Genomic DNA, 264,802 nt, shown 5'->3' with positions numbered 1-264,802 from the left:
ACACTAACAATAAGGGGGGGGGGGTTTAGAAATTCGATATGCCAAACACAAACCGTCGACCGTCGGCCACTTGTTCGACTTCGGTCGTCCGATTCGCCGCCTGTCCTCCCTTCTTTCGTTCCCTCTCTCTTACTCTCTCTCTCTCTCACACATGCGTTATTTCACGCTCGACCGGAGATCAGTCGAAGTGTATTGACCCTAATTGCCTGGTACGGCCGGCGTGCGATATCACTTTCACATCTCATCGTTCTGTGCCCGCTTCCACACACATGCACACTCCCTCAGAATGCAGAAGTTTTTCATCGATGGTATTGAACTGGAACTGGGTTCGGAAGTGAGATACGCTGCTGCTGCTGCTACAGTTGACCGGAGCAGAGGTGAAAAATCAATACAAATGTCAAGGCTAAACGTATACACAAAAGGCATAAACGTGCATAGTGGCTGTGGTGTGCGTATTTTAAGATAAGAATATCCACTTCCGACGCCAGTGTGGCCTAAGACTCATCCCAAATCCACAGTCCAATCATGAAGATGATGATCCTCTTTCCCTCAAACATCTCTATTATGACAGCAGACACTCACTCGTTCGCCCGTGCTAAATTAGCTGACTAATTATTGCTCCACATCTGGACATCTCCGTTCGCTACTACGCTCTTCCTCGGTTCATAACTCGGTGAATCGTCACATATATCATACACACATTTCTCCCGGTAGCATCACTGCCCTGTCTGTGTCTGGCTGCGTTTGGTAAAGTTAACCAAGTGTCGGCACCTGCCATCTGACGACCTTCTTCTTTAGGGAACGACTGGTGGAGCCACACGGTCAGACGTCTACGACTACTGTCTGGGTTACTGGGTTTGTTTGTTTATTTTTAATATTAACCTCCACTCTCCACTTTGACTTCTGGCCCCCCTGAACCCCCTCCATCTACCCTACCTCCCTTTCATGTTTCATTTTTGGGTAAGTATTTAAAGAATCCACCAGCTTCTGTTCGGGAGGACTGAGGAATGGGACCGATGGGGGAAAAAACAACGCCAAATTACTCATCCAAAACCAGTGCTCTATCTGTCTGCAAATAGCGGCATTTGGATGGTCTGGTGTATGTGTAAGCACAACTATTTATTAATCTCTCGTGTCTCCTCATCTCGCCTCCCCCCAAAAACGCATGGTTCTATCGCGCGTGAAGATTCCCTTCGGTTCGGTTCGTCGCCTACCGCACGCTAGTACTGTGAGCGTTCCCAGTCTCTAATCGGTCTCGGCACTATTTATGATCCACCTCGCCATCATCACGCAGCGTGTTTTCACTCGTTAAAAATATAAACACACACACGCACTGGCAGTCAGTTTATTGTCGTCTGGCTTGATTTCGACGCATGATGAGTGCTGCTCGTCTGTTCTTCGAACACTTATGTTCCCAAATTATGGTTTGTTTGCTTCTCCCCTCCCCATTTCATAACTCATTCCCGACGAAAACGTCCCGAGTGGGAAGATCTCCACCCATCCTCACCAAGTCCCGATGCTATGTTTTTCCACACCTCATCATGCCATCTATCAGCGACGAAGAGCACTGCCGCTATGATGGGAGGACGCATTTAATTGGCATAAATCATTTGCCTACGAGATTCACTAGGATTACAAAGTTGTAGACATGAGTTTTTTCCCTTTCTTTCTTTCTCTCTATCTCACTGTTATTTATACTAATCCACCGGGCAAAATACCGGGTCACCGGGTTGGTGGGTGATGGGTGATGCCCCGAGCTAGTCGAACGAGTGAGCGGTCATAAAAGCGACAGAAATTCCCAGGCTCTTGAACCAACGTAACGCCAAGCTCTGGTCTGGGGACACCTGGACATTTTCGGAAGAAAAAAACACGCTGCAGGAGATCACAGCACGGTCTTTTGCCAACTTCATCACCATCATCACCATCATCATCATCGAGGTTATGATCGTCTTTATCAACGTATTAATCTTTCAACAGCAACAGCATGGTCGCTCGCAGGTCGGTTATCATTTTTGTTGATTAATTAAAAATTATAAATCATAACAATCAGGTGAAGCGGGAGAAGCACCATAACACCCCACCCCATCCCTCGCTCGGGACATCTGGTGGGAAATGGAACCGGATCATCGTTAGCGTTACTAGCCATTTTTACGTCGAAACACATAAAATCATTGTGTCTGTGTGTGGGTCCCCTCCTAGCTGGTTCTCAAAATTCTTCATCTTTTCATCGATAATCCACACGTTTGTAGCTCCATCCTACGAATGGTCGCCTGGCAGCGCCTTAATGGGTATGGGAAATATTATACCGTGAGCATATAAAATTGCCTCTTCCCGGCAGCGATTAAAACACCTACCGGAGTTTCGGAATCTTTTCCTCAGAAAATCGGGAACCCTTTTTGGGGTTGGGTTGTTGAGATGTAATGAGAATCGGGACATCGGATGAATGTTTAATTTTAAGTGGATTAAAATGATCAATTCACTTGTCGCCCGGTCGCCCGGTCGCCCGGTGCGTGGTTATTACACAGGTGGAATCATTTTTTCTTTCGTTTTATTTGATAAACCCCTCAGTTTTGTTGCTCACTTTTGGGATCGGGTTTTTAATGCCGCCGACTTCAGTTCCTTTTGTTGGCGGCACACCGGTATGTTGCGGTATGTTGTTTCATTTTAATAGCACCGACGCCACCGGAATGCTCAACCAGTTTGTATAAGCGACAAATAAAACGGCAAATGGAGAGGAAAGGAAAAAAAACAACCCCCGAATAAAACGACTCCGATCGTGAGACTAATGAGACACCCAATGTTTATGATAGCTCCCTTGCCGTTTGATTTTTTGTTTGTGTGTTCTGTGTGTTTGTCTGTGGACACCGATTTTTGACATTTGCGGTTCACTTCAAAAATTACCCCAAAACAAAACGTTTGCCAGGGCGCTCTCTTGTGACGAGCGTGATTCGATAGGGCCAAGACTACCATAGATACTACCATCTCCTCAGTCCGAAGATGAAGATTCCCAACGTGAAAAAGGATCTCAAAAGCGGAGAGAAGAAACTGAATAAAAAAGCAGACACAACGCAGCGGCGTCGGCTATTCGTCATCGGAATCGAAATCGGTTCCGTTCGGTTACCTTTCCTGTGTTTTGAGATAAGACAAATTTGACATTAAAATAAACAACCCCAGCAAATACCGCAAAATGCCGCATCCCAAACCCCAACCAGCCAGCCGGACTAATAAGACTTCGGCGGCCCAAGCCCGCGGTCTTAAAAACGCTGGCTGATTTGAATGAATCGCTTTGGAACTCGCGTAGGGAAAAGGGGAGGGGGCTCTTTTCTGAAGTCTGCCGAAAGATCGTTTTTCCATGACAGATGGTAGCAATTAAAAATTTATGGCCATCTTAGACAGAAAGGTGGAAACCCTTGCGAGTAGATACCGCCGAGCGCCGAGCGGGCGAGCGATCCGATCGACCGATCGCAACCTGATCGGAATCCGTTTGGGAGGTGGTGTTTTAGCGTGAGGTTGGGATACAAAAAGGCTTTCAGACTAAATACATAAACAAACAAACACTACCGTTTGAGGTAGATATGTTTCTGTTTTATCGATTCGATCGTTTTCTCATGGCTTTTTTTGGGAAAGGCTTTTTGGAAGATTCAATGGAGAAGGGGCCATTCCCAAACGCCCATCAGGTTGTGAAGCCTTCATTGCCCTCATTCCCGGTAGCAATCATTTCCATCGATTAAGAAACGGAGAACCTCACGGTTCTCGACACTCCAGGAAACACACTCCAAAGTCATTTATAAATTCAATTTTAGAATTTCTTAACGCCTTGCTGCCGTGCAAACATCCTTATCGATGGCCATTCATCAGCAGACGGAGTAAAGGTTTTGTCGAAATAAATCCTTTCCTTTAAACTTAAACCCCTTCCTCGATCCCTGGAACCTTAGGAGTGGTTCCAGGAAGGGCTAGGAAAAGGAAGCAAAGCACAACGAGGTGTAAATTGTAACTCAAAATTTTAAATTACTGTTTTGCGATGACTTTTCTGTGGACAGTTGCCTATGCCGGGCAAAATGCCACTTGTCACGCCATGCCGTGCAAAGCCGCATCCTTTCCCTCCCTTCAGTGCTGTGATAATTTGTCAAATACTCTCTCTCTCTCTTGGTTTCTCTCTGTCACGGGCACATCCATTAGCGCCAAAGTGTAAATAAATAAAAAAAAGAGACACAAAGACAAAGTTCACTAACTCCGCCAAACCGGAACACTATGAATAGCCGTAGTAATTATGACAATTGAATTGACTTTCTGTCCTCTTTTTTGCCATTCGTCGTCCAGGGAAGTCCCTTTCCGGGTGGGGAACGCAGAGACGCAGAACGAAACGGAAATGTGCCGAAGACTCATCAACCCCTTTCGTTCCCCTCCCCCGGTTTCGTTTCGTGAAAACATATTAATTGAAAAACTTTGTCGATTATCATATTACACTTATTGGAGTTAAAAATTTAATTTTCCGTAGCCCCGAAAAATACGCTTTGGCACGAACAACACCTTGGTACCTTGGTTGACCTTACCCGAGCGAGGTCTTTTGCGACTTCTTCAAATCGTAACGCAGTTGGAATGGGTTCTTTCCACCCGGGCTTTAGCAATTAAAGGACGACATCATTTCAGCTTCATCACCTTCATCACCAGTTTTTGACGATGGCGGTGGAGGTGGGCGAGCACTTCTTCACTTTGCAGACGACTTCATTTATCATTTTCCAACAATCTACAATTGTGTGCGGCTTCAATCCTTTTTGGTGTTTCTGCACTGCGCTTGGTGCAAAGTTTTCGTCAAACCCCGGTCTCCCCCATCTTGCTTACATCCACGAAGTACAAATACCAACCCTCACTACACTTCACGCTATAGGATTGATTAAATAAAATCTAAAGAAAAAGGCACTTCCGTGCCACTCGTGTTATGTCTCTCTCTCTCTCTAGTAGTGCCGCACGAACCAACCGTACTGCGATTCGGGGTGGGACAAGGGCAACAACTGAATCAAACGTGCTGACGTGTATAACAATTTTATTATTCGTAGCTCAACTGAGAAACTGACGACGCAGCACAGCACTGGGGTCACCCCTTTCCCGGCGTGCCAATCGTGCGCTAAATCACGGAAAATTTCGATTTAGTAATGAGATTTTTCCATACCAATTGGGGTAGGAAGGGGTTTGGGCGATTTCCAGAGTGGGTTAGATGATGGTGGTGGTGAAATCATCATTCCCGATTATTGCTATTGTCATTTGCCGTTTCTCCCTATTTTTTCCTTTCTATGCTCTCAGGTCGTAAACTGTCATCGGGATCTTTTCAGCGTGCGTTTGATTATGCGTATGGGAGTTCTCATGCGTATGGTTTTACTTTTTTCAGTCAATCCATATGTTTGAGTTTGAGTTTGAGGAGTTTTTTTTCTTATAGGGTTATAGAGAGATATTCTAGACAGCTTTAGAGTATGGAAACTTCAATCGTCGTAATATTTTGGTTTCAATTATAAATCTGCTAACATGATTCTTAAAGCCTGATCGGTTCAAAATCCAGTTCAAATTCCTTATTGGAAATAAACAACTCAGACCTTAAATTGGGAGCAATCAGGCTTATTTTATTCAGAGATATAGTATGCTTCAAACCAATTAATTCCACAATTTCATTTCCATATAAACGTTAATCAACTTGAAGTCGAAATGTTTGAACAGCAAGAACAGATTGTCCCTGAATATTAAACAATCGAAAAACAGATTTTAAAGTGGAATTTAATGCTCTGAGATAACTGACAAACGACCTTGCTAACCATTCTTTGAAGTGGATCCCTTGTACAAAAAACCAGTATGAGGACATAGCGATCGTTCTTAGGATCTGTAGGCCAATTGAGAGTCATTGATACTGATATTCATTGATATGATGCAATTCTAAGTCGAAATTATATGCTTATTCCAAAATTAATTGTGGACTTGTGGATCTCCTGGTTCACACTACACAAACCAACCCCAAATAGGAAGTCTCGAATAACATGTCTTCTCTATCAACAATTCTTAAGCGACCACCAGGCCCATTGCAATCCCACCAAGAGCAATCAATCATGGTTGGCTTTCTTAACGCATCGCTTATCACTTCACACCTTCTCGTCATACGACGTCATGTTTGTATATTCCGCGTTCCAACGTCGCCAACAGTGTTGCTCATCACCTTTCATAACAACAATGTCAGCCAAAATCCGCACCATCGTTGGACCATTTGCACACCATCCTATCCGTGACATCTTACTTCTCTCGCCATCCAAGCAGCAGCAATCGCTCGCAGACCACAACCATCCACCGTGCACCACCAGCTTCAGGTTCAACTACACGACCTGAATCCGTAAGGTGGCAATTGAAAGTAACAAACAAGCAAACCCATAGCCACAATCGCGTTCGCGTTCGCGTTAGCGCTCCGAAAATGCGTCTCCGAGGAGCCAACACAACCCCATCCCGACCATGCCGACTTTAGGCCATACCCGACCCGAAGCACATTATGAGATGACATTTATCTTTTCGCAAACCCAACGCAAATCACGGGTGTACCTTTTTCCGGTAAAGTGTGCACGTGCCGGGAACTTGTTTGGGTTACCTTTCCCCTCCCAACCCGTGAAACAGTTGAAGAAAGTGCCGGCTAGAATGCTCTCCCCCAAGCAACACCCAAACAAAATGGTCAAGGTAGGAGAGGCGAAAACCCATTTTACCTCCAAAAAACCCCCCACCACAATCTCTTTTAAAATGTGGCCATGGAAAATCTTGGAAAACCCCTCCACCCTGTCGTTTCAACCCTCTAAACAGCTCACACCGAATGATGGTACGCACGAACGTTAGGCGTTGCGCTCGGGTACGCAAACACTTCTGAATCTTCACCATCGTCATCATCATTGTTGCCGTCGTCGTCGTCATCGCAATGATTATAAAGCGTGACTAAATTAATTTATCATACTCACACCCTCTGAACCCCCCCTTTTGGCTCAAGAAGGATTCCCTGGCAGCCATTCCACCAAAAGGAACCCATTAAGCGCCCCGGGGAAGGGGTTTCGTTTCACCTTGTCTAGGTGTTGCACACGCCACCCCAAAATATCATCCATTTTTGATGATCGCGCGGGATGGGCCCGAACCGAAGAACAAAAGTACTGAAGAGGGAAGAAAAAGGGAAGAATGCACAGAAATATTCCTACTATTTTGGATAATTAATTCAGAAATGCGCGAGCTCAAAATTAAAATGTTAAACTATTTCATGCTAAACTATTTGTGCGGTCGGTTGGTTGGGTCGCTTTCGTTGTGTGTTGTTGCCATCGTTGCCATCGTCTTTTTACTGTTCACTTCTTTCCCCCCTTTTTTTGTTTGTTTGTTGAACATGTTCCTCGATCGCGAAGATCATCATTTCAATTCATTCACCCCTCACTCATCACCATTTTTCTCATTTATTGTTTTTATGTTTGTGTTACTGGTCATTTTCTTGGATATTACTCCTTGTGTACCGTGTGCATCTCATTTCCCTTTCAGTGCCAAGCGCGAGAAGAAGTGTATATTTATTCTAATGCCTTTTCTGAGTGCGGAGTTTGGGCTCCAAGTGACGATTGTTATGTATTACGATCAATTACAGCAATTATCATACGAGAAGCCTCCTAAAGAGGCCATTTCTTTCTCGCTCTACCTGACGGGACGAACTGTGATGATAAATGTGTACGATAAATATTCAAGCAAATGGTCACAGCAAACGGTGGTGTGCCAAGGTGATACGGAAATATTTATTTACAACATTTTTTCGCCCCGTCTGCACACAAGCATTCAGCGTCAGAAGAAAGGCAAAAAACCAACATCGCGGGGAAGTAATTTATTCCTTGCCTAATTTCCTTTTTTTCTTTCCTTTTCTCTCGCTCTCGACTGTCATTCATTCGGTCATTGTAGTGATCTCACCCCGCTTGAACAGGGAAAATGCTTTCCTTTTGCGCTACCTTCTACGTCTCTTTTCTACTCCCCTCGCCCTCCATTACATTTTAATCAGACTCATAAGCTTAATAGGACATTCATTCACAGTGGAGGCAGAAACCCAAAAAAAGGTGTGAAAAATGAGTTCAACGATCAGCATCGGGGCGCGATATGCCAGGAGAAATGGAATGTCCGGCGGTGTGTAATGATACCACACAAAACAACGGTGTCTTATCATAACTGTCCAGGCGTGTGAAGACGTATGGCGCATCGTGTCCACCACATCCTATACACGACCAACATTTATGACTGCTTCGTGACGGCCTTAGTCCCCTTGTTAGCCTTTATTAACAGGGGGGAAAAACGGTGAAATCCACCCTGTGTGTCCATCCCAATTAAGACATCAAACACACAACTACAATAAAACCATACCCACTGACACGGCCACATGTAGAAATATATGAGGTTCATATTTACGAACCTCAATATCGACAACCCATTTATCGGTATTGTTTCCCCCTTTTTCTATTTTCCGATTTGCAATATGAAGGTGGACTGTGTGTATGGAAAAGTTGTAATTTTCTACGATTTCATACGACCATATGTCAACATATGCAAGCAACACAATAGTCGTGCCTAGGACGGGAAGGAGGTAGGATTCCGAATTCCCAACTCTTCCGGGGCCCGTTATCGTAAATCACAATCCTATTACTCCAATATGACAACACATCGTTCACACAGAAACACACAAACGCAGCGCTGCAATTTGTCATCGGATCAAAAGCCCAATGTCCGGGGATTACATCGCTCCCCGGTATCTTCCAAGTAAAGGGAAAAAATTGAAAACTTTACAAACATGTTTGTCTGCCATGGACAAGACACTAACCCTGCCCTAACAGAGACAGTAATAGTGCACACTGAATATTGATGTTTCACAGATCACACACCGTTTACGGCTTTGGTTTAGTGTATCTCGGGTACACGGCGCTGTCTTCTTATATCATCCCTCTGCACCACACCACCACCAGCCCCAGGAATATTGCTTTTGCGCTGCCACGGTCCCATACGGTCGTCTTTATTTCCCTGTTGGACTGGTTGCGCGAAACCCGCGCAAAACTACAGAAAGAAACCCGCCATCTAAGGCGGCCTTGGATGGGAACGACCAGCAGCAGCAGCAACCGTTCGTATCGATTCGAACCCGAAGCGACATGCACTTTTCACCCGTAATCACGTCTCCGATGTCGCATCGGTCGGAAGAAAAGGATATTACTTTTTATTTATTAAAGGATTTTATGCCTTTCTTCACGCCACATTGACTTCCAGGCAAGAAGGCAAGAGGGCTTGCCACACACACTCACCAAAATGCAAACATTGGCCGGGCACGTTTGTCCCCTGCGAGCATACCACACAATCGGGACGGGGAATAGACCAGCGAACTCAGGGAGGTGGTTGCTATTTTATCAGTGGTGAATGGAAAATGAATATGTATGTCATATATCGCTTTCTTGCGGACGTACAAACGAGCTGCCACGTGGAAAGGGTTGAGGCTGTAAGATAACATTAAGAAAGAAGAAGAAAAATACCTTCAAAGCAAATGGTTTCGCCTACTAGACGAGTGTCTTTGGGCGATGCTTCTTGCTCCAAAAGCCGCAAGCTGTCCTGGAAACGGAAACACCATGAAGTTGATCCGTAAAGGAAATAAAAGAAACCACTTCCACCCCAACGGACAAATCGAACAACGTATCATTGCTGCTAATAAACCTGTTTGGAATTTTGAAATATCATCAAATAATTGAAATCCCACACCCACCCTGCTACAAAAAAAAGCTAAAGCTAAAAGCCGAGCCGATGCGGGCCTGCGAGTATAAACATTGATAAACGACCCATGCCCTTATGACATATGCCCTATTATTAGGTTTCAATTTTTCGATTGCCTTCCTGGCATTTCTTTTCTCCCTCCCAAAAGTAAGGGGCTCAAAAGTGAAAAGAAAGAAGCGAAAAAACACGTATCAAATTCTTTAAAAGCCATAAACGATTTGCTCCCTGTTCGTGTTTGTTTCATGGTTGTGTGTTTGTGTGTAAAACGGTGCCGTGAAGCGGTAATGATAAGTGTTGTAAAATATGTTGTCGGTTTTTATTACTATTCTTGTTTGCTTTTTCTTTTTTCTTTTTTGCTGCTTTAGTAAAAAATCCACACCACACGAAACATCCCTGGTGGATGAAATTTTATACAGCCGTGTCCGTGTACGACGAGCCCGTGTCTGCCCTCATACATGTGTAATTCGAAGCATTCGGAAGCGTTCTGTAGCAGTAAGGTCGATGGTTCCCACCCGACCGGAACCTTGGCGGAAGCGCAAGTAAATGCTGCACTGCTTCGTTGCTTTCTTACTGTGGGATTTTGCGCGCGTGCTTTTTTTGCGCAACACCAACCAACCCTTGTAACGCAAACAACGTGTCCCGAGTCCCGATGTAGTGCTGCTGTCTGTTCGGCGTTTCGTACGTGTGAGTGATCTGTTACGTCGGTCGGCGGTATAGAAAGCAAGTTTAGAATCCGGCTCCTCCAGCAATCGTATCGATACTGTAAGCCTGTGCCATTAATAACTTTTCCCCCGGTAAGAGAGAGACTGAGAGTCCACCTTCTTCCAACGGGACGGTAAACGGACAAGAAAAATACCTTAGGTCATCTTTTTATTGCCCTGTACCCACCACCAATATCAACTCTCCCTCACGCTACACCATCTCCAAAGTTGCTGGAATGCCATCTGAGTATCATGAGTGGTTTTCGTATAATATTTTACAAATTATTGTCTATCATACTGGCCCGAAAAATCAAGCCACCATAAATCAGAACCTGTTCCAGTTCCACGTACCACGTTGCCCTCCTTCCTCCCGGCTGCCAGGAGCATCATGTTCGAGCCGGGGAGCATCTTTGGCCGACGAAGATGTTGACGACGATGATGCCGATGATCCCTCGCAATTTATATCAATAATAATAAAAAATATCTATATATATTCTTTCCACTCTGTCCACGCTCCACCCGGTGCGCCGACCGATACGAGCTGGACCGGCCGGTCACTATCACTCTTCACGAAAGGGAACATCTCTATCATTTTATTCCACTTCCAGGCCACGCCGTTCCATGGTGGTATCAATAAAACTTCTCTCCCTCACCAACCAAATCACCGACCAAACAAACAACTTCGCCCCGTGCAACCCGTCCACCCGTAAGGTATATCGAGATCGATCGATGGATCGAAAAATTATTATCCCCTACGGGACCTACACGGGATCTCGCGCGCGGCACCGGCAAGCAGAAATCATACGTTTATTACACCGACTCTGCCTCACCGATCCTGTTAAGCCAGGGAATTACCTCTGTGAGAAGTTATGAGGATGTGGGGGGGGTGGAATTGCTAGAATTATGAAATTCATAAACCCATATTCCATCCCTGATATTGTTGCGGTGCAAGGATTTTGCCCGCTTCTATAGCCACTCGCCTAATCCACCTTCTCATCTTCTTCGATCTTCAGGCAAGGGATTACCCAAGCGGCAACTCCAACGGACATCCCTAACAATTGGTCATCTTTATCCCCGCTGTGTTATGCACATGGGGTGGGTGGCAGTTCTTACGCCTGAAGCAATCACTGCCACTGCCGAATGTCCGGTGTTGGATTACCGTTTTTGAGTTATCGATATCGCTTTCCCTCGTTTGGTACCCAGCTCTCCAAGAAAATCGAGACAGCTTCTACCGTACTATTGCAATGCAAACGTAAGCGAAACACATCGTGTGCAGTGTGTTTCATCCGTTCTTTCTTGCATCAAACCGGGAGCGAACAAATTCGCAAAAGGGCAGTGGAAGGTATCATTTCACACGTGACACCATTCAATAGGTCCAATCGGGTGGCTTAGAGAAAGAGAGAGAGAGAGAGAGAGAGAGAGAGAGAGAGAGAGAGAGAGAGAGAGAGATGAAGACGTTTGGATGGTGCAATGGCTGGTGTACTGGTCAGTACACCACGCACACCGGGAATGTCTGGACCAAAGGACCCGGCCAACCATGACCATTATCGTAAATGTTTGATAGAAATATCATAAAGTAGCAAATATCAATAAATCTACTCTATTCTATAGGGATTACGTTTCTGACATATTTCTCCGACCCCGGCCGCGGTATGCGGGGACGCGGGGTTTCTACGTGTTTGTTTTTCGCTTGTTTTTTGGTTTTTGTCTCTTTTCTTTTTCTGCACATATGACTGGGTGAATGCTGGCTTCAAGACAGGGGACACACATGAAGAAAAAAAACAGGTTATCAGTTGTGTCTTTTTGTAGAGTTGCTCGGTGATGTCGGGCGTAGTTCAGTGTCGCTGCCCGGTTTTGACCCAAATTGCAGAAGGACTGGAAGGACCGAAATGGTGCAGAAGTATGTGAATGATGCTTCTGTGAGGTTGAACAGCTCCCAGATGCTATTATAAGTTTGCAATTCCAACAAATTTTGACTAAAACAAATTACAAAATGTATCAAAAAGACAAAGATTCTCGCGGTTTGTGATTTTTTTTTCTAATTTTGTTGTTTTGTCTTATTTTTAAGTTATTGTCAATGATATTTTACAATTCAAATACAATGTTCTGAAGTTTGAAACTGTTGCTTAATGTTGATTTATGTCATTAATTGAAGTTTTTCCTCGAGCTTCCTCGAGTATTGTTCTTTTTATATATCCTATTCAATCTATTAATTGAGAATTATCTGTTAATTTATTAAGTCTTCTCACCTTAGGCTGCAATAAAGTTAAGTTTAAAGGGTACTTTTCTCAATTCCTTTGTACAAAAATTTTAAAACTGTCGCCAAGTAAAGTTTGTTACAAATTAGTATAATTTAGCGGTTCTAGGGATTTATAAGAACGGCCATTTTCTAAATTTGGACAACTTGTTCCAAGAATGGTCAAATGAAAATTGAATGTTTAGCTACAATTTCAAATTCAGGTGTCCCCCAAGATACGAATGTATTTGGGACCGAAAAAATATCCCAAAGCAAGGCGTCAGTCGAAATAGTCGTATGTCGAATATCTGTGAATACAAAGTTTATAACCAAAATTTAAGAGTCGGAATCTATGAAATCGTGTATTTTATTTAAAATAATGTACGATAATGAATGAATTTTCTTCCAAAAGCCGTTTACACGATATAGATATTCAAAATCGGGGAGTTGTGTAATCTGAGGACATATGTTTGTAACGGTTATGTGTATCAATTCGTCTCAATGACAACTTTTAACTGTCAAAATCAAAATCGTCGTACGGTGGATTAAAAATATCAGGGTGGTCGCCGTGGTTGAGGGACTTTACGTCATTTTAAAACCGTTAACTAATGGTTTTCGCACAAAAAGCATAGCAAATAGAAAATATTTCTTTGTCATTACGTGCATTTTCGTGAGTCTATTGGCTTTATCGAAAAAATGAGATGTATTACCAAAAGATTTGATGACTTGTTTATGTACAAAATGTAAAATCATGTGAGTAAGAGTTCTAATCTCACTTAAATTGTCGATGCGACTCGTAGATAATGAGAAATTAATGTGAAAATTGAAAAAAATAATGATTTCTTAGTTTTTATCCTCAAAAATGTCGAAAAACCAATGAATTATGGAATAAATTAATGGAATAACATGAAATAACACAATTATATACATGTTTTAATGTTAAATACGAACTCTAAAATCTCAAAATATATGTTTAAATAATATTCAATCGAAAAAATGGGGTACATAAATTATATGAACAAATTAAATAAATGTAAACAAAGTTTGAATCCTGGGGACCTTACTTCAAGTGACGAATTGTCAAAATGCTCTAGATTCCACCACCTGATATTTTTAAATCCACCTTGATACCTAGGAATCGTCGTAACTCGAGGGGGTTGTAACTCGGGGGACGCCTGTATGATAGAAAAAAAATCCATGTGAAACACTTATTAAATAACTAATTCCATAAGAAAAGTACCATCGACCACATCAAAAACATTCATTAAGAATCATTTTGACTGGAAAACGAAGGCTGTTTATTTAACTAACGCTGATATTCGAGATACGGGGATGTCTTCGGAATGTATTAAAAGTGTAACTCGGAAACGGACTGTAAGAATTAAGAAAATTCAAATTTCAATAAAATCAAACTATAGAAAAAACAATCAAAATATCAAAGCTTCAATAAAAATGCGCTACACCTGGAGTACTTGTAATTGAAGGCTTACGAATATATGTCCGTATTATTATGAACAACAAGAGAGCAAAATGAATTGCCGAGCACACACACAACACAATAACTGACGCTTTGTTTAAGGAGAAGAAATAGCTTAATCAAGCGTTCCCCAGCCCCTCACTTCCAATCGGACAGTTATAATTTATAATTTCCAACACACAATTTCAATAGAAACGCACGTTTCTGTGTGCGCCAATGCGGTGAGGGTGTGTAGTAGCTGCAACCCAAAGCAGCAGGGACACGTACGCGACCTTGAGACCACTCTTACTGCCCGTTGCGAGGGAGCGAGGGAGGGTGGGTGTGGATGGAAAACCCCGGAAGACAAAATAAAAAGCTAAGGATGTGCGTTTTCCCCCTTTTTTCCCCCTCTCTGTTTGCTTTTCACGTGCGTATGGAATTGTGTGCCACCAACGCCACCGCCACCGCCACACGGCATTGATACGGAACAGCGCTCGTGGATCGATCGAACATCTGGCCAGTTTCTTGTGCTTGTCACTCGCTCTCTCTCTCTCTCACTCGCTCTGTTCGGAGCACGTTCCACGGTGACCACTTGCAGCCTTGTGCAGCTGCCCAAAAACCGACCCGACAACTCGATCCCGAAACGGTGGACCATTGAAATTGAAACCTGTAATACAAGAATTTTATTACTGGCCCAGGATTTGAGGGTTGAGGGCGTCAATTGTCCACCTCTCAACGGCACCGCGTTCGGTCGGCGGGTAGTGGAAGTAGTGACCGGACGAGCACGCACGGTACGGGCTTTCGACATGATTCATCAATTTACCGATTTCGGTTTTGTGGATGAATTTTTTCCCCGAGAAAAATATGACCGGGAAAGCGACAGTTGGTTGGCACAGTAAAGGGCACAGTCCCACAGTCAACACAGAGGACGACAGCTCAATCCGAACACTGAGCAAATGTGCTAATTTTCTTCTTCCATTTTTCCAGCCAGTAGAAGCTCGTGTCGTTGCGCTTCCGGGAGCGGATGACAATCAACGTCAATTATGGACCGTTTTGTTCGTCTGTCAGAAATTAATCTGAACCAGCACTTCCTCGATTCCTTGACGGGTTAATGGGTAGGAGGGGTTGGATGGGTGTGTGTGAATTGAACCATATGATCATTTCCTGCACGAGTTTGAAAGTTTGACCAGTGGACATTCTTTTTCAAACGAAAGGCGTGCGCTTTAAGGCGAAGGTGTCAACGAAGGACACTCGAGCTGAAGTGCAAATCCTGCTCCATCCATCACCGACCACGTCACCACGTTCATCACGCTGCGTAAAACATTCACTCATAAATTCAACCAACTTCTGCTACCAAACACTCGAGCTGCCGCACCGCCCTGCTGCCAGTGAAGGACACAAGCACTTGGCCGATAAATTGACCCGAGCTAATATTTCGCAATATTTATGAGTTGCTGCGCGATCGGATGGTGATCGAGCCGCTCTAGAGCGCAGCGCACAGGAAAGCTCTGATGCGACATCTCACGCGCACGGCGGTGGTGGTGGTGGTTGTGAATCGATGAATCGAAATTTATGAGCCATCGCGCATAAAGCGCCCATAAATCATTCCAATCAGCAGCAGCTCCGGTGTCAGCTACCTTCACCATTCGACTCTCGACACTCGAGGGGCACCCTTGAAAAGCTGCTGTCAATATTGGTGCTCCCATATTTATTCATTGGCTAATTAAATTGGTTTTCTGCATACAAGCCTGGGCTGGGGGCTGGGCGTTCGGAAGTGGGAAAAAGGGAGTCCCGAGACCAACACACACACAAAAGGCAGCTCACCAAGAACGGGCGGAAAATTTATGTGCATGGATCAAACAATGTCACCTTCTGCGTAAGGGAGAGAGCTGCTTGAGATTCGAAAGGAAAGAAATCATAAAAATACAACCGCCGGGGGAATTCTGGAAAATCACTATCTTAGGAACTCCCAAAATTTATTTCCCACTACCGACCGTTTGACGTTTAGTTGACATATTTATATTTTTATCCCCGCGCGCAACATAATGGTGTGGCATTCGCCTCCCTCCCCGCAAAAGTGAACGGTGAACCTTTTCGGCCTAGAAGGTTGCAATTCGGTTCGCCCTTCGAAAAGTCTTCGAAAACTTTGAGGCTTGAGGTCTCAATGGTATGGAAAGAAGGGCAGACCATGGAGACGAGCCATCAAGATCATCAACCAGAAGCAGCATCTGTGTATGTTGGCATCATCAACAGAAAATGGCAACCCCCATCAAGAAGGATCTTGGATAGAAGCGAATCCAGAAGACGCAAAAAAAGGGAGAACTCCACTTGGACACTAAATTGATATCCATTGTCCCCGGCGTCGATGCGGGGAATGTGCGATAAATCAAACAGTCGCCTCGAAACGATCCTCAACACGGTAGCCTCAACAAAGCAAGCGTCGACTGCAGTTGGGATCGCTCTCCAGACACTCTCCAAAGCCTACTGCTCAATGTATACTGCAAAACATCTACACTTCCTTCCTGGATCCGCTCCGAAAACTGGGACTGGACGAACCGTTTTGCCCTGAAAACCTGAACCTTTCCAATCGCCAATCTGATTGTTGGGACCACAAAAAGCTCACAAAACGGAAGAACAAAACGGGTCAGAACTGCACACACACACTGCGACTGCGACTTCATCATTATCATTTTTGGAGGCCTCCAAAGCATCCCAATTCCAATTCCTGGTAGCGTCCTAACCTGGGAAGTCGCGCTCCAATGTTGTTTGTTTTTTTTTTTTCTCGATTGAATGCTCCCTTTATGAAATTGAATCTAATGCTGGGAAGATTTATGAATTCGGCAATATATTATAATGATGATTTTATTTTTACCCCTTTGTTTCCCTTAATACTGACTCCCCCCCCCCCTTATTCTGATAGAACAGTTGCGCAGAACATCAGTGATTGCTTAGGCCCTCGTATTTTTTTGCGTTTAAATAAAACGCGTCCGAAACAGAAACAGGAAACAGCATCATAACCACACAGCCCGATTGCACAGTTTGATTTTTTTTTTGTGTGTGTGCAAAACCATGCAGTAGGGTGTAGAGAGAGAGAATAACGCAAATTTTCATTTCTCGGACACACGGATTTGCATACCAAGCTGCGTACCTTGGGTAGATCCGGGGGGGAATCAGGGACCCAGAGGTCGACGAGGACACGCAGGAGGACGGGGCGACACACCAAGATATAGATCAGAGCAATATTTAAAATACATTTGTTTATGGATGCAGATCTCGTTGTTTGCTGAATGTCCTGGAGTCCATTGGGCGCGCGTTTTTTTCTTCCTTATCCTCTTCTCCTCTTCTTCTACGCATCGCCCCACAAGCCCGCGTTGGATGATCGTTTATCGGGACCCGTGTATCAATGTTTTACGATTGCAATCGTAAACGCTTGCATAAGGTTGGCAGAAAGTAAAGGGGGAATTCAGGGGTTTTTTTTTTCGTTTAACCCGAATGCAGCCTAACAAACGGCATTGCGCGCATCATTTGCTACGGCTGATGACAGTTTGTGCTGTGGTCGCTTGGGTGCTCATAATTGGACCGTTCGAGATGATTCCCGCGAACTGCGACAATGTTTCAAAGCTGACTTTTCCTAAGAAAAGGGGGTACCGTGTGTTTGTTTTCTTCAATTATTGAAATGTGCAACCGTTTTACGAGCACCATGTTGCGGCTGAATGGGCTAGAAGAATTAATAATGACGGTTGGAAAGCCTCAAAAGCTCCTCGAAAGGAACAAAAAAAGATTCATTACACCTGTCCCTGTCGCCACGTAGTCAAACTAAAGGTACTAAATGTCATGCTGGGTGTAATAAAGCTGTACAACTTGGGTTCAACTTGTCGTGCGAGTTGGCGAGCTATAAAATCTCCCATTTTAGTAATGTCACGGTCGTGTCACTTCATAAAAAAGCAAACTTCAACTCATTTTTGTGGGTTTGAGAAAAAAAATCGTTTATATCAACCCACGACTCCTTTTGGGAAGACATAATGAATGACAGTGATAACTAATTCCCTTTGCCTGCGTATAATTACCGTACACACCTTTTCAGAGAGAGAGAGAGAAAGAGAGAGAGAGAGTGAGCAAGAGACAGAGGTGGACGCAGGCGGGCCTAAATAAGGGTAAGTACTTTAACACCCATTTCACCCTCCGTTGCGAGGTGATCATGCTTTCGTCTAACGATCGCACGTCCTCACCACGGACAGCTTTGACAGCTCAATTGTCGTGTATACCTCCTCTTCATCCTTCCGCTCTCTCTCTCTCCCTCTCTCTATCAACAGCTCATTACTTTCGCCCAAACGACGGGGTGATTTCCAAAGCCAAAGGTGCCACTCTGCGCGGCGGAAAAGGTAAGGGCTACGGTGGGATCAGCGCAAGCGATCGTGTGCCCGTCCAGATGTTGCCCAAAATTTCACACCTTTTACGCTACAAAGCCGCCTTGGATGCGGACGCGGAAACATAACACATACAACATAAAAACATAGCCTGCAACTGACCGGGCAAGTTGCCTTCTCCCTCTCTCTTGTTCATACCACAAATAACGTTTGAAAAGTCGACACAGTTCTTTTGGGGCACGGGTCTAAGGGTGTTTGGAAAATGTGCCCGGTGAGGTCAGCAGCGGGTGTGGCAATAAAACACGCTGCGTCGCTGCAACCCACTCCATGGACGGCATACGACGTTGACATAAGTTATGACGTGTGAAAAACCAAAAGCACATACACATTTTAAGCTGTCGCGTCCCTTTTTTCTGGAAGGGAGTTTTTGTTTTTATTCACCTCAATTAACCCTTGCGAGGGGTGGTACTTCATTAATACTTCTGCGCGTATCATTTTTTGTGTGCGTTTGTTTGTTTTGATCGCTTGTCTCACACAGCTGGTCGAAAGAATGGCGGCAGAAGCGCGTTTCAATAGAGCAAGCGCGTTCTCTAGCGCATATTTTGGGCCTCCCCCCAGCATAAGAGACAGCGATCATAAATATTTATGCTCCCGGGGACGCGAGTGGGCACCAGGCTCGCGACACATCTCTTCAATTCGCTGCTACTACTACTACCACTACTACACCCATCTCATGCATAAACAATCAATAATCGACACATCACCGGCTATTGTGTTTTTTTTGTTTTGTTTTATGTTATTTTGGGCAGTGTAATTCCCGCCTTTTTTCCGTCGGTTTATCATACGAACGACTGCTGGACTTTTGGAAGTTTGTCGACAACTAGGGAAGCAGTAAAACATGGAGACTTGGGAGGGCAAGGAAGAGGAAGTCATTCTAATCCTTTCCCGATGACGACCTGGTTTATGAATAAATTCTCCATTCCTCTTCACCCTGTTGTAGTGTCCTTTCCTAAGTCGCTCCGTACATGGGGGGTGGGGTTGTTGCGTTTATTCCTCCCCCCCTTCATCTTCTTACTTTTGCTTCTTTCTTTCTTTCCTTCTTCGCCAACCATTTACGTTCGTTTGTTGGATGTGTACAAACTGATGTTCTTCATCTTCTGTGGAGGCCTCGCTTTTTGCTGCTGCTCGCTCATATTTGTGTACGACATGCACGGGGTCCGTACGGAAGAAGGAAAAGGCAACCAAAACGCACACACCACCAGACCGGACAGAAATTAAATAATGGCCGTTTATATGTGTCTAATATACATATTTATGGTAAAATTTATTCGTTCTTAAGTTGCTCCAAAAGGCAGCAAACAACAACAACACTACTGCTCCATCACTACACCCGTCCTCCCTCCCCATCCGCCCCCAGACGATCGACGACGCGGCACGACCGACGAATCACATTGTAGATTGGGCCGGCTCGAACCGCCCGGGATTCATCGTGGCCAAGCGCCCCGTGTAACCAAAAGCGCGTAAGAAAGACAAGAGACAGAGAGAGAGAGAGAGAAGAGGAGAAAAAATGCGCAAAGAAAAATGTACCCATCTCACCACCCCTGGATGAAGCGAACGGGACGCCTCAAAAGCGACGCGAAGAAAATGCTTTAAATTTATTTTCCCATCCAACATTTAACAATAAATTAAAATGAAATATTCCTTCGCTCGTTTTTACCTTCCATGTACCTCTTTCTGTCCCCCTCCTTCTCCACCCTTCCCCCGCTCTATGCAAGCGAGTGGGTGCGAACCGTTTTTACCTCTTTACGTTGCGTTTATGTACCGTGCCGTGTGTAGGTCTGTCGTGGCGTGGCTGGGTCCGGGCCTCATCACCGTCCCGGTTCGGCGGCAGCCCCATCGAACGGTTCGGACGGACACTGGCTTGCACCCCTTGCACACTGCCACCCCACACACTGGGACCCAGCCGAAGAAGGGGGTGTGGCATGCAAAACTCCATCGCTGTGCAGATAATCCCGCTGTGGCACGGGCATCGAAACGCACCGGCGGAAGGAAATCCCGGCCGAAGAAGATCCAAGCAGAAGGTAAGCAGCAGCAAGTATGCAGTTGTTGTTGTTGTGGTTTTTGTTTTTTTCTCTCTTCCATCCCCTCCCCCTTCCCTTTTTTTTTCTTGAACCACTGCACTGCACTTTGCGCGATTCCCCCCCCCCTCCCAAAAGCGGTGGAATTGTGCACGAAATCCATTTGCCTCTGCACCGCTCAAAACCGACGCGCGGTGAAAGTGTACGTTTGTGTGTGACCCGATGCGGCATCGATTGAAATAGCATATCTTTGCCCCGAGAACCAAGATATGCTGCGGTCATGCTTGGTGTTGCTGGGAATGCTGGGAATTGTTTCATCATTTATGCAACGTGTAGCACATATACGGAGAGAAAATGCAGAAATTTGGACAAGGTTTACGATAGTTGTAATATTTAAAGAAATTGGGGAAAATGGTGATTAATAGCTACCGGTATTAGTCGGGTTAAGAAAAGAAAGAAAACACTTATCAAAAGTGTTACTATATGAATTACTATATTTGAAAGAATAACATCATCAAATTATAAATCATGTTGAATCATCTGGTCTGGTCATCATCAAACGGCTTACCTCGTGGAGAGCTCCAATGGTGCCGTGGAAGGCGATTGAATTACTAAGTGATATGTCACTGGATCAAGTCTCGTCTGGATCAAACTTTTCATTATGTTTAAATTCATGATAATCACCGTTAAAATAGTACTGACATCATCATCATTTATGACACTGTACTGAAAATGCTCTGTAATGGGATGGGATCCGAAGCCCTCCGAGGGATAACATAGGCTCTCCCATCCAACTCCTATTCCGACACGTCCTCGTCGTGCAGAGTGGTAACTTGTGCCTCCATATATCCTAGCTTGGGTACACGGGCTAGATCCAACCCCTTGGGCGGATGGTGGCATATGGCGAACCAGGAGGGGGGTGGGTATCCCGTGAAACTGGGTGCCTGAACATCGGGGGGGGGGCAACCCGACGCTAAATAAAACGGCCACGTGGGCGCAGGGCCAGTCACCCAGTCTCATGGAACAACTGACTACAGGAAGCATCAGAAGGATACGAAACGGACTGAAAATGACTCTTTCAGTAAGAAAATAAGCACATTGATAATATAATAATAATGTATAAAATGAAGCCCACATTGTTTTAATAAAAGTTTATTCTATTTTACTGTGCAAACGAATCGCTCAGTGACATACTTTCTTTAAAAATACTTACAACTGTCATTTTACAATTCAGTTCGTAATGAAACTAAAAGACCTATTTCAAAATTGAAACATAAAACTACATATTTGAGTTAAGACACATGTTTAATACCTTTGCTCATGTCTTCTTCAATGCACAACATTTGGTCGATCGCACAATCAATCACTTCCCGTACCTCTCCGAATGAAACCGTACAAAATTACAACAATACCGACGCTAACGACCTCTCCAACCAGAACAAAACTACACTCTTATCCACCCACCGGCTGCAACAATTCGAAAACAATTCCCAAATTTTTGCAAACAACAAGCAGCCAAAGCCCAATCCTTCCAATACGGTCCGTCCGCGTTGAACCAGCGTCGTCCCAGCAATGTCCAGGAAATTATTTCATCATCGATCAAGCATCTCGATGACAGTTGACGCTGCTCGCATTGAGAAAAAATCCCAAAGCCCCTGAACTGAAAAGTGTTACTCTCTTTCACAAATCGCTCCTCACAAATCCGGTTTTAAATTTCACCCTCCGCAACACCGGAATGGTCAGTTTCCGGCAACGTTCGACCATTCGATGCATTGATTGAAGATCAACACACACAGACACACACACGGACAGGGTCACCCACATGCACATTGCCCTTCGTGCTCTCGTGCCAACGTGCCGCACGTGCCGCAAATTTCCGCACCACACTGTCCACCATCGGGATTGTGTTTGCTCTCGCTGAAAGGTCCGCCGAGCAAAATCCCGGTAGCTGCTGCCGTACAAAGCGTGCACAATGTCCTTTCACTGTCCCGCTAGCGCTAGCGAAAAACGCCGGACACCCGAAATCATTAACGAAGGATGTGCGCAATTTATAAAAGCGCCTCACACAAACGACCGTCATCATTTTCCGGGCAATGGGTGGGCGGACAGGCCAGGGTCTACAATTGCTAGGGCGACCGGGACATTCGGTCCAAGAGCCGAGGACTGCTGTGGACTGCGATTGTTTCTCGAAAAACTCGAATCTAATGTCCCTTCATCGGTGGACAATAATTATCTTATTGCAGTTTGATGTGCGTGACCCATGGCTCGACCCGTCGGGTCGCACTCTATGGCTCTATTGGTCGATAACAAAAGGGCTGATGCACTTTCAAAGGAAATAGGGAACGGTAGGCATAACAGGATACACCATTGGACAGTCGTTTTGTGCAGTTGAGTGTTGTGTTGTACTATTTGGTTACAATTGTGTTTAGAGTTTTTAGAAAATAGTCCACAAAAACTCTTACAATAACTTCAAATAATAAATAATTGATCAGATGCATAATTGTCTGTAACAAAATATACCATAAAATCAATTTGATACCTAATTTCAGTAATAACTAAGGCCAAACTGTGTAATTAAAATAATAAAGCAGTGTTTGCTACACGTGTTGCATACCTTTCAGGCGCATGCTTTTGCTAAACAACTATTGTGACCTATTTAATTCAAATCATTCATTAGAGTCCTCCACAGATAGCCTTTAAAATGAAGAATTCGAAACTTCATGATAGTATTCACAAATTCACATACTCTACAAATATTTTAGAGATATATTTTGACACTAAAAATACGACACTAACATTCCAGCCGCATCGAGCTCATCCATCGTGCACCTTTTTGCTCATTTGCTCGTTCTCGCCTTACCTTAAATCCCATCCACCCGGCTCGTATACGACGGCTAATGATGATGTGCATTTGCCGCGAGGCATTCGCCAAACGGAACCGAGCCGACCGAAGAAGAAAGGATAAACCCGATGCGCGCACGCCGTACACACCCATTACACAGCAATGTTTGAATCGAATCGGTTGTATTTATATTTATGAGCGCTTATAACGGCTCGAAACGATCTGGTTCGGCCCGGTGGCATTCGATTGCTGATGGTACCCTGTGGTCATCGGTTGCACTGTATCTAATCCGTACGGCGTACACCCTTTGCGAGCACACACACACTCATTGTCTCCCGTACGGGTCAAACGTCGCATGTCCTTCCCGGGGTCAAGCGAGCGGAGGTGTTCGGGGTGTTCGATTTCGAAGGGAAATTTTCTAAAGTACTTCAATTTTAATGGGATTTCGGGTTCGTCACGCGGGCTTTCACACACCCGCTCTCTTTCGGGTGTCAGCTATGTGGGGTGTGTGAGGGACAGCAAGCGTGTGGCATTTACCATTTATTCACCCCTTCACGCGCATCATTTCGATCCTATTTCCGCGTCGGCCTCTTCAAAATGACATCCGGACGTACGGATCCGTAAATGCCCCCGCGGGAGGTAAGCATCACCGGATGGACAACCGAAATGGCCCACGAATCTCCCGATAGAGGAACTCGGGATGCTACCGAACGCTCGTTTTAGTATTATTGTTATGAAACCTTTCACCATAAATCGTTGATTTGTGCGAACTGCGCCTTCGGACAAAGTAAATTCACGATTCGCGCTTTAGTAGAACGCGCTCGGCTGCATCGCGAGCAATATTAAAGCTAAATAGAAAGGTGCTGCGTTCTATGGCGCCAAGACTGGTTGCTGGCTGTTCCAATGGATCATCATCAGCTCCTCGCAAAGCCTCGGGCACGATAGGGCCCTTAACCGCGGCGAGTGGTGTCTGGCTTGCGCACGCAGTGATATCGAACCATAAATTTATTGGATCCTGTACAATCCAAACGCACCCTGGCCTCGGACACGCAGCCGCACGCATAACCGGAATGTCGTCGGCGACGCTCGTCGAGGAATCAAATAAAATTTCAATAAAGCAATGCACGACCATCACCACCACGTCGCCGCCGCCGCCACACACCTTCCAAACGGCCGTGCTAAATCCCTCCATCGAGCCTTCGTGCATTCGTTTATTATTAAGTCTTAAAATTATTATGGTAATCGTAAATAAGTCATTAAATTTACGAACTGTATTAAAATAAACTGTTATCTCAACATAAATAAACGAATATCTAAATCACGGTGTGCGCTGAGAGTGGCTCGGCCGGCTCTGTTCGGTTCCACGAAGAACTCAGTAAACCCGTCACTCAGGCGATGAAGGAAAGGGTTGGGAAAAACGGGGGATTATCATGAACTCCATAGCTCCAGAGGTTGATGCCGGTGTATGTAGAGGAGGGGCTGTAAGGAGGGAGAGGAAACCGACCGGTCCGGTCTCCGGTCGGACAAAAATCCACCGCAATCAGCTGTCATAAACTGTGGACTGTCCGCGCGGTAATGATAATTTTACTGCTCCTCCGTGTCCTTCTGTTTTCTTTTTGCTTGATTGTCCGATGTCCGATGAATCATTTGTTCGCTGTTCACGATTTCGGAAAACGATCGTACGAATGGCGTGTAAGCCTATGTTAAGTTTTTTGTTTTAAAAATTAAACATTATTTGTGTTGCAAATTGCATACTTTTAGGCACATTGCAAGGTAATTAGTAATACACCACGGAAGAGTGGTGAATGTATGCTCAAAAACGGCTAAATGTATGCAAATTGCAAGTTAAAATATGGTTTTTACTAATTCCTAGGGATCTTAAAATACATTTTAAGAAGATATTGAATTAAATGTTGTAGAAACCAATAAAAAAGTGTAAAATTTGCTGCTAAAACTGGTGCTATTTGAACATATTTCTTAATCAATTTTTTAAATCATTGTATAATACAGAACTTTGTTGCAGCAAATCACGCACCCGGCCTCATCATCAGGCCTGCAAAATATGAAACCTTGTCTCTGCTCCATCCCCTAGGTTCGCATTTTATGGCTAATTAAAACATAGCCCTTGGTGAGAAATTCGAGAACATTCCGCCGCGAAGCGCACGGATTATAAGAAACAACAAGCGAGCAGGCACCCCCCTGGTAACTTAAATGTTGATTAATAAAAAAACGCACAGAGTGATCATTAAATAAAAAAGGAACACCACCACCGCCACCACTCGAAGCCCGAAATCAATGAAACGATGAAAAATTGCATTAAAAAAACACATGCACCCCTCAGCAGTGGTAGTAGAAGTAGCCCCCGGGAACCGGTGTTGATGACGGCGGGCTTTGAATATAATTACAAATGATAAGCAACATTTTGTAGCGCTGGTCTTGGAAAACGGTCGTAACGTCGGTGCAGGTAATTCGATATATTAACGCGCATAAAATTCTCCGCCTTTCCGCGGAGTGGGCTGAAGAACAACTACCTCCAGGTCCCGTTTGTGATAAGTGTGAAGTTTGAAATATTTTTCTGCTAATATTAATAGCAGAGGCTAATGGTAAAGAGTCCTCCTTCTACCACCGTTTTGGAGGAGTTTATGGTTCTAATAAAATAATTGCTGCGGTATTGCCGACCACAATTATTCGACATTTTTGGGACCTCACTGGCTTGGTCATGCCAAGGACCGCGTCTAAAAAGAACCCTTTACGCGTCCATCGCACCTTAAAAGCGGTAACCACAAAACTGCCTGGACAGGAAGTCACAGCGAGCCGCTTTTATTGCCCCCCACCTCCGGTTGGTCATTTTTATGATTATAGGAAAAACGTTTATAAGTCATATAAGAAGAATTTCGTTATAGATGGGACCGGGGTGATAGTGTGTTGCCCTGGGGCGGTCGTAAAAAAATATGCCACAGACGGGAACGTTTGAGTTACTTTGTACCGAAGGCTGTCGCCCTCTCGCGTCACGTTGGACGTCCGTTTCCGACCGTTTTATAACATTGTTTGTTTGATTATATGTTTGTGTGATTTACAGCAACAGCTAAACAAAAAGGGACGGAAGATAAAGCCGTTTTAATCGTCCATATGAATCACAATTGGTCCAGACCCCCGAAGTGGTCTAGGACGCGCGCGCTGGACAGTTCAGTTCCAAAAAAAAGCATGCAAAAGCTTCCGTACATGGTGTGTATTGGGATTGCCCCTTTAATTGCCATTATCTGAAAGCCTTCGAGCACCCTCAGAAAGCTGCAATTGTTTGTGGCAAATCCTAAATCACCACCATCAAGCCAGCCGGTGTCCCGGAGACCAGCGGCGAGCAGAAAGCGCCTTTTACAGCACAGAAAAATACAACGGGATGCAGCAGCATCGGTAACGATTAGCGATACATTCACTCGTTGCAAACGCCCTCCCAAAAGGGGAAAAGGTCTCCCCCCTTTGGGGCCATGTTTGGAGCGGGGGACACAAATTATGTTATTATATTTCCCGAAAGGTGCATCGGCATCGGTGGACTGCTGCTGCTGCTGCACTAATGTGCCAATGTGCGGTGGCCGTAGCTTTAATGCTAATAGCACTTTAATCGATTATAGAGATGACCTTATATGTGGGTCCAAAAGCCATCCTCCACCTCCGATTCGCTACCCATTCACTCATCCCGTTACGGGAAGGGAGAGGACAAAACTGTCGCAAATGCTGCGCTTATAAAGATGTTCTTCGGCACTCTTTGGCGCAAAACAGGCAAAGAGCGCTACTTGTGGCCCACTGTCTCCCTCAAGAAGATGCAATTGTGTGTGTCCATCTTTCCATTGGGATTGGAGGAGGGGGGGGGGGGTATCGTAACGTATTTTGTTTGGCATTAAAGCTTCCTCCCACCCGGCGGGCCCGTCAACCCAATGTGAATGGTTTCGCCTGTTTGGTCTGCATTGTTCTGCCGGCTTTATCATTGCCATATGTTTGTGTGTGTGCGCAAGTGGGCTACACTTGCATGCCTTTTCCAACAGGGCCCCAACAACCCAAGGGCCAAATGTGAGCCATTTCCCACTCTTCTCCAGCAACGGCGAAGGGAATGGTGCTGCTGGAAAGTCCTTTTGTTTTTGCAGTTCTTCTCCTTCTTTCATGCCTTTCTTTCTCACACCCATTTTCTACCCGTTCTGTAGATTACAAAACCTGCAAAACAGTTCCTCCCACGATTTCATCGACCTGACCCAACACAAACTTCGCTCAAGAAGGAAGGAGAAGGCACCCCATACATACGGGTGTGCAAGTTTTGTTTCCTCCCATTTCTCACTCACTGCGTCCTCTGGTTTTAACGGGCAGAGGGAACGAAGAAATAATAAGTAATTGTAACAAATAAGAATGTACACGAAGCATTGGAGTTGTGCAGACAGACATGCACACACACACACACACGTACAACGAAGCGAAGTGAACTCGCAAATAAATAAAAAAGAATAATATAAATAAATGCGATAAAGCACAATAATATAGCGGTAATATATGTCCGACGGGAGGGTGGCGAGTGGTGAGTCTGTGCGAACGAAAAACTCGTCTACGCTCGAAGCCCTTAGGTACACCACCCCCCTACCCCAACTACACCTTCTAGTAGTAGAGAGGGTGGAAGATTTATCCGTTCACTAGTTGGAAGCAAAAGGGCGCCCAGTTTCAAGCACCGTCCATGATGACCCCAAACTCTAAGGTAGGGATAAGATAACAAGTGGAGGTGAAGGGAGAGAAAGAGAGGGGAAAATAGATCGTTGGGAGGAAGTAGAGCAGGTGGAATAGGAACTGAAATGAAGGAGGAGAAGGGGAATGGAACGTAAAAGCTAATCATCGTTTCTCACAACGATCGGGATAGAAGGAAAGTTTAGCAGAGCGGTGCCGATGACAGGGGGTTAATTGATTGTGTTGTTTTGCGGTGTGGTGTTAGTTTTTGAGCACTGGTTGTTTGCTACACTATTTGCAAGGTTTTTTGCACTACTTTTATAAACTAGAACTGTTCTTATATGTTTGTAACACTTTTTATAAAAACATATTTTTTTACTTTTTTATTCTTTTACCAATAAAAATACTTAGCTCCTATTTATCTCACCTTACTGTAACAGTAAAACTGAGTTTGGCAGGCAAAGAATAACGACCACAAGCGATCATGGAAAGGGCAAGGACAAAGCACAAAACCCAACAAACAAAACTACACAACATTTCGATAAGTGCATTTGCTTTATTAGTTAACTTACGCGAAAAGTCTTGCGCTTCCCGTTTCTTTTACGTTTCAATGTGCTGCCATGTTTTTATCCCGCTCCCCACAATGCTAACAATCCCTTTCTGCAAGTTGTGTACGATCTCCGGATGTTCTTCATGCGAACGATTGCGAAGCAGAGCAAAGTGGCAAGGTTAGCTGGCGTTAGGTTACCTCCCCCCCCCCCCCCCCTGCTTTACCGTGAGATTGTGGGAGGCACATAGGCAACAAAAGGCTAAAGACAAAAGTACGTGGCCATCATCATCATCAAGTACCCATGAGCAAAATCCACCCGGTGGAGGTGCATACATGGGTGTAAAGTGTAGACTCCCGTTCGCTCCACATTGTACCAAAAGGAGTGGAAACGAGGGCGACAAGGTAAGGTAAGGAAAAACAAGGCCACTGCATAAGACGCTACACAAACCCCAAACACCCCCGGGATGCATCTGCCTGGGAGCGGGGTCGGATGCTCAAAGTAATGCTCCTTCAGAAGGCCGTTCCCGGAGGTTCCCGCGATTGGAACAACACGCTACTTCCCTTCATTTCGCTCTCCATGTACACCACCCCCTTGCGAACTGTCCCGCCTCACCACCACCACCACCACCACGGCGAAACAAAAGCGAAACGCCAATGCAAATATTAAAGCCCAAAACAAATCGATGATATTTGCAATAAGTTCCAATTTAAGGGCTTCCAGCGTATTGAAATGTGTACGTTGTAACTTTATTTAATAAACCAGGAGCTGAAACACACATCGGGAAGGAAAGAAAGACGGGGGCAGGTTGTGGAGTAAATCGAAACAATCCGTTCGATGGTGCAGGCACCCGATGGCAGTGGCAAAAATATGGCTCCAAGATGGAAGCAAAGCAAAAAGGCATTAAAAAAGGGAGTGCAGCCGTCGTGTTGCATCCTAAGAAGGCGGCGACTTGCTTATGCTGATTGGTTGCAGGAAGCGATGTTGTGCTTACCTTGCCAGCGATGCTGGAAGCTGGAGCCACATTTTGCAGGGTTCGTCGGTTTGAAATGTATGCACCTAATTTCATCTAATTAAGCTGCAAATTATAGGTAATTTGTGAAAGAAGCCGTTTTCTAATTTGAAAAAATAAGAGAAAAAAGTTTCAAGGGAAGAATCTTACAATAGTAGGAACTAAGAAAAGAAGAAATTTGTAAAATTTTCAAAAAAATATTGAATAATATATAATGTTATTTTTAAACCAAGAGCTATGATACAATTTAAGGCGTAAAATTGGAAAAAATAGATAAATAGATATCAAAACCTTAATCTAAAAAGAGTTAAATATGCTTAAGCTTGCACCTTTAGGGCGCTTGAGCCTTTTTAAGAATCTAAAACGACCTTTAACCCCACAAGGAGTATGAAAAGGACCCAAAACAGGGCAACAGCATGTATAACAAAGTTTGTTGTTCAATCTAAAGATTATGATGAATCTGTTATCATATTTAAATTTATTTAGAAGTATTTGAAATCGATATGTATGTACTGAAAAAAGACATTTAATGACAATTCATTAAAAAATATTCCAATTTTTCCCTCTTTTGCATGAGAGAAAACCCCTGCCATGAAGCGAAACACTACGCTTTGGAGTTATTTTAATGTTTTAAATTATGAAACCTTCACTTACTCTTACTTTACTTCAATAATTTTTCATATAAATGTACTCAGCTCTCAAAGCTGTACACTTTTCTGTACCTTGCTCAAACAAATTCCACACAGAAACGTATCCTTGGACCCTCCCTTTCTACATCTCACTGCAGACAACCACCTCAAATCGTCGACCCAAACGATGGCTCATGTTTTCTGCCGAATCGAACATGGCTTCTGTGTACTTTATCGACATCGTTGCTCCCAATCGTTGGTTTGCGCTTTTGGGCCACTCTGGGCTGTTGCAATCCACCTCTTTCCACCTTCAAAACTGCAATGGAGAATAATCGGCTGCGTGCATGTTTGCCTTTTGTGTGTGTGTTTTGTTGCTCTTCTCTCTCTCTCTTCCTTCTCCAGATCCCCGAATGCACTTTTGCGGGGGGAGAATGGGGCCCTTTTTCGGTTCCCAAAAGGATTGTCTTTTTCGTGCAATTTTTGGGGACGGCAGAAGCAGGGAAAGGATATACGAATCGAACCAGGCATATTCGGACACACGGTTCAATTCAAACTGAATCAAAGGAAAACAGGGCAAGACTTGGAGGACAGGAGAAAAGAGAGATGATATTTAATTTAGGATTATGTCACGCTTCTTCGCCAAATCCCACGGCCCTCATCATTCCGGGCACCAGACCCGGGCACCAGACCCGGCCCCGCCATCCTCGCTTCTCACAATCTGTCTCGCCGAATCAGTTCATTCGCTTCTCTGCCTTTTCCCATTCCCACTCTCCTGCAATCCGTGGAATTGGGGATGAGAAAACCTGCACGGCCTCGATGCAAAACAGGGAACAGAAGCGAAGAACACACACACACCCGCTGGCTGCACCTTGCGGGCCCCGGTCCCCAAGGCACCGGTTGGGCTGCACCGAACAAAGACCGCAAGAGGGCATAATTAGTTATTCGTACAGAAAATTTAATAAATTTCCTTTGTTTCCACCATCACCACTGCCAGCACCAACAGCACGGTACGGTGGAATCTTGATTGCGGTCGAATCGGAAAACAAGCCTCATGTGAAGGCCAATTCCTCCTCCAGAAGCGACGACGCAGCGCAGCACAAATGCGATGCGCGAATATGCACCAAAATCACAGCGACCAGAAGCTTCTTTTATTTAAATTAAACTTTTATCTCGATTTTAATTGTACAGGCGTGCGGACCGCGGTCCGCGCACTGCACTGATCCTTCCGGTTCGATCTGGGGTTCTCGATCGTCCTGCTCCTCATTCCTAACCTCCAATTCCGCAGTGAATATGGAATTTCTGTGTTCTCGTTCTACTACTACGGCAGGTCCATATTTTCTCCACCACGCCTGTTGGTGATGATGGGAATGAATTCTTAGTGAGAGGAAAGGGAAGAAGAGGTTGCATACATTTTTTCCAATCGGTTATAGGAAAGTGATTAAAGGATTGCTGTCTGTCTGTCGGTGTGTGTGTCGGTGGTGTAAAATGGAACTCTCTTATAACGTGTAGTGAATTGCAAGGCTTTTAGCGATAAAATAAATGCTTTAATAAATAAAATAATAAATAAATTAAATGCTCCCTTCCCGCTCATACTTATATTAGCGAAGTTAGCCAAAATCTGACTAGAAGAGTCCAACTTTTTACTCTAAAATTACTCATTAACAACACCTTAACAACAACAACATCTTCAATCCACTGCGCATGACGTCTGATGACCTGATTTTTTCATGATGTCTGATTTTTTGATGATCATGATCAGTTCAATCGATCGACTTCAAAGATTATACACTTTGCCAGAGTGGTTCATATGACCCATGTGTCATCTATAGCCGATCTCGTGATACAGTCGTCAACTTGTACGCCTTAACGACATGCCTATTATAGGTTCAAGCCCCGACCGTGGACCGTGTCCTCATACGTAGGACCCGACTATCCTGCAATGAGTAAATCAATAAGACACTGAAAGCCAATCCCACTAGTGGTGTAAAGCCACAGGCCCTTGACCCCACAAGGGTTGTTGTGCCAAAGAAGCGGAAGACAAAGATGTGTTATCTGCAATCGCGTCATCTTCAGCATACAATTCCGATTTAATGGCCCATTGATCGGAATCTTTTTGTGAGTTAAATCTTTCCGGCATCTTTGTATAAGATGATTCAAACTATCACGAAGTGTTTGTTAAACTCATCTGCGAGCTCATCTCTTTACGGCGGCTTGCAATATATACAGCTCATTACTCATCACATCACTCATGAGTTAAACAACTCTTTCTAGAGTTACAGCTCGATGAGGGAGTTAACTCTTCACCATTTGCTACGAACTCACTGATACTGAACTGAATAATTTCTGAGCTAAATAACTATTTTGAGAGTTAATTCATTATAACACAACATGTCAACTCTCAACTCAATTACATTGATCACTTGTTTATTAAACAACTCTTTTGGGAGGTTAGCTTCCGATAAGTAATTTAACTCTTGAATTCTTTAGGAAGTTAAATAAATGATTTAGCATTCCAAGCCGTGTAGTAACTCACTCACAGAGAGTTGGTGAGTTAAATAACCCTTTGTAGAGTTAAATGTCGATGAACGTTTGAATGTTCTCCACTCCGACTATAAACTCACTTACTAATAGCTTTATGTGACACTTAAATCTAAAATGTGTTAACTCATACTTGCGAGTAGTTATTCCACTCAAAAAGTGCCTTTCTGTTGACATTGGCTACACTTCTGGAGTTTCTAGAGTTGGATAATAAGAGTAAAATATTAAGTTAACTGATCAGTTCACTCGATTAAGTTCAATATCCTTTAGGAAATAAGTCATATAATCTTTAAAAACACCTTCCAGGCGAAAGCGTTCCCATCCCTGTTAAAAAATAAGGCAAACTACTAACAGGATTTACCAGGAACAGATTTCCTTCCTGCCAGAAGCGTCCAGCGGAATGTTCTTCTGTGGAAGGGGGTGGTTGCAATGTACGCATTCTACCCAAGCCATACTCGCTACCGGCCAAGATAGCCCCGAAAAAGAGCATTCCTCAAAAGTGTTCAGCCGTGGGCCATTTTTACGCTACGGGAAGCATCCCCTCATACTGCGGGCTCGAAGTATTCCTTCCCCTCAGGAGATAGCAGGATCAAATTTCATTAATTGAGGGATTTCACGAGGGTTCTTATCGGTGTACGCGGAATTTATAAGGCGTTCGGGGCTTTACTGCTGCTAGATGGATCAAACCATCAAGGCTATCAAACTGTGCACGACCTCAACTTGGGAGGTGGAGTGACGCATGGACCTCTCATTCCACCCTGTAATGCCTTGTTTGAGTGTGAGTTACAGGTACATTTCACTCACACTTTCCGGCCAGGGCCATGCCATTTCAACACGATCAAAAACTACGCAAATGCGTAGTTGCTGTTCGGCCGCCAATCAAATCACGGCCGCAAAACTACGCTGTCGCAAAACGCTAAAACTTGCCTTTAGGCCCGGGCCCCGTCTGGCCTGCAACCACCCGAGATGTCAACCCAGAACAGCGTCGGCATCGAAATTAGTGCCCACTAATGAACAACGTCGTCTACCGACGAGCTTCCAGGGAGAGAGAGAGAGAGAGGAAGAGGAAAAGACGGGACGCGTTCATTAGTTTCATTTTCCTAACCGGTCACATTTTCCTGGACGATTTTCCCTACATCACCACCGTCTACTTGGGGAAGTGTCCCATGGGCGTACCATACGGCCATATGGAAAAAGGGGGCAGTTACGCCAGAAAGAAAGGACATTAATCGAGCTAGCAGCAGTAACAGAAGAAAAGCCAACAGGAATCGTCCGGTATTCCGGACGTAATTCGATATTGATAGGCCACTCAAACTGTCTAACAAATGCCTCACCTCCACCTCCCCTTACGCTCCCAACACCAAGCCTTCGAAAACTATCGACCACTTACAATCCAGTGTTATGAATAAATGATGCGACCAAAGGCAAAAGACGTACTCTGGTGGCAGTAAAGCGCGACACATACACCGTCAGCCACACACACCGAAACCGACACACATTGTTGGCTGACGATAGTAGCGATGATATGTCTTTGAATCAAGAACTTGTACGACTTCACACAAAGCTCCACTACCCGATCAATATTTCCATACCGGAGAGGTTCGTCCGACTCCGTTTGAGTGACTTACAACAATTACAGCGGGCAGAACTACTACTACGGTGGGTTGCAGTTGAAAACGATAGCATTTGCACTAATTAATATGAGCAGCAGATATAGGCGAGGATGGTGAGACGACAGCAAATATGCGTGCACATTAAGGGAAAGCTTTCCCTATGCAGATTATTATAATATTTCACTGTTTCTAAACTTATCTTTCACGTAGTAAGTTTTCGTGTATTAACCTAAATAATCACCGCATTGATGTATATACTTCCATCATAATATTTCAATATGGCCTCAAAAATGGACTGAATTTTTTCAATCAATTTCATTACATTCTGCATACAATAGCAGCTATTCAAAAAAAGGACTCAATTTCCCACATATTATGAATAATTTATCAAATAGCTCTTTTTATTCTGCGCGTTTCATGATAATTATAACGTTTGCGCTCAGAATAACGGAGATAGCAAATTAATAAACGACGATTCAATCGAGAACTGAACTCAGAATCTTGCTGGCGCTAGGATCTCACTTATGGCACACGCATATCACGCCTTTCTTCAAAATGAACGTTAAAACCCTGTTTTGACCTGATTGTTCTATTCATTGAACAATGAAAAAGGAAATTTAGTTACGATTATTTAGTTATTACTGAGATCGAAAGGTCGAAAAGAGTGGAAAAGTTATACTTCTTTTATAAGGAATTTAAATTATGATTCACATCAATTTCCTGGAGAAATCTATTTGTTATTTAAAGTTTATATCACACATCATACAGTTGTTAAAATTTGATTTGTTTTTTTTCATAAAATTACAATCAAAACTCATTTAATAATTACTTTCACAAACTAAGCACAAACCGGCGCTTGAAATGGGGCACGATAAATCACGATAAGCAAAAGCAACACTCATCCCTTAACTAATTGAACAAAACTAATCCTTGTGCAATCAGCACGAACCACATCCTTCTGCTATCAGCACTCATCATCGCCGTAGACAAAAAAAGCAAAAGCAAATGTATGAAACAAAAATAAAACAAGCGATTGATATCCGATTGGGTTTATAGGGGGGCGGTGAAAGTCCACTGTTGGAAAGAAGAAAGACAATAGCAATGAAGACTCCCCAGGTCCTTGCACACTCGTTGATAACCAGAGTCAGAGACAACAATCCTCAAATCGAACTGTAACTCCAATCCCCTCGGATATACCCGCACACACACACATACAGACAGAAAGGGAAAAACCAGATCCTATTACAACGACCCCATGACGACTCGACTCCAAAAACGCTGCGCCATGTACGGTTTTGCGGCGAGTCCAGGCTGGGTCGGTCAGCAAAGGAAATGATAATAATTAATTTCATAAATAACGAATCGATATCAGTGTTTAATAGGATTACTGTGTACCACAATTCGCTGTTTCTTCAACCCCCCCCCTCTCCCCCCTGCAACCAACCATACCCATACAACAGTAGTGCCGGCTGTTCGGTCGAGCAACAGCGACCAACCAATGAGTCGGTCGATCGATTTATGTTGCGTTCTTACGACAAAGGTGGGGATTTTTGTTTTATCCACCATCACCACTTCTCGTGATTATCGCGAACAAAACAGAAGGACGTATCATACCCCCCTTTCCGTCCATCACACACACACACACACACACGCCCAGAGGGGTGGAAAATCTCACTCCCAATGAACCGCCCGAAGTGGAGGCGAATTGTTTGAATGAAGAAACAGATTTATTTGAGAAGAAGCAGCAAAGTTCAAGAGAGACAGTGTGCAATGTAAAGAGCGAAAAAAACCAAAGCAACCTTCGTCTAAACACACAAAACAAAAGCACCCCAGCAGTACTCCCTTGGGGGCAGGGGGACGTGCAGGCTCCAACGCTTGCTTAGATATGACGATGGCAGCACATTCTAATTAAAAGGAAAGAGTGGGTTGTAGTGATGGGCAAAAAATGGGCCTGCAACCGGACTTGGTTTGATCCGGATTAATTCCGGAGTTAGCGGTGGAGGAGCTAGTTGATCTGGAATGATGTATACCCAATTTTTTAGTTTCTTGGGTAAATTTCATTATCCTTAGTAAATGCATAACAAGTAACTTATAACTTCTTCTTCTTCTTCTTCTTTGGCTCAACAACCGATGTCGGTCAAGGCCTGCCTGTACCCACTTTTGGGCTTGGCTTTCAGTGACTTATTGATTCCCTCCCATAGCAGGATAGTCAGTCCTACGTATGGCGGCGCGGTCTATTTGGAGATAAAACCCATGACGGGCATGTTGTTAAGTCGTACGAGTTGACGACTGTACTACGAGACCGGGTAACTTATAACTACACTTCCTAAAGTGAATTCCTTTGTTTGCACTATAAGATGCCGTCATATACTGTATATTCACGCAGCTATATACTATAAGTTTCATGAGAATTTTTGAATATTTTCCTATTTGTGTTTGGGTTCATATCACAACTTATTGTTCCAGAAATTATTTAGATTCAATTAGTTGATTTGAACTATTCAACAGTATATTGAACGTTGCTCAAAATTGTTCAAATTATTTGTTTGAAAAATGTTTGGATAAAATCTGGAAACAACTAGAATACTATGGAAACCGAATATACCGGCTTTTACCGGTACGCACATAGACGATAGAATTTTAGCTTTTAAGTGTAGCTATCAAGACAGCAATGTTAGCAAGAAGCTAGGGTTGTTTGGAATAGTGATGTGCTCCCCGAAGTGCACCCACGATTCCGATTCGACTCCGACTTTTATTAGTCAGATTTCGACTCCAGCAAAATGGAACCACTAGATCCGCCCGGTGTCGGAGTCGTCCAGAGCCGCCTGGAGCCGCCCGGAGTCGTTCGAAGTCGTTCGGAGTCTTTCGGATTCCTTCGGAATCGTTCGGAGTCGTTCAGAGTAGTTTGGAGTCGTTCGGAGTCGTTCGAAGTCGGAGTCGTCCGGAATCGGAGTCGTCCGGAGTCGTTCGGAGTCGTTTGGAGTCATTCGAAGTAGGCCGGAGTCGGCCGGTGGCACTTCGTATATAGGCCTTTGTATCGAAGGCTGACTTCTAACGACTCCAAACGACTCCGAACGACTCCGGAAGACTCTGGACTACTCCGGAAGACTCCGGACGATTCCGGACGACTCGGACTCCAAACGACTCCGGACGACTCCGAACGACTCCGGACGACTTCGCATGATTCCGGGCGATTTCGGATGATTCCGGACGATTCTGAACGTCTCCCGATAATGTAGGGTGGACCTACCTTCCGGAGTCGATTCCGAATTTATCGGAGTCGGATCGGAGTCGACTCCGCATTTTCGCAACTTTACCCATCACTAGTTTAGAAGCTTGCTTTTGTATTGTAACTATTTTGCTCTACGAAATAAGCACAGTAGTAAAACGGATGCAATAGGAGCCATTTGGAGTCGATCGGATTAATCCGGATTCAATCTGAATCTGTGTTTGTTCGGTGCAGCCGGATTCGAAGCCATATTTATTTCGGAGTCGAATCCGGATCAAGAACGTCGGAGTCGGAGTGGATTCACGAATCCAATCCGGAGCTCCCATCACTAGTGCGTTGGGCGAGCGAGTGTTGGCAAAATAAAGCGTACGCGATTTTTACGCTTAATTATAAGCTGTTTTGGTGGGGCCTTCGCGGGTTGATATCGCGCCTTTTCTTTTCTTACACCCTACAGCATATTTCGTCGTCACAGAGATTGGGTGAAATGAGAGATTCCATAGAGAAAATAAACTTCAACCCACCCATCATCATCATCATCGTCTTCGACGAGCCCGTGTTTCACCAATTCGAATCTGCCGCCGTTAACGGCAAACGGTTTTGATGTTCGTTAGCGGAATTTATTTCTTTGCCATTTCCACCCATTTCCCTCGCAATGTTTTGCTCTCATTTTCCATTGTTTTTATATTTATTTCAGGCACCCATCGGTGTAAGATTCACTGCTCACATAACATATCTGCAGGTGCGTTGGGCCTCGGTTCTGTTCGCTTGGTGAGAAGGGAGCCGTGGGGCTTTCTGGGCCTGTTGTTGGTCGGGATGATTTTAATTCCCCCTAATAAAGCAGTTAAACACACGAGCGGCAACGGGAGGCGAACGGGGAAAAAAGGAAAGGTTAATTTATAATTTCATGCGCACGCCCCGCGATCCTCGCCGCGGCAGGGAATCGGATATTATCATTGTGATCATTTTCTTTTTAACGCCTTCGAGCAATTATTTGCCACCCCTCGGCTTCATCGCGAAGTGGAGGAATTTTCTTGCGCGTCTTGTGTGTGTGTTTTCCTTTTGCCTTTCCCCTCCTTGTAACGGTACACGTGATTCGCGCGCGAGATTATTGCGGCACGAGCGCGCGCTAGCGCGAAAAGGGATTGCGTTTCTACTGCATTGCTTTCCCATTTATTAGTTATTAGCAGGAGAGCGCGTGTTTTCGTACGGGGGAAGAAATAGCCAACCGCAGTTTTTTTCTTCTGTCGTTCCCTTCACTCAACAATGCACAAGAACGGGTAGCAAAAGGAGCAACAGACGTAACATGATACGCGGGCCGTAACGATAGCGATTCGGCTCATTCGGCATGGAACCATATTTTATTAATTTCATTTACCATTATTATTGGTTCGAGATTTCGAGAAAGCATCGCCACCGACGCAAACCCGTAAAAGGTGAACCTTGTTTTGCGCCAATTTATGATGGCCTCCCCCTTCCATCGGACCCCTCCGCGCGAGCGCGAAATTGTGGTCAAATTGTGCCCGTACGGTAGCAACACAGGGACGAGTGAAAGGCGGCAGTTTTTCAAATCAAAAATTGACACGAAATGTGCATTCACTTCATAATTGTTCGATTACAGCCAGAGAGAATGTAAGCGCGAGCCGAATGTGTATGCGCTTCGAGGATCGCATGCAGGCAGCGTAACAGAAGCGTAGAGATGTGTTAAAAACTTAACGGGTTTTTTGGTCGTGGAGATAGTTTGGACCACCAGCGATATTCCGATTGGAGTTAAATGGAAATTACAGCACGGCTGTGGCCATTTGTCCATGAATCACACCGTTTTAAAAATTGCTTGCGTGCACCGAAACACGTGTTGCGTGTGTTGAGAAACGGTGTACGTAATATTTGAATTAAAACAAATGCGCTATAATGTTTGTTCAGCATTTTAGTTCGATTTTTAAATAAAGTTTTAAATTAAGTTATTTTATATCCGTTTTTCCCATGGTGAGTACAAGCAAACAAATAAACAAACGAAAAACATCGAAATTATAAACAGAAGTTGCCATAATCCGCAAAACATAGCGATGACAACAACCAGCTATCACGAGCTCGCCAACGGGACAAATCGGTGCGATTTTCCCTCGCTGGCGAGCGTTTTTGTAAGCCGTTGTGACGGTTTTTGACGTTACGAGCGAGAGTTTTTGAGGATTCAAGATGGCCGCCAAAAAGGCTCGCGCTAGTGTGCGATTGTGTTGGAAGGCAAAATTCTTCCTCTTCTTCTTTGGCACAACAACCGTTATCGATCAAGGCCTACCTTCCCAAATAGCCAGCTCGAACTCCATAGCTGATTTGAGGCTTTTTAACGAAAAATCGGGCCGATGTCGTACTTTGTGGCTAATAGATAAAGCGATAGACGGTACTTAGCGGAACTATGGCGCTTTTTAACTAGCACTCGGTACTCTTTAAAACCTTGCGGCTGCTTAGCCTGATGTGTATGGTTCATGATTGAACTTGAAGGCTTGTTAAGAAAGCGTACCGAACTTGGTGGAACTTTATAGCTTTTTAATGCATGACATCGGTACAAGGTGGCTCTTGTTAAATTGTCAAAGACTGACACCGTCAATCATCTCATTGCTGCTGCACAAGCTAGAGTTAGACAAGAAGAAAGGATTTTGAGGGAAGTGATTGTGATTGTACAGTTAATTGTGATACATTTCGTGTAATTTATGAATATTAGCGATTTAAAAATATACACATGTACACAAACAAAACAAATCCTGTTGTTTATTTCATCAATGACGCTTGCTTGAAAATAAAACACAAAGAAAAATAATCCTCGGCACCCTGGCATAAGGAAGCTGCTTAGGCGCTATTTAGAAGGGCCACCTGGAACTTTGATGCTGTTTATCTACTGCAAAAGGCGAATTCAAGCAGCGATCTTTAGCATGCCAAAATTGGCTGATTAAGCAATTCTAGCTATTTGGGATGTGTCTTAGAAATATGGTGAGACAATTTTTAAAATTCTAGAAAAAAAGTTTTCAGTTAACCAACATGAAGATGCAGCTTCGATAAACAATTCATGCAAATACAACGAGCAGATCAAATTCCGAGCAGATGAATCCGCAAAACTCCAATCTACCGTACAAAAGGTATGGTCCTACTCGGGTAGGCGGTCGTAGATCGAAAAAATACTAAAAATAATTAAAAAAATATTCAAAAAATTGTTTTTTTCGTCGAAGTAATGTAAAACATATTTCTCGATGCATTCTATGAATTTCAAGTCTGTACGACTTTTCTATCAAGATAAATTAAGAAATAAAAGTGCAAAAACTACACGCGGGTACGCGACCGCCTTGACACTAGGGTTAAAACGAGCACTGTAGGCAAATAAAGGAAGGGTAGAGAAAATGAGCGAGATGCAGGAATTGTTCAACGTCAAAAACCCTCGCCAGGTTGTGCGGTTCCGCGATACGTCAGTTAGCACGTACTGTCAAAATTCAAAACAAACACACGTGCGACCGGTCCCCATGAGCGAAAGGAATACCGCGTGCGGTTCCGAAAAGGCTAATAAAAATGAAGCTCCTACCAGAGTTGACGAATTTGCGACCGGAATTTAAAGAAATACCAAAAAAGCAAAATGAGGTAAGTGTATTTTAAAAGAGTTAAAGGTGGATTATAACAAGCAATGAACCCTCTCCTCCTTTTCCTACACAGATCCTGGCAAACCTGGGCCGTCCCCACATCGATTCGTTCAACTACATGCTGGACGAGGGCATCGAGGACGTGCTGTCCCGGTTGGTGCCGGTGTGCTTCGAGATGGCGAACGGCAGCCGCATCAAGCTGCGGATAACGGACATCAGCATCGCACCACCGACCGTCCCGATGATGCTGGTCGAGGTGGCGGAGAAGCGAGTGTTTCCGAGCGAATGCCGGCAAAAGTCCGATACGTACGCGGGCATGTGCACGATCACGCTCAACTGGGAGCTGGACGGCGTGCCGCAGAGTCCGCTGACGAGGGAGATGGGTCGCATCCCGATCATGCTGCGCTCGAACGCGTGCAATCTGGCCAACGCAACGCCGGAGGAGCTGGTGGCGCGCGGCGAGCATGAGGACGAGTGGGGCGGTTACTTTGTCGTGCGGGGCAACGAGAAGCTGATCCGCATGCTTATCAGCACGCGCAGGAACTATCCGATTGCGGTGAATCGTAATACGTGGCGCGATCGGGGCAAAGACTTCAGCGCCACCGGCGTGTTTATACGGTGCGTCCGGGAGGATCAATATTCAACGGTAGGTTGCGGGAGGGATGTGGGGGGTGATAAAGTAATGGGAAGTAATGCTGGCCGGTCATTTTGCAGCGAAATGTGCTCCATTATTTAACGAACGGTACGGCCAAGCTGATGATTAGCGTGTCGAGGGCGCTGTCCTTCATCCCGGTGATGATGATACTGAAAGCGCTCGGCGATCGGTCGGACAACGAAATCTACAAGAAGCTGACCGCGTGCGACGAAAGCGATCAGTACTACAAAAGGTATGCTAATTCGAATGCTTAACCGTCAAAATAGGCTTAATTTTTAATTTCGTCTCCCTCAATCCAGATGCATCATGGCGATGTTGCGTGATCTGCACGCAGAAAACCTACACAGCTCGCAGGAATGCCGCTCGTATATGGGCATGCTGTTGCGCCGGCGACTGATGGACATAAACCTGCCCGCCTGGTACTCGGACGAGCAGGCGGGCCACTTCCTGCTGCAGCACTGCGTGCTGATCCATCTCGACAGCGTGGAGGACAAGTTCAATCTGCTCGTGCACATGGTGCACAAGCTGTATGCGGTGGTGCAGGGCCGGCACGCGCTCGAATCGCTCGACGGCACGATGATGCAGGAGATACTGCTCGGGGGCCACATCTACCAGGGCTTGCTGCGCGAGATGTGCCTCTCGACGATGCAGTACGTGCGGATCAATCTGATGAAGCTGTGCCCGGACCGTACCTCGCCGATGGTGACGACGCACGAGCTGGCCCAGGCGCTGAAGAATGTGGCCGGCTTTCAGCACCCGTTCACGATGTTCCTGGCGACGGGCAATCTGGCGAAGGCGACCGAGATGGGGCTGATGCAGAGCACGGGGCTGGTGATTATTGCGGAAAACATTAACCGCATGCGGTACATGTCGCACTTCCGGGCGGTACACCGTGGCTCGTACTTCCTGACGATGCGCACCACCGAAGCGCGCCAGCTGTTGCCGGATGCGTGGGGCTTTATCTGCCCTGTGCACACGCCCGACGGGGAGCCGTGCGGGTTGCTGAACCATATGACCTCCGACTGTACGGTGTCGGTGACGCAGGATCCCGAACTGGTGGCCAACATCCCGGCCACGCTCGTGTCGCTCGGTATGCAGCCGTTCGGTGGTGATGCTGGCAGCTTCGGTGCGCTCTCCCACGACGACGGGTACGTGGTGATGCTGGAGGGCAAGATGCTGGGCATGTTGCCCCGTGCCACCGCCAGTCAGGTGGTGCAAAAGCTGCGCCTGCTCAAAATCGAAGGCAAAACCATACCGAACCAAACGGAAATCGCGTTCGTGCCGGCCCGGGAAGGTGGCCAGTATCCCGGGCTGTTTCTATTCGTCGGACCAGCGCGCATGATGCGCCCGGTGAAGAATCTGCTGTGCGGCAAAACCGAACTGATCGGTTCGTTCGAGCAGGTGTACATGGACATCTGCGTCACGCCGGAGGAAGCGTACCCGCAGCTCACCACCCACGCGGAGCTGGCGAAAACGTCGTTCATGAGCAACCTGGCCCAGCTGATCCCGATGCCGGACTGCAACCAGTCGCCGCGCAACATGTACCAGTGCCAGATGGGCAAGCAAACGATGGGCACACCGTGCCACAACTGGGACAAGCAGTGCATCGCGAAGATGTACCGGCTGCAGACGCCCGCCACGCCACTGTTCCGCCCGGTGCACCACGACAACATTGCGCTGGACAACTACGCGATGGGCACGAACGCGATCGTGGCCGTCATTTCGTACACCGGGTACGACATGGAGGACGCGATGATCATCAACAAGGCGGCGTTCGAGCGGGGCTTCGCGGCGGGCAACATCTACAAGCACGAGTACGTGGAGCTGACGGGGGATAGCTTTTTTGCGCGCAATCCCAAAGATGCCTCGCTCAATCCGTTCCTCGACAACGACGGGCTGCCGTTCAAGGGCGCACAGCTGACGAAGGGTACGCCGCTGTACTGTTACTTCGACGTGAACGATCACACGTACCACGTGGTGCCGTACCAGGGCTACGAGGAAGCGATCGTGGACAACGTGAAGCTGGGCGCCCCGCTGCAGGATGCGGGCCGTGGCATTGGGCGCGGCGGGATGGCCATCGTAACGAAGCAGCTCATACTGACGTACCGGGTGCCGCGCAATCCGAGCGTGGGCGACAAGTTCGCGTCGCGAGCGGGGCAGAAGGGCATCTGTTCGCAGCACTGGCCGGCGATCGATCTACCGTTCACGGAGTCGGGCATGATACCGGACATTATCTTCAACCCGCACGGCTTCCCGTCGCGCATGACCATTGCGATGATGATCGAAACGATGGCGGGCAAGACGGCGGCCTGCCAGGGCCTGGTGCACGATGCGACCCCGTTCCGGTACGACGAGAGCAACACGGCGATCGACTACTTCGGGCGGCTGCTGGAACAGTCTGGGTACGATTACTACGGCACGGAGCGCATGTACAGCGGGGTGGACGGGCGCGAGATGAAGGTGGACATCTTCTTTGGGGTGGTACATGGTTAGCGATAAGTGGCAGGTACGGTCGACCGGCCCGATCGATCAGCTGACGCATCAGCCGAACAAGGGCCGGTCGCGGGGCGGTTCGAGATGAACGGCGGCTGCAGGATCGGCTGGTGCACGGGTCGGACAAGGTGGTGGCGCTGGTGTGCCGCCGGTGCGGCACCCTGATCGGGCCGATCGACAGCGTGACGAAGCGGCTGGCGGACAACTCGAACCAGCTGCAGCACGTGCCGGCCACGTGCCGGCTGTGCGAGGACGACAAGGAGATTGGCCATGTGGAAATTCCGTACATCTTCAAGTTTCTGGTGTCGCAGCTGACGTCGATGAACATTAACGTAAAGCTGCAGCTGTCCTATCCCGATGTTTGAGGCGGCTGTTGGAGTTGGTTTACACGATCATTTTCTGTTTAGTTCGTTAGGTGTAAAATGGTAACTTTAAATAAAAAAATAAGGGCACCAATCCTAAAATTAAAGATTGTGCTTTTCAGATTCAATAACATGTTTTGTTTTTCGTCCTTCTTCCGTACGATCTCCCGACACACACGTGCACACTCTCTTCATGCTTGCTTTCTGCCGGTCGTCCCCTACAATAATGTATGCTTCTCGGCTGCGCACAGTTAATGGGGATGTTTTTAGTCCACATCTTGGGTTGGGGGGGGGGGAATATCTGGTTTAATATTTGTGTGTTTTTTAGATTATATTATACCGTATCTTTCTCTCTCTATAACTCGTTAATGCCTAACGGGGTGCAGAGCTTATTATGCAGCTGTGTGGTTCTCTACACGTTAAGCTTCCTCGAATACAAGCCGAATACACTCCTCCCCTGGTATATGTGGTGGTCTTGAGTGGTCCTTTCTTTGCATGTTCCGCATGCTGTCTTGCCCCGGGGCCGCGGAACACACCATCAGTGGAGGTATACGAGAGGGAGCAGCGTGCGATCCTCCCTTCTCCTCTTACCGAGGCTCTTCACAATCAAATAACAATTGCGGGAGATGTGGGTTGCCTTTCCCCCCATTCCATTATTCCTTTCGAGTAATTCATAGTAAGCTCCTCACAGATTTATCTTCAACGCTTTGTCGGCAATGTTTGTGTTGCGCCTAATGGTCGATTGCTTATGGGTTTTTTTTTATTATTTTAATGTGTATTTTCTCTTTATTCACCGAGTAACGCGCGTACCTTGTTCCTTTTTTTTCTTGTTTTACGCTCTCAATTTGTTTGGAATGTCCTCCCAGCCAGTATATGTATGTATATATGCCTGCTATTACATATTAAGCTAAATATATATTATATCTTGTTCGTAGACTAGCGATCTTCACTCTACTATGAAGGAGGGGGGAAAAGGAAACAAAGTTATGAATGGAGTTTGGCGTGCGCATTTCATTTCCTACTACACTTTGCGTGTTTTGTGTGATGAATCAACCCTTTTTTTTTGCTGTTTTCTATATTGTAAGAAGTGCATGAAACTGCATCAAAGCATCGAATGAGAATGAAGTTTGTTTTATGGATCCATTGTGTCTTCCTACTATTATGTTTTAGATCGATCGATAAGTTCCTCTCCCAAAATTGTATCTCTGTCTGCGCCTTAGGTTTGTTTCGCATTGTTTTTTTTTTCGTTTAAATACAACTTTCTACAATGTACAACTTGCTTAGTTAGTGCATTATATGTATATTTGCAACAATAAAAACATAATTTCATCAATCTCTCTTTTTGCTCTTTCTGCTAACACTCGCTCGCTTGCGTGCTTCTTCTTCTTCGGGAGATGGTTCAGCGATCTTCATTCCAAATCGCATGATCGCTCGCAAAACCTCATTACTGTAAGCGCGCGGCGTTACTACTATTGCACGGTCACTATCTCTCCAAGTGTAATGCTTCAACACCGAATCGTGGTTATCGTGGACAAGCGAACGAATACACAAGCGAAAACTTAAACCGATCGTGGGTTTCCGTTACGTGGTAGCTCTGCTTCTCTCGAGGAAACTAATGTACACATACTAGGCAAAAACCACAAATTCGCAAAAATCGCTTCTCCCTTTCGTCCTTCTTAGTATTCAGAGCAGTGTGTGTGTGTTTTTTTTTTTTGTGCATCTGCAATAGTGCCGTGGGGTGTGGCCCTTCCGCAGAGTTATTGAAATTTGCTTGTCGCTCGGTCTGCCCAACGGATCTCGTCAACGACACAAAGATCGCAAGAGATGTGGGAGAATACGCATGGAAGAAGCAGCAGACGTGCATAATAATGCTTACTACCACATACACACACACCATTTGCCTTCCTTTTTGCAGGCTAAACAGTTTTGTCATTTGCTGGGCTTTTATGATGCTTTACGTTAATTACTTTACACCAACATTACATGCAACAACGAGCGCGTCGGCGCCTTTTCAAACGGGGCTTTATCTACATTGAGTTAGCTCTTAGGGAACAGGGGATGTGTTTGTATCTTTCGCTTGCTCTTCCCTACGCCTGATTGGGTGTTTTGCTTCAATTTCGATGTTTCCACACACGTTTCGCTCTTACGTTTCGTGTCCATTCTTTCTCCTCTGTGTCACCGTGTGTAAGGAAAGGTTTGTTTTCTTTTCCTAAACTCTACGAGGAAACTACTGCGTTTCGGTTTTTTTTGTCATTTATTCGCCCCTTAAACGTTGAGAATGAGATTACTACTTGTATGTCTCCTACTGGCGCGTAACTTCGGCACCAAACGGAATCCTCATCAAAAGTCTGTGGCCTGTGGTCAAATGTGTACACACAGGGTAAAGTAATTTGTTCCAGCGCTACTTTCCTCTTTCGCTGCACACTCCATTACTCTACTTCTCCCTCGCTCCTTCTCGCTTGCACACATGCCGCTCTAAGTTTACGTTCCAATAGATAATTATTTAGCTTGATTTAATATATTAATTTATTGAACGCCCCCTTTTTTTGCCTTGGTGGTAGGAAGCCTAGCGACGAAAATGCAATTTGCAACGTCTCACTTTCGCGGTACAACGACAACGGAAGTACTTTGGCTTACGAATTATTCCGTAATTCCTTTCTAGTTTGGGGTGATGGGAGTGTGCTCGATCGTACATATTCGTTAGCTATGTACCGCACACACAAACACAAATCCGTTTACCGCTGTTTAACATGTAATGGAACAAGATAACTTATTCGTTTCAATCGCCTCTTGCGTCAAAAGGACATTCTATCTTATCATTGATCATCACTAGCGCCCTCCGTCCGCCTCCGCGGGGTAGGCGCATTCAACTAGTACTTATGGCATTATTCCACCACTTTTTTACTGACCATACCATACGTATATGTGTACATTTACACATACCACAAAGCCACACACATACACAAATATCGATAAAACATAAACAGCTTTTTCCACCTTCCGTGTGGAATGGGGGAGGGAGGGAAAAAGAACATTGCGCCTTGGGCACCACCAAACCACACCATTATTACCTTTCTGCTGCAGTCTCTACACATCATTTCTCATTAGTTGATTGATTATTGTATGCATCTATAGTTCTAATCCTTCCGTCTCTAGACTTGGAACAAACGTCTGCCGGTGCGGAGTTATTCATTTAGAACTGATCCACCAACAGGTCGCAGATTTCTTGCGTCACCGCCTCTAAGCTGGACCGAATAGTTAAACGGAACATCTGAAATGGACAAAAATAAATTATAAATAATGGAGCATAATAATCAGTGCTGCAAAATGTCACTGACAATGTCATTAAAAAATCTGACTAAAAAAACAAATCCATATCAGCGTCACGTACTCAATTGTGATAATCAGAGGTGATGCACAAAACGATTGATGTGACCAATACATGCTTCGTGACATTTTGTGCAATCAACGCTTGGTCAGTCACTTTGTCACGACTGTTCGACTTTACTGTGATCAGTCACACATGACATTTTTGCGATCATAGCTTGGTCAGTCACTATGGGATGACTTTTTTTTACTGTGATCAGTTCTGCGAAATGTCACTGACATAGTCATGACAGATTCCAGCTGAAACAAAATCATGTCAGCGTGACGAGCTCTACTGTGATGATCAGTGGTGAGACTCAAACAGTTGTTGCGACCATCACATGCTTGGTGACATTTTGTGCAACCAACTTTTGGTCAGCCACTTGGTCGTGACATTTCCTGTCGGTGATCATCACGATAGTCATGGGGAGATATGCGGTGCGTGTGAGTGGTCCCAAGCAACAAAATGAGCATTGTTCAATAATTTCGTGATTATCACCGTTCGAAAATGTCATGACCAAGTGAGTGACCTAGTCTTAGAAGCTAAGCATTTGTCAAATGTCATCAAGCATGTGATTGATCCACCAACTGTTTGAGTCTCACCACAGATCATCGCAGTTGTGTACGTGAAGCTGAGTTGAGCTTCGTTTCAGCCATGAGTGATGGTGACTTAAACAGTGGCAGTGGCAGCACTGTTTTCACAGCCAGAAAAATAACATGATTATTCTTTTGACGGCATTAAGCCAGCTTGTCATTGTTTTCGGTTGATGATTATCACGTGATCCTCATGACATTTAGCAACACTGAATACAATATAAAACCTGTAGTTGTCTTACCTGTGCCTGCTTGTTCGGTTCCAGGCGCAGCAGGCAGCCCACCTTGTGGGCCTGCGTGTGTATGATGCCGGCGCACACCATATTGTCCGGGTTGGGATCGATGCTGTCGAGCAGCTGCATGCCGAATCCGGTCAGCTTGTTGCGCGCGCCGGGCAGATCGAGCGGCTGCTGGGCCTTAAACACGCGCTGTGCTCGTTGCTGCTCACTGTTAAGAAATAAAATCACGATTTAAATAAATAAATGGACCCTTTCTTCGTCACTTTTGCCCGCTTTTCTACTACTCACCCTCCCAGGTTTCTCCACCGGGCGAAGAACGATTCCGCGTTCATCTCGGTCGGCTCGAAGAACTTGTTGATCGTGAGCGGAAGATTTACGGTGATTTTCTGCGGCGCCCCACCGCTCACCCGGAACGAGATCACGATCGACGGTGCGCCGAGATAGTGGTCGATACATTCCGCCGTCAGCAGCTGCTGGATCTGGGCGCCCGCCTCCAGCGTCGGCTCGACCGCCTTTATCTGCACGTTCAGCTTGAGCGCATCCTCGGCCGACCACTGGAGCGTGGGCACGAAGTTTTGCAGCGCCGTCTGCGTCTTGTTGCCGTAGTACAGCCCGAGCCGGCCGAGGTTTTGGCGGAACTCGCTCTTCACGCCGATCTGCAGCAGATCGTTCTCGAACAGGACGCCATTGTTTTTGAAAACGAATCTGGAAAAGGGAGATGAAATGAGAGTTGTGCGATAAGATGATAAGAATGTGTTCGTTGGTTGTTTTACTGTGAACTTACTTTTTGGAATTATTAACCACATTGCTGTTGCCGTTGGCTGTGCTGTAGATATCGCCCAGTACGTCGATCAGTGTGCCAGACTGGCTGGCCGGTGGTGTGCTGAGCCCGAGCAGATCCGAGCTAGCGTTGGCGTTGTTCGCACTGCAAAACAAGGTAAGCAACGATAAAACACCTCCCAATTCCACCAAAACCCACCAATTTCCCCAGCCTACCTTGATGTGTGATTAGTTTGAGCATTGCTGTGAGCATTGTTGTGACTGTTCGGCACCGGGCTCTTCGTCTCCCGTATCTCCGCATTCTCCGGTACCCGGCCCGGCTTCTTCTTCTTCAGCACCGCCAGTATGGAGCTTTCGCGCTCCGGGAACGACGGCATCTCCTCCAGCACGGTCGCCAGCACGTCCGTCGACGCGACAATGCTCAGCTGCAGATACTCGCTCGCGCGCTGCTGCAGCTCCGCGTCGGCCGACCGCAGATTGCTGTGCTGCCGGAACACGTCCTGAATGGTGCCGCGAATCTCCGGAAACAGATTGATAAACTTAATGTACGTCGACAGCAGCAGCGCGCGCGTCATCGACGAGCACAGATGGTACTTCGAGTGCAGCAGCTTGAACTGCACCATCGGTGCGGACCGCGAATCGCCCGCAATCAGATTGCCAAACTCGCCCAAAATGTAGCCGCCCACCTTCACCATGTTCTCGTGGCAGGCCGGCGCCTGCAGCGCCTCAAACACCGTCTTCGCCGCATAGCCCTGCACCTCCTCCCGGTTGATCACGATCTGGATCACGCGGTACCACACCTCCTCCGACACGTAATCGCCCGCAATACGGATCAGGTTCAGTATCACGTCCACGTACCACGTGTAGTCCGTCGCGTACTTCTCCGCCAGGATCGCCACCTTCAGCACCATCTCCTCCCGGATCGAGTAGTCCGCCGTCTCCAGGTAGTTCAGCATCTCCTGCACGATCTCCTCCGCGTTCGACCGATCGCACATCGCGTACAGCAGATCGACCGCCTGCTGCCGCACCGACACGTCCTTCTCCATCTTCATCGACAGGATCACCACCTCCTGGTGCTTCTTGACCGCTTCGTGCGAAAACTCGGACGTCGCCAGGTGGCACATCGACTCCAGCGCCAGGTAGCGCAGATTCGTCTCGCGGTTGCTCAGGAACTGGCCGAGCTGATTGCACGCCCGCACCAGCAGGCTCGGCTCGCTGTCGTTGTGTATGATCAGATTGATCGCCTCGAACAGGACCGCGTTCTTCGCGTTCGAGTGCTGCACCTTCTTGCTCTTCGGCGGCTCCTGCGCCTTGTTCAGTATCGTCTCCAGACACTCGTTCAGCCGACCGCGCACGCCCGGATCCTCCGTCGGCGGGTTGTAGTTCTGCAGCAGGCGCAGCAGCTTCACCGACAGCCACGGCGCCGGCACAAAGTAGTACGTGTAGTCCTGCAGATCCGTGTACGAAGCGGTCACGATGCGGGACAGGCGCGACACGGCCAAGCTGACGCACCCCTTGTACTCTTCCGGGTTTTTCTTGACCAGCGCATCGATCAGGCTGGTCGCGGCCGTCACCACGCCCATATGCTGATCGTTCAGCAGATGGATGATCCGGCTGGTCCACTCGCCGCCCGGGATGATGTCCGGGCAGGTGCGGAACAGCCGCAGCAGGCACAGCGCGGCCGACTGCTTCACCACATCCATCGTGTCGCCCGACACGAGCAGCTTCGGGATTTCGTTCGAGAACGCTTCCGCCATATCCTGGCTGCCGATGTTGGCGATGCACTGCAGCGCCAGATTGACGTGGATCGGATTGCGCGACTGCAGATCGTTCTTGATGCTTTGGATGATCAGCTTGATCAGATCGCTGTTCGTGTTCACCAGCACCGAGATGAACAGATAGCCCTGGCGGGGGGAAGAAAGGAGACAAATTGTTATTTTAAAAACAAAAATCATTATTTTTACTGGTGTATCGCAGCCTTACGATTTGTTTCTCCGAGTATTTGTTGGAGGACAGCAGATTGACCGCCTCCATGTGCCCGAAATCGATGTCATGGCCGAGCAGAAAGATGAACAGCAGCTTGCACACGTACTTCTTCTTCTGGTAGCCGTCCAGCGTTTTGTCCCCTTTGAATTTGCTCCGAATGTTGGCCAGCTCCTTGTTGATGCGCTTGATTTCCGCCTCTTTGCTTTTGCCTGCCCACAACCATCACCACAACAGAAGCGAAAATTAGAAATAGGTCAACCGAGTTAATCCCTCTCCACCCACAACCCCCTAGAAGCGCCACACTCACAGTTCCTGATGTCCGATATGAACACGGCCAGTCCGCGCATTCCATCCCCACGTACCGGTGCCATCTTGGATGCGGTTGCTTTCCCCTTTATACCCAGCCGGCGACTCGTTACGCTTGTTCCACACCCAACGCAATTACACCGCAAGCACTATACCCTCCCCCCCGGTACACACACGCACACACACACGCTCGCGTCTTTGCTGCTCGCGACCGGAAGCGACCACGTCGTCGTCGTCTGCTGTCGTCACAACGTATCTGCGCCCTCTCTTCGTGATGAACTACAACGGCCGCGATTAGGGCGTGTTAGCGTTGGTGTAAAGTACTGCTTCTCTTGTCAGTTCAGCACGATGCATCCACCTGCAAAGCACAAAAAAGGTGAGAAGTTGTCATTTGGTGAAAATAGAAACAATTTGCTAATTACGACAACACCAGTCATCATCATCGCATCATCATCGGCAGCATCAGCAGCAGCATTGCAGGGAGAAATTATGTTTTATCAGCGCCTACTCCTTGCGGGGCGGTTCGGAGAGTGTCTTTGCAACATGAAACTGTACACATACACACACGCACATGCACGCACACATCCCGGATTGGCCGGGAGTTATCGTAGTCGCTCTTGCTATTACATATGCTGTGTGCCGCGCCAGCATCATATCAATCTCGTCCGACTTCTAGACGCCTCTTCGCCAGCATCCATCCAGGCTGCAGTTAACAAGCCGCAAGAGCAAGAATTTAATTCAATTATCTGATAACAATAACACACACATATATATAAGCGCAAGTAGGCTGGGAAGCAAGAACGTTGCCACGGACACCGCCATTGAAGCTGGGAGAGTCACTTTCTTCCATGTCCACACGCGACACACGCACTGCCTTCCCCGCTCCTCTGACCACTACTGTTGTGCCACGGTACCGCACACTGTTTTAATGGGACACTTTACTACGTGAACAAAATGAATAGAATTTTCGATTTTCATTGTTTTTTTTTTTTTGCAACTCCAAAGCCCATGAGAACCGCCGGGAACACTCCCAGCGGGATTTCACTTTGGGGAGCGCAAATGCAAATTATGTACCGTTCGCCAGCAAAGCTCACACACGCCCGTCGTTACAACCACCACATAATTACACCGCTATCGCCACACACGATTGACGCCCAGAAAATGTCTCCCCCTCCCCCATTCCCATCCCCTGATACCGAGCCTCGCCGGATGACCTGACGCGACCGGACGAATCTCGAAATCCCGTATTCACCGCCTACTTTTACACCGATGCTGCTGCTGCTGCTGCTGCTGACGATGACGCTTTTCGTGCGATTCACAGATTCGGATGATGATGATGATGACGAGCGATGCTTACCCACCCTTACTGTGTCTTCTCTTCGCTGTTCGGAAAAAAAAATACCGATGCACCACGGCCTGCAATCGTGCAGCACTAAAGCACCCCGTCGAACAACAACCCTTCGAAACCGGGATCTCACTTGCGGGCAGGATGTTCCGTTCGGTGTGTGTATGTTGTGTGCTGGCAAACTGGTGCCTGCTCCTTTTCTTACGCAAATCGGGGAGCCTTCGCTTTGCGTTTAGATTAAGGATAAAAATCGATTTTCCGCTGCTTCTGCACTCTCACTGGCGCACAGCGGGAGCTCGTACACGGACGGGGCCGCTTGACAGCTTTGATGACAAATGGAAACGCTGTGGAAAAATCAAAACAATTTATTTTGGGATTTTTTAAAGCGTTGAATGAATTGAATAAAATTGCAAATTGCATAAATGTGTCTTAAAAAAAATAAATTAGACCATTTTGAGCGTATTTTTCGTAAAATTATCGAAATAAAAAAGGAAGGATTCTCATGGAAACTTCCCACTGTGCCATGTCATCTTTTTCAACTCGATTTTTATCACCGCTTTGTTTCATTTATTTTAATTCTTCTTCAAAATTGAACTACGATTTCGTTAAAAATTGTCTTGATTAATAATGAATGCAAAATGTCGCCTTAATTTATCGAAATTCTAAAAAATAAATAATTTCATTCCAGAAACTCAACACAGGGTGACACTGCAAAAGAAAATCGGTCATAGCCTACTCGCTCTCGATTATCCGGAGGTCTGTTTTTCAACCCCCCGCCAATTCCTTCGCGATGTTTCGGTGGCTTCATTTTCAAATGATTAAGTTTTTTTCCACGAAATTGTATGCTTTTCCCCCCTAAGCTCCCCAGTTCCATTTGGCTCAATTTCACAAAACGACTGTTTTACTGTTTTGGTTTCCGTGTTTTTTATTCAGCGTCACACCTCATTCCGTTTTTTGGGTTGAAAACAATTCTCTTTGATAGTGATAATACTACAACGTTCGATTTGCTGAAAATTGAACTAAACCGGATCCGATTGTGTCCGAACCGCCGATGCCACGCGCACCATCATCCTACAGAACGATCCTCCCAAGCCACGCAAAAACAATCGCTGGAAAGGATCGTCTGCTAGAGAACCGTGCCACCACCGTGGCACCACACAAGATCCGTGCGTCGAAACACACGCGCGACTGCCCCCGCTTCTCCTCCTTCCAGTTTCCCGGCGATCGATCAAAAACCGATTTCTGTCAAACTATTTTAATTCTAGCATAAATTAAATTAAATAGATTTACATAGACATTGTCCTAATCGTTTGGATGGGGTGGGGTGTGGAGCCTTCCCATCTGGCGAAAGGATGCTCGCTCTCCCTATCTCTCTGTGCGCTCATGCCTATCTCTCTATCTGTCTGTTTCCTATTTTATACGGTTCTTTTGCTGATCTTAAACGTTCCGAATCTCAATGGAGAAGAAGCTTGAGTGAGTGTGTGTGTTCTATTTTCTCTCTTCTATCTGTAGCAGTGTTTTGGCTGAATTTAGGACACCGATACCCGTTCTTAACAGTACACCACGAGCACCACCGCACACCCCCACGGGTAATTCGACCCCTTATGCACCTTACTTGGTGGCCGACTTCAGGTAGGCGATCAGATCGCCACGCTCCTGCGGCTTCTTCAGGCCGGCGAACACCATCTTGGTGCCGGGGATGTACTTCTTCGGGTTTTCCAGGTACTCGAACAGCGTATCCTCGTTCCAGGTGATGCCCTTGGCCTTGTTGGCGTCGGTGTAGCTGAAGCCGGCGGCCTGGCCCGTCTTGCGGCCGAACAGTCCGTGCAGGTTCGGGCCGACCTTGTGCTTGCCACCGGCCTCGACGGTGTGGCACTGGGCGCACCGCTGCACGAACAGCTTCTTGCCCTTCTCAACATCACCAGCTGGGACACCCATTGTTGTTGGTTAAAGATTTGACTGTGGAGAGGAGTTGAAAGAAGAAGACGAAAAAAAAATCAATAAATGCAATCAATTACAATCACGTGCAACATTGCAACACATTATGCAACTGTGGGAAGGGTACATTTCACCACCCCACCACCCTCCGCCAATAATCAGGTGATCAGTGGCGTGTACGGATTTCCATGTAACGCTCGTAATCGCACCACTTCCGCGACTTCTCGAGGTGTTAAATCCTCCCCCTCCATGCACCAAGACCTTATCACACCAAGGTCACCTGCCCTTCGCCGCCCGTGCGGAGTTTGACCCTTTTTAAGCCACAGCGTGTGACGTAATGACCTTTCACGTGTGATGTAATTATTGTTCTACATTATTCTTTTCCATCCAAGTAGGGATTTTCTGCTTCGATCCATCCCACTGTCGTCATGGCGACGAACTATTTCAAGGCCTGCACACGAAGGCACCTTATCTCGGTAGCTGCTGCTCTGTCCTCGTGGCGGAGGCCAAGCTCACATTACGTTGACACAGGGATTTCTTCCCTTTTTGTTTCGCGAGCACATTACGTAAGTTGGCGAAAATGCTCTCTTGCAGTATCTAGGCACCGAAACTGGGTCAACGCCACACGGTGCAAAATCGAAGCAGTCAGCCTATGCTCGAAATTCACTTCACAACGATCGGAAATTTGGTCAGGGCGGGAAAAAGATTCCCATCACCCCCCACTCTATCAAGAGTGCGCTTGTATGCTGCTGTACCTGCTTGAAAACGCTAAACCACACCACCGCTTGGCTCGAGCACTAATGATTGGCCCGCGAGATTCACAGCTCTACACTTGGGGGGTGTTTCGACCCAATAAAAGAAATCCACTAGACCGCATCAAAACAATGAGCCTTTCTTGCTTTCTTTGGCGGTGGTTTCACGAAAATCTAAAAATACAGATAGATGTACTTACAGAGCGCGGTTAGGCAAGGAAAATTTTCAACCCAAGCGGGAGCGGGTGAAAACGCGTGTAATCGCCACGGGGTGTCGAAAAAGAACAAGACGGGGGCGAGCGAAATCACACGAGGAAAGATTTGACAGCGCAAAAATGTGTTCACCGTTGCCGCGGCTGCTGGTCGTGCGAAAATGACAGCTGCAAATCGGCCGTGATGAGGCAGCGTGTACACGTTGGTGCAATCAGCGGACTGTGGAAAATATATTTAAAATCGTCAGATAATATTATATTCATCTCTAAATATATTTTAAATATGCTTCAACATTTTTTAATTCATTTCTATCAATTCCACCACTCTGAATCCCAATTAATAAAAGGTAAAATCACTTGGCACTCCCACCATGCGCAGGAGCTGTCAACCGCACAACAACAAAATCAATGTTTGTTGTTTTCTCCGCTCGCAGCAAAACGCACTCCGTTTTCCACCCATTATCGAGCAAAACCAGCCGTGCAGGATGAAAGTGACGAAGGAAAATCTTTCCGACATTCGGGAAGATTACGAAAAGGCACACCGCTACATCGACGAGGAAAGCAAGAATGACCCACCGACGGAACCGTTCCGTTCGCACTACACCGCCCGCGACCTGCTGAACAGTGCGCTGCGAAAGGTGAAAACGCTCTCGGAAGCACTGGACCAGGACAGTGAAGTGGCCACAACCGTACGCTGCATACACGCCAACATTCTGAAAGACATTGGCAAGATAACGATCTTCGTGGAGGAACCACGGGGCGAAGTACTACTGAAGGAGGCGCTCGAGCTGATCGAGAAGGACAGCGGCAAGGAACCGACCATCAACGTGCACATTGAAATACTCAACCAGCTCGGCATCATGGCCTGCAATCTGTCCAACTTTGCCGAATCGAAACAGTACCTCGACCAGGCGAAGGACATCTACTGCGAAACGAAGGAGCTGGACCGGCAACCGCTCACAATGGCCGATCTGTTCGGCACGAAGGAAGAGGTGGAGAAGGGCAAGGGGCTGAAGCTGCTCGAATCGAACCACACGCTCACGCTGTACTATCTGGCGCAGGTGTTTGGCTTTCTGGACAATTTGGCCGACTCGGCCCGATACTGCCACATGACGCTGCGCCGCCAGCTCGAGTACAATGAGTTCGAGTACGTGGATTGGGCGCTGAACGCTGCCACCCTGTCTCAATTTTACTTCCCCAAGAATCATCTCTCCCAGGCACGGCATCTGCTTGCGGCCAGCACGTTTATGCTGAACCGCTACGAGACGGAGGTGGTCGAGAAGATAACCAACCCGGCGGAGCGGGCAGAGAAGGAAGAAACACTCCGCTACCGTATGGCGGACGTGGGCCGCTGTTGGGCCAAGTATGGGCTGCACATTCTGTGCGCCTCGAAGGAACGGCTGAGCGCGGACGATGAACCAAACGAGCACGGGGAGATAGCTGCGCCGCTAACGCCGGTGAAAAAGATGGACCGCTTCGTTGGGCTCGATCTGGCCGCGTACGAAGGCCAGGTGACGGACGAGTTCTGTCTCACGTTTGACGACGCGAAGCTGGTGATGCTGAACTCGCTGTCCTGGCTGAACAAAGCGAAGGAGTACTACACGAAGGAAACGGAAGCGTCACAGTACGCGAAGATTCTGCAGGACATTGCGTCGCTGTACAAGCATTTGGCGTTCTTCGAGGAGGATGATGGCAATCAGTGCAAGCTGTTTAAGCGCGGTGCGGACCAGCTGGAGGAGATAGTGGAAATTTTGAACGCAACCTACTACCAAACCATTTGCAGGTAATTTTTACCGTACAAGAAGACATGTCTAAGCAAGAAAATTAACCTTTTTTTTGTAACATTCCACCGTTTTCAGAGAGGCTTGGTACGAGCTGGGACTGACCTACTCCAACATGCTGAACGTGAAGCTCTCCCAGCTCGACGAAATGCAGGCAAAGGATCGCCCAACGCCGCACGCGCTCAACAAAATCAACCATCTGAGCGAGAAGAGCATTCGGAACTTTAAAAAGTTCATCGAATCGTACAAAATCGAGCTGGACACGCTGGAGCTGCCGGAAACGATTGACGCGGACGAGATGCAACCGATACTGTACGCGTTCTTTCACATCGGGCGCCTGTACTACCGCATCATCACGCCGGACAAGCGGCTGAAGCTGCAAAACACCGAAAACAGCCTGTTCTACTACAGCCGGTTCGTGGAGTGCTGCCAGGACGAGCGGATGCGGCCACTGTTTGCGCAGGAGCTGGGCGTGTGCAAGGAGATGATCAGCCTGCTGCCGCTGAAGGTGGAAAAGCTTAAGAACGAAATGGCGGAAGGCTAGATATATGTAGAGAGAGAGGGAAAGACATTCACATTTTACTAACTAACCGATTAATCCTAGTCGCTAGTGCTTCAGGCCTGCATAGTTTGTGATTGTGAGCTGCACGAACTCTTTCGAAAAGAAGCCCTCATACGTACTCATTCAATGAATCCTTTCTTGTGAGTCCCCCAGTAAAGAGGTGGTGCACAGTGCGTGATATACGCTTAAATTGTAGGCTTGTTTAGGAACAAGGGATAGAACGAGAACCATGCCCATATAGAAACCAGCTCGCAATCCAAATTGCTTTGACACTGGGAACCATTTAAGCTGCAATCACATTCAGAAAAAGCTGTACCAATGCGCTCCGTTCTGTTCGCGTAAATATACACATTGACGCAATGCAAACATTCGCCCTCCTCTTTCAGATCAGCTGCTGGAGCGCATTTGCTTCACCTATATTTATAGAACACACAAAATTCGGTCCGAACAGTCGCTCCGGACTCCGGTAAATCATCCGTTTCCGCAGCGGCAGCGGCACGTGGTACGCAAGCGCGCCCACATGGTATTAATTCCACTGTAACTGCACAGCAACCAGCTGAGAGAGAGAGAGCGAGAGAATTGTGGGGGTTTTTTGTTTTCGAATCCTGGCTAGAGACTAGCGCAACCGGGCCAATGTTGATGCCTTGCCGAAACCTTGACCTCTCTCACTTTCTTGCGCGGCGCCGAAAGTGGTTGCCGCGAGCGCGCGAAACTCACCCTCGGTGGTCAACTCTCGGTGGTGGCGGTGGTGCTGGTGGCCCAGTTCTAAAAGGGCTTCGTTCTCTCGCTTGCTCTCTCGCGCGTTTTGAAGCGCTGTGTCTATCTAACACATCTTGGCACGGTTCTCAGCACGTTCGGGTGCGTATATGTTCTTGGCTCTCGCGCGGTTGTTGGACGCTTCAGTCGAACGAAACCACACAGCCACAAACATCGCTTCCAAACTGCGTTTGGTCATCTCTCCCCCCTTTGTGCGAGACGCATTTACAAAATTGTGAACTGTTCGTAAAGTTAAAAGCGTGACTGCAGCTAGTCGCAACGCAGGAAGAAAACTATCTCCTGCCCTCCCCTTTTTGCTAGCCAATTATCGAGTGTTATCTAAAGGCGAGCAAACGGCTGGTGCGGCTTAGACGCTTGTGCTGTGCTGCTCTCGTGGTGTTGTGTTGTGTCGGTTACATAAGTGAAGGGGAAGATTAGCGCCAACAACAAATAGACAACAACATTGCCCTTTTTGCTTTCCCGTGCTGGGTCGTCAGTTCCCTCCGGACGCTGCTGAGTGTGCATCTACACAACGTTGCACGTTTACGCCTCGATCGGTAATTTATTCACGTCCAAGGACGAGCAGCAGCTTTAAAAAAATACGCAAAAATATTGATTTATATTCCCGTATTTTTATCCCCCTCTCCCACAGTCACCACAGCCAATAGTGTCCTTGCGTGTGAACGGTCGTTCGCGTGCCTGTCAAGTGCTCTAAAGCTTACATAAGCACCGAGCGAAGGAGGAAAATCCAGGAAGCTTCAGCCGTCATGACATCGCCAAAAATTTCCGCAGACAAAACGACCGACAGCAATGCGGCCACACCGAAGCACCAGGGGCAGCAGGGGCAGAGCAATGAGGCCAGCGCGGACCCACCGGCCGATGGTGCAGCGGGCGGTGGTGCGGCGGTACAGGCGGTCGTGGCCGCCACCGTGCAGTCCATCCGGGAGAGAGGCTTCTACGGTTGCTTCAGCTGGCTGAAGGTGTTCCGCTTTGCCAACCTCATGATCAAGCAGGGCTGCTAAACGACTGGAGGACATTCAACAGCACACCTTTTATCGATTGCCAACAGAAACTGCTTGGAAAAGTTTAACTGCGTACATATATACATTTATATTTTTTAGAGCAACTTAGAAGTGTGTTACGGAATCAGCATTCCTGTTAGAATTGCGTCCCGCAAAAGACCGGATGTGCGTGTGTGTGAGAAAAACGGTGGAACATTCGCTCCAATTTCGCGCCCTCCGTGTGACACGTGTTTCGTTTGCGCGGCGCATTCGTGCGTGTGTGTGTTGGCGCGTACGGAACTAATTTAAGTCAATATAGATTTCTCGCTGTCGGACGGCCCTGCGGAACCAATTAAGGGATGGTTTGCGCACACACATCGCGCCAACAACGGGCACACGAAATTTGAGAGCGGCACTGCGTTATCGTGCAACAGGGCTGGGGTGGGAAAAAGGGAGCGTAAAAGAAAAGGGGGAAAAACATATGAAGCATACCGCCGAATGAAGCGTGTGCAGGTCGTTGATTACGCCATAAGTATCACCATTAGTAGAGCGGGGAGGGGGTGGGGTGGGTTGTGGAGGAAAACAGGGCTGGTTAACAACTTAAGAAAACAGGGCAGTGGAGACGGAAGAAAAGGTAACAAAAACACACAAAAAAAACAATACTGTGGTTAGTCCAAGGTGAGACATAAAAGAAACCTAAAACAAAACAAATCAGCTACTAAATAAATCATTAAACTATCTGTCGTAATCAATCGCTGATAGAAGGCTACAATGCAAGTGTTGCTAGCTCCACTAAAAGACTAGACCCGCCAGGATAAAGGCTGCCACTAACCTACTTCCTCGTAGTAAAGACAGAGGGCAGAATAGACAGAGAGAACATTGTATAATGTGAAAGTGTAAAATCCACAAATAATACAACAAAATGTGCATGTGTGTTTTACCTTTTCCCCTTTCTTGACAAACAAAATCTACGTAAAAGCTGCAAGAGCAGCAAGAAAAAAAAAAACACAAAAATGCTAATTAAAAATCGGCGCCAATAATAAGAGACACCATTAATAATTGAGAGTTTTACATACATTGTTACAGAAAAGTAAAAAGTAAAAAACACACGGAAAGCAATTTCTTTCTTCCAACACTTTAACGTACATTCTTATCGATGAAATAAAGCAAACATTTCAAAAAATGCAGTCCTTGAGGGTTTTTTTTGGGTGAATTTGTTACTTTGAGTGCGAAAGCAAGAAGCACCTGGTGTTGATTGTAATGGACATTTTGCACGACTAGAGCTGCGGTGCCATTGTAGACGTGTGGGTAAGTGTTTGGTCTTGCGCACCGTTGACCGCCGACTGAAATCTCATCTGGATCCGGAACTTTTCTATCGTACAAAAAGACGTTTTAGTGCAGTTTTACACATTAAAATAACTCTAAAAATTCAATCCATCACACAAAACACAAAACATTATATAAAATTCGCGCATTGATTTTGCCAAAAGTCTCGAAACAGATAGAAACCCTTTTTTGCTGCCTTTTGCGCCGTGTACGTGTCTTTAAACCCTTAATCGAATGGGCTTGTTGAACCGGTAGAGAGGAGAAACACCGGGAATCCATATTACGGGTACGTGCGCGTGCCCTTTTGAGTTATGATTTATGTTGTATCATTTTCATTTTGCCTTGTGCGTGCGTTTGGCACATTTTTTTAAAACCTTTTTCTTCCTTTTGTTTTGGAGAAGGTTAATTTTTGCACCGTGAACACAACACAGAGACCCGCTTCACTGCCTTTTGTCTGCTGCCGTTGGTTTGCTGAGAGAGTTCCTTTGGGGGGGCAGTAGGCAGCGGCCGGGCAAAACAATTTGATGAGCCGGGCGAGATAGTATGGCGCAACATATGAATTCCCGCGTTTAGGCCGCCGGTGCGTACATACGCGATGGGCACAGGAACACAATACGTCGATACAAGACAGCGCGACCAGCTTGCGCGACAGATGTTTATCTCGCTGTCCCAGTTTTCATTATCGCTCGCGCTTCCGAAGCACCGTGTGTGTGTTTGGTTGTGTAGTGTGTATTCCCATTTTTTTTCACTTCTACTGCCAGGTAGTTTTTAGCGCAGGGGCGCCTCAGTCCCGGGGTGGCGGTAGTTAAGGGACGATCCCTTTAAATGACAAGGGATGATCGTACTGCAGCAATTCTTGTTGTTGCGCATGGTACACGGTACACGTAGATGTGCGGAGAGGCAAATATTTTGATCGCAACACCCTTGGTGGGTAGATGAAAAATGTCACTAGAAAAAAGAGACTGAGAGACAGTTCATCGGAAAATCATAATTTGATGAAAAGTGTCATACGGATTTTTCTGTTTTTTTTTTTTGCTGTTTGCTTCTTTTTCTCGTTAACGTATGCTGCAACAAGGGCAATCATTGAGAGCATTTTTTTTTTGCTGTTGTATGATGCACTTTTCCTCTTAAACGCTTCTATTCTTTCCATTGGCCCTGTTTTGTCACCAACCGGAACACATTGCACATAATGATTGCAGGCAACGGTTTTGGGACAGATTGTTTTTTCACGACAAAAAAAAGAAACATTATCTTTTTTTTTCTAATATTTCACCAGAATGTTTCAACAAAACGGCCCAACAAATTGGTGCATAAGCGTATGCACGTGCGTGCACGCTTTTCAGTTGCCTACGCACAGGGCAGAGCGAGGGTTATTTTTAAATGCATTTTTGATTGTAATAATCAACAACAGCCAAAACGAGACGCGCGATGAAAAAGGGAAATTTGGAAGCCCAAGCTCTATCACACACCCGGATTGCCTAACACACGCGGTGCGCTAAACCCGCGCCGATGCATAATCGCGGTGAAGGTGCGCGCTAATGTGTCGTTTCCTCGCCTTCCGATGTGTAATGATCGGAGTCGGGCCCTGTTGGGGAGCTCGTTAAGGATGCTGCCCGTCCCCTTCTTCACACCGTCAATAGCAGCACCACCCCGCGCATGGTCATCAATTGGATTGCATTCGGACACCGTAGTGGCTTTTTATTGCCCTACGGTCATTCACCAACCAACACCAACCCGAAAAGCGGAGAGTAATTAGCTCGGTTGACGATCGCTTCATTAACCATTTTGCCACCCACCAGAGGCGAAAAAACGCCTGTTGATGGTAGTCGATATCGCCAACACTTTCCAATGCTCATTTCTGCCACCCCGATTGCATAAAGAAAAAGCGCGGAAAACACACACTCGCTCATCCACATTAGCTTATCGCAGATCGGGGTTTAAGCTTTCTTCGTTTTCCCGCATCTTAACAGTGGACGCATAACAACCTCCCCCCTCCCCCCTCGTACCATATGGGTATCACGTCGGTACGGCTGGAGCCCATATATACTCTTCCTGGAAACCACCCCCCCCCCCCCCCCGGTACAAACAGAGATACAAAAGAATTACCGAAATGAGTGATTCTCATGCTAGAAAATAAAATCATATTTTTCACATCACACACCAACCCAGCGCAGAGCGTGGGTTTGCGCAAGAAGAAGCGATCGTAACGCGATCGTGGGGGCAGCACGCCCCGAAGATCGTACGCAGACAAAAAGGCGCATGGGAATTATGCTAAATTGAGGGAGCGGTGTGGGTTTGCGCATACAAACGCGTGCCCTGGAATCTGTCGCGTAACGCGCGCGCGTTCCCGCGCGAATGGCACGTGTAGGTCGTGAAAAGGTTTGGATTGGAAGATGGGATAGACGTCAGCCACGTGTGGGCGCACGATTGATGTTTAATGAAGAGGGGGTGTTGTTGCGAGTTCTTTTCGGTAATCAGAAGGTTTGGAAGACGACATGAGATGCTTGCGATATGGAAGAGATTATACCTTTTTTATGGCCTCTTGGATCTTCTTCTTCTTCTATTTGGCGTAACGTCCTACACGGACATGTCGGCCTATACACAGGCTTACGAGACTTAATTCATTACCGCGTAGCCGGATAGTTAATCCTTGCTACGTGGGGACGGCTCATTCTGGGCTTGAACCCATGATGGGCATGTTATTGAGTCGTTCGAATTGACGACTGTACCCTGGGAACGCCATCGCAGGCCTCTTGAATATGTTCCTTAATTTTTCATGATCAAATTCAAAGCTAAAGCATCCAAAATTATACTAATTGTGCAAATATTCTTGTTCTAAATTTATTAAAACAAGCAAATCTTTGCATACACAGCCTCGTATTTACACGCCATTTCACACGTCTGATAGAAAAAAAAAACAAAAACTGCTAGTTTTTTTTTGTACCATCTGCCAGAAACGGGCCTCCCCCCAATAATCTAATCTACCAATAAAGATAGAACAAATTACAGGCCAAATTACACCGATTGCAACGGTTTTTCTGTGCATCGGTATGTTTATTTTGAAATTCTCTACGCCTCCATGGGAGCGGGAGAGCGTGTGTGAGAGCAAAAGTACGTGAGAGAAAGAGAGTGAGTGAGAAAGATAGAAAAAAAAAAAATGGAAATGACCCCCTCCCTCACAACAAAACACTCTCAGCTGAGCGAAGGAATTTTGACGAAAAGCAACAAGCACGTTCGTGTTCGAGCAGGAAAGTGACATTGCTGGAGCTATACTTTGCGGCTGGAAAGAGCGAGATGGCTAGAGGTTGCACTTGTGCGAACGAGATTGTTGAATCAGGAGCTGGCAAACTAGACCGCATCACACTGAAACTGAAATATGTCAACAAAAAATTAGGTAAAATAATTCCACTTTCATGAAGTGTTATACTGCATTATTTAATTTTGCAGAAAAAATTATTTTGAAGTTTTGAATCATAGGTAAATGTTTCTACAAATACCAAATTCAGCGGAGCAACTAGCAACCGATTTGCCGACCACTGACCCCCTGGGTTGGAGAAATCACAGCGCATCGGCTGTTGCTCGCGTCCACACGGCGGGCCCGAACGCACCAGCGGCGGGAAAGAAACGACACCACGCGCCACCGCAACCGAGCTCGATCGTCTGTCTCGCTTCGGCAGCACGGCAGCACAGCTCCCCAGGCACACAGCTGGGTCCATTGCCGGGACTGTACGCACATTTTCTAAACAATAGCGTAGGAGTGAGCACGTTGCCGCACAGGAGGGCTTGGCGCGCGAAAGACCCGCTTCTGCAATTCGACCATCGAAAGTGACCCGTGTCCGCGTGTGTCTGTGTGTGTGTGTGTGTGGGGGGTGTCGGACGCGTGTATTAGAAGTGATAACGATTTGAGGAAGTGATTGAAAGGATACAATTTATCGTTTTGGTATGGAAATACAGTGTGTGAAAGTGTGAAACAAGAAGAAGGGTTGCGTGTGTGTGTTTTGGTGGAAGTAATTCACCCGCAAAACAGATAGCAGCGGGGCAACAGTTGGTTGTGGCTGCCGCCGCATCCTTGTGCTACTACCTAGGTGAGCTGTTTCTCTGTGTGTACTGTACTGGTGTGAAGTAACCCTGGCCAGAGGATGTAGTGTGCGCTGCCGTGTATTCTTTATACACACACACACACTACACACTATTGCGTGGCGTTTCTATCGGAGTGCAATGCAAACAAGCTGCTCTGTTGCTGGTGTGTGGTGGTAGGGCGCGCGCTTTCTAAACGCTCCGAGTGCCGAAATCGAAAACAAACCGCGGTTTCGCACGCGCGTGTGTGTGTGTACATGGTGCGAATTTTCGGAAATCGGTGACAACACACAGTGATAGCGGGAAAGTGTAAGTGAACCGAATTGCTTTTCGTATGCGTTGCAAATGCTTATCTAAGGTGTGTCTAAGTAGCCGCCGTGAGCTTACCTTGCCGCGTGTGTGACAACCGACGATCATCCGACGAGTGTGTGCGAGTGTGTCCCCGCGAGTACTTATCCTACGCGCTCTGTCGGGGTGTATATTGTTGTGTGGTGATTGCCGCGCGTGTGTGACACACTGTATAACCTCCGTAGTCCAACGCTGCTTGACCGTGTCGTCTCACTGCTTCAATCAGCGCGTTTGCTGCAGGTTCACCTGGGCAGGGTCACCACCAGTCGTGTAGGGCTTGTTTGTGCGTCCACGACCACGGCGACCTCGGGCAAAAGGTAACGAAACAGACGCAGTTTTGCAGGCAGCTCCTCAGTTTGGTGTTTGTTTTTCCAAAGCAAAAGGCGGGCAAATGTGTCAAAAACGTGCTTTGATGGTGGTAAAGTGAAGATGCGCTTTGATGCGCTGTTCACACAAATCATAGGCTACTGCGGTTCGATGCACTCCCTTCGATTCCTCGATCAGTTAAGGGACATGCTCGCTGTGGTATGTGTGTTTGTGTGACGGCGGTCTCAAGAGCTGTCGTCAGAAATGTCGGGCGATAATTATTTAATCAGTGGCCACAACAACAACAGCAACAACAGCAACAAAAAAACATACCCCAAAACGGATGAAGCTGATTGGAACCTGGGGAAGATGGAACCGTTTCCCGCTCTCTCATGCGTTTTCAACCACAACGGGTCCATGTTAAACTCATTTCCAAAATCGGATGAGTTGTGTTGTTGTTTTTAATGACGAGAGATGGCCGAACCAGTATAAAAAAAAACCCTTCATCGATTGCCAGAGAGAAAGAGAGAGAGAGAGAGAGAGAGAGAGAGAGAGAGAGAGAGAGAGAGGAGTATAGAGAGATATAATTAAATTGCGTTCAAAAATCAATAATCTTTCTTCCGTCTTCCGTCTTTTTGTAGCCTTCTCAGCGCATCGCAGAGTGTTGAATTTGGGGCGAAGACACTCGCTGGACCGATTGAATGTATTGGGTGCTCCGTCTGAGGGAAGCTGCTGGCGTTGCGGAAGCCCACACGACCTCTCTTTCCTGCCCACTTTGTGTAAAAACAAGCCCAAGTGGTCCAACAGACGGAAGCGATGATCAGGCCTGGGCTGATGATGATATACCCAATCCATCCCATTCCCCCTGATCGGAACGGACCGGGATGATAACCCGTTAATCCACACGCCGTAACAGGGAGGAACACGCATCGGCCCCCCTTTGCCAACATGAGCGCGCACTGTTGACGCGCGCTTATCACGCGTGTGAAGCAGCCCGCGATGGGATGCTGTGGTCGAGCCCGCGTTTGAAATTCCCGGTGAACCGTGGCAATGGCGGAAGTTGGGTACTGCGGGCCCGAATGACAAACGGCGGGCCGCCCGACGGACCCGAACTACCCAAGCCGCTTCAGGCCTGATTTAAGCGCAACCTATTGTGAATAATTGATTGAGCGCTAAAAGCAAATTCATTCCCAGTTTTCGAACGCAGCAGAAGTTATGTGCCTGTTTGCTTCTGCTTCTTCGGCTGTGTTGCGCTTCTTTGTGTGGCACTGTACGAAAAGTTTCGCTTTTCACCGACCAACAAAAAAAAAGCGGCGTCGTCTGCTCGGTGAGAAACGGGGTCAGCTCGATATTTGACACATTTTTTTCTTCAAACGCTTCCGTCCGATTTTCGGCAATTGGGGGCTAGAGGATTCGGTCATTCGGGCGGGGTGAAGATGAAGATGTTTACCTTTCGAATCACCCCGCCCATCAGGGGTTGTACCGATAAATACTGCCATCGAAACGGTATGCGTCAACCGGGGAAGCGATAAAGTATCGTGTTTTATTAGGATCATCTTCTCACCCTTATCTTGCGTAGGGTTTCTGGGGCCAATTCCCAAAAAACAAAAACCGTCCCACTTCCGTCTAACACCGAGCGAGAGAGGTTTGGAGAGGATGACACTCAAAACGACATCGAGCCCTTCAGGGAAGGGTCAACTGTACATGAAGATGAACGACCCGAAACCGACGCCCTGCCTTAAGTCCTTTCACTTCAAATCGGACATTGGCACTTGAAAATACGGTCAGAAGTCATCACCGCTCAGCAGACGCTGTTTGAAGGAAAGTGCTTTTAAAAGCGCCTTCCCGCTCCATACCCCACGCCTCAGTCAATTTGCATGCACCGTACGCGATGTCTCTGATGTTGTTGGAGATATAGTGGAGCGCACCAGTCAAGTGTCAAAAATTAATTCAAATAGCTGGAGAAAAGCGCTGGGGAAAAAAGGCAACCGAAGAACCAATTGACACTGATAGCGTGCGAGAAGAGGAGAGTGCCGGTTGTCGACTGTCGTTTTTGTTTTGTTGCAGAAAGAAGGAAGTAAGCCCGTTCGCGCCATGCGGGCGTCTACGTCTCTGTCCGGAGCCGGAACAACACATTTCTGATTTCAATTCCCCCCCCCCCCCCGCTCGGTGCGCGCGGATATTAATTTATGCGCTAGCGAGGAAACAAACGTTCCGCAGCGAAAGGGCCATATGGTTTCCAGAAGGCTAGGCTAGACCGATGCCGCCTTTAGTTTCACTCATTAACACCGGGTGACGATTCGTGAATGCGCTTGCTAGAGCTGTCATCGTTCGTTGGGTGTTGAAAAATGGTGGAGTTGATTTCGTGGCCGTTTTCCAACGCGTAGAACGCGAAACACTGAGGCGTGTTAAAAAATGAAGTAAAACAGCGAAATTGAAGCAACATTGCGTGCAAAGTTAGCCCACAGTAGACACACGCGCTAACGAGCACGTCCGAGCGTTCGTCGGAACCGGGGTAGGGAGTGTTCCCTCCCAAGAAGCAAGACCTTAGTTTCCTCTCCCCGTTTGGGTCATTAAAAAATGAAATGAAAAGTAACCTGTCAGTAGCTGAAGCGTACCGACGTTCGGACAGCTTATGACTCGTTTTTTCGGATGTCCAAATCCACGGGAGAAGCTTTGCGTGGAAGAAGCAGCAAGCGAGCCAACCAATTTAAAGGGAGCCGTTTAACTTTTAAAGCCCATCGCATCCGTCTTCAAATCCAAAAAAACAGGTTGAGTGCATTTGCAGATTTCCACAACCAGCGATAAGGGCTTCGCCGGATGTACGCATTACCGGACGATTAGTATTGCAATGCGTGGAAAAAAATGTCACAATTTATTAGACAAATTACGAAGAAAGTAGAATGTTTTCCGCCCCCTCGACATTTAATCTTGGACAGTGGCAATAACCCCGACACACACACAGACACACAGAGGCACTTTTTTGTCTTGCACCAATGGTTTACATTGACTCTTGTGTTTCATGAGTGTGATAAGCGAGACTGAGCTCTCCGTGAGGGCCAATTGGATGCACGCGCCCCTCCGGAATGGAGCAATTGAACGCGATAATGTCAACCGGGATTGCCGTCGATGGCAAAGCGGTCATCCTGGTACGCGTTGTCCCGGTAATATGGAACGGGGCGACAAAACGGAATGGATCAATCCATTCGTTCTGGGTCGGTTGCTGTCGTCAATCGGTCGTCGTAGTAAATAATTCAACGCCACCCTCGCGCGCAAATGGGTTGCGAATTGCACAATTGCAGATGCTGAGGCGATGTTCTGTTGCACAGAGTGCGCGACAAATCGCCCGTCGCATCATCCTCGTCCGCAGGATTTTGCCCTCGTTTTCCGTTTCACCCAAACCCCTGTTCACCGTGGGCTCTGGGGTTTCATTTTACATAATTTGAAGACAACTCAGTGGAGCGTGAACCTCGGGTGTCTTTTTTTGTGTGTGAGTTTGTTGCCTTTACCAGATTGTTTGTTTTACGATCACTGATATTGGTGGGTTGTAAGCGTTTTGTCGCTAAAGCGATTACACAAGTTCGTTCCTTTTTTCTTGATGTTTCATCCCCTTGTAAAGACACACAGTGACACTGATTGGAAAACGTGGTGGTGGTTTTTTGGAACTGATACTCCACCCCGATCGTATTTCCAAATCGTAATAACGTCGAAGTTGTGTGTGCACTGCACAATATCAATACTTGCCGGCAACGGTTGCAAGTGTTGCCCGCACAGCACAAGATGCCGATAGATGAAGGCACGCGGATGTCTGCTAAACATCCTTTCCTTGTCATCGATAGGCACAGATAGAGAGAGAGAGAGTCAGAGAAGCAAGGAAATGGGGAAATTTTGACGATTTCATTTCCGGCACACGGAGATCAGACCGAGAGCGCACAAGGCCCCTTTTTAGCATAAAGCCATCAAGTGTTCGAGCCGTTATGGATGCCGATGAAGAGATTCCAGGCCGCGTCTTATTCGTTTTGCTTATGGACGTGTATCATCGCCCTACTTCACAACAACACGAGCGAACCAATGAAGGCGTTCGCTGCTTACTCTCTGCAGGCACTGAGCCTCCAGTATTCCAGTGTTTGTTTAATAAAAGTCAGGCAACAGCAGCCAACGGACCCGAGATATCAGTGTCCGGGACCGATGATATTCCTGCCACTGTCGGGCATAAAAGCAACGCAAGCATATCCTTTCCGGAATGTCTCCCTGCTGCTGCTACTGCTGCCGTTGGTGCGGGTGCATTATGGCCTATGTTCGGTTTATGATCTTCTCGATTGCGTCTCCGCTTTACTCAACTGTGGTGCTGTGCGGTTGAAATGGTGGTGTGATATGCATTTCTTCCATTGGGTCGATAATCGGGCACGAACAAACGAAGAAGAAAGAGAATGCAAGTGGATGAGGACCGTGGAAATCCGGAGACGGGGACATAAAAATGCATTTGGATATTGAAGACTACAGGCCTGAGCCCGGTGCCGGATGACTCTTGCCTGGGTTGGTTGGCTTTTTTTACTCTTTTCTTTGTGTCTTCCCACTTCCCATTTGAATGCAGTTTTCGAAGTGTGCGCAGTGCGTGTTAAATTGTTTGTAAACACGATTGTTCGACGTGTGCCTTTTCCCTCTGTTTCTTTCGGGAGCTTTCTTCACATTGCATTGTACGGGTGTGAGGAAGTTGTCGTCTTGGCCCCCGGGTTATGGTCTCGTTTTTCTACTTTCCTCAATTTTAGCAGGCAACAAGTAGTGTCACTTTCGGACTGCAGAAAACTTGTCACATCGTCATAATTGTGCCACATTTCCCGCTGCGAATGGTGTGGGTTGTGTGCAGCATGCAGGAAGCAAAAAGACACAGCCTCATTAAAGACACAATATTGGCAATGGAGGAACTACCCTACCCAGGCACGTTATTGCAGCAAAGCGAGTAAATGAAGTGGCATTTTATGAGGTTGTTATGAGTTAAGGTCCTGTGATCGACGCCCAGAAGATGCCTGGACGGAGCAGGAAACGAAAGACACACACTCGCTTAGATCGAATGATTAAACTTCCCGATGCAATGGAGCAGGCAGCAAGCTTTATGGTGCAGGAAGAAACAAAACAAAACAACCAGTACATCAGGTGATGGAAAAATTGATTGGAAATTTTAAACCCAGCTCTCTGCCTTCAAACGAACCTCCATTATCCTTGCCGTACGAAATTGTCGTCCCTCCATTATAGTTGTTGCCACTGGCGGGGGGGTTTCCCAGGTGTTGGATCGATTTCCAGGGTCAGAATGGGGGGAGCAAACCGGGGATTGAAAGTTCACTTTCAATTTGTCCGCTACATCGCGGCACCATTCCCCGTGCATCACGGCGGTAGAAAGAATTTCAGTACACGCCAGCGAAGAAAGTAGGATGCGCTACGCGTTCCATCGTCGTCCTAGTTCTTGGAACGGGGTGGTAGAATGAAAAGAACATTCTTCGCTTTAATATCCTTGCCTTTCTGTGCTGAAACTGAATTACTGGAATTCGCTACGGTTGATAACATTTGCGGGAAACCGAATCATTAAAAGATGAGAGAGAAAGGGAAAGGTTGGGCGATCTCGTTTGTTCGAGAACTTCTTGAATCGAGTTCACGTCGGGCTAGGAATTTCCGATTGTTCATCTGCAGGCGCAGTTGAAATTGCTGGAAGCTATTCGTTTTTAAAAGATCTTGGAATAAGATTTATGTTTGTTTAGTTAAATCCTAGTTATGGCCTAAACTTTATCAATTAAGCAAGCACTTCATTGTCAATCCAGGATTAAGGAGCTGTTTTTGAAGAAAGGAAGTACTCTGGAAACATCACTTCAAAATCCTTTCTAAAAATGTATTTCTGTAGTATAATTACAAACATTAATAACATTAGCATCAAATTAAGCGTTACATAAACCTTTTCCAGTTGTTGAGTTGAGACAGTTTAGATCGAAACAGTTCTACTAGGATAATCCAATCGTCTCGGTTGAAGTCCAAATATTGACAAAAACACAATCATATTTAAATCTTTGTGTATATCTTGTTGTATTAGTCTTCACATTTGACTTGTTTACTTGGAACGTGGTTTACTTTACTTCAAAAATCAATAATGTAGTGATGGGAAAAATGAAGATTTCGTCGGAATCGATACCGGCTAGCTCCGAAGTTTTCTGGAATCGATTCCAGATAGTAGGCCCGGAATCAGTTTCCGGAATCAATTCCGAATTAGTTCCGGAATCGGCTCGGGAATTGGTTCCGGAATTGGTTCCGGAATCGGCTCCGGAATTGGTTCCGGAATTTGGCTCCGGAATCAGAATCAGCTCCGGACTTGGAATTGGTTTTGGAATTGGTTCCAGAATCAAAACCAAATCCGACATCGGAATTGACTCCGAAATCAGAATTTGCTTCGAAACGTAGTCGGTTTCGGCATCTTTATAGGAATAGGCGTTTGGGTCCAATGATGCTATATGTTAATAGCGGCAAAGAACCAAAATTACTTATAAATGATTTATTCACATGGAGATTATTTTGCTTCACACACTTCTTCTTTCAATTCAAACCATTCCATTTCTGGAGTTAAGCCTGATTTCGTTACCGGAGCAAATTGCGATTCCCAGGTCGATTTCGATTCCGAAGTCGATTCTGATTCCGGAGCCGATTCCGATCCTGGAATCGATTCCGGAGCCGATCCCAGAATCGATTCCAGAGCCTATCCCAGATTCGATTCCGGAATCGGCTCCGAATTCAACTCCGTAATCGGCTCCGCAACCAGCTCCGGAATCGACTCCGGAACCAGCTCCGGAATCGGCTCTGGAACTTACTCCGGAATCGGCTTCGGAACCAACTCCGGAATCGACTCTGGAATCGGAATTGATTCCAGCATCGGAATCAGCTCCGGAATTGATTTCGAACATGGAATTGGAATCGGGTAGGTCCGATTCCGAGCTCCCACCACTACAATAATGGCGTTGGTCTTTCAACTGAGTCTTTTAAATATCAAACTCATCTTTTGGAAAATCAACTGATACTCCCGACTTCTCGAGTCACCTAAATTCAAATGTTTTCTATTTGTGCGAAAACATGTAAAATTGCTTTTGATATTGGGAGGAGAAATCCACCCTTCTCCTTTCCCCTGGGCAAATCCACCTCAGACAGACAGTTATTACACCTCGAGACAATCTGTCGGTAACTAGCCGCAAAACATGTAAACCACGCGTAATGTGCTACACATACAACGGATCGGTAACAAGCGATGGAACGCTTCTCACTATTTTGCCCCAGAGTCTGAATTGATTTGTGCGTTTCGAGAGCTTAGCTCACAGTTGATTTATATATAATCACGTTTAATTATTTTGCTCTAGCGCACCTTCATGTTGCTATTTTCTATGTTGTATTTGTAGCTACATTAGACGCCGCGTTTGTTAGGCCGAAATTGTTTCAAACCCCGCGCAAAAGGTACACACACACAGTATGCGCACACGCATTTCGGTAACTCAGAGTTCGCTCGCTGGTCGAGTATAACACCGCGCGGAAGGTGATTATAAACAAAAGTTTCACCTCAAAGTTTCCAACACCTCAGGCCGAGGTGCGTGTTTTTGCTTCTCCATCTCTCTCTCTCTCGTTGCCCCTTCGCTTCAACCACTCTGTAACATCTCCATTCCGTACGTTCAGTTGGAGCTTTAATAGAGCTTCAGCGGACGGTCTCCGGCGAACTCTCCTCCGTGCCAACTTGTTGCTCGTGGAAGGCGCGCAAAAGCAGCTACGCCAACCGTGTACCGTACCGCTTAATTTGAACTTGGTGGCGTACCATTTTGTGTGCCGTTTTGAAAAAGCACGCACGTTTCGCGCTGCGATACTGCGCTTGCCTGTTGCCTATTCTGCATGCGCGCAACCACAACACAACAAAAAAAAAAGCGGACGCTACACGGAACTCGCGGAATGGAGAAACGAATGGAGAAACAAGAACGGTCGGTGCTGCTCCGACCGACCGGGCGGTTTTGGGTAAGGTCGGTCGGTTGGTGTATGTTTGGGCCTGGCACGATTTCAAACGATGGCCACGGATGAATTTGGCTGGCTCCGTTCGGTGTGGTGTGATGTGGCCGCGCAACCCTGTACCACTATGCACACCAACACGGGCACGGCTTGCCAGAAGTGGCGTCGATTGGCAAGAAGTAATTTAGGTTTCGAAAACTCAAACTGCTCGAAGAAAATTCGAATCACACCCACCCCCTAAAACGCCCCGGAATGGTCGAATCGAAAAATAACAATACATACATGCACACATTATTAATCCGCGCGCTAATGTTGACGGCAGGGCAGACATTCCAACAAGACATCACGTCTGAATTCGTTCAGGTATGCTTTTTTGCTGTGCTGATTAACTTTAAAGCAACTGCAAACCGTCCTTGAAAACCAACAGCGCTCGAACACACTGCGAGTTACTGCTTCCGATTAGAGTGCGTTTCGTTACATTGATGAATTGCCTGAATCGACGGCATCGAGTTGATGTTGGGAATGTGTGAAAATTGTCACACGTACCTTAATTTAACTGCCAGACGACCACAGCCAGCAAAAAAAAAGGACGGAGTTGTTAGGCACACACGCGTCTGGTGTAAAGGGTCGTTAGTAGCACACACAAACACACCCAGATTGAAATGGGTTCCAGCCACCAAGGATGCCCTGCCCGCGTGTACCGTTCGGAAATGTCACCCATGTGGACACAACAGCACCTAGAGTGACGTGTTTAATGGGCCCTTCTATGTCCTCGGTCCCTCTTGCCGCATGGGGGAGATGGATTTAATTTGACCGCCATTAACGTTTAAATCACAAATGGCAGGTTCGATCGGGCGCTCGAGTGATTCGAAATGTCTTTCCAAGTTGGAGAGATCGAGAATGGACCGTAAATCGATTAGAGAAAAAGGTTGCAAGCGGTAGAAAGGGGTTTCGTTGAAGGATTTATACCTCTGTTTCCTTTTGCCATAAAAACTGCCATAATATATTATAGGATGTAAATCCTTTACGTGATGCCACTGTTACCAGTATCGTCATACCATTATTTGTTGTTGGATCTCCCTTGTATCCCATTTTAAAGGCATTTTGAGGCGTGAGAAAAATGTCATAAACCCCATTTGGCAGGGTTCATCGTTCATTCTAGCTCCCCTCCCCAGTACAGATCCGTACAGTTTTTATTTGCGGACGCCAGACAATTGGAGCATAAATCAACGGTAATTTGCGTTAGTTTGCAGCCCTGTATTGAGACAGAGAGAGAAACAGTCAGAGCTACGAGGTACTCGAGGGCAATTCTGGGATACAAATGCTGGCAATCATTGGCCGGGGTTCGTGGTTTTGGCCGGTTCCGTCAGCCAGCACGTACCGAGTGACATCGTAACGAAACGGACACAATGTAATGGTTTTGTTTGTGGGAGGGCGTTAAAACCAAACTGCACGTCACTTACTGCTACTGTGGCCGGTGGGGGGAAAGGGTTCTCTGTACAGTCGTCGGACGTCGGTTTTGCAACTCAAGGCCGTATTCATTGCGAAAACCGCTGAAAATGCTACCCCAACACTGGCGCTGGCTGGAGAACCATGAGTTAAAGCGCGGTTGGCGTTAATGTGGAGATGAGGTTTGCGTTTGGAGGGGAGACAACAAGAGGGAGTCGTGGCCGGACGTGTTTGGGAGATTGTGACAGGATGTGACCTTTGGTCCCCGGGTGCGTCAGCAACGACAACCATAGGGAGCCCCGGGGAAGCGAAGGGAGGTGGAGTTTTGTTAGGATGGGATTGCTTAATTAATTTTAAATTAGATCCCGAAGAGAAATAAGACCACCACCGGAAGGTAGGTGGGAGGAGTCCCGGACAGCCTCCAACAGTGACTGCTGAGGCAAATGCTCGACAGGTGGCAGAACTTTTCAATTGTTTTTTCAAGCATGTTACGACGGTGGTGAAAGAGGGAGAGATGGACAGGGAAATTGAAGCAAAAAAAAAAAAACAGTTTGCTGGTAGAGCACACCGGCGGGATTAAAAAACGGAAGCGGAAGCTTTTCACGCAGGAGTGAAAGGAAATTTTTGTTCGTAGGTCGGTTGGGTCGGGACACCCACGGAAGGTCGGTCGGTCCGGTATGTACGGCATCTAAATCCTCATCCATCAACTTCCCATGCTGGTTTTGTTTTCCTCTGTACTGGAGGGGGTGAAAGCACTCGCAGAGAGAGAAAGAGAGAGAGAGTGGGATACGCTGACGTGTTTTGTTTTGTTGCGGATTACCCGGAAGTCCTTGAGAGTGCAAGGTGTGATTTGGGGGAGAATAAAAAGATGATAAAATTGAAAGCGAAATAGCAACTTTGGGGGGATTCCAGAAAAAGGAACTCCATTTCACAATTTACTAAATTCTAATGAAGTACGTAGTTATGTGACGGCTCATGTCACATTGGAAGCTATCTGAGATGTGTAATCCACAACCTTAGCTACCTGGGGGAGGAGGAATTAGTTACATCTTTGCTCGGCCGTCCCATGGGAGATACAAATCAAGAACCTTTTTTCCAAGATCTGTTTCATTTGGTGCGAAATAGTTGAGGGGGAATTGCAAAAGTTTCCTCAATTCCAAGATCCCAAGTATCCACATCATTCTTGGGCAATACAAAACCCCAAGAGCCGTTCGCAAAATGGTCTTTTGATCATGAAGAGATGAATTCTTAGGATTTTCCCTCCAACAGGTTTTCCAAAGAAGAAAAACTAATGTATTGAATAGCTTCACGCAGCGTGATGAAAGCAAGACGTAAAAGCCTTGACCTATTTTTCTCGTGATCTGTGCTCCAATTTTCATCTTTACCTTCACCACCACCCACAGATTGAACCTGGCCTTGTGCGCCTTGAAATTCCCATAAAATCATAATCACTACCTCTTGAAACGCGGCGGTTAACAGAAACATCACAGAACCATCATCGGCTAAACAGACGCCCAACATCTCCAACATCAACAAACTGTTGATCAGATCTGCGATCGTCAAAGTTGTCTGAAGTCGTTTGCAGACAGTGACCGACAGAGATACACGCTTACTCTCTGTTTTGTACTCCTATAATATTGTACACTCCAATCGATCGGCTGATCTGCTTTCAAGTGCTAATCTGGTCTGCAAGCCACTGGTCGATGAGGTTTATCTCATCATCGCCGTGCTGCTAACAATCATCCACTCCCGTGACATTGAGTCAACAGTCTCTGGGTTGCGTTTTTAGCAACGTTTGTTTGAGGTTTTTTTTTTTTTTGAAATTACAGATACAGCAAGAAGTCACACCTTGAGCAAAAGAGAGCGAAGAAGGGAAAAAAGAAACATCCAACCAAAAAAAGCTGGGGGTGTGGATGAGTTTCGGTGTTTGGCCGAATTCACCTTTTCATGTAAAACATAACAAAAACCTTTGCGTGGATGAAGATGAAGCGTTGACTGTTTTGTTGGGTTGGAGCATCAAGCAATCTGTTCAGTCCGAAACGGTTGTGGCGCATTGTTGTGTGCCACGGATCGTCCATTCATTCTCCCACGAAATCGTAGAGCATAAACTAGATCGTCAGCGTTGGACCAGGAATGGAAGAGGGGTCTGTGTTAGTAAGACAACGGCAAAAACATGAGGTGTTTAGAAGGCGTGGGTTTTTATGAGATGTGATCATCAAATACAACATGAACCAGTAGGGCAGTAGGAATGAGAAGAATAACAAAGCACACTACAGCGGCACGGCCATTGAAAGATGGTCCCCAGGCGCATTCGTGCGAATGATGGTGATTTGTTAAATTGTGTTTATTTTGCGTTTGGGAATTAATCGCGCGGTCCGGAGATTGGTTGTAGTAGCCTCCACAAATCTGTCTAACCTGGAGGGGAGGTGGAGCGAGTCCGGGCCACATTTTGCAAATGAGATTAAGACAGCTTCATGGAATGTGTTAATCGTCTGAATGTACATAAGAAGCAAAAATATAGACGGTCAAATGAATTAGAATCACAATCACGTTATCACCAGTGGGGACCATGCGGATTGTGCAACAAATTAGACACTCTTTGCGCGTCTGCCTGCCTTATCAAGGTCTTTGGCGGTGTCTCTTTTCGCAGGGGGAAACTGTCGCTTTAAATGGCCACTTTGAAGAAGGCTCGCAGGCTGCGCGCCGCGCTCAAGAAAAAGGCATTTGTAACAACGAGCAGATAATTTATGGGTCTTACTTTCGATACTGCCGATGCGTGAAACGTGTTTTCCTGTCTGTGCCTTTTTTATGCTGGTAGGAGTGGGTGTTTGAGTGTGTGTCTAGCAATTGTGTTGTTGTTGTGGGTGCGTCTGCCGAAAGTTGAAGCGTTCGACAACCGCACCTTTTGGGAGACGCTTTCAAGTTGGATTCTCCAAGTCCGAGTGAGGCCATTCGATGAACCCCCGCACAAAGTTGTGGACGAGGCGGAACTAAATGGGCCCAGATATGATTGATCGCTTCATAGGAACACACTAATACCACTACCGATACCCAATAGATAGTAAAAAAGAAGATGTGTCGCTTCGTTTGTCCACCCAAAAGGGTGTGAAAAGTGATGATCTTCTCCCCCAACTCGACGGTCTCGGAACGTCTCGATCGTCTCGATCAATGTCTTGACGGTCGATACATTTTGAAGAGCTGCTGTTGCTGCGGATGGAATTAGGCACAGTAGAAAGTTGGTTTCCGTGCGTCTAAATTACGTCTTTCGGGGTGTTTTTCGTATCAAGAGACGACACACATTTCTTCCGCCGTAAGAGCTTTTGGGGGGGAAGAAAAAGTCGAAATCAGGTAATGAACCAAATCTCGTCGCATCTCAGCCACATTGCAGGAAGAGAGGGAGGCTTTGGAGGAGTCGAACACAATCAAACGTTAAATTAATCTCATTTCCCATAAGAGCACACACTCGGTTGGATTGATTTATCTCGTTCGCTCATCGCCGATTCGAGGCTTTGGAGGAGTGTTTGAATAGGCGCGTTTAAATTAAATTTATGGTTCAATTTGTCGTAATTTCTGTGCTGGATTTCACTGCCCATCGTAAAGCTCATAAAGCGTCATGAACAGCGTGTAATAATAAGCCTTTTTATTCTCTTTTTTCCCCTCCACAGTGACTGTGCTACCTCTAGAGGACTTAAAACATTGAAGGCTTTAGCTCTGGCCACTTGGAAAGGATACAAACTTCCGGCTGCTACCAAATTACACCCAGGCGAATGTTTCGATCTATGTCTCTGGTTTGATTGGAGAGTGGAGTAAAATTTTGGAAAACTGCCATCATCGTCATCTTCGATGTGTGTGTCCTTCACCGGCGCTGATTGATGGACAAATAGGTGGTAGCGTTTCGGTGTGGCGCAGGTTTTTTTTCAGGCTGGCGTAACGCAATACGCAACTGCGCCAACCGTTGTGACGACTCGACGGGCCCGAGTGGCATTGCCAGTGGAGGTGAAATGAAAGTGCAGTGCAACAATAATTAATGCACAACCACAAGACAAGAGACGAATGTGAAACGGATGCGCGCATCGTGCGGGTGCGGTACTTGGCAGTGGAAAAGTCGTACCAAAACGTGACGCGAGTACGCCAACACCAACTTCGTCGAGCCGTAGCCGTAGTGGGTGGCGGTTCAAGACGCGTGTTGGAATGTAATTGTAACGAGGTGAAAAAAGAAACATCCAGACGTCGATCGTTCTGTGTCCCACTGTGGCCGATCTTGTTAACCCCACGCGAGTGAGATTGTGTGAGTGTGCCAGAGCAGGGGTTTGGAAAAATTGCACAGAAAAGTATCGGAAAATCGGTTCGAACCAGGGGGAGAGGGGGCGGTGGCGTTAAGTGTGGGGAAAATTACTCCAAAATTGGTTTGTTGGTGTGCTATAGTGTACTCGCGCTGTTTCTGTTTCTGTGGGTGTGTAGCCGTGAAATTGGCCGATAGGGGGAAAAGGTGCTGCGCGACCCAAAACCGTATTACTAATTTCAATTGCTCTTCTTCTTCCCAGGCCGTGTACGTGTTTCTAAATGTATGTGTGCGTGTATGTGCCCCACAGCAAGGGGTAGGGAGCGAAAAAGTGTAGTGTGAAATATCCAACCCCTGGCTGTGTGAGTGTGTTAGTGTCCAGTCTGTGGAAAACGACTACGGTGTCCGTAGCTTCATAATCATCCCAATATCGACCTGCCTCAGATGATTGATTGAGGTGATCACTGTGAAGAAGAGGAAGAAGAAGACGAAGAAGTTTCCACCTCATATCTCTCACACGGGAGGGAAAGTCTTCACCAAGCTAAACCAAATATATACGTGAAAATGTTGAAAATACAAATGCTCGAACAGATCGTGACGAACGAGAACGTAATCGACGATGCTGACGATCAGCGGCACAGTGGCGGAGCTGGCCGGGGTGCTGGTGCGCTGTCACCTGGTGGACCGTTAGCGGACGGTAGCTCCAGACCGGGTAGTGCCAACCTTAGCCCGATCGCATCTAAAGGTTCTTCGACGTCGGGTGGCGCTGGAGCGGACGATGAAACGCGCAGCCTTAATCGGAGCTCACGCTTATCACCACAAGGGTAAGTGTTTTCGCAGATCGCTGTGCTATGGGGATTTGTTTTGCATATGTAACACTCAGGGGCGGGGTAATGTTTTGTGTTTGAGTGGAAAAGCAATAATGTTATGATGGGGGTGGTTTCTCTTTGCGGGTTTATCGAAATGTTTGTAGAAAAGAGGTTTTCATAACTTTTTGATACCATATTGATTAGGTATAACGAAAAGTCTGAACTGTTGAGGTCCAGACATTTCTGGGGAATTCAACGCTGTTGTAAACATTATTGTTGAGGATGATATTAGCATTTACTTATTCGTAACTTACTCTGGATAGGTCGTTTTAAGGAATTATGTTGTAGTGTATGATAAGGTTCCTGGTTTGTTAATCTACAGCCTTTAGGCCGAGAGGCATCAATCTCTGTATTAAAGTTCTCTTTAATATCTGAAGTACTACAAGACTGAAGATGACTGGAGATGCTTATCAAAAGACATGACGTTGCTCAAGTAATCTTGAAAAGTGATGCACTTTTTACATGACAAGAGTAGCAAAGGATTTTTGTTTATTCTTGAGGATTAGAACCAGTATTATCCAGGCTTATGGAGACTATTGTTTATTGGTTTGTAGGCTTACTAAACCTGTTGAGATCCATGACTGCAAATCCTCCTAAGATGCTCTATTGAGTCTTAGGAATAGGACTTAAGATTTTACTGAAGATATTAACAGGGGTTTTAGTTATGACGAGATAGAGTTATCTAACCCTCGAAAATTCTTCTGAACTAGAAGTTCAAGAAGCGTTGGTGAAATGAATTTATCAAAATCCATGAAAATGAATCCAAACTCTCCGGTATACCCAACACTCCCATATCACACCTCGGTGCAAGTACAATTTCGCGTCAAGGTGCAATAACCGAAACCGATGGCAAATTTCGTGCCTTAATACGAGAAATAATCATCGCTAGCAGAGCCCCCGGCCCAGGGCACAGCGGATGCCCGAGACGAGGAAGCGCGCCCAGCACTCGGGCAGGAGAAAGAGAAAGTGTGCGACTGGCAAGAGGGCGGAGGTGGTAATGATTGCAAGGCTCATTTGGAGTTGGTATGGTATCGGTGGTGGTATGGTTTTAACTGCACGTTCGAGTTAAATACATAATTATTAGACGCTAGTTTGTTTTAATCTACACCCATTTACCGGGCTCAATACGTCAATCAGGCGAAATGCGGCGTACCGGGACGGGCGAATGAACCAAAAGGTGTCGATCACACGATGCCGAGTGGGGGCGCAAATGAAGCGATTGCGTTTGCCGACATTGTTTTTGTATACAAAGCCACATAATATAGGCTTTGCCAGTTGTCTAGTCGATCAAAGGTAGAATAAGGTTTTGAGGTTGTGTTAGGACATCAAAGCCATCACCATCAGTTTTTGAAAGGAATGCGGGATACGGTCATTGTCTCAAACAGCCGAAGCAGAGATATTTGCTAATTCTTCAATCCATTACCTTCTGGAAAGAGGCGTCAAAATAGTGGTTTGACGAGATTAATCCATTAGCTTCGATATCGGCTCCCGATAGGCATCGATTGGGGGAAATGATGAGGCCTTTATGCTCGGCACGGGAGGCACCACAATCTTCTGAAAGCAGCCCGTTTGATTGACAACACGGCGTTTCAGCACGCTCCGACCGCGTCTGTCAGCTACTGAATGCGTGATGTTTCTCTTATTAGTGATGGATTAGATCATCCGGCAGGTTGTGTATTTTTTCTTCTGGTTGCTTCTTCTCTGCTTCTCGCTTCGACGACGAGCAAAACGTATCGGCGAACCGATTGGTAGCTCGAGAATGATGGAAAATAAACATACCCCAGCCGTGTGTCCTGAAGTTGACACACCACCGAAATCGTGTTTATTTGTTCTGCTGGGGGTGGCTGGTGTTTTGTGCCTAGGGCGGCCTCAGTTTCACGGTCCATTCCACTGACCCATCTCTGTAAGCCCGTAGTTCATTATTTTACCGTTTGAAAATCGGTTTGGTATTCTGCGTACGGGGAGCGAAAAAAAAGCAACAAGTGTCAAATTGGGAGGCCCTAGGGTGCGGTTCCCCAATCGCCCCGGGGGCACCATGACCAGCTGGTTTTTTGCTATTGGGGAAGTGTTTATCTGTCGCGCTAGTGTTGCAGCGCTTTTGTTTTTTTTGCGGCTCCCACTGCGGCTGCTGCTGCCGCTTGTTGATGTGGCGGATGTTTTGGTCTGCTCGTTGGTTGTCGACCCCGCACACAGACTTATTGGCACACAGCGGTGCCAGAAATCAATTTCGCCACCCCATGCAATCGCTGGGTGAGTTGGTGGAGAGTCCTTTCCCTATGGGTGGGTGCCCCTTGATTTTTTTCTTCTCTTGATGCGATGGCAGGATAAAAGCATGTGCAGATCAACATTTTTTTTTTTGGACAGACACTGGGCTCGCACACGCAGCAAACAACAGAGCGAACTGGTGGTGGTGTTTTGGGCGCAGAGGAGTGAAACGTTTCAATCACACGCTGCAGGTGGCAAATAGAGAGCAGTAAGCGTGCGCGTTGATGTGCTGTTTTGTATGTGATTGGATCGGAGCGAGCGGTGGTCGTCACTCTTGTCTGTTTTTATCGGTGAATTTAATTTTATTTCGATCGTCAATCATGGGGGGCTGCTTGTGGAAAAGCTTGTTGATTCGTTACGATTTTCGTAACAAGATATGTGCTCTTCTTCTTCTTCTTCTTCTTCTTCTTCTCTGTTGGTAGTACACGAGATCCTTATCCTACATTCCAACAACCTACCTGTTATCATTTTCGATCAGAATTTTGATTTTTAAAGAATATGTTGCTTCCCATTCATTTTAAGTCTCGAACTGACGACGAGCGCGTATCCATACTAGCCTCCCGCCTGCCGTCTTTACCATCGAAGCGGGTTTGAAACGGGTGGTTAAAATACCAATAAATAAAACCCGAGTAATGTGTTCTAGAACAATTCCTGGCGTAAAATCAATTTCAATCCCCGTAAGCTCCATAAAACCGTCTCTCTCGCCTTCTTTTCGAGAAGATAATTTATTAGCTCATAATAATTTAACCCATTAGGTACTTCCGAGCAACAGGAAACTCCCCCACCGGGGACGATGTTTTGGGCGGCAAATCAGGCGAAGACAAAACGAGGGCTTCTCTCGTCCTGAAAAATAGCATAATATTCTCATGTTTAAAGATTCGGTTCCGCTTTTTCCCATCTCCAACAACTTCTGCGCTATCGTTCCCGTTCCCGAAGGCAATCTCGCTTCGCTGTTGTGTTGATTTTTGCTGGCCCCGGTTTTCCCACCAGTACACGGGCAACTTTTTGCACGGCTCGCACGGCCAACAGCATCGCCCAGCAGAACATTATTTATTATTCACCGACAAATCAGCATAAGCAAAGTGGTATATGCGAACGGTTAGCTTTTTACCGTGGCTTAGCCCCCGTGTAAGCTCCGTGTGCGAGATGGGGCGGCGAGCAGGCTGCCCCGAGGATGTCGGGATTGGTTTTCCATTTTCTCCGTGCGGAAGTGGAATCGACCCCTTCCCCCCTCTCCTGAGATACGTTCCCTGTACTTTCGCTCTTTTCGGTGTGGTTTTTGTGATCCGACGGAGGCTGACTTCCGCTCAGCTGTGGGTGACTTTATTCCGGGGTCTTCACGAGAAACGTCAATCTCGTGCTGCATGTTCGATAAATGTAGATTAGCGCGAGGTATTAGGATGTGTTTAAAGAGTGGAACGAGGCACACTTGCTGCCAGCAGCTTTTCACTCCATCCCTTCAGTGGATATGAATCGATTCATCATCAGATTGGTTGTACCGGCTTTTCCTTGTGGCTTGTGCGGTTTTTTGGGGTACGGTTTGATTGTACCCTTGTCAAAAATGTTGCACAAGAATGAGAAAAATGGGCCCGGTAATACATCAAACTTTGAAACGGTAAGCCACACACACACCGTTTTGGCCGTTGTGAATTGACGTCATCGAAACTCGAAACGGTTCACAGCCGTGGACGCAATCTGTGCAAAAGGAAAACCCTCCACAAACTAGTTTCGGAAATTCGGCAATCGGAAGAAGTGGTTGGGAGAATGTTAGCCGGGAGAAAAGTGTTTCCCGGGCTTCACAAAAATATTTATTTACGCAATGGAACAATCTCGCGTTTTACTCCTCCTGGTGCCGGTGCCAAATAACCCTACGTCATCGATGGGGTAGTGTATACTTGGAATCGATTTTTAGTAGCTTCTTTTCATGCGTCGCGCACATCCGAGCACACCCTGAAGCTCTGGTTAGTTTGTGTGCGCCATGCTCCTTAACCCTGTCATTCGATCGGTTGGAAACGGCTTTTGGGCAGGCGGAAAAACCTTGCAGTACCCGTTTGCACTATCGTCGGCAGGGCGGGCAAGATACTGTAAACACAGTTGAAATTTGCCTACACAACGATGCTCGAGCTCCTTGCCTGTCCTGGCCTGACGGTGGCGAGCTGGGTGTTTATCGGCGAATGGACGCATTTTTGCCATTGCTTGATGGAAGTTCAATTTATTTACTTTCGCAGATAAGCAAAACATTCTCGAAGGGCACGCTTGTTGGTGTTTGCGGGAAACGTTCCAAGATCTTCTGGAGGGTTGGCCGTGTTGTTGTTGTTGTTTGTTCGTCGTCGCTGTTCGCGTCGAGCCGTTTCGTTTGAGAAATTATCCTGCCTTGAACCCTCCAATCCGCTGCTGTGTGCCTGTGTCTGTGTGGTAGGTTTTATGCACTGCTTTCTTTATCTTCGAATGGAAAAAGCAACAAACAAAAGGGCCCCGTTTGCTGCAGCGCCCTTCGGTTGCAGTGTGTGGTGATGACGTGAAACGATTGCATTTTCGGGCAGAGTTAAATATTTATGTCCTCTCGACTACATGTGTTTGCTATTTAAGTGAGGAGCATCATGAGGGAGCGAGAGAAAACAAATGTGCATAGGGGCAACCATTCGGTGTCTGTGTGTTCTTGGGACAGTTTGGGTGAGCGTCGAGGAACCTCGTTAAGCTGGAAGTTTAAACCCCATCTCAACGTTATTATGATGCGGTTTTTGCATTTTGCGCGACTGTGTGTGCAACCCAGAGCAAACTGTTAACTGCTTTCCACCACAAACAAGATCGTCTACTGTGGCGCATTTCAATGTAGAAAAAAAGGGAAGAAGTCAGTTGTTTGTAAAATCCCACAAAATTGGAACTGCAACAAAGTTTGCCCCTTTTAACGCTCGGGCCCTGGAAGGATGACTCTTCCAAGATCCTTAAAGAGTGCATGCTTTCTGTGTGTGCGTGAGAGCGATGAAGAGTCTTCTTCTGGGATGAACTTCTAGGTTTGCTTTCGAAAACGCACACCAGAGAGCCCGAGAAAAGATAACAGCAAACATATGTTTGTGTGGTGCGAGCGCGTATCGGAAGTTCTGGCGGAGGTTCTGAGTTCTGTCTGGAAATTGCCCCTGGAATCGGAACTTTTAAGGGGAAGCAGCAGCGTAGCAGAACAGCCACAAAAATGGAACAGATAGTGTATGTTTGTTTTGGTTTCTTTTGCCCTCAAAACACCCATTTTGGCCCCTTTTTTTACTCCTACATTGATTTTCGATTCCGTGAGACTATTCCCCGCTTCGGTCTGGGACTGGGCGAGTCGCTGAAATTAGGGAAAGAAAGGGAAATGTATTTATTTTTCCTCCCATCATCGTTTGTGCTTTATATTTCCCGTTCAGCGCGCGTTCAGTTCCACCGGAGCATGTGGGGCACAGAGTGGGTACAACAAGAGTCAAGACGCGCTCGTCGAGACTTGTTGATAGTTTGGCATTTGTAGTAGCAAGGCAGTCGAGAGTTTCTTGGGTATATGAAATGAATACATTTTCCAAACACTGTTGCTTGGCATACTCATTTCCTTATGGTCGATGGGGTCGATTTGCATCGAGTGCGGGGGTAAGAGTGCCTCAACGATAACGGTCACTCGCTCGGTCACTCGGAAGATGTTGCGATGTTACAGTTAGAGAGAGAACAGACCATCGGAAAATAGAACTTCCAACATTCTAATGGGATTTTCTCTTCGTTTTTCTGTTTCCCTACTCTTCGGAATCAATTTGGGGTTTGTTTGGCAGTAGCAGAAGTGGAAACAGACCCCCTTGCCTTAGTGCACTCCCAACAACATTCCTCGGTCCACTTCTCCACCCACCGAACACAAATGAAGTGGAACAGCAGAGTGTTTAACTGCAAACCGGGAACAAATGCATTTTTAGAGCTAAAGTGTTTGTTGCGGCCGCAGCAATCAACCCAATTGCAAGCAAGTCATGGCGTCATTGGGAGACGCTTATTTATTTGTGTTCTAGCGAAGAATTTATTTGAATTCACCGTCCCAGCACTCACAAGCCGGACAAAGTGGCCCGACAAAGGGCGCGAGAGATTGCGCCTTCTTCTGGTGCGCGCGAAGTGCTCGTTTTAATGAAGATACGCGGCGTACAGACGACGGCGCTAGACGATTGGATGCGCATTGCCAGAGAGCGAGGGGGAATCAAAAATTGTTTGTTTTCATTTAAACTACAATAGCAATCGAGAGAAGAAAAAAAAATCGGGCGTTGCAGAAGAGTGTGGCTGAAGCAATTTGAAATCGAATCGTAGAAAAGTGGAACTGTGGATTGTGATCCATCGCGAACGCACGATCGCCACCAAACTTTGATTCGTGATTCGGGGTGGTACGTCTTGGTTTTGGCGCAATAGGACCAATGCCCCCGAATGTTTTCATAAATTTGTGCCACCACTTCGGCCCCGTACACGCCACGATTATGAAAGTGTGGTGACCGTTGCCGGGTAAGTAATTGCAAGTTGGTACGATTTAGTAGTACCCGACACCCGACCCGTTTCCAGCTCTTTCCAGTAGCGTTTGCTAAGTGGTGTTTGCGTTACTGTCATTTGAAAAGTTTCACTTTTTTAGCTCCAACAAAGGGAACGAAACACACGCACTGTATTTTCGATGGATGGCCCTCTTAAACAATCACGCCAGGCCGTTTCCAAAACGCGTGTGGAGGAGGGAGGTTCACACATTTTAGCGCCCCGAAATTCATGACTCTGTGCGGCAATATCAATGCGGCTGGTTGAGGGAGGGTTTCTTCGCCTGCTTTAAATGATGGTGGGAAATAGTTTGGTGTCCACTGTTCGTGGAGTGCATTGGCAAGAATTGGGTCGAGCTGTGTAATGAGCTGTTGGGTCGAGAATTTTGTTCCTCCGGCGTGCCTCGAACAACAGTGACAGATCAATCTATCATTCGTTGTGGGTCTTTAAGAAGGTTGCTGTATGGAGCGGCTTTTTTTTGCATGATTTACGATGCATTCGACATACTGCCCAATGCTGACTGTGGAGGTTGGAACGGTAATTGGAACGTTTTCATTTGGGAAAAACGACACTATTGCACCCCGTTAGGAGTCTTCGGAGAGGTGGACAATAATGTAAACAATAATGTAAAACGGCGAGCGCTTAGCATAATGGTACCATTACTTCCCAAGATTGTCCCGTGTGTCCCTCACGTAACTCGGGGTGGTAGTTTGGGCGGCTCCTCCCAGCGAAAAACGGTCCCGTTTAGACGGACGTGGATCATAAACGGGTACCCGTTTAATATATATGCGACAGCAGAGGAGCTGCTGGTGGTGTAATTGCGAATTGGCGAACTGCCGCCATCGTTCACATGATCTAACTCTTACTAGCGTTTGGGGCAACAACAATTGGGCGCCATCATTTCATTATACAACGTAAGGCGTGTTTCGATGTTACACAAAAAAAACAGGCATGAGTTTGCGAAATTTTACAACCAAACCAACAAACTCCACCTTGGTCCATTGTAGTGAAGGAAAACTCAGCTTCTGAGTTTGTGTGTGTGTGTAAATGCTCCGAATTTCCCATTGCGTCACGGGCAGTCTTGCAGAGTGGAAAGCGTCTAACGCAGATGTTATAAAATTCTTTTCCCAAAATATAAAACTCCCGTGGTGATTCCCTGCCAATAGCTATGGGTCTAAGATCTTTCTCAAAAAGCAGCAAAAAAAACCTCTCAGATTTGAATGATGCGAGCAAAAATTTCATCCCACCGTAAAGAAGAGACATTCTCTTCTCAAGCCGCCTCCTCGTGCAATAAGAAGCAAAAAAAGCAAGGTGAAAAGCCCATAATGATGATGATGATGGGTGATGGGTGAAATTGTGCTCACCTCATTTCCCTAGCCGCATTGGGTCGCTCTGCGCGATGATGCGGGTCGCTTTTTCCGGTTCTACCGTTTGCTGCCCTTCCTCGTGGTTCCTGGTGGTTACTAAATCGATCGTCTGCACGTCTTACCGCAGCCCCAGGTTTTGACACGTCAGCGGCGCGGACACAATCTTATCGTATTTAAAGCCCGGCGCCCTTAAAACGCGAACTGATGGAACTCTTTCTTTCCCTTCGGGGGGTTGCAGGGGGGTAGAGAGAGTGCTTTGTAGGCCGCATACATTTTAGTACGACTCAATTACACAATCACAGTTTTACCCGAGGGTTGCTCAGGTCGTCAGCAATTAGTCAAAACGGCGTCTCCCGTCTCTTAAAAAGGGTTTGAGATCATTATCGGTAATTGATTAAAATATTTCCCGCCGTGTGCCACGGCATGTGTGTATGGTGCGACCCACCACCATCACCTGCTTTCCATATCTGGCCCCCATATGCAATGGGAGGTTTTGCAACGGCCATGAAGAAACTCCATTTACAGAACAGAGCTGCTATCGGAGGCACCACCACTTGTGCAGGGAACTGATGAGTCAATGGTGCAGCTTTTGTGGTACATCGTAGTAACAAAGACATCATGCACGAGAGCGAATATAGAGGGCAGCCAAAGGGGTTTGGTTGTTGCGGTCAACCTCGTTGGCCTTCGGACACGTACGATCATGCGGAGTGAGGCACATCCATTCCAATGCTCCAATATGTAACGAACAGGGCAGATAAGTCGGGCGTGCAGGAACCGTTTGGTTATGTTATTTTTCAATCCCATTTCGGTTTTCCTGTGTGTGTTGTGCTCCCGATTTCTGTTATCTCGTTATGTTTTGGCCACAAAACGCCCCGGCTACGCCTTCGTTGCTGCACCATAATCGATAAACAATAGTTGCTGGATCTGATGCAAACGGGAGATTTTCATCAATTTTCTTCTTCTCCAAAGATCGAGCAATCGAAAGCAGTGCGAGAAGTTTCGTTAGATCGATCGGTTGTGATTGGAGATCTGCACACTTTTGATGTGGTTTTCATGGTTTTATGCCTTTCATTCAAACATTGACCCGATAAAATCAGCTGAATGTCGGGGTGTCGGGGAAATGGGGAGCCACCTTTGGGGCGATTATCATTTCATGTTTCACGTTTGATGCACCACAGCACAAAAAAAAAACGAAAGAACTTCCCGTCTGTCCAATTTTGCACGGTGATGAACGGGTAAAAGAAGAAATCACTAGATTTTCCACAGTTTTCATCGCGTTTTCTGTATTGATGCCGTGCAGTTTGCAGTCGAAATCGAAATCTGTTTGCCCATTCTCTACCGTCCCGTCGGTGGTAAACGAATTTCAATTTCGTAGCATAGATTTCCCGTTTTCTCGATGTTTGTATGTTTTTTTTCCCTCCTCAAATCGATTCATCTTCTCTCCGAGCTGGAGAGCTGTAGATTCGAATTTGTGGAACATGATGGACTTTTTCTTTGCCCTCCCTCTGCCGATCGATTAGTCACGATCACACGGCGGGAGTGAACCACTCCAAGCTTGAACGGTCCCGAAGTTATCGATTAGCGTAGCTGAGTCGGTGGGAAAAATGGGTTTTTTGGGAAAACGAAACCTCCATTTCTTCTCGGTTTCCTTAAACGGCGGGACGTTTGCAACTGTTGCAGTACGGTACAGCGGCGGGAAGAAAGTGCTTCACTTTCTTTCGGAGCAACCAAGCACTGGTGCGGTTTTTGCGCTCACTTTTGCCGGAACGACTCTCGTAGCTCGTGGCCTTTTAAGCGGAGTCGTGCTTGGATTTAGTTTAATTACAACCTACTGGAAGTGCACGGAGAGGCAGCCCCCGACCAGTCAGCCCATGTGCAGGAAGCGAACCAGCGCAAACACAGAACAATCGCGATCACGACGATGATGGGTGGATGAGTGTAGGTTATGTCTGCGATTTAAGGAAGATATAAGTGAGTTCAGTAGCATGGTTCCATCATTTCGTCATCCAGAAATTGCCAGGCTCTCGTTCACCTTTACCCTGAAGCTGAAAGGAACTCTTAATGCCAACGGTAGCCGGTGTTATGGGTAAACACGGCACCGAAGTGAGGCATGTGTCATTAATGGGTGCAGATTATGCTCTCTGTTTTAAGGGGGCGCTCATAAGAAAGGGAAAGTTCGTTTACGGATTTGCCACGTCGTTTTTTGTGTGTTGTTGTTGATGACTAAGTGTGTTGTCGAAAGTTCGTCCGATCGGAAGTCTATTCCCGTCTAGAGTGCTGCTCTGGGGGAGTTCAGATAAATCGGAACTGCAGAGCTACTTACGATGGAACTCCCACGAATGGTCCACGAAATTGGAAGAGAAATTCCAAAACGCGCTTCGCCTCGTGTTTCTACCGTGGACTGTAATTAGAATATGGCCGATGAGATCATTAAACCAAATCTTTCGCCCTGAAGCAGCCTTTTGTTTGTTGTGGCGACCACTGTGTATTTACGGAGCAACATCATCGGAACCTTTGATTTCCGATAGAGCTTTGTGTGTGTATGTCTCGGTTCGGGTCATTAAATGTTCGATGGTTCGATGCGCTAACAAGCCGACACCGACCGGCATGCGAGCGGAAGCAACACAAAAAACGCCCCGAAAACAAAACCCCGAATCTCCAGAGATAATCAAGGTCACTCGCCTATTTCGGGAAGATTAGACGGCGAACGGCGGGACCGAGCGAGCGTAAATAATTCTGATTAGCGTGCTTGGCGTATTCATCGATGCAAAAGCGAGACTAGCATGAAAACCTGAGCAAAACGAAAAAAAATAAACCAATGATGGATTAGACATTTGTGTCCTATATTGGAGTTGATTGGAGCATCTGGAGAGGAGATGTGTCTCGTTTGTTTGTTCGCCAGTACGCATCCATCTTCCATGCTGTCTACTTTCCACGTGTATGTTTATTCCACGAAGCTGGATTGTCCCTATCGTTGGGGCGCATACACGTGTCGGAGGCATTTATTGCCTCGGAGGTGATTACCTCCTGTCACCTCCAAGAAATTGGGAACGTTTCATTTAATTGGAGCACCCGGCGCAATGTGGACGCTGCTACTTTAGCACAAACCGATACTGTTCCTTCGCTCCAGTAAGTTATTATCGCCGTCCGTTCGAGTTGTGGAGCAAAACAACACCATCGAAAATGCGACATTCGCTCCTCGTCAGACGGGCGGCGCAGTGAACCAGAACCCTTCTGCCAATCGAGCCGACAAACGACGGTCGTTGGTCCAAGCGTCCGATACTCACTCCACGCCTTGGGTAATAGCATATCGGCTCGATCCGCTTGACTAGCGTTATTAACACGCTCCAGAAGTTACTTGCCATCACCGGGGGTTGAGGCTATTGTCTTAAAGGAAGATACTTTCTCATAAACGTGTGATGTGGCTCATCCTCTCCCCATCCCCCCAACCACGGAGGAGGAGGAGGGTTGGCAAACACACAAAAAAGACACTTACACGCGAGCCCGTGCTGTGATGGGTTTTTGAACAGCATGGGTCGTAAATTTTCATTACCACGTCAAGCCAAAGCAACAAAAGAGGGGCAACGCTGCTGCAGTCCCTGCTGTGACTTCTTGTGGGGATATTAGTGCCCGTCGTGAAATGGTTGTGGTTTTGTGTCGTTTTTTTTGTAGTTGTTGCTGGGTTTGGGTCCTCACTTGGAACCCAAGTCCCTGTGGAAAATTAAGAATTATTCGTTTTCAACCACTTTTCCCTCGGGAACGTCGTCGCTGGAAAAGGAAACCCCTTGCAAACTTGCTATTAAGAAGTCCTTTAAGGAGTCGTTACCGGTGGTGCTAGAGTGCCACATTGAAAGGGTTTCCCGGGAAAGGGTGCGCACTTCAAATTAACTCGAACAATATGGCACGGCTTGGTGGCGGTGCACTGCTCGTTTTGTGTAAGAAAACGGGCAGGCCGTTGGAATCGATATTTGATGAGGCGTGAACTATTGGAAAGATGTCTTAGCGCATATGCGTTTCCGGTTTTGCGCCAGGTGAGGTGTGGAAATGGTTCAATTAATTTTTTCGATCGATTTGGGATTGTCTTCAAGGAAAACGTGGCTATAAAAAAGTTTGATTAACACAGAATAAAGGTTTATTGGTACAATGTTAGATTAGATAAATTCCGCTTCAATTTACCACGATGCGTTCGCCCTTCATCCGGCTTTCATTGTGCTGTTTGCCCAAGCCTGCCCCAATCGCTCAATTACTCAATTACGTTTACGTTGCGCTTTCTAATGCCGGGCGATGCACATGGCCGAGTGCCGCTGCTTAGCCATATGGTCCTAATGATGATTAAACTACGGCGTCCTTCAGACAATGTGACACACACCGGCTGGTCGAGTGCACATCCGTCATTGATCTTGTTGCAGTGCATTTGCACACAAGCGAATTACTCATTGCACTCAATGCGCACACAGCCTGCTGAGAGTGCCTCGATGTCGTTTAGGAAAATGCACTTCAAGCATAAAGCTGACTCATTTTTCACGCCATGCTGATTGTGAATGGGACAGTTTCAGTTCGCCGGTCTGCTACGCTCTCGTTTGACCTGCAAAAAAAAGCGGATGCGACTGCACTTCATATTGTATCGTTTTTTTCTTCTTCCTACCTCACTTTTACCAACGCAAAGTGAACAAATGCGAATAATCGTAATTGGATGCGATGGTTGCATCCGTGCGAAACGGCGATTGCATTTGGAGGATGATGAACATTATTTGGTTGCATTTTTCCCCCCGCGTTTGGTTTGGTTGATGTCGCGCGCGCTCGCGCTCGGCTCGCCAACTGCGTGATGCGTCACGGGGAGCGAGCGCGCGCGCGCTCGTGCTGTGGTTGGGTGATGAGAAATGAAAATTTCAGATCACATTCAGCGCCGGCCGGGGACCACATGCGGTGTGTGCGTGCGAATTGACGCACCGCTGACACCGATGACAGGAAACGTTTAGCCCTTGCCGCGATTGTTGTCAGTCAGAGGGCGCCGTGCCGCTGTTTTACGCGACCGAAGCTGTCCAACGTGGAATGCAAAGGCAGGCGAGACGGTCGCCAGAAATCCATCACCGAATGCAGGCCACAACACACCATCACCACCGCCGGAGGGCAAACTGTTAGCGTGTGCGCCAGAGGTTCGCCCCGGGGGTTGGAAATCTTCACGCCAGGGGGTTTGCACGTTGATGTGCGTTTTCGCTGCTGATCGACCCGAACCCGAGCTTTGTGGTGGCAGGTATTGGAAGTGGTGGAAGAAAGGAAGTTCACCGCCGCAAAGCTGATGTCTAGCGAGAGGGTGAGAGAAAAAAAAATACACACTCATAATGCTACACGAATTAGCATGGATTTCTTCCGGCTGGGCAGCAAAATGCGCAACGGCTCACATGGACCACATCGACAACCCTGCCCTGGTGGCGGCGTTCGCACCATTTTCTTTCCCTTCGACCAGCTCCGACCGGTGAGAATTAAGCATTCGTCGTGCTTTATGATGGCCGTGAAATAAAGCGGCGAAGGTGTGGTTGCGGTTTGGGTGCTGCGGAGTGGCGGAAATTAATTTGTTTACTACCTTTTTGGCTCCACGAGAGCGCAGTGTACCCTGTGCTGAATAGTAATCATTTTTGTCCGGGATTTTTGTATGCCGGGCGTTTGCTGTGGCCCAAATAAATAATTTCTCCATTTCTCCGGGAAGGGTTCAGCGTAAAGGAGATGGAGCAAGAATGTGCAAAACCTTGTGCGATGCTTTAATTAGTCGGCTGAGGTTAGGTACTTGGAAAAGGGGATTATATTTTTCGGACGAAGCGATAAAAAGGAAAGTCTTTTAAGTGTCGGGAAGCGCATTCTTATGGAAGAAGCATGGCAGCTTTTGTTGTAGGAAACTCAAAGTTCACGATCTAATGCTTACGTTTCCATTCACGTGAACACATCAACGTCATCTGGGCTATTTCTGGGGTTGGTCCTCTAGAACGACCTGTTGCGTAGAATTAACACCTTTCAGAAGGTTTTTGCGTTTTCAGAAGGTGCCTAGAAGAGGAACAGGCAGTTTTTTGGCAACTTTGCGTGACGAATCACGTTTTGTTTTGTGGATTGCATACTTTAAGGAGCATTTAAGACCACTTTCATTAAACTGTTCGCATAACGCCAGTAAATTATTGCGTCTTGGTAGTGGGACTGGGGTTAATAAAACCGTCCGTTTGTCTTCATCTTCATAATTCAAGTATTCTTAGCACCACCCTAGCTGGTGTGGACACTGTCCATATCCCAGGGACGTACACAACTAATGGAACAAAGATAATGCGCTCCATAATCGTAACTTTCCACTGTCTTCTGGTAGCAATCAGCTTCTATCTAAAAGAACAGTCAGCCTGCAGATGTCACCAGATTCCAACATCTGCCCTCCTTATGATACTCTCTCGTCCATTACCAACACCTCCCATATGGTACACGACGACCAGCAGTCAGCACCACAAGCACTCTCCACTGTGAGTTTGTTGCCCACTTGCCACAGATAATATGTGTTGACGATGTGTCCATTGGTGCTAATTTGCTGTCACTTTTCGCCCATCACGCACTTCCACAGTTGGCACGAGCTATATAATTCCGCACCAACTCTCCATCTCGTTACCCGGAACTGGTGCGGAGTTGGCAGCAGCAACCAGAGCCAGAAGGGGGTGCAAACTTCAGAGTTGGAAATAAACTCAAAAACTTTTCGAATCAACTCCACCGGTCAACACACTGGCCGGATGCTTCAGACTTGCAGAAGTCTGAGCTTTTTTGTGTTTGTTGTTGTTGTTGTTGTATGTTGATGCTAGGCGTGAAATTAGCACCGGAACCGGTTAGCACCGAAGCGGCAGAGGAACGCTCTGAGGCTCTGATGATAAAACTTATTCTTTTCTGGTGAAACTGACGGCCTTGAGGCTTGGTGTTGAGCGGTATGAGAATGGTCTCCCGGGGATTTGGTTCTTGCTGTTTCTTCTTTCAGGCATAAAGTGTACTTGAAAATGTTTACGTCATCTAGAATTATGCACCTTCCAAAGCCTATTTTGCAGGATCCTTTAATAAAAGAGAGCAAAGAGCACAAGTGCATCAGGAATTTAGTGTCCTAGAATCTCCGCTGCATTATGCATGTACGGTCTTTCTCGTGCCAGATTGAATCTGCCAACGGCAGACCTGTTTTGCAAACCACAGCAGTAGCAATATCATCTGACCCGTCTCCGACGAACCTCGTAATGGATTTGTGGTGACACGAGCATAGAGCCGCACAGCCCGTTACATTGCCCCGTCCCCGTTCCGTGCCATGTTCGCCTCATTCGCTCGTCACATTGCACATTGTGTTTGGGCAGGTATTTTTCGGGTCAAATTGGCTATCGGGACAGCATCGTATGGCAACCGGGCACAACCGTTCTCCGGGTCAATGGAGACAGGCGATGATGCGTACATGCTTGTTGGGCTGTGCAAAGTTGTGCAGAACGTTAACAGAGTGCACCGGGGAAGCATAAAATGGAACGAATCGTTCCACCGCTCTGCCAGCACTTTCCCGCCCACCTTTCCCAGAGCCGGAGTTCCAATTGTCCCAAAACGGACGTTATCCCCATCCAAGAGCGTGTTTGTGTGTGTGTCTGTCTTGTGGATGGTTTGTATGCGGTCGTGTAGCTCACTCTCTACGCATCGGTCAACAACAGGAACAGCAGGGGGAACACAACACAACTGTCATAAATGGATGTAAAATTGACACGCGTGTGCTCACCGGTTGAGGCCCGTTCCTGGTGGCTCGATATACATCATCATTGTCCTGGTTTTTCGTATGCCCCTTCAGGGGCTGTCTCTGAGGTACTGTTCTTTGCAGCGTTTTGCCTCACGGCGCCGTGTTGGTTCCGGTATCGGTAAATTGATAACTTTAACGGACCCGACAAGAGGTGAAAGATGAGCTGCACGAGAGGAGGACCCATTTTCGTCGAGGGACAATAGAATGGTGAAGCTAAAAACAATTGTGTTTTTTCCACGATGTCCTATTATTGTGTGGAGTTTATCTATTTTTACACACATTTTTCAGAAATTTATTTCGCCCTAAGGACGCATTTGTATGTTGACGTTGTGAAAAAAATCACGAGAGCCATTCGTCGAACGCCTCTTTGCCCATTTGCAGCACACAATCAGAGACACAGTGTATGTGTGTGTCACGTGCTGCACACCTTCATAATGAAGTGGAAATATCCCTGAAGTGGTTGACATTTGATTCGTGGTAGTGTCCCCGGGATGCGTTCCACATTCGGTCGTGAACAGGTAAGGGAAGGGAGGAAAAGCATAACCCCCGAGAGTTCGCCCCATCAAGAGCGGCAGAGCGGAAGCGGACAATTTTATGCTTGTTGTCATTCCCCCTCTCGGCACCTCGACGACCCTGTTCCCCGGGGTCCCGTTCTGACATTTGGACGATCTCGGTCGTGTGCCATTGACCGGTTTTTGCGTTTCTTTTCCTCTGTGTGTGGTTTTTTTTGTACCTCTTGCATGCACATTGATTGTACAGTTTTCCGACGTGTGCACTCGCGCTGGTCCCCGCGTGATTCAAACGGTTGAAAATTTAAAACTGGCCTGTGCGCCTGCCGTCTGTATGTGCGAGTTTGATTGATTACGGAATTCGTTAAAGTTAAATCAATCTCAATTGTTTTTCAGTTTCACGGGGTTGGAGTTTTTCTTCTTCGCTTCTTTCACCTGCTCTCTCTCTCTCCCTCCCTTGCGCGTCACGTCACGTTAGTTCCGTGTGCTCAACGGTGTTTGAGTGATATGACGAATTTGATTTTAATATTACACGCGTACGCATACATCTATGCGTACGCCTGCTGCCACCAAAAAACGTTCACCCCTTTCGAAGAGGGGCATCGGATGTCCTGTGCCTCTTCTTCCGGGGTTTGTCCTGGATGCCTCCGTTTGCTTACGCGGCTGCGGATGATGATGAGATTTCTGTTGTGCGCCCATGTGTGCATAAATATGTTTCATTTTTTTTCCTGCATTTTCTATCCTTCTCTCTCTTTCGGGCTGCATGACAGTACAATGCACCATTGCACACGGTGTCCCTCGTGTTGTGGAAGTGCATCGACAAATCGCAGGCACACGCCCGATGGTTTGGCTGAGTATCCTTTGTATCCTCTGTCTCGTCCCATTTGGACGTAAACATACTCCACCCTTTTTTTTTCTTCTTTGCTGTTCCGCACCCGTTCTATTTCTCCTCTCGATTCCAGGATATATGGTTTCGTATGGTGTATGGTTTCATATGCAAATGAATGTCTATTGTGTTGCGGCGTGCCCGCGCGCGGTGATGATGATGAGCCGGGCGCGCTCACGGCCCTCCCCGCGCCTAGGTGACGGTTTTATGTCGCTCATTATTTCATTAAGAGGCCGCGCATAATTTAATGTACCAAATATCGCCGGCCGCAATGCGTGCGAGTGACAAGCCCCGGGCTCTCCTGTGTGTGTGCGCGTCAATGGGACATAGAAATCATTATCAACGGTCGATTTTGTTGGTTCGCTTTCTACGTTCCGTGTCTAATTGCGCGCTTCGGCGGGGCGCAAAAGTGTTTGGGCAGGAGGACTATTCAAATTTCAATGCAACGATGTGTCATAATGCGGTGCTCGTGTCACACGAAACCACTCTTAAATTGTGCTTAAAACAATCACGCACACCACAAAAGGGGCTTTGGTTTAGAATATTATTTAACTGATTTGGTGGTGGTCGCAAAACAGACTCGAAATGTACTAATTAAAGCACTGCAGCGATGTTGGCTGGCAATCTGTTCGCATTGTTAGCCCGGCTCTGAATGATCTGGTTTGTTGGTTGGTGTGGTTTATTGGTTAGGGAAAGGGAAAAGCCAAAAACGTCAGCAAAATCTATTTTTCATTCTGCGCGCTGTGTGTGTATTGTCGCGAATTTCCATTAATCTTCGTGTGCGAAACGCGGACGGTTGGTGTTGCGGACAAATGAGCATCGTACGACCTTGGGCACTCGGTTGCGACGCCTCAGTGGCGTCATCGTTGTTGTCGCCCATCGTCTGCTGGAGTTGTAAATAAAACGATAGCGAGAGAGAGAGAGAACGGGCGAACGAATGGAAAATAATGCATCAAATTGAATTACTTGGAATTCATTTCATTAATCATTGGTGTGGCGAATTTTTTCGCATATTTTTTTTTATTACCGAACCCCTGTCCCTGAAGGACTTGTTGGTGGTTGGTTTGTATGTCAAACAACTTGTCGCGTGTATGTACACGAATACCCCGGGGTGGAAATGCGTGTAATCATAATTAATCAATTCAGACAGAAGCATTTGATGAAAGTCTTTCTTTCATTCGGTAGAATTAATTTCACTTTGATTTTTAAATGTAAAATACATCGCTCTGAGTTATTCTTCCACAAGAATTCATAATTGAATTGCGAATTCAGCTACGATGAGCCTGGCATGATGCTCAACGTTATTTGCGCTCCTTTTCGAATTTAAACAATGATGAGGTTTCACGAGCAGACTGATGCATTTCACTGAATTGAATGTTGATATTGTGTAATGATATTTTGCACATCCCTTTTCGTTTGGTAAAAATGATGGATTGATAAAAGCATAATTGGATGCAGCTGGATCCAGGCAGCAGCATTTTAACCTCAGTTGTTTCCAGGGCAGCATCTGTCCCCGGACCGAAATGGTAAGAACACACGCGTCTATATGGCTTCGGGGGAAATTTACCGTGTTAGCAAGAACACTCAAACTCTGAGTGCGCCCCCGATTGCAATTGAATTAATTTGGTATTATAAAATCACTCTCGGAAGATCACACAGACAGCCAGCCAGCAAGTCAGAAGCACCGGATTCAAAGCTCCGGCTGACCGGATGGAGATGTGCATCTAGGGGGTGTCGTCGTCGTCGTCGTCGTGCGCCTTCAGCTTGTAAGCCTCAGTCAAACGTCGTCCAACAGCGCACACACAGAGAGAGATCTATCGTGCAATCAAATCAATTTCCGATCCTCCCATTCCGCAAGCCGTACATCCGTACCAATCCTCTCTCACTCTCTGCTAGATACATTCAATTGCTTTTCCAATTACATTTGTCCAGCAAAACCCCACCCGGTCCGATCTGTCGTACGGATTCCGTTTTGCAAGTGCAAGGGCTGGATGGATTATTTAAAATATGGAACAAAAATTAAATGATTCCTAACAAACGACACACCCCTGTGCATCGTCCCCTGCCGGCTCTAGGCATTCCAATGCACACGTACAGGCGACGGCTCGGATTAATGCACGCCCGGACGTAAGCCGCCGGTACCCAGATGTGGGTCATGTGTTGGTCCGTGTCCAGCGCACGCTGGCGTGTGTCGCACCCGCTCGATGTGCATGCTCGATTGGAGCAAAGAGTGTGCCTGGGTGTTGTGCTACAGATGTGATTAGATTTGCCGGATAAGCGAGTAGACGGGGGAGTGGCGGCGAGTTTTCACTTCAATCAAGGCTAGGATTGAGTTTGACACACGTCGTCCCGAGAACCAGGGTATCCGTAGAAAGTGAATCTGCAAAGGCTATCAGGTGCGCTACCAGCAACTGTGTCGCTATCAGTTTGAAGGTCTGTGAGGATGAGGATGTAAACTCTCCCTGTCACCCAGTGCAGAAAGGGAAAACAGAAGACGACGAAGTGAGAGATGGATTAGTGTTGATTGAATTTGCAGAAGTGTAAATTTTGTTTCCAATGGGCCGGGTGAAGAAGCCGTCTCACTCACTCGGTGTGGCGCGTTTATTGGCGTGGACGTACGAGTTTCACTGTGACCTTGGGGCCACGGCCTGGTGATTGACATTGAGTGATATAAATATTGGTTCATTGGTCGTCACCCAGTAGGAGTATTAATTGCTTCCCGTCGTAATCGTAAAACCTCTTTAGCAGTGAATTCTTCTTCGGTAATTGTTGAGCACAAGTAAGTACTTCCAATTTAATTTCTGTGCATTTGAGCAAACGCAAAAAAGCGTTGCTATTAGGAGTGTTAACTCGATCATTAGACGTCTCTTCGGAAGACGGTCTGGAAACCCGGAACCTCGGCACTTAGGAAGCTAGCCAAATCACAAATTGGACTGTGCCAAACGATGGTTCCTCAACTCTCCTCCAAACAACTCAAGCTGGATTTTGTACCTTCCGTTTCCACACACCGAGTGAAAACGTCAGTGCACACGCAAAGTGCAAACTGTTTGGTGCAACCGATTACGTGTGTCTATAATTAGGCGTATTAGGCGCATTCTGCCTGCCAAACAGCGCCGCCACAACGGAAACCTTCCATTAACGATCACCGCGCGAGAGACGCGCGTGCCGCACGGGGACGATTATGAAGCTGGGTGCCCTTTTCCTAGTAGTCGGTTGGTGCATTATGCTCCTATAAATGACGCTGTGGTGGCGGGGGCAATTGTGCCTGAGCGAAATATAGCAGCGTCGAAATTATACGTAGGTATTCAGGAGGCGGTTAAATGCTAACAACACCGCGAAAATGTTGGCCCAATCACAACCGCCCATCAAACTCGATCGATGTGTGCTGATGGCGATGGTGATGATGATGATGAGTTGTGCTCTATTAGGGATGCTGGCTTAATTTCTCCCAAAGCCCACCAGATGACCTGATTTGGTGGCGTTAACGAGGAAGCTGTTGGAGCATTCAATATTCGGTTAATGGTCTTATGTGGCTAAGTACCGGTGTGGCCGTTTTTTGCATTTAATTGATGATCAATGGGTTGGTTTTTTGCATATTAGATGAGATTGCTTAGTGGTTTTTGGAGGCGGAAGGTTGATAATTAGCACGTCCATGCAGCTCTCTTCCGCATTCTTCCGTTAAGTTGAACAAACGGGCCACTCAATGGGTGTTTAAAGGCAGCTCTAAAACTTTCATTTGTCTTTTAAAAAAGCGCTATCTATCCACTTCAACACCTCCGGTAATTGGTGACGTTCGTAGAATGCACAATCGATCACTTGCGTATGCAACGGAGGTGCTGCTCCACCCAAAGAAAAGAAAACGGTTCCCCTGAACATTCCACACTGGCAAAGAATGCAAACAATTGTTCCCTTCTCGCGGGCAGCCCTTTTTATAGCTTGCGGCTTGCACGGATTAAACATCGAATGGAGAAGAAAAAAAAACTGTGCACCTCAAACACAAAGACACAACGCCTTCCGCCACGAGTTTGACCACCTTCTCTCCACCCTCTACGGCCAAAGGGGGTGGAAGTAGTATTAGGTGGCGATCGCGCGATTCGTTTAAGATACCAGACGCCAGAGGGTGCAGGGTGCGGTTTTGGACGCATTCAGTGCACTTATTGCAAGCCGGCGGACCTCCGTAACGACCCGATGCCTGGTGGTGTGGTCCGGTTGGAGGTGATGGGGTGATGAAGTAGAATTTTAATTAACTTTGATTATTGTTGTTGCGCGACGTCGTAGAAAAAGACACACACACACACACATAGCCACAAACTCTCTATCAATGCACCAACCATCGAGGGGTGCAGCTATTGTGCGCCAATGCTTGAGTTTTATTGCATTCATAAACTACTTGAATTGACTTTGGAAAGTAAAAGCAAAAAATGCATCGTCCGTCGGCCATGGAATGTGTGAGTGTGAATCGCCACTTCGGTAATGTTTCCGTTTATCCGCCCAGCTAGGAGTAGAACACACCAGCAAGTAGTGCCCAGAGTTTGTGTTCGTACGCCCCGAGATAAACGCAAACATGTGCAGAAAGCTCCCCGAGGGCAAAGTTGTTCGCTCACACACTCTTATCAAACATGGGATAATGTTTTCACAAACTTCCTCGCAGTAGCCAGTCAGTACGGGAGTTTGCAGAAAGTTTCAAACATCACTCCAACCTATCGATGATTGAAAAGCTGTGTCCACACACATACACCTAGAGCCAATCGAAAACCAACATACTTGTCCAAACTTTAACTCACTCCTCGTTATCCGGTTTGGAGAGCAGTTGTCAAAGTTTTGACGAGTTTTGTGCGCGGAGCCGTGCGGAGTTGTGGTGTCGTTGCTTGTCGGTGTCGTCCAATGTGCGACACGCGGGGCAGAACTGCCCTGGCGGGAAAAATTTGGCGGGAGCGAAACAAACTTTTTGCGCGAAATCTAATTATCGAGATTCGTCTTAATGGCAGCGTGATCTTGCTGCTTTCCTTTTGCTGATGGTGTGCTGCCTGTGAGGTTTATCTTGAACCAAGCGAAAGTCGTTCTTCACGTGCCAATTATCAAGAGTTTGCAGGATGTACGGGAACTGGTGGCCAGCGGTAGTTTCGGAAATTCGTACGTTAACCACAGAGAACGTGCCCCGGTGGAAAAACTACCTCCCTTTTACCAGTGCTTTCGTTCGGGAATTGATCAAGTTCTGTGGAACTCATCAATTGCTGAGACACACTTCGTTTGTTGGGATTTTACCTGGAGGTGCTAGATTGGGAAAGAAGCTTCTGGAGGATGTTGAAGATATCCTGAGTTTAGCAGGCATCAAGTAGTAACTGCTGGATGGTTGTGATTTCGTGAGCTGCTCGTAAGGCTCTAGGAATTGTCTGGACGATAACATACCCAACGGGACATACCCAACGATTGATTGGACATTAGCGAAGAGGCAATCAATATAAGGTGAAGAAAGGAAAAACGCCTCACGATGAAGTAATCAAGCACCGATTACTGGTACTGATTTCCAACGAAACGCTCTCTGATGAGCGGATACGTCGATAAAACCACCTGTCATCGAATGAATTATTTATGATATCGATACACCTGTGACAAGTTCCCGGTCGGAACGTTATTAGCTAACTTCGTGCTCACATGCTCCCGAAATCATGAGTTGCCATTTCATCGGAAAGTACTTAAATGCAATAAATAATGATGTCGCTGATTGTTTGGCGTTCGATACCCAAAGCCTCCGGAAAATGATGGCATAATTTTCTGCACCCAAATGTTTTTGCAAAGAAAGATTCAGTTTTTTGCAAACCTTTTTCATGAAAAAAAAGACAAGACTTCCCCCAAGCGCCGCCTGTAAACAAATCCAGTCCATTACTCAATGCTAAAAAAGTACTATGCGTCCAATGCACAGAGTAAAGCGATGCAAAATAATCCTTACAATTGATTGTCGCTCAATGATAGAGCAGTTTTGCAATCGCGATGTTTCATCCGACCCTTCGTGCAATTTTTCCCCTTACCATGTGTGGCTGCTACTCCGCCGTTCGTTATCCATCCGATTATTGATCGATCACCCGGGCCGGCGAGTGCATGTAGAGATCGATAATTATTACACATTTTGAACGGCATGAGCAAACAAAAAAAAAAAAAAGGTAAACCGGGGACGAATTTTCCACCATTCAGCCCGACGGGATGCCACTTTACCTGTGCCAATTGCTGTACCGGCGAATCTGGGACGCGTAGTTTTCGCATATGCAAAAAGTGTACAATGTATAGCGTTAGCATAGGCGAGGGGAATTTAATGGGCCAAACGAATCGCTGGGGTTCACGTGCGTTTCCTTTTCCCCCTTTGCCTTTGGAACGGTTGGAGGGTTCAAACTGGAAAGAAAAAAAACTAGATAAATCAATTATCTACAACATGCCATCGATTTTGGCCTGTTGGAAGCCAGAGTAAACTTTCAGGGCTCGTGCTTGTTTCAGTTGGCGCGGCACGCTGCAAAGTCCTCATCCAAGGGGTATTTACTTTCCGAGCTGAGTCTTATCGCTGCTGCACTATTAGTGGCGATCGGATGCATTTTGGAAAATTTGGACACGTTGTTGCCTTCCGCAAGCAGCACAAAAGGTTTCCGCTTGACTGGAGTGATTCTGCTCGCGATAAATCAATTGTGGTTTGGCAGTTTGGAAGAATTGGTCAGCTGATTAGGATCAATTGGATGCGTGGTGGTTTCTGGAGAGCTTCAATGACAATTGAGAGTGGAAGTGTTCTGCTGCTTTCACCCAAATTTAGTTGAGTTGTTCGGATTGTTGTAGCACTTTTCGTAGATAAAATGTTATAGATTGCTTAAAAACTTGAATTTGCTACTACTGTTGCATACCTTCAGGCGCAATACCTTCAGGGAATAGGTATGTAAGTCTTTCTTTGTTTTCTATCATATTTTTGGCTTTTCACAAAACACTGTTATTTGCAAAGATCTTCTCTTCCAACATCATCCAAATTGATCTATTTATTCAATCAAATTGTGTGTTATAAGTACCATAAAGAAAACGCTTAAAATATTTGCTGCTATATTGCCTCCCATAAAAAAACGTGATAATCGGGAAGTAGTTAATCACACACCGCTTAGTCGAAACACCTCCGACAGCATCGATTCGCTTGATGTGTGAACGCGTCCAGCAACTAATGCGATCAAACAAAAAATAGTGGTTTGCAACACGCTTACAAATCACGATATCGCGTGTGTGCCGTTTGCGAAAGGACCTACGCAAAACAAGCGTGTGCTGTTGGCCGCATCTCAAGATAAACGGTCCGCCGAATGGGAGGTGTATTTCACTGTTGAAAAAAGGGGATTTTGCGAGGAAAAGAAGGGCTGAAAATGATGCTAATATCTGTGCGGATTAAAGCATTGTTTCCTCGTATCAAGTTGGTGGTGGTGGGACGCAAGGCCCGGGCCACTGGCGTTAAACAAGCTGTAATTGAATTAAAAACAGTACCATCATCATGAGCTGCGTGCACGCGGTACGGCGGAGGGCTACTGTTCCCGTTTTCTTTCCGTTTTCGATTCGAGCACCGTGCAATTCGTTCCGATGCAATATTCATGGCGCACGGGCTCCCCGCAGCAACAATAAAGTGGAACAGCAAAACTACATCAGCCGAGCATCGGAACATGCATAAAGAAAGTGAACAAAATGCACACGTGTGGCGCACCTGCCCCTCTGTACGTTATGTGCATGGCAGACGATAAAATACGCACACACACACACAGTTTACGGTTGTGTTTTTTGCGTTTTTGCTACCGTTTTGCCGGTATATTTGTGGCGTTTGTGTTATCGACGAAAAAAGGGTTTGCCAATTGGTCACGTGTGTTGCGTCTGAAAATGAAACTCAATACCCGCTCAGAAACATTCTAAACAACAACGTCTGAGTGCGGGTGTCTGTGACCTTTTGAGTTTTGCACACTTTCCGGAATTGAACCGTACCAGGCCGGAAAGTAACTGGAGCGGAAAATGCTGTTTGTCGGGCTTTGAAACAGTTGGGCTGCTGACCAGAGCTGGAGGATTGGTGGAACACGTGACCGAAGGGAATGAAATACTTACCTCACCGATATTGATCCACCAAATACTGAACACAAGAAGCCGAATGGGGGGTAATGGGTGGTAATGTAATGACCGTGGCATGAAAATCTTGATAAGGTGCATGTTAACATGCACACGCCATTGCAGAACGAAACGATTTGTACGTTTAGTACAACGATGCTGCTTGATAAGTGGGTGAGAAGTGTTTTCAAGCGCGTTTTCTATTGGGAAATCAACGTGGGTAAACTCACTTCTAGAACCAAAAGCTTGCTAAAATATATAACGGCGCTGTGCCTCATAATATGATGCTCGTTTTCAATGTTTCGAAACAATTCGTGAAACGAAAGAGGATCTGCAAGTGGGTGAATGTTTGGAGAGACTTTTCTTTACCTCTCAAGCCCACCAGGGAGTTTGTACGTTCCTCTAAACCCTCTCTCACACACAACTCTCCAGACCCAGATGGGACGGCCAAAAACCCCCGTCAGGTTCATAAGTTTTGCCTGTGACGGATTGGTCGGTGCATTGAATGCACTTCAGCGCTGCTTGAATTTTTAATACTTTTGATGCACAATTTTTCGCTACCGCTTACCCCGCTCCCGGTGTTGGTGTGTGTGTTCTGTAGTTTGTGTTTCCAGCTTTTTTTTTGCTCTTCCAGTCCACGACGTAAGGGAAAACTCGCGCAAACCCACGTGCAACGAAAAAATACACACTCGAACTGGTATAGTTTTTTGCGGTTGTTCGAACGGAAGAGCGCCAAACGTACAACGGTTGGCTCAAGTCGCCCGCTGTGTGCGCTCACTGTGACACAGTACGGAAGATGGACACTCGACAATAATCAGAGTCATTACGGAGGCATGGGAAGCGGGAAAGTAAGGAAGGAAATAAGGGATGATGGTGAAACGGCATGGAGCTTCTAGTGTTGGAAACTTCATTTACCCACTTGACACCCTATGGCGGCAGTTTTTATTCTTCTCTTTTTTCTCATACACATACACACACACACACACACTCACGCACATGCTGGAAAGTGCAAGTTGGGAAGTGGGCTTGTAAAAGAGGGAACGACAAAATGTTGTTAAATATTTATGTCAACGGGGAACCTGTTTTCTGCTCGGCTAAATAGCTGTTACAGCATAACGGATCAGAACGAAAAATAGGATGTGTTCGTGAAAGAGAACCTTCACTTTTTTGCATAAAAGGACCGTTAGGATGGATGTATCCTTCCATCGACAAGGATACGCGTTACGAGCTGAAGAGGCGTGTACTTGCTGTGCAGCAACCGCTTTGAACATGCAAATTTGCGTCCGGTGCGCGAAAATCACATGTCAAGACGTTTGAATCTCCCGGAACTTGTTGGAAGCGCTCTCCAGGATTTCTCAAACGCTGATCCAGTAGTTTGAAAGGTAGCTTACTATGTTGCCGCTAATATGTTCCTACTTCCGGCTGGGGTATGGCTTTTCCGGTGTGCAGCAGTAGTTTGTCCACAAAAAAGAGGATCAGCAAATAGATCACCAACGATTGCTCCGATTCAATCTCACAGTCTCTCCACAAAACATAACCGACAGGAAGTACCTTAAATTTGCATTTGAAACCCGCTCGGCTAATCTTGGGATTCCATCGGGCTACGGTTTGTGCCAATGCTTTGTGGCCTGCTTCCTATCCCACAGGATCACGTTTCCACGAGGATATCTCCCCAGACTCAGGAATGGCTCCGGGTGCGAACGCAATTCTTGTTTTTGATCCAGAAGCAGACGCAAATCCTTCACGGACCGGTACCACAAGACCAGCTCTCCAGAGTCCAGCGGGCGGGACTGTAAAGCAGAGAGAGCGAGCGAGCGAGTGAGGACCAATGAATAATTTAAATCCCTCCGGATGGACCGCCGTCCCGAAGATGGGAGGAAATCTCAGACTCATCGCTCTTGCCGGGCGTGCTGTGCACAGAATTCCAGCGTATGTGGGGCGCCATGGGAAAACTGGTGGGGCAGAATAGGGTATACTCTGCATGCCAATATGCAAACGGCTCCATGGTCAAAGAAGCTATGAGCAATATGCGGAGCTACGAGAGAGGGAGTAAGGCATTCTTATAATGTGCACCACTTTGCAAAGCATCCCTAAATCCCATGTTCTCCAATGTTTTCTTTGAGTGGGAATCCATTTCGCTCCTTAAAAAATGCGACATTCAGTTACAAGAAATCCGGAGCCTCCTTGGAAGTGATTCATCGTGAGTGATGTGCTCTTATTATACACACACACACTAACACACTCCAGAACCGTGAACTCGGAGTGAACGTAAAACGTTTATTTACGTTAACAAACGTAATTACGTTGAGTCGTGTTTCTGCAAGCTCTGCATGAGAAAAAATGTTTTTCCGAGCTTTAACGAGGCTCCCGCATTGGCGGGAAAAGGCTGTTAACGAGCTGAACCGATTGTACCAACCAGGTTTTGGGCAATTCTCGAGGTTTTTGGAAGAAGAAAGAACGGTGTTGAATTGCAAGATTCTACGCAATTTGTAGCGTAAGAATAGACACAGTTAGCAATCGGGTGCCGTTTCGTCTAAATTGGGTTTGGAAAATTGCATCGCACTCAATTCTCGTTTAATGCTTACCTAACGCGAAAATGTAGACGGATGAAGGAAACGAAATCCTAAATTGAGCTGTGATTTATTTCCAAATTCTTGGTGCTTTTTTTTTGGCGTGGCCTTGGTGATATTTACGATCATCGATAAATTTAATGTTGTGCCCGGTTGCGTGCCAATTTGGTTAGCGCGTGTGTGATTAGCGTGATTGATGCTGGGAGTCATCAAAAAAACCTGAAAAGCTAAAAACTGACGTCATTGTTGATTCTTTGATCGTTTTTGATTTTGTGCGTGCAAATAGCGCCCTCTAGGAACTGGATGATGAGCCCAACAAGTGTCCTAAAAATGGGCCTGGGTATCCTTCTTTGGAACTGCCGTTTATAACGCCAAACGGTTGGGTGAACGTGATCGCGTGAAGACATCGCTCCATGGCGGTAGTATACGGTCATATTGTGACGCAATACGCAATAACGCATACGGTTTTTTTTTGGTTTGGGAGGCAATAAAAAGTGAACTAAAGCGTTTCTTTCCGATTTTGTTTCGTTTTTCCTCGCTTCACTCCAAAATAACGATCGATAGCGTCGATCATTAGAGTTGTGGATTTTTAAAGCCAATTTTTAAAGGCGAGATGATACAGACAAAGCACATAAAATAATCTTATTCGATTGCTAGTTATGTTAGTTATGTGTGTTGGATCTCACTTAGTCGTTTTGGGGTAAAGGTGGTTTGGGAGAAAACGTAGCTCGTAAAATCAAATAAATCACCCATAAAGTAAGCCATATTTCCGTCAACGAAGCGTGTTTGGTGGCAAGCGAAGGCTTTGGAGTTCACTTGTGACTTCCGACTTCGATTTGGTGTATTAGAAATTAATAAAAATACCATTGAATTTCTTCAAAGAGTCTTCACGAAGCTATTGGTTACAGTTTTGGAGCAATTACAACTGTATCACCCTTTGCCCCTATCATCTGTCAAACGGAAAGGCAAACAAAACAGAGCTCGCTCGTTCACGATGCGAAGCAGCACGCAGCATTCTTTGAGGAAAGCAATCGCAAACGGAGAAGGAGGTTCGTTATCATTGCCCGTTTGCAACATTACGTCAATCACGCTTCGCATCAAAACGTTGGCATCAGGCCTTACAGCAAACAGTTTTATGATTACGTGTTGCCCCGGGGTGCGTCCAATTCTCGTCCAGAAAGGGTCCAGCCGAGGGAGAACCGGAGAGATGGCGGGCATTCATTCATGTTTTTGCCCGTTCACAGGTCCCGCAGGGTGGAGGTGCAAAGGGTAGGTCTGAGATTGGCGTGCGTGTCGTACAGTCACGAGCTACAGCAGCTGATCTCCTGCGGGGCACAATTTGGTGTGGGAGCCTCTTGTGGGGCTTGATGATTACCCAAATTAGATATCATCGGTTTGATCTGTTGGATCCGACCGATAAGCTAAATGCACTTTTTTGACTGTTAAAGTGGCCCGCCCTTGCTACACAACCGTGAAGGGCGGCATCGTGGAGATGGTGTGAAATTTACTGTCAGCACCCGCCACAGGGGTGTGCTGTGTCGCCACGCCGCAGACAACAATGTTTTCGATTGTTTGGGAGCCTTCTTTTTTGCCCCTTCTCGCTTGTAATGCATTTTAAAACACAGTGGCATCGATTTCCGTTCCTTCAAAACACTGAAAAAAAGACAAGAAGAAACAGTAGCTACTGTTGTACAATGGTTTCGGTTGAACTTTCAAGGTTTTTGGTCTTCTAATTCTTCGCCTAAACGAATGTGAATGTCGCATTGTAAAGGCACATTGTGTGTGTGTGTATTTGTAACACACGAGCGGGATGGGTACTCATTAAAGTTGTTCCAAGTGAGCGTTAGGCAAACAAAACAAAAATGAAAAGGTTCCTCTTAGTAGAAGCAAAACGATTCTTGTTTGTTAGAATGTACCACAAACACTTAAGAAAAGCCACGTCATTAGGATGAGCTTAAGAAGGCTTCCATCCTTCCATTTCTATGGTACAACCCTCACAACAGACAAATCGTTTGTTTTGCACAAAACGCTTATTGAAAGAGACATCTTTCTCCTTCCCAAAATCCAATTTGCTATCGTTTTGCTAAATCGAAAACGAGCCCAAAATAGATTGATCACTTCCTTCGCCCAGCTTGCTGTTGTTGTTGTTGTTCGTCTAAAGCTTCATGTCAAACAAGAACACAACCCTTTCCCCACCACGTGTGTGTGTTTGTGTTTGGAAGGATGTTACCGGGCCGAAATGCCGATGGGATATGTCCCTGGTCTTTTCCCCTATTCTTCCCTTTTTTTGGCATCCAAACAATGATAAAAAGGGATTCAAATCGCATCGGCCAAAAATTCGCCACATCAATCCGCCAAAGCCCCCATTTGTCACGGTGCAAGGATTCGCCGGTTCGACGCCGGTTTGTGCGTTGTGTCCGCGCTCCAGTTATGATTGATATTTCGCTTCCGTTCCTTCTCTGTTCCGTTTTTTGCGCCATTCGATCGCACAACACAGTCCGTTTGGTGGTTTGCCTTCTTCCGGATGCTGATGTAACCCCTTTTATTGTGTGTGTGTGTTGCTGTTGCCAGTAATTTCCTCATCGGATGTTAAATCGGATCAAACGTGGCACATTGGCACATTGGGGTGTCGCTCACAAACAAAAAGCAGCAGATCGAAACCACGCAACGGTTCGTGTGTCTTCTCCTCTGTATGCATCGCGTTTTTTGCAACACTTTCGCCCATTTAACGTCCTCCTTTTCTCTTCCGGCTGCTTCTGCTTCCGCAACCCTTCATCATGCAAATCCCCCTTCTAATGCACTTAGCTATGTGTCATTGGCATTGTTTGGCGCGGGGCGTCGTGTTAAAATGCGTATGCAAATTTCGTGCCCGATCATCGTCGTCGTCCCGATCAGAAGTGACACACACACACACACACGCTCAAGCCCAGATTGACGTTCGTGTCAAATGGAACATATGTATGTTGGCAATTTGGCATGCGAAACGCTTCAGCCCGAAACACAACAGATGGATAAGTGTCCTTTTTTGTGTTGGTTGGTTGGTTGACGACACCCCGTGCCCGGAGTTCTGTCGTACAGAAGGGGTGTTTTTGCTTACAAAAATTAACAACAAACATTTGTTGTTCCGTGTTGATGGTATTAAAAATTCATAATCTGAATGGCTGGTTTTGTTTTTGCTTCCTTTGTCGTGTGTATCCGGTTCTGTTTCGATTGAAAAGATGCTTTACAACGAAAGAAAGAAAACAATATTTAGACGGTATAGAATAGAGAAAGCATTTCTTTATCAAAAAAAGTAACTCCTGTAGGTCATACACGTTTGAACCATTCACCATTGTGTTGACAATTTCTTTCCCAACTCGATTTTAATCTCCCAGAGCTGTCACCGTAACGTATAAAACCATTCCCTTTTTGCGGACTCCAAATATGAGCCCCAAAAAGCAGTCGTTTGTTTTGTGTTTGTGTGTTGACAGCGTTTTGGCGAAAGTAGCGCGAACTGGAAACACACGTGTTGTTTTGACTCATTTGCGCAACGCAAACGAGGTCGATACACGGGGTGCGTATCGTGCTGGAGCGTCTTCATCTGCATTGACATTGGCATTGACCATTGTGAACGAGTGGAAAGACTTTCTTTTTCTTTACTCTACTCTTTTGCTGAAGATCGCTCAAGACCCCCAGCCCAGCCGGAATGGTATCGAGGTCTTGCGATCGAGGTCTTCGAATCGTACGCTTAATTAGCGAAAAGGCACTATGGACCAGTGTGCTCTATGGTCTTTTATTAAAAAGATACTCATCTCGTGCAAGTACCCCTCTTCGTCCATATTGAACATGAGAATGTTAACAGAGACAGAGAGAGAAAGAGTGAAAGATAGAAAGAGTATGTAAGATGGGTCTAATACCACCCGCTCTCGGACTCGATTGATGTAACCCCAATATCCATAATGGCCTAAATGTAAAACTGATTTTGATGCCAAGAGTGATGGTGCGCTGGTCGGGGCACTTTAGAGCGCTTCTTACCATGCCGTGCGCGCCATTCGTACGCAAAGTTCGTTTTCTATTAAATTACGTTTCGAAACACAAAACCCCCGACGCCACAAATCAACGAAACGAAAGTTTCTTCGTGATCGTGTAAAGAAGATGTGCATTAGCACGGCTCTCAGGCGCTGGCCGAAAAATCCTTCGCCTTACGGAGGTGGAATGTTCGTTAGTGAGGCCGCAATCGTTACGTTTTCTTACATTTGAACGTGCGTTCACGTGCAGGAATTGGACGATCACGAATTTTAGTGCGCGTCTGGATTTATGGTTTTGTTTTTTAGATGGACGTACTAAGGCACTTTTCCCTCGCTAAATGGTATGGTTATTTAACTGCGAAAGGGAAATGTGAAAATAATACGCATCATACCATAAAAAGCTACTCGTTTCTTTCACCATTTACTGGACAGAAAAACTTTAACTAACAACATCTTGTTTTTTTGTCTCCTTTCGTTACAGGTATGTTTCCAAGCAATTCCAAGCTGTTACAAGTGATGATGGTTCAGAGCTCAGCTGCAATCTGCCGCCCGTGGGGTCATTAGTTGGTTGTACTTGTACTGTAATTCACTTCATCATTAGGTCCGATTTATATTATGCACACACTTTGCTACTCTTTTGAGGAACACCCGCGAACTCCCAAGCCGAGTCAGCCGAAGAAGTCTCCCTATAAATCCCCAATGTTTATGACATCATCAAGCAAAGACGTTGACCGGTTTTGACCTACAAACGAGGCGCGCGCGCGCGCCTTAGTCAGCTTTATTTAGAAGTGATTCGCTAGAACTCAAGCACCATCGAAATGGGCTGGCACATTGTGGTCAATGAGTACTCGCGGAACGGTACTGTCATACCCCGTGCCTTCCGGACAGGGGGCTAGTCTTCCGGAACACGCGCGTCTACCGTCTGTCGGTATTTGCGCCGCCCGTTGAAGCAGAAGGGCTTGTAAAAGAGAGAAGCACAAAAACAAACGCACGCACCAAGAATTTACATCGTCAGGGGAGGGACGCTGTTGCGGGCGGGCGCGGGCTGCCCTGATTATGTAGCAATTGAAGTGGAAGAACGGAACAAACACCGTAAGACCTGGTGAGCGGTCCCTAGACTAGAATGCTTGCGCACCTTAATCGATGGGAATGATTGAGACAAATTTGGGAGGGTGCTCAGAACTGGTGGGTAAAGAGAAATAGCAAATACTATTAGCTTGCCAAGAAGAACGCTACCGCAGACCGAACGTAACCAGAAAAGAGTGGCATGCGGATACGTATTCGCAGTCGATTCGCGTCGTCGTCTCGCATCATCCCATCCACCCAAACACACCTGTACGGCTGAAACCAATTCGCCCGAAGGCCGTTCCGTGGTGGTGGGTTTTCGCCACAGCATGAAGGAAAATCAAATCGCCCCAGCGCCGCCGCCGCCGCCGCCACGCACTGCTCATTAGCGTTAGCGATGGGATCTCGCGGAGCCGCGGCTCGTAAGCGCCTGATGGGCGGCAACACGCAGAGTCGATCGCTCGCGGGTATAACGTACAATTCAAACCACAACGGTGCGCCCGCGTGTACGCCTTCTAACCACCAACTCTATTTTGCGCCAGGTAAGCTGGCATGGGACACACTGGCTACGGTTCACTGCGCGCGCGCGCGCACTGCTTACTCTGTCCGCTCTGTTTTGAGCGTTTGCCCCTGGGCGGTAGGCAATCGCAATGCACATCGCAGCCGAGCGTGAAAGGGTTTAGGTCAGGGATGAGAAAACGCGCTGTTCGATATGTACAGCGGTCATGGCATTAAAGTTTACTTACAGAGTTTATTTAAGAGAGCTTTACATGTTTTTTCAGACATGTTTAACTTATTTATATGAATACTTTAATTATTGTTTTAATATCTGCAACGCTTTTGAGCAATATAGATTGTAAGATCTTTACAGCTTCGATGTATCTTGTTAGAATTGGGTCTTAAACATGTTGTTGTTGTTTATTTATTTGCTTTTAAATAGACTTTTTTTAATCTCTAATGTTTAAAACAATCTTCATTGGATGAATGATGAATCTTTATCTCATAATCTTGTCTGCTACCTGCAGTGAGCTATCTCTTCAGCTTCACAGTAATATGCAATTATAAACATAAACGTTGAGGATCCCTGTGGGAGAGAACCCTTAACCGGAAGGATACGATGATCCCTTTTTTCCTGAAGCGAATTGAATCAATGCGTGAAGAAAAAAAAAAGAAATTAAACACCGTCAATAAAAATATGTTACATTTCACCTTTCCCCGACAAAACCCCTGTTTTGCGGGTCCCTCAGGGAGTCTGGGCTCGGCCGATCGGTCTTCCGCGTGCCATCCCGGCTATTGGATGTTCGGGTTTGGAAAGATACACACAGGGCACGGGCACGCCCCGAAGCAATCAGCACAAATGTTTGCTTTTTCTTGCACAAATGTTACCACACACACAAACCCGGTTCAAGTTCAAGAAGGTTGAGAAGCGTTTTGTTTGTTTGGTGTTTTGATAGATGTAGTGAAAGGATTGAAGGATTTTTTGTGTGTTATATTCAAAGCAATGCAATGTATGCGCATCGATTTATCCTCAGATTCAAAGGCAACCCTTTTCAATCGTCGGTGGGTTATTAACATATTTTTTATTTCGGTTTATGCTGTGTTGTCGGCGGTGTGCGCGAGTGTAAAAGTGTAACATACGGTATGGGTGGATCCTGCCCCGCTCACTGCTGGGCACTTCCGCTGCGTGAAAGGATATACGCATGGTTGCGTAGCTCCAAGGGAGAAGGGACGACTGAATTACCGTGTGGACGCGTCTGGCAAAAGTATCTGTTACATATTTTGAATATTGCAACGCGCGCTTGATTTTGTGCTGGTCTTCTGCCCGGGCCAATATCTCACGTGTTTTTGGATACGCCAAATTTACATGCCTTTGAAGAATGCCGTATGTAACCATGGCGGCTGCGTGACACTCGTGCAGCACAAATCTCATTAGAAAATGGTTTATTTTAATGAAGCATAATATTTCGTCTGGGTAAAGTAGGTACAAAAATAGTACCTTACATTGATATTTCCATTCTTTTTTCTCTCTCTCTCTCGGTCGGCTACATTCTGTGGGAAATATTGAGCGCGAGCTGTTGAGTTTGATGAATTTTAAAGACTCTTTTGTGTGTCCTAGACAGGCCCGGCATATTTGCTCGGTCGCGTTAGCGGAGCAGTGAAAAGCGTTTGCGAGCCATAATGATAATGTGCTCAATATTTTCATAGCTCAGCCGCGGGAAATGAATGCTTCGCTGTCTAACGTAGCGTTATTAAATATTCAAGTACCTCTGTCGCAAATGGAAAAGTAATAAACATCGCCAACAACAAGGAGAGGATGTAAAAGGCATTACACACAAAAAAAGTTACAAACAACCACTTGGTAATGACACCTTGGGGACTCATTTAACGGTTGTCTTGTAAAGCATAATATGTTTTTTTGTGTGTTGCTTTCATTCCTCGCAGATTCATCGTGTCTTGCCTTATTTGCTTTTAGGCTTGTGCTCAGCACCACCACTGCAGGAAAAACTGTTTTTACAAATGGGCGAAAGCAAAAAAAAAACAGAAGGTCCTTAGACTAGTTTTATGATGACACGGTTGTTTTTTGTTGCTTTCCGCGACAGAACTCAAGATTTATGCCGGTTTCTGCCGCTGTGCGCTAACTAGCGAGAAAATGAGGTTCGTACGAGACCGGCAAAGAAGCAAAAAAAAAAGGTGCTACACACTAAACCACAGCCACAGCCAAGTCCTCCGCCGTGAGGGTCCCGTGAAGTGGATAATGGAGTGGCAACGAGAGATGAGAAGAAGGAGAAGGACAAAAAAACAGCCTCATGCAAGTAATACAAACTTTAATCGTCATTAAACGATTCAGCCAACTGAGTCGCTGTTGCGGTGTGTCTCCCTGGTTCGTCTACCCTCAAAGCAACGGGGAGGTTCCTTCCTTTAAGGGTTGTGTTCTACCCCGGCAGGCCAGAACGACGACGTCGTTGTCGTCGTCGACGTTCACAGCTTCTTGTCGTACAAATAGTTTCGGATCGGATGCTTGAGTTTTTATTCGCCTATCCCGACCGTACTTCCGTGTGCAAAAGGAGCGGCATACGTCACCGTGGTCCTTTTTTTTTCGGGGTTGTTGCTTTTTTATTTACTCGCGTATTAAAGGACACAGAAAAAGTAGGACTAAAATGTCGTTCCGCGCTTGAGGGTGAGGTGTTCCTCGAGAAAACGGTTCCTCGTGTTAGCAGCTAGATCCTTTATCGCACACATTCGCCTTCGCCGTCGGGATGGCCGACGTACACGGCCCTTGGTGGTATACTTGGAGCGGCAAAAACCTGTGGCTCAAAAAAAAAGAGGTTTTGAAGGAAACGGTATGGAAATGAAGACAAGAATGACACCCAGACGGTCGACGGTGGAGAAGAATGAAATACACAGGATGATGCTGATGATGATGATGATGATGACGTTCACGTAGCAAACTGGGAACAACAGCGAACAGGAATCTCATCACACTTTGTGAATATGTACGGCCTATGGCAGACACACACACACACACACACAGTTGTATCTTGGGAACGCCGGAACCTTAAAAAAGCTGATGGAAATGCTGGAACCTCCGGACGGAAACTTGTTAGCAATGAATGGATGCTGGTGGATGCAAAAAAGAAGGAAAAATGTTGAATGAAATTGGCGCACAACATCTTTATCTGAAACGTGTCGGGGTTTTGCTGAATGCGCACGAGGAGAAACACAACAAAAAGGATACTTCCATTGCTGGTGGAATTTCGGGAGATGATCAAATTGAAAGATCTTTGGGAGTTTCTGTTGAATGAATTGAACGTTGTTTGAAATGATGTTGAAACTGTTTTTCGTCCAAATTATCACGATAGATCTGTGAAGAATTCTTCGTTGAATACATCCAATAGGAGTGTACCTGGAGCTTAGTGTCTCCACAAAGATCTTGGATTTTTTTTCACTGGGATCTTATTCAAACTTAAAGAAAAGGTTTGATTTCCACGAATTAGATGCTGTACAATGAAATGCTTGCACAACATAAAGTTACTGGAGGACAGCTACTGTCTGAAGGGTGACTTTTCACTTTTTGCTACCAGAGAAACCCAGAGGTACCCAGCAAAGAAGCAAAAGTGATCCAAAAACTTGGTAGGAAACACGAGTTAAGCAAGAATGCGCTCCCAACTCTAACTGGAAATGTCTCAATGGTATCAGAGCGCGGGCGAAACGGGGGAAGGATACGCTTGACTTCAGCGCTGGCGACAGATATTCCGTGTGGAATGAAATGTGCACGATGAAAGGAAAGGATTCTCACTTTCCGTAGCGCACAATTTGTCTTCACATTTCATGACGAAATTCTACCTCACACGAACCAACTCCATCCTCTTACGCCGCAGCATTTCGAAACGATGCGTGAAACGGTACGCATACATTTTCCGTTTTAAACTTTCCCATAATTCATCCAGCTTGTTGTAGTGGGGGGAGAGTTTTCTCTCACATCGACTGCCGCGGTGGGACATAAATTTTGCTGTAGAAAGTGCATCGAGCGAACTCTTCTCGCATTACTTCTGCACCGAGCGGTACAGCGTCAAGGGTGTGGTGGCAAGCGCAGCACGAGAGCACTGTTGAACAACGGACGGGAAAACTGACTCAAGAAGTTGCAAGTTCTTCAAGTTTTCTTTGCCTCTTAGCTTCTTGAGACAAGGGAAAGCGGTAACTTCTTGAGTGCTGCCGTCTTTCGACGGAAGCTCCCAGGGAAACCCAGACACAGACCCAGACGTGTGCAACAGGTCCCCGGGGAATGCATACGGAGGCATGCGCATTGTTTGCTACTGCCTGCAAGGAGGCACTTTTGCTCCGGTGAGCAGTAAGACTAAAGCCACGACCAAGGTGTCTCCTGCTGGTTGGATTGTTTTTGTGTGCAACGTTTTGAGCCCTGCCTGCGGGCGCTACTGCATTGTCCTTGTCCAGAATCTAGGGGTTTTTGCAAATCGAATTCGAATCGAATTCTGAAGGTGAATCCACCCCGGGTGCAAATACGGAGCGGGAGATAAGCTTTTGATCCTAGCAGTGTGCTTTCTCCGCGGTAACCAGCATTGTTTTGATTTATCTTTCCGATGCTTCCGTTCTGGGAGAAGGAGTTTTAAGACACAGAAAAACACACACAAATAGAACTCCTCGACATCATTTCCAGGGGTCTTCGGAAATTGATGCTACCCTTTTTCGCAAACGCTAGCTTCGAAATATCCTGAGGAAGTTCAACGGTTCTTGCTGTTGGTGGAAACCCCCCCGTTTCTAATAGCTTCCGTTTATCGTTCGAGAAATTCAATTTCCTGACAGCAACCATAGCAGTAGTTGCTTCGAACAATAAAGCCGGCATCATGTGCAGGGTCTGATTGTTTCGCCCGAATAAAGGTTAATTTGTAGATGTAGACCCGGTCGCGCTCTGTCTGGGCGCTAATCGACCCATAAATATCGTAGCTTAGAACAAGAGGAGTCAGCAACAGCACCGTCAGCAGCAGCAGCAGCAGAAGCAACCGAACAATGCTCATTCATTTGCTTTAACTAAATTAATTTTATAAATTACCGTATTACCCCAGCCGTGTTGTGTGAGCTGTACCTTTTGGTACATAGAATTTCCGATGCCCAACACATGTCTGGCGCACACACGTAATCGCCATTAACTCTCGGGGCCAAACCTTCCCGCACAACCCTCAATTCCTCCTATTGCTCCATCTCTCTCGCTAGAATTTAGATTTGGTTGGCTAAAGAACCGAACTACATAAATCCTCCCTCTCGCCCACAGACACACACGCATTGAAGGCTTGATTATTGTTCATTATACGGCGGATAGGCGCGCGCGCGAGCAAGCATTTGCGTAAGCGCACGGCAATATTCAATCAACTGTTGCAAACTGACCATAAAACGGTTCCGGAATCGTAATCAAACAACAGAACGGACCTCTCTTACCCTTCCTCCCGTGTTGCGTTCCTTTGCGACCCTTTCCGTTCGATATTAACGCACACATGGGTGTTTTTGCTGTGCGGTGATGGGCCGTGCAGGCTGTGTTTGCCTTTCCTTTGGCGCTGATAACCTTTTGCGGTGTGTCTTCCACGTCCCGTCCCGATGCCGGAAGGCACCGGCATGGACGTCCGCTAGAGCGCCGAGCATGAAATAGCAAAACAATAGTGCGCATTAATTGCTAGAATGAAAAAAAAACCCGGTGAAATATAGCGAAAAAGAGGAGACACGAGGAGAGAAAAAAAACACAAAACACGAGAGGGAAAACAATTGGATTACACCGGGATATGACGCTCTGTGTGGAAGGCGAGACACAGTAAATAGCAACCCACTAGACCTCCTGCACGTTTGGATCAACACGGTATGGTGACCCCGTGGACCGGCGCGTGTGGTGGCCGAAGGGATAAGAGGCAGCTTTAGGGCATTTCGGACCCCAAACACATATGCGCTGGATGCTTGCTTGCTTTTGCTTGCCTCTCTCGTGGCTCGTTAGTAGACAAACCCTGGCCAAACGGTGGTCATGGTCACGGGCTGATTGGGATGCGCGAAGTGGCCAAGGGCACAAATGACGAGGGGGACCGTTTGGGATAAAACAAAACCAAAGAAGGAAGGAAAAAAAACAAACGAATTGTGTCCCGTTATCGAACGTCAAACCACTGGCAGTGGCGGGACAAATTTGCGCACCGATCGTACCGTGTTCTGTCCCGGTTGCTGTCCACCTTCTTCGAGGGGGATGAGGAAGAAGCAGCAGTGGCAAATTAAAAAAGGGGGAAAAATCGTGACGCAACGGGCCCAAAAGCACGGGTCTCTAATCGTATGGTGCGCTGTGCGAAGGGCAATGCGCTTGATTGTATTGGCAGTCGCACGCAGTCGTAACACGCTTCATGAAGCTGATGAATAGTAATTTATTGATTATTGGCGTGTGTGTGCGCTCGATTTTCGGGTCTCGATCGAGCGACTGTTTGGGCTAGAACTAGAATCGTTGGCTCCTAGGCACAAGCATTCTTTTTTTTACCGTTCCATTCTCTGTCCTCTCATCGACACAGTTCTGGAGGCAATTTTCAAAACGAAACGAGACATCCAGAGAAAAAAAGGAAGCGTGTAATAATGGCATTATCTAAAACTGGCTAAGAGGAAGCAACTGTTGCCAATAAAACACACGACACCACATCGGGCGCTGCGCTGCAGTTTTAGGTGAAAGTGCCAGAGAAAGCAAACAAGCGCACTGTCAATGCGGAGGGTGATGCTGCTGCGGCTGTTTTTTTCGCACTAAATCATTTTCCATTTTTATTTCTCGATCCGTTTCCGTTTTTTTTCGGTGTGCAAAGGGGGTTTTACGATTGATGCTCTCGACCATAGGCAAACACCACAAAGCAAACATAAGGGAATTTGGCCGAAAACAACAAATGCAATGCCCTGCTGAAGGTTGTGCTTGTTTTTTTGTTTTTTATTACGAGCACTTCTAGCGAAGCTTCGGTGCTTAAACGACACTGTGTACTTTTGTCGCATTTTATAGAGGTAGTTTTATGTCTGGTTTTATGGACAACATATTACCTCAGCACCTCAAAGGCACGGTATCCCGTTTATGAGCCTCAAAGTCAAGATGTTTGAGCAAATAATCGACCTACAGAATGGCTTATTTGGTGCTCGAGATAGTTGTTTGAGGAGTAGGGTGTTTTCAATCAAACGTACCGCAGTCGGACACGTGGATAAAGGTCCTAAATTAGCTACTCGAGTTTAGATGACACTTTTGCCCTCCCGATGTGTCTGTTTTCACCTCATGAGTGCGTTAAAACTTAGACAAATCGAACGCGAAACCACGATCACGGCACGATCCGCACGACGGCCTGATCATTAAAAGTTATTAACGACATCCACGGCGCTGTTCGGAAGAGCATTGAGTGTTCGGAACTTGCGTCCAATAGTTTCCAAACACTGGGGCGAATAGAAACCAGAGAGAGAGAGAGAGAGAGAGAGAGAAAGAGAGAATGTCTGTGATTAACTTTGCCTGCTCGAACTGTGGTTAGAACGATAGGGAGGCGAAATAACTTTGCCCCAGTGTCTTAAGACCTCTTCGCCGGTTGTTTCACGCTCCGGCCAATCGTGCGATGTATGTGTGCGGCTGTGGTTGGTAAGTTTCGTAACAAAATTTATCCCCGCACTTTTGTGGTTCTTTGGGCGGGAAACGCGAGAAGGCACTAGGGCTGGCAGCAGCAGTAGCAGCAGCAACAAAACTTATCGAAGAAACGTGAGCAATATCCTTCCTTCCGACACCGGCACAAACCTAATGAAGTAAGTACGTGATAAAGCTTTTATTATTTATTTCCTAGCCCGAGAGGGCTCTCGTAATGAAGTGGATGGTGTGGCATGATGCGGGCACGCGTCAACGTTTAATGATGGGGTTTGAAGCTTAATTAATTAAACCAACCACATCAACCTGACGACACGTGGGAGTGTGTGTGTGTGTTTTGATTAGCCGAAAGGATCAGTTCTGATCAGTTGGATGGATTGGAATAGAATTCGCGCTACCGTTTTGTAGAGAGCATTTTTATGTTTTGTTATGCATATAAATGTTGATTTTTGCCTAACTCTAAAACGGAAGCGATTTATTCTACCGGAAGAGTGTGAATAAACGGATTATGCGCGATCGAAAAAGTCCTACCGCAGGGAATGCCTAAAACGCCTCACCAAACAACGCTGACCACGCACGAAAACCAACAGGGTGGCAATTTCCATATCTGCCACACGGCAATACGTCTCCCAGCTAGGTTGGTGATGTAAGAGTTTTCTTTTTGCGCTGTGTTTTTTTTTCGCACAGCCCTAAACAGCCGGGTCCAAAAAGGGCGGCTGGAGTGGACGGAAAATATGGTCAAGCAAACATACGAAACCGCGAACAGCAGCGCGCGGTTGACGCGCGCGCTTGTGTGTCTGGTGATTGTTTTTCGTGGTTCCCTTTTTTGTGGCTGCGGCTGTTGTCTAAATTGAAGCGTTGTTGTTCCTTCCGGTCTATGTCGTTGCAAACGTGGGGTAGGTTTCGTTGTTTCGTTTTTTTTTCCCAAATCGCTACGAGCGCTTGTCGAGCTACGGTCGATGTGCTGCTGCATAAAGCACCTGCAACGTGCGCCGTTAAGACAAACAAATTCCACATCCACACACACACACGCCCAGGTGATGCTTTTGATACTCCAGAGTGCTCAGGGGTTTTGCGGGAGACATCATAAACCGCCATGGCCTGTCGGAAGTTCTGGGAGTTTGTTCAGTGCATTTAGGGCCTCCAGTGTTGTTGATTTTTGAGGCAGAAGCCGTCCCGAAGGTAACAATTTCATCCCTAGAACTCATGCCGTGAACGTGATTGTAGGTTTTTGTGTTCTTATATCCTAGCGAGTGTTGAAAATTCTGAGCATGATGACATCTAGGCGTTATTTTTTTATTTTGTTTGCTGGTGTTTCAGTTTTAAAACGCTTTGCTTGCAACCATTTTTTATTAATATTGTGGGTTCATTCTTCTTGCCTAAAAGTTTAAAAAATAGCAAACATTTCCCGGTTGCCTGGTCACTCACTTTTACGAAACATAAGAGTGAAAAACCTTCACCGGCTTTCATGCGCTCTAGCGCTCTATCTTCATCAGAAATTAATTCCGATTTCGGTTCTTCGCTAAAGGGCAACGGCAGTGTGAACTACTTGCACATCACATCATATCGTGATTGAGCGACGGGATTGATGAGGTCGTCGTACACTTTATGCGGCTTGGCGTGGTGCTGCACACAGCTCACCAACATGTCCCAGACGACAGGCCCGTCCATGCCAGGTTGGGGCTGGTGGTAGGCAGCGATAATAACAACACGTCATCTTCACGACCAGACGAGACGACGAACCCGCGTCGCACATGACGGGAGAGCTTACCGAGCTTTCGTGACGAGACGTTTATGCGCCCCGAAGAGGTGGGGATTAATGTTTGATGATGGATTTTGCAGCCGATGTGTGGCGAATATATCGCCGTGGCCGAGCGCCAATGGCCGCCGGTCATGTACGCAAAATACGCGTCAGGTTTCTGGTGCCCACGGAGGAGAGGAGGGTGTAGAGTGAGCGGAGCAGTAAATTTATGATAATTGCTCAACTTTCTTCACCAACAACACACCTGATGGGGGCGATTGAACTTCTGCTACTGAGCCGTACCCTCAGTTCTGCATAGCAGTTCTTGCCCGCGGCAGAGACTCTTGTGTGGAAGGTAAGGAAAGTTTTCGGGAGGATTGCTTTACAAGAACATCGCAAACAATGCGCAAAGAGGCTAAAAATCTGCTCGCGAAAACTAGTGAATGAGTTGGGGGGAAAGTTTTGTGGAGATTTCCTTTGAGACTTTTGGATTGTGATTTACAGCCAGCGCTTGGAGTTGAATTACTTTGCATCTTCAAAAGAAAAACCCTGGAATAATGAAATGTGGAGCCTCAAAAGATCAATCGAAAAGCGCACCCTGAGGTCTGCCCGGGTTCCGGTCAGGTCAACTCTCAGCAGCGGAGCGATCACCCAGGCAGCTTTTCCTCATTTTCCAAAGGGTGTAATTATGTTTCTTCTTCAAACTCCCGCTTAAATGGTGAACCCCCCTCCGTTAGGCCTAGGGGGTAAGCTTGAATCGATCTGCAAACGGGCGTCCCGATTTACATACTCGTGCGCGCCCGCTCGCTTCGCCCGACCGGATTGATTCATTTTCCAGTGAAGTAGAAAGCATCTTCTTCCTTCGACACCTCCGAATGCGCCCCCGGGTGGTGATGGTGCATCAAAAGCTTCTGATGGCTCCGGACATTTAATGTCCGCGCACACTCTTACTTTCGCATCAACAGCAACAACAACGGGTTCGAGATCTTCCATCAATTCCACTCTCACTTATGGCGGGAGGGGGTGGTGGGACGGGGACTACCACCCGTTGCATTGCGTGCCCACCGTTTTGCTCAATTTCCAGCCTCATCGGATGGTGTTTTCCATCATCACCGGTCCGCGGTCATGATTATACCTTGTGGGGTGGAGTCTTCGGCAATCTTCAATGTATCTCCCGCTGGCAGCGGGGGGGTCCCTATGATGGGGTGCACACACACACACGCTGCTCCCTATGACCGAATGGTGATCGAAAATGGCTATTTATGAGCTGATGATCGTTTCACTTTCTTCCAGCCCCAAACGAATTCCGCCCCTCCCGATGAGGTTCGTGCGACGGATCAAATGTGTGTTTTTCGGAAAGATCTTCATCTTCAACTTCCGATTGATCCCTCGCTTCACCCATTTCTCCGTATTTTTGGTGTGTGTGCTGTGAATCCCATACTACTACTTAAAAAAACAGCAATTAATTCCTGTGTTTTTCTCAATTTTCCGACCAGCAAAAAAAAAACCACTCTGACTCATAATCGATCGAAAAAGCGCCGCCTCAAACACTTAATCGTGCGCACTGGGCATCAGCGGCATCTCGCACGCAACAACTGTGGCACTTTGGGGTGCCGCCGCCACATACAAACGCACTTTCGCAGCGCTTAACTACCACACACATACATATGCGCACAAAAAAAGGGATGTCGGCAATCGGATTGTGGGCTTTCTCCGCACTCCGCCGCGCAGAGCACGTGGTGCGTGCGCGTTGTTTGAGTCGTTTTTTTTTGCGCGCACAACATTCTTCCGGCTAGGAAAGAATGAGGATTTGGCTGTTGATTTGTTGGTTTTGTCAGTTTTTCGATTGGATGATAATTTGGAAGCAATTGTTTTGCTGTCGGTGGCACGCTCGATCGATTTGGGTTTTTTTCGGGGATGAACAGTAGCACACGGGAGGGCTGCTTCCGTGTTGTTTTTTTTTTGTGTACCTGGTTACAGGATAAGGGTTAGAGGGCTTGTTGATTTTTTTTCGGGTGAAAAAGGGCTTTTTTACCTCCAAAAAAAATCAGCAATCAGAAAAGATTAGTTTTCGATTCTAACGAGTGTGTCTGTGTGGTACTGGTACAACTTGATTTCCCCCGGGAGGTGGAATCCGGCACCGGCTCAACGGATTTTGTTGCATCGGTTTTTTTTGCTGTTGGCAGCAATTTGTTACTTTTGGCTTTAGTTTGGCGCTGGTTATAATTACTTTTGCTGTGATTTATTTCGTGATAAGTTCACCCGTTATTGACGCTTTAGTGCTACGTTCATCGCGTGACTGTTCCTACTCGATCTAAGCGATTGATTTATCACATTTTTGGTATACTTAGAGGGGAAAGAGCTCCAAGTAAGTTCTGATTCATTCAAAATAGTCTGAAATTTATTTATTTACCTTCCATAATAAATTCAAATTGAAGTTCAAAATCAATTTCACTCTATTCATTAACAGCTCCTCATTCAAGGAAATCAACTGATTTTGATGCCTACAATTCCGCATTCCTGACCTGTTGTGGGATACAATTTTGGTTGTAAAACATAATTAAAACATAATTAAAATATCACTTAAATTTGTCTGCTGTATATCACGGCACCACCATCAAATAATCTTATCGGCAGCAGTTGATCACACTCGAAACCGGTTGCGTGTTCATCTGCTGCTGCAGCAGTTCTTCTAAACGTTCACGCTTTGGTTGGGTGCGCGGTAAAGGTGTCGAACCCCATGGTTGTAGGTTGTTTGTTTTACGTTATGGCTTGAAATAGTTTGAACTGTTCTTGGGGTAATGAGGGGATTGATTTTTGTTGTATTTTTATAACGTTTTTATCTGACAAGCGATTTTAAGATTGATAATATTGTAACATTTTCAAATGATATATAGAATAAGTTAAAAAAAGCCAGTTAACTTCGTTTCCGTGGTGATCGAGTGCTCCTGGTTTGGTGTTTTGATGTATTTTTGAAATCAAAACGATTCAAAGAATGGTATTGTAACTCATGTTATCATTCTTCTTCTTCTTCTTCTTTGGCTCAACAACCGATGTCGGTCAAGGCCTGCCTGTACCCACTTGTGTGCTTGGCTTTCAGTGACTAATTGATTCCCCCCCATAGCAGGATAGTCAATCCTACGTATGGCGGCACGGTCTGTTTTGGGGATTGAACCCATGACGGGCATGTTGTTAAGTCGTACGAGTTGACGACTGTACTACGAGACCGGTACAGTGACCGGTTAGTATCATTCTAGCGATTTCAATTAATAAACAAAATAAAAAAATATTAAAAAATTAACTTTACTTTTTTATTTCTCGTAAGGGCGGCACATCATTGATTATATCAACTTACTAACAAAAGTAATTTGAGTTTTTATATTAATTGTTAGTAATTTCACTTGCATATTTTTAAAACCCATAAATTTGATATTATTTATGAGACCGACCGAACGAAAATGAACTCACACACTCATTCATGATCGTGCGCATTTGTGTGTTCATCCCAGCGTTCATGAGATGATGAACCCTTTGCACCCCTCTGGCAAAGCACCGCAACCCTCCTAATGCCGTTCGATGCGCTTGGTCATGGGCCCGATACACAGTTGCGTTCGTTCGTTCGTTCGTTCGTTTGGCTCGTTCCCTTTACGCGCTTGTTCGTTCATTCCCGTCCACTGCTTCATTCGCTTTGCAAGCGTCGAAGGGAGCGGACGGTGTGCTGTGTGTGCGTGTTTCTTCTTCCCCTAGAGCCGTTCGCGTTTGGTGCGTAATCATCGCGCGCGTTTTACCGGGCTCAACAGTGCAGAGCAGTTGCGGTTTTTGTTGTTGTGCTAATCGGTGCGCTGATAATAACCCAGTTCCCGGTATAAAGAACGTGTTGCGAGTGACGATTTTTGTTGTTGTTGGTCCACCGAAAGTGCACGGGCAGATAAAACACCCAGAAGTGTCTTGAAGAGAGGTGCGCAGGTGAATTCCGTTCCGTATATTCGCTTGATTCGACGGCCCACAACAAGATCACGTACTCACGCCCTTCGCGAGCTGAGAGCAAAACGATACGATTGCAACAACAAAAAAAGGCGAGCGATTGCGTACAACAAGTGTGTGTTTGTTTGTTTTGTGTGTTCGGTCGACGATCACTTTTCCACCCCGGTTCTGGAGCGGCTTTTGGATGTTTTTGGTGTTTTGCGCAGCCTATTACTTTAAGTAGCCAATTTTGTGTGTGTTAGTCGAAAAAAGGTAAAACACAACCTTCACCCACCGACCGCGCAAACCGCGAAAACCTTAACGCGCACCCCCATCGAGTCGCGCAGACACGCGCGTGTGTGGCAGTGTTTAATTCAGAGCTTGTCGCGTTGTGGCCAACCGCCGCCTCATGTGTGTGTTGTGGGTGCGAAAAGAGTTGTACCTTAGAAGTGTATACGTGTGTTTAGGTCTCCTCCACGTGAACAACGCGTTCCAATTCGCGCATTCGGCCGTACGTAACCATTTGTCTGGGTCGATAAAATCGATACCGTCTCACAGCGCGTGAGACGATTGCAATTCGCTCTTGCTGCTATTACCTTTGGCGATCACCATCAACACGCTAAACACGCGTCCAGTGTGTGTGTGTATATGTGTCTGTGGAGTGTTTGGAGTGCCCTGTGAACGACAGGTGAAGCAACGCGCAATCGTGTACGGTGACTTATGAAACCGTGCCAGCAACAGAATCCGGAGCAGCAGCGGCAGAACGTTCACCGCACAAGTGCAGCTGGTGCAGAAAGCGAGGGCAAGAAGTGTGCAATCTGCAAGCAAAAGGCACAGTTGGGTCGGTTTTCCAGCCGGTAATCCACAGCCGGTTCGACACTTGCGGAGAAGAAGCATACTCGCCATACCACATCCAGTAGATAGTGAGTGTTATTAATAGCTGCGTGCGCGAATGTGTCACGCATTCTCGCAACAGGCGGGGGTTCGATAACCACATGACCGTTCGCTAGCGACGGGGCGCCCCGAGCTTCTCACATTGATTCATCCATTATTGCTGCCTTGAGCTTTCGCTTGTTTTGCTTTTGCGCAATCCGCTTCCCGCATACTACTAACTCTCATGACAGCTCTGACTCATCTTACCGTCGTCAGTCGGATATGACGTTTGCGCCGCCGCTTGTTGTTAACCCGTCGTGTGGTGCCGCAGTGCCACAAACGCACCGAAACTAACGAGATATTTAACGAAACCCAAACGACAAACTATTATCATCCTCGATCGATCATCTTCGTCTAAAAATCTCACTTTCACCTTGGAGAGACTGACCACCTGTGCGATAGAAACTCCCTCCCCCCCTCCGAGAGTGCACGTGCGCACGCGTGCGACTCTTTATCAGGGATCTTCATCTTCATCACCAACGAACACGTGTCCAGGGCTCGAGCCGAACGAGCCTTTGTGAACCCCAGTGCGGATCCCCGGCATCATCATTAGCGACGTCACGATTGGGCTGGTTACCCTTCCGGCGCCCTCGGGAGGACCGCCAGCAGCACCGGCCAGCTTTGGTCAGCGTCGCTGGCGCCGCCGACTGCGAGAGGCAGGAAGGGCTAACGCAGCACCGAACCAGCCGGAGCAGCAGCAGCCGGTGACGACCGAACCATCCGACAGAATGAAGTACCTAACGGCAGGGCACCGGGAATCGTACACCCTGGTCGCTCGCAAGAGGTACATGAAACGAATGCTGTATGTACATTAACACTTTTCGTCCCCATCACATCAACCCCGTAGAGAGGGCATCTTTGAGTCCGTAGACGTGACCTCGCCTCATCCCGAGAAGGACAACATCCACCTAGCCAGTAGCAGTAGCACTTTGAGTTTGTCCGAGTAGAACTTCCGAGAAGTTGAAGGTTGACCGTAGTAGTAGTAGCTTAGCACATCCAGTATTGATTGCCGTCGTAGTAGTGGTTGCCATTGCCATCATCATATCCTGTAGCATTGTCCCGTGTTGTTGGTGTCATCTTCTAACTGAAATTGTGGTTTCTTAATAAGATTATCGATTTCGATGCGCTTGCTCCCCAAAAACCACTTTGTCATGGGAATTGCTGCTTTGCCTGCAAAAAAAACTTCTCAAAAATCCGCCAGCTCCACTGCTGGCCGGAAGATGTCGATTGTGGTCGTGGTCTTGGAAAGAAGATGCTTTATCGGACAGCTTTATTGCGCCTAATTGATCATTAAAAATGCATTTTTGGCTTTTCGTTGCTCATCACATTTCATGTCGCTTCTTTTTGGTTTGATTTTTTCGCGACCGTTTTATTGGGGGGGTTGTGTTCTTGAATTTCTGGTTTCGTACCAGAAATTAACTTCAGGTTTTACTTTATATCTCTTTCACCCTCTCTCTCTCTCTGCCGCGTGCGTTAGCATTCACTTTCTATCGCGCCCAAGTGAAGTAATGTTGCGAGATGTTGCGTTAAATTTACCGCCCTTGCTGGCAAAACAAAAACACCAAACACACACACACACAATCTCCAACGATGAAAGCAGATATTGACCGATGCAAGTCGCAAACACCTCCACGCTAGGGAAGATGGAGAGGAATTAAAAGAAGAAGAAAAAAAACAAAGTCCAACATTACAAATAACGTACGACGGTTTGGTGCGTTTCAGATCATTATCTTTCATGGACGATTTTACAGGCTCAGGTTTTCTCTCTCTGTCTCTCTCTTTCTCTTTTTTTGAGGGTGGTGGGTGTAATGATGTGGACGCAATTTTTGTGGGGTTTTGTGTTTGGAAAGGGAAATGCCTACTAGAGGCCATGCCAAACGAAAACGCTGGGCGGACGCGAAAATAAAAACACATTTTGCAAGATTTACACATACCATCAGGTTTCGTTTTTGGCCGTGTTTTTGTTGATCGTAACCCCCCCCCCCCGCGCTCACCAGGCGCAGTAATGCAGTGATGATGGGGTGGCGGGCGCACAAAGAATCAGCGAACCGAAGATGGTAGACACATTTGGCGACTGTTGAACCAGGCTCCTAGGCTTTGAGCTAGGCTTGAGATTGGAAAAAAAGGAAAAGATAATTATAAAAAGTATATTCACATCATACACGCGCAAAGCGGATGGGGGGGAAACGGTCCACTTAGTTGCTTTTTTTTTCGGTTCAAAATACTGATGATGACATCAATATATCCTAATGAGAGGGGTTCGTTGGCTAGCTGCTTATCAGCGAGAGCTGCAACTGGCATTCAATCACCTCCGCTAATGGGACGTTCAGGGCGGCCGTTCGGTGGCAACTACTGGTCCGTTTGTTGTGGTTGCCTTTTCTTTATCGTCCCATAAAACACACACTTCAGAGGCCATTCTGTTCCAAACGGGCCGGTTCCAATTCCCAATTAAAGTGTGCCCTCACCGTCCACTCAACTTCCTTTCACTTGCCCGAGAAGCGCATAACGCGCGGTGAAGCGGCCCAGCGCGAGAAGGTGTCAAGAATTACCGATGCAATATGCAATATTACACAAAACCGCCCACACTTGAAAGCATTGCAAGCAGGCAGCTCCAGCGAGAAAAGGAGAGTTATGGCGGTGGTGCTAGTTCAGTGCGTCCGGTTGCGGTCCGTTTGCGCCCTCTCTATCTCCCCGTCCTGATTTAGCTTATAATTTATGAAAACTTATCTGCTAGGGCCATTTTTCATAGCCCCCGATTGAACTGCTCCATTCTCCCACCTGAACTACCTGTGAATACGCGGGCATACGCAGACTGCAGATGCAACTGCATCAACTGGGACCTTCCCACGCCTGCGGCGGAACGTCATTGTCCCAAGAACCGGGCCCGGGCTCGAATAGAATTTGCCCGCTAACGATCGATTCCGCAGACAGGTTGGCTAGCGCAGGCAAAACAGAAGCGCAAAGCCTAATGGTTGTGTGTGTCGGCAACGGACATATTCTGCACATTCCCGACCTACCCCATGTTGTAGCACACACAGTCACCCAACGAAAAGGGAATCGCTCAAAGACATAAAAGGTTAGGGGCAACATTTAACAGACCTTGCTCTCCTCCGCCGCGTCGTACATTATCTGGTAGCTTAATAAATTTGTCCCCACACTCTGGCTCTCTTACCATTCCTTACGGGGCGGCGGGATTTGACGCATTGGACTTGGCATACAAACAACGACTTTTTTGTTGTTGTGGGAACTGCACTGCAGCGAATCACGTCCGGAAATCGGCCCGAAGTTGACTCCCGACATTAATTAATCAAAAAAGCCAAAGTCTCAACCGTGTGAAGTGTTTCGCTGTCAACTTCATTAATCGAACCACCCGCCCCGAGGAGAGCATTCAGAGTGTACATTAGGAACATTTCGGCCGTTTTCCTATTCCCACCCAGTGTGCTGTGTGTGTCGAGTAATTAATAATATGCTCAAAGTAATCAACACTTCATAAATCGAGAAACGGCTCCAGAGGAATGTCACGCACGGACAGTTCCCCGGACCAGCTTGAGTGTGTCTATCTGCTCGTGAAATTCCATTTCACGGATTTCCGTTTGTTTGTGTTTCTCATGTGTTCCATAATGTTTCCCCCTTTTTTCTCATCCTTCCTCTAGGACATTAGGTCCCCCGCTTCGGGGTATTCTTCGTGCGCCTTCATATTTGACTAATTGCTACCGCCTCTGCCGGCGGCAGGATACCCCGACCGGGCAGCGGCGGCGATATATGGAAATCGGTAATACAATTGTGTCCTGGAGAAAAGGCAAACAGTGGAGAGAGTGAGTGCACAGTTTGCTTCCTGTGTGCTTCCTTTCGGTTGTGTAATGATCATGCCTATCAGGAGCAGCAGCAGCAGCAGCAGCACCAGCAGCAATAGAGCGCTTACGCGTTCGTTCATTGCTTTCCTTTTCCCGTTCATAAGGGTGTCACAGTACTGCCGAGGCTTAGGCTGCGAGGTTAGCAGGATGCAATGGTGCAAATGAATAGATTTTTATCGCCTACCGGGGGACACTTTTTTCATGCATCGGCGGGTCAAAATTTACGATCACCATGGGACGTTTTTTTTCTCTGTTCTCTCGCTCTTTCTACTCATTTTTCCATCGATCCCTGGTGTTTATTACTTCCGTTTCGTTCCGGTAAGGGAACGATGAGTATGTATGTATGTATAAGTGTGTGCTTTCCCTTCCTTTCTCTGCCACTTGATCGATATAGGTGAGAAAGTGTGAGGACACACTTTTGCTTTCTTTTATGCTTCCGTGAGTCCTTTTGCTCACTTGCCACGGTCCCGGAACGGTTCGCAACGGGGCATCTTCATCCCCTGGGGCTGCCCGAGCTGCTGCTACTGCTGCTGCTGCTGCGTCAGTGCACTGAACAAAAGCAACCACCTCATGCTGAGTGTTACATTAATTTCCCTTCCCCGACCTGGCGGTGCTTTCCAATTCCGATCACATCCTTGATGAGTCGCACACGCACACACACACACACCTGATGATGATCGGTGTGTGGACCGATTTGTAGCCGTTGTGTGCACTAGCCCTCTCGCCGCCTGGTGATTACATCGGGATTAGGCAAGTAATTGCTTCGTCCTTGCATTTTTTTATATTCCAGTAGCTGGAATTGTCCGTTAAAAAGGAAAGGAGAGATGGTGAAGGTGGACGCTAATTAAATGCTCCAATCTTCTGCTCTATGCACTTGCATCGCTCTCGGAGATCATCGCCGGAACTTTGTGATAGGTTTTTTGCAATATATTTCATCAAATCTTCTGAAATCCTTCAATTACAAATCCATTGAATTAGTTCCAAGATATCTTGCGCAAGTCCAAGCTCTCTTCTTTACGAGTTTGAGAAATTCCGTCGCAGTCGGACATCAACAGTGGGATTTTGTTATAGATGTTTTCAATATCTTGAAGGCCTGGACTTTGTTAAGTCCAGGAGGCGGACATCTTAATACAAATACAAATACAAATACAAATCATCATAAAATCATCATCTTTTAAATTAGTTTCAAAATCTATTTTACTTCTTTTGAATCCAATTTTGAAGTTCAACTTCACTTCAATTTGTCCTATTTGCTTAACAAATCGCTCCATTGTGTAACGTGATTACAGTGAATGCCCCATACCTTGTTAATTAGCCTTGAAATCTTCTGGAAAGGCGTCCAGTACTGTACGGGGGAGGCATCTCTTCCACCTACAGAACAGAAGCTCACCCAAGAACTGCCCTCGACAGTGTGGCGTAGGAGGATTAACGGATGATCCGAATAACGATCTCACACCACGGAACTCTAGTGTTCTAGCGGGATTGTTCTGTTCCTCCTCTCTATCTAGCTTAAGTGCGCGTTCCGTACGTGCGCAATAGCAATTGAGGTGCTTTTGTTCAAGCGTTGTTTTTTTTGTAAATTATTACCGTATTCTTTCGCGTGTTTGTGCGCGTTGGCAAGCATCGAAATAGGGGCAAAAACAATTTGTGCAAAATACCACCGCCGACCGTTACATATGCCTTCATTCGAAGGAAAAACGATGGGTTGAGTGCGATAATTGCGCGTAGTTCGATTAATTTTGTATTCCACACCAACAGCAAAAGGGAGTGTATCGCACACTAGCAATTCTAATGCACCACCAGCATTCCACCGATCTACCACCGCTCGATGTGTGTGCTGCGCGCATTGTAATTGTACGCAGCAAAACAAGCTGTTCAAGCGCACCACGGAAGCAATGCTCACCCACCCAGATGCAAAAGATGCACACCAATAAAGCCACATCAGACGGATGCAGTATTCATTAAATGCAACGATTAAGTCAATCGCCTTCGAATAATTTTCATCGCACCCAGGAAGCGGGAGAGACGGCAAGACAGCATCAGCAGGGGCTGGAATGCAACTGTCGCAAGTTACTCAAAATGGTCCGCTCGATGATGTCACCGTTCCCTCTCTCTCTCTCTGACCAAACAGTTTGCGTGCGCAAGATGATGGCCGATTGTGTGGTAATTGTGTGTGTTGTCCCCATGGCAGCGATCGGGGGATCGGGCGGTGATCGCAAAATTGTTATAATTATCAACAGTGACGGTCGCCGTCGCACCAACAGCTCATAAACTCACGCACTCCATCCACGGGCGTTGGGACTCTTGTTTGGGAGGTTTTATTTTCCTTCCAAATTGTCATTTGACCTCCATCTCTATTTCTCCATCGTCTTTCCCCCTCCCGGTGCGGTATTACATCAAAGCATCGAGCGTTGACGAATTTCCACATTCCGAGCTGTGCGAGCGTGATCGTGATTTTGTTGAGATGTGTGTCGATGTTAGTTTCACTTTGCCGCGGTCTTGCACGTATAAGGCGTATAATTTTGCGCTGGCATGAAGATCAGACTTGCACACGAGAGCCACGCGGAGGAGATGGGCGAACGAAGAACCGGATGGGATTCGCTTTTATTTAGCCTCATGCTCTGCGTTTTGCCCCTTCGAACAGAACGTTATATCAAAGCAATCGAGAAGCGCAGTCGCGGCTTTAGCGTAGAATGTAACCAGCACTAATGCACATCTGTAATGCATTTGCATTTGACTGCCGCTGGAGCAGCAGTAGCAACATCAGAACACTTAATCGATAACGGAAATGGGCTAGCCGAATCTGCCCCACGCTCTCACACACAGAGACAGGTCTGGTGAGCTTGGCCTAGCTGCTCAATAGATTCGAGTCACAAAACTATGAATCTCATGTGTGTACACCGCCAACACGTGCAAACCAGAGTGTGCCCGCGAATGAAGGCAAATTGAATGAAGCAGCGGCGGCAGCGGCTTGGCGTGCTTGGCGTGAATAAACACAAGGGGTTCGGCCAACGACGCACGAAGACGACGAACGACCGTAAAACCATCATTGTAGAGGCAAAGGGAGCATGAAGGAAGGGTATAAAATGGTTTGCAAAAGGCCTTTACCGTGCACCATCTCTGTCATAAATTCTTGATTCCTCAGACGAACGACGCGAAGAACGCACACTTCTGAATTGATAATGCCCCGGACTGCACATGATAATGAAGCGATTCTGCCTCTTTCTGCATGTATATTTCCAAAAAGGAGGGAGGGTGAGAGAAGAGGGGAAAAGATGCAAAGAAAATAGAACACAAGACGAGAAATGCACGCACACATGAGCTCGGATCTCCCTTAACAACTGCTCGGCCGTCCGGCTCTGGGTGATAACGGTTCGCGGACTTTCTCTTCGCGCTGGAGAAGCGCGTCCCATTCCAGGGACACGCCGCGCCACCTTCTTTCTTTCTTCAAAATATTTTATTTCCCCGTGTACCCGTGACACAACCACATTTCCTGTTTGATGCCTCCGGCGGGTGTGTGAGACAGAGAGAGAGCGTTTATTGTGGTCGTTTAATGGTTGTAACAACCAGTCTGGTGCTGGTGCTGCTTAAACAAGAAGCTCGTTAGAATGGAAGCTCCAAAAAACCAGAAAAATCACAATAAAGGGCTTGTAAGCGTTCCCAGTTTCTTAGAAGCAGAAGCGTAACTTGTTAGTTTCTACCAAAAAAATGAGATGTAATCTAATAAATATGCTTAGTCCGCACCAACCAACGCGAGCCGGCTTTGTGAAGCGAGTTTTCGTTTGGAGATTATGCTTCTTTGCTGTTGTAGGCTTCTGTTCGCAATGCTCCTGCCAACAAGTTCTTCGTAAATGTGCAACAATATAAAGTTTTATTGCTTTTTTGGTCGTGGGTTAGTGTGTTAGGGACGTAAAAAACAAGCCAAATTCTACAAATTAATAGCAAAGAAAATCGTGTTTTTGTTTAAACATCTATAGCGCCCCCTTTTTTAAGCAGTACGGTGTACTTTGAAAAAGATAATCTACTGTAACGAATGCAGTGTGTGAAATGGATATATACTACTCTGAGGAAATAGGAAATCTTGCTCTCAACAACCGGTCGGGTGGGCCGAACGGGAAAGGTGCAATTCACACATCGCAGCATGAAAGTCAGTTCTAATGGGGACTTTTTTCCTGAAGAAACACAAAAAAACTCCCTGAGTAATGCAGACATCAGAAACCATTCCTTAAAATGCAACTCCCTTCCGGTTATGGGAGATTTCTAGTACGTTTATTTTCTGCTTTTTTTGCGTCCACCTCAAAGGTGAGAAGAAACTGGCCATAAATTTGGTTGCGCCTTCCTCTGGTATGCCCTCGAATGCATTGGCTTGCACATACAATAAGATTCTTCCCTTCCGATTGCATAAGGGACTTTAGGGGACGAGCGAGATTACAGGCAAGGGAAGGCAAACACCTAGTGACATGAATGTAGATGAAGACGACGACGACGACGCTTGGGTTCTCATCGCGCGATTGTGACTAGTTCTGTTCGCTTATCACACTGTTACCATCAGCCAGAGGGTAATTCTCTCACTCGCTGGCAGGGAAATCCCGTCCGGCCGAAGGTGGAACTGATTGAACCGATTGATAGTGTCAAAGTCTCCCCGGGTCCGAGAGCGAGCGACTTTGATTAACCGGTGTGATGAGTTATGGCGCCCCCTGGACGGGTAATGTCTCCGCTCGGGTAACAGTATCCGGTCCAAGTTCGTCGGGCCACATCCTACCGTAGTTATAATTACCCCTTTTTTCGGGTTTTTTTCTTCTTCAGACCCTGTTGCACCGCTTTTCTCCACCGGAGCGTAACGCTGCCGTACCTCACATGCTCGACATATATCACAGAACCCTTTCAATGGTTTCCCTGACCTCGGAGACGTCCGAGAGTCGTCCGAGAGTGAAAAGTGTTCCTCAAGTTCTGAAGGTACTGAAGCGACGCGACAAGACGCATAATTTTGTGCGTTGTCGTTTCCGGACGTCAGGCAGAAGAATACTCCTCCTCCCCGCGCCGTTTCGAAACCGTTGACATCGCCCCCTTTTTCGAAGGAACACGACGAAACCTGGAACAGTAACGTTCGGACATTCGGGTGGACACTGTGTGGCTTTTTGGGGTGAGGTTATAATCAGAGCGTCCCGTCAGGGTCCGGCAAGCGCCGCGCGTCCACACACAAAGTCAGCATTTGTTCTCGGCGTTGCCTTGCCGTGCGGGGAGATTGCATCAAAACCGAGTGGGAAGGCCCTTGTGTCAGTCAGTCAGTTAGTCAAGTGTCCGAAACAAGTGTCCGTTGCTGTGTGCCGAATAATGAGTCAGGTAGCTAACGTAGGAACGCTTCCACGAGAAAACCATGCGTTACGCTCCACGAAGATACGTTGCGGTGGTAGAAGGAAGAGCGGGAAGATAATTTCCAGCAAATGCTAAACAAATCTACACGATCGCGAACGATGTAAGAACCGCTCAGAATCACAGAGTGTGGTTTTTGAATCTGTCCAGGAATCTGCCGTAGAGCGCAGCAAGCACGGTGGGGAGAGATCATTTGTCGGATTAGCGGTTTGTCGGATGCGCAGCCAGCTGTTACGCACACACGAGACGCAGGCATTCACAAGCGTGCTGTTGGCGCGTACATCGCTGCTGCTGCACCGTTTGTTTACAAGCAAGCGAGTTCCGCTTCACTCCGGCGGAAACGGAAGGAACGGAAATGATAAAACCAAAGTGTTGGAACAAGAATTATGATCACCCGCGCCGCTATTCTGCCAAGTGGGAACTCCCGAGGGGGCCACTCGTAAAACCTGCTCCAAGTAGGCTCTTCAGAATAGGTTCAGATATTCCAGACGAGGGTTGTGGTTTCGGGTGAAGGCGCAATTTGGGAGCTCCATTACATTAACGAAGCTGTAGCTCTCAATAAATTTGGAGAAGGAAAGAGAGAACAAAAAAACACTACACATACTCCAATGGGTGAGTGCTTTACCGCTTGAATACGTATGGAGGTTAAGAAGCTAACCTACATAACGATCTGTGTTCCCACCAGAAGTGGGTGTGGGGAATGTTCAGACAGAAAAAACCTCCGACATACAAACCACTACCGGAAACCGTGTTCAATAAATCGATGATGCACTGGATGTGCACGCGCCGTCCGTGGGTTTTTTTTCCGGGAAGGCAATTTTGAAGTGACGCACCGGGAATAAAATCGCCGAAGATCGGATTGCTTTGATTGCACAGGGCGGCATTAGCGTGTGTGCTCTCCTCTAACTGTCAATAATGATCGTAATGAGTGCAATCAAATCGATCGCAAGCACCCGCACTCGGAAATGAAGAAAGAAAGGCAAAACCGGGCAACAAGCATAACAGGACCCAATTCCTGATTTTCGGGTGTTGTTTTCGTTTAGGTTTTTTTGGCCTCGGCTTTTCACAGCCGTTGGATATATCTCTTCGATCGTGTTTTTATTGCGGGTAGTATGGCGTGTGGCGTGTGAGGCACCATCAAGGAGACCTACTTTTTTCTTGGGGAGTTGGGATCGGAATAGCCTCACGACTCTTGTTCCAATTAAACATCTTTCCCGATCTCATATTCTTTCTGGCCATGATTCCACCTGGTCGCTTATTAAGTCTCGCTTTTTGCTAAACGGTTCCTCTAAAACTTAATGATGATGTATCTCATGGAATTAGATCACCAAAATAGCCCTCCAATAACCGCAAAACATCTTTGGACATGGGTGTTTTTGCTTTCCTTTGTTTGCTCTGTCTCTCCCTTGGCGAAAGACCTCTCCCTGAAAGACAGTTCCGTTCCGCTGCCGAAATCGCTCCTTCTTTCACCCTTTTCACTACACACAACAACCACCGTGGTGTGGTGTGTGTCATCTTTCACCCGATGGAACAGGTTTGCCTGACGCGAACACATCTCCCGGGCTATTATGACGGGAGAAGAAGCTTGATTTGAATTCCAGTTTCCAGCCTCTTCCATGGCTTCCATGAGGCGAGGCGCTTGTTTGCCTTGCGGCGTGAACATACGAAATGGGAATGGGGGGGGGGGGGGGGGTAAAAAGGGCGAGAAGGAGAATAATCGCAATGGAATTCCTTGAATATTTGTCGAGCCTTTCAATATATTTCTTGGTTGGTTTGTTTCCCCTTTGATGCTCCTGTTGCTGCTGCTGCTTCGCTTCGTAGGGAGTGGTGGTGTGTCAGTGTGCAATCCAAGGGGTTACTTTCTTTCCCGAGCTGGTTCTTTCGTTCGTCTGGTTCTTTAATTTGTCCAAATTGCCAATGCAGTACACTTTCTGTGTCACCTTTTATGTTGCTTCCCGAAAAAATGCGCTTGTTACCGAGATTGCTTTAATCCCGTGCCGTGGTTGAGTGCAATTTAAGAATAATCTCCCATCCGGAGTAAGGAAGTTGAAAGCAAATTGGAGTCGGACGCGCCCGGGTTCGTCGAAAGTGGTGGCGCGTTCACGTTTCGCTGTAAAAATCTTATCAGTAGCTGCACTCAACTCGCGCGATGTTTTATTTTTGCAAGCGGCAAATAAACAAAAAAAAAAAACGGGCAAATAAAATAGAATCATCATCTCGTACGCGACGCGTAATGAGTTTTGTTTTGTGTTGGCAAATTTTTGCTTTGATAAGAGAGCGATCCGATAACGCTCGTTGACTGCAATATGTGAAGGGAATGGAATAGAAACGCTGCGGATTTGGAAGAAAACGCTTTATCAGTGGTGTTATATTTAAATTTGCTTCAAGCTTAATCTTGTGCCAAGAGCTATGATTGTGCAGTGATTCAACAGCAAACGATCAATCACCCATTAGTTATATTGTAAACATTTCAAAATGTACAGAACCCTTCATTTTCGCATAATGGCTAATAGGGGAACAAGCAAAAAAAAGGGGCTAGATCCATCGTTTTATCTGCAACAAAAAAAAAGTCACGCACTAAAGCGTCATCCAAGCTCTTACGCAAACACAAATCGATTTCTCTGTGTGTGACCTGTGTAAATCCTGTGTAAAAAAAGAAAAAAAAAAGTGCACATGAATAGACATTTTCCCAAACGGCCAAAACTGACAACGATCAATTAACCATCTTCCATGGTTCACTAGTCAAACGTCAACTGACGGGAAGCAAATAATGGTGACTGTGGGACATGGCGAAAACAACATCCGAGGTAATCTTCGGCCAAACACACACACATTCACCGAAGGGTGTCCAATTTCCTTCCCCAATTCCAGCCGCTTCACGCCCCTGAGCCACGACCTTTCGATGTGGCCGAATTATCAATAAAGCGATTACACATGTTTTGTCGCTTGGTGTGTCTGCTGTGTGTTTTCTGTCTACGGCTATGCTTTACCATCCCGTGTAGCTGCCATTGGAAGCTGTATGTGGATTTTGCATAATTTCCTGTACTCCTTTGTAACCCTTTCCGCAACGGCGGCACCCCTTACTGCTGTTTCCAACGCACGTGTGAGCAACGATGATGTAGCGAAATCCATCAGTCAATTGAGCACCCATGACGCCGCCACCCCGTCATGGAGATCATGCCTTCCGGATCCCATTGTCACCGCCATCGGTTTTGGTTTGCTTCCGTACGGTGCCGGGACTTTAGCCGGCTTCAATGAATATTGATCATTTTCCGGCCAAATGCAAATCGGCACGACACACACACGGTGTATCGAATTTTCCTCCGTTTTTCGACGCGTCAATCGCTCTATCCAGATGTGGCGTCTATTCCCCTTCTTTCTACCCTTGTTTTTGTGTGTGTGTGTTGCTGAATAAGTAATTGTTAGGATCACGATCATCCAATATCGGCCCTCAATATCCGGACGGGGTCGATATGCAGCGAGGCGCACTGTATCGTGTTTGATGGGTGTTTTAATGTTGCCTGCGAGTGTGTCATTTGGATGTCTCGAATATCAGTCGCACAGGCACATGCACAAGCCGAACGGGGATAATCAGTCCAACCCCGCACCGTTCCCGTCACGCGTGTGAAAAGGGGCGTTTCACGGACTACGATATCAGATGTCATATCATTTGAATTCAAACCCCATTATCGGCAATTATACTGCCACAGGCCAGGGGGAAAAACTGGGCAAATCGGGTAATGCACCCACCACCGTGCAGGCACACACTAATTCTAATGTTCGATAACGGCACAAACTATTCCCTTGCGCTCCGAAACCGGAACAACCACCGCAACCACCATCATCATTGCTGCATGCTGTGGACTGGCGGGCGAAAGCATAAACCGCGAGCATGGCCCCGCGAAACAGGCCCGAAACGTGACCGCAGAAATGATTTGCGTAGCGGAGTAATTACGCGGTTTTTATTCTACGATAATTATCGTTACGGTCTTGTTTTTCTCCTATCCACTTTTTTATGGCCTTATCGGTAAAGGCTATGGCTGTGATGTGCCGCGCTAAAAAACCCCGCGTGTTTGGTCTGCATGGGATATATATTTCAAACTACCACGGTTTCACAAACCCGGATCGCGAACTAAGCTAGACAAATAAATTCTCTCCCAAGAGCAGCGCGCAGCACCAAGCGTTTGCCCAGTTTTGACAAGGGGAAACTATTTTAATTGCGGTTATTAATTGGGAAGCATGCGCGGCTTGGGCCGGTGTGTGACGGTAGTCAATATTTTCCGTTATTAAATGAGCGACGAAAGTAATAAATAAATTCCAATCGGGAAGGCCGAAACCGAAACCGAAAAAATGGGAGAGCCAGAAATAGAGAAAAGGTTCGTCGTTTGGCCGCTGCCAGGTGGTTTAGAAGTCATCGGGTCGCGATCACCTTTAAAATGGTGTGCTTGTGTGTGTCCTTTATTTCTTGTTACCGATTTTTCGGAAGGCGGAGACAGAATTAGTGCTGGTGGAATATTTAATGCTGCTCTCGTGATCGTCTACCCCAAATGTTGATGTCTTTCTTTCCGATGATCCTGATCAAACCGTCTTGTTTTCGGGAGAGTGGAAAAAAACTGTCAAACGATGGGACATTAAGAGACATAAAATAGAGCTCTAAAAACACAAGAAATCATCTATGTGTTCCCCTTAAGAAGGCAATTTTCGGGGACAGTAATTGATGGTGATTAACAGCAAAAGGTGGCTTGTGGTAGTGTCCTGTAAGGTGCATCCGTTAAATACCGTGCTACCTTTTTTGAGCGGAACGCACAGGGGTAGAAAGATCGATTCTTTTTATGGCTTTATGACACATAGATGGCGATGATTAAGATACCGTGACCGTGTGTGGGGTAGATGCAACGATGATCAACCACGACGATCGACGAGTGCTTTTTGCAGCGTCTCCGGGGGCTGTGTGTGCAAACAGAATCCGTAATCCGATGTCTCATAGCTGCTGTGACTGAGGGGCAACTTCCAAGAAAGCGTTCCATTCCCAGTGATTCTCCTATTCCAGTTTCGCGTCGAGATTGCGCGCTCAATTTCGTCATCGTAAATGTGCAAACGCGCAACATTCGCTCAAAAAAACGCGCATCGCACTCTCACGCATCGAAACCGTTTACCACATACGCGTACATTTTGGACGCCATGATGGGGCCAATGGGTGACACTGCGATGGCTGCGATCGAAGGAAAGAAAAAATAAATTATTTAACTAGCTTTAGGCAAATCGTGCCTCATCGCGCTCGGCTGTTGCGTTGCCGTTCGATGCGTTGCCGTGTCGCCGCGTAAAGTGATTGACACCTTCTCGCGCTTTTTTCTCTCTCACCTGTGATTGTAGAGACAATTTAATGCGCGTACTAAAAAATAAAGTGCCAACAGCACCATTTAAGCGCTTGTTTTGGCGATAGATTGCCCCTTGTCTTGTTGCCATTGCTATTACGAGCGAGAAAATTGGTATTTTTTTTTGTTGTCTCGCAAAAAAACAAAACACCCAACACAACAACGAAACATCGTTCCGCTTCGCAAAAGAAAGATGAGCGTCCCATTCAACACGAGACAAACGTCTTTTTTATGTTTTTTTTTGTGCACAATTGTGCAGTCTAATTTAATGCGCAAGATGATGATGACGCTTTGCGCAATCTAACTTACAAACGTCAGGCGGCACACATTTTCATCCAGCAAAAGTGCTTAGCGTGTGGGGCAACGAAATCACAAACGAATTGCAGTCGGTCGAGTGTTTTCGTTTTGGACGTCCCTCTCGATCATTGTGTGTTGTGTAGTGTGTGCTACTGGTGCTACGCGCACACGTGAGTGGCCGACTGAAGTAGATGCGCAAACGCTCTTGCTTGCGCCTCACAGACGCCATAGTGGGAATGCACGCAGTGGCAGAGGGGGGATTGATTTATTTGCCCTATAATTTTCGGCTTCTAGTGTTCTTTAATTTCCGATAAATTTCCGATTCCACTTCCACGACCGTGGGCAGGGATATCCGGGAGCGAGAGAGAGGGCGAGAGAGGGCTCTGGCCACTCTTGATTAAACAATAATTGGCGCTTAATTCAGGGCTCTCGACGGGGCTGTGTTTAGAGGGCGTAGGCCAAACTGGTGGGTCTCTTGAAATGCTCGATTTTCCGTAAACATATACTGCAAACAACAGAACCATCGTGCTCTCCCACTGTTCCTCTCTCTCTCTCTCTCTTCTACCACGTGCCACGAACAACGGGTGCCACGTGTACCACGAACGCAGCATCCACAGCTGCACCGTTTTCTGACTGCATTTCTGCAACAGTTCCATCGCCGCTGCACCGCTCTTCTGACAACTTCATCAGGCACACCGAGAGCTCTCCGCACGGGGAAAAAGGGCCTTCTGTGCAAGAGTATCGTTTTCAATTTGCATATTTTTGTGTTCCCCTGGGTGTGGTGTGGATGCGTGTTTTTTGTTGTTGTTGTTACACGGTGTACCCAGGAAAACGGAAAGCCATTGCCAACGAAGCTTGAAAGAGGATTTTCCCCAGACGCCAGGCACTGTTGTGTGGAGTTTTGTTTTATTTTCGGTTTCGTTTCGCACATCCACTGTGTCGTTCATGTCAGCCCCTAATTGTGGTGCGACCGTGAAACGATGAAGCGACGAATGCACCATCCAGTTGCATTTTGAAGTTTAGAAGTTTTTAGGAATTAGGCAAAAGTTTTTCCTAAAACGGGTATACGTACACACATGAACGCATGAGTCGGTGTGTGCTGGTGGTGTATTCCGTTTCAAATCGCATAAATATTGACAACCGTATAAAAAGGACGCGTGGAACAGGAAAAATACAAAAAGAAAACAACAACAATACATCACCATCGGTCCGTGGTGTCGAGTGAAAAGGTAAATCCTTTTTGCTCTGTTTCCAGCGCTGCCAGCGTCCTACGACACGGGAACGTGTTTATTGAAATAATAGAAAATAATTGAAAGCAAACATATCGCATTACCCGTTTTGGTGTTGATTTATTTTCCCTAAAGGTTCGGGCCGTTTTCGCTGGGGTGTGTTTCTGTGCTATCGAAGGAATTAAAATGCTTCGCAGCAGAGTTTCCCCGGGAGTGGAGTGCCAGTGGACAGTTCGCGTTTGATTTTGTGGCTTTTTTACGTCGTTGTTTGAGGGTCACTTTTTTGGGCGTTTTTGTAGCTGTGTTTAACACCCCAACGGGGCGACTTTTCAAAGGTGATAGAATTCAATCGGGAAATCGTTAGAACCCGCCGTTAGTGCCATTATACTCCAACTCTCTCTTTTTTTTTATCTGCCTCTGCTGCCGCATTACGAATGCATTGGATGACTTAAAATAAATCCCAGCTCCAATGGTATGCCCTGGTGTATTGTTCTGTGCGGATCACTTTACACACGTGACAATCATAAACAAATAACCGGTTGATTTACAAAAAAAAATCCGAGCGTTGTGTTGCGTGTTACGGTTTGGTTGGTTCGGTTCCGTTCCAAATCCGTTCCGATCGGCCGCAAATCAACACACAGCTCGGGGGCTGAATGCACAATGAGAATGGGAAGATGGACCCAACACACCACTGTTGTTTGGTACATAAAAAAAAGACTCATCTTGATCGCTTCGCTGCACTTCGTGCTGTAATACTGGTCAGCGTTGTTGGGTGTAAATTAAAATTCCTCCCGCTTTTTTTGTGTTTGGTGTGCTTCAACATAACCACAGCACCAAACGAAGCTCGCGCCCTCTCCGCGTAAAAGTGTGCTTTTGATGCACCGGATTGCATACAACCCGGGCGCTGGAAACCCGGGAGGGATGTATCGCGTTACAGTTCCATTTTCGGTGCGACCAGTGTGGCGACCAGGGCCAGGTAGTTTGGTGGTGGGAAAACAGGCCGGCTGTTGTACGGTCAAACACGAGTCCCGGGATAGGATTAGAACAGAGAAAAAGGGGTCACGGTTGTGGTCAGAGCGCTGTACTCGGGAACGGCCACAGGTCAAGAAACGACAATCCGCAAACGAGCTGCACAAATTCGGTGTGCTCTGTAATTGAAACAAATGGGTGCGCTTTTGTGTGTGTGTGTGTGTGTGTGTGTGTGTGTGTGTGTGTGTGTGTGTGTGTGTGTGTGTGTCCTGCCGTGTAGCCGGCGTATGAAAAAGGGCGTGGAAAGATAGTTGGATGAGCAAACATCACCAAAAAATTGGGAAGGATTATGGGGCGATTCTGTGCTGTCTTGTTTCGGCTGTGTGAACGTTTGCCAGTGCCCTTCGCGGTATTTTGTTCGTTAAGCCCTCGCGAGGTTTAAGAGGCTTCGTTGCTAGCAACAAATAAATAAAGAAAGGAACCTCGCGAGAAGCTGCAAAGAAAGTACCGAGCTGCAAACCCTTAAACTACGAAGAAAGCAGATGCAGACAGTGCCTTGCGCAGCAATGACCTTTTTTTTAAGTAAACAACGAACCCAAGAAAATACGCACACCAAAATGACCGTTGGATTTGGTTGCATTGCGGGATACTGCCTGATTTATGGGCTGATTAAGTGACCGGCACGATGCGCTCCGGGTTACGAAACGTTGGATGGCGCCAGTGTCTACGATGCGGTCGCCATTTAGTGTGCGAGAGAATGCAAATAAACTGTGGTTTGTTCAGTAGGTTCCAGAAAAGACAGCCGCTCCGGTTCTGGAAATCAAACTTCCAACCAAATTCTACTACCGAACCTACAAAACAATGAAGTTTTGTGGCTGTTTGTGGTGCCGCGCGATGAAGACATCCTCTCTCCGGAGGGCCATATCCACAGTAGGTGGCGTAACACTACCCACAGAGTGGGTTCGCACTGGTGTTCTTGACTGATGATTGTAGTCTTTCGAGGGGATGTCTTTTTTTCTGTTTGCTTTCACCTGGTTGGTTGATGCTCTAGGCTCTCTTTCCTAGAAGATACAATCAACTCCCGGACTCCGATGCGGGGTTTTTGATTCCGCTGCCCGTTTTTTCCCTTACTTCGAAGGTGTTGAGTTCCGCGAGTTCCGGTGACGGAGTCGTTTGCTCAGGCTAATTAAGGTAAAACAATTTACCATCCGCGCGCGTCCACCCCAGCTCCGGGGATTGGCTCGGTGTGGAGACACTAATTACCATCCAATTAGTATGCTAAGCGACGAGCAGCACCCGAACGACCGATTCCGCCGGAGCTCTCCGATGGGTTTTTGGGATGCGGCTCCGATGTCTTAATTTCGCTGCGTTTGGGCGTTTTGCCGCTTGGAAGACGCCGAGTTGCCGCCGAGGGATTGACAGCGGACAGCGGAGGGTTTGTTTGTCGCTCGGGTATCCCGTGGGTAGTAGCAGCTTGGCCGGCTTGGTAGGTGGTGGATTGTTGGAGCGGGATATTATAGGTGCGATTCTTCACCCCAAAACGTCCTCTTCAGAAATTAAGACCCCCGGTGTCCGGCGACGACGGCAGCAAAACACCCGTTTCGCGTAAGCGGCTACCGGCACTGTCGCGAACTCCCGGTGAGGTATTTATTCCCAAAATTAGCAAATGAGACAAAAGCCGGCGGCACATACCACAGGTCCACCGGGATCCTTTGTTCGGGGTTTTGAAAATGCTGGAGCGTGGCGTTGGGTTCTAAATTAAAAATTCTAATTCTTCGCCCGATCGATGTTGCCTCGGCGTGGGATTGGGCGGTCTGTAGGTGGTCAAAACAAAACGGTTCACTCCCTGGAGGGTACTTTCCAAACCACCCCGAGTGTGTATGTGGGAGTGCGGGGGGGAGACTATGGATCGTGCGTGCGCACTAATGGCGACGCGGTTGATGATCGCGCCCCGTCTGGCGACTCTGATTGAAACGCGTTCGGAATCAAATTTCCAGTGCCGTGTTTGCCATCGGTACTACCCACTCAACTTCGGGCATTCGTGGAGAAGAGCTGGGCCCACGCTACCGTCGCCTAATCTTGATGCAGTTGGGTCCTCTCTCCCTTTTCTGGATGTACAATTAGGCGCCCTCTGGAAATTCAGACAAAACATCGTATCAGGTGTATCACGTAGCGTCCCATTTGTGGAGAGGCAAGATTTTGGAAGCTTTTTGAGCATGTCCGATCGAAGACGAAGTCGTATCATTTAAATGGGCAACAACTCATTCCCTTTGGGCCGTGTGTAATTTGGTGAATGAATTCCATCACACCAGCACTGTGTGGCATTCGCTTCTATTGGGAATTACAGTTTCCAGCTTCTTGTTCGGAGATAGAGCGCTAGATCATTCTATCGTCAAACACGGGATCAAAAGAACCAAACTGAATGATGGCCTTATCGAAGTCTTCTCCTCGTGTCGTTACGGTATTTGACTACCTTTCGATGGATGACCTCCCCCGGGCAACCGTTTTTTGAAGTTGGACGCCGAAAAATGCAAACGACACCACATCGACATCGTTCAGACACGGAAGCGCACGCTTGAGGGCACCCCCGAGCGTGCCAATGCCGTTTCGGATGTGCATCTCGTGTGCATTTACCTGATGTCTAGAGCTTCCTTCCTTGCATGCATGCGCACGGTTCCAAAACAACGGTGCACATGCAATGTGGTTACATCTGTCAAAGTCATTCAGTAACAAGGACCAGTACCATCTACCCTCAAGGGACACACGGTACACTCCTCTCGTTTCTCCATTCACCAGCATTGGAATTGCAGGCTTTATCATCCAAATTGAGACACACATTTCGACGTTCGACTTTCACCCAATGCAGAATGGTGCAATTATGAATAGAATGGTTTAATTAATTTTCTGAAATTTCGAACTTAAATCAAAGCCCCGCTCGTAGGGACTGCTCGGAAACAGCAGCACGGTAATTGTTATGGTTACGGGGAGGGAGATGAACCTTTTGCTGGGTGGATATTGCAACAAAACCGAGGAGGGACACAGCATTGTACGCGCAGCGGGAGGCGTCGTACCAAGAGTCCCGGGCGTCGATATTGGACGATTGGCAAACAGCATTTGTTTGCAGATTTATGCGCTTCCCTCCCCGTGTTTGTGGCAATAGAAATCGGAACGCATACGTAATGTAGCTGTGCCTGTCTGTCTGTTCGGTGCTGTCCAAAAATGGTGCACAATGCCCATTAGTGTTCTGTGTGTGATGACCGTATGTAACGGTAGAGAGAACAAAGCGGTGTGTGTGTGTTTGCGGCACAGCGCTGTGACCGGAAGCAAACCTAATCAGCATTCAGTCACTCGTTGGACCTAACTAAGGGACCCGAGGGACCCGGAGGTTGGTCGTAAAACTAGCCAGCGGGAGGAGGATCAATACTGGCCAAAATTGGTGCTAGCTGACGCGTTGACGTAGGACGTATTCTTCAAAGGCATCGCTGGAACGATGCTGAGAATGAGGAACAAAACACCAACACCACCGTGATAACCACAAGCAAACCGGAAAACTGTACCCCGCCCATGGGACCTTTTAATGTCCGTTTGCGATTGAAGGGTTTTTTTTGTTGCTTTGCTTCACTAGACAACGCAACGCTCAGGCTCAGATAGAGAACGGTTTGGAGGATTTTTCACACACCATTGCTGATTCCCACGCCTTGTGGCTCAAGAAAAGTAATCAAAAGCACATTTTCTGGGCGCAAAAAAACGGGCACAGAACTGGAAATGAGGAATACTCACGAAAACTAGGATAAACTATGCGTCGTTTGTGTGTGTTTGTGTGTGTGTTTTGTATTTGTACCGCCCGCTGAGTATAGATCCCAAACCCCAGCAGGATGTCTGGTAGGTGGATATTGAAGAAACCCAGGAGTACGGAACGTTTTTTCTTCGAAAAATCGAAACCTCATTAAAGAAAATGAGAAACGGCCAACAACGACAAAAAATCGATCATTATTTTGCCATCATCAAGCTTGAAAGGGGGAGATCTAGCGAGCGCCTTAAGGAAGTGTGCAGTATCGATGGGAAACGCCTTCAAGTGACTTTCTCCTCCTGTTGAAAGCGTTAAGATACCTTGAGAGGACACAAAAAAGGATGCAGTAGCGTACAACAACTACCCATTGGAAAAGGAAGGAGTTTTAAGAAACTCAGCAACAATACAAAAAATACCCCTTCCGGCGAAATTGAGAAGAGTTGGCGGTCCTGCTGCGGTAAGCGAAACGATCGTTCGCCCGTTTGACTTTGTTTTGTGCCACATTTTCCTTGATCGGACGCTGGCGTGTCGTCCTGGTCCCTCCCGGAGGGCACAGCGGCAAAAATAACCGTACACAGTCGTCCTTTTTTTGTCACTTTGGACCAAAAAAAAAGCATTAAGTGTCCCCCATATTTTTTCACGCTTTACCAAGCAAAGACTGCAATTACCGCCACCACTGCGCTCGCCTGGCCTGGCCGATTTCGTTAGTTGGAATTGGACTTTTCGGGGCGTTCTTCTCGAGGATACAAACCTTCGGCGAACAGTTTGAACAGGGTTTCTTAAGGGCTGTGTGTGTAAGCGACATAAGAAATGGAGAAGTAACTTCGTCCTGTTTCGCAAAGGGTAAAATTGATTTCCGGCCAATAATGCGGGGACGGCGTGGGGAGGTTTTTTGTGGGTTGCTAATTTGGGCCTTCGCTAAATGTAAATCGGGACTTTTGAACGGTTTCGGTAATTCAGGAAGTAGCTTAATTTGCAAGGGGGAACTTTTACGAGGTTTTGGAAATTGGCAGTCCTGCTCCGGTGGGGGGGAAAATAAAATTCCTTTAATGGGTGGCCACCAGAATCGTAAAAATTGATTGACAAAGTGTTTTTCAAAATATTTTGCAAACGCTTGCAAGGAGATCGTTGCCATTTTAATTCTTCGCGTTTGCACAAAACTTCTTGAGCAAACCATGTATAATGCGTCACCCTTCTGAAGATCCTTTTTTGGCGTCCCAAAGGAGAATTAGGAGTTTGAAAAATAATAGAAAAACAAAACTCCTTAAATAAAAAGCAATCAAAGAGTGCGTTGCGTGACAACGGGACGGTCGCACAAATGGACGCCAACTGAGCAAAACGACGGTGTGTTGTGTGTGAAGCATCTTTTTCCGCCGCTTTCGATCGGATTTGTTGCCGTTGTTGTTTTCTCACGCAAATTATGCTGGTACTATGCGAACCAGGCAGCACTGCAGCCCGTGAGTGACACTTGACTTTTGGACGGCGCGCGTCGTTTCGATTGAAGCGGGCTGACAGCGGGAAAATAAATTGACTTTTTTTCGCTTCTTCTTCTTGCCTTAAAGAATCAAGCACCGCGAACGTCGGTTCGATCGATTCGCTTATTCTTTCGATACTTTTTTTTCAAGGGTCCTCTTTAATCTTCCAACTTCTTCCACTCACATTTTACGTCTTTTGTGCGCGCGCGCGGAGCTAAAAGGGACACTTTGAACGGTCGTGCGACTTTCCTTCTCGTACGATGATGATGATGATGGTCATCTTAAGGTTTTCCTGCTGGAAGATTAAAGCCGTTACAAGCTGTGTGCATTTTCCCCCTCTTCACTGGACAGCAATGAAAAATCAAGGACCGCGTACGGAGGCAGATTAATGGTACTTTTATTAAAGTGAAAAAAAATGCAATCCGGTCAAGAAAAACAAATTTCCCATAGCGCGCGCGAGCAGGGAATGGTTTGCGCGGACGCTACAAAGCAACTTTCCCTTTTCCCGGTGTGTGCGCACAAGGGGGAGGAGGTTTCGAGCGTCTCAGCGACCATCGGCCAAACGATTTCCAAGTGGTTGATTGACGAACGCGTCGAGCGTTCTTGCCGTTGTTGTGCATAACTTGTTCGATGGAACTTGTTTCGCGATTAGCGTCGCGATCTAAAAAACCAAAAAAAAAAAACCTAACGGACGGTGCCGCACGCTGCCCTGTTCCCTTCCGCGTCTTTTCAATGGAGGTTTTTCCCCTGTTAAAACCATTTCTCCCCTGCCCGAAAACAATGCAAATCGCTGCGTTGACAAGACGGCGGCTCGCGTGCATCTCACGCACAATTGACGGTCTAATAGAACGCGGAGGGAAGGTCGCAGAAACCCCTAGGCCGTGGCGCGATAAAGCAGGATAAGAAGCGCGCGAAGAAAGTAGGGAGAGTTTTGGCGTCCCTCCTTTTCGTTCCCTTTCGTTTGGCCGTAGGGTACCGTGGGCAAAGTGAAAGTTGTTTTGCTGCCGTACGAGAGCCATTGTTTAATAGAACTTGTATTCAAATCTGTCGATTCTGTCGCGTCGCGGAGAAAGAATTGAGGAGGAAACCGGGCGTAAGAACTATCTAAATCTTTCGCGCATATGGGTTTTTTTTTTACTCACGCTTGGGCTTTAGAGTTTGAGCGTAAAAAAGGGGTGTGTTGGTGGGAACCGTGGACCGATTTTCGGCCGGCCTTTCAAGGTGTGTTGTGCTTGCCGCCGGGCTGTGCGTCTTGGCTGCCGTGAAATTGTTGCATTCGGAGGCATTGAGTTTCGAATCGTTGGCAGGGGGAAACTGGTGGATTCCGTTCCTTTCCTTTTCTTTTTTTTTGGCGAGTAATTTTTCCCAAACTGCCCTCTGGCGCGCCGTTGGACTCAGGCACGCACACACACACAAAGGGGGAGGATATGTGCGTAGTCATTGTTATTACAGGGCTATTAAAAGTTCTTGATTTATGATTTTGGCGGGTTCGGTCGTGTTGTTTTTTTTTTTTTATTAAATAGCGGTTCTGTTTGCTGGAGATTGCCAGCATTTTGGCACGCTCATAATTGGGCAGCTCCAGAAATGTGACTTTTTTTTGGTGTGTGTTACAAAGGAACGTCAGCGCGTTGGTCACTTAAAGGGAATGGCGGAAGAATGTCGTCCAAGCATACCTTGGGAGTACGTGAAACCGTGTTTTTTGTTCCTCTTTTTGTTTCCTAAGCGTATGCGGAAGAAGATATCTCTTACACACAGCAGCATTAGACATCCAGAACAAAGCAGAGAAACAAATGGGCAAAGGCTGTAAAGTTCTGTACCACCCCGGGACCGGCTGTGACGGGGTTTGCTCGATGGTTTTATGCGTGTGAAATATTTAATTTTCGCATTTTTCACCTCGCGTGTATGACAGGGTTTTAAGCGCTCATTTGAAGCATCGTAAGCACTCTGCTAGTTGATGAAACACATAAAAATATATATTTTATGTGTGTGTGTGTGAGCAAAGAATGGTAATACATCCCATAATCCCGCACGATTTAAGATCATCACAAACCATCACAAGCATCAAGCTTACGGAGAAAGATTTGCACAGCAAAGAACATCACTTAATAGCGCCCGTTATGAAATTGTGGAAGCTGCTGCTCACCCTTTCTTTGCTTTTTTCCTTGCTTCGCTTTGCGTTCCCTCTAAACGACCGCACAAACTTCCAGCTCGTGCAAACAATGGCGCTAAACAATTACGCTTTCACCGAGCCGGGCTTTTTATAGAATCATATTTTTTCCCAATCCCCACCCGAAAATCACCCATCGTCGTCTTGTCGAGTGGAAAAAGAAAAGAAAGCATTAGCATGGTATATGATTGTTGCTTTGCATGCATGTGGAAAAAGGATTTAGTTTGAAGGGAAAGCCGCTAAAAGAGACTTATTATTTGAATGCTCAATCGCCAGAAATGTATCCCCCGAGAACGAGCGACCGCATCGTCATTTGTAATTTCCTTTTGTAACAGAAAGTCGATGATGATGATGAGGATGATGGTTAAGGTTGTGCAGGTGATAAATGATTGCATGACATGAAAATTTCGGGGTTTGCGCTTCTATTTTTGCGCGCAACCCAAACTTGCAGGAAACAGCAACTTTGCGAGAGAAGAAAAGGGTCGTACGGTTGTTCTGTTTCCGTCCCTACTGCAATCAAACGGCATCGTGCGTGTGTGTGTGGTACCATTTCTTGACACGAAACGCGGCGGCGACGGGATGTAAGACATCATTAATCGATTCCTTTCTGGAAGAGGGAACGAAAAAGAGGGGCACCTCAATTTGTGCCTTATAAAAGAAGCCAGGCTGTCGAGAAAACTGTGTTGCTGTGTCGAATTTTATTGTTATTATCGTTCAGAGGTTTATGAACTATTATGCAAAAATACACCTCCCGCTGCTTCGCGCGGCTTTGCGGAACGCGCTTAAGAACTGGGAAAAATGCAGCACCACCGCAAACACGATAATGATGTGTTGTGCATCGGAGAGGCTTAGCGAAACCGTGGGACAACACTGGACTGGGACTGGGAAATCGTCGGCTGCAGATTGTTGCAGATAATGCACCCGAGAGTGAAGCAGACCGTACCGGATTTGTTTACGTGTGCATCCTCTGTTTGGGCTTGCAAATGATAGTTACAATTGATGGTAAATTGATTTTTCCTATTCCAACACGGTCGTAAGGAAGTTTAAACATCCATTCCATTCTGGGGTCGTTGCAAAACAAAAGTAAGGCGCCCGTTCATGCTGCATTGACAACTGTGTAACCCTGGGCAAAAGTAAGCATACCGGGCTTGGGAGTGTAAATAATCATTCCTTTCCATCATAACTCAACCGCGCCTGCACCGTGCAGGCTAATCAGCTTCTCTCAACCGTCGTCTTCGCTGTCGGGTTCGTCGCCTTCGCCCGTCCCGATGTTTGTTTGGTTGCAAATGCAGCATTAAAAGTTTACAACCAAAGCCGGGCCCAGAATGTTTATGGCACAATCTCTCGTGCATTAGCTTTTAATTGTTATCCTTTGAGAAGAGTGTGGTATGCATGGGCAGTTGTGTTGGTTTATATGTGATACACGTTTGTATTAAAATGGCAAATTGCCCATCTACCCTTCGACACGGAATCGAAGGTCACCATCATTTGCCGCTGATTGAGCTTAATGCGTGTTTCTGGCTGTGTGTGGCGGTTCGTCGATGTTTTTTTTTTATTTCGAACCGGGTCAGTATGCAGCCATGTGCTTAACCTTTGACGTATCGATCGAGCAAATAGAAACTGGTTGAATTATGGATTTTCCCCCCAATGAGATGAGTTCCATTCTCGTTGGATCATATTGAAAATGCACTTTTAAAGTGTAATACTTGCCAACTCCATCACAAGCCGGAAGAACGGAAGTTCTTTGCAGCAACCCTCTCCCTTTCGCCTCGCCTCGTTTAGAAGGACCGAGTGTAGTCGGCGTTTACGTAGCGTAAAAAATAATTAAATCAAAATCAAACTGCAAACAATCGACGGGACCGGAGTTGTTCGGGGTAACCTAGGCCGCACGGTGCGTCATTGAAGGCTGTGTAACGCCGCGTTACGTTTCAATCAGTTCAGCCAACCGTGTAACGGCGCTGAACCTCGGTTCGAGGGCGCTCACGCACACAAACATCGCTTGCAAAAGTCCTTGTCCTGTCCCGAGAGGCGGGTGGTGGTGGTGGTGGAATCAAGGTGGCATAGGTCTCTAAACCACCCCGATTCCAGTAGTCCACCGCGCTCGTGTGTTCGGGGTGTTGTTGGAAAAGATGAACTCAAATGCGAACGAACGTAGATAGAATGAAGAGATTATCCCTACGGATTTGGTCGGGAAATTTCATCAAACAACACGTCCCGCTACCTACCTCCCCTGTCAGGTGATGATTTTTATAAGCTGGCTGCGAACGAAAAAAGACTGAGGGATTAGACCAAATTGGAGCAAAGATGAAGAATTATGGAAACAATGGGCGCGTTGCTCGGGGTTTGTTCGCTTTTAATAAAGAAAGGCGCTGTTGATTGTTTTGCTCCACGTAGAAGTAATTTCTAAGTCAAATCATTTGTTTAAAGGTAATCCTTCCAATTTAATGCCCTCACTTTTGCTTATTTATCTAGAAATTGATCTGTTGCTCCTTTTTTGCTGCTCCCCGTATCACACTGTTTAATCTGAAACCGCAGTTCGACACAGTGCTAAATATTTGTTTAAGCGCATTGCGCCAATGATGACACTGTTCCAAATTAAGCTGCCAAAGAACCAACAACATTTAAATCATTTTTTTGTAACCTATTTTTCGGGTGCGCCTCTCGATAAAACCCAAGGGTTGAGTTGAAGCATTACAACAACGCCGGCACGCCCGTATGCAAAACAGCTATCCCATCCCGTTGCTGGAACAGCGAGGGTTCGTGAGGTTGTGTCATCGTTCAGGGGTCTTCCCCGGGAGAGAGATGGTGTTTAGATTGGATCAGTGAAAATTAAAAAGTTCATTTCCGGGCTCACTTCAATCAGAGAGGCTTTGAACACAGCAGAACGTATAAAATGCAAATCGAGTAGTGAACTGAATGCACCAGAGCGCAGATTGGGATTGATTGGGACGTTTTGGGGTGTGCGTGACCCGTTTTTTGTTGTTGTTGAAGGACCCTAAAGGTACCGCCGCACAAGATGCATCAGCAGAGCAGCAAATTAAAATACACCGAATAAGTGCCATTCGGTAATTTAAATCTTCTAAATTACTAATTTATGCGAAACTCTTCAAGCACAACGCACTATACCATGCAATGCCATGCACACACACATCGTTGCATATTTCATAGTTTTATGGGCCATAAGGAATCTATTTCAAAAACACACATAACTGTCAAATATTGCAATTAAAAGTACAAGTACAGAAAACACACAACTTTGAAGGTCTCGTTCTCTGCCCTGGAAATGCAAATGAGGTTGCAGAATTGAAATTGCAAACTAGAGACCCACACCAGACGACGGGGAACCCATACAATTCTAGTGACACATATATTTGATATTCAATGTTTATACTCCGATCAAAGTCATAAAACACCTCCGGAGTAAAAAGAAAAAAGAGGCTCAACACCGATCGTGTGTGTGTGATTACATTTCCGGATAATATCAAAGCCCGCGTTAGTTTGCAGTTCAAAAAAATACAATAATAGAAAACTCTCTGCGTCTCTGCGAATAGAATGACATGCAGAGGTAAACAAACAAAAAAAAAAAAATAGTGCCGAGGGATAAATTTTGCACAAGCACAAGCAAGTGAGCAAGTACTTCCGGTACTGTGCTGCAACAGAGCGCGATGGTAAACGAGATACAATAAGAGTGGAACGAAGGGTTAGAGAGAAGGGAGAGAGGGTCTGAAACACTCTGTCCATTCGTATTTACCTTCTGACTGTATGTATGCAGCCTGTCAGTTGCAGCTAGGGCGGCTCGGTAGGTTTTGGTTTTGGTCTGTCAGTTAAAACTGGAGAATCAACCATATTTGAATATACATATTCCCAAGCATCTTCTTCCTGCTCCAACTCCTCCTCCTCCCCTTCTTCCCGGCAGAAAAGATCACCACTACCGCCAACCAGAGGAGGAGGGGGCTGATAAATCGGTTCCAATTCCAGACACTGACCTGGTTGTTATGCAACAGTGCACAACGAACACAACGTCCGAGGCCCTGCCGAGGGATTGGAATTGCGAAGATCCCAGGAAATACGGGGCTATACCAAGTGGGCGCGTGGGCCGGAACCACCACTTATACACAGGCACCAACCATTGGTCAGCGATGAAGCGATGAAGCAAAGATGTGAACCATTGCAGCAGTGCAATAATAACGAGTGTGGAGCGTCCGCGCAGTGCACCACCGGAGTGCGCACTTCAGAATATGCAGATGATCTTCATTGAGTGCAACTGGAACGGCGGAAAGGAAGCTAGGAGAGGAAGGGAGAGAGAGGGAACTCAACATCAAACCCTGTGGACGTCTGACCCGGTCCGAGTGTGGTTCGAGCGTTCCACTTTGACCAGTGACGGGACCAGGGAGTTCAAGGGAAAATCCCAACCCAACGGTGGAAATTTCACGGAATCAGCTATCAAGCAAAAAAGCGTATACAGGACAGGTGGTGTTGCGGGTTTGGAATGGAAACAAAAATAAATTGGTAAAAAAGCCGGTAGTGTCAGTGTTAGCGAGCAAAAAAAGGGTTATGATTCCGTTCGGGCTGAGTTGAATTTCATTAGCCATTTTGTGTTCTGCTGCCGCCGTCCGGTGGGGTGCCAGGAAGGATACAATGGGGGTTGTTCACTTTTGCCGTACTTCTGGCCTCTCACAGCGGGGTAGGCATGAGACACACATCCATAACAGTTTGACCACCTTTCAGCATAATACACCAAAAGAGGGAATCTTTCAAGTACGCACACATAAAAAAAAAACCTTGAATGTTTGGTGATTATGAAAAATTATTCGCCGTTTGCTTTCAAACACACAACAAGAGCACCTCGTGTGTGCGTGTGATCTATTTCCATTTCCGAACGTCACCCTCCCTCTTTTTAAAGGGTGTGTTTGTTTTTTTGCTCTTGTTGCTGTAAAGGTACAAAACGAAACATCGATTCGGACGTTCGGGAACGAGTTGAACTGGGGGAGAGATGCTCACTTACGCGCATTACAACTGGCATTACACACGCACCAACCAAGCGGCCGCTCGTTCGAATTGTGTCCTTCAACAGCTTCCCTGGGCTTTCGATAAAAGGGTATCCCTTTGCTGCAACTCTGGTCTATCTGGACCTCCAGAAAGGGGTGTTACGTGCATAAATCATCCCCCTGTCGCCTCTTGCACGTTGCTGATTATGAATAAATCTTTCTCGCTCGCATAGAGACACAAACACATATGTGCGCATAACCTCAACGCACTGCAAACTGACAGGCAGCACCATCAACAATAACAAACAGTCCGAGTTCGACTTTCGAGTGGGTTGCTCTTTCGGGAAGGGCATTTTTTCGCTAACACTCCCGAGTCCTCACTGTCCACTGGCTGTGGACTTCATTTGGACCGGATTTAGGTGCAATTTGGAGAGTTGCCAGTCGCCAGACTTCAATCAAAAGAGGAGGGATGCATCAAGGATTCCGGGGAAGGGCTTTTGTGTGAACATTATTACACCTTCGAGATAATGAATGTTTGAAGAGGGATTAACGGATTTTAGCGTCCGCTCAAGTGGAGAACATCACCACTTCTCGGGGTGTAAACAAAACCATTCGGAATTTCGGAGAGAATTTACCTAGACAGCTTTGGAGGTTTATAAATTTCAGACTTGAACGCAATTTCAGGAAAAGTTCAATATTTTCAATGGAATTTAATTTTCGCTTGATGTGGTGCTGTCGAAAGAATGTCCTTATCATGGCACCATCAATCAACCGGGCTAGTTAGGAGACGGCAAAGGACGTGCTCATACATCATCATCGTCCAATTACAGTTGCATTTTTAGGTTCGTTCTCTGGGGACGTTTGAGTGCTCTGCAGTTCCATCTACGGTTGCATTTGTTGCTGCCAGTACTGATATGTGCAGACTATTTCTCCTCCTTCAAAACGACCACCAAAACCCTTGGGTGGGAGTACCTAACCGCTCTCTCTCGTTGTAACAATTAATCAGCGATCGGTAAACGATCATTAATCGTGGCACCAGCACCACCGAGGGCCACCACCATGTACGTCGTCCGTTTGTATTAAAGCTGTCAGCAAATAATGACAAACGTGAGCGCACACCGCCGCCACCATGATGGTGGTCGGTTTAGACCCAAACAGTGTTTAGGCTCGGTGTGTGTCTGTTTTGGATGCGATTAAATTAATTTGTTCTAATCCCTGATACACCACACCCCACACGTTCGTGTGTTTTGATGTAGATGTAATCGCTCCGAGTTGGAACCAGTTGCTGCAGTAGTCGTGCAACAAGCTGCAGCAGCAGTAGCGCCGTCTATATGTCTTCCCTTGTGTCTGCATCATGAGGTCACTACAGAAAAGCGTAGCGTCGGCACCGGTGAGGGCAATTAGTTCGCCGGTTTTGGGGCCGCTCGAAAGTGATGGAAAAATGATGAAAACATACACACAAACGCAACGATCAATCATTGCGAGTTAAGGACCCTCTTGACATTGATCCGATCCGTCGGTGGGTTTTGAGAGTTCGTTCGCTGTTGTGCCGCAGTAGTTTCATTGAATGAATGACGGTGACGGTTGTAGTAGATGGTGACCATTCGTAGATAAAACATAATTAATATCACATTAAAGGCTTCATTTAATTGACTCACTGTTTTCTCTCTCTCTCTCCCTCTCCCACACACAGGCGTCAACATATGGGCGGGTGGACGACGGCAGCGGCAAACGCGAAACAGAATGGACTGTCCGCGGGCACGACCGCACCGAGCAGCAAGAGCGCCACCACCAGCCCGGACCGGTTGCGCGGCGCAACGCACGATCTGTTCGAGCTGCTCGAGCGCGTCCAGTGCTCGCGGCTGGACGATCAGCGCTGCGTTCTACCGTCGTACTTCACACAGGTGCGTAAACTGCTTCTTCCATTTCGTGTATCCTTTCCTTAGTTTTTTCGCCTTCTTTTGCCCCTTTCGATCATCGTTATTACGGTTATTAGTGTGTAAGCCTTTCCGCCACTTTGGAAAAAGGTTATACGTTTTTAATTATTTTTCGGTCGCACGGCAGTCGCAATGGCGAGTTACAATAGTTCGTCTTATTCTTGTAGAGAAGAGTGAAAGAAGGCAAGAAGATCGCTTTAATTTATTCATTCACGTGCCACGCTTATACTCTCACACACACTACAAAACGTCGCAGTAACGACGGCGATGCAATTCGGTCGTGTTGCAGCTTGCAATTCGCTTTATGAACTGTATCCTCCTCTCGTTGAAGTGCACGGGTGTGACGGTTTATTGGACGAGTGCTCAGCAGTGCTCAGGTGGAAGCTTTCTTCGCCTATCGCTGGTGGCACGCGATCGTTGCTGGCACGAGCCGGCCATTTCCGTCAACCACCGAGCAAGTGTTTTCTGCGACCTTCAGAGCTCCGGGTCCGTTGCGGTTCAGTGCGCCCAAAAGGTAATCGCAAGCGATCTTATATCCTCCTCGTGCCTTCTTATCGGCTGCGTACTCGTGCTCAATTTGGCGACACGATTATTGACAGCCGCTTATACTAACGAGAGCCACCTTTAGGATGAGACAGACGACACACGAACGAACGAACGAGCAAAAACCGTTAAACCGTGCGCCCATTCGTAACTGTCGCCGCGGCCCATGCAACCTTGGGGGTGAAGGGAAGACTTTTACACGTTATGTTTCATAAAACCCTGGATGGGGTTAGGCTAGCATGTAGCTGCGTTGTGTACCACCATAAAGCGATAAAATATGAGCCCTGTTTTAAAGGTTTCCGTGCGTTGTGGTGCGCTGTACACTGCTCCGTAGTCCCATTTAATAACCATTCCATTTGTTTGGACATTGATTGAAAGTTAGACCACAGGATCGTTCACCGCGCGCAGCTTAGTTCAATGTCTTTAAACGTCTTAAGGAAACCCCGTCAAAACGAAGGCGCAGTGCGCGTGCCTTGCTCTGTCTATCGATGCGTGAAAGACGCCGGAAAGACACGGGGAAGGAAACTGATTTAGTTTTATAATGTTCAAGCCGTGTTCAAGCTTCACACCTCACTGAAATGAGCTAAACGTTTGTCGGTGTGTTTTTTCCATTTGTAGCCTAGGGGCCACAATCGCTACAAACAAATTCGAGGTAGAGTGTGTAAGGTCGCACCTATTTTTATTGGATTTTATTTCCATCTGAAATCGGGCTGTGCGAGCGCGTGGCCCTATGTAAGAACGACGTGGTACATATTTCAATGTCAATGTGTCGGTGTGTTCGGTGCGTTACTCTTTAACATTCGTTTTGTTCGCCTCCCCCCGCTGGCTGGGGGTGAGAATGTGAATAAAACGGTTGGGTGGCTTCAATTCTGTGAGATCACACAGCTTCCGTTTTGCTGCAATCAAAATCGAAATCGGCAGTAGGAATGCCGGGCGTGTCGTGTCTTACAATCTGTTGCACGAACACCGGAATTGGAACGGAACAGAAGCCGTCAGCTGGGCACTGGAACATTGGACTGGACTTTGAAATCGATATCCTTACCGTAAGACTGGATGGAAAGGATTATATTCCTCTTCTTTTCTGGACAGGTTTCTTCTTTCGAAGGAAGTAGGTTTTCCAGCAAAGGTAGCAGAGTGATTAGCTGTGTAAAAAGCGGATTAAATGTCCCAAAAGAGTTGCTACCGGTGGATGTCCCAATAGGATATAGATTTGTTCGAATTTTTGTGGTTTCCCCGTCGGTAGGTGGGGCTTTTAAATTGATATTATTTGAGCTTCCTTTTCTACTGAAACATGACATTGTGGGTTTTCGTGTGGACACGAAGGGACTTTTGCCTTTTGTCTTTTAAGATCTCCTAAGGGAGAACATATTACGGAGGAAAGGTATTACAAGGAATGTTCAATTTTCTCCATGACTAAGCATTGGAAAGTGCTCCTCCGCTTCGTGGAGTTCAAGAAGCAGCTTGTTTTTTTATCTGTCCTTGGTGTCTTTTATTTTGGCTGTCTCGCGGGCTTATTTATTGAGGGAAAATTCAATAACCGATTGAGCACGCAATCTACGATATGCGCGAGTGTTCAGGTATGTGTGGTATAGGCGCAGATACGGGACGCTGGAAACATGATGAATGATGGGCACTCAACAAAAAAAAAAGGATAAGAACACCAGCAACAACAACGGCAGTGAAGTGTGGCTTCTTGGCGACACGGCGATGAGAATGTAAACGATCACATTTTCCAATTTTTCATGACAAACGATGACGACGACGACAACGACTACAATATGGTCTGTCGCCAGGGGAAACGTCGTATGCCAACCGCGTAGACGCGATTGTTTTTTTTTTTTTTTTGTGGTGGGAAGATGGTACGGACAAAAGGAAAAGTATTACATGTTAAGCTTTTTTGCTTGTTGCTCCGTCGAAAAGCTTACCCCAGGTGGCATTGATTCATTAAAAACGTTTCTTTGCCATTAAAATTGCATACATGTGGGCGTTTTTTGAAGCACACGTGCCTGTTAGTCTTCAAACCGCCTGCAATTATGCAATGTTTGATAAAAACTTACCCTTATTAACCGCTTTATATCGCTCGTTCATCAAGACTACGTTCCTGGATGTTTGCTTGCGAGAGTAGCGAAAAAATAATAAAAAAAAGTCCATCACGCAACCACGACTTCCCCGCATTTTTGTTCGCTGTGTGCCCGTTTATCATTTTTGATTGAATTGCTGCCTGCTCCGCGGTATAGCGAGATGCCAAAATGGGGGCACAACAGTGCGGTGTGCAGGAACGAAATTAGGTTAGTGAGGGAACCCCTCGAAGGCAGCGGACGGAAAATATGTTCCCACCTGTTCCGGAAGATGGATCGGAAGAAGCCACACACTCACACACACACACATAACCCGAGCCGGTCATGCAATGTGTGTGACCTCTGCCTTTTTCCTTTCGTTTCCTTCTAGACAGCCCAACCAGCTTCAAGCATAATCGGTTTCGAGGTTTTCGAGCGTTGGCGTGTAAAACGTGTGTTAGTCGTGTTCAGACAGAAGACCGTTGGGCCGTCCATAAATCCATAAATCCGCACCGGGTTTCCGGAAACCATCGTCCTACACAACAGCAGCCGGCGGGAAACGTAACCATCGCCCTAGCAACATCCCGCGCTGTGAGTGGAAATAAATTTCCCATCCACACACCCGGAGCCTGGGCTTAACCTTTCGTGCGCGCGCGACACACTCTTCTTAAGTATTGATAATTTGTGTTCAGTTCGTGTTCTACACATCTAACACGCGCGGTTTGTTTGCGAGCAGAACGAGCTTTGATTTGTGATGCTGTTGGCAATCGCTCGGCGCAAAAGAAGCGCTTTAGAAGCAACAGCTGTGCTGTGCAGAAGGGCTTCGCGGTCGCCCAAACCGGGTCTCGCGTGTGTGTCATAAAAAGTCATAAACCTCTCGGCACCCGAAAACCCTTTTAAACCCCCCCCCCCCCCGCAAAAAAAACGCCGTTTTGTACGTGTCCCTGGGTGGGGGATTAAAATTTTTCAAATTGTTTTCATATTTCTAAATTGGCTCGAAAGCCACCACCGATCGGGTGGGATCGTGTTCGCGCAGATTGATAAGCTGGCCAGCTTTTAGAGCTCGCATGGAACTGATTGAAAGTGTACCACACAACCCTCGTTTTTTCCACTCAAAAATAGCCCGGCGAGAGGAAATGGGAAAACGAGAAAACAAAGTCATAAAATTTTACGATCCGTTTTGGTCCGATGTGTCTCGATTTTTGTTATCCCAACTTGTTGGGACATACAGCTGGAACATAGAGTGAGTGAATGTGTGTCTCTGTGTACAGTGGTTCACACTCGCAGGCCATCCAGTTGGGATGCAGTTTTCGAATTGGGATGCAGCAAAAAAAAAAAAAGGTGCATCGGTCTGTTCTCCGCCACCACCGCTGAGTGTCGTTTTGTTTTGAGAGCGATAAAAACGCACATCGGCGCTGGATTTGGCGGGCACAAAAAAACACACTCGAGCACACTCTGAAGAGCCTGCTTGAGCGAGTGGTGTTGTGTGTTTTTGTGTCTCTAGGTGGCTGATTTTATGGGGAGTGAAAAATCCGTTACAAAAACTATTCCCTGTTCGTTTTCGGCTGAGGGGCTAACCCGAATAGTTTTGTTGAAGTGTTAAAGTTTGGCCTACATTATTGAGTTTGGCCACGCATCTCTCCTACACAAGCAAAACTAAAGACTCCAAAAAAAGGAGAACAAAGTGGTGAAATGTTGGGATCAAACGGGAGAGAGAAGACAAAAACACATGATCATGATCACTTCAAGCAATCGAAAACAGTAGTTAAGTGTCGATCATTCAAACAAAAAACAACACGAACAGCGAAAAGAAGGAACAAAATCACCTCCAAAAACAGATGTCAAAATAAACGCCTTAAGCGCAATGGAATAATAATACAGAGCAGCAAAAAAAAAATTGCTCCAATTGAAGTTTACGATTCATTAGCCTTAAGGCCAAGAATAATAGAAAACTGTAACACCTCGTGCTGTTTCCTGCGGCTTTTTAAAGCCTCAAAAAAAAGAACCTTCAATAAGCCGACCACATAAACCCCGCCGGTGACTTGGGTCACACCCAGCAAACAAACCAAAATTAAAGGAAGAGAAGAGAGAGAAAAAAACCAACGGCCACGATACACATACTCAAAACGATCAAAAACCCATAATCTTCCGGCAGGAGGTTGTCGTTCCCCTTTTGTTCCTCTCCAACGCCTCGTCTTTAATCCTCGAAGGTGGCAGTAATAGCTCAAAGACGGTAGATTCAGAAGAGAAAAAAATGCCCCGTCGGTGTGATGTCTTTGTGTGTAACGCACGCAAACAATATGCCACGGATCCGGAGCAATGCATATACACACACCCATCATGTATCGATATACAGCGTTCCCAAAAACGGCCCCGGGGGTGACACTCCACACTCTCCTCAACATCTGGCAAACATAAAGGCGCGCGACACGTCGACACTTCATCGCCTCCGGCACGCCCGGAACTCGCACTTTAGGGCACTCCAATGCCAAGGAGAAGAAAAAGGGACACAAGAAGAAGAAGAAAAAAACGTCCCACACGGTCGCCGATCTAAGACCGCCGAAGACAAGAGGGCCATTATGACCGCACCGAATGGTGTGTTGTACGTGGCTTACGATTGACTCCCGTCAACGTTCATCTGGGGGTTTGTCGCTTAGTGACATCGGGTGAAATGAAGTGTCAAACGATGATCACCACACGTGCCCACTGTGTGTTGTGTACGCTTGAGACGCTGTTACACCGTATGTTCTGCGAGGAACACTCCTCGCCCCCAAGGGTGCCATATCGTTTTTTCACTATCTGTTGGGTTCAATTGACACTACACCGACGCTGCTTGCACACCATGCTGATGAAGTGATAAGTGTCTCAATCCGAAACGATCCCGGTTCGATATGCGTCTATGCGTTTTGTAAGGCACGACAGGACCCCGTAGATAATTACGGACCTTGCTTCGCGGGCGCAAAAGATGCACACGTCAGCGGCTATTATTGGTTCCAACTGGTTGAGCCTGGAATCCTGAAGATCCTGATGAGTCTTTAATTGATCTCTCTGGGTGTTTGTGTGTGTGTTTGAAACGTTTATCTCTCGGGAGGCGATTAACGAGACACAGGGTGATCGCCTTTTCTTGCATTGCCCGGTCTTTCTAAGGACTCCTCCGCAGTGTTAACTCCTGAAGTCAGCGAGAGCCATCGGCGAAGGATTTAAATTGCCTACAACGGAACGCAACATTTCAAAACCGTCCCGGAAGTTTGAAATGGGCAACAACTAGTAGCACAATTTATGACACAATCCCTCCAAACAACAAGCTCCTCGCACCATTAGCGCGTGTGCCCAAGGACAAGCAATGATGTCCGGCGTGCGTTCTCGTTTGGAACCTTTTGTTTGATCTCCCGTTCTTCCCCGGGATCGGGACAATTAACAGGCTTTCGGGCGCTCACAAACACATCTGTCCGCCGTCCTCTCGTGCTGCTGCGTTCGCCACAAAAGCCGGATGATCGATTTAATTGTCGCACGGCGCGGCGGTTGTCCTTTTGTCGCAAATTTCTCTCTTTATTGACCACATCCTCCTCCTGTCGGGATGGTTGGGCTTTAGGGCTACGCGCGTGGAAGGACACCCTGAAAAACGAGGGAACGCATCGAACACCAGCACAAACAAAGCGATTGAGTGGTGGATTTGTTTTTGATTGTTCTCGCAAGATCCCTCCCCCTGGCGAGTGCGTGTTCCGTGGTTTGTATGCTTTTGCGTGTCATTACGATCAGAATGCAACTCCCCAGCAACCTAGCAAGCCTGGAAGTGGGAGAGACAGAACGAGGAAAGCATGCTGCAATTCTAATGTCAACGAATTCATTATACGGTCACGGGGCCCAGGGTTTGTCCAGGGTCAGTTCATCACGTGCCACGTTGCTGCATCCTACAATCCCTATTAGGGCGAGGGAAATCCCATCGCATGAATAATGGCTTCATCAGGGCCGGAAGAGAGAGAGCGCGCGCGCGAATCGAATTTGAAGCAATGATCGATGGCGCTGAGGACACGTTCGCTTCCCGGGTAAACTAACAAATCATACCAACTACGCTGATAGCGTCTAGGGAGTGTAAAAGGCAAAGGAAGGAAAACGGAGAGGTGATAGAAAAAATAATTTCCCGTGTCGGGAAAGCGTCGGATAGGATAATCATATTGCCCTGCGAGTTCGTTATCATTTCTCCGGGAGTTAGCAAGGAGGACCTTCGCCTTTTACCCATGTAGCCGCCACCAAGAGCTCGAAGCTAGCAACAAGAAGCCGCGCGAGCAAAATGGGAAAAGCCATCGCAATCTATTTTATAATTACCATCGCTTATTTCCGTTCGTATTATTCTCCGAACCGGCGTTCCGAGCGTTGGTTAATCTGCTAAATTACCCAAGCACACACACCATTTCTTCACGGCCATTTGCAGTGTATGGTGTGTCCTCCAACTGCACAAGAGCGCCTAAGATTTATTGTTTCGGGCTTAAGATTTACTACCACTGGCGCTGTCTTCCTGCGAATGCCTCGGAGCCCGAACCTGCTTAGCCTCTAGGGTGTGTACAGGGAGGTCTCTTGCACCGTACGTGTGTTGACCGGGTGTCGTCCCGAGGTCGTCCTACCACGTGACTTGCTGAGTGTTTTCATCTATCTGCATCTGCAAACCGGTCCGGTGGCCCGGCGGACACCTGAGAGAACGCACGTCCCTCGATGGGATGGGAATTGGTTTTACGAGCCAGTTCCGGTTCTTATGTCACTCCCTGATTGCACTTATTGGATTATAAAACTTCAATTGGCCCTAATGGACCCCAGACCCATGCGCACGGGACCGATTGCTCCATTAAGGGCAATGCTATTATTGGCACACGGGCTCAAGAAACGGGCTGTCCGGTGTCAAACCGAAAAAGGAACCGAGGAAGGATTTGATGAAGTTGTATTTGCGTTTGATCTCGATATTCATAACGCCATCCATCATCATGATGCGTGATGCGAGCATTGAGCGTTTTGCAAACCTCAGAAATATCCAAATCCACCTCCTCCATTAAAAAACGCCGCCACAAACAAACAGTGTCCTTGCCATTTCCTTGCTCACAGTTTTGGGAGAACACTTGCGACACCTCGGTGTGCGTTGTCAGCGGGTCGCTGAATGCCTTAAAGGAGAAGTAGCAGGATGTCTTACAGCAAACAGCATCGGTAGTGTACACCGTGACACCTTGACACTCTTGACCGTGTTTGGACACGCGCTCGACTTCTGTGTCCAACGTGGCCGGGTGCACCATGTTTCTGAGCGCGCCCGCGCGACATCCGATATGTTGGCGTCCCAAATTGGGGTATTTTGGTGTGTTTTAATTTTGTAATTTGGGTGCAGTGTGTTGTTGTGTGCATGTTTGTCAATCGTGGGGAATCGGCGTCTGGGGCACGGTGAAGAAGCACACACTCATCGCGCTGAAGCGCCTTTTTAGGGAACCTGGGAAGCTGACCCGGGTGGCGTCGGAAGATTACTGTCCAATAACTTGCCAGCGTTATGATGCTTCACCGGTAAGGTTGGCAGTTTATTGCGCTGGTAATAGTGGTAACTCGAGCTGTGCATCATAAACGCACGAATAAAAGCCCACCATTCGACGTCTTTTAGTAGGTTATTTGGTGTAATCTGCTTGTATGGGAGTGTTGTTAGCATATGAGCTTTAAGTTTATCTTTAAATTGATTTTATTATTTGTCGTTTTTGTTGCATATTGATTATTTTATTGTAGTTCTTGATATGACAATATGATTTTTATCCGATTTCGTATTTAAATCATCTCTTAAATAGCATTTTGTCTAAAATCTCTGATTTTATGATACAGCAGTTTCAATATTATTTTCATTTATTAAAACAGTGGAATTTTAGCTTCTAAAAATTGTTGTTCATCAACCGAATACATTATCGAAAGCAAAGATCATACCTTTATAGCAGATGTCAACTGCAACTGCCTTTATTATCAGCTTCAGCGCATGAATCGCTTCTTATTCGTTACCCAAAAAACCAGAATTAATTACAATTAAACTAACATGTGCGAGAGAGAAAGAGGCAGAGAACCCTACACTACACAGAAAACTCATAAACAATCTTTCCAAATGACATTTCACTAAGCAAAAAACTCACACACCTTCCTTTTGTGAAAAACGTGAAATGAATTACTCTTCAAAACAATAGTTTGCCTAATAACAAACGGTAGGAGGGGTCATATGGCATTCCCTCTGTAAATCATTGTTTCCAACAATCGGCAACGAGAACAGCAGAAGCAGCAGAAGAAAAAAACAAACCGGATCTTCTTCCGGTTAAAATTTTTGATAATAATTTCCCCCCTCCCTTTGATACTGCCCGCGCCCTGTGTTAACCCTTTTCCCATTTCGCGTGGTGGTGGTGGTAGCGGTGGCTTTGCGTCATCGAGTACTCGAGTTTGGGTGGGTTTTTTTTTTCGAGCAAATAGAAAAATCTGTCCACTTTTTTCGTCCCTCACTTGTGCTGAAGGAAGAAAAAAAATATTCCAGTCGTGGGATATAGAGCATACCGGAGGGGAGGGAAAAACAATCTCTCTACCATTTTTGCTAAATATAAAAATCCATTCAAAAAGGCTTGCGAAGAGCGAATGGGATCAAAGCCGAGAGGAAATACAAGACCTCAACACGACGACGCGCAGTCGAAATGTTTGGACGTGAGTTGATAATTGCGCTGGCTTTAGACCCATACTGGTGGCAAAAAATGGCAAACAGCACAAAATACATGACGTAGTGAAAAAATCACGAAAAAAGAACGGGAGAGTTTAAAGAAAGCTTCTTGTATTTCGTTCCTGGCTGTTTGAAACAGGAGAGTACCTACCGATGTCCTTCCAGCAGCGTCCCTTTGCATTATGTCCCCACAAACTAACAGTTCGATACTGTTTTTTTGCACAAAAAATGATCCGATTGTGCCCTGGAACGACGACACAAAAAAAGTACCTCAAAAGGGGTAAAGGGGTAAACACAGTGCTTTGCACCAGGCCAGCGGTATCCTTTTAACCAGCGGCTTTCCCGCTTTCGGGCACCGAACAAAACACCGGTGTAGCATCGAGAAGGGTAATGAAACGGATGATGATACACGGTTAATGGGATTTTCTTCTTTGCAAAACCGTTTGCCACCGGTGCGTGCTGTGCGTTTGAAACGGGAGAAGACGTCGACGGATTGAAACGGGAGGAAAGAGAGAGGACTCAAATTTAACCCCCGTGTTTTTGGGTAGTAGTTTTACACTTTTCACCACCTTCTGCCGGGGCGTTGTTGTTCGGGGTAGAAGAGTAGTGAAACAAAAAATCCCCCAAAAAGTGTCCATCATAATTTTCCTCCTCGTTGTGTCCGAAGAGGAAAAGCGTGCAACACACGACGCACCACCGCACAGCAGGAGAAGACATCCTCCTGACCACCTTTTTCCCGCATATCACATTTCAAACTTTTATGAAAAACCGGCAGCAGCTAGGCTACCGGGCGGGCGGTTGGTAAAGGCACGCCCGGCATGCGGCAGCACACAAAGTTTGTCCCTTTTTATTCTCTCGGATGATAAGTTTAATGAAACAGCAAATGAACTATACACACACAAACCAACCAACTAACCAAAAAACCCCTTCCATCTTCCTTGCCCCTCCTTCCTCGCCCTTTTGTTGCGAATGATTTTTGTGTGTGTTAATATATTTAATTACCATGGGCCAATGAACGGCTGGACGTTTTCCATCATCGGGTAAATAAGCGTGAGGTGGCGATTTTTGTGTTCTACGCTTCGGTTGGTGGTTAGCTCCTAGAGAGCTTCCCGGGTTTGTTTTTTTTTTCGTTCTTGTTGCGTTTGGATCCGCTCGGTCGGAGGTCGCCGGAGTGTAGCCTGCCACAGTCAGTTTCATTGAACTTCAAATGAACGATGCTTCAATATTTTTATGATATCGAAATGATGGGCCGTGATGTATCAAATTTGCGGGCGAGGCACGTGGTGTGTGTGTGTGTGTGTGTGTGCATGTCACTAGTTTTTGTCCTTTGGTCGTTTGACAAATCATCATTCACATCGCTCTTTCTCCCTTTAATAATAACCACCGAGCCATCAACCGGCAAATGACGCAGCAGGAAATGGGAAAAACTGACCGAAAAAACAGCGTTCTGCTGCTCGAGGTCATGGGTGGTGCGGTTTTTTTTGTGTGTGTTTTCTTTTGTGACAGGCATCAAATAGTCACAAACCAGCATTAATTGATAGTTTAAATTGCCCATCAGCCCTTTTAGTTGCGGTGAGATATTCAATTGATTTGGCAGTACATTTTTTACCAACATGTTTGCAACAAATTTTGAATCAAAGACAGATTATCATCGTCTTCACTAATTCACAATTATGCAAATCATAATTCAGCTGATGCAACTCAAAAAAATGCATTCGTTTGAGCACGTGTTTGTTCCTTGCGAACGTGATCCGATGAAATCTGTGATGCAAATTGCATACCATCAGGAGTAGCGCTTACACCAACTTGCATCTGTTCGTTTTGCTACGCTTGCAAACTGTTGCATACTTTCAGGGGCAATGTGAATGCTTACGACGCTAGCGCCACTGCTGGTGGGAATTGTAACTAAAAGTCTAGTTGCACATTATCGCCATCTAGCGGCGAGTATGAAAAACACAATCTTCATCTGAAAGCTTTCGCGGCTTTCAAATGAAGCTTTTTTCAACTTTTCCTTTTTTCCCCTCTTTGTTTATTTCTTTTCAAGTTTTCCTTCAAGTTTTATTCCCACACAGCAATCATCCTGCTGGTGTGAACTTAAATTCATTGCACTTTGTCTCAGTTTAACGTTTTGCACACCTTCTTCTGTCACAACGTCTGTTGCTATCTTTTGCATTCATTTCATAAAAATGTAAACCTCATCTAATCGAAAATCATACGCTTTTCGCTCAGCGCCATCAAACTCATCTTCACGTCGTATAATGTATCTTGGGCCTTATTCCGAGTACCGGCAAGAATCGCAAACACGCTTTATACTTAATTTATCCGCCGCCTACCATCAGCACCTTTTCTGTGGGCAAACGGACGGGAGGGCAGAGCAAAGGGATTTCCTTCCACCAGCGTCTTATCATTGTTTTACAATCGCACAAGCGACCATTATATGGCACCTTCTGTGCTTAATTTGCTGACTGCTGGCTGCAGCGCTCGCCAACCATTGTTTCACATTTTATGCTGCTGCTGATGCTACCTCTTCTCGGTTACCTTTTGTCGTTCCGACATTCATCATGCACCTGCCATTCCGGGCGGGTTGATGTTCGGGTTGAGCTTCTCCCCCTTATTTGTTGACCCCAGAGACCGAGAGGGCGAGTGGGGTTGAAAACCGTTGCAGTGAATAAACCAGTGAGCGAACAAAATTCCCGACGCGCTCTGTTATGTTGTATGTTCTGTTGGGAGCGTTTTTTTCATTGATATTGTTTGGTTTGAGCATGAGAAAAGCTTGCTAGCGATAGAATGGAATTGTTTGAAAAGGAAGCGAATCTAACGTCTTATGTCGGTTCTAACGTCTTATGGTATGTTGAAGTTGAATGGATTGATTTGAATGGAAAGTTATATTATGTAAACTATTATTTATTACTATTATTATTTATAGAACAATGAAGTCGACTAAAATGGTTTATTAAGTGTATATTTGACCCCTATTCTAAGTAATAAAAATTGCTTTAATCCTTTTAAAATACGTCAAATAGTTATCCTTGATTTAATGTTAAACTATATTAAGAAAAACATCAAAAACTAAAGAAAAAATAACCTCGTTCCTTACAATTTCCCCCATCAACACTTGCTTTTGTTTCATTCTATAAAAAAAAAAAAACAGAATAACAAACAACATTTCTTCAAACCCTTCTCCAACCAACTCCCATCCCCTGCCCCATGGTGTCTCAACATACCTTCACACAACATACACCCGGGTGGCATTATCTGCATTGCCGTGCATTAGCAGTAACGGTTGCGTTTGAATTTGAATAATGAAAGGGTCACTCTGCGGGTCACACACACACACACACACCACCTTGATGGTAGCAGCATTAAAACAACGCTGGGGCGTTAAAACCTTGCCCCGCGAAGCTTATCAGCACTCAACGCGGAGTCCCTTGTGTTGGTCGGAATGGGAAGGAAGCGTGCCGGAACCGGTTCACCAGAACACCGTCGTAGAAGACAAGTGCGCCCGCCTCTGTACGGCTGTGTGTGTGTGAGAATAGAGCATAACCCAACGCAACTTCTGGCTGTAGAATTGGGACTCCCCTCTTTTTCTGGAGGTGTTTTTTCCCCCTTTTTAATTGCAATCGCCCTTTCGCTGGGGCGTTTTCATTCACGCTAGCGCGCACCGTCCGAGGTCTCCTAACCACTCCAATGAGCACAAACACACACACACACGGTGGCGATGGTGCAATAAATCCATGGTCATTTCCTCTTCCTCGTGGAAAACCGTCTCTCGCAAGACTAGGAGCTTCGGTGGAAATCGGGTACCGTGTCACGGAAAGCGAACTGGCTCCAGAACTGGCCGCCACAGTGTGTGTGTGTGCAATGGAGGCTAATTATGGGGCTTCTCGGTTTCCTTACACGGGGGCTCAAGGTGTACCATAAACGAAAAGGGCCTTGGTATGTCTGCATGATAATAGAAAGCCCCTCTTTCCCTCCCTTCAAATTGGTTGAACAAAGGGCTTGATGGAAAATGGTATAAAGTTTTGCCGTTTCTGGCGGTAGACAAACGGCACACTGCCGGCGGCCCTAAACAAATGAGAAGCTATCGAAGTGTGAAGCCTCTTCCTTACGACTCGTCTCTCTCTCTCTCTCTGTGTGTGTGGTCACCAGTGTGAGACGTCAATTATTCGGAAGAAATGGTACAGAAAGAATCAGCACCTCGGAACCAAAAAAAAAACCGACCAACTGAAAGGGTTTGAGGCGGACTTTCACGGAAGGAGTAGTTCCCCGCTTTTACGCTATAGGCAGTACTACTACAGCATTGCCGATTTGCATACCCACCTACCTCGGTCCGTTCAAAAGAATGGGAATGGGGCCCTCGGCCCCTCGGCCGGTCCCGGTTTGCTGCATATTTTCGCTGCCAATTCCAACCAACCGGGCGCGCTTGATCGGAATGCATAAAACCGACGCCATTGCGTCCACTGCAACCACGACGTGCGGTGGCCGCAATGACGTCGAAACCGAACCGAAACCTACTCTTCCCCGTTTGCTGGACATATTGCCTCGTCCCCCTCTCCACGGTTGGGGAATGGAGCAAAAATCTATGTTAATTGAATTAAATAGCTGAGGTGGGCCATCGCTCCAACAGAGTCGCCTGCGGCAGCATTTAGTTCCCCCATTTTTCTCCGTTTATAATTTCGTGGGGGAGGGAAGAGCCCATTTCTTTCACCTCTAAGAAGATTTTCTCTACTTTTTTCCTCTGTTTTGTATTTTTGGGGAGAGTTCGTTCACACTGAAAGGTGTGTGCGCTTGGTGCGTGGAGGAGTTGCGCGCGCGCGTTATTGCCTGTTATTTATTTCTGGCCGCTGGTCTGGCCCTTTCGCAGAGACAGTTTGTGCATTCATTTGTTCACGTTTTGCCATCCCGGCAGATGTTATGCTCATAATTATGCACACCACCCCCAGTGCCCGGGGACCATCACCTTCCCGCACCCTTTCGGAGTGATTTGTTTTGCTTTTGAAAGCTCCAAAGAAATGAAGATTAAATTTCTATTTCCTGTCCAGCCAAGACGCTCGGCGCGTCTTTTTTGACTTGTCACAGAGAGAGAGAGAGGGAAAGGGGAAATGAAACAAAGTGGAGTTGGAGCTTTTTGATGTTCGCCCGAAAAAGAAAAAAATGATGATGAACTACAGCGCGACCGAGGTTGAGGGTAATGAAAGACTTGCGAGGTTCACCCACACCGCATGGTGGAGTGAAAGAGATTGCCGTTATGGGCCATTTATGCAAAGTCAATGTCCATCAAAACAAGCCCACCAGCAGTGTAAAGCATACGTTTTAATAAGTTGTTGCAATTTAATTAAATCACCATCACCCCTTTAAAAACGAACAGGTAAAAGTTATGTCCCCTTGTGTGTCAAGGGGAGTGTTTTCGCTCGGAAGTGTTATTAGAAAATGATCAAGTGTTGTGGTTTTATCTTGATTTTCTTTTCTCGTTTTGTGATCGATTCATTTCGGTAGGCTGGTGCAATTTTTTATGAGTTTTTAAGCAGAGTTTTCCACTTTGTTGTTTCCTTTTTCCGGAGAAGCATTTGCATTAAACATAGCTTTTTTCTTTGCTTTGTTCTTGTGTTTCTTTTTTCGTGATCTTGCACACAGAAACCTTTTGGCTTTCCTTTCCTCTCTTCTGCTTGTTGTTTTTCAACTTTGCTTCTCAGTTTGCTACCCAGTTCGTGCCCAGTGTTTCGTGCCTTTAATTTACTCATCATAATCCATCTTAGTTCGTTTTGCTTCTTTCCTCACTTACTCTCTCTTTCTCTCACTCTCTCGTTCTTTGTTTTTTTTCTTTTTTCCTTCTGTCTCGGTACATTTTTTCTCTCCTTTGATTGGTATGTTTTCGTGCATGTGTTCACGTTCGCTTTTCACTCCCGCTACCCTCTCTTTGCACAGATTTGCTAGCTAATGTTTGCTGTTTTACATTTCCATTTCCATCGACTAGTTGTTTCTACCTAGTTAAAGCGTTTTTTTACCCTCTACCCCGTCTGTTTGTTATGTTTTTCTCCTAATGCTGTTTATAAATCTCTTCATTTTTCACTTTTGTTTCACATCATCGTGCGGCCTAGGGCTGTATGGATCCACACCAACACAACAAAACGCTCCTTTTTGCAATATTGTTGCAAAGCGAATCAAATGCGGCGCCGCAATGATGAGTTTGTTTGTGTGTTTTGCTGCCTTTGCTTAGTAAAAGTGACCCGCTTTTAAAGGAACGATCAACAAACAAACATAGCGAAGAAAAGAGAAACTGCACCAGGATGACAGCATCTCTTGCTGTCTGGTACGGTATATGGTACCGGTGGCAACAATCGGTGTGTATCGAAGAAATTGAGAGTCAGTAAGGCTTAAGTGGGTCACATTTGCTTGGAAAAACAGTGGACGTTCTATGCGAGAGCTCTTTCAACAGATTCGCTTTGAATAAAAGGAAACAGAACGCTAAGGGATTAAAATCTCCACCTCCAAAACCACACGAAGACTCCATAGGGATAGTTCCAATCCCATCTTCAGAAGATATAACAATCAGGGAACGAGAATTGCTTTACAGAATACACCCTCTTTCTGCTCACTGTTGACAATGAGCTCGATAAACACCAGCTCCAATCGAGGTTTACAGCAGCTTAACACCCTGTTGCTGTGTATTGCTTCTGCATTTTTTTTCCTTCAAATCCCCATTGGTGTTTCCCTTTGCTTCCGAAAAAAACGCACACCCAGACCACAGACGGCTACAGGTGGTAGGGACGGTGTCTTCGTCTAATCTTTGTTCTCCACCATCACTACTACCTCCCTGGCATTTCCCAGATAAGCTCACGCATTTTTCCCTCACGTATCGGATGAATGCGTAAGAACAATGTCGCCGTTTGGTTGGTCGCCTTGAAGAATCAGAACACGAAACGTACCCAAAACTGAGCTGCTGGGTTGGTACGTGATTGAAAGTGCCAGGGGAGGGAAAACGGAAGGAAATCAACCCCCCAACAAGAGAACACGAACGACTATTAAAGCTCCAGACAGTACGCAGTAGGAGTTTGCAAAAAAACACTTCTCTGACGATGAGTTTTCATGAATCAAGTTCGGAAAAACGGCCGGACGTACGGTTGAGTTGGTTCTACACCCCGCCCCCTCTGCTTTTTGGGTAGTGCTAATGGCCCTAACGGGGTGATGCTCAATCCCTTTTGTGTTGGCTGCTGTTGGCTGCTGCTGCTCCAAACTCCAACTTCAATTCCAAAAAGGAAGGTTTAAAGACCTTTAAAACGGTCAGCTCGTCCCAAGCCTTAAGAGGGAAGCATCACATTTTCAATCGAGCGTAGTTTTCGCCATCGAAATTGGTTTGCTATTTAGATGCTATTGGTACCTTTGGAGCCGGGCTTGGTAAAGGTTTTACATCGCCGAACCGATGGGCCCGGCGTTGGTTTTGTTGGTTATCTTGAACCAATCTTGATTGGAATCTTGGAGGAATTGGCCCGAAGCACCACCGCCGCAATTTCCCACTTTTCATCGGCCACAAACCTCTGGATGGGGTATGTGTGTATGTGTATGTTTACTTTAAAAGTTGGCTTTGAACAAAGGCTTCTCTACTCTTCCATCAATACGTTCCTCGATCATGATGATGATGATGGTAATCGGGGCGCGAGGAAAAACGGAAAAATCGAACCTCTCTCTCTCTCTCTCTTTTTCTTGCTATTGCACCAATGTCGGTTGAATTGGTTTTTCCTGTTTGGTTCGGCCTGTGTGTATGTGTGTGTGTGTGTGTGTGTGTATGTGGCTCGGTAAGTAATCTTGCGTCATAATTTCTTACCGATCCACCGAGAACCACCTGTGCCGTGTGCTCCGCCACCGTGGTGGTGGTTGATTGCATAAACTGTGCTGCTGCTACTATTCCTATACAACAGCAGCACGAGCGAACGGAAGAAAAAAAAACATACACACTCATACCGAACCGTCTTCCGTGTCCGTCCGTTTTTGGCCAGCCGTGCAACAGCACTTTTCGGTGGTTGAAACGGTAGATTTTAGCTTCGGACGGCGAACATAATGTACCGAGAGAAACAAAAACATTAAACCCCCCCGAGCCGAGTGAAAGAAAGCGGGCCCGGGCCTGGCGCATTTGCAAAACACAATTTTTCGGTGCGCATACTTCCTCGTTAGCTTCCGGTGTAGTTTTGGAGAGGTGGCCAGATGCTCGCTGCCTTTAGCGACAGAGAGAGAGAGAGAGAGAGAGAGAGAGAGAGAGAGAGAGAGAGAGAGAGAGAGAGAGAGAGAGAGAGAGAGAGTGGTGTGGTTGGGGTTTTGGTTGTTGTTATTGAAGTTTCCTTTGCTACTTTAGAGTGGATGTATCAATTGGCGGCAGACCGCTGAGGTTTGGTCGGTCGAAATTGGTGCAAATGTGGAGTATGGAGAGCACTTGATGTAAGTGTTCACACCTCCAGAAAGCGTAGATTATAAGTGGTTCAATAGAGATATCAATTATAGTTCAACAACATGTGAAGGAATCATTATTGCATCTTTTTATATATTTAATTTCCATTTCTTTGAAAATCTTTTGACGAGTAAAATCTCATAGGTCTAGGCATCAATACCCTCAAGTTGTCAGATATTTCATAGAATTTATCGCCACCATTAAACATTGCATTTTACCGTCAATTGTCCAATAAGAGCACCACAACCTTCAACAATGCAAAACAAACACCGGATGAAGCCATTACTTTACCGTTGTCTATCGCTCCAAACCGCGATGCCAAACTCTCAAGAACATCTTGCACAAGGTGTTGGATTACCAAACCGGACACTCTGCTAGCGAAAAAAGGGCCACATTAAACCACCTCCCAATGGCCATTGTACGGGTTCGAAGGTAAAAATAAACGTTTATTACAATAACGAAGATTATACCACGCTAAGCTGGTGAAGATATCAGGATCCATCCACTTCCGATGGCGCCACAACAACAAAAAGCAGGATCGAAACCTGATCTCCAACAGGTCATCTATCAGGGAGAGAGGACAGAAGTGGCTTGTTAGAAATAGAAGTCGCACAACGACAAATCCCCGGTATACAGGTGGCGTTGCGTTGGCCGGTGTCATCTGGTCCGCTGCTGGAGCCCCGAGACCTGCTGTGATGATTCATTTGTCCGATATTTGATCCCTTCTGTTCCCCACCACAAGAGTGGCAACGATGACGGCTTCTCTCGTACCACTTCCACACAACTGGCGGTTCTAGTCATCCGGGGCACGAGCTCTACCGAAGCGGTCAACTTGGTTCGTTCCCCCCTCATATAGGCGTCTAGACACACTTCGGGATGGTGCCGCAAACCCAAACCCCAACCATTTGATACTTTTTAATTAAAATAATCGATGTCAGTTGACGGTCGATGATTCACGACGCGCCGTAAATTGGAAGTAAATATAGCAACTTGGAGCGAGCGCGCGACCGCGCTCACCAGCCGTTGTCGATCGAGCGACACTCGCGCCACGAAGTGGGTTGAACCTTTTTTCCAGTTTAGAAGATCCACTTCACTTAAATCACACGTATTGAGGACATGTTTAGTGCTGGAGGGCGCACCCCTCTGTTGTATTGCGCCGTCGCAAGGTTCTCGAGTGGCTTGTCAGAAGCGATACAGAGCCGGCACGTCGTTTCGCAATAGGACCACCCCATCGCTTTTAACTGCTTCACGAAATCGCGAGATCGTTGCATCCAAAGTACCCGGGATGGGAAGACACACAGCCCGTGCTTCGTGATGGTCTTGCTGCTCCAAAGCGGACGAGCTATTTTTAAGCCCGAACAACACGCCACGGACTTCCAAACGGCCCAGTGGAACGTGTTTCACATTTGCCGCTCATCACACACATCGCATGTTCTGCAGCTCTCGGATGGCACAGTTCCTTCGGTGAGTTTTGGAATTTAGAACACAAGCGCCATTGGAGTTTGGGCAAGAGGGCAAAGTTGACAACGAAACGCTTGCGTCATTTCGGAACGCTTCGGAGATATGCGGAACGCGAAACTATCGCGGAACCATGTTTGTACACTTCCCCCAATGTCGGAGTCTCAAAGAGCTCCCGCTAGATAACTCTTTTTGGGAGTTAGGTTGGGTCATAAAAATTGGAACCTAATTCTCACCAACCTCTTCCCGCTGTACATCTCGGAACCTTTGTAGCTCTTCGTTGTTTGTTGTCTTCGGACGTGTTTCTGCTTCTAGATGCCCCTATGCCCGCCCCGTAGTTGGTGTATTCCAATGCCCCAGCACGTGTACTTTCCACCCCAAAAGCAAACCACTCTCTACATGTTGCTTGTGCGTAGATGTTCTTCGAACAAACAAAGATTAATATCTTAGTCGCAGTACAACGGTGGACACTGTCGCCTACCTTTTATTTCCCTGGTAGAGCATACACACCTCGGGAATAGAATGGATTATCGCTCCGGATCTTCAATTTCTCGGCCATGAGCTGGGTAGATTACCACTTTCGGATAGAGTGTGTGTGTATATATGTGCTTAAAATTGCCCTTTGTCATTTTGGAGTTTTAGATTAACGGAAGAGATTTTGCAACATGCTCTATAGAAGTGCGTCAGCATGTGTCCCAGACTCCATTGCGTTGTTGTCTCCTGCGGGGAAGAATGGGACGGTTTTCGAAACCCAACTTCAGAACTCCTATGAGAGATCCCTCTAACATGTCTTTCGTACATGTCTCGCCCACCAGATTGTAATACCAAGCCGCCGTCTGTGCGACTCCCTGGCAAAAGGGGTTATACTTTTATTTGATTTTCTTCCCCCACCCCGCCAAGAGTCAACCAGGAGAGGACCCCGTCCCCACGTCATCACGAATTGCTTCACTTCAAAGCTCGCTTGCTGGCACACAGTAAGGTCATGCCGCCGTGTACCACACCTTGGACGTTTTGGTGTGTGCTGTGTCTACTGCCATCCACTCACACACACTCCACCACCACCAGTGTCTGGTGATGAATGATTCGCGTACGCGGTTTCAAAAACTCCTGCACACTACTGCACGCGTCCACGGTGAGCGTCGTTGCTTTCACATTATTCCGACCGTTTCGTTGTGGCTCACAGTTTGACAGCTGTCTTTCCTTTTCTGAAGGGTAGCGCGCGGTGTGTTTAGAACGGAGAACCGTTTATTCGCATGAGTTACAGTCAAGGAAAAGATTAGCGAAGAGTGCGGCCCGGTTAGACGGTTCGCTTTTTTTAAAATCCCCGCCCGTCTGACGGTGACTACTACTACTACTGATCGATGATTCATCATTCACCACCTTTATGCGCTTCGCTAAAGGCCTCTATGAATTATTAAACAAAAGCTTCAACCTGAAGTTGGTTTTTATTTGAGTTGTTGTGTGCTGTTTTTTATGTACCACAAGAATGAATTCTAAATTAATGTTTTATGTCTTTTTTTTCTCTCTATTCTTGCAGGTGAGTCAAAGTTATTGGATGGGATTGCGAGGGGGTAATAGGAAGTCGTCTACAGAACGAAGTCGTCTAGCCTATCTACGCTAGTAGAAGTAGTTGTGCCAAGCTGAATAATTTACGTCCGTGGGTAAGTTGCTAAATCATTCTCTGGTTGCCCAACAACTTGATGTACTCCTTCCTTCACAACCGAGTCGCTCAATCCTGTTTCCTACAGGAAGAGGTGTGCAATAATATAAGGTTATCAGATAAAGCTTGGCTAAACCCCCCTCTCTGCCGTCAATGCCCAATTCCTTCCGCCGGGTTTGGGTTCCCGTTTTCGCGGCCAGCACACTATGTCACATTTCTCCGGAAATGGATGCATCCCGTCGGCTGTATGACGCGCTCGCACGACCGGCACACATGCCTTCCCATCCCGGTGGGTGTACATATGTCGCCGTTTTTGCGTACACCCTGCGCCCCGAGTACGTGACGTCTTTCTACACCTCATTTTGCATACCACTCGGCGTGTGTGTGTCGGTAGAGCTTCATTTCAATAATTCATTCACTTTATGTACTTTCGTTCCTGCGTGCGCTCCTCTGCCGCAAACTCTTCCGGCGAGACAACGCGCCTACGGGGCCCCCCTATCCGGCGGCAGTGTGCAATATGCCTTCAGACTCTACTACTGGTGTGATGCCATCACACGAGGACCCGGACACACCGCACGTATATCCGGCCGGTGTGTCGGTTGTGCATGTGTGTGTGTTTGTGTGCAGGTAGAGGGAAATAATACGCCTGTCATTAGCAAAAGGCTTCTTCGATCATGTGGCTGAGGGATTGCTTTGCTGTGGCCACATGTTCCGGCCTGTTCCCTGTGAGACGCGTACCTTGACGGACAAGGGAACCGACCGGGCATGCATTCACATTGCAAACCATCCATCTGTGCTATGGTTGTTTTTTTTTTCATGGAATGAATTGAAGTACATTAATCTCCTTCCTTCTGTTCCGTTTGCGCCTGGCGGTATGTGAAGAACGCACTGCAGGACGAAAGTTTCCCGCGCGAACAGTGCACTCCTTTGCGCAAAACCACCATCCCGAAGCAAGCAAGTGGTTTTTCGGGAACGGTTTTCAATGGGAATGTTGTGCAGCAAAGAAAGGAAAAGGAAAGGAAAATAACGCTTCAAAGAGTGTGAGGTGCACAACATATTGGCATTGCTGTCGACACGTTTCGGTCCCGTTTCGCGTGTCGTGCTCTCGTGTCGCGTATTTACCGGCCGCTGCGTTTTTCGACAGCAGCAGTAGCTCGCCTTTGGCAGCGCTTGAAACACACAGTCATGGGGGTGAAAATTACCCTCCGGCAGGATGTTGCCGTTGGGGAGGAAGGAAGAGAGGAGATTGTGCAAGAGTAAAGTGCATCGCATGGGCTGCTGCTGCACCCTGTGCTACGTGCATTAGCTAACGCTAAAGCCGGTCATCCATACAAACAAACTCTTCGCCTCGCCTGCTTCATCCTCACCGCACCGTACCCGTGGACCCGAGAGACAAGTGGAAACTCTCTGCAGAGAATTAACTATTTACCAGAGCGCTCTCCGTGGTGGTGTTTTTGTGCAGTGTTACGATTTGGCATTGAAGTACCGGGTTGGTGGATTGATTTGAACTGCGCCAATTTGTATTTCCACTATCCGGTTGAGGGTGGAAGGGGATGTTTTGGCTGAATTATTGTAAAAGCATTCGAATTGATTTCGAACCTGTGTGTACTTCAGTTCCCTTCGCTCTCAAACCGTTTTGTTGTGCGAGAGAGGCAAAGGGTTTAGCGAGAGGAAACCGGAGAGTTGAATCGGTGAGCATGGTCGAATGCACTATGGACTAGATTATATATTATAGTTTGTTAGTTTTGTGATACTTTTAAAATATAATACAATTAGCCGAAGAATAAGTTTGGGTAGGTTGTAATTTTTGTAATAAGATAAATTAATAAAAATTAAAATATAGTATTTAGTCAAAAAAATAAATTATATAAGTTGTAAGAAACTTTCGATAACTTTTATTTATGATTTTTACTTTGAATTATTGTTTTTAATATTTTAATTATTAGTACAATTGATAAAAGTATAAGTAATCTTCCATACAATACTGCAAAACATCGAAACGTACATTACCCTGTATTTCAAGTCATTTTCCACTGTAAACAGCATGATCAAACGATCGCAAACGATCGTGTTGTTAAAAGCACAATGTAAAGCTGTCAGAAATATGTGACAGCTGTTGAAAAACAGTTCGTAAACAATGATTTTAAATTGATTTATTATAACATTGGAAACTGAAAACAGATAACTATGAAATTAAAATAGGTAAAGCTGCAACTTTTTTTTAAAAGGAGTAGACTAGCAGTAAACTGGTAATATAAAATATAAAAATCATTTGAGAGTCTTTTGAGCCTTAATTCCTTAAATGAAAAGTTTTAAATATTTTTTGAGAATTAAACCGATCTGATGATAAATTTCAAATTATATTTGTGAAGGTTTTTGTATTTTTTCTCTTTTGTTATACTTTTAACTATTAATGCGATAGATTTGTTGTTATGTGGATTATTTCATTTGTATTATATCATTTCAATCCAAAAAAGACATTTTGTCATGTTAAAATTGTTTCTAATTACTGTCTAGATGTGTTTGTTTGAATAAAAAAATGTTTAAAATGTCACAACAATGTGTTTAATATTTCTCTAGTGTTTATGAAATTTTTCTATTAATTCTACATTTACAACCTATTACTTAAATGAAGATGCAATCCAAAACCTAGACCCTTATCACAAAAAACAATCTTTTCCACACAATGTGCACACATTCGCCCACTGTGCCATCGCGCGTACCATGAGCCTAACACAGGCGATAGGGCCAGCTCACGAGCAGCAGCAGCAGCAGCAACAGCGCCAGCACCATAACTCTCTGCTGCTCAATTCTCTTTCATCCCCTAAAGCGTGCGGACGTGCTTCGCGTGTGTGCTTCTAACCGTTTTGCGCGTCCCGTCGTCGTGTTGGCGATCGACCGAGCAAAAGCAAAAGGCAACACACAAAAAAAAATACGTGTGCGTCTTGTAGTGTGTGTCTCTCGGTTGCGTTGCGTGCCGTGCGTGCCGTGCGTGCCGTGCGTGCATTGTCCCAGTGTGTTATTTTTACGCGTTCATGCAAAGCGCAGCAGCAGCAGCAGCAAACAAGGGTAGGCGATCAGTCGCGAGTTGAGATAGTGCAACCACCCCTTAGCCGCACTTCTTCCCTTGCTTGCATTGCCTCCTTGTGATCTTGTGGTGTGTATTTTTGTTTTACTCTGTTTGTCGCTGCCACACAAACGTGTGTGGGGCGGCGCTCAAAAAAAAAACGTGGTGCAAATAATATTCGTGGCTGTTGGTGTGCCCTATGTGTGTGTGTGTGATGTTGGTAGAACACGTTTTTTTTCGGTGTGTGTCGGTATGTGTGTCTAGAGTTTGTCTTGCGTCTAATACAGCATCCGCAATAATCCAACCCCCGCTACAGCAAAACAGCTGAAAATTAAACAACAGTTTGCTGCGGCCGGGTTGAAGAGACCAACAACAACAACTCTGCAACATGTTGGCGTGGCTAATGAGAACCACGAGCCACACATAAAGGTTTAAAAACGTGTCCATCGTTCGTCTGGAAGCGAACGGCACTTTTGCGTGCGTAAAGTTGACGAGTTTGTGTGTGCGCCCGGGCGACTGGCCTGGCCAGCAGACAGCCAGCGGAGACAAGCGTCCGAGAAGAAAGTGTAATTGAAAGTGATTGTCCGTCAAATGGGGCTTTTTGGGGGTTGAGGCACGTTTGCTTCTTTCTTCTTCGGCGGCAACTTCTTTGCGCTGAACGCTTTTTCAACGTCCAAGATCACGACCTTTTTTTTGCCTGCGCCACAACTCCAACCTCCAACCTGTTGTGTTCACCTGTCCTGTTACAATGCTGCAGAGAGTCATTTGTTGCGCCCGAAACCAACCGCTTCCCTAATGGATGCGGTCTTTTGTGTTTGTTGGCTTGAAAGAGGTAGACCAGTGGAAAAAGTGGACCAGTGATTAATATTTGTCGTTAGGGAAGATAATGATGCCGAACAATGATGTTGACGATGTGGTCAGTGTGTCAACCGGTCCCGGTGTGCCGGTCATATGTGTGTTTCTTGCGGTTAACAACGCGTTGAGTCCACTGTGTTGGTTGGCCGAAATTCCATCAAAAGGATAGACATTAATTTGTTGGGAAAGCTTTGAGAGGGTTTTTTTTTGTCTTTCCGTGAAGTTGTTGGCGAAATTTTGGACGAATGTCCGGCGAAAATTAGCTTTTAACAACACAACATATCTTGCCAACTGTGCGCAACACATTTAATACAGTGATTAATTGATGAGGAACACCGAAGAGGTTTACATTAAAACACGTGCGTCTTGAGTGAAAGTGTCGCGCGTTTTGTTTTGCCCTCCTCCGAATGACTTCATGTTGGCGTTTGTTGGCGCTGCTTATCAGGCAGTCAGGGGCGCAACCGGGGCGTATATGAGTCGAGCCAGCCAGCAAATCACACACACCCATCGCGCACGACCGGCGGGCTCCCTCCGAAAACAGTGTGAAAGTCAGGTTTACATTGGCGCAAGAGTCAACGTGCATTTCCCACGGGCAAACATTTACCAGCAAACAGAGCAGTTTTTGCAGCGAAAGCAAAAGTCTCCTTATAAACAGACACAAACGCACACACACACACCCCTGTTTCGATGCCGAAAGCGAAAGCGAACTTCCTCTGTACAGACTTCGGTGGGTTGATCCTTCTCCCTTCTTTGCCCCCGGGGGCGGCAAACGTTGGTTTGCGATGGATTGCTTCGCCGGAGGGGGAGAGAAAACCCCTACAGGATTCCGACCTGAGCCTGGGCGATGAGTCATCGTTCGATTTGCCTCCGCCCGTCCGCTGCTGCTGCACTGGAATCCTGGATGGTCCTCCACAAACCTTCCACTGCTCCGCGGGCTCTGTACATAGATGTTCGCTTAATGGACAAACGCGAGACAACACGAGACTGGCTGATTGGAGAATGCCTGGGGAAGCATAGTCTTTTTTCTTCTGTCTGCTCTCCTTGTTCAAAGTGTTAGAACTGAATTGTGTGTGCGTGTGTCTGTAGGTCTGTGTGGGTGAGCAATCTGGTGTAAATGTGAGATTCGGCAATTGTTTTCTGGTGTAACAACTTCAAAACCCTCTTAACGTTGACCTTCCGGTGCTGTTGCGACTCGAGTGGCATTACGTTTGAGGTTAAGTGTTTGAGAGCGCATTTGAATGTTGAAAGAACTCAACTCACACACGCAAAGACACCCAACACGGCCCAATCTCGATGGCAATGAATGCGTAATTACATCGAAATTGATTCCATTCCTCCCTCTCCTCTATATGCTTTTTTAGGTGTTTTTTCGTGCTCTAAAAGTGTGCTTTTTGTGTGTTTGAATCTGGTGTGGTAAAGTCTTTGAGACGAATTCAAATATGTCCAGTGGTGTTGATTGAACCTTCGCCTTCGTCGCAGTGAATGGGAGAGGGTAGTAACGCCACCACCTTCAGGAAATTGAGGCTTGAGAGAGCTGGCTGTAGTTCTCAAGGTGTGTTCTTAATAGTGCTTACAAGTGAAAAAGAGAGTAAAAAACCCCCTCAACGCATACTTACGCTGTAACCTTTGCGCGAGATCAATTTAGTATTTTTTTGGATCACGACTTCCAATTTTCAAGTGCAATTTTTAATCGAGCATTGAAGTGATCTAAAAAAGAGATCTAAAAGCATTTTGATTGCTCGATCCAATGTGCGTAAAACGGGGACGCATCTAGAAGTGTAGAGCCCAACCCAAGAAACAAAAACACGCGCCACACCACGCGCCCCCCGATCGAAAACACGGTGGCCTTCCAAAGTGAGGGCGGCGAGCGCCGTTGGGTGCGACAGGCTGTGATGGGGGTGCTACGGTGGCGCGATCTCCCCGGGAGCCGAAGCTCCATGACGAGCAGCAGCAGCAACAACAACAACAACAATAACAACAACAATGCCAGCAACAATGGCAATAACATAACAAGCAGCATAAGTGCGACCGGCAACAACAGTGCGGCCAATGGCAACAACAACCAGCTGCACCATCACCATCATCATCCCGGTGGACGAATCGAGGTAAGGCTGTTCAGCAACGGACGAAGGACTTTCTTCACCGTTTAGGGGGGAATGTGTTGTGTTTGCCAGCTTTTTTACTTACTTGATTCGTACACCCCGCAAGTGTGCGTTAATCGCTGTGCGCATCGTACACGCAATTAACTCGCCTAATGACGAACTCGAGGATGAAGATGATGCGCCTCCTGGTCCACTCCATTAAGAAGACAGGGTGCGTGCGGAGGGGGCACGCGACCTCGTCGTCGTGTGGACTTTAAAAGCAAATCGTGTGTTTCTTCATTTTTCATAAATCTCAAACTCTGACGCGTGCCAAAAAATTCGCCCAACACTGAAGCTGATGATGTTCGAAGTCGCGTCGCACACGACGTACGGTCGTTGACGAGCCGATGATGTTTAGCAAATTTTCGTTTAATTTGCTCTCAAACCTTCCCTACCTCGGGTTTTTGAGCTGTCCCCAAGCTCTCGTGGACATTAGCCAAAGCGAGACTTCTCATTCGCGCGATGACGGAAGTGTGCCAACAAAAAAAAAAAAAAAACCGGGCTTGAGTCGACAAACCGATAAGAAAGAGAGAAATGAAAACTGCCTCAACAGCACTGCTTGTTCGTCTAACGAAAACAGAATAAAAGAGTCCTTTAGAGGCATTTTAAGCTCTTCCTAAAACGGCAACCGGCTTATCCGGCAAGGTTTTGAGCGCGATAATGCCTTTTTCAGGCCGTGCGGACAGCCCGCTACCCTCTCTGGCTGATGCTAATTTGTGCCTACCGTCCGTTTCAAACACCGAAAAGCAACGTTGCTGGCGTCAACCAAGATTACGGCAAAGATCCTGATAGCCGAGGCGTTAAATGCCCAAACTCGCGCTCCATAAAATTAAGCTTCCAGGAAGCGCACGGACGGACGAAAAGTGTGGGAACTAAGCAGACGACGCGAGAAGGAGCAGAACGACGCATGGGAAGAACTTTCAGCTTGTTCCCTAGTTTTGTGTTTTATTTCATTTTTGTTTGCTGTCTTTTCCCATCGCCATCCCCTGCCGGCAGTGATGACCTGCTCCTCCCGCACCCAAGTTGCCAAGTGTCCGCATATTCCGGTGTGCCACATGACACGATACGATGGTGGTGGGCAGATGTTTCCCTACTACCGCTTGTCTGTCTGTCTGGCGGCTTGTTCTTCATATCCATGTTGCGGCCCCGGTATCTTTGTTTGCACAGCATTATGAACTGAAGAGGGTAGAAAAAACATAGCCAGCGGAACAGGCAGGCGAGCAGAGGAGAAAGAAGGACAAATATTTCCACACATCCGCCGGGGGACAACAGCGTGTGGCAATGTATCTCTCACACCTGCCTGGAACTGACGGGGGTATTCCTTCCGGTTGTGACTTCTCCCCCACCGTCCTGAAAAACAAAACAAAAAACTCACCAGACCGTACGAAATGATCTGGATGAGGGACAGAGTACAAAAGTGCTCCTTTTTTATACTTTGTTCCGCTCAGAACTTGAACATTCCCCCCAACAGAAACTCTGCCAGCTGCTAGAACTTTGTCCAATTTCTCACGAGCCGCGTGTTAGATGTTTCGTTCTAGCGCCCGCAAAGCTTCACCTAATTGGTTTGTCAACGGTTAGGAAATGAGGGCGATGAAAAGTTTCCAGCATATCTTATAATGCGGTGCTTTCAGTGTGTGTTTATCTAAACTGCTGTCGAAAAGGAAACTGCTTCAGCTCAGTTCAAACTGGGACATTATCCACGCCGCCACTTCCGGGCCATGCAAATTGGGTCGACGGAAAGTAACGGAAAATCGTGTCCAATTGTGTTGTGCTGTGTGTCCCCACCATCCAAAGACATATCCGAGAGATACATTCTTCTCAAAAGCACGGGGGGGTATGATGATGCTCCCCACACAACCGTGCACATCTGATTGATGCCCTTTTGTGTGTGTAGTATCTCTGCCGGTATGTGACACACTAAAGCCTCACTGTGCAATACCAGTTTCAGGCTTTCACTTCCTGGCCCTCGTTTTTTTTTTTTTGTTTTTGGAGGGCTCTAGAGTTCCTCTTGTGTATCAATCGACTCTTGCGCTTTGTGGTTTCCTCTGCGCCGCTAGCGCACACAGTATCTGTGTCAAAGCCTCATCCGCATCCGCAACCGCAGCATAATGAGCGAGCTGAGCGATCCACGAGCGATCCCCTGGTCATCAAGGGAAACCTCTGCTATGGATCTTGTGATCAGGTGGTTGTTTTTTTGGGGAGTGGTAATTGAATCTTCTGCTCAGGCGTTCTTTCCCCCAACAGCGCAGATCTGGTTGAAAGAGTGTCGAATTTCTGCCCCTGCGAGACAGAAGACGAATTTTGTTCTAACCTTGTCGGAGTCTCGTAGCTGGGTCGGCTTACGTTAGGGTCTCAAACGAACACGTCGGCAGCGCCAAAATGTCAACGTGCACAGTGTGTACACCGAACCAGGCAAATGCGGACACGGAGCGACAAAAAACCGGTTGCGCACGCCTCTCTCGGATCAGCGCAGATCGTGACTGCGTCACTGAGTGTGCTAGGAACCGTTTGCGCTCGCTGGTGTGTTTGTGTGCTCGTCTTGTAGAGGCGTAGATCACTCGTGGGTTTGGGTAGGCACAAAAGGTTGTTCGCTTGCTGTGTGCCCCTGTTCTACTCACCTCACAAAGCTCTGCCACTGCCACTTCTCGTAAAAAAAAGGAATCTTTATTTCTAAGCCCCTGATCTTGTTGCTGCTGCTGCTGCTGCTTGCGTAGTAACAAATGTCATCTCTTGATGTGTTTTGTGTGCATGGTTTCGGTCTTTCAATTTCATGAACTCTCGGAGTGCTGGGCCTGTGTGTCTGGCCGTCCTCTCGCTCTCCCACCATCCTTCTTTCGCAGTGTCGAGGCCAGCGAGGTCTCGCCCGCAGGCTTTACCGAACCCCCTGGTCCAAAAATGGAAATGATGTTTAGCCTACATTCGCCCCGGCAAACACCGACGGATTTGGCACGCTGCCCCGCGCTGCAAAAGGCTCGTGCAAAAGAGCTTGCCAATGGAGCCTGAATCAGACAAAAAAAAAAAAGCACAGCAGCTTCTACGAAGCTTCCTTGGCCGTATGATGATGGCGATGATGGCATAAGATTAACTCTTTATATGGAACCATCCTTTCCCCGTTTCGTAGTACCATGGAGAGAGCGCTTTTGCCCTTTCGCTTCTGGCATTGGATGAATGGGCCGCACACCAAATCCGCCTTGTTCTTGATTTCTTATCCAGTTACGCCGAGGCCAGTGCTTGGTGTGCCCGATGCAGAAACATTCTTTTCACACAGTTTTTTTACAGACCTAGACTAGTTCTTCCCACTCTGGGCTTATTCCCGTTAGTGCGCCGTTCCGTAGGCGCCATTATCCTTGGGATCTTTTCACCCCGGCGACTGTGTGTGTGCGTTTTAGGTCCTTCAGGAAAGCGGGCGGGCGGTGGCATTTTTACGATGTTTGATTTGTATGTACGCCCAGGCTTTGAGGCTCTTTACAACATACAACCATATGTTTTTTTTCTGTCTCTCTCTCTCTCTTCTGCGTCTGTCTGTGCCATTCAGGACGTTGGAAACAGCTGGACAAGAGAGCATATCCCACTAGGGGGAAAAACTAATCCTTGTCATTTTTATACCCGGGGTGTGGTAAAAACGGAAGACCAAAGCAAAAGTAGAAGAAGCTACATCCGAGCAAGACATACGATACAGAGGGCGAGCGACACATTGGGAAGTGGCCATGAGAGAGGTCTGTTTGCTTGTTTATGGATTATATTTTTATGGCTATTGCTTCGCCCCGGGAACGTAATTGTTATCCGTCGGGACAATCAATCGAGGAGGGGCCGCTAGAAGCATAAGCGCAAATGTTTCTTTTGCAATCTGTACTACCTCGATGCGCTCCCATCGGTGTATGCTTCGGTGCTTTGTTAGGAATCAATCGAACGCATTGGTTTCCACAGCCAGTTCCAGCGTTCCAATCCCGGGGCGTGATATTGATCAGCGTCACAGCCCTGTTAGAAGCAGTGCTTGGGGGGGGGGGGGGAATGCAATATTTACACATGAAGTTATCTCATGAAGTACAAAGACACACACACACACATTCCTGAGGCTCGTTGTCGCGTTGCGCGAATGCAAATGTGCTTGCGAGCGCGCGTTCGTCTTTCTTGCGCCTTGTTGTTGATCGCGCTCGCCTACTACACAACCGCACCAACACAACTGCGTGCATGCTAAACAACTGTGAAACAACCCTGTTGTTGTTGTTGTTGTTGGTTACTTCGCGATCATGCGACCTAACACACACACACACTTTATACGTGTTCCACTGTAAGAGGGTTGTAACTGCGAAACTTTTTTTTTCCCACCCTGTCCAGCTGAAAAAGCGTAAGCAAAATATTCTACCACACTGTGTTTGGGTGCGTTGGTTGTAGAACGCGTACAACAACTCAACCCTTCCCTGTCATGGGGGCCAACAGAAGCTAATGGGTAAGGTTAACTCGTTCCGGCGTGTCGGCATTCCGGACTCGGGGGCTGCCTATTAATTTGTTCTGCGACGTGCGACAGTGTGCGTACCGGGCAATCACAAACACGTGTAAAACGTCGCAGCAGAGATAGAGGTGGAAGGGTCGCATAGATCTGTTTCTATTCGCCCGCCCAACTCCACCCAGCGCGCGCCCAGCGATTAATTCCCCTGCCGCCTGGGGCTTCTTGCGTTTAAGCGGGCGTTTGTTGTGTTGTTAAACTTTTGCCTCACGTCATCACCTCCTCTGCTCGGTTTTTTGTGTGTGCATGTAGAATTCGCTTTACAACAGCGAGAGACAGAGAGGGCGGAAAAATATGCACGTACGTAGCGCACGGCGGGGGCTTGTTGTTTGTAACAATGCTTAATTGTATGCTACTGGTGCGCTGCCTCTGTGTGACTGTGTGGGCGCGTTTTCCGGTCCGCTGCCACTGGAAATGCGCTGAATTGCAAGCTGATACAATGATTTAAATACAGCGATCTCCGTTCGCATATTTGCCATTTTCATCTCATTGCACTTTCAAGTCAAGGGTGTACCCACACACAAACACACACAGCGTCATGTTGAAGTGACGGTGACCGATCCCACCCGGCCGGGTGGGTTGAATTTCATGCAGCAAAACTCAATACGCCACCACACCACCACCACTTTGTGTCCATATTTCTCCCTTCGCTTCGCGGTATTGGAGCAGCCGAAGGGCAAATGTGCATAAACGATGAAGTGAAGTTTCATGGTTCAAGTAAACGCAAGAAACAAGCCCCAAGAACATGTCAAGAAAAAAGCTCACTCGTTGCTCGCTCGGTTACAGCGCCAGAAGTATCAATTCGAACAAATCACAGAGCCCCGGCCATCACCACCATCATCATCATCATCGTCAACGATCGTATGTGTGTGTGTGTGTGCATTGGCCTCCGCCCTGGAGGCCTAAAATTAAGCATATTGGGCGTCGTAATAAAATAATATGAATATATATTTTATGTTACGCTGCTCCACGCCCCGCGATCACGATATGGCAAACGATATATGCAACAGATGACCCTCCTCAAACAGGAAGAAGCAAAGGATGACGGTGCAACGAGACGAGTGATATATTGGCGACATCAGGACGTGTGTGCGCGCGCGCGCAATATCATGAAACACCGAGCAGATAGAAGGATCGTCCCCATGCGCTCCTTTCTATCTCTCGTTCTCCTGGGGACACTGAGGGCAAAAAAGAAGGAGGAAGTCAAAAGAGTCATTGCCAATAATTGGATCTCGTTCGAGGGGGCAGGTTGTGGAGGAGCCATATTGTCCTCTCGGGCACGCGAAGAGCACGCAGAAAACAATGTGGCCGGTGTGGATTGTTTTAGATTTGAGTGGGCAACATTCATTCCCTCCAATTTGCCCCCGCGGTTCCCGCGTTCTGCATGATTTATGCGCTGCACGACGCACAGAGCGCGGTCCGTCGAGACATCTCCGCTTACACAGCAACGGCGTCAGTGTCGTCATCGCCGTCAGCGTGGTCCACACAAAGTTGAAGGCTGTAAATCGAGCAATTTTACCATAATTGGGCGCCATTAAAAGCGAAATCTAGAGGCTGCTTTCGCTCGCACAGTCTCAATAGAGAACATCGCGCACGATTTCGTTGTCGTGGGGAGTGAATCGAAGAGGAAGGTTGAAAGATTTATCCAAAATCTCGGGCACCGTTTAGGACCCACACCGCCCGCAGAAGATGCAATTGTGTAAACGTTGCTCATGCTGCTGCTGCTGCTGGAGGCGACAAATTGAGCAGCTATAGACCCCGCTAAGATGGCCAAGAAAGGTTGTTATGTGTCTGTTCTTCTATTTCAATCCCCAATCCCCTCTCAATATGTTCAGACGGCAAAGCCCACGACGACTCCCGGAATGGTTGTGGCGTTTGATGGCTGTGGACCTCACAGTCAGCAGGCGCCACACTTTGGAGCATAAGTCCGTGGTGAACGTGTGGGTGTTGTTTGGTGTGTGTGTGAGTGTGGGATGCAAGGAGAGCATTAATGGCGACTTGCTGGAACAAATGAGGGACTTGTACGTTTGACACATTTACTGCTCGATCCGTGCTGCAAAGACCCCAAGCGATGAATCAAACCGTTTGTTCTTCAATGCTGAATCTATAGACGTAACTTCTTGGAGCAGTTTTTCCCGAATACGTCAAGTTGGTTATAGTCGCGTTCGCCCTCAATTGCTTATTCCTCGCGTAGTAATCATCATAAACTTTAGCCACATACACAAACACACACACACATAGGCCACACATAAAAGTCATCGTCATTCCAAACGCACAAAACCCCCCATAGAAGCGCGAGAGCGCAGATTTCGTGTCAATCACGCGCTGGTGCTTGGAGTTACTGAAATTATGGTCTTTGGGGAAGAATAACTATCATTAGACGGGGACGCTTTCGGGGGAAAGCGTAGGCACAAAAACCCGCCCTCGACTAGACACATTATCCACTCCCCCTCTCACACCTCCAGTGAGGATGAAGTAATTCAATTGTTTTATTATTAACACCAAAATCCTAGACATTAAATAGCAACAAACTCAAATAGCGCGCAGACATCCCGTTGCGCATGTTGCACGCGCATGTTCGCTTTGTGGCGTCGTGTTGTGTTGTCTGCGCATTTACATTATAACTGCGCATTGCCTAGTGTAGTTGTCGTGTTCCGGGGCAGGGGCATGTATATATATTGATTCACAATGAAATATATAAATGGCGGAGGTGAATGCCATCGACGTGATCGGAAACCACACGTCTGTGCGTACCTTTCGGTAAGGCGTAACACCCGAACGGCTCAACCATCTCAACCCTTAATGGTCGAAACTACCCGTAACAGTAGCTAGATGTAACATGTGCGGGGTTTTTTGTTGTTGTTGTATGTACCGCGATCGAACCCTCTTCGCTCCCTTCGAGCGCACGATCGCACCATTTAAAAGCAATGCGGAACTTTGTTTATTGTGTGGTGGTGATGGAGGTTCCGAGCGGCGTTTGAAGTGTGTTAAATTTCCCAATTACCAATGGGTGGAAAAGCAATTTCGAGTGTGAGTGTGTGTGCGTGGTGGCCCCATTTCTTCGCGTAATGTGGTAAGCAAAGGGGGTTCCAGTAGTAGTAAAGATTATTTAACTAACGAGCTTATCACGATTACCGACCAGGGTGCTAATCGTAAAATGCGTTCCCAATGGGAAATAAACGAACTGCATGTGTGGACAGCGCTTTCAGGTCGTCTTTCTGTGTTAAAATCGCAGTCTCTAACTATACAGTAGATGCTTTTTTTATGGAAGTTAGCAATACAGATCATAGCGATGATGTGCATGATCTCTAGGGCAACAAGCGTGGAATCATTTATTCTGATCGTTTAAGTGCTCATTTAGCTAAGGATCTTTCCCAACCACAAGAACGGAAGACTTTTGCAACAGATCGACAGCATGAGAAATGATCATGATGTACAGTTTCCAACAACAACAAGCCCGTAATGCTTCTTGCCAGCGCAAAAGAAAGCATTATGACGATCATAAGCCACCGGTAAGTCAGTTTTTCCTCTCGCTGATGGATGGATATTATTCCATCTCAAGTAGGGAAAGGCTTTTGTTCGCCTCTTCACAGTACTGATGCCACTACTGCTCAGTGGGAGACTGTAAGAGCACACTACCCTTTTGCCAGATAGAAATCTTCACCGCTAATCTTCTTCGCTTGCCCCCTCGCGAGAGTGCAGCATGGATCCAGCATCCGCAGCGGGGAAAACGGTAAATCGGCAAATCGAACCGGGGTACTTTCGCGGTAATTTTAGCGTACCACTGCGCGGGTTTTGGTGAAAGCCGCCCCAGCAGTACCCGTCAGCTCGCAAACTCATGGCGCGCTGCCACACTAATGCCTTTCCCATTGGCTTGCCCAGTAGAGAAGAGAAGAGATACGGTGTTTGCGGAAGCTGCTGCCCTCGGGAAAAGAACGGAACGAACTGTTCATACACGCTGAGCAGGGCTGTAATTTACGAGCATCGAGCGTCGTGATCAGATCACAGGCCAGGAGGTTTGAGGGTAATCAATTTTTTGGTTTGTTGATGATCGGTGCGCGGATTAGCAGTTGAACCTTTTTGCTTCCAACCAAACCAACAAGCACTGAAGTGTTCTTGTTTACGATCGTCTTCGTCGTGGTTGTTGTCGTCGTGGTTTTGTGTGTTTCTGTGTTACCAAAACAACAACAAAATCGATCACGGCACAGCTCCCAAGCGCATTGGCTCATGTAGTTCAACGGCACACCAGACAGATCGGCAGAATGTGTAACGATGGGCCCTCACTCCCCATACGTACGCGAGAGGCTGAGAGAGCTGTGTAGAGTCCAGTGGTTAACCGTTAAACTGACCTAATGCCAACGGGAACACATCGAGGTCCGAGATCCGGAGCGGACCGCCATCATCAGACGAATTAGTGCCAGGGAAGGAAGCAGTGGCTGCAGAAAAGACACCGTTTATTTCTGTTTTTCTTCCGTACCGCGCGCGACCCGCTTTGTGTTTAGGATCTGCCCTCGGATCGCACCGCAACATGCTAAAAAGAACCGCTTGTTTTCCGTTTTGCGGGTAACGAGCTGCTACTTCTCTGCCAGACGTTTAGGTCCCGTGGTTGCATTTTATTTACTCTACATTTTATTTGACCGCGCGCGCGCGACAAAGTGTGGCACAAAGCAATCAAAGTTTATGGTGCGAAGGGACTGGTCGGTTGTGTGTGATCCGCTTGTTAGCTGACGCCTGTAGTCTTTAAACTGGAGCTTGTTTTTTTAATGCTTTTTTTTATGTTGCTACGACGGTTTTCTTTCCAATTTTCCATCTCGATCCTTTGCTATGCTGCTCTTACGAGTGTGCGCGGCATGCGGAATCGATCGACCCAGCCAACTGGAACCGTGATCGGTGTGATCGCTTTCACACTTCGCGTTCCGTGCGGTAGAGACGTTCCACGGCAACGATGTGATAATAAATTACCGCTTCGACAGTCTCATCTTCCTACAGTTCGGTTCCCTTTCCCTGCTGTCTACGTGTCGGTGGTGCGAACAGTAGAAATTATTCGAAATGTTAATAGAGTGAGAAGTGAAGACACTAATAAGACATCTTGCGATCGGCGCATACACACAGTCTGTGAAAGAAGAAGGAACAGTCGCTGTACTTTTATTAGATTATCAGTCGGTGGCGCATTTGTTCACGAAAGCATTTAATAATTGGACACGGGGTAGGAAGATGCGCGCGCGGGCGGTTAGGTTCGGTTTCATGCTACCTACCCAACGATTATTAGATCCGATATGGTGAAGGTAGTGTGTTGACGGGGCAGACTTTTTTTGTTGTTGCACCTTTCCCTCCCAATGCATATGAGCTTCTCGCGGTGGGGTAATCGAAACGCGACAATCACTATTGAGCGGTGAAAGAAACCTCCCAGTCAAAACAGCTTTCTAGCAATTTCACTACCACCACTCTGTTAGATTTTGATATGATGGAAAGGTTGCCAGGGCGAATGTGTCTTCTTTAGGTGATTAGAAAATTAATTGAGGATTTTAGAGAGACAGATAGAGATAGAGGGGATTAGTGGCAGAAGAGAGAGATATGCAGTACACATTTATTGCAACTTTATTTTATGAGGCAGTTAGAGTGTACATTCCGTATCGCTAAAAGGGAAGGCGAATGAAGGTTTTTTTAGCGTGGGATGAATGAAATTTATAGCCCTTTTAACGTGGTTTTGGAAGAGTGGCTCGGTGGTCTAATCGATAAGATTGATGGTTGACGTACTTATGCTCGGAATGGTATCAATTCTTCATAAAAGCCAGGATAATATTATTCTTGAGACCTATAGAAGTGATGATGGTGTATCAAGAGTGTCTTTTCTTGACTGTGCATGTTGACTCACTACTCTACACTTGCACGCACTCCCTCTACCGGAACTACGCAATACTACTACTACTAACGAACAGCGTTAGTGTGTGATTATAAATGGAAATTTTATTTAAGCGCTTCCTTTTTTTATTGCACCAAACTCGAACTTAAACGTGCTTCAAAACTAATCCATTCCGATATTATATTGCTCAACTCATTATTACCCACACACACACAATCAATGGTTACAATCAAGCGTCTGATTGAAAGTGGATTTTTTTGCACCCTCCGGCTACCGGCGCCCGGCTCGATGCCATAATAGTGTGATTTGATAATGTACAAAATGGCGTGATAAAATGGTTAAAAATGGTGTACCGGCCCGAAGGTGTTGCTACTTCGCTTCGCATTTCTATACATTTAATCTCCCATTTGTGTGGCTTACCCCGTCGCCGTACGCCTGATTGCGTACCTAGCTTTTTTATTTCAATATAATGAATCAAACCACTCAACCGAACCGTTGGTGAGTTTGAAATGAAATTCACTTTTCAGCTACAGAAGAGAGAAAAAAGGGAATTTATAAAACGTGTCCGAAAAGACATCAATCTCAATGCTGTTGGGTGTACTTACGATACGGGAAGGTATATAAGGCTCTGCTGGTTCGTCCAGCCAAACATACATTGTCGTTGGCGAATCTGTTCCATGTGAGTAATGGGTTCCGTCTCCCGTCACTCCCAGGCGACCCTCGGTGGGTGATTGGTGGTGGCTCACAATCGATTTTGATGAGATTCATTTTATTCCGTGTTAAATGAGCTGTAAGTGGCAGAGTGGCGGTGATATAGGGTAAAAGGGACGTACACCGTCGTGTTGCGGGCCACTTTAATGCATTTGCGATGAGTGTAATCATCGTGTGCCCACCCTCACAGGTTTTATTTGTAATGGAGCTTAATACACGCCTGCTCGTGTTCATGGAACTATAATTTGTGTGTGTGTGAGTCATTGCGTGGCCACGGATGAGTGACATCGCTTTGCGGTACTGTCCGCTGGTCAAATGACCCCCGTCCAGTGCGAGGTGAAGGTTAACTTTGCTGACCGATGCAAAGATTCTTATCACTCTGTGCCTTTACTGGTTGTACTCTATTCGCGCCCACCCATCATGATGCTACGTTGGAGGTTTAGGTGATAATGGAGCTAGTTGATTAGAACGATTACAACTAAAAAAAGACACACAGCGTCGGCCACTTGAAAGAGGGTCAGTGTTGTTACAAAATAATAATGCAAAGGTCTGTTTTTTTCAAAGAATTGTTCTTACACTCTAACAACACTTCTTTCTGTCATCCAAGCTAGCGCGCCAACCAGTCTGGCTAATTAATATGCAAAAAGCCACCAAAACAGTACCATCGCCCACCTTGTGTCTGTAGGTGTACGCACTGGCAGCATATGGTAATTAATATTCCACAAATGGTACTCGTGCATCAGCATCATCATCGTCACCAAAGGCGTGATCAAAAGGTGCGGCAACGGCGAACGGTTGCAATTTTGCCAAGCAGAAGAGTGCTGGATGAATTCCATTCATTTCGTTTCACTTTTTATTTAATAAAAATTAGCATAAAAGTACAAGGGCAGCACAGTTGGGCATCGCAAAAAAGCGGATTTGGGCAGAACAAACCATCTATTATGTGATGTTTTTGTGTGACTTTGTGCTAAGTATAAGCGTTTTACAGTGTGAGCGGCCACGCACGATCGAGTGTGAAAAATGTTGCACGATCGCGACACGATCGCGACGAAATCGAAAGCGTTGAAATATTTATTCTCCTCTGCTTGGCAAAGAATCCGAAATAGAAACAACATAGAAGCAACTTAACCATGAAGAAAGAGGATCGCTCTTCTTAATGCGCTTGCCGCACTCTGTTGACATTAGTTTGACGTCGCGGAGATTTAATTCAACACAGCAAAGATCGGTCAAGATCATGCTGGCGCTGGGCGGTGGGTGAGGTAGATAAATTTCTCGCAAACATTCCAAAGCATTGAAGAAAGGCGAGGAGGGAGAGTTTTTTCGATTTAGATTTGTTGATTCGGTCCTCTACTAATGGCGTGCGGCGGGCAATGACTACGACTTTCTTCCTGACTGTTCCGCGGTCGTTTGAAATGACGCAGGCAAAAACCCGGGGAAACTGACCAACCTGAAAGAGTGTCCACACAAAGTGCGGCAATCTTTGTTTGCTTTAAAAAGGCAAGCCGCCCACCCAGCCTTTCGGTTGGACTGTTATTGTCACCCGTGAGCGCAAGAAAAAGGGTGTGTGTGTGTGCCCCCGCCGCCGTCCAGGGATGACTGGGTGGAGTTTTCCACGATTTCGCCATCTCATTTCGCGACGCTGGTCTCATGGTACGCTGTGTTACACCTTCACTCTGTCGCGGGACTTTACATCAGCATTGTTTTCCACTCCACCACCCTCTCCCGGGGTCTCACGCCGGTGGAAACGATGGGGCAATGGGGTGCCTACCCACGGAGGTTTTTATGCTTTTTGGCTCAAATCCACTGCTATCTGCCGGCTCAAATAAATCTCACTTTTAATTGTGTTGGCTCATTAATTCACCCTCGCGCACTTGAAATCGCGGATTGACAACAGCAGAAAGAAAAACTCATGGTAAAGGGCGAAAACGTGGAACGTAGAAGACAAATCGGACGGGGCAGCAGCAGCTTTGCACTCTTTCTGTTGCACTGCTTGCCTTTAATTTAACGACCCCCCTCTTGGCGGTCAAAAATTATGCTGCGCGGCAATGGGACAAACGACGATTTGTCCCATTGTTGCCTGTAAGCTTCGTAGCTATCCTTCACCACATTAAGCGGAAAGAAGGGAAGGGATGGGGTGAGCACCACAATCGCGAAATTGTTTTTGAACAAATCGAAAGTGACAGTGTGGACTCTGCCTTTTCGGGGTGGGTGGAGTAATGTTTAGCGGAGTGTTTTTGCTTGGCGTTGGAGGCTCTGTCTGCCTGCCCCTGTCTGCACGCGACTGTGAAGGCGAGAAAAGTGAAACTTTCTTCCGAGCCGGGTTGGTCCACCGCGTGACGTCATGATGGCGGGGAAAGTGACAATCAGCGCCCGTCCGGCTCATGCACTCAATTACAGAAAAAAACGGCAGTTGGGAGAGGGGGCAAATTCCATCATCACCACCTTCTTGGTTGTTGGTGGCGTGTGTTGGCGTTAAAAACGATAAAAAAACCGAAAGGCTTCTCATGCCGTCGAAAAACGCACGTGATCGAGATGAGTTCGACACGCTAAAAGCTGTTCGTGAGAACATGCACCACTCTCGAGGAGGCATTAATGTGATTTTGGACTTTATTTGCGTCGGTGCAAATTCCACAAGTGGGGGTTACAATTACTCTTCCATAGGAAATGTCACTCCAGTCGTTGGGAGCAATTGGAATGATTTTTTCTGTGTGCTCTGGAGAAGCTATGCGAAGAATTCAGCAGCGTACGAGAGAGGGCGCACTGAAAGACATTAACATTCCAGCGGCTATGGATGTCGCGGGGGGGGGGGGGAGGAGACTAAAGAATTGCCTTCACGCTTGTCAATTCGGCACACACACACACATGCTTAGACAGACTTATTGGTTCTAGTGCGTGACAATGGAGCTCCGATCGACACAGTCGTAAAGATTGAAGTTCATTTCTCGCTTCCGTTAGCGTTTGGTCTTTTTTGGCGAGAAAAACCCATTTATTTTAGGCACCCCACCAAAACTCGTCTTAGCTTACAGACATAGCTCACAAACACACACACACACACACAAACACACACACACACACACACACACACACACACACACACACACACACACACACACACACACACACACACACACACACACACACACACACACACACACACACACACACACACACACACACACACACACACACACACACACACCCGTAAAAGCACAAAAACTTCAAATCGGATTAGTGCGTATTTGCTCGTAGGTAGGTTTCGATTTCAAACTTCGTACGGAGCGCGCGCTCGTTTTGCATTATTCCAACAGCGTTGATTTGCATTATGGCACGGCTTCTGACAAGGTTTTTGACTGATTTCATATACGCACGTTTAAAACCACCCTCCGATTGACGTCACGTCACACACCACACCAATTGGCGGAGGACCAAATAACCACGCACGGGAGCGCAATGTGTTTTAACATTCGAATCACGATTTTAATTGAATTATAATGAAAAATCCCTACTCACAGTCCCGGACTGTTTAATGCATGTCTGTGTGTTTGTGTGTGTGGAGGTTTCGTGCTGAAATGTTTAAAAAAAACAACAACATCCCTTTAGTGCACCGTGCACCCACAAAGCCCCCAACCCCGCCCTAGCACGAAGTAGGTTGAGGGCAATCGATTTGCTTTTGGAGCGTGTTGAGGTTGTGGGCGTCCACGGAGCTCAAACAAACGAACTTCTGCACAGCAATTCGGTTCGTGCTTTCCTAGCCTAAATGATGCATTTCACTACACAGTGCCGAGCGTGAATATTTTATTCACGTACACACATCCAGCGGGGTTGTTAAAAGCGGACCAACGCGCACCAAGCGACGAACGCGCGACTTTTTCCGCTCAAACGAATCTCATATCTATTTGTTTTCGTGTGTGTGTGTGTGTGTGTGTGTGTGTGTGTGTGCCATTCCTCCCAGTGTGCCCATCTGCACGTGGCACACACCAAACATACAGCAAAAAACGGTTCTTTCGCGCTTTGTTGTCCGTTTTGGAAGCGTTGTTTGTTGGGCCACAAACTCTACTACTAGCGGGCAATTAACTCGTTCATCACTGCTACCGACGACCCAAGCGGCCGCGTATTTGTTGGTGGCTTGGGCAGAGGTTCTCACGAGTGTGTGCAAGAGCATTTTTCCTTCTCCGAACGAATGCAAATGGATTTTGGAAGTGTCCACCGGAGTGGGTTAGGGGTTGACGGGGGGTTTTATGGCATCATCACGACACTACGCCCCGCTTGTGCTGTTTTGAAGGCTTGACAGAGCGACACGACAGGCAGAGCAGCGCGAATGCAGCGCATCGGAGTCATGGATCGAATGCAATCTAGATTTGGTGGGTAATAATGGTGGGGCTGGTGGTGGCAGAGCATGCAACCAACATAATGTACATCGCCCTGTTCGTGATCGTTTGTAGCATGGCAGCACACAATTGGGGTTGTTTGCCGTTTGTCACATGGATTTATGTAGGCTTAGGCTCTTCGTAGGTTTCCCAACGAACCACACACACACACACACTCACGCACACACCCAAACGATGGGAAGGGTGACCTTCGGAATCAATCAATCACAACAGCGAGCGAGTGCTGCGGAAAAGCGCAGGAAGGTAAAATTGGTTTTCCATTTCATATGGGATGGGGAAAGCCAAAATCCAACGAGTCGCCATCGTGTTTCGGGGTTTGCTGGCTGCTGTTTTTGGTATTGCAAAATGCAAATTGTTTGAATTGGCAACGAAAGAGAACCGTCTGCTGCACATGTACAGTTTCCACGGGAGTTTTGTGTGCCATCAATCTTTTCTTTTTGCCTACTCAATCATCACCAAAATCAATCATCAGAAATCCTCGCTCTCTCGGTCAATCAAAACAACGCGTTTTTCGGCATCCAAGCGGAGGTCATTGATTGGGAAGGGTATATGTGGTGCTGCATGTGCGACGGACCCAAACAATAGACACAAATTAACATGCCGAGCTTTCAACAATAATAACAGCACGAAGAAGAATGGAAAATGCTGCACCATCATCATCATACCCCCAACAACAAAAAAAAAGGTCACTCTGGCCCAACACATCGCTGCGGACCTCTAATTAACACAACGCAAAACTTTGTCCATCAAACTGCTGGGCTGTGATGCAAAATTGTGATGCACTCGCACCGTGTTTTGTTTGTGCAACGCGGACGAGCTAAAATGGAATCAACATTAAAAAAAAAGGTTTTGCAGCGTCCCTCCAAACGATTGCGGCCCCATCTAAAGCAGAAAACAAAACGGTTTGGAAGCGTTGTGTTTACATCACATCAAAAATAGAGCCAAAAAGAAAGAGAGTGAGATAGAGAGGGAAAGAGAGAACAAACTGAATTAGAAGATGGGCGTAGAAAATCAATTCCATTGAAGAACTGTGTCAACAAAGCAAACGAACCACTGAGCCGCCCGACGCTTTTTGGGAGGGGAGGGGGTGCCCAGCCAGCATCCAGCTGACACCATTTAAGGGCGGAAATCAATTACCCCCAAAAGAGCAAAACCCGGTCATCAAAAAGATGTGCGCACGGGCTCACACGTGCTGCAGCGGTGGCTTGGGAGCATCCAATCAATCGCTTTCCCTTTAAAGCGGCCTGGCCGCGATTTAAGTCTCTGCTCTGGCTTGCTTAGTTTTGCCCTCCCGAAATTACAACCGACCGACGATGGCTGCTGCGTTTTACATCGCACGACCTTGTTTTTGGGGAGTTGTGTTTTCTTGCAGACAACGTGGGTTGAAGCTTTTACGTGCGCGCATGTGGAAGATAATTTTCAAACTTAATTTAATTTTTTTCCGAGGCGAAAGAGGAGCAATTTTGGTATGCAATCAAAATTACGAGCCACCACTACCACCGCATTATGATTTGTTGGAAAGCGCAATTTCGGCTCGTCTATATTAAATCGACAAAATTTCTCTACTGTCTAAGCAACGAACCTCCTCCTTGCTTGTGTCTACAATAGTTGCCCGGGTTTTTCTTGGCCGGCCAGAAGTGGGCTAATTAATGTTTTGTTTCATACTCACGAGACGCCGACATCATCTTCCTCATCAACAGGAAATGGTTAAAAAACATCATACCCAAACATATAAAACATTGATCGTCGTCGTACATGAAATTAGTGCTCCGTTCCTAAATAGCTAGAAAGCGAAGCAAGTTCCTTTTTTGTACCTGTGTGTAATGTACCATTTTCCTTGGTGTACTGTACTAAAACAAGCCTTTCTTTTCTCCTTTTCACTCTCGTTTCAGGTGCGTACCGTAAGCACGGGCACAAAAACTCGAATGGTTTGCATTGTAAGTAGTATTAGCCGGCTAGGCGATGTTGCTTCTGTGCAGGAAGTGTTCTTGTATAACATTGGCTAGACCGGCACCATCCACCCACACTACCCTGTCTTTGTGCACAAACACACACACTGCACTTGCGGAAAAGGAGCAAAAACTGGGTGGCATTATGCCACCCTCCATATTCGGCTTAATTTATGCAACAGTTTTCCATCACCGTTTTGTACAGGAATTTCCGTCGTCGTCGTCGTTGTCGCCCTCCAAACGGGGTTCAAAAACGTTGGGTTTGTGTGTTTCTTTCCACCAGAAAATGAATAAAACAATTCGTTTTGTAGTGCAATAAATTCTGTGCTTTTCTGTGCACAACTTCCGGTGCACTTTGGCGCGGCGTACAAAATTTTGCGCCGGCCACAACAACACACGCCGCGCGCGCTTTGAAGCAGCGAAATTGAATTGTTGTGGAACAGTGAGGTAAATTCAATTTTAAATTGGGATTTTTGTTTTGTTTCAATTTTGGTACGATGTGAAACGTAGAACACAACCGGAATTTCCGCGCAACAGAATCAAGCTCGTGAGGGCTAAAACAAAAATGGAGCAATAAGCTACCCCTGACAACAAAACGGACTGCACTTCATCGGGTTTTGTGGTTTTGTGATGTGTTTTTGCTCTCTCTCCCGTAAAGAGGACAACGACAACATGTTTGCCGCCGGGCCCAAGAACCTCGGCACCGTACGTGACTTTTCCAGCATAACCCGCAACTCCCAGTTTTGGCAATTTTCCAACTATTACATGCCAAATGGGGAAGATATGAGTAGAGCGAGCGCTAAAGAAAGTCAACTTTTCAATCCCCAACGCGACGCGAGAATTGCGGAAATAGCTCTGCTCTCGCAGGGCAGGGCCGAGATGAGTTTTGTTTGGTATTTTTATGAGGTTTTCCTGCCTTTTTCTGAAGCAATATATGTGTATAAAAATACCAGCACTTGCTTCTTTCTTCGGGCAAAACAAAGCGCTTCAAGTGGGAAAGGCGTTTAAAAAAGTTAAGAAGGAAAAAAACACCCGCCTTTTCAAAACAAAGCAGCAAAAAGAATGGCTTACTTTTCGCGTAATAATTGCGCGCGCGCGCCTGGTTTATCACTGCGCAAAGTTATTAGAAAGGTCTGCGCTGTGTTGTTGTTCTGCTGCTGTTACGCCCACCCGTTTTGCGATGTTTTGCGATGCATCGCAGAAAAATGCATCACAGAGTGTGTGTGCAATTATGCCGAGTGAAAGAAGAAGAAGATGAGGCGCTGAGAACCACGGGACCGATGAGACAGATTTTTTGTTTTTTTTTTTTTTTTTTGTACGGTGATGCATCACACAAGCGCATGCAATTTATGCATTCAGCAACACCACGCTAATGGTGCAATAGTTCACGCCGAATGAAAATGAAAAAAAAGAAGCGAACCGCCACCCTCAATCCTGCCAGTTTTCCCACGTGCGGCTCTGATACACACCGATACAAATGTGTCTTCTCCTCACGCAACGATCGCGAGCCCGAAAGTGATCGCTCCCGATGTGTTGCCGGTGAGAAGTTGCCACAAAAAAAAAAAAAAAAACGGGAAGATGTGCACCATTCTCCGCTTTACATAATCGTGACGAAGGGAAAGCGTGCAAAGCGAGCACCGGGCGGTGGTGCTGCATTGGATGGCATCATAAGTGGTGGCCCCCGGACCCCGGGTGAGAGGTGAGAGCGGCAGTGTATGGAAGAAAAACGCTCGCACTTAATTATGTAGGTGCGGCCGGCAAGAGAGAAGGAAGGTTCATGTTCACAAGCAGCAGCAGCACCACCACATGCCTTTGATCGACTCCTAATGATGATGGTTATGAGTGGCTGGCAAGCGGGGAGGATAGAGGAAAGAGTGTATGGGTGCCACCCGGTCACCTACCATCCCTTGAACACCTCCCACCAAGGGGTGGCATCACCTGCAATAAACCATAATGGATCGATGAGCTAAATACTCTCTCTGTGCCGCCTTCGAGTTTGCCATTTTTCATCCCAAGCCCAAGTTGAACCCAAAACTTTCCATTGTCCGCGCGTGTGTGTGTGCACTATGGGAAAACTGAACACACACACTGGGAGGGAAGGCGAAAGGGAGATCACATACACACACAAAAAACGATTTTCAGTTGCGCATTGCGAATGCCTGGAAACAATTAAATTCGTTTTGCGCGCTCCCTCCAGAGTCCGCGGTCCGTGCAACCAAACGGGCGGGGCAAGTGTAGTGCACTTTTCTTTTGTCTAAAAATAGTGCACACTATATCATCATCTAATCGGCCACCGATTCTCACAAGCGTGGAGTTGTTGACGAGCCGTTGTTTGGTGCTGTGTTGTCCCTTTGATGCAGACATACAGCGAGTCATATGTGTCCGAGATTGTCATGGAGAGGGTGCTTGCGGTTGGCACCGTTGCTAATTGCAACTCAAACAAAACAATGGGCTTTCCACCTCACCTAACCTACCCCATGTATATATTTCTTCCATTTTTTGTTGTTGTTGAAAGATGTCCCAATAGTGCGCTGTTGTGTTTGATGTGTCGCGCATCGCACAACAATCGTCAACCAGGCGTCGAACGACACATGGCGGGCGACGGTCTTATGGGTTTCCAATTAGTTGTGAAAGCTCTGTTGTGTGTTGGTGTTAGAGTCTTTGGGGACAAATGGGGGGAATAGTGCTTTTTCCGAGGCCTACAATAGTGTAGTGATCATGACCATCCTCTCTATGCGCACGTTGGGGCTGCATTTTGGGGTAGCAAACACACACACACAAGACAAAGCACGGAAAAGGACCAACAACACTTGGCGAACAATATTGTTGTAATGGGGGTGGTGGGAAAGCGTTTTTGTGTAATTATAGTCACATTACGTAACCTCGCTCGCGCCGCCGACCGGCGGCAAATTGACTTTAACGAGCGCCCCAAAACGGCGGCATTTCTTTCCGCAGCCTTGGACAGGCGGGAAAAATCGATCCAAACTGAACGTTCAGCGTCGCAATAACGGCGCTAAGGCAATGAAGCCGGAAACAACTTGGTAGTGGAAAGTGTCAAACAATGATATAAAATGCTTGCGCCCGCGCGGACTAATTCGCCTTCGCCCTGGGGTATGGCGACCACTTACACTGTTGACTTTCCGCAGCAGCAGCTGCAGCCATTGAACTTTCGGGCAAGATAACAACGAAACAGAAGTGAAGTGAAGGTTCTTAACCAGGCACTGTAAAAAAAAGTAATTGGACACCTGCACCGGAAGTGGCGTACTTTCATGGTTGTACTCCAATGTCTTACAGAACGGAGCGTTCTTGGAGGGAAATTAAAAATCTACCTTCCAACGTACTAATGACACAGACAGCAAACCTTCCCTGCTTTTTTAATGGATGAGCTCACCACCCGCCCTCACTCGAAGTTAGTCATGTTTTATGACATCAGGCTCTCCCTCCGCTCCCTAATCAACGCCTAACGGGCCCCACCACTAATGAACCTCATCGTTGGGCTCGCCGGGGTGGGAAGGCAAGTGAGAGCAATTTGTGCAGTAATCGCAACCAATCGTAAGGGCATATTGACCTTCACCTTTTCACGATGGGTAGCAGTAGTTACATTCGTGTGTGTGCGCCATATGGACATCGACAAGTCGCAAGTTTGCTCCAATCAAAACATTGACTTCACTTCCGATAGGAGGGACCCACCGCCAGCAGCTGGCAGGGGTTTCGCTACCAGACCAGAAAGCGGTACCATGATTAGGGAACAGTGCGGGAAGGTTATCAAAACATGGTGACTATTTAACGTAGACTCTATATAAAAAAAAGCTTAAAAATATTTAAATTCCTCCAACTACATCGTCTGGCTCGAGAGCGAAAGTCGGGTTTTTGGATGTGATTACAGGGAATTTAAATTTGCACCACAAAGTTGTGATAAGAACTGTTCTCCACGCAGACATACACGTACAAAACGACGGAACTTATCGCTCTGTTTTTTGTCGTCAATGTCCGTAACTTCCCCGTCTAGGTCCTCCAACAGCAAAAAAAAGAGGTTGGTTTGAGTTTTTGAGAGTCGCGGACACAAACCGATTCCTTCTTGTTTTATTTTTAACGATGATGATGAACTCGGGTTGACACACTCACATAGACTCGGGAGCGTCTAATGGAACAGTGAATTGAGACACGCCAGTAGTAGCTTCCGCGCGCTTACGGCGACGGCGGCCGGTAGTGGCACAGAAGTCGATGATGAAATGGTTGCGGGCCGCCGTAATCAATCACACGCCCGTGGTGCCCGAAGGGCCATTCGCTGCCTGATAGTGCAATGGCGTGGGGTGGGAAGGAGACGACCCACCGTTGCCCGTTGTCTGCCTCTGTGTGTGTGTTTGAATGTTGCCGCCATTAATCCATCATCTGGAAGGTGGATGATGCTAGCAGGGAAAAGCAGGGAAACCCCTGAGAGCCATTGTCTGTCAGAGAGAGAGAGAGAGGGGTGCACGATGAAGCAACCCCATGGTGTGTGTGTACCACCTGCCAGTGCCATTGGGGTGGAAAGATCACTATTTGCATGTGCAGCATAACGAACCCCCCACCCCGAGAACGACTAATGACACACCGTCAACTGCCCGTTTGCTTCCGAATCATAAAAATAGATGGTCCCAGAAAAAGCAGTTTGACGGAGATGTCTCCAAAAATGGGAACACACACACACTTACATGGTTCCTCATAATCACAGCTGGTTGTTTGGTGGTGCAAGACCGGACATCTCTCATTTCCCAGAAAAAGAAGGCAAAAAGGGCCACAAGAAGAGCGAGTGTGTCCTCTACCCCCGTGTGTGTAGAGTGGCGTCAAGGGACGAGGAACTATCGGTCCTCGTTATTTATAGAAAAAAGTGGAAAGTATATCAAACAGCGCACACACACAGACACCGGGGGTTTTAAAAAGGGTGTGAACGAACGCAAACCTTTGGCCGTTTGGCGGTGACTCCCTGTGGTAGGGGTGTTACTCCCTTTTTCCGCTTTTTTCTACAACCCAGTAAACTCCCTCCCAAAAAGCCATGGGGAGCAACTGAAACGTGTCCATCATCGATTCGTTCTGCGTAGTAAAGCGTTGTTGTTTTTTCATCGGCGTAAGGTGTGCTGCATCATATCATCTAACACCAAACACGTGGGGGCTCGATCGATGTCTGATCGATGTGTGGGACGAACCATCCATCCATCCATCGCAAACCCTTCGCCTGCCGCAATTGTGTCACCGGTAATTAGGGCGGAAATTATGGTGAGGAAAAGGGCCCAAACTTGTCTCTCCGAAGGTATAATTTCTGGCAGGTCCCTATACAGAGGTGCTAGTTGATTTAATCGAACAGAACTGAACTGTAGAACATTTCCCCTCGTTTTTAACCACAGCAACGTATGCGAATTGTTTGTCCTCGCCCAAAGGTGTCAAACAGAACCGCTCAACCGACACGACGCGTTGCTACCCCGTACCAATGTTCATAAATCAATCGTGCACTTTCTGTTGACACGTTGATAAAGGCCACTGAAGCGAGCGGATGGCATCGCAAGGGGTCCCACACATTTACATTGTGGTGCGCGTTCCCACACCTGGCCAGGGAACCCTTATCCTGCCCACAAAGTCTTCAGACCACAACCAAGGCTACAAAATCGACCAACGTGCGCCAACGGGGGCGAAACTCCAGGTGGATCCGTTTAGCTAGCAGCGGAAAGAAGCCCCGTGTGAGCAAGAACGGTGTCCGTAAGGCGGATGTGTGCATCAAGCGCAACCACAGTTTGTGTTGTAAGTGCTCTAGAAGGAGTGCTTTATTCTGCAAACCCCACACACACAGGGCATTGCGCAATAGTCACCGCTTGTTCCTGGTTGCTGACCGATGACACCAGCCGTCGTGTGGTCTTTGCAGGCTAGTTCTTGAGGCTTTGTAGCTACCAAAAATGAACAGGAAAGGATGACCACACGTGTGGTGGCTTTTGCTGTGACTCCTAACGTTGTGAGGTTGTAAGCAAACTTACGTTCAAAACGTGTAACACAGAGAGAGGGAAAGAAAGTCGCTTGTGCACCGAGTGCTGCACTTGTGCTGCTGTGGTTGTTGATGTTTTCCCTTTCTTCTTTTCCTCTTTTTTTGCTGCTGTTTGTCGGTCGGTCGGTCTGGTTTAACAAACTCTTACCGCGCTACCACTGACGAAACTGAAAAAAAACGGACCCAAACTTTCCGTTTACAGGAAAATGTAGACAAATTTATGTACCGGCCGCGCACAGCAACTTGACGCGTTGTTTTGGCCCGTCTATGGCAACAACAAGCAAGCACATCCATCAACAACAACCACAACCACAACAACGAAACAAAATACAAACTGGGAAACAAACAACGTGCGCCGGAAAACGAGAACTTCGATTTTGTCCGGCCCTACACAACCACCACCCTTGGCCACGCTTCGGTTGCGTTGCGTTTCAAGGAAGTTCCAGGGAAGGCTTTATGTAAGCGCGCGCCCGGCGACAGTGGCTCCACACAAACACAAAAATCGTAAATTAGTGCTCAAGTGGGGTGGTTTACTTTTGAACCCATAGTGTGGAAGACCACATGGGAGTTTTTTTCCCCATTTTTAGGAATTAGTTTGTCCCGTTTTTTGAGATTGTATGGAAGGGGAGGGGAAGGGGAGATTGTATGTCCCGTTTTTTGAGATTGTATGGCCAATATAAACGTTGTAGGATCACACATTTGTCTTTGTAATGGGTGGATTATTTGCTAGTAGTATTAAAAATACATATTTATTTCGCAGATTAAAAATAATTTTAGAATTGTAAAAAGCCTGGATGGATGGACAATAAAACATATCAGTTTAATATTCAAGAGTCATTCCGCTTTGAATCACTCACCCCAGAGAACGATGAAAACGATTCAGCACATCAATTGAAGCCCGCAATGTATGGATCGAGAAAAACGATTGCAAAAAGCCAACTCTCTTCTACTAAAGCAGTCACTATTGGGAAGTCAGGGAGGCTCTTCCCATTCAGATTGAGAACAGGATGGCAATAGCGTAATAAATAAGCATCCAACGCATAATCCGAGAACAGAGGAGGAGTTGGAAGACTTTGCCCGCTTGTGGTGGACGCCCGATCGTACTGACGACACGAGCTGCCCCCCTGTCTCCATCACCACGTACTCTGGGGGTCCGCGTCCTTTCAAACCGCGACGATGATTAACGACGAACCCAAGCAACCAGGCAGGCACACGACGCCAAGAGAGGAAGCACGCTTCGTTGACCACGCGGCGTCAAGAACCCTGCTCGCACGCAAAAAGAAACCCATCACCAACAGCTTTACCTTTTCGGTTTTGAACTGCTGCACAGTCACGTTGTCCGCGTTCAGGGCCACGACAACGACGACGACGACGACGTACCGAAAAGAATTGGCCCCACTTGAAAAAAGGGTGGAGCTCCCGGAGCTCTCATGACATAACTTAATTACAACCTCCGATTTGCGACATCTGCAAACGATGAAGAGAAGAACAATGCAGAATGATTGGGATCGTGTGCTTGGGAGGGTAGTAAGAGGGACGGTAATGCATCATGCACCTTAGCGTTAATCATTCAACCTCTGCCAGAGAGTGCAATTTCCGTCCCGAGCCGAGCCTAACCCAGTTTGCTATTGTTTATATTTCGTGATAAATTAGTTTTGCCCCCCATCAAATGCATAATGTTTGTGGCGATTTCGATCTAGGCTCGGCTCGGTGGTGGAAATTTATCATTTCCATCGTGTGGTATTCCCTCCCAACACAACAGGACACTAGGTAGAGCCATCGTATGCAAATCGGGATCTCAGCTTCTTGTTCTCATCCCAACCTTTTTTTTTTGTTTCTGCTTTTTAATATCGTCCGCAACGAGGGCAACCTTCAAAACGCTGGAACATGCACATCCATCCTAGTAGGCAGCAAGCATGATGATGATGATGATGAGCAACTTGCATACTGTGTGTAGGTGTCTTCCCGACTCTTTTATGTATGCAACACGACAACGCCACCACCACGGAGCAGCAAATGCAGCGGGTGCAATAAATCTAGCAGGCTTGATCTTCCTTGGGCAATCGAAAAAAGGGTGGAAGTTGGGAGCATGAGAACGCGAAAGGAGAGGAGGGACCCCGACAGCTCATTTACCTAACCTCTGTCTGTTCCAAGTCCCAGGGGACTTTAATGGTGCAACAAACCGTTTTGCATCATGTTTGAAGCGCAAAAAAAGCCTCCATTGGAACGAGAACAAATTGCGGTCTCTCGTTCGGTCCAGTGTTATATGGACGACCTAATTTCAGGCCAAACAATTCAGGCCAACTTACCGGCCGTGTCAGACACACACTGGGTGATCTAATCGGTTGGGTGGAATATGAACCCAAATGGGCTTGACTTGCAAGGGAGTCGAGAATGTCGGAGGTTCGCCGTCGCCACCGCCAACACGTTCTATCTACATCTCTGTGACGACTTCTTGTAGTTTTGCAAATATGACTAAACTCCTCACTCCCCAGTCGGCTGCAGCTATTATCTTGCAGGGATGGGAGATTGCATTAATATTGATTCCACGCACACATAGACACCCACTGAAATCCTTTGCCAAAAAGACTCCCTGCGCTTCGTATGCCGCCAGACACGTCCCGGCACGTATCTCTCGGCCCGCACGCCTTGATCTTGCGTCCTGCAATCCGGTCACGTACACGACGGTTGTTGGGCCTAGTTCGTGAGATTTTTTGCCGTTGCGGTTTCACTTTATTGCTTGAGCGGACCGGAAAACTGCACAGAACCAGCATGGGAAACGTTCCAATGGATGGATGGATTGGGACGAGCTGTGCATGAGACACAAACACACACAGACGGTCCCCTAACGAGACACAGGTACCGAGGTATCCTTCTCAGTCCCTCTCTCCTTATTTCCATATCCATCGTGTGTGTGGTGGCAAAAACAAAAAAAAACCCAAACACCCCCGGAAGTCGGCAATAATGCCGTGAAACACACAGCGACCGAAGGAGAAAAGAACCACTTCAAACGGACGTCTATTGCTGCTGGTGGTGCTGGTTGGGAAATGGAGAAATTAATTCCTCATACAAACTCCGACTTCCCGTCGCCGGAAGCACAGGCTCTAATAAGGGGATTGTGGGAAGGACGAGCATGAGTCCCGCATGAGGAATAAATATGCATACATGGGATGGAAGGAGAGAGTAAAAACGGGGAAAAAAAGGATATGGATGGGAACACATCGGGATGGGTGATATGGCCTCGTTAGGACATGAAAACAGAAAGAAGGAGAGAGAAAGACAAACCAGGTTCAAGGCGCAAAATAACGCCAACCATTTTCTAAACCCTACCGAGAAGGATGTCTAACAGCACAATCCATTAATCAAACATTTCGCTTTAATGTTTACGGTCTGCTCTACTACGAGGTCTGGTGTGTGTTGTGTACAGGTTCAATTTTTAACCCCCTCTTTCGATTTATTTCCACCTTTCGTGACGTCAGTACATTAACGAAAACGCAGCTCCAAAGCTGCATTCACGCTTGCAAGGATTAAAGCAGCGCACCAAGCGCGCGGGCATTCACTCAACCGTGGAGCTCAACCGTGTGTGTGTTTGGAAAAGGGGTGAGAAAAATGTGATGCAGCAGGAAACAGGTTCACTAGCGACTCCCCTGGTAAAAAAAAATGTGCATCAAACACATTAGTCCACTGCCGACCGATTTCCATCGCATACGCGCGCGCGAGTTTTGGCTTGTCATTTTTCATCAAAATGGTTAAATTTGGTGCATATTTTACACGTGCCATCGCGGGATTTTTTTGTGGTGTTTATTTTTGGAACTGGTGAGGGGAGACCAAATGTGCAATTCCTCCATCTTCCGGCAGACACAGCACCACCACCACCCATGATGGCCATGTTGATGCGTTTTTATTTTTGTAAATATTGTTTACGCGATGGACGCGCAAGGCATGGTGCGAGCGCGCGCGATTCGTGTGTTGCCAACGTGTGTGTTTCCACTAAAATCCAAGTAGGCAGAGAAAGAGAGCAAAATACACACCTTAGTGCGCCCCTGGACGACTATATTTAGACCTCTGCTCTGGTGTGTGTGTGTGTCGTTGCCCCGTAGTCCTGTTTAATAAGTTTATTCGCCTTTTTAGAGAGCTTCTTGGCCGACGAGAAGAAGAGCGCTGGACAGGGCAGGAATCGGAGCGCTTTGCTCAGCGAAGCGAAAATATTCCCACTTTTTCCCACAGGCTCTGCTCGGGGTGACGGGGCTTCATCAGACGGGGGTTACGCGATCCAGAACGAAGATCTTACATTAATTTTGTAACGAAAAGCCAGATGATATACCCTTGGGAGCTGGACGATGGCGCTTTGCTTCCCACATTCAATTATGATTATGCAGATGCGCGGGACCCAAGGTGGGGGGGGGGGGGATTGTGTGGTTGAACGAATCGACGACGACAACCGTTCCCACCGATGACCGATGGACGACGCAAACGTTATGCCCTTCACAATGGTTGGTTGTGTTGGTTCACGGTTCAGAGAGTACCGCCACCGCCACATCGTCGTATCTGGTCCTTTGTGCCGTCAGGAAAAGGCTTAGAAAGACGCTCCAGAAGACGAGATATGTGAGCATAGCACGGGGGAAAGAAGACTCCCTTTCTTCCATGCCTATCATGCCCGAGCGATCGCTTCTAGGTCTACTGATTAATTGCACCACCAACGTCGGAAGGAAAAAGGGCCCGCTCTGTGAAAATTGTGCGGAAAGCCCTTTTGCTTCCCCCCCCCCCCTGGCCTTTGTCGGAAGCAAACTGCATACACGATGATATTCAGGCTCTTCAAAATGGCCAAGGGTTGCAGGCTTAGAACAACGCCGAATGGGCGATTTAATGCGAAAAGCTGCAATATCACGGTCCAGAAAGCACAGCCAAGCCAGGAGCATATCATCCAGGGGTAAAGCAGACGACGGTGTATGATTTTATAATTACTTCTCTTAAACCACTTGCCACGGTCCGGTGGGCCGCTGCCGAGGCCACCAAAGAATCACTCGGCCTCGGACGTTTAAAAAGCCAACCGCAACACGAAACGACAACTGTTTCCACCTGGAGACGTTGCAGACAGACGCTGTGTAGGCTATTCTTTTAATTTGTTCGCCCCATCTCTTCTCTGCTGTCCATCCATCCTGGACACATCACAAGAAGAGAGCTCTAAAGAAAGAGAGAGAGAGGCTTTTCCAGGAACTACTGCAGCACCTTAGGTTCACATTTTTCTTTGCCACAAAGTCTACTGGGATGCTTTTTTTTGGAGTGAAATAAATAGCAAACGTCCGCGCGCGCGCTAATCAGTCTTTGGGTGGTTCTGCTTCTGCTTGGTTTATCTGCTTTTAGTGCTTATGCGTGGCGTGACGAGAACATGCAAGCGAGAAAAAGGGAGAAAGGGGTTGCACCATTTAAAATACTTATCAACTCTAACTCCAACTGTTAGTATGCTTCTGCTTGCACAAGTCGGCGGCTTGCACTTGCACGGGTAAATGTTATTTTTATTTTCCTCATGTAAATCTTACGTTTTGCTGCAGTGCAAAAAAAAAAAATTTACATAAACTATTGCGAGTGCACACCACTCACTCACACACACACACATATTCCACTATCAATTTTGCGCTTGGGGTAAGATAGTAACGGTCTGGTGAATGTTTGTTTGTTTGTTTGTTACCCCCCAAAGGCAAAAAAAAACGAAGGCAACCGAAGTGGAGAGTGGATAAGTGCACAAGCTGTGTCTAAAGGGTGCTGTGTAGCATGTTATGCAGGGGTAGGCAAGCATTTGAAGATGGAATTATGGAATCAAATTATAGGAATTAGAGAGACTGTTGGCCTATTTTCTGAGAGGAACTTTCAGTTGTTTGGAATATTATAGAGCATTTATAAAGCAAATTACTTCACAACAGAATTCTGTTGAACTTCTAGGTTGAATCAATGACAAAGTTCTTTAAGTTGATTTATGTTTTAAAGTTTTTGAAACCATGTTATTGCCATTTGATGAGTTTTGGACTACTCCAGACCCTAATTTCAGGCGAATTTGAAGCAGTTACGAGCATTCCTTTCGTATTCATGACATAGATATCTGGATATCGTGGACATCCAAATGATAGCTAAAAGAACATATTTACAATGTATTTCAGATAATTTTAACTTAAAAAGAAACAGATTTAACTCTTCACGTTTAATTCCTTGTACTGTCTTGGAAATTAAAATGAAAAGACTGTATTTTCCATATTTTCTGTTTCTATACAGTAAATAACTACCGGAACTTTGCTAATTCAACCCAATTTTTGGAAATAGTCATCTGCAACGAAAATCTCCCCATTTTGAAGTTAAAATCTGGAGGAACTTTCATTTTTTTTAATATTATAGAGCATTTACAAAAGAAATTTCTTCACAAAAAGAATTCTGTTGAACTTCTAGCTTAAATCAATGACGAAGTTCTTTAGTTTGATTTTGGTTTTAAAGTTTTTGAAACCATGTTATGAGTTTCGGACTATTCCCGGCCCTAATTTCTGGCGAATTTGAAGCATTTACAAGCATTTTTTTTCGTATTCATGACATAGATATCTGGTCGTGGCGATCCAAATTATAGCTATAAGAACATATTTACAATGTATTTCCGATAATTTAAAAAAAAAGTTTAGCTCTTAACATTCCATTCCTTGTACCTTCTTGGAAATCATAATGGGAAGACAGCAGTATTCTCCATATGTTCTGTTTCTAGACAGTAAACTATTATCAGAACTTCCATAATAAAACTAAATTTTGTGAATTAGTCTGCAATCTCCCCATTTTGAAGTTTAAATCTGAAGAGCGAAGACTTTACCAACCCCTGATCTAGTCGAATCTGGGACTGCTTCACAACGCCAACCATTTCCTTTCCAGTGGATATTCAAGTCTTAGCTAACAATAAACAAAAGAACGTTACTATTCATGATTTGACAACTCCACACTAGCACACCGTTTTGGTTGTGGCTGTGGATTAGCGCTTACCAAAACACGCCGGTAAGCCACCATCGATCATAATAATCGGCAAATGGCGTGCCGTGTCGGGATTTAGCTTTGCTTTATTGACCACCACGGTACGACGATTTTGACAACCCACCCCAAAAAAAACGGGAGAGAAAAATGAACTACCGTCGGGTTGTGTTTGTTTTACTCCTATGGTGAGTCCTTCGCTTCTCCACTTTGTTGCTCCAGATAGGACCTCCCCCCCCCTCCCCTCGGGGTGTCCCACTTTCCAACCTGCGGTTTTGGTATTTGCGTCTTGTGTATTTTATGTCAACCCGGGATTGCTCCGACCGGCAGTCGTATTTTGTGTTAATGGATTTATTATTACCACCACGCTCCTGGAAAATGGCGGCGGTGGGTCACTGGACATAATGTCGCCACTGAAGAAACCCCCCCTCGCTCGGAACCGTATTACACGTACCGCTTGCGGATCTGAATAATTCATTCCCCTTCCACTGCATACCTACACGGAAGAACAGGGTCCGACGGGGTCACACTCTGTGGACATTGTTTCGAGGACACACAATGACGCTGCTGCTGCTGATCGATGAACCGCGCCCGGGAGTTGTTACCTACGGCGGTAGTTATCGGACATTACGCAGCTGATTAACGGCCTTTAGGGTCTCTCGTGGTAAGGATCCGTGCTGCACAAGAGTTCAAGAGTTCGCTAATGATGACGGCGTACCGTTTTGCTATGCTACTATGTACGATAATTTACCTTATCGGTGCTGGATCAATGCTCCTCTCCCCTTCCCGGTGCCTACTGCCTTTGCAGCTTTTGGTTTTCTTGTTGTTGCCAAAAATCCTTGAACCGTGCACGGACGCGGTCACACACGTGAGTGTTGCTCCCCCCACTGGCTTCATCAGCCACTGCCTACTGCGGCTTACGTTTCTGTTGCTCGTAAATTCAAATCAAAGCAGGCGGAGGAGCTCGGGGAAGCGCACATTCTCTTCAAGGTTCTCTGGACGTCAAAACGCCAACTTCCCAGTCCCCAGTGAGAAGCCCACCAAAATTCACCACCAGTGATTAGTCATAGTTGGGCGAAATTCTACCAACCCCTCCCTCCCCGTTGGTGCACTAGTTACATAAGACTAATTTCCCCCATCTCAACCACTTCTAGCGCACGTTATGTGTATGTGTGTGTGATGGTAGTGGGACGTGACTTTTGAAGGATTATGCGCTTTATACAAGCATCGTTAGCCCGAGCCAAAGCCGTGACATCTTGCCTTTTTAGGTCGTGACATCTCCGTGGAATGTGGGGTGGTTGTGTGTGTATCACATTACGCTCTCGTGTATTACGCGGCACAGTGCATACACTCATGCACCTCATTAAGTGGTTCCTGGAAGTAGAGTCAGCTTGCTGTGGTGGCGCATCGGGAAATCTAAGGCCGCATCTTTGCATCTGACCGGCCATAGAGAATTCTGTGATTCCCTCGGGGTAAAATAGATGGGTTAGGATGGCGGTTCGCTATCCATAAATTTGTCACCACCATTCAGACCCTTTAGTTCAGGCTCCATCTCTCGGTCCCCATCCGACAAACACGATGAGTGGCCTGCTTATAAGCGCTTCCTGTTTCATTTTCTCGTTACGACCGAGATGAGAGCATTCAGGGCAAGACGACCCGGCGACACGGACATTATGATCGCATCTTTGTGCCTGGTTTTTGTTGCAAATATTCTCCAGTGTCCGTGTCCAACGACGCTCGGTGCTGGATTTAATAATACGTTTCAGTTAGCACCTTCCGGTCGTGTCGTCTTTTTGGGGATGATCATTACATGGTTGGAGAAAGAATACAACACCTTCTTCTCTCTTTGGAGGTCTTTTTGTGTGTCATTTGTACCTAAAAAAAAGAAAACCCATCTGAAATCCAAAATAACAGTCTTCAGAGTGTGGAAATGCTTTCAAGATTCACTCATCAAACAGTAGGCCATGTCTTTAACCTCCTTTTATTGGCTGTCTTCTTCTTCTTCTTCTTCATCTTGGAGATTGTTTGCGAAACCTATTAGCAACGGGGTTTGAATAATCGAGCAGCAGGCGACGTCACACCGTTGTCCTCATGCCGCAACTAATTCGAAAGCGACAAGCCCCGACAAGTCCGCGTGGCGATTGTTTTTGCGTAGGATGTTCGCGCGCGTCCACGGCTCGATGGGAAGTCTTTAAGTGGACGAGAATTGACTACTTCACTGTACTCCTCTCTCTCTGCCCCAACTCAGCATTGGATTTGATTGACAGTCACAGCGTCGCTCTGGTGACGCTCTGGCTGACATAAGATCATTTGCAACGGATTTGGTTGCGCGTCTAACCTACTGGGGCCAAAAAGGGGGTTAGTACTGCGAATCGATAAACGTAATTGGGGTTTAATATTGAAACGGAGTGGCCTTCTCTCTCTCTCTCACTCCCACTCTCTCTTTTGCCCAGTTAATTATCACCACCTGTTTTGCGCGAATCGAATGCACCAACTGAATTGCCAACTGTCGCACAGAAGCACACACCCACATTTGGCCGCCTTAAAATGACCTTAAAACCGGTCTAAATCGTGCCTTGCAAAAAGGGACTAAACTGCTTGACTTATTTCTAACTCTCACACCAGCTCCAATGGACAACCGTTTAATCGTGTCTTTTTTCATTTTTTCTCTCCACAGAACACACGCAGTGCCGAGGAGCGAATCGCAAACCCGCACAGCACCAATGAGTCGACCAACAACCTTAGCGTACAAATTCCCCAGTCGATGGGCGGTGGCGGCGGCAACACGCGATCACTGCTGCGCCACTCGAACAGCATGTCGTCGAATCCGCACTCGAACTCGAACTCGACTCCAGCCTCGCCGCACCTGCTGTCGAACAGCTCGAGCGTCCACCTGCACCACGCCGGTGCCGGTGTGGGCGGTCTGCACCACCACCAGCAGCAACACCCCCAGTACCAGTCGCAATCGTCCGTCAGCTCGCAGTCCTCCTCGATCATCTCGACCGTACCGCCGGTGCAGCGGCTGCTCGAGGACGCGCTCAGCAAACCGGGACCGCATCCGATGATCATCGTACCGAACAGCGGTGGCTACTGGGTGGACGGCACGGACCATGACGCATCGTACGAGGTGCCGTCCCACACGACGTGGCGCGTCGGTAAGATCGAGTCGGACGATACGGCCAAGTGCTACCGGCGGTTCTTTATCGCGCGCGAACACTCCAACCTGGTCGGGCACGACGATCAGCTCGGTCCGGTGCTGCTCTCGATCAAGTCGGAAAACGTGGCCAACCAGGAGCATATCCGGATACTGTTGCGACTACGCACCGGCACCATGCACGAGCTGATACCGGCCTCGTGTCTCGGTAGCAGCCCGTCCCCCATCAAGATGGCCCGGCTGCTGAACGAGCAGATCAACGTGGACAGCTTCATGCCGGTGCTGTGCCCGAAAGCGTCCGCCCTGATCGCGAGCTACGACGAGCACGTACTGGTGACGAACTTCAAGTTCGGCGTGCTGTACCAGCGCTTCGGCCAGACGGCGGAGGAGGAGCTGTTCTGCAACAGCGAGACGACGCCCGCCTTCGACGAGTTCCTGGACGTGCTGGGGCAGCGCATACGGCTGCGCGATCACAAGGGCTACCGGGGCGGGTTGGACATCCAGAACGGGCACACGGGCGATACCGCCGTGTACGATGTGTTTAAGGAGCGCGAAATCATGTTCCACGTGTCGACGCTGCTCCCGTACACCGAGGCCGATCCGCAGCAGCTGCAGCGCAAGCGGCACATTGGCAACGACATTGTGGCGATCGTGTTCCAGGAGGAAAACACGCCCTTCTCGCCGGCCATGATTGCGAGCCACTTTCTGCACGCGTTCATCGTGGTGCAGCCGATCGAGCCGAACACGCCGAACTGCCGGTACAAGATCTCGGTGACGGCGCGCGACGATGTGCCGTTCTTTGGGCCGACCCTGCCGCAACCGTCCGTGTTTAAGCGCGGCCCGGAGCTGAAGGAGTTCCTGCTGACGAAGCTGATCAATGCGGAAAATGCGTGCTACAAGGCGGACAAGTTTGCGCAGCTGGAGCTGCGCACACGCTCCTCGCTGCTGCAGAATCTCGTCGACGAGCTGAAGGAGAAGACGCGCGATTTTCTCGGCATGGATGTGGGGGGTGGGGCGGCCGGGGTGCCTACCTCGCCGACGCCCGAGACGCCCAAGTCGGAGGGGGGTTTTACCGGGTCGCGGTTTATCGATACGGTGAAGAAGGCGCTGAACGCACGGTTACGGTCACAGAACTCGGACCCAACGAACAATGGCAGTGGTGGGGCAGGGAGTGTGGATACGGCGACGGGTGGTGGGGCCAAGCATCACAACTCGATGAAGAAGTCCAAGGATGGGACGAGCCTGGTGTCGGACATGCCGTGTGGACCGGGCGGAGCTGTTAATGTAAGTATTGTGCGGGGAAGTGGATGTAGACGACGAACCTCCATCACGGTGTTACTGAAATTTCGATTTTCCATTTCTCTTAGATTGGACGATCGCTGTCGAAGAGCAGTACGACTGGGTCCCGCAAATCACCGAATGATTCGGTTGCCTCCTCGCCGGACATTACGTCTCGATGTTCGCTTAATCCAACTCTCACCAACAACAACAACAACAATAGTAATGCACCCAACAACAACACCAACAACACGATCGGAAAGAATCACCCGAATGGCAGTGCGAATGGTAACGGGGCCGGTGGCAATGCTGCGGCCGGTGGCGGCAACAACAACAATGGCCCAGTGGCCATGTCCGAAACCAGTGACGATTCAAGCCTGAACAGTGTCGATCTCGATCCGATGGGTAAGTGTGTTGTGTTTGTGTGTGTGTTTGTCCTTGTAACCCCTCTCCCAGTAGCAGTTCCACTAACATGTTTACTAACCATTTTCCTACCATTTTCTCCTACTTTGGTTTGGTATTTTGCCTTTTTTGGTTCGATTTATGATTTAAAGTTTTTCTCCCAACGGTAGATGCTGGCGCTACGTACATCGACAGTGACACGGGGCTGGAGTCGATGTCATCGGCGGACGCGACCACCAAGGCTTGCTCGCTCTGCCTGGACGGTACGGGCTCGACGAACGGTGGCGGTAGCGTGGTGAGCGTTAGCATCAGTGGCGCAAGCGTTACGATCGATGGGGGCAATGCGCGCGAACTGCGCAACAGTGGCGGTAGTGCGAGCTCGGGCACGGGATCCACTGCTAGTGCAGGGCAGATGGGGTGTGGTAGTGTGGTGGGCCAGGGGGCCGCATCGGTGACGCAGGAAACGCTGCAGCAGGTCGAAGGGATGCGGCAGGAGATAACGCGCCTGAAATGTGATAAACTGGATCTCCTTCGGCAGAATGTGGTAAGTAGGGATTGGGTGGAGCAGACCCGACTTAGACATGGACAGTCCTTTTAACGTGTGTCCCCTTCCTCCTTTTTTTTAGACCTGCCAACGTGACATCAAGCGTCTACGTGAACGTGAACTATCGCTACAGGGTGACCTGGCCGCCGCCGGCAAAGAGATCCTTCGGTTGCGCGACCTGCTTAAGGAGTGTCTACCGACTGCCGTGGCCGATCCGATCTAAAGGCTCCACATAAAAAAACAGACACACATACACACATCGACATGCCACAGGAAGCAGGATCTTCTACTGGACGAGTTGTTTGTTTTTGTATCGCCTATGCTTTTGTGTACAGTACACCACTTCCCTTCTGTTTTCTGTTCGTTATTTTTCCCTTTGTGTTAAAAACAAAAAAAACTACCCTAAAGTATCCTTTGTGTACAGGTACGGGTGATCGCGACTACACGTTGACCCGTGTATAGAAAGTGTGTGTGTGCGCGTGAAAACTGAAAGTTTAAGGAGGAATTGAATGTTGGAGGTCAAGTTTGAAAAATCCCAAAATACAAGCATGTAAGCGAGCAGTTCCCTGGTACCTTTCGTTGCAAACATCACTCTATTTATTTCAGTTTACTTCGCTTTAGCATTGAGCGATGTCTATCAAGTCGTTAGTTTTGTTATCCCCCCCCCCCCCCCATCCCCCAAAAGGGAAGGAGCAAAGAAACCAATGAATGGTTAGTAGTGGAAGGAAGAAGTAATGAAAAGTATTTACTATGTTAGAATTAGATAGAAAGGACAGCAGCAGTATGGATAGAAGATGATAGAGAGATCTGTTTTTTTTCTCACTCACACCTTTACGGTGTGGATGATGGTCTTGTACTAAGACTGTATCTTGTATATATGTGTAATGCACTATCGATACGCCTAAAGCATTCTGTCCTTGAACGTACGAAGTGAACTCACACTCTCCCAAGCACATAATGTTTTACTGTGTGTGTTCCGCTTTCTCCTACTTAGAAGCAAACACAAAAAAACGGTCTACAAGACATTTAAACTGCGTGTGGTGTAAGTGTCAATTACCATTTAGAGAGTAGCGCAGCGAAACAGCAGCATTGAAGCGAGGGAAGAGTTTACCTCTTTTAGAAGGAGAAGGAGCAGGGGAGGGCTTTTGAGTTTGAGAGCTGCTAAAGAGAAACCAAATAATCAAAGAAGAAGATAATATATATAAAACAAAAACAAAACCTAATGAGTGTAGTGGTGTAGTGTTGTAGTGTATAGCGTGTTTTAGAATTATCTGCGGTGGGACACACAAAGGACAAAATCATAACTCTATGTGTGTGTGTGTGTGTGTGTGTGAGTGCAGAGGATTACAGACAAAACACTAACGTTTCTATGTGCAATAATGCAACCTTAATGGCATATAAAAAACACACACACAGAGAAAGTCTGTTCGCTGCTCTAGAGTGACACAGAAAAAGCACAATATAACAGTATCAACAAACTGTTATACTGAGTGGTTCAGTAGTGCAGTACTAGTGAAGTAGTGATAGCATATGCGTGTATGTATGTGTAGACTAGAGGCCAGCACCACCATCACCCACTCCTCTCTCTCCCCCGGGGTTGAAAAGCAGAAAATGGTGGTGAAAAGCAGCAGGTTCTCCTAAAAACGGGTTCTCGATGAGTTTTAAGCTGCGCACCGCAGGCGCAAGAAGGGGCGCAGTGCATAATACGCCTAGACTGATGTAGGATGATCGATAGAGCAAGCGGTATAGCTTAAGTGCTTTCCCAGTTTCAACTACTACTTCAAACAAGGCTACTTAAACGCCGGAGGCGGTTTTGGGGGGATTTGAATTTTGTGCCCTTACAAAGCTCTCCGCCCGCCCGCCAGCTACCAACACACACACACACGCAACGTGTCTTTGGATCCCATTTTGTCTTTTTGATTAAGTTTAGAGTATAGTAAATAGATGATACACTAAAAGAGAGTTTAATAAGAAAAGCTACGTTTAGGTAAGCTTTTTACTGTATGGGATAAGAGATTTTTCGACTTTTACAAACTTTATGCCTCCCTTCTTCATGTGTGTCTGTGTTCGTCCTTAAGAGCGAACACAATTACACAATTATAGTATTTTTTCCGTATGGTATGGTGTAGATAAAACTGATGGAAGAAGGAGAGAGAGAGAGTACGAGGATAAAAAGCAGCAAACAAATCAAACCTCAACTGCCTTTTCTGAAAAAAATAACGTATTTATCCACAATCCCATTTTTTGCCGCACAGTGCGTTTGTGCGTGTTGTGAGTATTGGGATGGACTGTTTTTCTACGTCCTCTACGTATTTTCCTTTTTCTTCTGACCCCCCCCCCCTCCCCACCCACACACAGTTCGTGTTTTTGTGCAATGTGTGCAATGAGAAAGGAAAAGAACTGTGTAAGAACCCATCTTGGATGAAATAGTAGAAAATGCAGTGTGCAGAATATAGTAGAGATAAGGGTTTAGCTTTTAATTGTTTTATCAATACCACCACTGTACACATTAATCCCCCCGCGCCCCCCCTCCCGAAACTATATTTTTCCTTTTTTCAAAATGCATCCACCTTCCCCCCAGAAAATAGACGGGAGGGACCCCCCCCATCAGAGTATAATGTTAAATCGATACCAAAGTTAACAACATTCCCAAAAGATACCAAGCATAACGAAAAACAAACAAGCAAGCAAGCAAGCTCCCTTACTCTATCTCTTGTGACCATCTCAAATAGCGGAACTGTTGTAAAAAAACCCTTTTCTTCCGTTTACGCGCAGCAGCATCAAAGTCTCTCTTTCTCTCATCTCTTGCTTGCGCACATCACTCTTTTGCGCAACGCCTTCGAAGGCGCCTGCTCGGCTCGGCTGCGTATGAATGTTCATTGTAAGTGTTGTGTGTCATTCGGTGTCATTGTGCATGTGTTTTGCTCGCTTTAGTGGAATAGCCAAATAGCCAGAGCTGTGTCAAAGCTGGCCCCCGAACCTAACCTATCACCTATTATCCTTTACACATCAGAGCAAAAAGCACCTACCTGCATTGTAAACAGTATTTGTCGCTTTCTGTTGACGCTTGTTGTTGATGATGGTGGGATGAAGGAAGGCAGCAGCAGAAAGCCCTCACCATGCTCTTCACCACGTGTTGGGCGGCGGGGCGCTTATTCTCAGTGTTTTAGGAAATTGTGGAAATGGTAATAGTGGTCCATCCAAAACCCAATCCAATCCCAAACAAGTATTTTAGCAAACAACACAGATCGCAGATTTAGTAAATGGATTATAATTGCACGTTATAGAGCAGCAAGAAAAAAATAACCAAAAAAAAAAGAATACACACACACACTATGTAAGGCTCTGTTAAAGGCTTTAAAGGCTTTTCAATCGATGTGTAAATGTGGAAACAACCCTCTGCAAGATGAAAATAATATCCCAAAATACAGAAATATTACATTCAAACCGAGCAGTAGAGAAGGTGAATTGGTGCAGGATGTAAAGGAGATGGGTGGCACACACACACAAGGCTAGAGTGAAGGATGAATGCGTTTGCATTATAGAGACATTAATTGAGAGAGCTGCCGAAGATGCGTGTTTATGGTAAAGATTTGTTTGTGGTTTTGAGTGATTTATAACAGTTATACCCAAGAGAAAAAGAAGGATTAAAAACACCCCCTTTAACAAAAGAAAAGTACCAACAGAGAGAGAAAGAGAGAGAGAGGAAAAGAGAGCTAAATGAAAATAGAACCTTGTTAGAGCGAGAGAAAGAGATGCTATCTTATTATTATTAAAAAAAGACCTTTTTAAGAGGGCGCAAAGCAAGAACGTATATACCGATATGGATGGGTGGGAAAAATTCGAAAAAATTGAGGCAGAGATAGGGAAAGAAAATAAACAAATACACACACACACTACTTCTAAACAAAACAAAACTACAACTTAAACTTACGGACATTAGTAGAGTATATATTTTAAATATATCTTTCAAAAACAATTTCTGTGCTGTTCGAATTTTTCCTTTTCTCCATTTTCAACAGTCATCGGAAGTGACTACTGCTAGAGCTTCCGGGTGATTCGAACAATCTCGCGCTTCACACCGGAACAACACTTCCACACGACCTCGTGCCGGAAGCGACCGTCCGCGTCGATCGCTTGCTCAAACAGACGGACACCGCCGCCGACACCGAAATAGTACGTCTTTGCTGCTAAATATCTGAGTAGTGAAGGCCTGAGTTAAGGAAAATATCTTAGAACACTGAAAGAAATGAAAGAAAATCGTCGTGCAAAAACGTGGAACTTTTGAGAAAAGGATACACAACGCCACTAGGCTCCAGCTTCCGGTCGAACAGTTGCAGCAGTTTGGCGTAGTTCTGGGTGGAGTAGATCGTCTCCGAGGTAAGTATCAGATCGTACGTTTCGTTGTACTTTTCCGTAAAGCTGCCCCAATCGCCGGAAAAGAATTTCACTTCCACGGGTGTACTCTTCTGCTCCTTCGACTCGTCACTTTCCGTTGACGAGCGACAGTTAAGGTCGTAGTTGACCATCGTTAGCTTCGTCAGTACATCCTTGTTCTAAAACCAAAGAAACGAATTAAAAATGCGTCTTTCAAAAGACTTCTTTCGATGACGTACGTAATCCTGAAAGTGTACACAGCTGGCGCCCAGCAGCAGTGCCTCGATACCGAGCAGGCCTGCACCACAGCCAAGATCCAGCACCTTCTTCCCGCCAAACTCGGACCGCCTTTCCTCGCATGCGGATAAAAACTCTCCCAAATCGTACGTACATTCCCACACCTTCAGCCCACCCTCGTACCGGTTCGGTATCAGGTCCGAGTGGTCCGTTTCGGCCGTCACGATATCGTCCGTGAAGGTTTCATCCAGGAGGGCAAGATGGTTAAGGTAATCGATCGCTAGCTCCGCTCCCGGTGTAAAGGTACTCGTTACATCTGGATTGACAGCAGTTTTGTTGGTTTGTGAGGACTCAAAATCAAGTTCCTCGCAAGGGTACACATCACTGTCTCCCTTCACAGCTGATTTGCTCTCCTCTGTGCTGGATTCTGGTTTCGCTTCCTCATCTAAAACAATGTAAAAAGGACGTAAAAACACTTGAACCTCTTTTGGATTGTTTATATTGCCTCACCCTTCGATGTGGTTGATGGTGATTTGTCTTCCGGCTCAACTTGGAAAGAAAATTTAAACATTTCGGAGCAACACTAGCAAAGCACGTGCAAAGACACGGCGGTGATTTGAGAGAGGCACACTGTTTGTAAACATTGCGAGAGCGAGAGGGGCTGAAAGTCGACCGGGATGACAGTTGCTCAAGCCGGATTGAAATGATTGAAACCTACAAACAACGTTCGTACAGGATTGTTTGAAAGTGACTGTTAAGGCTTTTGTGGTGATAATCTGAATACATTTTGTCATGAATTATACAATCCTTCGGAATAATTAAATAAGCTGACTTAAATATCTGTAAAAAAAACTTTATAATCAATAAGGGAGTAAATAATGAAACCAAAAATTCAAACCATCTTCAGTGAAACATCATATTGCATACCTTAAGGCGTTCAGAGCGCATAGAACCCCCAAACAACCATTTTGCACGGAATCACACCAATAACACGGGGCCGTTAGAAAAGAAAAAAAAAAGTTATCTCCCATTATCTTATCACCTTTCTCATGGACAACGTGTTTCAAAAATTTATTCATTTTATTAGGCAACCAGCGCACAGCAAGAGGTAGCGCAGGCGTGCAGCGTCGAAACCCGTCCGCCAAACCGCCTAAATGCACGCCACCCAACACAGTAACCACCCGGTTCAACCCAAAAATCAGCAGACGGTCCAGCCCTCCACCCCACCGAAAAACAAAGCGCACACGCGGTACATTATTTAATTAATTGCGTTGCTCGTTGTTTGGGGACAAATCGGGTTGGCAATGGCTGTGCTGACCTGTGACCGGACGTCAGCAACCGATCCGGCAGGCACAAAATTTGGTCAACTACTAGGCAGACAGGACTGGCGGCAAGCCGTCCAGGTCGTTTCCGGTTTTTTTTTCTCTCTCTTGTTCAAACACAAGCCGTCACCATTGTGCGCAGTCGCGTCCGAGCGAAACGACGTGCCGCTGTGTGTTTTTTCCCGATCGTCGTGTCGTGGCTCCGATTCATAACAAACGCCCGAAGGTAGGCTACACCGTGTGTCGCACGGTGTTTCGCCTGGTCGGTCTTTAGTTCGGAACGAGCGAGCGCGTAACGTGGTCATCGCCCGTCCAGCACGGGGACCAATTCGTGCGGGAGTTTTTCTCCGTCCGTTTCCTAGCCACGGCGCTGTTAGTGTGTGTTTGCGTGTGTTTGTGCAGTGCTGGGGAGGTGGTTAACCAAGAACGAAAAAACGATTTCTCTCCCCCCACCACCGATCGGGGGGTAAAGAACTAATTCCGCTAACCGGAACTGGTACACGGGAAACGAGATTGCTACTGATACTGGTCGACTGATACTTGCCCCCCTGAGAGGAAGGGCAAACAATGCAAAGTCATAGCTCGGGGCTGCTGGCCTGCCGTTTCACGGACTATTGATTGGTTCAGCGCCTTTCAGCGTGTCCCCGATATGTCCTCAAGAAGTGTTTGATCGCTTTTTCCACTTCGGAGCGACGGAGACACGTCGAACGTGTTCGAACGACAATTAGGCCACCCGGACACACCCGGAGGGGGGAGGGGTGGGCCAGTGAGGAACAAAACCAACGACAACAAAACCCCATCAATCGGGCGTGATTGGTACGTGATTTTTACCGTACGTCGTCCTGAACCCGAGCATCGTCAGGCTGTCGTCATCGCAGTGTGTGAGGTTGTGTGTCGCTCTCTTGCTCGTTACCGTAAACCGGTCATTTCACAGTGGAAGTGTAATTTTTCCATGCCTTCGTTGGGCGCAGCAGGAAACAATCGACCGTATCGGGGGGCTTGTGTGTTTCTGTGTGGCGGTGGCTTCGATTCGATATCGTTCCATTTACACTAGAGATTAATGGCGGTGGCGGTGACGGTGTATGTGTGTTTGATAAGCCAATAGTCAAAGTCGATCAATAGTGTGCGGCGTCAATTGATTGGATCGTGAGTGAGTGAGCCCTTTTTTGCGTATCTTCTTCTATTGTTTACAACTCCTAAGCCGTTCGCCGTTTTTTTCCACTGCAATCTTTCCAAGCCCCACTAGACGACGCAATTAAGCAAGTAAGTAACAATCGGAAAGAGGGAACAACTTCCCCCTTCAAACTAGTACGAATTGGAAGCAGAATTGGCTAAGCTCTCTCTATGCCCGAGGGCACGGAAAACTACTCGTATAATCTTTATCGATCGATTTTCGGCGTATGTGACCAGGACCCCTGGAGGAGGGTGGTAGGGCGAACAATGGAGGGCAGGGTGGCAATGTTGTTGCTTTTTTGTTCCCTGTTTTGTGGGTGTCTGCGCGCGAGTGTTGCGATAGTTGCTTTTTGGGTTCAAAAAGCTTTCCTGCAAGGCGGTGGGGGGAATGTTACGTGATGTCGGGGACGCAGTAGGAAGCATTATCTGTTGGCCGTTTTTCTACGTGAGTTTATGTTGAAACATGTTTATTATTTCAATTTTCCTTGCAGCACTTGTTTTGGATCGTTTTTTACCGCATCAGCACAATAAAGAACGCCTAAAAGTATACTACACTGATTCCGTCCAAAGCGGTACCTTTGTGTTTTCATAAGTACTTTGCATACCCACAGGCGCTTTGTACGCTCAGCGCAACCGAGACGAGAGCTTTGAATTGAACATCGAGTCTTCGTATAAAAATGTAGAATCATTAATTCTCGGAATGAAATGCTTTTATAAGAAAGGAACAGCTACAAATTGCCACCAAGAGCGCACGTGAAAGCAGTTTCATCATGCAGATTGCATGACTTACGGCGTTTTGTCAATAGGATTTTTCCCTTAATACTTTGAATTGTGTTTTTGTATGCGGAGATGATATTAATGTTACTTAAAATGCCTAAAATATTATCATTTAAACGCTTTTGCGGTTTGTAACATTTGCTAACAATACGTAATTTAATTTGTTTTAAATAATAATTATGCATGAAAAAATGATATATGAAGGGTATATTGCATACCTTCAGGCTCTCTAAAAGACCACAAAAAATGATTAAGATTTACCTTTGCCGTCCTGTTCTATGTTTGTAAATAGCTAAATACGCATTTCGATTGATTTATTCAGATCCCCGAAGGTCCTACTACTAAAAAAGAATTCCGGCTCATAAATCACAAATCAAAACGCCTAAAGGTATGCACCACTCAGCTTAAAACATGCTTTTTATGGCTTTAACAGCTTGGTCAGGTCGTGTCTACTATTGTGCCACACCGCACCCAACTGTACCGTTCCGAGGGTGGGGCAATCAAAAACAAAACTGGCAAAGCAAAATTCGTGACAAACCGGTATGAAATATCCCACGCCAGTAGGACGTACATTGTGTACTAAAGAATCCCGATAAAAAAGGTTTTTTTTTCTCTCTGTAGCTGTATTCTAACACAAAGGACGTTACTGTTTCTTTCCCCGGCCCGGGAAGCAACAAATAAGAAATCAATCGTCACGTGCAAAAGCGACTTGTTACGGATCTCGACCTCAACCAGCTCCACCAAAACTCCAACACAAAGCAGGATCATTTGTCTTCGTTTCGTCCTGCTACCATGCTGCCCGTGCGGTTGTCGCTACATTACAGAGTACATTACATTGCCTGTCAGTGGCTGCCATCAAGGCACGCGGTGGCCAAACTGTTGCCGAATTGTGCAGCCCAACCTGTGGTGTACAGCAACACACCTTTCACTTGTTGTTTGGAAATCGATCTCACCGGCACAAAACTGGCAGTCGCACAGGCCTGTCAGCATAGAAACCTTAGCTAATTATGTTGTCAATGTAGCTGACGAGCCTGACGATTGGTAAAAATCGAGAGTCGAGTGCTTTACCGAAAGTAAAGCTCTGGCGGTTCCGTGTCTGTGCGGAATGTACGCTTTGCTCAAACACGGTCTAAATAGCCGCCGGACCCCGGTGTGATAAATGTTTTCGGAGACGAGTTTTCTTTTCACCGAAGGACAAAGTATATTCGCATGCGACCTGCGGGTCTGGTTTTCGTGCCCGAGCTCATTAGCTACGAGTGGAACGGACCCCCCTTTTCGGGGGGAACCGGGCAGCGGGGCAAGAATTACGAGGCCCTAATGTTGCTCGATTCTTATGTTTTTTGCGTGAAATAAAAACAACCTGTGCTATAGCCAGGATTTGTTTTGTACCGCTATGAAGGGGCACAGTAGTCGATCGATTTTGCTTCTCATTATTCGAGGCGAGTTTGCTATTTTGGAAGGGCGAGGGAAGCGAGACCTTTGCCAATTGAATTTATATTCGAGCGTGTGTCGCTATAAATGTTGGCGTGTCTAGCTCAAACAAAATGCTTCACCGTAGAGCAAGTTGCTGGGATTTGCTTTCCTTCCAAAGTAACGGCTACATCAATAACATTTGCTTAAAGTTAAAAGAATTCCTAGAACGTATCGCATCTAACGTACGATCGAAATCGGAAGGTTTAATCCACGCCGTATGTTATGGAATCCTCAAGCCGGACCGAGTCAAGCCGTGCCAACGAGTTAGTGTTGCTCCGTTGCAATGCTTAAGCCAATAATACCACCTCTGCCTGGGCACTATTTTGCTACTCTCTCGCTCTGTAGCTAATCCTTAATACCATCAGAGACGACACTTCAGGAGGGAGGATCGTCTAGTAGCATTTTTCTACGAAAATTTGCTTCAAAGTTATAATGATACTAAAGTTCAGAGTGTTTAGAGCCAGTAGAAAAGATGTTAAATAATTGTTCCAAATTCTGAACCTTTGCGTAGCTTGTTATGACACCCATTTAGTCATACTTTCCTCTCCCACTAAGTTACTCAACTCAGTGGAATTAGTTCGTCGTATGCTTCTCACAAGGGTCCATAGATACCAAACATGGTATCTATGTTAATAATTGCTCTTAACAAGCTGTTAAGCATGTAACATATGGCCAATCTGTTGTACGGAAAACACAACGTTGATGCTTTTGCTGTGCGAGCTGCATACATTAAGGCGAAACAAGTGTTTTAAGTGGGGCTTGTTTGTTAGAACGATTCCGGACGATGCTCGTATGTTGCTGTCCCTTAGCTATGCTTAATTTAATGTTGAAGTCCAGAGGTCCAATCTTCTGCTGTTTCAATTTATCCCGACAGAGGGTTTTGTAAATTGTTGTAAAACATTTTATGATAGGAAGAGCAATTTGCAAAGGGATTTTTGTAGTTTACATATTACTTGAAACAATTCACAATAATCATTATTATAACGAGATTGTGAAGCTAAAAGTTACAAAAAAATATTTTAAAAATTAAAAGAAAATCACCTTGCATACCTTCAGGCGCTTAGTCTACAAAATAAACTCCCAAATTGGACCATTTTCGAGGAGAGAGATATGTGTTTCCCAAAATCTATCAACAAGTACACCAACGGGTTGTGGGCAAAGTCACTCGATCCTTTCGCCCTTCGGTCCTTCAACTTTGCATTTCGTATTCATTATTTCGTTTCGCTAAGACACTCAGCCAACAAACCAGCCAACCAATCGCTCCAATACCTTACGCGCTACCACCTGACATTCAATACGAGTGCTGTTGTTCTTTTCGTCTGCTGCGTCTCGTTCCACCCCAGGGTCCCTGGTTTACATCAAACAACCTTGCCATAATGCAAAACATCCGCTCTGCTGTACGCTAACGATTCGCGTGCCTCTTTGCCTTTGTGAACGTGTGTACCTAAAGTGTAAACCGATCCGTCCCGGCGACCGGTTCGTCTTCGTGCCCGGGTCGACCGTTTCACGTTCATGCATAACATTACTTAACGTCCTTAAAGCATACCGCCTCCCCATCCCTCACCTGTCTCCCTGTTCAAAATGTGGAATGTTGTTGGGGATGCGGGAAGAATGCTTTAAAACATATTTTATCCCACGTTTCTTGTTTCTCGTTCTCCCTCGCGTGGCGTCGGTTGGCAGCGATTTCCCGATGGCGAATCTGTTCGAGTGCGTCGTCAGCGGAACCGGCAGCCGGTGGATGGTGGGCACGCTCATCCTGACACACTTGATCGCGTACAATGAGGCGGGCGGTCCGGGCCTGATGATAGGGATGGCGCTCGCCGCCCTGTACGCCGCCCTGGCCGGTAAGTAACCACACGACACGCAACACACGCGACCACACCGACCTGTCAGCAAATCATACGACTCGGCTGTTCGATTCGAGAGGGGCTCGCATTTCTCTACACCTCACATACTTCTTCCTCTCCTCTGCTGTTCCAGGCACGTGCAAATCGGGCATCAAATCGCTACAGATCTCGTACATTCGCACCACGCACCGGGTCGACTTCTTCTGTCTGTTTCTGGCGAAGTGGATGGACATATTGGCCCTGTTTTCGGCCTGTGCCGTGCTGGTGCGTACGCTCAGCTCCTGCCTTGACGCCATGACCGGCGGGCTGGCGAGGATGTATATTTTAGGTAAGTGTATGTGTGTATATGGGTCCTTATGTGTCGTCCGCGACAGGCTCATATTCTCCGAAGTGAGAAATTGCTCTCGAGTGGAGGTGGGAGCCATGGACGAGGCAGCGCTGGACCAGAATCTTGTCCGTGACAAATTGCTTCCAACAGCCACAGCCAACTGTGACGCATGCTGGAGGCGCACTCATCGTTCATCAAAGAGAGAGACGGCGAAAGACTGTTGACGAGCGACGGTAAACGGTTTAATGCTGGTTTAACAATGATTGCGTTATAATGAAATTTACGTAAGCAGTGCCGACGCACCGCCAAGTCTATCCCACCCAAGCCGAAAGGACGTGCTGGGAGAGAAGAAAATTTCATTTTCCTTTCAACAAAATTTAACCATGACGGTGGTGGGGGGGGGATATAAATAGGTGAAACTTCAAAAATGTCCTCTTAGAAAGATGCTTCGCCCACTTCGACGGCCGAAAAATAGAAAAAGCACAAAAAACAGCGTTTTCAAAACACCCAAAAGCGTTATTTTGTTGGGCGTATTGCATACCGTAGGGCGCATCGGACTGAAGGCACTGGGGCACTGTATGCAATCTGCGTAACAAAACAAACCCGCTTTGGTTGGTGGTTTTCCCCCCACACATACACACAAAGCTTGTTTGTTGCTTTGTGAGTTTGGTATCTGCCTTTCCACCTTCACCATGGCAACGCAACGGCATGGGAAGCAACAGTCAGAGCAAAGGCTTTTTTTAAACGGTTCCGGTCTCCGACCGTCCCGAGAGGATTACACCGGTGGCGGTGGTTAATCACTAAACGCAAACGCTATACGCAACCGAGCAAAATACGGCAAAGTGCGCAAAAGGTACAGAAGCGTTGAAGCATGAGCATGATCCACATTCAAAGTGATTTCGGGCAATTAATTCTGTGAGTGATTTCGCAGTTTCCACCCCACGCTCTCTTTGTACGAGGGAAGGGAAGATTTTGCCTCTTTACTGGGAATTTGCACCACAAAAGCAGAAAAGGTGGGGTTTTAGGCTTTTGAAAGCAATGTGACAATTAATTTCCTGGAAGCTAACAGAAAAAGTGCTACGTGATACCCAGTCTGCGTTGTGAATTGCATACTTTTAGGCAAATTTAACAGCTCGGTAAACGTACCACTTTAAAAAAAACGCCTAAAAGTATGCAATTGAAACAACAAACCTTTGCTTTTGCACAATAAAAGTTACGATTCCCTTGTTTACGCTTCTTTCTCACACGAATGAATGGCCTTGTAATTTTAAACTGAATACATTATTGTTGTATCGCCACCACCTCGCCGCAATCCCATGCCATTGTGCCTGTCACATAATTTCATACCTCGCTTGTGCCTTCGCATACCGAGCAGAGAGCAGAGAGCACGCGCGTGTGAATGTTTAATTAACCCCTGGGATCCTCGTCGCTTCATTTCATTTTCCAATGAAACATCGGATGGAGATGTTAATTTAAGCTGGTCTGTTTTGTTTTTCCCCTCTCCTCTCGCACCGCAAAAACAAAAGGACGTAACTCGCCCGCCAACGAACCCTGGCCGGACGTAATCGGTGTGGTGGTCATCTTTATCGTAACCGGCATGTTTATGCTCGGGCTGGAAAACACCCGAATCTTTGGGCTGCTGATGACGGCAGGCGTGCTGCTCGTCGGCACACTGATTGTCATCATTACGGGGCTGCGCGGCAATCCGGCCCTGTTCCGTACCGAGCCAATACTGCCGAAAGGAATCGTCGGGGTAAGTGAGATTAAGCGTGAACCGGGACGAGCGTGCTTCTTCTAGTGCGAACGAAAGTACCGACCGCACACGACCGACGACGGTAAGGTCGTTTTTTACCTCGCTCTTTCTCCCTCCACCACGCGCTGTGTGTGCTATCTTATCGTGTTGTAACGGAGGGCGAGGGTGAGAAAAGAAAGCTGGCTAATGAAGTTTTCGCTGGCTTTGGTCGTTGCTCGTTTTTTGCAGCTCCTTTCCGGGACGGCACTGTCAACGTTCACTTACTCGAACGATTTACTAAACGGTAATTACATCAAACGTCTCCTGGGATTGGTCGTTATTCTGCTAGTTTTACTATCGACCGAGCTAGTCGGCGCGTGCTTAACGATGCTGATAAAATTCAGGTTAGTGTGCACGATACTACCTCATCACTTGCCCCACAAACACTGCCAATAGGGCGATAAATTTGATGACGACAACCAATTAAGACATTCGAAAAGGGGGTTCGGCTCCGTCTGTTTTCAATTAACCGTAAACCTCTAACTCTCTGCAGCTCTAGCCACGATTATGAAGCCGTCCCGATACTGTCCATCCTGGAGCTGAAGGACTTTCACAAGCTCATCCCGGCCGTTGCCTGTCTGCTCGTGCTCACCTGTTCCGGTGCCCTACTGGAGCTGTTTCCCGAGATGTACACCGAAATCGTGCAGCTAACCACGTCCGATTGGCGCATTCTGGCGAAACAGATCGGTTACGAAAACCGGGACAGTGGCAGCCCGACCCTAACCATCTTTACTGGGGGTAGTCTGTGCGCGATGCTGGCCTTTGCCTGTCCGCTGGAAAATCTCACCTACATACTGGCCGCAAGCAGTGTGCTGGCGACGCTGCTTCGATCGTTTCACTTTCTTTATCTACCGTTTCGTCCGCACTATCTCGCCCAGCAAAGTAAGCAAGGTTTTGGATGTGATTTTCCTTTTGTAACTCACCTGTTTTTTTCGTTTGCAGATGAGTCCAGCCTTGGCTACAGTCGGTTGAACACGGGCAATCGATCTTCCTCCACTTCCGGACAGGCAAACCCCACCAACGGGCTACGAACTGCACACAGTCGTCGCTCCAGTCTGTGGTGCTTTAAGTCGTCCAACTTTTGCTCCTCAACGAAAGCCGCCCTGGCGCATCACGTTCTGCCCGGCAGTCGGGGTGGTATGTCACACACGCTGAACGGTGGCAGTCGGGAGGAGCACGAACGGGAGTGGTTGCTGCTGGGTGAACCATCCTCACCGAAGGGCCCACCACACAGCCCACCCGGGACGGTGGAGTCAACGGTGCTGTCCGATCAGATCTCCGACATTGAGTGTATTGCGCTGGCCAAGCCGGAAAACATGGACAGTGAGGACAGCTCGACGGACATTGATGCGATTGTGGATGAGTACAGGCAGAAGGTGACCGTTTCGACGGCAGGGTACACGTCCGATGGGGACACGTTGCGGTTGCCGACCGCGAACAGCTGGTACCTTGCCATCATCTTCATTGTGCTAATCGTACTGGGGAGTGTGATAACCGCGTCCGGTTTGATGCTGTGGGATACGATCATGATCATTGCTGGAGTTAATGGTATGTAAAGAACCTTTCCGATTTTTATTTAATACGAAATTACCTGGTATTTTTTTCTGTTTTAGTGGTTTTCATTCCAGCAACAATTCTGCTGCTCTTCCCGCGGTATGATCAGGCAAGCTCCACGTCGGCAACGCCGGCCCTGATGAGCTGCGTGCTAACTGTGCTCGCATCGTTCATCCTGTTCTCGGCCTCCTTTGCACAGTCGTGGCCAGCGTTGTTGCTATGGTTTCTGGCAGGTTAGTATTTGACAAGAGATTTGACCCACTAGAAACAGTTGCAGCATCTTGTAGTGCCAGCGCCGTCGCATGTACGGATGCACAATCAGGTATTTCGTCGGAAGATGCTGTCTCAAGATACGTTATATTCAGGAGTGACTCACTTGCTCACTTACTTATCCGGCGCTACAACCGCTTTGCGGTCTTGGCCTGTCTCAGGAATGTCCGAAACCTCTCACGGTCTAGCGCCTTCGTCAGCCAATCCGTTATTCCCCATCAGCCAGCCATCCTGCCACCTCAATTTGGGCCTACCACGCCTTCGCTGTCCTTGTGGATAGCCTAAAAAGACTTTACGGGCTGGGTCGTCCGTTTCCATGCGTACAACAAGGTCAGCCCACCGGAGCCTGGCGAGCTTGATACGCTGCACGACAGTGAGATCGCCGTACAGTTCGTATAGCTCATCGTTATAACGGCTCATCCATTGTCCTTCCTCACATACGAGGCCAAGGATGCTTCTAAGCATCTTCCTCTCAAACACGTCTAAGAGGGTTTCGTCAGATTTAGACAGTGTCCATGTCTCAGAGGCGTATGGTTGGCGTACCGGTACTCATACCGGTACTATATAGGTGCTATATAGTGCCAGCTTCGTTTTTCGGCTGTAGAATGTCCGGTTGGCAGCCATCAACCTTGCGCGTTACTCAACCACCATGCTATTGTCGTCGCTGACCTTTGACCCAAGATAGGTGAATTCTGAGACGACTTCAAAAGTACAGGTACATCTGTACGTCGCGCGTAGCGTAAGTTTGGATTTGTTGTTGACAGGGTCGCTGATGTTGCCACCGTCAGTTTGGTCTTTACCTCGAAACACCGGGCGAACACGTCTCCAGCAAGCTGCCACAAAGACTGAACTATACAACACCAGTCCACCCATTCAATGCACTGCGATCATCTGCTTGGATAACAGCTGCATTAGCTAAGCATCTTATCCCTCCGTTCGGGCTTACTCCCGGATCAGTAGCTCCACCTGGTTATGTGATAAACAGGCTGTATTACACAGGAGCTATGCTTGAAGATGCGTGAGCGAAGCTTGGAGTTGACCGTCCCAGAGATACACCTTGGCATCCTCGTCACCGGTATACATTCAATACATTTGCTATCGGACTGCAAGGCAATGCTCATCTCACTGCCTTGCAAAGCCGTCGATATCCAGCTTCAGATAGATATGGTTGAAATCGTACAGTAAGATGTTGGGCGAGATATCCAGAAGGAAATATTCTACTAGATACCTATTGTGTGATCGTATCGGCAGATTGGCAAACAACGAATAAAGCATCTAGCCGTTAGAGTTGTTGGGGGGATCCTACTCGCTTATCTCCAGTTGGTTGACAAGGTCTTCTGCTTGGAAGAATGAAAGATGATCATTAGGCGGATTGGGAATTGAAAGATCTAGTGACTTACCAGGAGTTGAAGGAACATCTGGTAGGAATTCTATCTTGATGAACATACCTGTCACTGCTTCTCTGAGATATCTTTCAAACGGATTTCAGGAATTCTGAAACGACAATATTGGTTAACAAGGTCTTCTGGTTGGAAGAACGAATGATGATCATTAGGCTGATTAGGAATTTAAAATTGCTCTTCAGTGACTTACCAGCCATCAAAGGAACATCTGATAGGGATGCAGTCTTAAGGCATAGCTTCGACTGACTCTCTGAAACATCTTTTTAACGGATTTCAGGAATTCTGAGACGACAAAACAAGCAACTTAATAATAGCTTTTTTTAATAACCCCCAAAAAACAGGACTGTTTCTCTTCATCCGCTGCGACACCTGGTGCTGCCTCTGCTTAGACCGACCGGGCAGCGGCCAAACAACACTCATCACGAGCGTGTCCACCACCAAGACGACTACCATTCGCGTACCCCGCCCACCGAAGGGAGCCATCATTCAGGCGCGCATTGCCGGGCACAGCTGACACTCGGACTCGACCGATAGCGAGCTGTTCGAGGACGAGGACACGGTCGAGGAATGGACTGACTGATGGATCGAGGAACACACCACCACTGCAGCCCATTGTGGTGTGGCGGTGTAGAGAGAGCGAGAGAGAGCGAGAGAGAGTGAGGTGCTTCCACCGTCATCGGAAACGGGTTGGAAGATGCGGTGATCAACGATCGAACGATCGATAGAGCAGAGGATGGATGATCACGTTCCAGTGTTTTCGTACCTAAATCTCTGTGAATGTGTGTGTATGTGTGTGTGTATGTCATGTACGTGAGTGTGTGTTTGTGTGTAACAACCATCCATCCGTTCCATTGACTCCCACCGGAAATGCCCATTTCCCGGAGCCCGGAGGGAGTCGTCGTTGAAAAAAATAGGCAATGATTGCATATATATGTGAATGTGATACGATAAAAACCAAAGGAAATACGAGTGAATGCCTCCTGAAGTAGGAAGAAGGGTAGTACTAGGCAGATGGTAGATTAGAAGTTTCCCTCTTTTTGCAATATTCTAAAACCGCGTGTTACAGAGCAAGACGGGCAGGAATGGGTCGACGTTGAGCGAATGTGAGCCTCCGTCAATTATAGATACAGAAAAATTGACATTTACACAACGAACAATTCAAATAGTGCTTTTGTTTTTGAATGAACAACCGGCCCAACAATTTTCAGTAGAGATAGAAAAAGCCAAACCAAAGCTATTCCGATGTATTCTCTTTTAAATCAAATCACTCTCTCGAGCCTAACTTGTGCGGCCTTCAGCAAAACCAATGATTGTAGTACTAGTAGATAGCGCGTGCGGTTGCGAGGTTTTCGGTTCGCATTTTGCAAAACAGTTCTGCAGCCTCTTTTTTGCGGCAGCCTCCGTAGTTGAAGCTGGATGGTAGAGACCAGATAGTCCCGGAAAGAATGCCGGAAGGTGATAAAAATATATATATTTTTGCAACAACCGGAAGGCTTTAGTGCAAGTGTCGAGTCGCGTAGTTGCGTAGTTGTTTTAAAGCATTTTTTGAGGAGAAGCTAAAGGGGACAGGCGAAAAGTAGCATTTGTTAGTAGAAAACGGTTTTTTGGGGGGAATGGGGGAAGCAGCATTAGAATAGAAAGTGCCACGGTGGAAGGCAATAACAGAAAAGAGAATCGGTTTACTATATGGTTTTCCGGGTAAGAGGGACTTTCTTCTCGGTGGGCAATATTACACGACACAGAGAGACAGACGGAGGATGGAGGAAACGCTATTTTAATCATTCTTCTCGCTAGCTCTGCATGTTTCTGAGTGGTTTCGAATAAGATTCATCTTCGCCATCCCCTATACTGAGCCGTGAGCTCACAAAACAGTCTGCTGTGCTTGTGGAAAGTTGTATATGGAACTGTTTTTCCTCCAATTTGGTGTGTGTTACCGCTGTACTGTATAAAAGGATGATTTAAAATAAAGTGTTCCTTAAGCTACTAAATACCTGTTCAGAGGGAGATTTTGAAGAGAATTTTTACCGCTCCGCGCGCAGCACATCCGTTCTAAGGTAAACAAACTTTTGATCTACTATTTTTTGTTTCGTTGAATTCGTTGAGTTTCGTTGAAATTTGAACGGCTTGATGACAGTGGGCTTAAAGCAGCTCCACCCAAGTTACAAAACTAGTGGCAACGAAAAGTGTATGTGATCCTACGTCCTGGGTCTATGCAAATACAGGCGTCCTCCGAGTTACGACCTCCTCGAGTTACAACGATTCGCAGATACCAAAGTGGGTTTATTATACAGGTGGGCTTATCCCGATCAATTTGACAGCCGTGCTGTAGAAAAATGAAAACGAAATGACAGGAGTGGATTCGATCATTTGTTGATGTATGCGTGTGAATTCCAATGGCTGTTTTGGATGATGTGTCGTAGTGTGGGTAAAAAACTATGTATCACAATCAAGGTGGATTAAAAATATCAGGTGGTGGATTAGGGCCTTTGGGGGGTCGCCATAGTTGAGGGACTTTACGTCATTTTAGAACCGTTGACCATTGGTTTCCGCACACAAAGCTTAGCAAATATAACAGATTTCTTTGTTATTATGTGCATTTTAATGTGTCTATTGATTTTATCGAAAAAACGTAATATATTAACAAAAGATTTGATGATTTGTTTATGCACGAAATTTAAATCATGCTAGCATGAGTTCTAATCTCAAGTAAATTGTCCATGCGGCTCGTAGATAATGGGGAATTAATGTAAAAATTGAAAAAAATAATGTATTCTTAATTTTTATCATCAAAAATGTCGAAAACACAAAGAATTCTAGAATAAATTCACAGAATAACTCAAAATAACACACTTTAATGTATGTTTCAATGTTAAATAAGCACTCACAAAGTCCAAAATATATTTTTAAAGAATATTTATTCGAAAAAATGGGGTGGATAAATTATATGAACAAATATAATTAATGTAAACAAAGTTTGAATCCTGGAGACCTTACGTCAAGTGACGAATTGTCAAAATGCACTAGAGTCCTGATATTTTTAAATCCACCTTGATCACAATCTAAAATTGTATTTATCGAAGCAAAAACGATATGCGACTTGTCGCTACAAAAGTACAGGAAAAAGGAGAAGTTCAATGAATCAAGATTAACGGCATGACTGCCAACCTAAAAGAGAGAAATGCGTTCCCAATGAACAAAGTCCAAATGTCAAAGTGACATCCGAATAAGCAATAGTTAAGCAGAGGTTGCTCACTTTAACACCCCCACTCAACCGATGCACCTTGCCAAACCTATGGCTAAACAGTTTCGCTGAAACGTTGCAGTCGGTAGTCCCTTTGTCAGCATATCTGCCTGCTGGTTCGCTGTCGGGATATACTTGAGGACAATCTGTCTATCCTTCACCAAGTCTTTCAAGAAGAACAGCTTAACATCAACATGTTTCAGCCTTCCCAGTCCCTTGGGGTCTTTCACGATGCTCATCGCTGACTGGTTATCTTCGAAATAGGTCACTGGAAAATCCACCTTGCAGCCAAGGTCATGAAGCAGACGCGACATCCACACCCCATGACGAACAGCAACACATAGAGCCGTCAATTCAGCTTCCGTCGAAGACAGCGCCACGGTTTGTTGTTTCCGGGTGATCCAGGCCACGGTCGATCCGAACATTTTGAAAACGCTTCCGCTCACTGATCGTCTATCGTTGGGGTCATTGGCCCAATCTGCATCAGAATACACCTCCAGCGGTTTTCCTCTGCCTCTGCGATACACGAGCCCCACATCTAGAGATCCTTGTATGTAGCGAAGGATTCTCTTGAGATGTGTCCAATGCTCGTCCGTTGGACAACTCTGATACTGACTGAAGAAGTTCACTGCAGCGGCCAGATCAGGTCTTGTCGTTTGAGCTGCATACATCAGACAACCTACTAATTCACGATAGGGTTGCGACGTACGTTTATCCTCGTCACCTTTCATCAGCTTTAGACGATACTCGATAGGTGTCGAACAAGGTTTACATGTCTCCATCTTGAACCGTCGCAAGACATCTTGAAGATAATGGCGCTGGTGAATCTGCATCACACCTTGTTCCCTATCGTAGCTTATGTTCATTCCAAGAAAGCACTTCACCTCACCAATATCTTTCATCTCGAACTCGTTTGATAGGCATCTTTTCACACAAACCACATCCTCTAAAGTTGAACCCACGATCACGAGGTCATCCACGTACAACACGATGATAACAATGCCGTTTTTCGTTGATCTTATGTAAAGGCACTGGTCGTTTAGACTCCGTCTAAAACCCAAACGTCCATGAACAAAATCGTCAAACCGATCATTCCATGCTTTAGACGCCTGCTTAAGACCGTACAGAGATTTATGTAAACGGCACACAAGATCTCCGTCAGTCTGGAAACCCTCGGGCTGTGTCATGAAAATCTCCTCCGTTAACGTGCCGTTCAAGAAGGCAGTTCGAACATCCATCTGATGCACTATCATCTTTGCTTCATTAGCATAAGCCAAGACCATGCGCAGAGTATCCAATTTAGCAACCGGAGAATATGTTTCATTGTAATCGAAACCGTAACGCTGGCTAAAACCTCTAGCCACTAAGTGAGCTTTATAACGACAAGGTTGGTTATCCATGCTCCGCTTCATTGCAAACACCCATTTGCATGAAATAGGTGTCCTATTCTCCGGTAGCTTTACTAACTCCCATGTCTTATTCCTTTCCAAGGACTGCATCTCTTCAGCAACAGCCTTTTTCCATTCGTTCCAATCATCGCGCTGACGAGCTTCTGCTAGTGAGGTCGGTAAATTCTCAACATAATTTGTGGCATTCAATGCGTATGCTGCATATTCCACCGCATAGTCTTTGTGCCACACAGGAACCGTCCGTTGTCGTTTTGAAGTTTCATCATCAGGAACCACTTCAACATCAGAATTCAGGCTAGGAGCCGTGTCATACCCTTCCGCAGATTCGATGTCATGGTCATTGTTACTTGCTTCATCGTCTAACTCAACATCATCTGATGAACCTTCTCTATTCATTGGTGTCAAAAAGAAATCGTCGTGTGACATATCTTCAACTGCTTCTGAAGTAATATGACAGCCTTCCAAAAATACAACATCACGCACGTGCACAATTTCATGCTGCTCCGGGTTCCAAACCCTATACCCATTCACAGAGTATCCTACTAAAACTCCTTTCCAAGCCTTGGCATCCAGCTTAGCACGTTGTTCTTTCGGAATGTGAACGTACACATCACATCCAAAAATTCTGAGCTTTGTCAAATCAGGTTTCTTACCTTCCCATCTTTCGTATGGAGTCTTGTTGTCATCGATCGCATTCGTGGGGCTGCGATTGAGAAGGTATGCAGCCGTTTGAATGGCTTGCCCCCAAAATCGTTTATCGATTCCGGAATCCTGCAGCATTGTTCTGGCCTTGTCAACCAAGGTACGGTTCATCCGCTCGCTAACCCCGTTTTGCTGAGGTGTATGTGGAACTGTCCACTCCACAACGATACCACTCTGCTTCAGGAATTGCTCAAACTGCTTGCTTCGGTATTCACCGCCATTGTCACAACGTAAACGGCTGATCCGTTGACCAAACTTTGCGGTAACAATAGCCTCGTACTCACAAAAACGCTTGAACACCTCATCCTTTGACTGAATCAGAAAAACCATACAAAAATGGCTCCAGTCGTCTACGAAAGACACGAAGTATTTCACACCACCGTTACCAACTGGAGTAACTGGACCACAAACATCCGAATGAATGAGCTCTAACACTCGCGACGATCGTTTTTCATTACGCGATGGAAACGGATTCCGTGTTTGCTTCCCGGTTAAACATGACTCGCACACCACAACATTTTTGTCGGTACATTTCACTTTCAGCCCAGAAACCATTTCATTCCGAATCAATTGCTCAATACTGCGCACGTTTAAGTGACCAAGACGCTTATGCCATAATTCCAGCTCTTTAGACACTCGACCTGTCGTCATCATCGAATATTCACCACGCTTCACATAACTAAAATCTAGTTGATATAATTTTCCAACCCGTGAACCACACGCGACAATTTCCAAACCACGATAAATCTGTACCGCTCCGTTTGCATATACCACTTTCATACCAGCAGCATCGACACGCATTACTGAGAAAAGATTACAACGCAAATCAGGCACATATAAAACATTTCGCACCACGCACTCAATTTGCTTTCCGAACACATTGCTGATGATCTTCACGTTTCCAGAATATTCCGCACGAATCGTCACATCATCCTTAGCAATCGCAATTTCAATCGGATTTTCCAATAGCCACATTTCATCGAAAAACTCTTTGTTATTCACCAGATGATCGGAACAGCCCGAGTCTATATACCACTCAATTTTGTTAAAGCATCCCGCATTTACACCAACAAAACTAACACTTGCTTCACCGACGTGTGCCTTCGATGTATTGGTGTCACTTTGCCTTTTGTTCGGACACTCAGATAACTTATGTCCGATAACCTTGCAGCCAAAACACCTAACCTTACTTTTCTGCTGCCAATTTGGCCTCGTGCCAGAGAATGCAGCTTCATTTTCCGGTGCGCGAAGATCTACACTCTTTCTTTTTGTTTCTTCGTCAAGCAACCTACATTTAACGAATTCGATGGACAGACTCTCCTCGGGCATTGTTTCCAATGCTGTTACAACGGTCGAATATGACGATCCGAGCGTAACTAACAAATGGCAAACCACATCAAGCTCTTCCAGCACAGCACCAGTAGCCCGATATTCCCGCACTAGTTTATCAAACTTTAAAAAATGCTGCTGAAGTGTTCCGCCCTCGAAACGAAGAGTAAGCATTTGTCGCTTCAAATGCATGCGACTTGCAATGCTGCGTCGCTCGAACACACGCCGAAGAGCATCCCATACGTCCTTTGGAGTTTTCTGGTCCTGAATGTACTCCAATTGCGAGTCGTGTATTCTCGATACAAGTAATGATTTGCATCGCCGATCTAACTTGGCCCGCGCTTCACGGTTCCGCTCCTTTTCCCTAGCTATCGCCTCACTATCTCCCGCCTCGTCCTTCAGCACCTCTAGCCCATCCGCGTTCGTATTAATGCACTCTAACAGCTCATGCTCCTCCAAGAGAATTGTCATGCGATACTTCCATGCGGTATAATTTGTGCCGTCAAACAGCGGGAGAAAATGACGATCGTTCTTTTCTTGCTCCATCACAATTTCGATTATTCACTTTCCCTTTGTTCAAAAACGTGCTGGGCCCATAACCTAAAATTGTATTTATCGAAGCAAAAACGATATGCGACTTGTCGCTACAAAAGTACAGGAAAGAAGAAGTTCAATGAATCAAGATTAACGGCATGACTGCCAACCTAAAAGAGAGAAATGCGTTCCCAATGAACAAAGTCCAAATGTCAAAGTGACATCCGAATAAGCAATAGTTAAGCAGAGGTTGCTCACTTTAACACAATCAAGGTGTTATAAATAACAAGGTGAAGTTGTATGCAGAGAGTGACAGTTGCCCCCCACAATGTCGCCCAGCAAAAGCGATAAAAATCAACCTTCTAAATACATTATCCTTGGTGCGGGGTGATGAAATTTGTATGCAGAGAGTGACAGATGTCCCCCACAATGTCGCCCAACAAAAAATATACAAAATCGATAAAAGCGATAAAAATCAACCTTCTAAATACATTATCCTTGGTCCCCAAGTACCACAAATCCACTAAACGACCACTAAACGGCTTCTAAACGACTCAAGTTCTCTACCTAAACGGAATATAGAAAGACTTGAAAGAAACACATTGCAAGAAAAGGATAGCAATATAATGATGAGTTGTAATACGCCATCTATTGATCAAACCAATGAAGCTGTGGAGCTTTCATTTTTTTCTATGGATATTCAATTTTCCAGTCGTTTAAGCTTAATCTGTGGCGCTTGGGTCGTACCGGCAACATCTTCAGTCTTCTTCTGTGTCGGTTTATTTCTTCTGCCTTTATTCTTCTGCCTTCGGATTGTGCTCAGTTTGAGTTAATCGGTTGATTGAATTAATTCAAATTTATTCTAATCATTACACACGTTAATTTTGCATTGTGAATTAGTGATGTTCTCTTTGGAGTGCAACCACTATTCCGATCCGACTCCGGCTATTGTTAGCACGATTCCGACTCCGGATAAATCCGATCCACTAGTTCTGCATGGAGTCGTCCGGAGTCGGATTCATCTGGAGTCATTCGGAATCGCCCGGAGTTGTTTAAAGTTGGAGCTAGCCGGAGTCGGAGTCATTCGGAGTCGATCAGAGTCAACCGGAAACGAAGTCAAAAGGAGCCGTCTGGTGCAATGTGATCAGGCATTTCAAATAGTTGGGTTTTTTTCTTTCCCTCTGCGTGTGCACTTCGTATACAGGACTTTGTGTCGAAGGCCGACTCCGGCCGACTCCGAACGACTCTGACGACTCCATACGATTCCGAAGGACTCCGGACGACTCTGAATGACATTCACACGAGGGTTAACAATCTCATGGTTGGTTTTTGGTTACTTGGGTATTTGACATGCAATGTCATTTTCTTCCGACATTTGACGTTTGTTTCCGACAGGGGAGCTAAATCGTAAACAATAACAAACCATCCCGTGAGAAGATTGTTCTGCATATTTTAGATAAAAAATTGGACTCTTTTCACTTGAAAAACGGTACGCAATAAATGGCAACTAATTAGTGTAATAAGCGTTCGATTGAAATGCCTGCGTCGTGTGTTATCCCCGATTGCGACCTAAAATACACTCACAGCGACGATGTGTCCTTCCACAAGTAAGCTAACCAGTGCTCCATGACGCCCACTTCTGTCCCCTATCTAACGCCTTCGTCTTCCCGCCCTCAGATTTCCACTCAAATCTCCCGAACTGCTGAAACAGTGGATCCAATTCACCGGCCGGGACGAAGGCTGGCATCCGACCAAATGGAGCGCCCTCTGCAGCAGACACTTTGTGGCGAGCGATTTCAAGGGATGTGCTGCTCGCAAAATCCTTCTCCCAACAGCTGTCCCTTCCGTGCGCAATGCTGTCGCCGCTAAAGCTCAACCGAACAACCTCTCCCTGCCTGTGATATCGTATGAAACGGTCTGTCCGGAGGAGGAACGCTCGCACAACCGCCACTTCGAGCACTATCTTCCGGTCGAGCTCGATTACGCCCCGTTCGGTGGGACGCTCTGCCCGCTGGTTGCGTCGGAACAGGTGGACGAGTTCGGTCCGGCCGAGGCGGACGGTGACGTCCAGCTGATCGAGATTACCTGCCGGATCTGTGGCGTCGTGTTCAGCCGTGCCGTCGATAGTCTGCTGACCGATCTGGTGCAGGCGGAAGAAGCGGTACGGAAGTATCTGCCGTTCGTGAACCTGGACCTACCCAACCTGCCGCGCAAGATCTGTCTACACTGTTCCAAGCGGGTGCAAGGCTTTTCCAAGTTCAGCGAGAATGTACTCCGGGCACAGTCCGACCTGGAACATCGCTTCGCACAGGAACTGCACGGCGGGGCGTTTGCAGTGCCGGATGGGTTTGCTGCGGGTGCTCGAACCAAGCAGGAAATTGTGTCGGCAAAACCGATGATCATTAAGCAGGAACCTATTGCGAGCATAAACATAAAGGAGGAAAAAATCGAGTACGCAATGAACAGCGCACGGCAGAAAGATCCGGAGCGACCTCCGGTGCAAGAATCAAGCGAACCAGGACCTCCACCGGTAATGGCAAACAATCCGACATTTACCAGCGAACCGAACCGGATTTATCTGTTCAACAATGTGGGACAGGATGGTACGAACAGTCCAGCACTTTCCAGCATCAATCCGACCAAGAACCAAACGCGCGAGTCTTCCAAAAACTGTGAAATTCTCGAAATCCTTAACCTCTACCCGCCAATAGTGGACATAACGAGCGCAACGGTGACAGAAGTGCAACCGTACGAAATCACACTACCCTCGGTTACCACGGCAACGGCAACAGCGGGAGAGTTTTCGTCCTTTTCAACCGCAGCCAGCTCATCCAGCTCGTCCGCACAGTTCGTAAGCAGCTTGAAGGTGGAAAACACGAACGAGCTGGAGCCGGAACAGGACGACTATTACCTGCCCGAACGGCTCGTCTTCATCAACACGCTGGAGGAGCACAGCTACACCAAGCTGCCGATACAGGCGGATGATAATAAGGATGAAATTTTCCACGATATGACGATTGGTGGTGGTGGTCAGTGGTTTGAAGCGACGCAGGACACGGTAACGGCGCAGAAAAGTGAATCAAAAGCAAGAACGAAGAGCATACCCCGCTGGACGTGTCCGATGTGTGAGAGGAGGTTCACTCGCCAGCGACGAATGCTGTCCCATCGGGCGTGGGAATGCACTGGACGCACCAAACTCACCGTGGATTGTCGCTTTTGCAGGCGGAAGTTCCCTTCCTGGGCACGGGCTCGCTCACATGTATGTGTGTGTGCTAAACGGGTGGCCAAACACCGACAGTACCGCTGGCGAGCAATGCTGGAGCGAGAAAAGTGTCGACACACGGGTAAGGAGCGCCCTGGCGAACGAGACGAAATCGTCCTCACCAAGTACCCCTGCTCGCTGTGCGATCGTTCGTACACGAATGCGTCCAACTTGCGGCGACATTTCACCACCCACCGGCCACCGGACCAGTGGAACCACAAGTGTGGCGTTTGCTTGAAAATCTTCGACAAGCTGTTCGACTTAAAGCGCCATCTTCAACTATCTGGGTGTGCCGGTGGTCTTCCCGTGATTCCCGCGGGCAGCACAACTGTTGTTTGCGCTGAACCAGAGGAACTCTCCATGGAGACCGAACCACCAACCACGGGCCCAACGGACATGTCAACCGAACCAACGATAAGCGCGGCCACCGTTACGCGCCCCATCGATCGGCTGCTGTACGTCTGCTCGACCTGCAGCAAAATGTTCCAATCGTACAACAGCCTCAAGGTGCACGAACCGATCCACACCGGCACGAAGGCGTACATCTGCGAGACGTGCGGGAAGCGGTTCTCCGGCCCGTCGAACCTTTGGCAGCATCGGCTGACCCACTCGGAGGAGCGCCAGTACCGGTGCAAGCAGTGCCCGAAGGTGTTCAAGCGGAAGGGAGGCCTTAGCCAGCACGTGCGTGCCATCCACATGAAGATTAAGCCGTACCACTGTCCGACCTGTGGCCATGAGTATGCACTTAAGGCGGACATGGCACGCTGCAGACACTCCCGGCTGAACGATCCGGCGGTGGCTATGGTGTCGGCAACGGGTTAGTGCAGAATAAAAGGGGGAAGTTCTGCGCAACATAGTTGAAATCGTTGAAGCTTTCGGATGCAATTTGAAAGAAATCGGTTCACAGAGAAACGAACAACAATGGCTGGGGTAAGGTTGAACTAGTTGTATAATCTACCCTTTTTGTTTTACAGTTGTAGTTAACAGTTTAAACATTTAAAACACATTTATACGCAATATTGCTCTCTCTCTCTCTCTTGTATCTACTTCACGATCCCAATACGTTCCCCTAACCAAACCCAAAACTACTTACCCCGATCGATACCCACAAATTCCCTACTCTTTATCAAAAATATATCTTCCATCTGAGACTTTTGGTTCCCGCACAACCTGCGCCTGTGTCACCGTTTTGTATAATCTTCCTTTTTAGCTCTCTAATGCGCTCACGCTTTGTTTTGTTTGTTTGTTGTAGGTCAATAATACGGACGAAAATTGACTAGGGCGGACTACTAAACGAACTGTTTTCAAATCCGATCCATTCCTCGGCTTGTTTGGATCTGTCGTCTTGGTTGCCTGGTTAAAACTCTCTCGCCTGGACGGCCCTTGTCTCAACTGATCGCTTCTTTTACTCAGCATCTTGCTTGCTTGCTGTGGTCACTCTTTACTTGTATGTGAACTATTTCAAAAGGAGAGAACACACTAATGGGGTGGGGGTGCTGAAACTCCCCATATAGAGATGGGGAGAAGCAAATGACACGCGTGAATTGTGAATTGAGCTGGTGACTAAACTCTGGCGACTTAAACAAACAAAAACCGATCAATTGGGTTGCGTCTTTAAAGCAAAATCTCCCCCTATTATCCTTACAGGGGGTTTTTGGGGTTGACTTTTTGTACGACTTATCCTACTGCACCTACTAAATTAATCTTTTTTTATACAAACACACGTACACACACACTTACACACAACACGCTTTTTTCAAAACATTGAACCATCCGCCCGGGAGTTACTGGAATACGGCCGCCCGCTGCTGGAACTGCTGCCGCCGCAGGACACGTTCCTCCTCCATGCGGCGCCGCTCTTCCTGCTCCTGCCGGATCTCGTCGTGGAACTTATTGGTGCGCAGCTGCTGCTCGATCTTTGCCTCGAAGAAACTCTTCGCCCCCCCAACGCCCACCTCGTCCACATTGATCTCGGTGAGGCGGGCGAGCTGGCCGAGCCCCGAGTCGGACACGAGCTCACCGGCGCGTGCTTTGCTGTAAATTACAAACAGAGATAGAAAGAGACATTTAATTGTAAATGTCTGAAATGTCTCAGTGTACAACAACAACGGGCACCACTTACCGGTAGATGAGCAGAAACTCGCGAAACGATATCTTGCCATCCTTGTCCTCGTCCACCTCCGCGATCATGCCCTTCAGCCCTAGGTGGGTCTGCGGGGCGCCCAGCTTTTCCATCATGATCTTCAGCTCGGCCAGATCGAGATAGCCATCGTTGCCGACGTCGTACCTGCGTAACGTGCAAGGGACACAAAACGGTTAGTTTTGAATTCAAAGACAACTTTTTTTTCTTTTTGAAATTCCCCGTAACGTTCGTATGGGAACACGACAGTGGCATAAAACTCTGGTACGTCTCTTCGCACAAACACGAGATTTGAATACTAATTTCGTAAAAAAGGCTCAATCCAAGGTGCTTTATGGCACAACTGTATGATATCATTTCACCTCCCCTTTCCCTCCATGCGTTTATTTTAGTCACAATGGCCTATAAACGCCTTCTCCGTGTGGGGTAGAATGTCACGGAGGAATTTTTGGTTTAGCCACGAAAAGGAATTTTCGAGCATTTATTGACCTGAGCAACACTGTTTATTGTAAGGCGCGTAAGCGTGTGTGCCCATAATCATTCGTGCACAACCCAACCCAAAACACCGGGAGTTGCTTGTGTGTCGTGGGTCATCTGTTTTTAGTGTACTTTCTTGTGTTGTTTGTAAAACAAATCTGCACATACACGCAAAAAACGTGCTATTAACTCCACCCAGATGATGTCTTGACTTTGGGTGGTAAATTCCAGTCCGTTTGGTATTTACCCAATCATTTATTGTGCTTTTTTGCGTGCTCTCTCTTGCTTGGTCTCACTCTTCAATGAATGAGTCAGAATGTTTATGTCCCAACGTAAATTGAAGTCGAAACCTTGCCCGAGGGGGACCACCTGTGTGTGTGTGAGGAACCTGTTGTGATAAAAATGGATACCAATCCGCGAGGGAAAGTCCCCCCTCATGAAGTGATCCGGATAATCAAACGGCTCAGAATGCTTCTGAAGCAAGCAAGCAACGAACCCGTCAACGAAAACGGTCGAAATCGAAATCTCGAAATCTCGAAACCTGTTTCCCTCCACCTTTAAGGGTGACTACTTTCGATCGACCACCACCGACCACCATTCGCCCCCCTCAGAAGCTCAGATCAGACTAATTGGAATCAGAACATAAATTGAAATTAACGCACCGCGGGAATGCGGGCAGAGTTGGATGGTTTGATGACCTTGAGCAAGCATGCTGTGTATCGGATTTATCGTTCAGACTGATTGCGCGCACTGGCCCTTTGCACAGCGTCAGTCCCCCTGCGCAAAACGGAACTGCGGATGAACGGAACTTCCTGCCTGCACGGTGACAATTGTTGTTCCATCGCACCGTGTTTCTTCACGCTCGGTCACATTTTCGTGACATTCGGGTCTTTGTGGCCCTCAAACCTCTGCGCTGTGGAAGCCCTGTGCTGCCTGTGACCGTGGGACGAGGAGCCGATTTGGTAGCAAAACGTGTGCCTCGATCGTCGTCGTGCGCACGAGCTCGTTCGCGCATGAACCCTCCTATCGCCGCGCAAGCTTTGTTGTGCATGCGATTGGGGTTTTTTTTTTGTTACTTTATGCGCGTGTGTATGTTTTGTTTTCTGCTGGTGCCTTATAAGAAATTGGTGATGCGTGTTTTGCTTCTTTTGTGAATGCATAAAACAGGTTGCCTCTGCTTGCGTCGTACGCGATGTTCGGTGTCGTTGCGCGCGTTCCCCATTTGCGTGTTGGTAGAGAAGGAAGGCAAATGTGCAAGACACTAGACACTAGGTGACGCTATCAGCACATGATTGGCCATTCGAAACAGGTTGTGCATATTGAATCATTTCAGCTACAGGGCCAGGCGGCTTATCGGAGTTTCATAAGGCTTAGGCTGCCGGTTTCTATGTAAAGCAATGCGATCAGTTAATGTGGCGTTGGCCATAAATAGACAACGTGACTGGATGACTCAAACAATTTTGCAGACATTTCGTTGGCAGAGCCCTTTTGGATTTAATATTGTTGGATTATCTTGTCAAATCTTGTCTAGCGATCTTAAACGATCCTCAAAATGAGCTCTACGCGCAATAAAATATGTTTGCGAAACGGAAGTAATTCCGAGCTAAGATCTTTAGGACATCGCCAAATACTTTTGGAAATTGTGTCCATAAAGGCTATTAAGCTGTGTTTGTGCCTGGTTCATCAACGTTAAAGGTTATAAGTTTAAATTACAGTTGAATTGAATCTCGCCTAACAAAACAGCACACCAATAGCTCTATAAAACATATCCAAGGTTAGTATAAATGGCCAGAAAGCATTATTGAATGCTCCAAAGAATAAGGAAGGAAGCAATAGTTATTAAAATAAATCTTTCTAAAAGTTAGCAGTGGTAAAACTTTCTAAATACAGGCCCCATTGCCTAGGCAAGATTTTGCTCACTCCCCAATCCGCAACTCTCTTCCCACGAATGCGCTTTTGCTGCCACAATTGAGCTGCCATCAATTGATCCACCTTCGATTGGCCTTTCATCGTCGCATCGCCGGAGCCGCAGTGGTAGTAATCGAAATTCGTCGTGAGAAACTGCCCACCCAATTTAACGGTCACATAAGTTACGGGCTCGTTTGTGCGCGTGTGTGTGTGTGATCCGCATCCGATCGCGTAAAACGGAAAAAAGTCACAACACACGTGGTGCGTGTTTTACGGTTTACGGTCAATTTCGAATTCGATTTCGAACTCCAGCGAGTGTGATGATGCGCTAAAACCCCCTGGATTCCTCTTCTACCTTTTCCCCTTGCCAGTAGCGGACGGGAAGCACTTTCGATCGCTTGATGATTGACCGTTTCCTCGGGAGCTTCTGCGCAACACACACACACGCACACGCACGCAAATTTTTACGCAACGCAAATCTAACGATCTCTGCCGTGGCTAGAGGAATTTAGATTCCGACGAGACACGATGCAATCGAACGAAAAGCATAACATTAATGCTAAACATGTCATCATCGTTTAGCGGGGGGGGGACGAGTTGTAAAGTGGAGTCCCGTTCGCTTACAATCGGTGCAAAACGCAGTTTGGAGACTAATCGAGAAGATCACCGGCGATCATCCTCCGTTTAAGGTGTTCTCCGATACGACCAAACGCTTTCAGCTGGTTTCATAATTGGGGTCTTAGCCATATGGGAATGTGACCAGTTTCGTGTGACCAACCAAGCACTCCTCTCCCGATCCCGACCCCTCGCGTTCGACCGTTGACCGGTCTGGAGCGATTGAATAATTGGTTTTCGAAGCGTTAGGATGCAAAGGCCGAAGAAAGAAGGCACAGAAACGAGCCTCGGTTGACCAGGCATTTGAATACAAACCGTGCTGTGTGGGCCGTAGTGGTTTGCTCGCTGCAACGGAAATACGGTACACGGTACAGCAAGAAGAAAGCTTCAAAAAGGAAAGCACAAAAGGGCCGTCCTCCGTTTTTGGGCTGCAGAAAAAAGGGCAACGATGCACATTGTGTGACCGACCGTTGTTGTGCCGAAGTACGATAATTATTATGTAGGAACAGGGGACTGTCTACGTGCTGCACACCACACGACGCATATCTAATCATCGTCCGGCGACGAACCTTGTGTTGCATACGTCACACGCACACACGAACATTCTCCCATGACAAGTGCACACACTTTCCATGTTTCCATGGCCTACCAAAGAAACAGGAAGTACCGGCTTTCGTACTGCAAGCGTCCCACGCCCCAAAAATAAACCATCACTCTCTTGTGTTTTGGTTTGTCATTTCGGAGGAGAAAGGTTCATTTCAAACGTCACCGTGGATCGACGGTTCGACGGGTGTTTTGCATAGAAAATCTCGATCACACCCGCCCTCATCGTGTCGTTACACAACGCTGTTTGCAAATGCTCTATCTCTAGCGACATTGTAACCGCCGTCCGAATGGGCTGAAGTTGTATGTAATCGACCGAACCGAGGCTTCAATGTTACGAAGAAACAAACGCGAAGATCACTTCCAACATCAAGATTTGGAGCTGGCTCTCGTCGCAAGCAAATGCAACCGGTTCCTGATGAACTAACCATTCTCAAAACGCTCCAAACACGAGACGAGAAGCCTCCCTGTCCCTGTGGGGGACATACCAGCCCAAACCCACCCCAAAGAAGGAAAGTGCGGAAGAAGAAAATCGGTCCGGTTTTTTGCTGTTGTTGCGTTGGAGGTGTGTTTTATCATGCTGTGAAGCCGTCGTTTTGACAGAAGGTTTTATTATCTCACAGGCGTTAAATTCAAACTTCTAACCGTTTTGGTTTTTTAGCGGCTACTCTAACGGCAAGGATCCACACTACTGGGGATATTGAGCACTTTTGCAAAGCGTTCCAGGGGCGGCATGAGTCACACAATTGTGTCCGCAAACCTCCAACACGCCAATAAGCAAAGGGTATCATTGGAGAGTAGCGACAAATGGAATAATAGGCCGCTGTTGATTATTTTATGATGTTATCACATTGCGCTCCCTACGGTTCATAATTCGCAGCACACAACGACAACACAGCTCCAGAACAGCAAATGGTGTAGAATACGGTACGGCACTCTAGCTTCTTGGTTTGGGGCGACGTGTAGTTCTTGCCAACTTCACGGAACTCATGGAATACAAGAAAAAGGCAAGGGTTGTTATGGCGCAGCGATGGATATCAGCTAGCCGGCTCGGCGGCGTTTCATTTCCTTTCTGCCAAAGTACCCTTTGGACATTGCACAGCACTGGAATCATGTACAAATGTCCCTCCTCCACCCATACTATAGCGGGTGGTAGTGTTTGGATGATTCAACGCGCTTCGCTTTTCCTTGTTTGTTGCTCAATCGCTCAATTATCCTCCCTGCCGCTGTGTCTCTTACGCCCATGTTAGGCGGACAACAGGGGAAACTACTAACTCGCTGTACTAAAACGCAGTGCCATAAACCAACGTGTGGTCGTCGTCCCCGCGGTCTGTCTCGCTCTCTACATTACAATTGTACACATTCGTCACCATTGAAGTTTTTATGATAACCAACCGTATAGTCGAACCAGTGAGTAGAAGGGGAACACGATTTACACAGTTCCTTGTGCTTTGGCTACCGTCGATTTGAATATTGAAACTTCCTCTACCGGCTCTGCCCAACGCCCCACTGCCGCAAGGTAAACAACTGTGTCTGAGCTACTAATGCCGATAATTAAAGGTGTGTATGATTCATCCGTACCGTACACTCGACACTGGGGCCAGTCGTCGCCTCCTACGACCTACGACGCAAAAGACAGTGGAGCCGTGTGCGTGTGCTCTTCTCTCTCTTTGTTGATTTAAGATGACAGATAAACGCAACGCCTACCTTTGACTAACTGTTAATTCTGAGAAATTCATCAAGAAGGCTTTTCGAGGGTGGAGTTGTGATGAACCTTCAACTGGGGAAGGCAGTTGATGAGCCTTTCTAAGCACTACAGGAGCTTTATCGATCTTGCCTTATCGATTTGTTTCTTGGAAAAGGGTCGTTAAAATGTGCCCCCCCCCCCTCTGACGAAAGACGTCCATTGGAGTTGGAGGAGGTGTTGATATGGGGGGCCAACGACTTGTCTAAAAGCATCATCATTAGGTCTTCGAATCTAAAGCCATTTACGGATAGCTTCTCGCCATAGTGGCCCTGCTGTGTGCGAGCTTTCAGTGGATCTCATATTACGATTAATCGTAGTCACTTTTCATCCCCAAAGCGAACACACGCTCAAAGAGAGGTTTAGAGGGATTTTTGGAGAAGCTGATGCACCATCCCTAACGTGCGAGATGTAGATGGGCAGAGATTAGCTTCCCTTCCTTCCCATTAGCTACCGACTTGGGCTACCGTTTTACTGGCTTCGCTTCTCTACTGACCACACAGCTTACAGGGATTTCACTTTCAAAGCGCACGTGGAAGAGGCTCGTCAAATGATGTTGGGGTAGGCAGAGGGACTGGATGCTCCGAGCGATTTATCCGCTCGCTTTCTTCTCCTCAGCTTCTAGTATTTCTGACCAGTAGAGCGCATATACATAAGCTCGGTACTACACACCATATACATATACATACACCATATACATATACATAAGCTCGGTACTACACACCAGGTTGACCTGCTAAATGCACGTAAATTACTCTTTTTGCCTTAGAAATGGAGGTTTTCTTTTTTATGTATTTTTGTTAAGTGCTTTTTATTAGTCTCTGACCTTCTCGCTACGTAGATTTTCTCTTCACTTGTAAGGGTATTGGGGCTTTGCTGTGGTTTAGCTGTCTAGTGCAGTGGTTGCCAAGTGGGTTTGGAGCATTTTAAGGTTCTATTAGATATTTGTTGGATATTGGGGGATATATTGCATGTAGTTGGACGTTTTCAGATACGAATGTTTGTGTGTTACGAATAGAGCGATATCAATACACCATTAATTTCAAAAATATTTAAAATAATTTATATAAAAGGCACCAATTGCCATCTTACAGGCAAAAATAGACGCATTGGAAGCAGAACTTGAAGCCTCATAGGCAAACATTGATGAATAATATGTCATTCTATCTTAAACTGATGACTGAAAAGGCAATATTTAGCGACTTTGAGATTTTTTAGACCATATTTTGATCCATTTTCGCGACGTGTTTGCCGACCACCGACTGGAAGTAGCAGCTGAATTAACAGGCCCCCGCTCTGTTTTACACCACTAGAGATCGATAGTAAACAACCCAGAAAGCCGAAACCCATTCCACATGCGTCCCCTCTTTCCCGACCTACATTCACATGTAACCGATTATTGTTGTTTTGTAGGAGACCCGGGTAAGAGAGAGACAGCAGTACAGGTTAAGCTCAGTGGAATCAGTGAGTGTTCATTAGATTCACCTTCGGCTTTATTAGGCTTTGGTTTTCAGGCCGAGTTTTGTAGCGCGGGTGGAAGCAACGAACCGAGCCCGGGCGACGATTAATGTGCCACAATACACCTGTACCTATTCTGGAACAGGAAAACGCCAAACCGAAACTGATCGGTTTGTATCGCTACCGGTCTTGGGGAGGGGTTTGGAGGGCTGTGTTGCGGTGGGGATGCATTATGTAATGCAGAAATCTTCCACGCAATAAACCACCGCAGTCACCGTCAAGAATCAAGCCCCTAGAGTTCCCTGACAACGGCGCAGAGACGGCAACGAACCTTCCATAGTCGGCTATTTTAAATTTAATTAAGCGTCCCTGATCCGATGCTTACTTCCACAACAGGGCTTCCCTGTTGTGATTGAACCTCTGCCCAGTTGGATACAAACAAATACACGTCCACAATGTTAAGCCTGCCACGGAGTTGATACCGATTTCTAGTCACGTTTTCACACCTCGCGAAGGGTCGCGAATGGAGTTGACCCGTTTTGCTGGCTATCTGGCAGCCAAGCAATCATGTCTGCCAGGTCACATTATTTGATCACGAACCTCACGCTCGAACTAGCCGCCCTGCAAGTTTGCGGTTTGCGGTTTTGCTGCATGTTTGCGCAACGGCGTGTAATATTGCATCGCAGCAAGTTCTACCGATGCACCTCACCGTTGGTTGGTTAGTTAATCGATTGCGTCTGCGCAAATACGGAGGGAGCAATTTTCTGAAGTATTCAATAACCCCCCACCCCCCCGCTGGTGCTGCAGTTGATACGCATGAAGGTATCGGTATCGGAATTGAATTCGACAAACATGGGCCTTTCAAGTACGTGCTCCAGATATTGCCAAACTTGCTCTACGCCCTTTTACTGCTGCGGTTACGCACTGGTTGTGTGTGTGTGTTTGAAGGGTTTTTTCTTCTTCGAATCGAGTCCATCATAACAACCCCACACCCCCAACGGGGAAGAATTGATGCAATTCAAGCGCGAAACGCGTAAGGTCTTCAAGAAGCGTGCGTTGCGCGTTGACTCCCTCCCCGAACAACTTGAGTCACTTGGACATCCGGACTGAGTTTCTGTCTGTATATATAAAAAAGGTGTAACATAAGTAACCAGAACCAGAACACTGACTCTACAACACCACCAAGTTCTGTACTGTTTGATATTTGAAACGCACGCGAGGTGAGGCGATATCACATTACTGACAGCAGTACGACGCGTGGCCAAGAATCAGTCGGCCCTATCTGACACCCTGCCAGACTGCTGCTGCCGCTGCTGCTGGTAGAGGGAGGGAGGGGTTTAATGTAAACAATTAAACCATTTCCCACCTTTGGAAACACATGTGACACAGACACACAATGTGACGCATTGTGCGTACAGGAAAAGTGAAACAAACGAGCAAGTCGTGGTAGTAGAGATAAAAACAAACACATCTCCAACACACTCTGGAGCATAGCGGCTGTTATCGTACGACGATCCACGATCTACCTATCTTGCGCTCTCCCAGAAGTCAACAAAACGTGTCGTCGCTGGAAAGATTCATCTTCTTCTCCGCAGAGCCGGAGATGAGGAAACACCGACCGAAAAGAACGTTCCAGTCCGTGAGTGGCCCCGATGGCCGTATATAAATACCCCAAACCGAGAGCACCACAAGCGGTGGAGACCCTCCGCACGGCCTGCCACAGTTTTATGCTGCTGCGTACTAATTGTCGCGCCAGTGCGCAAACAAGCACGTGGTTCTTTTTTTTGTAAGGTGCGATCGCCATAGTTACCGGACTAGCTACTTTGATGATGTTACATCCCAGAACTAAATGAATGAACAGACACGGAGTCCCACGGATATAGTTTTGAGTTCAGGTGATTCTATAGATTTGGTCGAAGGTTATTCTCGCCATTGCTGTTGCAAGGGGCGTGGAATTGAGCATTTTGTTCCAACCAATGCAATTCAACCCTTCGTAGTGTACCCCCGCCCTAGTGCTAGTGCTTGGAATGAATTGTCACCGACCGGACTGGGCGAGGGTCAGATTTCACCGGAACCATCGATCACTGCGTGGGGCGACTGGTTCGCGATGAAGGCAACAGCAGCTTCCGTGGTTTCTACTGTGCTCTGTGCGTCCTCTGTGTTTGTCTGTTTAATCGTCGTCAATCGAGCGTTGCAAGCTCACGGTTTGTGCGGTGAGGTGTTAAAAGGGAAACAGCGATCATCATCAAAAAGCCGCCACGATCGGCTGGGGCGTGTATGATGGGAAGAAAATGCTACCAAGCGACAAAATCTCAACTCGCAACACATTCCCGGCGTAGTTTCCCGATGGATGGTGTCGATGCGGCGTTGTCGATAAGATTGTGATTTAATTAGAAAAATATTTTGGTTTGGACACGACACGGAAGGACGGCGAGCAATGGTGTTACGTGTCGGGTAGATAATATGGGCCCCGCTGGAAAGATTGTAACTGATCGCCTATTACTGGAAGGCCTTCACAGGGGGAAGGAGGCGGAGGTCGTTACTGGTGAGAAATTGTAGCCGAGTGTACCAACCGTGAAAGGGGATTAATAAATTCTGAAAGATTCTACCACAACATAGATCTGTTTAGTAAGCATTGTATGTCCTAGCTTCGAAAAAATCAGTTTGGAGATTGTATTTGTTGTTTACACTTGGAACATTTGCTCATCAATAAATTATAAGAGCAGGCAAGAGATTATGACATTACTGCTCTTAAATTGAGTAAAGCCCTCCCCCACAAAGGGCTTCTTCCCCTCGAGCTCATCAATAAATTATAAGAGCGTTAATTTTTCACATGACATTGTCAGCTGCTAGACATTGTGGTGATGCCCAACTTTCTGGGTGCTTTGAACTTTCAACCGTTTGACACACAGCAGACACACATATTGACAGCAAACAAGCGTGCGACGACGACGGCGGGCTGTGCGAAAAGCATAGTAATGGGGAGAGCATAATCAATGGTTTTGTGTTTCCTTCGATCCAATGGCTGCCAGATTAGATTACTGTGACAGCAAAAGGGCCGATGATAATCGAGCTGATTATTATGGAAACATCGAGCGTTCGAGTGCAGCAGCCGTCGCAAAAGGAAACACGAGATGCAAAACAAAAACAACGCGAACAGCACACGCACAATACCAAATGATGATCTGTCTCAGGATCTGAGGCATTCGATCCTCTGCCTGCAAACCAGACGCCTCTTCGACCACCGTTTGCAGTTGCAGTTGCAGTTGTGCAGCATGTGCACAGGAGAGAGGGCAGAAAAAACCGACCAAACCCCTGGGAAACCTTTTGTGCTGTGCCGTGCTGCTGCTCTCTCTCTCTCTCTTTATCTGTTTTGTTATGTTTCTGCGCATCTGGCAGTGCAGCAACATGCATCGGAATGCATCGACTGTATCCTTCTCGAATTCAACCGACCAAACGTTCTTTTCTGTGCTTTTTGTGTGTGTGTGTGAACTGCTGCTGTTGGGGCCCTAAAAACCAGTTCTGGGCTATACCCATTTGGCCCTGGCCGCGGTGCATTTGTTCTAAGGCTCTCGAAGCCACTGGCACACAGCAGCAGCAGAAGGTGGCTAACGTATGTGTGTGGCGGATTGCACACAGATGACCTCTACCAACTCCACCGCAGCTGTGCGTGGCTGCGGAACAGCAGTAGGCCATGAACCTTCAATATTCCTTCTCTTGTGTTTTGCTCTCCTTTTTTCGCTCTCTCTCTCTCCCTCTCTATATGTTGGTGTCACGAGCAAAATACTCACTTGCTGAAGGTGGCTTGGTAGTCCTTGATTTCCTTCCGCGAGAACTCGTGGAACTCGGTGTAGATGTTGACCACTTTGAACGTGGGCTTTACCGCCTGCCCATTGTCCAGCGCTTCGTTGATCTGCTGGCGACGGTTCAGGATGGAGGATAGTTCCGCATCGGCTGACATTTTTTTTTACTTTATTTACACCACAGACACAGGAAGAACGAACGAGAGCGGAATACACAAACGCACAACAACCACCACAGCAACAAAACGAACGGACGCGCACTGTTCTGTTACTGATCAATAATAAAGAAGAGGGAGCCCTTTTCAAGGACCTTTTGCTTTAATCTTTCGCGGCGCTACTGAAATTCTAGAACTACGTCACGTGCAACTTTCAGCGCAGGAAGCAGGTGCCGAATGTAATGAACTTGGTTACTTTTTTCTTCTGGTTCTTCCTTTATGTCGTTAAACGCAGGGACGTGTTTAAGTGGCAGGTGGCGGCACCGTACTGCTGTTTTAATGTTTTTTTGCAAGAATGTATCCTTTTTTATCGCAAAAGGATGATGGCGTACCGTTGGTTGGCGTCACAAAACACTTTAAAACGGGGGAGAGGGTGGCCGACCTGCGACAAAAGCGCGAGTTTTTCTTCAGTGTCGAAGTTAACGAATACGAAGCAGAGTGCGCGACCGTTTCTGGTGCCAGACGGGAGAGAAGTGTTCACTGCATGGTAGGTTCATCATGCTCCAAGCTCGCTCGGTTCCGTTCCGCTCAACCGATGGTGTAGGTACGGTGTGTGGTGTAAGTTTAAGCGCAGTGGCAGAAAGTGTAACATGTATATGATTTATGTTTATTTTGTTGTGTGCAAAAGATAATTTTATTGGTTTGAGTTATTTGAAGGAGTGACATACGTCATACGGGAAAAGAAAAATCCTACTAAATAATTTTAAATATTCAATTTATTGTTTGAATTGTTTTAATGGTTTTAAGTATTTAAATGAAAGTAATAGGTCTAATGTAAAATATTTTACTAAATTTAGTTAAAGATTCTATTCATGGTTAGAATTAAAATATGTATTTACAAGATATGGGAGAATCGAAAGGGAGCATTTGGTCAATATTTCATACGATTCTACGTCACTATTGAAATAGGACGATTTTTATGTCATAATGACAAAACACTCAAGTCACTCGTATGAAAACAAGTTATTTATTTAGATTTAGAATTCACTTGACTCTTGAAAAGAACTTCTCTATAACTCATTGCAAAACAGAATAGCCCGACATAACAAAAGGCGCTAGGGATTTTGTACACCCATTACCAAAAATGAACCTTTCGGAGGCTCTTTTGGGAGTGAAAAAGACATACCATTTAACGCGATGTTTGTTTCACTTTCGTAAGCGGAATGAATGAATTCAAAACGGGCAAGAGAAACATGTGTGCGTTTGTAAATTGAGAGCGTTTTCTCTCAGTTGACTTTGCCCTTTTCGGATCGGTTTGATTATTTGAATGTAACGATTTTTTTTCTAATTGAATTTTATCAACAGTCGTCCTTTGCGTGTGGGATTTTTGAACGAATTGTGGTGTTTTAAATACTGTTTGGATTATCGAAGACAATTTTAAAATCGGTGAATGAGTTTGAATGTTAAAACATTTTTATTTCAATCTATATACACAACTTAATTTCACATTAATCAAATCAACTGTTTGTGTGTTAATAATTTGCTACGAATAATACACTTTTACCACAATGACGCGTCGGCAAAAGTCACGAAAAATCGATAAATATATAAATAAAAACACGTGGGCAACGGTGCAGAAGGCAAGGAGAAGAAACCTTTTACTTCTCTCTCTTGCTCAGCATCAT

The 264,802-nt window shown here is 46.7% G+C and overlaps 9 protein-coding genes across 23 annotated transcripts; 5 read left to right on the top strand and 4 right to left on the bottom strand.

The window, feature by feature from the left end:
- Nucleotides 1-41,192: 41,192 nt before the first annotated feature.
- On the top strand, nt 41,193-44,991 carry LOC120899941 (DNA-directed RNA polymerase I subunit RPA2). Its single transcript, XM_040306329.1, is given in 6 exon segments — nt 41,193-41,351; nt 41,424-41,996; nt 42,065-42,237; nt 42,305-44,491; nt 44,493-44,576; nt 44,578-44,991. Coding segments are annotated over 6 exon segments (3,372 nt in total). The 5' UTR covers nt 41,193-41,282; the 3' UTR covers nt 44,864-44,991.
- A 629-nt stretch (nt 44,992-45,620) lies between these two features.
- LOC120899942 (AP-2 complex subunit alpha) lies at nt 45,621-53,789 on the bottom strand. Of its 4 annotated transcripts, none has more exons than XM_040306331.1 (8): nt 53,489-53,789; nt 52,133-52,489; nt 51,823-52,034; nt 50,056-51,743; nt 49,844-49,984; nt 49,348-49,764; nt 49,063-49,267; nt 45,621-48,131 (listed from the first exon to the last, which is right to left on the bottom strand). In XM_040306331.1, exons 2-8 carry the CDS (start codon nt 52,194-52,196, stop codon nt 48,054-48,056), a joined length of 2,805 nt encoding a protein of 934 aa, XP_040162265.1. In that variant the 5' UTR covers nt 52,197-52,489; nt 53,489-53,789; the 3' UTR covers nt 45,621-48,053. The 4 variants fall into 4 exon arrangements, with proteins under 4 accessions (XP_040162265.1, XP_040162264.1, XP_040162266.1 ...); XM_040306330.1 differs by having other exon boundaries at nt 53,493-53,789; XM_040306332.1 differs by having other exon boundaries at nt 53,499-53,789.
- Nucleotides 53,790-54,375: 586 nt separating this feature from the next.
- Nucleotides 54,376-56,499, bottom strand: LOC120902731 (cytochrome c-2). Of its 2 annotated transcripts, none has more exons than XM_040311718.1 (2): nt 56,367-56,499; nt 54,376-55,435 (listed from the first exon to the last, which is right to left on the bottom strand). In XM_040311718.1, exon 2 carries the CDS (start codon nt 55,412-55,414, stop codon nt 55,088-55,090), a length of 327 nt encoding a protein of 108 aa, XP_040167652.1. In that variant the 5' UTR covers nt 55,415-55,435; nt 56,367-56,499; the 3' UTR covers nt 54,376-55,087. The 2 variants fall into 2 exon arrangements, with proteins under 2 accessions (XP_040167652.1, XP_040167650.1); XM_040311716.1 differs by lacking the exon at nt 56,367-56,499 and adding an exon at nt 56,170-56,302.
- A 268-nt stretch (nt 56,500-56,767) lies between these two features.
- LOC120902040 (KIF-binding protein) lies at nt 56,768-61,665 on the top strand. The gene is made up of 3 exons (XM_040310516.1): nt 56,768-58,161; nt 58,238-60,034; nt 60,130-61,665. The coding sequence occupies exons 1-2, from the start codon at nt 56,864-56,866 to the stop codon at nt 58,701-58,703; spliced, it is 1,764 nt and encodes a 587-aa protein (XP_040166450.1). The 5' UTR covers nt 56,768-56,863; the 3' UTR covers nt 58,704-60,034; nt 60,130-61,665.
- A 3,866-nt stretch (nt 61,666-65,531) lies between these two features.
- LOC120899623 (rap1 GTPase-activating protein 1) lies at nt 65,532-226,631 on the top strand. 11 transcript variants are annotated; one of them, XM_040305672.1, is made up of 8 exons: nt 65,532-65,744; nt 80,548-81,109; nt 160,206-160,416; nt 204,741-204,785; nt 220,484-222,244; nt 222,328-222,643; nt 222,793-223,184; nt 223,267-226,631. In XM_040305672.1, exons 2-8 carry the CDS (start codon nt 80,850-80,852, stop codon nt 223,405-223,407), a joined length of 3,126 nt encoding a protein of 1,041 aa, XP_040161606.1. In that variant the 5' UTR covers nt 65,532-65,744; nt 80,548-80,849; the 3' UTR covers nt 223,408-226,631. The 11 variants fall into 11 exon arrangements, with proteins under 11 accessions (XP_040161606.1, XP_040161608.1, XP_040161605.1 ...); XM_040305674.1 differs by having other exon boundaries at nt 65,532-65,889; nt 222,811-223,184; XM_040305671.1 differs by having other exon boundaries at nt 65,532-65,889.
- A 483-nt stretch (nt 226,632-227,114) lies between these two features.
- Nucleotides 227,115-228,440, bottom strand: LOC120899625 (histidine protein methyltransferase 1 homolog). The gene is made up of 4 exons (XM_040305683.1): nt 228,309-228,440; nt 227,801-228,243; nt 227,484-227,740; nt 227,115-227,382 (listed from the first exon to the last, which is right to left on the bottom strand). Exons 1-4 carry the CDS (start codon nt 228,367-228,369, stop codon nt 227,226-227,228), a joined length of 918 nt encoding a protein of 305 aa, XP_040161617.1. The 5' UTR covers nt 228,370-228,440; the 3' UTR covers nt 227,115-227,225.
- Nucleotides 228,441-229,387: 947 nt separating this feature from the next.
- Nucleotides 229,388-241,725, top strand: LOC120902717 (probable cationic amino acid transporter). The gene is made up of 10 exons (XM_040311696.1): nt 229,388-230,270; nt 230,358-230,383; nt 234,224-234,387; nt 234,524-234,718; nt 236,245-236,471; nt 236,700-236,854; nt 237,004-237,392; nt 237,453-238,058; nt 238,124-238,297; nt 240,079-241,725. Exons 3-10 carry the CDS (start codon nt 234,234-234,236, stop codon nt 240,249-240,251), a joined length of 2,073 nt encoding a protein of 690 aa, XP_040167630.1. The 5' UTR covers nt 229,388-230,270; nt 230,358-230,383; nt 234,224-234,233; the 3' UTR covers nt 240,252-241,725.
- A 6,633-nt stretch (nt 241,726-248,358) lies between these two features.
- LOC120901006 lies at nt 248,359-251,070 on the top strand. The gene is made up of 2 exons (XM_040308678.1): nt 248,359-248,559; nt 248,630-251,070. Exons 1-2 carry the CDS (start codon nt 248,489-248,491, stop codon nt 251,034-251,036), a joined length of 2,478 nt encoding a protein of 825 aa, XP_040164612.1. The 5' UTR covers nt 248,359-248,488; the 3' UTR covers nt 251,037-251,070.
- Nucleotides 251,071-251,145: 75 nt separating this feature from the next.
- LOC120901007 (EF-hand domain-containing protein D2 homolog) lies at nt 251,146-263,667 on the bottom strand. Its single transcript, XM_040308679.1, has 3 exons — nt 262,951-263,667; nt 252,337-252,501; nt 251,146-252,248 (listed from the first exon to the last, which is right to left on the bottom strand). Exons 1-3 carry the CDS (start codon nt 263,118-263,120, stop codon nt 251,999-252,001), a joined length of 585 nt encoding a protein of 194 aa, XP_040164613.1. The 5' UTR covers nt 263,121-263,667; the 3' UTR covers nt 251,146-251,998.
- Between the last annotated feature and the right edge of the window lie 1,135 nt (nt 263,668-264,802).

The sequence above is a fragment of the Anopheles arabiensis genome, chromosome 3, assembly GCF_016920715.1.
Source record: "Anopheles arabiensis isolate DONGOLA chromosome 3, AaraD3, whole genome shotgun sequence".
In the NCBI taxonomy this organism is placed as follows: Eukaryota; Metazoa; Arthropoda; class Insecta; order Diptera; family Culicidae; genus Anopheles; species Anopheles arabiensis.
Note: the sequence above shows the minus strand (reverse complement) of the source record. Positions and strands in the feature narration are given on the sequence as shown.

Excerpts from the sequence above, each read along its gene's own strand:
- LOC120899942 (XM_040306331.1), bottom strand. The coding sequence starts at position 52,196 with ATGGCACCGGTACGTGGGGATGGAATGCGCGGACTGGCCGTGTTCATA. Across the intron at positions 49,765-49,843 it reads GTGGTTAATAATTCCAAAAA|ATTCGTTTTCAAAAACAATG; the intron begins GTAAGTTCACAG and ends TCCCTTTTCCAG. Across the intron at positions 49,268-49,347 it reads CGGTGGAGAAACCTGGGAGG|TGAGCAGCAACGAGCACAGC; the intron begins GTGAGTAGTAGA and ends ATTTCTTAACAG.
- LOC120902731 (XM_040311718.1), bottom strand. The coding sequence starts at position 55,414 with ATGGGTGTCCCAGCTGGTGATGTTGAGAAGGGCAAGAAGCTGTTCGTG.
- LOC120902040 (XM_040310516.1), top strand. The coding sequence starts at position 56,864 with ATGAAAGTGACGAAGGAAAATCTTTCCGACATTCGGGAAGATTACGAA. Across the intron at positions 58,162-58,237 it reads TACTACCAAACCATTTGCAG|AGAGGCTTGGTACGAGCTGG; the intron begins GTAATTTTTACC and ends CACCGTTTTCAG.
- LOC120899623 (XM_040305672.1), top strand. The coding sequence starts at position 80,850 with ATGTTGAAAATACAAATGCTCGAACAGATCGTGACGAACGAGAACGTA. Across the intron at positions 222,245-222,327 it reads GACCGGGCGGAGCTGTTAAT|ATTGGACGATCGCTGTCGAA; the intron begins GTAAGTATTGTG and ends CATTTCTCTTAG. Across the intron at positions 223,185-223,266 it reads ATCTCCTTCGGCAGAATGTG|ACCTGCCAACGTGACATCAA; the intron begins GTAAGTAGGGAT and ends CCTTTTTTTTAG.
- LOC120899625 (XM_040305683.1), bottom strand. The coding sequence starts at position 228,369 with ATGTTTAAATTTTCTTTCCAAGTTGAGCCGGAAGACAAATCACCATCA. Across the intron at positions 227,741-227,800 it reads GTGTACACTTTCAGGATTAC|AACAAGGATGTACTGACGAA; the intron begins GTACGTCATCGA and ends CTTTGGTTTTAG. Across the intron at positions 227,383-227,483 it reads CTGGAGCCTAGTGGCGTTGT|ATATTTAGCAGCAAAGACGT; the intron begins GTATCCTTTTCT and ends TTCACTACTCAG.
- LOC120902717 (XM_040311696.1), top strand. The coding sequence starts at position 234,234 with ATGGCGAATCTGTTCGAGTGCGTCGTCAGCGGAACCGGCAGCCGGTGG. Across the intron at positions 234,388-234,523 it reads CCTGTACGCCGCCCTGGCCG|GCACGTGCAAATCGGGCATC; the intron begins GTAAGTAACCAC and ends CTGCTGTTCCAG. Across the intron at positions 236,855-237,003 it reads ACGATGCTGATAAAATTCAG|CTCTAGCCACGATTATGAAG; the intron begins GTTAGTGTGCAC and ends AACTCTCTGCAG.
- LOC120901006 (XM_040308678.1), top strand. The coding sequence starts at position 248,489 with ATGCCTGCGTCGTGTGTTATCCCCGATTGCGACCTAAAATACACTCAC. Across the intron at positions 248,560-248,629 it reads GACGATGTGTCCTTCCACAA|ATTTCCACTCAAATCTCCCG; the intron begins GTAAGCTAACCA and ends TCCCGCCCTCAG.
- LOC120901007 (XM_040308679.1), bottom strand. The coding sequence starts at position 263,120 with ATGTCAGCCGATGCGGAACTATCCTCCATCCTGAACCGTCGCCAGCAG. Across the intron at positions 252,502-262,950 it reads TACCAAGCCACCTTCAGCAA|GTACGACGTCGGCAACGATG; the intron begins GTGAGTATTTTG and ends CACGTTACGCAG. Across the intron at positions 252,249-252,336 it reads GAGTTTCTGCTCATCTACCG|CAAAGCACGCGCCGGTGAGC; the intron begins GTAAGTGGTGCC and ends TGTAATTTACAG.